Source organism: Lynx canadensis, chromosome C2 (assembly GCF_007474595.2).
Source record: "Lynx canadensis isolate LIC74 chromosome C2, mLynCan4.pri.v2, whole genome shotgun sequence".
Lineage (NCBI taxonomy): Eukaryota > Metazoa > Chordata > Mammalia > Carnivora > Felidae > Lynx > Lynx canadensis.
In genome coordinates this window covers 50,894,287-51,163,198 of record NC_044311.2, presented here as the reverse complement: position 1 = coordinate 51,163,198, position 268,912 = coordinate 50,894,287, and the positions used below count along the sequence as shown (strand labels likewise).

Below are 268,912 nucleotides of genomic sequence, written 5' to 3'. Positions count from 1 at the left end.
AGCTTCTTGTGGCTCCCAGCCATTCATGGCATTCGTTGGCTTGTAGCTGTGTCACTGCATTCTCTGCCTCCATCTTCACGTGGACTTTTTCTCTCTGTGTATGTCCGCCTTATAAAGACACCGGTCACTGGATTTAGGTGTGACCGCATCTAAACTAATTACATCTGCAAAGACACTATTTACAAATAAAGTCACACTGTAAGGTTCTAGATGGACATGAATTTGAGGGAGGGTGGGGAGGACTATTAAACCCACTACAATGACATAAGAAAAACAAGTTGAAAGACACTGAAGTGAATATTTTTTTATTTATTTGAGAGAGAGAGAGAGAGAGAACCACACACAAGCAGGGGACGGGCAGAGAGAGAATCCCAAGCAGGCTCCATGCTATCAGCACAGAGCCTGACTTGGGGCTCGATCTCATAAACCATGAAATCATGACCTGAACTGAAATCAAAAGTTGGACGCTCAACCAACTGAGCCACTCAGGCGCCCCTGAAGTGAACATTTTTTTAACTTTCATTGTGAAATAATTTCAGAAGAATTCCTGTATATCTCTCACCCAGATTCCCCAAATGTTAACATTTTACCTCCCTTGCTTTATCACTCTCTCTCCCTCTACGGGTGTATGTACTGGATTTTCTGATAATGTTTGAGAGTAAGCTGCAGTGATGATGTCCGTTTACCTGTATTTCAATGTATACCCCCTAAAAATCAGGACATTTATCTTACATATCTGTAGTATAATTATCAAAGTTAGGAAATTACAAAAACTATACTGACCTATTCAAATATTGCCAATTTTCCTAATGGCCTTTTCTGGCCCAGGATCTAATCTAGAATCACACATTCCCTTTAGTTTCGTTTCATCTGAAATAGTTTCTCAGTCTTTCATGACTGTGACATTTTTTTGTTTGGGGGAGATTTGTTTTATTTTTTCCATTATAGTTTGATAAATTTCAAGCCTCTAAGAACAATTATGAGCAGTACAGCTAGTACCTTTCTATTCGTTACCTGAGACTCACTAATAGTTGTATTTTGCTACACTTGTGTCATCTCTCTAGGCATATATGTATGTGTATATACATACACACATATTTTTGTTTTCTGAACCATTTAAGTCACTTCACCTTTAAATATTTTAGCATATAGCACAAACAATCAAGGACATTTGCCCACATTGCCACAATTTAACTGTCATCACACTCAGGAAATTTAGCACCGATATAGTTATGTAATACACAGTTTATGTTAGAATTTTCCAGATTGTTTTAAAAATGTGTATAACTGGGTATTGGTTGGTTGATGCAGGATCCAAAGATTATATATAGTATTTAGTTTAATATCTCTTAGGCTTCATTAATCTAGAAAAGTCCCTGTGGTCAGATCCATGTTAAACATTTTTGGTAGGCACACTACAAAGATAATATTATGTTCTCAGTGTAACACCAAGCAGGCACATGTCAATTTGTCCTATTATCATTGATAGTAACTTTGATCATGTGACTAAGGTGGTGTTCACCAGATTCCGTCACTGGGAAGGTACTTTCAATCTGTACTCTATGGGGTTATACATGAAGACTGAATTTCCTGTTCCTTGACAGTTTTTACCAATGACTTTAGCATCCATTAATGGTATTGCCTAAATCAAGTTTTGTTTTGTTTCGTTTTGTTACTAGTAGTTGGAAAATGTGATTCTTCTATTTCTAGCCTGTTTAAGCATTTATTGGTTGGCATTCTTCTCATTATTCCTCTCATTATTCATTGTGATGCTGATATTACCCCAAATTAGGCCAGTGGAAACTCCTGTAAGCTAGCTCCCTTGACCTTTCAATAACATCCTCATTAGTTTTGGGCATTATATGTTATTTTCTTTTAAAACAAGATAATCCAGGCTCACCTTGTACTTTCTCTGCTTCAACCCTGGAACAAGCCATTCCTCTAAGAAGTACAGGTTCCCGTTAGTAAGGGACCAAGTTCGGGCATAAGGTATGCGTGTTGCTATCGCGGTGTTACTGCTTCTACATGGAGGTTTCACATGAAACCTCCAATTCTAATCCATCACTAGGGGGTTATTTTCCTCCTTCCTCCCAGTGTAAACCAGTGGTTTTGCAAATGTCCCTTAACTGAGGTTCGTCCCATGTTTCCTCATGACTAGACTCAGGTTTTGTGCTTTGGGTAGGAATATGATAGAAGTGAGTTGTGTCTTTCTCAGTGCATCAGATAAGGAGGCACATGTTGACTGGTTCCATCACTAACGGAATTGCTTTTGATTACTGGTTAAGGCGGTGTCTGCCAGTGTTCTCAGACTAGTTTCCCCTTTGTAATGAATATCTTATGTGGGGACAGCTTGGGTGGCTCAGTGGGTTGAATGTCTGGCTTCGGCTCAGGCCATAATCTCATAGTTTGTGGGTTCGAGCCCTGCATTGGGCTCTGTGCTGACAGCTCAGAGCCCGGAGCCTTCCTCGGATTCTGTGTCTCCCTCTCTGAGCTTCCCCCACTCACACTGTGTCTCTCTCAGAAATAAATAAAAAACATTAAAAAAAATAAGTATCTAATGTGGGAGATGCTTCAAGATCACATACTGTTTTTCATCATAATTCTGCCTACTAATTTTAGTACCCATTGCTTTTAGCCTGAAAATAATTATTCCAGCATATAATAATAATTCCAGCATTCCTTCTTCCATTTATTAGTTGGAATCCCACTGTAAGGAAGAGCTTTCCCTTCTTCATTTATCCTTTGTTTATGTATATCAGTATGGACTCATTTTGTGGGTTATAATCCATTACTATCACTAATTTGTTATAGTTATCCCAGATATGGCCAACGAGAAATGCTGTAAGATAGCTCCCGTGTCCTTTGAGATAAATATTTTTTTAAATGGTTAGTTATTTTTGAGAGAGAGAGAGGCAGAGAGCACGTGCGCATGTGCACACAAGCAGGTGAGGGGCAGAGATAGAGGGAAACAGAATCTGAAGCAGGCTCCAGGCTCTGACAGCAAGGAGCCCAATGCGGGGCTTTAACTCAACGAACTGTGAGATCCTCACTTTAGCCAAAGTCAGACACTCAACTGACTGTCCACCCCAGCACCCTGAGATTAATATTTTTAAGACTTTTCTTCACAGGTGTGACTTTCCAAAAGATTCACACCATTTATACATTTTCTAGGAGTGTATAATGAGACGTCCTTGGGCTTTTTCATCAGCACTGGCTTTAGAAGGGATAGAGTGACTTTTAAAGGTCAAGGTAACAAGGACGGGGCCGGGTGGCTCAGTCAGTTGAGTGACCAATTTCAGCTCAGGTCATGATCTCACGGTTGGTGGGTTTGAGCTCTCCTTTGGGCTCTGTGCTGACAGCTCAGAGCCTGGAGCCTGCTTCAGATTCTGTGTCTCTCCCTATCTCTGCCCTCCCCTGCTTGCACTCTCTCTAAAATAAACATTAAGAAAAATATTTTAAAAATAATAAACGTCAAGGTAACTAGGGGCGCCTGGGTGACACAGTTGATTAAGCATCCAACTTCAGCTCAGGTCATGATCTGGTGGTTCGTGAGGGCTTGAATTTCAAGCCCCACAGCAAGCTCTGTGCTGACAGCTCAGAGCCTGGAAGCTGCTTTGGATTCTATGTCTCCTTCTCTTTCTGCCCCTCCCCCACTCATGCTCTGTCTCTCTCTCTCAAAAACAAACATTAAAAAAATAAATAAATGCCAAGGTAACCACACTGCAAATGTATAGGGCTTCTCATGGATGCAGTTTCCTTGTGGTTCATGACAATCTTCCCCAACCATGATCAGTTCCCATTCTCCAACAATCTGTTCTTTCCTTAAAAGAGCCTTTCAGTTTGCAGCACGAGTTAGTAATAAGTACTGCTGCCCATTAGAGGTCACTTTCGGCTAGATGTGATAGAAGATCTGTCTAAATCTCTTATCAGCTGACCAGCAAGTCTTGCTCTGAACACAATAAGGATTTGTCTGTTTCTAAAAGAACACTAGTGTCATTAGACATGTCCACTTAAGCCTCATTTAAGTCCTTAATCCAGACTTGAATCTGTGATAACAACTCAAAGGGTACACGCCTTTGCTAAGTTCTGCTGGAAGAAAAATAACGACAGTGACATCTAGTCATATAAGCACTATGTTCCAGATGACTATCTGTTTCACAAATATTAACTCACTTCCCATCTTTCAAAAACCATACAGTGTGTGTTGGGGGGAACCCATGAAGAGGTGATTTCACACAACTAGTAAGTGGTTGAACCAGAATTCTAACCCAAATAGTTTGTTCCAGAGTCCAAAACCACTTATACTTATATACTTATACTTAACGTATATACCTATATATACGTATATACTTATACTTAACGTATATACTTATATAAGTATATACGTATAACGTATAACGTATATACTTATACTTAACGTATATACTTATATAAGTATATACGTATAACGTATAACGTATATACTTATACTTAACCACTATACTGTGTATCAACCTGCATGGCTTTATTGGAGTCCCATTTTAATTAGATCTTTCTATATCTTTCCAAACCTGGAATCACTGGCTTCTTTATAAAACATCCACATAATGAGATTTAAAATCATCAGAGGTCTTTTGGAGGTTAGCAGTGGATGCTTATCAGCTGTGTGCCACTGGGAATTAGTCCAGTGGAGACATATCTGAGCCCAGTTTGACCTCCGTGGTTACAGGCTGGCCAGGTCCTGGGATCAACCCCAGTAACCCAGCAGCTCCACCAACACCCTGTTCAGGTGATCAGACAATCTGAGGTCACCAGCTTTTCCCTGCTTGGCCCTTGCTTCCTAGAAAAGTAGCAGCTTGCTTTGGAAGCTGCTTCAAATTAATCCCTCAAGGTACCTGATAAGGTTTCAGACCTTCTTTCCTTGGTGGGGGGTGGTGAAAGAGGGCAGGGGTTCTAGTGTTAGACTGACCTGCACTAGAAACCCTGTGCCCCTGCTCAGTGCTGTGTCACCTTGGGCAGAACTGCTTAACTCCGTGAGCCTGAGTTTCCTCATCTGTGAGTACTCTCCTGGCACAAATGTTGAGAGAATTAGTGATGAATGTAAAGGATATTGGCAGAGGGTAGGAAGTACTTGGTAGGTTTTATTATTACCACTTCCTTAAAGGTACAGCCCAATTCCCACCAATCAGAATAGCTGACCCTGATGTGTCCTCGGTGGTTCTGTCCTTTTTCTCAAACACCAGTGCCTCTAACTGCCTGTGTTATCCCTTGAGCAATGAAAACACATCACTCTTGCTGGCAAGTGTCATCTCTTGTGTCTGGCCTAATTCTCCAACTAGACTTCAGTCAAGTCTGGGGCTGCCCTTTATACCTTTTCATATCCCTAGTCTTAACCAAGGACCCAAAACAGTAAGTGCTCAGTAAATGACTGCTGATGACAGAGACTAATTGAAGTTACTTCACAAGTATTTATGGAGATTTTACCAAGCATCAGGCAATGGACAAGGCTCTGAGAAAGTGAGGTGATTAAAACCTGGCCAAAGGAACTCTTGCTCTGGCTAAAAGTTTCTGCTAAAGCCAAAACAGTTCATGCACCTTTCCAGGCATCCAATTCCCAGAGAACGACTTTCTCTGTTGAGGCAATCTGGTTCACTGTGTCTCCAACAAAAGGCAAAGCCAAGCCCACAGGCCAGAGCCCTTTTCACCGTGGAGAGTACATACCATGGCAATTAGTGCTCAAGGACCTTGGTGCCATTCGGGACCTCACTAGCTAGCTGTTCTGTCCTTAAGACCAGCCAGCAGCCCCTGAGATGGTGAGCACAGGAGACAGTCCATGCTCTCCCCACAAGGGGTCAGCGCAAGACCACGAGTGCTAGAGGACCTAGTCAGTGATGGACTCCTTCCCCAGGACTCATCCCAACCATGCAGTATTTGAATGATTTGTTCTTGGGTGGAGTGGATGAAAAGGGAGAGAATGGGTTGGAAAAAAATGAAACTATCTGTTGAATGTGCAAGCTGCTGCAGTCATGAAATCAAACAATGTTTCACTAAATATTTTTAATGCAAAGAAATCAGGTAATTTGAGGGTTTCAAAAAACAAACACTGTCAGGAAAACAAATGATAACTGAAGAAAATACTATGCATTAGCAAAAGCTCTACTCTTTCATTTGCAAAAGCAAAATGACTTTTTTTTTTTCTCCAGGAAAAGGAAGGCCTTCAGAAGTTAAAAGAAATGCAGTTTACTGACTAAGCCCTTCTCTGCAACAGAAACAAAGAACCTTCCCTCTTATCTGGGTTCAGAACTGGCAAGCAACCTCAATGTGGGCACTTGATAAATATTCACTGATGATGAAAATGTTCACACTGCAAAGAAACCATCCTGTTATTTCAAGAACCCTTCTGAAATGCCAGTGATTGAAGCCGGATCTTGACTGTCCTTTGCAAATCTTGAACAAGAAAAGCCCAGTTCAGCTGGTCACGTGGAACAAAACAGAACAAGAACAGTGGATTAATCTCTTCTGGTGTCTGGGGTTGTGACTGGCAAACTGAGGCAGTGGGTAGGGTTTTGAAATAACCACTCCCAACCCATCCAAGCAATTGAGGTTTAGTGTCTCCACTTTGTAGGGAAAAAACGACCTCATTTTTCTTTGCATTGGATGTGCAGGCTATGCCTACGAACAGAAATAGGTAAAGCTGGTGCAGGGAGTGGCAGTTCATTTTAGTCATCCTGAACCATCTCGATCACGATGTATCAACTGAGCTGAGGGACATTCAGAGAGAACATGGTGAAACCAATGCATTGGTATGTTGCCCGGTCAAGGTCTGCTTGTTTTGGCCCGGGTACACCTGGCCTTGGCCAGTGCAATCTTGATAAACAGAAATGAATGCACCTCAGTAACCACTGCCCAGACAGCCTATGTTGGTGAAGCTGGGGTCTGGCTGAACTGTACCAGGATGTCTTGGAGACCTTCCATCAGCTGGGCCCTGTCTGTCCCTACAGAGACCTCTTTCTGGGTTCTAAGAAACTCTCAATTTGTCAGTGGTTAATTCAGGCCAGAGCAGGGGTGGCACAGCCACTGCTTGGGTGTGGGCTTGGGCTATCTTAGGCCTGGAACAGAACAGCTCTATTTCCTCACACTAGCGTCCCATCCCCCACCACCATTCTGTACCTCCCCCTTCATGAGTAGCCTCAAATTTTTCTTAGCAACAGAGGGGTGGGGCTAGGAGTGCCTCCTCCCGCTCCCCTGTGGCTCCCCTAGTCCTCTGTGTTGGGTTTAGTTTCACTCACACACACACCTAAGTGAAGACAGCCCTGACAGGTTTAGCAGTGTCTTCATCTGGGGTTCCCAGGCCTTGAGGTGAGCTCTGAGGCTAGCACCATGATATAAGGGGTAGGTGGCAGCTGAAGCCCACATCAGGGAATCAACCCCCCAGTCAGCATAGTGATGCCCGAGCAGGCAGGGAAGCCCCAGGAAAACCACTTCACTTGCCACAGCTTTAGCCCCCTGACCTTGGCCTTGCATATGGGCCTCTATTTCTAGTGCACCCCCACCCCCATCCCAGCCACCACCTCTGACCTTATCAAAATCTGCCCTTCCAGCAGCTTTTTCTGCCCATGGGTCCTGGCCCCATGCTTGAACAAAATCTGCCCTTCCATCTGCCCCACAGATACTGCCTGAGCATATTATATGTGCAAGACAGACCTCTGCTGAGAGGTAGGCTGTGGCTCTCTCCTCTCAAATCTAAAATACCAGGGAAGTAAAAGAGCATTAACTGAATCCTTGCTTTGTGCCAGAAGCTTTAGATGCATGATCTCTCTTAATCTTGCCCTCATACCTTAAAGGAAGGCCTCATTATTACCATAAGAACCAAGAGTAGGGGCACTGCTGCCTGACTGCCTGAGTTCAAAAGTCCAGGTTTGCTATGCACTCTGTATGTGACCTTGGGCAGATGATTTGACCTACCTGCCCACCTCACCAGGAAAATAAGAATCAGGCTACTGTGAGCATTAATGGGTTAACTTATGTGAAAAGTGCTAAGAGCAGTCCTACAGAAGTGTTAGTCATCATTATATATTATTAGCTACTATATGTTAAAGATAAGAAAACAGAAGCCACACAATCACTTGTGAAGCCTGGCTTCTGGTGGGCTCCATACAATTGCTCTCCCCTCATCACATCACATTTTCTTTAGCATTGTAAAGTGCCGTTCCCCTTCCAGGGATGGTTACATTTGGCCAATGTCCAGAGCCTTAAAAGTGAGTATAGGAGAGAAATTGGAGAACAGGAGCCACCTGAGTTTTATCTGGGGCTCCTGAAATTGTGCCCCATAAGAGTTACCAGTGACCAGCAGTGGTCCTGTCCTCCATCTCTGGGCAGGAAGGTCCTGACTTTTCTGAAGAGGGCTGACCCTGGCACCTGTCCCTTTTCTGCTCAGAAGCAGGCTGAGACCACATGATTCTAAAACTTCCCATCCCCATTCCCATCCTAGAATCTGGGTAGTTTTTCCTGAAAATATGGCAGGTTTTCAATTTAAACCCAACCCCACCTGCTCCAAAGCCCATGTTCTCTCCATTCTTATCTTGGTCAGTTACCCCACAGCTGCCCAGACATCTGTGGCAGACAAATGAGGCCACAGGGATTGACAGAGTCATGGCGTGGCCTCCGTGTGCAGGGGAGGAAGGGAACAGGAAACTGGAACAAAGGCCAATGCTGGGTGCAGGCCCATGTATGGATAACTAAGTTATCTGATCACTCAATTTATAAATCCAGTCAATGGGAAAATCACGTGCACTCACCTAACATCTACAAGGGACTCCCTTCAGCCCAAAAGCAGAAAAGTATCCAGAGATATCTTGGTTCAGGCAAACTATAGTCTCAAGGGTGCAGCATTTTCTGGAGCTTCTATCATGCCCTGAATTGATGCTCTCCTAATTAGCTTTGTGGTCTTGGCCAAATTTCTCTGAACCTCTCTAAAACCGGGATTTACTAATATATAAAACAGGGAAAATGCTCTACCTCACAGGATTTTCCTAAGGTTAACTGTAGTGATATATGCAAAACTGCCAGGGGCGGGCACAGAAGAGATAAGGCCCTTCTCAGGAACCAGCAGTGCCTGTGATGGGCTGTCAACTGCCTTCCTGGGTCCCCCATGCCTCTGTAACAAGCTGTCCACCTGCCCCTCCACTGTCAGACCCTCCAAGCTATTTGGTGTGTGCTCACTGGCCTCCTCAAAGCAGGATGGTATTTGGCACCAGGTGACAAAATTCTTCTCAGTTCTGCAGTGAGTCCCTAGAGGCTTCCCATCCTTCCCGCTCAGGAGGAGGAGGAGGAAGAGAGAAAGGGCATGGAGTTGGAGGGGGACACAGAGTGAAATTTCCAGAAGTCCAGCAACCTCTCATCCTGGTCCCAATGCCAAAAAGCTGAGTCTAAAAGGAAGTTCCTCAGAGGCCTGGGGAAAAGGCCTGTAAGGGAAGTAAAGAGATATCTGGAATGTTGAATGCTGTGAAGAAATTTGTCAGATGAGAAAGGAAAAGGAAAGTGATTAACTAGGTCAAAGGGCACGAGTTTTCAGTCTACTATTCATCATGACTGGAGGATGACTACTGATCAGATTATTTCATCCACCAGTATGGAGGGAAAAGGCTTGTTAATTTTTTTTTCTTTTCAGTGTGTTCCTCCCCACCATGCAAACAGTTCTCATTCCGCAAGGCTGGGGGAATTCAATTCCAAGCACTCAATGTAGTGAGAAGGTGAGGGGTTTGAAGCCAGAATACCTGGGTTCAAGCTGTTGTTCCCCTCTGACCTGCCTGTGACCCTTAGACCTCAAATTCCTCACCTGAAAATAAAAGCAGTTGGGACTTCAGGGCTGTGGTGAGCAATCTGTGAGAAATGTGTGGGGAGGCTTCTCAAAGAGGGAACATAGCAGTCATTGGTCACTTGTTATTGTTATTATGCAGAATTTCTCTCTAAGCCAACTAGTGCTGTTCCACTGTCCACAATGAGAAAGACAGCTAGTTATCAGGGCATTCTGTAATCTTTGGGGATTTAAAAGGTTTAAAAGGCTGAAGAAGAGTAGCCAAGTGCTTTGGTTTCTCACCTGTTCCTCCATCCAATCGCCAGCATCCTGGGGAAAATATGGCCCCTTTTGGGGAAAGGCCACCATCAGGCCCCAGGCAGGCCTCTCTGCAGGCTCAGAGGAGCAGCCAGCGGCTGGGTAGCAAGATGGGGAACAGGGAGCTCAAACATGCCTCCCTCCTGGGGCCTAGGGCTCCATTCTGCGCTGTTGTCTTCGTGGGTCACTTCCTCCATTACAATGGTATTTAACATTGTATTTTATGTCTGAATTTATATAAAAACGGGTATAATCCAGGCTGGGTTCATTACTGCATATTCATAATTACTTTTTCTTATGATTTTAATAGAAATTTAATTTAAAAGAAATGAATGATGAGCACTTTGGCCACTAGGGGGCAGCATGAGCTCACTAGATGATTACGGGAACTCGGGTGGAGGGGTGGCCCCAGTAAATAGTGGAGAAAGACAGGGCGACGACTCCCACCGCTGACTCACAAAGGGCTTTTGCTTCCCACAGCGTTTCCTCAGAGAGTGTTGTGTTTGCTCCTCACATCAGTCCCAGGAAGCAGGCGGGTGGGGTGGGTGTTAGTGCCCCACTTGGGGCAGGGAAGTGAGGCTCACCCTGGGAGGCCCAGTGTCATGCAGGGTCACACGGTGGCAGAGGCAGGCCCAATCAGAATTTCCTGGCTCCTCCTGCCATACTTCTCTCTCAGAGCCTCTGCCGGGCTGGATGCTGAGCAGACAAGGGAAGGACGGCGCAGCCAAACTACACTTAATTTTGGTGGCTCAGCCCTGCCAAGCACCACCAGCCTCCCCTCCGCCCGACTCCTCCCCCATAAAACTCATGGGGAGAAGCAGTCCTCCTTCCGAATAGAAGCAGAGAGGACACAACATTCCAGACCCAGGCCCTACCCCCAACCTCCCTTGGGGCCAAGCATGCCTTTGTTCACTCCCCTTGTCCAACCACCGACCAGCCAGGAGCGAGCCTGGTAGGTGGGAGAGACATTCACTCTGCTCCCTGGAGGACAAGCGACACCAGAAGCACACAAAAGGCATTCACTGTGCAAAGGCTAGAGGAAGAAATAAGCACTACATGGGCGCAGGGTGCCTGGCAAGGGCACACAGCAAAGAAGGAAAGACCAGAAACAAAAGCAAACAGAGCAGAGGCAGGAGACATGGGATCTTGGAAGCGGGTTTTCTACCTCCCCGGGGGAACACCCAGCTTGTTGCCTGGTGGAGTGCGTGGCAAGGCCGGAACAATAGGCCTTTCTCTCTCCTCCACAGCTAAGCACACACCCAGGAGGAAGAGAGCTGCGCTCATAGATGCCAACTCTGTGCTGGGGTTCTGGACTGAAGGGGAAGCTAGTTAACAACACAGATAATTTGTGTTCAGTTTCCTCCTTTAGAGGTGAGGGCCATGCCTAAACCCATGTGATAAATAAAAGGCAGATTTCCTTGCTGGATGAGCAGAAAAGGACTGTTCACTTTTTTAGGGGAAACACAAGAACCCAATTGAAATGGATGTGAAAAGGCAACCCCTAGGGTGGTTTGTTGACTTCGAGAGCACCTTTGTGGTTCAAAGGAGCCCAGAAGGTTCTGGGAGCAAGTAGTCCTTGGCAAAGTGTAGCCAGGCCTGAGGCAAGGGGACATGGAAGGCCCTGGAGATGTGCAATGCGTAGGTGGGGACCCTGGGTACTCCAGATTCTCCAAGGACAGAGGTGACATCCACTCACTGAGCAGCATCCATCCTCAGGGTCACCAAATAGGCAGGAATCTCTCCCTACTCACACCGAATAACTCTAGTACTGGTCTGGTTAGGCCCAACTAAAGGAGGAATGACAGGCCTGTCACATGTATGAAGAGTCACAGTTCAGTTTCTGGGTTTCCACAGTCCAACCCCTGACTTCCCAGGGGATTGGTGGGTAAAGGTGACAGTCTAGCCTAGGTTGGGAGGAGAGGGACTGAGAAACCAGCTCAAGAAAGGACAGGAGCCCTCAGAACAATGTGTGGACATTCACGAGGCTGTGCATTCAGTATCTGCCTGGAAGAGAGCAAACATGGCAGTTGGGAGCCACAGGAAAAGACTAATCCAAAGAAAGCTTGCCTCTTAGGGCAGGCTGAGCCAGACTCACTATATTCAGGAATTCTGTGATAGAGTAAGATTGACTTACAGAACTGAAAAGGACTTTTAGGATGATCTACTCTGATCCCCTCACATTGGCACAGGAAGGGACTTAGGAGGAAAGAGTCAAACCCTAATGCAGCCCAAAAGGATGATGTGACTTGCTGAATGCCCCACAGCTGCTCAGAAAACAGGAAGAAGGAGCCCCCGTTTCCTGATTTATGGCCCAGGGCTCTTGCTGGTAGATGACACTATCTTGAAAGTGGAAAGTAAATGTGGCCTAGTGGAGTCCTGGGGAGCTGGATGTTTCTCTGAAACTCATGGGGCTAAGGATGCACAATGAACCTTAGTTTTATGGCCAGACTCAAGAGGGATGTAGGCCACAAAAACACTGCAATTTATCAGAGTAGTTGGAAAAACAAAACGCACAAACCAGCTCAAGATCACATGGCAAGGAAAGGTTGGTGGGAAAGACAACTGTGACAAGGTGTTTCCATCTCCAGTGTTCTGAGGCCTACTGCTCTAAAAGCCTGAGGCTCCAAGGAGATAGGAAGGAGTGTGTGTGCTGACTTTAGAGGAGCAAGCACAAGAGGCCTGTGACTCATGCCCCTGGAGCTTCCCTGGACCACTCCAGCAGCTCTGAGTCAGCAGCCGTGTCTGCGACTGGCACCATTGCTCAAGGCCTTCAATGGTGACTCAGCAGAAAGGAGCAGGACAATGAAACGCTCTTGCTTGGAGAGGCTGGTCGGCCAGAACCTCCCACCTGTGGCATCCTCTGAGGCTCCCGAAGTGCAGGCTGTCAGAGCCTCCTCGGCCTAGGGCAGAGCTGGAGGCTGGCAGTCTGCACTAGAACAACATCGGTTTGATTTCTTGAGTTTAAGCAGCTAGTTTTCCTCAAATACTTATTTTACCAAAGAGAAAAATTTTGGAAGACAATGTAGGAGAACACCTAATTCTATAATTTCACAGATGAAGAAACTGAGATACGAATAGATTATGTGCCTTTTTTTCCCCCTAGATTATGTGCATTCCCCAAGATTACTTAGGGCCTTTTCCTTGAGTTCACCTTTAAGCCAAGTGGTAGCTAAGGAGGTAAGGGTGACAGGGCTCTCAGAGATATACTTGGGCCTCTCCTGTGGCAGGTAGAATAATGCTCCCCCACCCCCAAGATGTCCACCCACTAGTTCCTAGAACCTGTAAATATGTCCTTACATAGTAAAGAGGACTTTGCACATGTGATTAAGGATGTTGACGTAAAAAGATTATTCTGGATTATCTAGGTCAGTCCAATGTTGTCACAAGGGTCCCTATAAGTAAAAGAGGGAGGCAGGAGAGGCAGAGTCAGAGATTAGAATTCTCTCTACTGCTGGCTCTAAAGAGATGGGGAAAGAGTGTAGGCAGTCTCTAGAAGCTGGAAAAGTAAGAGAATAGATTCCTCCCCAGAGCTTCCAGAAGGAACACAGCCCTGCCTCCACCTTGACTTTAGTTCAGCGAAATCCATTTGTGAAATCTGTTTCATTTTAAGCCACTAAGTTGATGGTGATTTGTTGCCTCAGCAATAAGTAACTAACACATGTCTCCCTGCCTCTCCATCCCACTGCTATCCAGTCTGTGGCTTCAAAGAATAGGCTTGAAAACTAATTTGCCACCCCTCAATTTCTACTCAGTGAGATATAAAAACAAGTAATTTGGAAAATTATAGTAAAAATACCATGTCCCTTTGTTTCAATAATAAAAGTTGTAGATACTTGATCAAGTCAGACTCAGTTGGACATAAAAAATAAGTTAGTATTTCTCTTGTCACCACCCTTTTAAGCCCCTCTGTGGAATTATTCTTCCATTTTCCTGGGTGAAATGCTGGGCATATCCTTAAGCTTTTATGATCACTTTCAGGTGTTAATAAGCATCTCATTTTTAGGTATGAGTCTCACATCAGAGCTTTAATCTCTCACCTCATATAAAGCTTTTTCCCACCCTAGTTGGGGCCTGAAAAAGACTCTGAAGCCTGCAGAAGTGCAGAGGGTGTGCTGGGGAGAAAGATGCTTAGCTGCCTGCCTAATTTCCCACTGGGTCCTTCCACTCCTCTGCTACTCACATTGCTGGCTCCAGCCCCTTCCGGGTGGGAAGACAAGGGGCAGCAGGCTCTCTTGGCTCAGAGTGTGGCAGATGTTCCTCAGGGAGCATTCTGGACATGTCCAACCACACAGCGCCCTGGTGAAACTTCCCAACCACTGGCTGCCTCCCAACAGCTCTTCCCTCAGTCCCTACCGACAGCACACCCCAGAAAGAACCCAGCTCTGCTAGGAGAACCTCACTCTATCTTCTGGGGTGGGGTCTCTTCCTCGGTGACACCTTCCAGTCTCCACTGTACCCAAGCGAATGCACCTCTTTGCTTTGCCTAGCACTGGGCATGCACACCACCCTCACTCAGCCCTTCCTTTCCACTCTTCCTGTCTCAGGCAGCTCCAGCCAGAGCCTCACTTTTCGATTTTTCCAGGTAAGGTGCAGTGTTATGAACTGTCCTAGGCCAATTTGGCCAGGCAGGACCACTGGACTACTTGGAGAAAGAGTAGCCATCAATAGGTAGAGGTAGGGGAGGATTAGTTATTCCTTCACAATGTTATTATTAGGTTATCATGAAAGCTTTTTGTCTTTGCACAAAAGACATTTAAGGGAAACATCATGATATTGTAGAGGCAAAATTCAAATAAACTGCAGGGTTAGCATCAGACAACTAGATTTCTTCACACCAACTGCTAGCTGCAGGACCATTAGAGATCAAGCCTCTAATGCCTTTAAGAGCACAGGCTATTCCCATTTATTTCACAAAATAAAATCCATTTTAAGCATTCATTATGCTAATTAGCAAAGTCCCTGGCACTGCTCAAAGATAAAGATAACTATATGTCCTGTGGTAGCTGCCTCTGGAGTATGGGTAAGGCTACAGCTTAACAAACACACACAGTATCACCCTGTTTGTGCTGAAGCATTTCAGATTACGTTACAGACATCATTACAGTCAGGCTCCAGTCTATTTCCCTCAACTCCCGACGACCCAAGTCAAGTCCTCCTAAGAAGCCTCTCCCCACATTCTGTCTCACTGTGACAGTGTGGGCCTAGGCAGTTTCCACCACTCTGCTTTGATCAGCCAGGAGGCATGATGTCAGTTTTCCTCCTGGGAGACCCCTTACCTTCCCCAAGCGGTTCTCTCAAAGCCCCTCCCTGCACTTGGCTTGTGGTGGCTTGTGGTAGTTTACTGACAACTCTCCTCAAAGAAGTCCCACCGCTCTCGTCCTCATCAACTTTCTCCTCCCTTCTCCACACCTCTGTATAAGTGATAGGCTCCGAGTCATTGGGCTGGGCTTCAGGGGTGACTGCTTAGCAAATTCTGTGTGGAGGGTTTAGCTCCCCTCCATGGAATATGGCCACCTAATACCTATTGTTTTTAGCTTTGAGGGATGAGCTGAAATTCTGTAGTAACAAAATAGCCTCCCTAACATCCTGCTGCAGAGCAATGGAATTTGTCTTGCTTCTCTTTTTACCTTGATTGCCAAGGTTGAGTTTAATACCTACCTGCAGTAGCTTCTCTTCAACCTAGATTGCAAAACCCCCTGGGTCCATCAATCCCCTTCCTCCTCCCTCTTCCTCCCTAACTCACTCACACCTTCTCCTTCTGCTTTCTTCCCTGTGTCACTCACTGCTGCTGTTCTTTTGCCCTTGCTTCAATGATTCTGATGTTTGTTCACTTGCTTAAAGAGTAAAGTTATCTTAGAAATAAATCATCTGTTAAAAGTTATAAAGTTTTGCTGTAAGCTTCCCAGTGAGTGGCTACTTGAAGGCATGAGGAAAACATGAATGTTATTCCTGTGGTAAGTTACAACACCAAACCACACAGATGGCATTTGTTTCACTAGATGCTACAATGGCACTTCTCTTTAATCAGATGATGCAAGATAAACTGTATGACACTGGAGAAACATCTTCTGATCATAAGTTCCACAGAATCTGGAAAAGCAATGAAGGGAAATCCTTAACACAAATGTTTCTTAGTTTCAGAAGAGACTAATGATGGCTAAAGGAGTAGGAACAAGACACAGGTGAAGGAGAATTTGAGCGCTCTGGGGAGTTGCTCCATATGGAAAAAGTGGGAAGTAGATATCCATACCTCTGAAGAGTGTCAGAGTGTCACAACAGGGTCAGAGCAGAGTTATGCAGAGTCATTAGAAGGGACAAGAGGCTATATGGCCTGCAAGATCCAACTAAAATCTCCTGGCATATGGGGCGCCTGGGTGGCGCAGTCGGTTAAGCGTCCGACTTCAGCCAGGTCACGATCTCGCGGTCCGTGAGTTCGAGCCCCGCATCAGGCTCTGGGCTGATGGCTCGGAGCCTGGAGCCTGTTTCCGATTCTGTGTCTCCCTCTCTCTCTGCCCCTCCCCCGTTCATGCTCTGTCTCTCTCTGTCCCACAAATAAATAAACGTTGAAAAAAAAAATTTTAAAAAAATAAAATCTCCTGGCATATACTGATACAAGGTAAAGACTGCCACAATCACGGGAAAGGGGGCAGGATGCCAGACACAGAGAGAAAGAAGAGTTACCAAGGCAAAGGACAGCTGTGTCCATCTTGTGGTGCCCAGAAGAGGAGAGGGAGCTTTACTGCCTATGGACCTGTGGCAGGGCTACTCTGAGATGAAGGTAGGTTGGTAGCCAATGGACTCTGGCTAATACAGGATTCAGAGGAATTCGATATCTTTGGTGCATGATTTCAGGATCTATACCATGAAATATACAGATTGGGCTATCTTAGCTTGATGTCCTTCAACGTTTAATAAAAAGACTTGTGATGAAGACCTGGTTTTCCTTGGGGTTGGGAGAGGATGAGCTGGTAGAGTCACAGCATATTATGGCTCTGAGAAGACAAGTATACTAGTGGCTCACTGCTCAGTGTCAACAAGTAGATAAGCCCTCTAGGTCAGCTTCAGTCTTGGGGTCTGTATTTAAGATGAGAGCCTCTCTCATGAGTACTGTCTTTCCTTAGAGTAATGGTTCTAAGACCTTCATGGATATCAAATCACCCAGAGGCCTTGTTTTGCTGAGCTCTACACCCCAAGTATCTGATCCTGTAGTTCCAGGGTAAGGCCTGGGAATTTGTGTTTCTAACAACCAAGCTCTGAGGTTATACTGAGTTGTGGGTCCAGGCACTATACTTTAAGAACCACTAAGAACTTCCTTCGCCCCCACACCTAGGCTACTCCCCAGACCCAGTGAGTGAGAATCTCTAGGGGTGGGACACAGGCACCAATATTTTTTAAAACTCCCTGAGTGTTTCCAAAGATGACCTACTATCAGAACTACCATTCTAAGAGAGTGATTTCTACATGAAAGGCTGACATAAAAACACCATCATTTAGGCAAGAAAGCAGCATTTCCTATCCTGCAATAAAATAAAACAGGAATGGCTGTTATCACTTATTGTATGCAGATAATGTGCCAAGATTAACTAATTTACTCCTTACAACAACTATCCCCATTTTATAGATGTGTGAAACAGGCACTTGGTGAGGTTAAGTGATTTGTCTGAGGTCATGCACCTAGTGGCAGGGCTGGGGTTTGAACCCAGGTATCATGGTCTCAGAGTCTCTGCATGAGGCCTGCACTACAGAGTCCTGTGTGCTCAGTCCATGGGAGGGTATTAAAAGCTTTGCCCTCTGTGAGCAATATTTATAGTGAAAATGGAATGATCATGTCCCATAATTTTTCAAATTGGGTTAGAACACTAGTTAGGATTCACCACTTAATAGTGATATAACTTGAGCAAGTCCTTTAGCCCCTCTGAGCCTGTTTCTCATCTATCTAGAAAGTCAGTATAAATGTGCCCACTTCGCAGGCCTGCTGGGAAGCCTAAAAAATTTTTGCCAAGTACTCCATACAGTGCCTGGCACTTAGCTGAGGTTCAAGAAATGTTCTTCCCTTACCATTCTCCATCAGCCTTTCCTCTAAGGGTCCTAAGAACCCAAAAGAGTTTTTCCCAATTGTTCCTTGAGTGACTTTACAAGTACGACTTTCCTCACAATTGACTAAACAAATAAATATGGGGGTGGGGGGGAATGAGAAGTTTTCCTGCTGTATGGAAGGAAGCACAGATGTTAGGCTTTGCCGAACAATGAGTTGCACACTCATGACACTGGAAATTGAGGAAATCTGTGCTACTACTTGAGGGGAAATAAGTAATGATTTATGAGCTGTGGCGTCCCAGCATATCCCAGAGCAGCTGCATTGCACCAAGGGTCGGGGTGCTGGGTGGGGCACCCACAGCTGCAAGGTGTGCTTCCAGTCAGTTGTTACTAATAAAAAAAGTATTGAAGTTTTTGACTCACTAAGCAGTAATACATTCAACTAGATAAGCTTTCTCAAGGGGAGGGAAGGGACAGAGCCTAGCTCGCTGGGACTGTACACAATTCTGGGTGGGCCTTTGGGAGCTTTGCAAGTGAGTGTCACCCAAACAGATGCCAAAACTAAAAATGACTGCATATGCTGCTTAAGGCAGATCGAAAGAACATTCTGAGGCAATCTACAATAATTTTTATATCCTCTGACTTCTGAGAAGTTTTGAGGGGAATCATTAAAGAAGTTACAGGTACCTCAAACAAAGATGGGATAAGTAAATCAGAGAAAGAAAAACCTGGTAGCGGTTGGGGAAAAAGGGGTTACAGAATGGGAACTAATCCAGAAAGCCTCAGCTAGGAGAGATTCTTGAAACCGAGCAGAAAATGAAGTTCTGAGACTCCTGGTAGTGAAAGCAAAAAGTACTGTACAGTGCATTCGTGGCTTTCATTAATTCATAAAAGAAAGCTTAGCAAAACTTTATCCTAGTACTAAAGTCCAAGTGAAAATTATTGGCAAGGGTTTCTTACATTAGGCAACATAATGAACATCGATGGCAATTTTACAGAGATTTTTTTTTTTTTTTTTTTTTTAATTTTTTTTCAACGTTTTTATTTATTTTTGGGACAGAGAGAGAGCATGAACGGGGGAGGGGCAGAGAGAGAGAGAGAGAGACACACACAGAATCGGAAACAGGCTCCAGGCTCTGAGCCATCAGCCCAGAGCCCGACGCGGGGCTCGAACTCACGGGCCGCGAGATCATGACCTGGCTGAAGTCGGACGCTTAACCGACTGCGCCACCCAGGCGCCCCTTACAGAGATTTTAAAGTTGTGCTTCACCTGATCATTTCTTAAAAAGACACTGGATAAAAGTTTAGGGACACAATGTTAAATTGTCTGAGAAAGCATCTCTGGGTACCAGAGGAATCTAATCCAGGAAGAGAACAGTGTGAGTCTAGAGGAGGGAAAGTTTAGAGAATTGCAAAGTACCTCACATATCACAATTGCTGATTATTTTGGTAACATCCAACCCCCTTTTAAATGCAAAGATAAACATCATTTGAGAGCACGGCTGAGTAGCTCCTTAGTAAGAGCATGTCTAACAGTGAACAATTTGGTGTGTATGTAAGATAATGTGAAATGAGGTCTATGGAAGAAAAGAGAAGTAGTACAATTTTGTGCTTCTCTTTGGACAAAAGGTGTTGAGGGGAAAGGCATTTGTGCAAATTCCAAATAGATTTTCAAATCTAGAAAAACAAAACCTCAGTTATGGACTAAGTTGTATTTCAAAGAAAAGCTGAAATGGCTTGCTTTCAATTCTTAACAGCAAAAAGGGGACCTGTTCTGGACTTAAAAGAATCAGGATGACACAAATTTAAAAACAACAGATTTACCAATCTTCTTAAATTTATTATCATTATCTATAAAAAACATTAGCTTTTTAAGGGTAAAGAGGGCTTTAGGATGGTCAAAATTTACTAGTCAGTGAATTGTGGCCTAGGACACCCTTCATTATAAAATTTAGCCTAAGGAAGCTTAAGGAACCCACAGAGTTGAGGACAGGGCCCTGAGGTTCAGCCCAAGTGGCCGGCATCCCCTGGTGCCTCCGGGGCCACCTCTCCTCTGGAATGTGAGGCCTTCCACACCACACCGACCACAAACCTGGAGCCCGCCACCTGCAATCCTCAGATGTTGCTCGGGTTGCTGAGCAAACACCCGCTGTTTGCGAAAACACAAGGTTCAGTTTTCTAAGACAGGACAAACCAAACATCGAGGCACAGGCGCACAGACACACGGGCCCACCAGCCTCAGCTACACCGCCTGCACCTTTCAGGGACGGGAAAGCTCGTCCTGCCGCGGGCGGAACGCGGAAGGCCGCCATGGCGAACCACGTGGCCCGGGTGTCCTGGGCCCTGGGGGAGGACCCAGACCCCTGTGATCCCCTGTGCTGTGCGCCAACCTGTGGCTTCCGGGATGAAGAGAGGGCAGCACGAGGCTGCAGCCTGAAGCTGCCGAGCCCCGCCCTCCGCCCCAGCTCGGTTTTGGGTCTCCCGTTCCTGGAAGTGCCGTGGGTCCCTACCTTGGCAGTCTGGTGACCCCGAACCGCAGGCAGCCAGCCGACGCTAGACGGCCTCGTCCTGAGCGATGGCCGTGGGCCTCCCGCTCTCCTGCGATGGCCCTGGCTCCGCAGCAGCAAGAGGCAGGCAGGCTCCGGAGCCACACTGCCGCCGCCATGATACCACGCAGGGCACGCCGCCCGTCTCAGGCTCGTTCCCCGCCGCCGCGTGATGCGCGTGGCCTTGAGCACGTGCTCGGGGCCTGCGAAACAAGGAGTCCGAAAATACTTCGAAAATGGCCACGTTGGCCACTCCCTCACTGACTTAACTCTCTCGTGAATCGCATTTCCTTCTTGATGGTTTTCTAGATTAAAGGAGAGTTGATTTTGGCCTTTTGGTGTTCTTAGTTTCTTTTTCCTTATACTGACTCTATAAATGTACCTTTGCTTCCCACGCCTAAAGGAATCACTTGACCTGTGGTTTCATGTTCCTGCTCGGCTGTTTATAAGTCCTTGCTCTACACAGTCTGGGAGGCCGAGGGCCAGATTTAAAGTTTTTCTGGACAGGGCCTACTGCAGAACCACTGTTCCATTCATCAAACATTTAGAATTGGGTTAATGGTGAAAACAGTTTCAGATATTTTAACCTTTGCATTGTATAGTATTTTTCGTCTTTTTTCAATGTACAAAAGTAATTGCATACTTGACATTAACTTTATGCAATTTTACTAATAGATTAACTTTATGTAATTTAAACCCTATATTTTTCATTCAGCATTATAACATAAGCGTTAATATTTTCCCACATCACTTAAAAGTCTATATGTAAATATTATTTGTAATGGCCATTTCTTCCCTTAGTAGGCTATATCATATTTTACTAAATCATTTCCCTATTGTTAGATAGTGGTTTCCAGTTTTCCACTGTAATAAACAATACTGCAATGAACATCTTTCATTTTTTAAAAATGTTTATTTATTTTTGAGAGAGCGCGTGCACACACACACACACACACACGCACACACACGAATGGGGAAGGGGCAGAGAGAGAGAGGGAAAGAGAGAATCCCAAGCAGGCTCCATGCCCTCAGCTCAGAGTTGGACTCTGGGCTGGAGCCCACTAACCATGCGATCATGACCTGAGCAGAAGTCAAGAGTCAGAGGCGTAACCAACTCAGCCAGCCAGGTGTCCTGAACAGCTTCTTCACAAAGGTTTTTCTGCTTTCTGTTTACCTCCTTAGTGTCAATTTCTATAAGAGGAATTTTGGGTTTAAGGCTATGAATATTTTCAAAAGACTTTTTGATGTGATATTTAGTGGTAGCACTACAGCAGCTTTGAGCAATAGGAATTTCACCAAATAACTATGATTGATACTTGAAAAGAAGACAGAGAGAGAGAAGGATGGCATGGGGAATGTTTCTTGAGCTTTAGGGCCTTGTTCATAAATATGTGAAATAATTGTATGCTTTAGGGAGTCTTATCTGTGGATGTTCAGCCAGCTTCAGTCAGAGCCTACACTTAACTAGAGAGTCAGGAGACTATCTAGTATGGGTGATAACTGCTTACTCCAAGTACAAATTGGGGCTTCTCAAGTGGCAACTGTCCCCATATCATTGTCATCCCAGTTCTGGTGGCTACAGAAGTAGAAAGGATCTTAGAGAGGTCTGTCTAAACTCCTCATTTTACAGTTGAAGAAACTGAAGCACAGAACACCTGGCACAGTAATTCTTAACCCTGGTTTCATATTATAATCATCTAAGGAGGCTTTTAAAACTCCAAGTACCACCCCCAGATATTCTGATGTCATTGTCTGAAGTGGGCATTCGTATTATATAAAAACTCCTTAGGTAATATTAATATGACCTAGGATTGAGCAGCTCAGGTAGAACAGGAAAGGAATGGCATTTAGAGTCACTAGCATCTGGGTCAAATCCCAGTTTTGCCATTTACTAGCTGTGTGATTTTGAAGATCCATGATTTCTCTCCTCCTCAGAGTCCCCATTTGTAAATCATAAGAGTGCACGAGGACTACGTGAAATAACATATGTAATATGTATTTCAAGGTTCCTGACACATGAGTGACATTCAAAAAATGTCGAGTCCTTTCATACGTACCTGAGATCCTATAACTAGTTAATGGCAAAATTAGAAGGCCAGTTAGAACCATGCTATGCACCCAGTAGGCACTTAATGAATGCTTGAATGATGTTCCTCTGATAGCATAATCTTTGAGCATCAAGATGCATGTTTCTGAGACTTTCAAACTCCATGTTGAGCCGATATTAGTCAGAACAAGATCTTACCTCATAGAGAGAGAGATCTCATTCACCAGGCATTAATTTACATTTTACTTTTAGTTGTTCAGCAAAAAAGGAATCTATTTTTATTCTGATCAAACAATTGATTATGATTGAGCTGCTAGAAAAGAAATCATAGTTTTATCATTACATAAATGTATGAGGATGTTTATGTAACTCATGTTTTAAGCTAAGTATATATCAATTAAAATGTCCTCCTAAAAAAATTGACATGAAAAGTGTAAGACCCCTCAAGCAATGAACTCATACTACTTCGCCTTTCACCGACTTTAGCTTGAAGGTCTTTAGCATAATATTTTCTATATTTTCTATCACAGATAGCCAGATAAGGCTGAATTTAGTCTCAAAAGACCTAGGATTGAGGTCCACTTCTGTCATTCACTGTGTGTAAACCTTAGATGATCATGTTTCTTTGTCTCTTTTGCCTTCTCATGAATAAAATGAGGGCCATCATGGCATGATCTGGCTTTAGCACAAAGTGAGACTGTGATGCTGACCCAGTAGGACATGCTTATTAAATATTTATTAAGCACATGCTGGGTGCCCTACTCTATGGCGGGAGACCTATGGGAATCACAAAGCTGTTGGCCTTATGGAGAATAGCTTGGAGTCTAACTAGAAGAGAAAAACCCCACATACGATGAACAGCTAAGGACCAATTCCTACCTGAGAGCTGTGATAAGTCCAGCACAAGAGACTCACGCAAGAAATAAATGGGAACATTTAAGAGATGACAATCACGGAGAAATGAAAGGGAGTTGAAATTCAATTTCTGCCTCTTAGCTCTTTCTCTTCAGTGTTTTGCACTGAATAATAACCTGAAACAAAACTGTTTTAAGTTGATGGAACCGGGCCTTTTCCTAATGACACATTCCAGCCTTTTGTCTATGTTCTTCACCTCCCTTACTTTGCCTGGTTTTCTGCAGACTTTGCAAGCCCCAGGGTTGTCCCCACCCTTGTTTAGACCTTGTGTGCCTCATACAGCTTTCGACAGAGCCCATACTGTGTAAAGGATGCACAAAGGGGACTCAGTCTGCAAATAGTGGTGTAGGAAGTGTGGCAGCAGGAATGTTTGAGCTTGCCATCGCACAGATGCACAGATTGCCACTGGGAGGGCAAGTCCTCTGTGTGAGTCACAACCCTCGGCATGGGTGAGCAGCTGATGAGACTGGTGGGCATTTTTGTCTGACCCCATTCTAAGCTACTTTCTGAGTCCTTCAATTACCCATTTGTAACATTTTCTTCCAGCAGCTGGGAAAAAAAACAACAACGGCAGCGGCAGCCCATGTATTAAACCTCAAAAGTAAAGCTGTCTGGATTATGAAGATAGAAGAGGAAGTTTGAGAGACTCACAATGAAAGGGTTTAACAAGAGCTGCCTGTGAAAGTGTTGATTCGCAAACTCTTGGAGCATCGGAAATGATTTCCTTAACAACGGAAGGAAAACTGACCAGGGGCATGAGTGTTTCATTCATTTTTCAGATGAGAACAGCAGCATTGCCAAGAGAGGCAGAATGTCTGCCTGCTCCAGCCAGAGTTTCAGCCCTCAGCACAGCCATGGACTGCCTGTGTGTTCTTCCACAAATCATTTCATCTCCCTGGGTCTCAGTTTATCCATCCATAAAATGACAGGCGGATCTAAGTAAATGGTGAGTTTCTTTTTGACTGGAACATCCTGATTCCATGCAAGCCATCTTGAGGGTTGCTAAATTATGCATTGCTTAGAGAGATCTAACTGTGCAAGAGATGAATAAAGCATATTCATTGACTTTCTGACTAAGTGGGACTCAGGCACCTCCATGCTGCTGTGCTGTGCTGTGCAGGGAAAGGATGACGAGTCTCTGCCTGAGGGAAGAGAGAGCTATTTTGAGGCAGGGCTGATTAGAGATAAGGTGTCTCCTTTCTTCGCAGTGCTCTGGCCCTGACTCACCCGAAGTTCTTGGGATTAAAGCTTAACCCTTGATGGATGGATGTAAGCTAACTCCACTGCTTGCCTATGAAAATGGCGCCCGGCACACTGCTTCCCGAGCCCCAGCTTATCATTGTCCCTTAGGAACATTCTTTGACCTCTCCTTGCTTAAAGAGTTTCCCTGAACTGCAGCCCTTGCTCGTAACCTCTCCCCTTGACATCTCTTGTTTGCTCTTTCCTGTTATTCACGGAGTCTTCTGGGTTATATATAAAAGAGAACGTCTCAGTAATCCTCTTAACAGCAAAGAAATCCGGTCACCCCTGTTAGGTAGGGGGTTGGAAGTGTCACAAGGTTCTTGAAAGAAGCACCGGACAAAGCTGCAAAAATACTTTGCATGGAAAAGCCCAGAACAGGACCGACACAAAAGACCATTAGAGTTATATTGATTTGAGTGCCAACAAAAGTAAACTCTAAGGTACAGTTATGCTAACATTTTAATTTAAAAACTTAAAAAAAAATCAACATGTTTTTAAAAGGTTGTAATTTTACAAAATGTTCGACTTTCTTTTTCTTTTTTGCGTTTATTTCTACTCTCGGTGTGTTATCTTTGATTGATTTGTTTATTTTTTGGCTTGGGAATGCTGAAAGCGCCCTTGTGACACTTGACATGACGGGGACTGTGGGGCCATGGCTTGAACTGTGCTGATTTTATTCTGTCACTTTGTTCCTAACAAGCTGGATGCAGATGGAATTGTTAAAACCGGACTCATATTTCAAAGACACTGGAGAGAGTTCACTTTAAAAAACATACGCACCAAAGCCCTTTCTAATGAGAATAATCACCCCTCTGGTTGTTTTTGAAAATTAATGTCTTTGAATTTTAAGGTTCTTGAAGTAAGGGACATAACCCAGTGTGGAAAACACTGTTCTCGAGACAGCTATGGAGTCGAAATGACCCGAGACCATGGGAAAATTCTATTCACTTCTTTGAAGTCCACTGTCTCTACCTCAGAAGATAGGATTGCCCATATGTGCCGAATTCCCAGCTATAAACCTAGCTGCTATAACGAAAAGGGGCCAGATTGGGTTCCAGGAGCCTGAGCTCAGGCTGTGTCCGCTGCCAGCTCTGTGACCTCAATAAAGTCACTTCTCAGGAGCTCAGTGTTCTCATCTATAACACAAGAATTGTGTTCAAAATGACCTCTGAGTCCCTCTCAATTAGGATATTTTAGGATTTGAGCAACTTATTGTTTGGAAGCCACTACAAAAGAGAAAAGAACTTGGTAGTATCAGTTTCGATTCAAGTTGGGGCACCTGTGCCATCTTGGTGCCATATTAGGTCTTGTGTAGGACAGGATTCAGCATTCGAGCATTCATTCCCTCAACAAACACTTCTGAGCAGCTACCGTGTGACTGTGCTGAGGGGCCAGGATACAGATAGGAATAAAACCCAGTGCCTACAGGGAGCTTTCCCTTACACAGAGAAGATAGCACGTGAAAACTCATTTTTGAAAAGTTAGTTATTTATATATTTAGTCCAGTAGACTCTCCGATTCTTAATTACCAAGTCACATACCAAAGCGACAGCTTTCACCGCGTCGCTCGGCTTTTACCGCATGTCTCAGAGGCACCAGGTTGAGGTGAAACCAGGACACCTGATTGATTGTTTTAAAATCTTTATCATGAAATTTTAAATATGAAGAGAGAGAGAATACAAAGAACCCTTATGTAATTATTACTCAGCTTCAGTAATTATGAATTTGTGACCAACCTTGTTTTTTTTTTTTTTTTTTTTAAATTTTTTTTTTTCAACGTTTATTTATTTTTGGGACAGAGAGAGACAGAGCATGAACGGGGGAGGGGCAGAGAGAGAGGGAGACACAGAATCGGAAACAGGCTCCAGGCTCTGAGCCATCAGCCCAGAGCCCGACGCGGGGCTCGAACTCACGGACTGCGAGATCGTGACCTGGCTGAAGTCGGACGCCCAACCGACTGCGCCACCCAGGCGCCCCCGTGACCAACCTTGTTTAATCGCTAGCTTCTCTTAACTCCAGATTATGTTGAAGCAAATCCAACACAGCCTATCTTTCATCTGTACGTGTTTAAGAAGATATTATGAAAAACAATGTGTGGGTTTTTTTTTTTTTTTTTTTTTTAAGGAACATACCAGAATGCTTACAGTGGTCTGTTTCTTGATCTGCAGGCTGGAAATACAGATAGATGTTTCCCCTTTTTAAAAATTCATCAATTGTGAACATATGATTTTTTCAGTGTGTAGATTATACTTCAATAAAAAGATAAAACAGGGGCGCCTGGGTGGCTCAGTGGGTGGAGTGACCGACTTCGGCTCAGGTCATGATCTCACAGTTTGTGAGTTCAAGCCCCGTGTCGGGCTCCGGGCTGACAGCCCAGAGCCTGGAGCCTGTTTCGGATTCTGTGTCTCCCTCTCTCTCTGCCCCTCCCCCACCCATGCTCTGTCTCTCTCTGTCTCAGAAATAAATAAACATAAAAAAAAACTTATTAAAGAAAAAAGATAAAACAAAACATAACCACAATACTACTACCACTCCTAAAAATGTGACAGTAATTCTTTAGTACTAGTCTTTAACCAGTGCTGAACAATCGTATTTTATTTTTTTTAAGTTTTTTAATGTTTATTTAATTTTGAAGGAGAGAGAGAGATAGAGAACGAGTGGGGGAAGAGCAGAGAGAGAGAGAGGGAGACACAGAGTCCGAAGCAGGCTCCAGGCTCTGAGCTGTTAGCACAGAGCCCGATGTGGGGCTCGAACTCACAATCTGTGAGATCATGACCTGAGCTGAAGTCGGACACTTAACCAACTAAGCCACCCAGGCACCCCTGAACAATTTGAGACAGTATGGAAATTCAGCAATAAAATAGGCAGAGGGCATGATGAGAGGGAGGGTCACCTAACTTGGCCTGGAGTGGGAGCAGGAGACAAAGTTGGATGCCTAGAAAGTGCTACGGTCACTTCTCTCAGTTCCTTGTCTTGTAGCGGCTACATGAATGTCCATACATGCACACATATGCATTCCCAGGCATGTGTATGAAGGGAGTGAGCAAGGCCTCAGGGAACACAGCCTCTGGCGAAGCTCTCAGTAGACACTCGGAACAGAGGAGAAAGTTCTCAGGGTTAGCTAGGGACCCCAAATGACAGGGTAGAGATGATGAAGGATTTTCCCTGTTTGCCCACAGAAGGGCTCACCCAGAGTGCTTAGCACTCTCAGAGCTACTCTGAGATGGGACCCCCCTCAGAGCCAGGCACAGGCCAGGTGGGTGGCTCGAGGTGCACCCTGGCACAAGGCCTGGGTACACATGTGGCCATCTCGAGTAATAAAGAAGAGGCGAGAAACTCTCTCTCACTGAGTTCTTTTCCTTCAGACGTGCCCATAAGCGCTAGAACTTTTGTCTGGAATCTCTGGAAAGGCTCCCTTCTTATTCCCCACCCTCACAATCTCTGTGTGTGTGTGTTTGAAACCGTCAAGTGTTTTGCACCTCCCCTGTCACCACCAATACCACACCGTCCTTGGGGTTTTCGCCTGCTAGTCGCACCCACGCTGTGGAGGCAGCTCCTTAGGTGTCCTTTCTTCCCAGCTCTCCGGCAATTCCTCCAGGTCCAGCATCCCTGCTCGGAGCTGCCTGCGGCCCCACTTTGCAGCTGACCCTCTGGTATCAGCAACCTCAAGAAGGCTACTTCCAGGGCCCAACCGTGCCCACCTCCAGGGTGGCTGGGAAAGCAAAAGGGGATGATGCGGGCAATGCACCTGCCACGTCAGTGACCCTCAACGAGGTTGAGCTTCTGGTTAGTCGTTTTTACTTTTCCAAATTTCTGTTGTAAGAAATCCTTTAAAAATTTTTTAATGTTAATTTATTTTTGAGAGAGAGGCAGACAGAGAGCGGGGCAGGGGCAGAGAGAGAGAGGGAGACACAGAATCTGAAGCAGGCTCCAGGCTCCGTGCTGTCAGCACAGAGCCCGACGCGGGGCTCGAACCCACAAGCTGTGAGATCATGAACTGTTGTAGGCAATTTTAACATTCATACGGTAGTATCGTGAGTCTCCCACATTCATGACCCAGCCATCTTGTTTCACCTATATCTCCACCTCACATGTCCCTCTCCGTGTTTCCTCCAGCAACTGGATTATTCCAAAGTTAAATTCAGGGAATCTATTTTAATTTTCAAAATCATCATATTTCTTGGGGAACCTGGGTGGCTCAGTTGGTTGAGAGTGTCCGACTCTCGATTTCGGCTCAGGTCATGATCCCAGGGTTCTGGGATCGAGCCCCATGTCGGGCTCTGTGCTGAGCATGGAGCCTGCTTAAGATTCTCCTTCTCTGTCTGTCTGTCTGCCTCTCCCTCTGCCCCTCTCCCCTGCTTGTGCACACACGTTCTCTCTGTCTCTCATAAAAGCCAAATAAATCAATAAAATTTTATTTCTTTTTGAAGGGGTAATATTGACACGACTCAAATTCCAAAAGTATAAAGGGTTAAAAGAGAAACGTCCCTCCCTCCCTCCTCACCTCTGCTCCACCATGTGGTAGATTAAAACTGATGTCCACTGTACTCGAAGACATGGAGTTTGTTTCTCCCCCTTGAATTTGGGCTTGGTTGTGTGAGGTGCTTTGGCCAAAGGGACTTCAGCAAACATCACGCAAGTAAAGGCTGGAAAGTGTTTGCAATGGGTTGCTCTCTTTCTTCTGGGGGTTCGGGCATTGCCATGTGAAGCCTCCCCAGCCACTACCAGTCAAACCACAGGAATGCGACCTGGAATAAAATGGTTGTTTTAAGCTACTAAGTTTGGGCTGGGTCGGTATACAGCACAGGTCAATTGATACCTTCCCAGCTCCCACACCCACCCAGTGCGCTCCTGCCCAGGGGAATACAATATCACCGGCTTGTGAATCTTTCCAAAGACAGTCTCTGTGGAAATATATATTCTCCTCCCTTCCCCTCTTGTCCCTTTTTAAACAAACGATAACACGCGGTTCCTAACCTAGTTGTAGCTGTTTGACATAACAAGGTATTCGGGAGATCGTTCCCTACCGGTGTACGAGAAGCTTTCTTCAGAGTGTGCCATCGGATGCACAGACCATAAATTATTTAATCAGGCCTTTATTGATAGCGTTTAGATTGTTTCCAGACTTCGGCCGTTTCCAGCAACGCTCGCAATGAACAACCTTGCAGTCCATCATCAACATGCCCGTGAGCATTTCTGCAGGAGGACCTCCTGGCTGCGGCTTGCAGGGTGTAATTGCGATGGGCCTGCTCGTGGAGTATAACCTGTGGGGAAGGACTTGCTTTCTGTTCCTCGGGCCTCCCCTCTTCTCTCGGGCACAGTTGTCCAGCTGCAGATTCCCAGTGTCCCTGCTTGTTCCTCTTGCTGACAAGGGCAACGTGGCCAGTTCCTGCTCACCAGGACCTCTCCCACCCCAGGATGGGACCAGGCGAGGACTGGGGGTGCTCTGACCGCCCCCCCCACCCCCGCTCCATTCCAGGCCCTAGAATGTGAAAACGCTGATGCGTGGAGCTGCTGAGAACTATGCACAACTATGATTCTGTGGACAGTTCAGATAAGCTATCATTTACTGACAGACACTAACCAGTCCAACAAAGGCAAGAGTCTCGGTGCAAACAAACAAGCGTCTGGAGCAGCTGGACAAAGGAGCCTGTGTGTAACGAATTCCAATGAAATACCCTGTTCCCCACTTCACCCCCAGGCCATTAACGCCAAGGAGCACTCAACCTCACGAAGCTAAACAAACCAGAGTTGCGGTCACCAGGAAGTGTCCTTGGTGACTGTGGAATAGGAGTTGGCACCAACCGCTGGTACCGTGCCTGGCGGCTCAGGAGCCAAGGGCACACGCCCGCTCCCCGGTGCCCAGCTGTCTTCCTCCCTTTCCTTTCACTCATCCCAAGGCCGGCTTCTCAGAAGATGGGGCTGGGCTGGATCTCCCTGCTCCCTGGGAGGAAGCACATTCTGGAGGAGACTGGAGCCCCACTGTGACCTTCCTGCCCTTTGCCGGGATCCCCATGAGGACTGAAGTGGGGGGGGTGGGTGGCTGGCTTTTACTGTCACTATCCTCCCTTCTCTCCTGTTTGGCAGAACTCAGCATCTGCTCTGTTTCTTGTCAATACTTGGTAAACCTTCCCTTTCCTTCCTGCTTCTGCGCCTCGTGGCTGCGTTTGCAGACCTCTGTGGCTGCTCCGGATTTGGCAGGTGACAGCAGCGTTCAGTCTCCAAGGTGCCCGGCCCTCCTCTGCCTGGGTGTGGAGGGGATCCAGGGCTCAGAACTCCCGGAGCGGGGAGACAGTTCTGTCCACACCTGATAAGACTGACGCCGAGGTGAGGTCAGAGCCTGGTGAGGAGCCAGCCGGGAACTAGGACAGATAACCTGTGGATGCTCCGAATCCTTGGTGGCCTCAGGAAGGAAAATACCTGCATGAACAAAACAGCAAACTCTAGGGCAGGGGGAGAAAGGAACAGGGGTGGAAACAAAGCCTACGAAAAAGGACCTGTGATATAGCCTTAGGGGGTCTCAGCTGGGGGGTCTCCTAGCGGCCTTCATCTGCCCACACTCACAGCCTTTATCTCCAAAACTGCAGAATATCTCCAAAGCTGGAGAATTGTGTCTCACCTCCAGTGAGAGAGTCAAGGTGATGCTTGAGTCATTGGAAGTTGCTCATTGCCATGGTTTTATTGTATTTTTCTAAAGTTTATTTTTTAGAGAGTGAGAGAGAGAGAGAGAGAGAGCATGAGTAGGGGGCAGGGGCGGTGGGCAGAGACAGAAAGGGATAGAGAAAATCCCAGACTCCATGCTCTGTGCAGAGCTCAACGTGAGGATCGATATCATGATCTGTGAGATCGTGACCTGAGCCAAAATCAAGAGTGGACACTTAATCGACTGAGCCACCCAGGCGCCCTACCATGCATGGGTTTTATTTACTCCCTGCCTAGGTCCCTCACTCCTGAAGAGGGTGGGCAGGGTTTCTCTAAATCTTCCTGCTTAAAATAGATCTTTAATAAATACTTGTTAGTTCATGGTTTAAAAAAAAAATCACGACTCTGCTTTTTGGGTGGAATTTAGTTTGGACAATAGTAAATGATTACTACTGATTGAGCAACACTGTACTTGTGTTACCTAGTTGAACCTCTCTGCATGGGAGGTACTGCCTCCGCTTGGTGGGGAGAAGATGAAGCCTCCGTGAGGCTTGCCTAAGCTCACACAACTTGCAAGAGGTCGGGCTGGGGTTTGAACCCTTGGGTCTGAAACTCCGAGTTCAGCCTCCTTTCCCTCAGCACCCAAGTGTTGCTTTCGGGTTGAGGAAAAAAGCAGGGTCAGAAGCAAAACACTGCTGGGGACCAAAACTTCCTCTCCTCCTGCTCATGTTGGTTGTGGGCTTGTGATCACCCCTGCACCAGGACCGTCCCTGGGCACCGTGTGGAGGGCAGGCACCGACAGACTACCGAGAGCAAATACAGAGCAAGGAACGGTTGGCATTTGGTTTTGCACATATCAGCCTCCCCCAGAGGCTGACTCGTAGGGGGCATGAATGAGCCCAACCCTCTTTCCTACTCCCCTCACATCAACTATGGCTGATCCTGGGTTAGTGAAAGGGAAGCTCACACAAATGTTGGCTTAACATTTCTAAGGCTACATAAATGGCACTTAACTGATAATAAAAATAATAAAGCATCAGATTCTTTCCCTTTATCCTAGACCCAAATGCCTTCCAGACTGTTTGGCTGTGGGCAATTTGGGTAAGTTGTATAACCTCCCTGAGGCTCATCTCTTCACTTTTAAAACGGGATAGTAACTGTAATGTGCTATAAAATCCAGCGTCTTGCACAGTGTTTGGCACATAAAAGGGTCTCAATAAATGTTTCATGTTTGAATGAATGAAATATAGGGATTTTCTACTTATTTTGCATCTCCTGCAGCACCTGGCATGTTCTGGACTTGTGCGTGATTCATGAATATTTTGAGGTTGTCTTTATAGTTAAGAATGAGGACATGCCCCATGGAAAAAAAAAAACCCAGCTCCACTTAAACACAGAGGAACTCGTGTTAAGAGAGCCTGTGATTTGCTGCAGGACCCATGGGGTGTTGTGGTATTGGAATTAATAATAAAGATTTGTTAATTCCCTGCTCTTGCCCCGGCTGCCTTCCAAGAGGTGATGTGGAATCCTGCTGTTTCTGCTCCAGATAAATCAATGATAATCTTCAACCCAGTGAGGGGCAAGTCATGGGGATGTACTCCCATGTCAATGACACTGCTAAAAGCAGATTTCTTGGAAGTCATTTGCAAGAGGCTTTGAATTTGCCATATTGCTTGCTGAGCCTATAATACTGCACACATGTGGTGACCTTGACTTGGCTATTTCCATGAATCCTCTTTCCCCTTAAGCCATGGCCGACAATTCGAAGTCACACGGCAGGGATCTCTATCTTTCCAGTAATGATCATTGTTCAGGTCCAGCCCATTCTCTGTGCACCGCTCGTCTCCTGGCGTTGATTCTGCTCTGATGGGACCTGAGGGGAGGAGAAGGGAGGTGGGCTGCATGTGGCCTTCTCTTCCCTTTTTGGTTCCTTTGATGGGGCAACTTTTGAGTAGGAGAACCTTTTCTCCCTCCTTTTCTGTCCACTCATCTATTTGTTTATTCACCCACTGTCCAATGGGAAGCACTATGGGGGCTATGAGGGTACACAGAAAAGGCATGAGGCGTGGACTTGGCCCTTGAATGGCTGAACACAGGCAGAAAACCAGCCATGAGCTTGACTAGTGCTACCACCCTAAACATCGGCAGTGATTACCTCCAGGTGGCAGATTTAAGAGTGGTTTTAATTTCTTCATTGTGGGTATCTGCATTTCTGATTTTTCCTTCAATAAACATATATTGCTATGTGTACAATAAAAGTCATTCAAAGGGAGAGTACATGGTAAACAGGTGCTAAGTGCACAGGGAGGTGCAGATGGAAATGCCAGGAGAATAGAGAGAAGGACAGTGTTATTACCCATCCAGGTGGATTTGAAGAGACTTTTGGAGAAGGTCATCATTGAGTTGAGCCTTGAAGTTGGAGGGACATCCGTTGGATGATCTGCCTTGCACCTCCTCTCGTGTGACTCCCAGTTCTGTGGCCCAGTGCTGAGAGCTGCCTGGTTCTCAGATGGCCTTGCCCTTATCAACTTTACCATGTTGCTCCTTAAGAAAGACCCTTGTCTGAAAGCTTGGAAGGACCCCTCTTGGGAGAAAGCGGGAAAGTTAGAGGTACAAATTTCAGAGGTGAGGGTTAGTGGCCGTCCCCTCTTTCCTTCAGTAACGAAGGACAGGCAGCTAGAAGCCTGGCCTCAGACGAGTTCAGCCTTGTCACATCTGACAACCGGCACACTCCAGTCACTTCAATTCCTCAGTCTCTATCCCCTGCCACTCCCTGGCTTCAACACCTCGTCTGCCTATGAAGAATGTCCGGAGAATAGTCACTGCCACACAGTTCAGGTGTTTCTCCTCAGGGGGTTCCTGCCCCTAAAACACACACTCGGCCCAAATCCACCAGCCTGACCGTGGCTCTCTGGCTGAGATAGCAAGGTAGGTAGAGGCAGCAAGACCACGTGGGCTGTCTCCGTTTTATATTCACCCAGTTACCTTAGCAACAGGAAACAAGAGGAGGAACAGCACCACCTACCAGGACCTCCATTCATCGAGAGACAGAGGGAATGGAGGAAGCACTGGCCTGCAAGCCCCAGGCTGGGGCTTCTGCCTGGGCTCGGCGCCACTGGCTGCCTGCTTCCCACCAGTCGCCTCCCCACTGGTGTATTCTAGACGGAATGGGAACAAGGGCTCCCTGGATGGGTTAGGGATAATGTCAAGGAGCATAGTCCTCCAGGGAGAAGGCCCTACTATTTCTGTTTCCGGTGGCTTCAGGCACAGGAATTGCATCAGGGGGCAACTATATGTCAGCTAGTCTTCTGTGACTTAATTTGCCACTCGCCACCTGTGATGCAGAAACGTTTGCTGACCAATGAGGCGATTGAGCTCCGAGGAGGCTGGCCCTTGGCAGCACCTGGACTACCAAGATGGATATTTCTTTATCTGGGGTGGGAGGTAATCCCGACTTTGATTCTTGAGCATGAGCATGTAGAAAGGAAATTGAAGAAATCGAAAGCAATTATGAGCAGCGCAACTCTGCAAATACCTTAATAATAGAAACAATAATAAAAATAATATCCTTGGCGTGGTCTTCGGAATTTTCAGAGAACTTTCATATCCGTTCTCTTGCCATGTTCTCATAAGGATCCGGTGAGGTAGGCAGAGCAGATATTACCACCTCTGTGTTTCAGTGGAGGATACTGAGGCACAGGGAGGCTGAAGATCCTAGGGTCTCTTGGACAATGGCAGGGCCAGACCTGGACCTCTATCTCTGCCTCTTGGCCTCAGCACTCTTTTGTTGGACAGGACCCATGAGAGCTATGATGAAGCAGAAACATTCTCCAACCTTGTTTGTGGTCGTGATCCTTGGACTTAATACGTGTCAGACACCTTTCTCATAAAGAAAGAAAATAAAGACTCATTCATTCAACAAATACTTTTAAAAAATGATTATTTATTTATTTTTGATAGAGACGGAGAGAGAGTGAGCAGGGAAGGGGCAGAGAGAGAGGGAGACACAGGATCTGAAGCAGGCTCCAGGCTCTGAGCTGTCAGCACAGGGCCCAATGTGGGGCTCGAACTCCCAGACCGCGAGATCATGACCTGAGCTGAACTCAGGCGCTTAACCAACTGAACCACCCAGGCGCCTCCAACAAGTAATTGATTGAGCACCTACTATGTGCCAAGCGCTGAGCAAGGCACTGAAGATTCAAAAATGAACAAGGTGTGGTCTCTACTCTTGAGCAGCTCCATCTATTAGGCATTTACTCTGGTTTAATTAAATTTCTCATAATGACATTGGATAGAATCACCAACCATGAAATCCCCAAAGTGACACCGCCACCCTGCAACCATTTTTGCCTCCCAACAGAATGCCACCGGGGCTGCACCCGCGCTAGGAAAAGACATACTTCTCTTAAAATTGGTGGAAGGATAACCAGGAACAAGGGGCTAAGATGAAAAACCTTACGCAAATGCCAACACCACTCCGGCCCTGGAACAGGCAGGGGCTTCAGAGGGATGAGAGAGGGCCCTTGGCTTGGTGAGGAAGGCCGTTGGAAGCAGCCTGCTGGACACAGGCTGAGGGCTGACAGGGAGTCAGAGAACAGCTGCAAATGGATGTCGGGTGTTGGAGAGAAACCTGAAGTTCATTCTTTGAATACTCACAGCCATTAAGTCCTGTTTCCATGGATGGGGAGTTTGGGGCCACACTCTGCCTACAGCAAATAATTTTTTTCTGAAATTGACATGTAGAATCTTTTTTTTTTTTTTTTTTAAGAAAGAGAGAAAGTGAGTACCTGCACAAGCAGGGGAGGGGCCAAGAGAGAGAAAGAGAATCTCAAGGCAGGCTCTATGCTCAGCATAGAGCCTGCTGCAGGGCTTGATCCCATTACCCTGGGATCATGACCTGAGATGAAATCAAGAGTCGATACTCAACCTACTGAGCTACCGAGGTGCCCCAACATATAGAATCTTTTCTTTTATGTTTATTTATTCTTGAGACAGAGACAGAGACAGAGAGAGAGCAGGGGAGGGGCAGAGAGAGAGACACACACACACAGAATTTGAAGCAGGCTTCAGGCTCCGAGCTGTCAGCATAGAACCCAACATGGGGCTCGAACTCACGAACCATGAGAGCACGATCTGTGCTGAAGTCAGATGCTTAGCCGACTGAGCCACCCAGGCACCCCCTGACATGTAGAATCTTAAAGGCAGAGGCCTAGAGATCCAAACCAGCTCTACAATGGGGGATCCTGTCCCTAAAGCCTGAGGAACCCATTTTAGCATTTTCACTGCCTTCTCTACAGTGGGCCAACCATACCTTGTTCTATGAACAGAAAAAGCATTCATCAGCCTTTTAGACTTTCTTAGGGCCGTTTTTATCTGCTTAGTAAAATGGTGATGAGGGGACAAATTTTGATATGAAGAACCCAAATCTCTAGGCCAACACAGGGTTCCAGCAATACACTCTTAACTTACAGAAAACAACCTCTTAGATTTCTGCTTTCCTCTGCAGAATTTGTACCCAGACACATATTGTGGGTTAGACTTGGCAGTTCTGAAGATGCAAGTGAAAGGGATTCAGAAAAACCCACATCTGACTGAGTTCATGATATAAGTGGGAACGTCAGAAGGGAAATGAAGGCCCACCTGGTTTCAATTTTAATGTACATGGACATAACCCACATCAGAGGAAAAAACATTCTTTGCTTTGTTTTGTTTTGCTTTTTAAGACCCCCTTTACATTAGCCCATCTTTTAACCAGCAAAGAAATTCTGTAAGAGCCAGATGATTGATTGGTGCAAGTGACAAGTGGAGCTGGGCTATCCTCCTGTTAGAAACAGGAAATTAGGGGCGCCTGGGTGGCTCAGTTGGTTAAGCGTCTGACTTTGGCTCAGGTCATGATCTCATGGTTCGTGAGTTCAAGCTCCGCATCGGGCTCTGAGCTCAGAGGCTGAAGCCTGCTTCGGATTTTGTGTCTCCCTCTCTCTGCCCCTCCCCAACATAAAAATAAATGAAAGAAAGAAAGAAAGAAAATTAGACCTGCAACTTGTAAGTGGCCTTAGAAATCATCTAATGCACTTTCTTTATTTTCTGCAGCCTCCATGACAAAGGTAGAAAGTTGGTTAGCTACCATTTATTAGTCTCCCACTTGAACTCTGGGACCTGCATGAAGAAATTATGTTAGTTTGCTAAGGCAGCTGTAACAAAGTACTACAAACTGGGGGGCTCGAACAGAAATCTGTCTCACATTCTGGAGGCTACAAGTTTAAAATCAAGGTATCGCCAGGGTAGCTTCCTTCCAAAGGCTCAGCGTGACTGTTCCACGCTCCTAGCCTCTGGCGTGTTGCTGGCAATCTTGGGCATTCCTTGGCCTGTGGAAAGATCACCCTCATCTCTGCGTTCATATTTACATGGCATTCTGCCAGAGTGCACCTCTGTCTCTGTGTCCAAATTCTTTTTTAAAATTTTTTTTTTCAGAGAAAGAGAGAGAGCACATGAGCTGGGGAGAGGGGCAGAAGGAGAGAGAGAGAGAGAGAGAGAGAGAGAGAGAGAGAGAGAGAGAGGAGAATCCCAAGCAGGCTCCATGCTCAGTGCAGAGCCTAGACGCGGGGCTCAATCTCATGGCCCTGGGATCACAACCCGAGCCAAAATCAAGAGTCAGATGCTCAATGGACTGAGCCACCCAGGTGCCCCCAAATTTCTTTTTTAAAAAAGGACACCAGCCATATTGAATTAGGGCCCATCTTAATAGCCTCATTGTAATTCAACTAATTATACCTGCAAAGACCCTGTCTCCATATAAGGTTAAATTCTGAGGTACTAGGGTTAGGACTTCAACATATGAATTTGCGGGGAGAAAGACAATTCAACCCATCACAGAACTCTACCTGCACTCTCTGGTCCTCACAGCAAGGCCGCCAGCTTGGTGTGAAATTCTGCGGCAGATCCGGCGCTGGCAGGCAGGCGGTACCGAAGGGTGCAGCCAGGTGGACGTGAAGGGCACGGACTCTGAAGCCAGGCTGCCTGAGTCGGTAGCCTAGTCCCACCTCCCATGGGTTAATAAAAGCGGATAAGGTGTTTTATCTCCTTGTGTCTCAGTTTCTTCATCTGTAAGGCAGGGATACTAAAGGTCCACCATTTCAAAGCAAGCCCTAAAAGCTCTGAATACCAAAGACTGTATTTATAACTCATTTGGCAGCAAAACTTGACCTGAAACAAATTCATCTGGCACAAAAATCTGTCTTAAGATGATACATGGCTACTTATAGGCTTTATTTATGCAACATATACATCTCACTACAGACACGTTAGCATGTTTGATTGTAGGATACTGTTGTAGATGCTACAGGATGTTATGCAGCCATAACACGTGCACTGTATTATCTTTCTTAAATTCCTAAATCCTGAGGTCTCCTCTCCTTGGTTTGCAGATGGCTGTCTACGTACTGTGTCTTCACATTCTCTTTCCTTGGTGTGCGTGTCCTAATCTTCTCTCCCTATAAGGTCACCAGTCATATTGGATCAGGGTCCGCCCCAATGACCTTATTTTCATTTAAATGCCTCCTTAAAGGCCCTATCTCCAAATGCGGTCACATTCTGAGGTATTGGGGGTGAGGACTTCAATGTATAAATTCGGGGGTGGGGGTCACAATTTAGCCCATAATACTATTTTAAGAAACTAGATGAATTACCATTCACACCAGATGTATCTCATACACTTGCTGGCTTATTCCTGCCCCAGTGTTTTTCAGTGTGGCCCAGGATCACCTGCAATTGAATCATTTGGGCCCTTAATAAAAATAAGTCTACCCCAGGCCCCTGACTCAGAATCTGGGGGAGGGGGCTGCAGGGCCCAGGTATGGAGCTTGCTTGTTTCTTTTTGTTGTTGTTGTTTGTTTTTAATGCTTATTTATTTATTTTGAAAGAGAGAACATGGAGGAGGGACAGAGAGAGAGAGAGAGAGAGAGAGAGAGAGAGAATCCCAAGCAGGCTCCACACTCAGCACAGAGCCTGACACGGGGCTCAATCTCAAGAGCCTGGGATCATGCCTGAGCCGAAATGAGGAGCCATACGCTCAACCGACTGAGCCACCCAGGCGCCCCATGAACTTGCTTGTGTTTCACATTCATGTGAAAGTTTAAGGGGATTCAGGAAAAGCTAGATAGCAAGGTTACTCGCCATCCCCACCCCACCCTCCTGGAGTCCCCCAGGTCAGGGCAGAAGAAAGAGGAGCAGGAGACAGGGAAGCAACCCAGTGGGAAGTCTGAGTGAGGAACACAGTGCATCCTGATGGTTCATCCAAGAGGGCTATGACAGAACCTACATTTCTGCTCATAGGTAGCCTCGTGGTCCACTTCAGTATAGATACCACAGAGCTTTGCAATGTAGGTGCCAGCACAGGAGACTCCGAGTGGTGGCATCGTGCAGACTCAAATACTGAAAACCAGAGAGCAGATGCTGAGGTGGGTCAGGAAGTCCCTGATTCTGCCCCAAAACTTCGGGCAATGTCACAGGAGCGGGGTAAGTGGTCATACTGGCTCCCCACAAGATGGTCCATCCATGTGAGCACATCCTTTTAACCACGCCCCAAATAACCAACGCGAGCCCTCTAGAGTGGGGGTCTGCTCCGGGTAAATACATGTGCACCTGCCAGTGTCTCACGCCTGTGTCGGGGTGGCCACCAGTCTCCCGTGTCAAAAATTCCAGCAAAGCAGCGGTGACTGGGACCCTAACTGGAAATGAGTCTCGTGGCACCATGACAACACATCATCATCAAAGCTACTGGTGATAATTCATCCCTCGCCTTTCTCTGCTTCCAGCTTAGACTTCTCGTTCCTTAAAATACTTGCCTGACTGAAAATGTGGTGACTCACCTGGACTGGGATTGAATAGAACAGGCAGGAGTGCTTTCTTCTAAGGAACTGTCAAAATGCAGCACAGCACCTGAGGTCCTTCACTGCACACCTTGTTCCTGTCAAGGGGAGACATATTTCTTACTCTCTCGTCAGAGTTGAAGTTGCCAAAGAAAGTAAAGCGGTCAGAAATGTCAAACTTTGGCGTTTGTATTAAACAGAGTTTGAGGAAATGAGGCAGGATCACCTGCCAATCTCCTCCTCCTCCTCTACCCAATGCAAGGTGAGCCCCATTTTTGATAGGCACTGTCTTTGAATCCTGGGGACTTCAATGACTTAAGAACTTTCTGAAGCTGGTAATCTGGAAATGACACGGCTTGTAAACTTGAATTAGTAAAAGAAAAATAGGATAAAAAAATTGTACGGTCACTCTCAGTGCCACCTGAATTTCACAAGTGATAAATTATGCTATATTGGAAACCAGAGTCTTCTGAAGTCAGACCTGGATTCGAATCCTAGGTTTGCCCCTTAGTAGCTGTATGACTTCGGCCACGTTACTTTACCTCTCTGAACATCCATTTCTTCAACTGCCAAAGCGGAATTGATATCATCTTCCACATTACACTGTAATGAATAGTAAAAGGGATCATGAATGTGAAAGGTACCAGCACAGAGTCCGGCCCATAAATGCTCATTCCTTTTCCTGTAGCCTCCGTTTTCGTCTGCAATTTGAAATGAGCATAATTTCTGGTTAACTAATGTTCTAATATTGGCACATTTCAGTGTGTGGCTTTGCATACTTTTAGAACGTCATAAATACTTCTCCAAGAAGAATTAGAAACGATGGGGATACAGACCCTGAGACAGGCAGTCGCCGAAGTCACGAGAAGTGATTTGGATGGTCTAGACACCACAGTAAGAGCGAAGCCTCGTTGTTACTTCGGGGGGAATGAGAGTAGCAATTTCCTTTTGAAAGGCCATACCATAAAAATTCTCCGAGATGTGACAAGCCGGGACGGCTCCAGGGGCAGGAGGGGGAGCATGCCCTCCCCCACGTGTGTGGTGCCTCCTCGTCTACATCCTGTCCCCCTCCAGCCACCCTCCGGTGAGATCCGGCTCCAGTCCCAGCTGACCCCTTCTGGAGGTCCAGCCATTAAGACCTGTCTTTCTCTCTAGCTCTTTAGGTCAGAACTTCAGGTTTTATTATTTGCTGAGTTCTTGCCTCATTCTTTCATTTGTTTGGGCTCAGCGTCCCACCAAAGAGAGCCCAGTTGCACCCCTTAGTGGTTAAATTACTTAACTTCTCCGGAACTCCATCTTCAAATCTGTAGATGGGGATCCTACATTGTTAGGTCGTTGTGAAGACTAATGTGAATAAAAGGCATTATCAGGGTATTTTGTAAACTGTCAAGTGCTGAGACAAAGATAATTCAAACCCCTCTTAGCACATATACCTCACTGGCACATTGCAAGTGCTCAAAGATATGTGTTAGTTTCCTTTTGGATTAAAAATCTTTGCCACGGAATGCTGTTTCAATCCCCAGACAGACCAGGGCATGTCCCGAACAGTCCTCCAGGGGGCCCATCGGGTTCCTTAGGTGGTTTCTGAGGGGAATCTGACATTTACTGTGTACTTGCCGTGTACTTCTCATGCTTGAACATCTTTATTTTCGACCAAGATTCTCTCACCTCATGTGGGGCAAATGAAGCCACGACGAGACTAATAATCCACGTTAGTGTCTTACCACCATCTGTCACCTAGACCCCCCCCCTCTACGTCTGGGGGGTCCCTGGGTGAGGTGTCTTGTATTTACTCGCCAAGAAGGCAATGCCCGCCTGCCAGACACTGCCCCTCTCCCTGCTCTGCCGTCTCACTCTGGCAAAGCTGCCCTGTGGAGATGATGCCTTTCTCTCCCGTTACACTCGTTTATGGGGGTCTCATCACAGTGATCCTGTCCCTCAGTAGAGTATTTAGTAAATAATCCTGTGAGCTTTCAGTGACAGCTCTGTTCAGGAATCAGACATGGATCCAGCACGGGTAGGGCCAAGGATACGTTCAGCCATTATTATCATAGCATTCTCAAAAGTACTCCTTTCTCCGACACGGACACTTTGCCACTTGGTGAGCTCACTGTACTTGGCTCCTTGCAGTTCTGCAAGAGAAGCAGATTCCTTGGTCCCTGTGGGGTTTCCCACTGGCTTTCCAGGCACAACTGAATCCCAGCACAGGCTCCAGCTTGCACCCTCCCACTACACAGATGAAGAAACAAAGCCTCAGAGAGGGTCAAGTAACTTACCCAAAGTCATACAGCCAACAGGTGGCAGAGACCAGGGCCAAGCCCAGGCCGAAATCCAAATCCCATGTTCTTCCTGATCCAAATCCCATGATCAAAGTGGCAGCGTGACATGTTGTTCTGATCCTGGCATCCATACAGGAGGGCATGCTGTGCTGGTCAGTTTATTGTACATACTTTTATCCTCCTTAGGGGCCCAGGTCTCTTTCTACTTGGTTTCCATTGCAGTTAGGCTTTAGGCACGAACTATTGGAGATTCCTTGCCATTCCGTCCCCCCTCCCTCAGCTGCCCTCCCAGTACAACTATAATTTATTTCAGTGTTATTTGGCTCATGGTTAAAACCACTGTGGTGCTTATACAAATGACAGAACAAGCAAGCCTTGGCTCTAGCTGAGAGACGCCTTAGCCAGTGTCAGTAGACCTGAGATTAACACAAAACCCTTGACTTGTTCCCAAAGCTTCTACACCTGGCCACCCTACACTCTGTGCTCCAGCCTTAAGGTCCTGAACCTGAGTTCTTCATTCTGCCCCCCATCCTGGTACCCAGTAGGGAGGGGTCTGTGCCCCCTTGTTCCCACCCCAAACCAGGCGTCCCTTCTAGCCCACTCCAATGACCTGGTGTCTGGCCCCTTCCTGGTTGATACTTCCCTTTCCACTGGGGGCCTTCACCCAGACTGGGCCCCAGCACTCTTGGCCCAGGCCTTGAGCTTTTATCTGTGCTTTGCTACAGCTCTCTTTGGGGGGAGCCGGATGCCCTTCTCCCCTAGATGCCATTAGGGTACTCGCCTCCAGAATAAATATCCCATCTCCTCCAGGCATGAGCTCCTATCCTAGACTCTGACTGTACCAGCTCCACTCACCAGATGAGAACACTCTCTGGGGGAGGGACAGGGGATGCACACCAGCCTTTGTCAGACTGAGCTGGTCATTCCTTGGCAACTCTGGAGTCAGGCACCATGCCACTTTCTTGGTGGGTTCCTAATGCACCAACAGCCACAGTTCTTGGGTGCTCAGGTAACCAGGGAAACTAAATTTAGGCTGGATCTCTTATAGACCCTGTTTTATACTGTATACCCCCACCACACATTCCCTGTCTTCCCATTTCTTGCTTTGTTTTCCTTCGTACTACTTATCACCATTTTGGTCTACTATTTGTCCCCCTCCCCTCCTCTAGAGGTAAGTTCCCTGACATTGTGGCTGCTTCCCTGACATCTAGCCCATGGTGGCTGTTCGAAAACAGCTGAAAGTTGGAGTATGTCGAATGGATGCCTGGAATCCCCCGGCCTAGGCAAGCAGGGTCAGAACACACATACTGAGGTGTGGGGAAAACCAGGAGTTCTCGTTTCTTAGCTGACACAGAGCCCAGCTGCCTCTGGAGGGCTGCCAAAGAGGATTTCCAAATGTCCTCCATCTTAACCAGGGCAATAACATGTCTACAAACACTTCTCCAGCACAGCTCTGGTCACTGTGAGAAACGCAAAGCCTTCAGGCCGCTTATGACTCCAGCTAGCCTCTGAGCCATCCACCCTGCTGAAAAATCAACTGTTCCTTCCTACAAGCCCTCAGCATGCCCGCACACCTTTGCGGAGCTTTGTGTTATCTGCTCGTCTCCTTCCTTCCCTGACTCATCCCCAGTGCCCAGCATAGAGCAGGAAAGCTACAAAGGGTGTGATAAATATTTGATGCATAAATGAATGCCTGGATTCCACATGCAGAGAAAGCCAGCCCCTTCTGAATTAAATATGTGACTCAACCATCAGGGCATGACAAGTTTATTTCTACTTATTGTGATTAGTGATTTTTTGTTTTGTTCAGAGTTGAAAAACAGCTTTTCAACTCTGAGATGCAAATTTTATAAATTGTGAATTTTAAGATATTCCTTATGGAATAATATTATTTCCAAAAAGACACAGCATAAATTTTAGAGTAAAATTGATGATTATTTTTCCTTTCCTGAGAACTTAAATATCTCCTTTTACTTAGGGCTGACTTAAAAAAAGTATATGGAGTGAAGTGTTTCATGATATTGAAAATAAAAATCTGTGAAGAAAACCCGATGCCGCCTTTACTCTCTCTCCCTGGATAATTAAAGTTTTTATTTATTACAAAAACAATGTTTTTATAGGCAATAACTAATTATCTAGTTTCTTCTGGATTTAGGAAAGTCTGGTTTGCTTTACAAAGAGACAATAATACACAGAGGAAAAGAGAGTTGTCTTCACATTCACAAGAGAGACTGAGTATTTTCTAAATGGATTTACGAAATGCACTATGCTTTAAACCCTAGTGAACACTTAGTTGATTATATTCCTCTAGCTCAATCATTAAAAATTAATTTAATCAGTATCATAATAGGAGACAAATTCTGCTTTGATTTATGATTTTCAATATTAGTTATCTACACACATCAACTTCTGGATAAATGCTCAAGGGACAATTTATTTGATGCTGTGGAGCCATTCCACTCATCCCTGAACCTTAGAAGGTTATACCCCATAAGTCAACAGTGTTGTGCCTCAATGTGCCTGCCGGTTCAAAAACCAGTACGTTTTCTGCTAACGGCATCCTGATTCCTTGAGGGGAGTCATGGCTCTCCCCACTCTCAGACCCTGAGCTGAGAAATAGTCATGTGACCTGGGCCTGGCCAACCAGGGATTGGTTCAGAGGTGGGTAGGTGAGTAAAGCTGGGCCAGGGAGAATGTGACCTAGGACTGTTGCTGGCCCTATTGAGAAAGATGTGCTTTGCCCTTTGGGGTTGCTAATGCTTGGAGCTGTTCTCCTAAAAGTGAAGCCAGACTAAAAGAAAGCAAATAGATGGTAAATTCAGCACACACTGCAATGTGGATGTATCAACAAGATGTACTTTTTCTTATTTGCCCATAATCTATCTGGAGGCACTAGATAGTAGGGGGAGAAACTGGTTTAAGTCCTAGTCCAATCCAATGATTTCAATATCCCCTTTGAGAACATGCTCAATTCTCAGATGGCCTTGCTCTTCTTTGCTTTGCCAATAAAGATGATGGTGTTTGGCTCATATTCACCTGTACACATCATCATGGTTGACCTGATTGGTAAAATGTTGAAATATGCCTGGGGCAGTTGGTAAACAGGTGCTGCCCGGAGTTCCGTGAGCAACCCTCAGTGCCCTTTTCTGGGACTTTTCTCCAAGCTCCTCACAATCTGTCGACAAAAGGGTTAATGTTGGGCACAGAGGAATGTCTCTATTCAGATGGGTCAGTATCTGAGCCTGTCAGGATTTTTAAATGTTTTGATCACCCCTGTAGGATCTGTAGGGTAGAGGTAGGGAGGTGTGTGGCTTCTATACCCTCACAGTATTGAGAGGAAGGGAACTCTTGGCCTTGCATGGTCCTGGGGTATAGCTGCCTGATGTCTGGCCAGCTCAGGGCAGTGTCCACTTTTTGCCTGTCCTGGGTGTGCTGTCAGCCTCTGACGTGGAAGTCTGTGCATGGTGAGTTGGTGGTCCATCTTCTAGTCTGAGACAGTGCTCTCAAAGGTGCTCCCGGGCTGGCTTAGCCTCTTCTCTGTTCTTTGCTTTTCTCTGTTTCTCTTCTGACTTCTGGCTATGACTTCCTAACCACCCTGATCCTAGGGGTCTACTTGACCCACATCACCGAGTCACCTTCTTACAGTGATCACCTCTGACAAGTTGGCCACAGACTGGCTGCTACATCTGAGTAGGGTCTAGGCTCTAAGGGGACTAGCACAGCTTGGGAAGTCCATGGTGGGCCTCCCTCTGTCTGAACAGTGCGAGGCTCCACAGGCAGGCCCTCTCATAATTCTAGTGGGGAGGAGGTAGCAGGGGAGAAGGTCCTCTCATGCCTGTGGGGTTAGTCATTACTTTTCCAATACTATTGCTCCTCCTAGTCCTCTTTCTTGGCTGGTTCTGCTGCTTCTGTCTCCCCACAATCCCCCCTTCTCTTCCTGTCTAGACCTCTCATACATAAAACACCAATTTTAGCCCACCAAACCCAGTCCTTGATCTGCTAAAGGAGAAGGTAAGGGAATGCAGAGGGTATTTTCTCAAGGTAAGAGCTTATTTTACATGGCTATTGTCCTGCTACAAACTCTACCTTTAAATGTGTGAAGTTGAGTGTCACCTTTCCTTTCTCTTTGCATATCTTCAGGAAAGAATCTTCATCCCCCCCCCTACCCCCACCAGGCAGATGAATGCCTTGGGTGGACTGAATTCATATGTCATAATCCTCGTTATTCCTAACAACATCTTTTAAGCACCTAAAATCTAACCATCCCTAAAGCCAGTCTACCCAGTTGAGCAAAGTGATGGATTCCATTTTTGGTTTGGCTGGTTAGAGGTGGTTTCAGTCACTCGCTCCCCAGAGTCCTGACAGACCTGGTAATAACAGAATCTATGTCACATCATTTATGTGGCATTAAGCACAGCTCCACATGCAAATGGGTTAATTAAATGCATTTGACAGTCAGATTGATGCCATGGCTAGATGCATGACACAAAGCTTGCTTTAAAGAGCTCCTCAAATCCATCCATAAGCCTTTTAAATGCACCACTCCCATTCATGTGGTAGAAGGAAATGAAAGAAGAGGATCCTTCTTTTGGGTTCCCTGGGGGCAGAATACCCTCTCCTCCTATTCACCTTTGTGGAGGCTGTACTGAGACCCCATCCTATTCCTCCCTGTTGGCCCTTCCTGCTTCTCTTTACCCTATCAGCATGTTTCAGTTTCTCATAGTAAAAAGACATTGACAAAAAACTCACCTGGCCTCCCCGACTGTAATTTCCCCTTCTCTGCCCAACCAACTCTTCTGAAACAGTGGGCTATGTACCCACTTTCCCTGCTGCTCTCTTCCCTGACTCCATTTGCTTCTAACCCCTTGTGACCTGGTTTCTGCTCTCATGACCCCACCGAAACTGGGGTCACACGAGTCATCAATGACTTGACTTCCTCATTGTCTATGGTTGCATGCTAGTGTTCACGTGCTGGACACCTCTGTGGCATTTTTCACTCTTGATCACTTCCTCACCCTAGAGACCCTTTGCATTTGGACTGCTTGATGACATTTCCCCCCCTAGTTTTCTTTTCACTTTTCTGCCCTCTCCTCAGAACCCCTATTTCACCCTTAGAAGCTGGTATCTGTCAGGTTCAGTTCTCACCCATCCCATGATCTTCTCATTCTGCCTGCTCTCTCTGGACCATCTCAGCCCAGCTCAGTGACTACCTCTATGTTGACCACTTCCAATTGGGCATTTCTAGGCCTCTCTCTGATGGGCTTGGCACCCATGTTCCTAAATGCCTTCTGGAGATCATCCCCGGAAATCCCATGCACATAAAAAACATGTTCAAAACATGCCATCTTCCTCTCCGAATAGTTTCCATTCCTCTAGTCGCTATCGCAGTAAATGGTATCATCATCCATGAAACTGCACGAAGAACCTGGGAATCCTCCTGGATTCCTATTTTCTGTTTCCCTTTCCCTGCTTATTGAGACAACCTTGTACCTGGCAGTATGTAACATACCTCAGAGCAATGTGCATGAATGCATGAATGAACTATGCGGACACAGAAAATCAGGCCTTTCTAACTTGAGCCTAAAGCTTTTAAAGTTTTTCAAGGCTCTTTCATTAATACAAGGGCGTTGTCCCAGACAATCTTCAACTCTGATGATTTATGATTCCAGACTACTCCAGTCTGACACCTTAGGGGCTTAACCACCATTCCTTCCTATTCACATAAATCTATTGTTCCTTCTCCAGCCTGTCCCGCCCAGGAAAAGAGGAGAGAGGCCCCGTGATAAAAAAAAAAAAAAAAAAGTAGAACTTCAAACATAAATTAAACTACTTCACAGAACCCATTTCACTCTGATAAGAGGTTCTGATGTATCTCTGCAGCCACCATGAGTCACGGTGAGAGTTGGAAAAGGAGGAAGAGGAGAGGGCTGGGTGGGAGCAGCTAGTGGAAAGATAAACAGAGACCATTTCTCTTGTCTCTGTAGTGCCAGGTCCCGTAACCCTGTGTAAGTCTCGCCCAGTACCGCACTGGGGAAAGTACCTTCCCTCTTGTTCTGCCTGACTTCCGTCTGGAAATGAGTATCGTGTTTGTCTCATGAACGCCTATGTGCCTAGCACTTTTACCTCTCAAAATATTGCACAAACATTTATTTGAGTGCCTTCCACGTGCAGTGACCATGCTAAGCAATGTGCACCTTATCTCATTTAAACTCTGCAAGCTAGCAGTAAGTCCTGTTTTATCTCCTTTTTTGCAGACCGGGGAACTACAACTTTGAGACCTTAGCCAAGTATCACTAAGGCCATCCAGCTAGTGGTGTAGTCCTGCAAATCATCAAATCAAAGCCAGGTCTGTCTCATTCTATGCCCAAGTCTGGAGCAGGCATGGTTACACTGCTTCTGATGCATTCGTGGCTCTCTTTCAAACCATGCATACGTTTAGTATATAGTATCCAGGAGCTTGATAAATGTTTAAGTACCTAAACCAGGCCAATAAGAGCTGGATCTGGTCCCAGGTGTCAGAATTCAGAAATGCAGCTTTGGTCACTTCCCATCGCCTCTTTGGCTCTATTTCCTCATCTGTAAAATGGAGGCATGAAACAGATGCTTCTAAGGAGCTCTAAGCATTTTGTGGCTCTCTTCCAATGCTGCAGTGTCCCTGAGGTGCTGCCAGGAAACAGACAAGGGCCTAAACCAGAGGAGCTCCAATCTCCGCGGACAGCCCCCCGCCCCAAAGCTGGCTGGCGCATGCGCGGCCTCAGGCCGCCAGCGCCTGGAGCCTCTCCACGCATGCGCTAGCTCTGGTCGCCGGGGAGGCTGTGCAGGGATCGTCCGCGACTCCCCCCCACCCCCTGAGGCAATCAGTGTACCCCGGGGGGACGGGTGCGCCTGCCTGGACCGAGCCCACAGGGGAGGCGCCTGGCCCTCATTAGGAAAGGCCAGAGCCTCTCCCCAGGCCCCTGGGAAAGCTGTGCCCCGTGCGGGAGGGCGTGTTCCGGCCCGGACGCCCTCGCGCTGGACGTGCCGGGAGGCACAGAGAGGCCGTTATTTCCGAGCACAGATGGAACCGTTCTCGCGGCGCAGGGGCCTAGGGCGTGGAGGAGGGGAGCTCCCGCCCCGCCGACGCGGAAAGCGGGGCGGGTTTTCTTCTCCATTAAAATGAAAATTTCTAACGTCACGGAAGACTTTTATCTGGCGAGGGGTGGGGACTGGGAGTCGTGAGGCGTCACCTGATAGTACAAGCTACTCAAGGGCAGCAGGCAGTGCAGGGAGAAGCCCGCCCATCATTCCTGCTTACGGATGAATAACAAAAACCCAGGCAGCTATTTTTACACACTGGTTGAAGCTCGCGCGCGTGTGTTGGGGTGACAGGGGAGAGGACGTGGGGGAGAGAACACGTGCAGCCTTTTCCCTACTCATCCTGTGATCTTATTCCTCTTCCTGCTGCAGAGTCCCTCCTCAGAACTTAAGAATTTTTAGGGTTTTGTTTTTTGTTTTTTGTTTTTTGAAATCAGAGAAGGAAAAAGGATGCAAATCCAAAAGTTACCTGCACGGCGAAAACAAATGAGATATCAGCATTTTGATTTTGCCCTTGTTGATCCCCTCCGTCCTTCCTGCACTTTGCTAACTTTTGATGTCCAAGTCGGAGGTTATCTGGCCTCTAGGCCAGTTGCAGGTGGGATGGCCTCTAGGAGGTTTGGATCGGTGGGCTGGAGGGGGCAAGAAAGTGGGGCCCTTCCACCAACTGGCTTTTCAGGTTGTCACCGTTAAGTGAATGACTTTGTCCTGCTAGGACTTAAAGTCCTGCCTCCCCAGACAGGAATTTTCAGGCCATGCTAAGTGCTGGAAAGGCAGAAAGTTGTCCAGAAAGGGTGGTTGCCTTGGATTTTCAGCTGGTCTGAGCCAGCCAGAGTCTGTGTGTTCCCTCTGCTCTGTCAGAATAAATGCAGTGCTGAGCTCACCACTCCCGGGGGATGTGATGTGGGAGAGAGCTGCTTGCGGAATCGCTGCTGACATCAATTCATTTCAGATTACTCAGTTTACTTTGATTTCGTTTAACTTCATTCTATTTTCTGGAAGTCTGGAAAAGGAGATACTAAAAATAATTTTAAAAGTTAAACTGGGCATGAAATAACCCCTAAAATTAAAGCAAGGTTGTAGAGGTTTGCTTAGGTGACTTAGTTTTCTGTTAAAGAATTATGGAGACAAAAAAAAAAAAAAAAAAAAGAAAACCTTCATGGAGGAGGAGAGGATACCTGGAAACCTCTTTGTTTAATTTGTCACTTCTAAGATTCACCAGATCAGAATAAGTATATAGGGTGAGAATGTGTGGAACTGGTGAAAGGGGGTGGGGGTTAGTTTTAAATGTGTTTCATCTGTGACTAACTAATGTCTCCAACAACGGGAAGAAAGTACTCTTTGCCCTTCTGCAAAGGGAAGTTAGAATTCAAAGTTATGGAGAAGCCACCTCCCCTGATAGCTTCCACTGCCTCCTAGGTTCCAGCACAGTTGGGCTCTTTGATATCCGTCCACATCTTCCAATGGCAGGTTCTTCCTTGACAGGAAGATGGTGTTTTATTAAGGAGATAATACAGTTCAGCGCTCTTTTGTAACAGAAAACCCCCAAACACCCACATTATCTGCATGCCAGTTCCTTCTTAGACAAGTTTGAGGGGAGACCCTCGAGGTATCATTATTACTGTTTTCACGTATGTGTGTTAATTTTGTTTTTAAAAATCATAGGAGAACTTCCATATTTGAATGGATGCAGAATGGGATGCCTTGGGTGGCTCAGTTGGTTGAGCATCCAACTTCGGCTCAGGTCATGATCTCGCGGTTCATGAATTCGAGCCCCGTGTCCAGCTGTGTGCTGACAGCTCAGAGCCTGGAGCTTGCTTCGGTTTCTGTGTCTCTTTCTCTCTCTGCTCCTCCCCTGCTCACATTCTGTCTCTCTCTCAAACACAAAGATTGAAAAACTTAAAAAAAAAATTAGATGGATGCAGACCTGAGAGCTTTCAGATGACCAAAAAAACTGGGAGCAAAGCCATCCACATATATCTCAGGTCAAAATTCTCTGCTAGCCCCCTCTCCTCCACCATGCGCTCTACTTCAAATGTGGGCAAGTTGCTCTCCTCTCTAGTCCCTTTTACCAGCCTGTCACTCTGTCCATAACAATTAAACCCAGGTCTGCAACTCAGAAAACCAGGCTTCTGAAAAGATTAGGTCTCCCGAGAGGTTAGTGTCAGTAATCTGCCCTTGTGGAGAGTCTGTCGGATATCACATTTATTTGTAAGGAAGGAAACAAAATCTAAACCGTCAGAGTTCAAAAAGCAGTTTCTGTTTTGCAATATAGTACCGGAGAAAAGGGTTCCGGAAGTGGCAATTTAATTTGTGTCTAATTTCAGCCAAGTAATTGCAGACTGCTTCCAGCTTGAATGAACAGTGAGGTATAGCTCCCAGTAGTTACTTATTTTAGTGGCACTCCCTCAGGATGAATGTTAGTTATTTTCAGTTGCGTGTGGGAAAACCAAGGTCCGCGGCCAAGCTGTGGCAAGTTGGCTCCGCGTGTGTGAGCTGTCAACCACGATACTTAGTTCCACTCAGATTCATTTCTAATTTTCAGTTGGCGTGTGACCTTTTTCTTGTTCAATCTGGGGTCCCGATCACTTCCTCTCTCTGCCTCCTCACCTTCCCACCTCTCTCTACCCACACAGGCAGCTTTGGGCTGAATCCACGTAATAATAACGGCGTGAGTGCCAAGTGGGTTGTATAAAATCCTTAGGGAGAGATGTGAAATGAAGCACATTGTTCTTCAGGGCTCTTCGGGACCAGAGTGTACCCATCAACAAAAACAACCTCATAGGCAGTGAAATTACATGTCTCTCTCTATAATTTATGCAGAATGGGATGATGCTGGGATTGTGTCTTAAATAGCTCTCATGTATGTGGTAGGCAGCTTCTAAAATGACCCCAGTGATCATCACCTGCGAGTATTCACACCCTGTGTAAACCCCCTCACCTGTGGGCATGTGGGCTGGACCTGGTCTCTTTCAACAGAATGAACAAAAGTGATGGGATGTCATTTCTGAGATTAGATTACAAAAAGACCGTGTCTTTCTCTCGACCTCTCTCCTTGTTTCTCTCTCTGTCTCTGTCATCTGTCTTTCCGTCTCTTTCTCTCTCTCTCTGCCAGCTGCCAAGTTGTGAGCTGCCCTATGGAGAGGCCCATGTGGCAAGGAACTGATGTCTCTAGCAAGCAGCCAGCGAGGACCTGAGATTGGCCGACGGCCAGGCGAGTGAGCCTTGGAAGCACATCGAACCTTGAGGTAACTGCGGCCCTGGCTGATACCTGGATTGCAGCCCGTGAGACCTTGAGTCAGAGGACCGCTAAACCATGCCTGGATTCCTGACCCGCAGGAATGGTGAGAGAATACATGTTTGTTGTTTTAAGCACCTAAGTTTTGGGGTGATTTGTCATGCAGGAAGAGAACCTCTAATACTAACACCAGTACCCAAAGCAGGTAGTGAAGGGCCTACGTGACCCACCAGTGCCGTCTCCAGTCTCACCTCCTGCTATAGCCCCACCATCACCCATGGGCCATTACTTTTTGGTCACACCTTATTCTTAGGTGTCTTCGTGACTCTGTATAAGCTACTTTTTCTGCCCGAAACAACCAGTCTCCTCTTCTCCAGATAAATTCTTGCTTACCCCTTGACCCCTGGCTTAGATGTGCCTCCTGGAAAACCTTCCTGATTCAGTCAGGCAGAGCTCCTGTCCCTTGCCTTGGGGACACGGCACCTTGCCCCTGCCTGTGCTGTAGCACACCGCACGGTGCTATCCTGATTGATGGGCCTGCTAGGCTGCGACTCCTGGGGGGAAGGACACTTTTCTTCACCTTCCGGTCCCTAGTGCCTAGCATAGCATAGTGATAAAACACCACTCCTGAGATGGGCCAGTGGCTGTTTTGTAGAAGCCAGGATCCCAGCAGGAGGGCATCTGGTAGCTAACTGAATTCCTAGCTGAGGCGGGAATCTTATAATAGCATCCCCTAAGTGTGTAGTAAAAGAATATGTGGATTAATCGGACAATACCTGAATTTTGAGCACTCAGCACATCCAATGCTATGGCAGCTCACAGTGCTGTTAAGCCCTCTTGGTCTCGTCCCAACCCTTCAGCCCTTCAGTTAAGGTCATGGGAGCTTGGAAGTTGACAATCCTGTAATCTGAGTTGTTATCACATTTCAACTCATGACCTTTGAATTGATATGTTCCAGGCATCACGGACGTTCCTCCACTTCATTTTTAGAGAAAGCTAGAGAGAAATCATGAAGGCATCCATAGGGACAAACCTGAAAAAGAGAACGTTGTATTTGTATCTCAGAGAGTAATCTAGCCCATGAAGAGAGGGCTTATTGCTGGGGAGGTTGTTGGAAGATCGTACACGTGTGGAATAGACTGTAAGCCTATCTGTTCCATCACCACGTTGTGACAATTGTTGGTCCTAAATAGAATTTTGCCCCTTTCTCTCCTTCATTGCTCTCCTCCTAGTCTTGAACTCACCTGTAATGGCTTCCTAACTGGTCTTATGACATCCACTTAGGACCCTTTCCAAGTTTTTCTCTACAGGGCAGCATTTTGAAATGCATATTTGATCACATTGCCCATCCGCTTAAACACTTCGGCACCTCCCCTGGCCAGCTCTGCCTTGAGCCCAGCCTTGTGGTGTATCCTGCCCGCCTTGCTGTCTGTGCTCTGGTCACACTTGAGTCTTTTCATGGCTTTGAAGACACAGACACCATCCCACCGCAGGGAGACCCAGGACCCACCTGGCCTAGTTAATCCTATTGTTCCTTCCGATTTTATTTCACTCATCATGTCCTCAGAGATTTCCCTGACATCTCTTATTAAACCAAACACCTTATTACAGTCTCACATTGCAATGTCACATTAATTCGTGTAGGTATTTGATCAAGGTTTCTCCTTTTCTATTGTGGAAGTTCCATGAGGGCAGGGACCATGTCTGTTTTTGCTGACACCGTATTTTTGGTAGCTGGCCTGACCCGGCAAAGGGCAGGCGCTCAGTTAGTATGTGTTGAGTGAAGAAATGAATTACGAGTGCTACTGAGGGTGGTATATGGGGGAAATGCGGGGCAAATGGGCATTTAATGGAACCTAAAGCTGGGGCACAGGAAGAGAATTTGAATGTACACCATCCTAAAAGAGGATGTTGGAGTTTCTTTAGACTAATTATAAAATTTGCAGAGTGCACAACATCTGTAGTTGTGTGTAACTCCCCTTCCCCCCAGGCCGAAACAGCCTCAGGGAAAACCACAGATTTCAGGTCAGTCCCCGCGCCCTCCAGCCACACTGCTTTGCCTCTGGGGGTGTGGAGGGGAAGTGAGAGGGGGTGGCATTCGTGCCAGCTCTCCTTTGCCAAGGGGGAAGGGCTGACTTGGGCAGAGACCTGTCAGGCCCCCTTTCTTAGGGGCTCCAGTGTTTGCACCCTTTCTTGAGGGGCATCTCTCCTAGCACATTGGTAGCAGGTAAAGTCCCTTCACCTTATTCCTGAATCTTCAACTGACAAGCGTAGGGCCTGCCAGTGGTTTCATTTCCCAACTCCTGTTTCTTCCAGAGCCCAGGCAGCTTGACAGGACTCACTCAGGGCGGCAGCCATTCTTCCGACAAATATTTACTGCCAGAGAGAGAGAGAGAGACAGAGACAGAGAGACAGAGAGGGAGAGAGAGAGAGGAACAAGATGATGCCCTCACCCCAGGAGCTTGTCATCTTCTGGGTTCTTTTCAGCTACCTTCACCTCGGCTGTCAGGCCCGGGCTGAGAATTTGTCTTCTCTACACTAATTTTTGCCAAGAGGCAGGAGTTTAGAAGAACATTAATCTGTTTTCCTTCCAGCTTTGCCTACACAGATGACAATATTATTACTCTCAGGCTTTTAAAGTGAAAGTCAACACAGAGATCACAGAGTCCAGGAGGGCTCCTGAATCATTTGAGATAATTATTTTATTTTATTTTTTTCTTCTTAGGTCCTCCATATCTGTGAATCAGCGATGTGGGAAATGGGGGCTTCAGAAAAATTAAGGGAGGCTTGAAGTGAGCAAAGCTGAGCAGAGTGTGGGCAGCAGCCGAGGGCTGCCACAGTGGGAAAATCAGGCAGTGCGTCATGTGAGGGAGCTCCTGGCGGTGTCTGCCTCTTTCAGCAGCATCCACATAGGCTGGGACAGTCAGATCACTGTGCCTTGGGCAGGGATGAAAACACCCAGCACTGCCAGAGTACTCCAGAGGGGTGTGGTATCAGGATGGCCTGTGCCAGCCTCATTTATTTGCCTCAGTCATTTGAACAAAGCAGTTGCTGGACTAACTGTGCTGTGGCAAAAACCCATGACAAATCCAAATGTCTCTTTCCTACTGCCTTTGCTCCCACAGCACAGCGCTGATACCTTCTTAGTGGAATGGACCTCATCCCATGGCAATTGATGGATGAGCTGTCCCTTCCCTGGGCTGGGGGTTCCTCCAGGCAGGAATCTTGGCTTGGTTTCTTCCATGTCTCCAGAGCCCGGCACAGGGCCGGGAGTCTAGTAAGTTTCTGATGAATAAATGAATGGCTGTATGGACATATGGGATGCACATGAGGCTCCTGTAGTGGGAACATGTTTCATAGTACAGTAATCTGTTGGTTCCCTACAGCGTGCAGGACCCAAAGAATGAACAATTTGTCCTTTCTAGGAAAGGCATGTTTCCTGTGGGGACTGCAAAAGGGAAGGTGACTGCAAGTTGAGAATCAGGGCGAGCAGAGGTAGACAAAGGCCCCTGAAAAATGACACAGAAATGGAGGAGGTGTTCATCCCAAGGAGACTCCAGGGCATCCAGGCGGAGCTCTGATTCTCCAAGAAATCCACAGACAGTGCCTGGGAACAGGGCTGGGGGAGGCGGGTTCTCAGGGAGCCATTATTTCAGTCTCCACAAAGACCCCCAGGTGGACTCCCACGCTTTCCCTCGTCTGTCCACTAGGGGGCAGGCAGAGGCAGGAGAAGAGGTGAGATGGTGGCCAGTCGGCTCCCAGGCTGGGCTCATCAGGCAGCAGTACTCCCAGGCTCACGTCCAACACACTGGGCTGTTTGTATTACTCAGACAACAAGGCCAGGCCTCTCTTCCTGCCTGTCGTGGCCTCTGTGATTTTATATGATGTGGCTTGTGACATCAGATACCACGCGACCATGGTAACCAAAATATACAGCTTGGTGTGAATGTTAATAAACAGGAGAAAAAGTGATCCCCGGTTTACTTCTTTTACTGACCGTTTGTGGTTTTTCTATTCATGTCTCATGTATCCTTTATTATCCAGAACAATCAAGGTGTACCTGAATTCCACCACTTTTTAAAATGAAAGGGTAAATGAGGAAAATGTGTCCTGGTCTCCTGTTCATCTAGCCTTGAAAATAGCAACTCATTTCCTCACGTGCGAGCGACCACTTCCTCTTGATATCCTGCCCAGCCCTCCTCTTGTGTACCAACACACCATTTCAAGGGAAAATTATTTTCTTGATAATTCCCACATGCCTTGGAAAGTCACTTCCTCCTAAGAAATTCCAGGTGATGGGAATCCTTAATTGGTTTAAGTTTTTTCTAATCACCAAGGATTCAATAAAAACACAGCTTTCCTTCTACACAAGTCATCCTCTCATAGAAATTAGTGGGCCCATAGATACGGGCCTAAAATAACCAAACTGAGCATAAAGGAATACACATTTCACCAGGCCAGACCACAGAAATGAGAGTCTCTGTGTAGAAAGGAGAGTTGCTTCATACAAAACCGGAGGATTTCAAAGTAGCATTCTCCTGCCTGCAGAGAATGTCTGATTAGAAGCCCACCAGTGCCGGATAACCTTAATAGAAAGCTTTGCTTTAACGAAGTTAAAGACTCTTCAGTGAGTCGCATCTTTAATTGGAATGAGAACAAACCAACCATGAGCCAAGGCGAGTGGAAGAACTGGCCTAAAAGCAATGGTTTTCCAGTGGAGTCAGAATTCTTCTGCAAACCTTTCATGCCGCAGTCTTTTTTGAATGCTACCCCTGATTTCATTCCGATAGTAATCACAGTTGAGAGATATCTTTTGAAGATAAAGCATGATGCCGAGTTACTTTAATGGTTTGCAAACTGCTCTCAAGAATTACGTAAAAAATATGCACTTCCAACGATACCATGGATTAGTTCATCTAAAATTGTTGGATTTCCAATTAAAAACATAAACAGGCTCGGATATATTTGGACACAGATGTTGCTGGAGTTTCCAGATTCCATTGTTTAAAGGTATTCCATAAATGTGACAAAAAGTGTGGAGAAGGCATCCATCTGATTGGGTATTCAGGCTTACAAAGAAAGTAATTACAAGGCCAGAGCCTGGGAGTTGGCCCTCATTCATCTAAATTCCCTTTCACATATCAACATAGCTTGACCTTGATTTTTTAAATGTAAGCAAGGGACATTGATGTAGTCTGAATAAACCAGTCTTTCAAATATTCTGAGGAGTCTGGAATCAGGAATGACATACACTTGAAGGAATACTCTTAAGTAAATATGGTGGTTTTAAAAATAATGTCTTCCCTTCCTACTGAGCTAAATTTTGATCTTCTTTCTAGGGAACTTTTGTTTGCCAGGTCCTTTGGAGAGTGCTGGCTCTCCCTGCCCTCCTGTTTCTGAGTCTTCCCACTGACCTTCCCACCAGGCCCTTGGTGTCTCCACGGTGGCCTCTCTGGTCTGCCACCATCTCTGCTGCCCAGGCGACCTCCAGCCTTCCTTGCCTTTCTCTGAGGGCAGGGGCCTCTCTACTCTTCCTGACAAAGCACTTTCAGTCAACTCTTGGATTTCTTCACGGGTGATTAAACTGTCTGTGTGTATTCAGGACCCTTCTCCTCTTTCTGTGTCCGGCTGCTGACCTCTCTCTGAGTTCATTGTCAGAGGAGAAAGTGCACAGGGCAGTCCATCTGACTACTTGTTAGTAGCTCTGGTAAAGATTTGGTCCTGGAGAACGTTTGGGCTGTTGAAATATTAGTACATCTTCAAGGCATCTGACTTTTCGCCTGGGTAGTTTTCTGAGTCGCTGTTACCGAGTGAGGCAGACGCACCGGAGAGGAAACAACACCTGATAGCCTGTGGGTTGTAACCACTAGCATCTGCCTGGAACCTCGCCAATGTGGGTAGTTTCACCATTAAGCTCCACAGGGCTCCTCATAGCCCGTGATTCCTCATAAGAGTAGGTATGGTCTTTTTGCTTGGAAATAGGAAAGAGAGAAAAATGAAGCACAGGGGGTTTTGCTCAGTGACCAGAAGACAAGCCAGGACTAACGCTTTAAGCCCAAACCCTCTTTACAGAGATTTTGGCCACAGGACACCTAACCCCCCTGTAACTCTCTGGACTCCCGGGGCAAACTCACCTCCCACCCGCAGCGCACATGCTCCAAGGCCCAGGTCACGTGAGAGTTCTGCCGCATGCAGGCATCACCCCTTTCACCGAACATTGTTGCACGTGCCTGCTGTGCCTCTCAAAATGACATTTTCGTCATTTGCTTATTTGTGCACAATTCCTATCACTCTCACGTGACTGCAGGTGTTTGGAGCACGGGGATGGTGCCTTCTGTGTCTGCATGCCCCGAAGCACGGGACACGGTGAGAGTTTTAGTGAAAGTACGAGGAAAGGGAGGTGTGATGGATGCTTTCCTCGCCTTCTCTTACATCCTTTGGATGCCACCTTACTTACCTATGATAACTGTACCTCCCCCTCCCCACCTCCCCCCCCCCCCCAGCATTTCTCAGCATTATGCTCAGCTTCCGCCTGTTCCATAACGTACCATTGGTGTGGCCTGTATTTCAGTTTTGCTCTTTGTGCATCTAACCTTTAAATGGCTGCTGGGTCAGGGCACCTGGGTGGCTCAGTCGGTTGAACAGCTGACTCTTGATTTCCGCTCAGGTCATGATCCCAAGGTCACATTCGGCGTGGTGCCTGCTTGAGATTCATTCTCTCTCTCTCTCTCTCTCTCCCCCTCCCTAAAATTAAAAAAAAAAAAAAAAAGAATCTAGCTAGCTAGCTAGCTGCCCTGTCTTTGCTCTCTGTCTCATTCTGTAAACTCTTAGGGGGCCGAGGTTCCATGGAACCCCCTTGACCTATATCACTGGACAATAAAACCACCAGTGGCTGGACTCTTGAGGGACTTCTGGAGATGGTGGTCTTCTTTCCTGGTGGTCAGAAAAGTGAATCACTCACTACAGCTGATCGTTGATCCTCTTAGAACTCACGGTTACCGGTCTGGGAATTTGTGTTTGTTCCCAGTCACTACTGCACCCTCCCGCGTTATGAATCGCCCACATACATTTTGAATGGTGTGGCTGCAAGTGGGTTGCCGAGAGACCAGAGAATCATTCTCTGCAGGCGAGGTTTCTCAACAGGGGCACTCGGAATGCTTTGAGCCTGACGACTTAGTCGTGGTGGCTGCGGTGCGTGTGTTCTGGAAGCTGGTTAGCAGCAGGCCTCGTCTCCACCCTCAAGATGCCCCACAAGCGTCCCCCAGTGCAGCCACTGAACGTGTCTCCGGGCTTGTCAAAGGTCCCCTTTGGGAGGGGAGCAAACACGCTGGTTAGGAGCCAGTACTATGTGGGATGAGGACTGGAGGGAAGGGAATGAGCATCATAACCAGGGGCTCTTCCTCTCTTCCCAGTTTTTATGGGTTTGTTTTTGCTTCTGTTTTTTAATGTAACCAGCGTGATGTTCTGCCCTAGTCATTTTGGGGCGAGTCTCCCAAATGCATTTAAATTTTACACCACTTCACCACTTTGTCCCCTTTTTCCCCCTAAGGGCCTTTTTTTTTCTTTTTTTTTTTTTTCCCCCACTATTACCACTGGACTGAGTCCTGCTTTCTGTGGCTCAGTCCCATCTTGTTTGGGGAATTCCAGTGGCTTTCAGAAAACTTTGAGGGGCACATGAGAAACTGTTAGGAGGGACAGCTAGTCGGAGGTGGCAGGGCCACCTGCTGTCCCAGAGCCTGGGGGGCACTGTGCCTGGGGGTCTGCTCCTCCACTTCCCCCATCCATGAACTAGATTTCTGTCTCTTCCCTGGCATTAATAAGCTGTTGGGGCAATAATTCACACAAACTGAACTTACCAGAAACTAGGCTTATAAGCCAGACAATAGTACTGCTTTAAAATGTGCATCTTTCTGGAGCTGTGACCGGGGTTTGGAATGCAGGGCGGGCAGCATGAGATGTGGTCCAGAGTGCACGTGGGGCCCCAGGGCCAGTGGGCTCCAGGCCCTGGCTGAGTGTCTGGCCCCTTCTGTCTGCCTCAGCTGCCAAGGAGATGACCCCTGTGGGCTGGCTGGGGAGAGAGCTGGCAGGCGGGGATCTGAGAGGAGAGAGAATGGAGAGACAGCATGATCTTTAGAAATCATTTACAGTTTCTGCTCCATTTAAATGTCAGTGTCCTGAGGCCCAGTGCCTGTTGCCTGTCCTGAGTGGACACCTTCCCAGCATTGCCTCCAGTTACCAGGATGACCAGGAAACTGCAATAGGTCTGGCAAATGTGACATTAGCACAGAGGGAGTGGAGTGGGGCAATCTCATGAGATATTCTCTCTGGGCTGTGGAAAAACCTGATGAAATCGCCTGGCTTCTGAGAAAAGCTCATCTCCCCAGAGATGGGAATTGCCCCTTGCTGCCCTGAGAGAGCTGCTTTCTTGCCGAAGGGGGCTGAGTGCCCCAGCAGGCTCTAGTTCCTCAGATTCCCCTGCCCTCCTTCCCTTTCGGATCCCCCTCTTCCATCCTCACACAATTTACTCGGGGGTCTTGTCACCCACATTTGCTAACACTGAGTCTCTCTGGAGTGCCTCTTGGCATTCTGTGCTTGCTTAGCGTAGCTTCTAGAATTCAGTGATCGGTAGGGACTTCTAGACATGCAGCTCCAGGTTCATGGCTGCCCTGAGCAATAACCCAGATTGGGTGTGTTCTCCAAGCTTGTCGGCTGGCCGTACCCTGCAGGATACCCCTTCTTTGGAGATGTCTTCTCCTTGATTGGTGTCAAACTTTGACAGATATTTCTTCTAAGTGGACAGCGAATGCCTTTGTAAAGTTTGTTATTTCCCCTAAAAGAGAGGAAAAAGTAAGGAACGTTGTGGCCTCCATGTTTTCAAGCGATGAAAGCAGAACACCGTCTCTTTTTCCATGCTGTCAAGGTTCCTGGTGCTGCCTTTTGAGTTCTGTCCATCAGAGGCTGTCTCTGGCTCGAGTTCGGGTAAGAGTGCAGCCAGCCCCTGTAGGCCTGATGGCCGGCCCTCAGGGTGTGGAAAAGCATCGGCTCAACCAGCTTTCCTGTCATGAACCAAGCAGGGCCATAAACTAGCCACACCGAGAAGGCCTTCTTGCCACTGAGTCATTCTGGCTCCCATTGCTAGGCCTTTGTCAGAGTCCTTTGTCACTTTTGAAACTGTTATTTCTTTGGAAATAAAAGAACAGCGTGGCCATGGTTAGTGTTGCTGGTAAGTTCTATTACTAGAGGCACATTTACTGTAATAGAAAAATATGAATCTGATCAGTGTGTTACGAAGCCTATTACTGCCACAACCGTCATCTTTGTCCCCAAACACCATGGTACCTGCACTTCAAAAGCATGTTCTTCAAAAGCCATTGTGCTGGGGAAACAGGATGAACAGTGCTTATATGACGCTGATTTCCTTTAAAAAGGAAAGAGAAGAGAATGAAAAACAGCCGTGCAGTTCCAACAGGGCTCTCTGTGAGCATTTCCACACTGGTCTGCTTCCTCGTTGGTTTTGGTCAGGGATGCTCCATATTTTCTCTGTGTATTTAATTCACATGGTTTCATGTGAATTGTTCAGCCCTAAGTCAACAGTCTTCATGTCTGTTTAGGTTAAATGTGCCTTTGCCTCCTTACAAGTGTCTCTGCTTTGGGGGGCTTCCATACTTGGTATGAATATCCTCTAAAGACACGAAAAAATGTGGGATAGGGGCCCGGCAATGGGGTCTTGGATCCCTAGGATCAACATGGAGCAGCTTTGTGGATCACTAATTTTACTCGCAGACTTTTCGGAAATGTTTTTGTATTAAATAGTGATGTAACAATGGAGTAGAGCACTCCGTTTCATGAATTTAAAGGTAATGCACAACACTTCAAAGACATGTTATGCTACGGCCGATGCCATTAGGTATCCCATCAGGGTCCTGCAGTGGGTAGTGTTATGGGTTGAATTGAACCCCACCAAATCTGTTGAAGTCCTAAACCCTACTACCTCAGAATGTGAACCCATTTGGGCAAGAGGGTCATGGCGGGTGTAATTAGTTTAGAGGGGTCATACTGGAGTAGCGTAGGTCCTTACAAAAAGGGGGAAATTTGGACATAGACACGCACACAGGGAGAACGCCATGTGAAGATGGAGACAGAGATGCGGATGATGTGTTTACAAGCCAAAGAGTTCCAAAGATTGCCAGCAAACCCCCAGAAGCTGGGGAAGGGGCCTGGAATATATTCTTTCTCATAGGCTCATAAGGAACCAACGGAGTCAACACATTGATTTCAGACTTCTGGCCTCCGGAACTGTGAGACAATCCATTTCCATTGTTGAAGCCACTCAGTTTGTAGTACTTTGCTGTGGGAGCTCCGAACAAACAAATCCAAGGTATTTCAGTCTTTTCTCTTGCTGAAGATGCTTCATTGGCAGAGTCTGAGAAGTGCTGAACTGAGTTGTGGAAAGAGCTCAGTGTTAGGGTCTGCTAGATCCAGCTTTGGATTCTGGCCACACCACCCACAAGTCACGTGGCCTGGGGCATGGATCCCGATGTCCTATTGTGAGCATTACATGCGAGACCTCATGTGATAATACCAGCAATGCGACCTGGCAGCTCATTGGGTTCTTAGTAGATGTTATTCTTGTTTGCCCTTTCCACTTTGCCCTTCCTGCCCCCAGGGGTCATTTTGTCTGAGAGATGAGGAGCTCGACTTGTCTCCAGCCACACCGTGAGCTAGTGCAAGGCTGGGTATCAAATTCCAGGCCACTCGACTCCGTATGTGCACTGTGGTTCCCCTTGATGTTGTCTTTCAGGGATCCTTCCAATAATAAACATTCTCTGCACATTGTCTCCCACAAACAGTTGCAAAGGTGATGAAATGGGTCAGCCTCTAGGCCCGGATGCTCTTTATACCACCTGGTGAGAAGTACCTTATATGGGAAGGTTCTCACACTACCCAGAAAGCCTTCTTAACAGGAGAAATGCCTCTGCTTTATTTTATTTTCTCTACATATTAACATGTAATGGTTAGCATGAGGTAATGACTACCTCATGAAAAGATTATATTTTGTTCAAAAGTGTTTTGCAACATTCATTACAGGATAAAAGGGCTTGGGCCTTTTAAGAAGAAACCAATTAGAATCCGAGGGCTGATCCAAGTTGTAACAACTGTGGAGGCCTGTCCTGCAGGAACTCCAATAGTCCCTTTTAATAAGGATTGATAAGCAAGGGATTAGAGCAAATTAGTTGGTAGTGACTAGTTCCTGATGCAAAACGGCCTGAGTTACATTGTCCTGATGGAACAAAGGTATTGGGGACAAATCGCTTTGCGGATCTAGGAAGGTTGCCTAAGTTATGATTCAGTATGGATAAAGATCAAGGTCTGGAGTCAAACCTGCATGGGCCTTGGTTGCTCCAAGGAAGTTGGACACCATCTGGAAAAGCTACAGGGCCCCTTCCTGGAGCATGCCCCAGTGCTGCAAACATTTGTGGGACATTCAGTTTTCCCCTTCCACTCACTCTTAGGTCCTCCCACCCCAGGGGAAGAGACATCACTTTCTTCCTTATTGGCCCTTAAAAAGAAAGCTAGCTTTAAGGAGTGTTTATGACTTCTTTTCTGCTTAATGACCAGAGCTCACTTGGGAAAAAATTATGTGGCTGGAGTGAAGAATACTTACCGGTATAGTCGTACTGGTGGGGGAAACTAAAAATCAGGGCTTACTGAATGCAAAGCACAGTCAGAGTTGGAAAGCCCTGGCTGGGTTTTAGGCTGCCAGCACATGGTCATGGGGTTTGAGTTAGTCACTGGGCTTCTCCCAGCCTCAGTGTCCTTGTGAGCACCGTGGAAGTAATGGTGCCTACCTCACCGCTGCCTCGTGAACAGTGACAGAGATAACACCCTCCAGCTTCGTGCCCTGTGGAAACCGTCCTAGGAATAGAAGGCGATGTTAATATGGTAAATTAATGTAGTGACAAAAATACCTAAGCATTTATATCTTTAGAACTTTGTTCTGAATTTTTGAAAATTTTAATGCATTCTAATAAAAAGTGCATTTCATGAACAACGACAAAAAAAAGGGGGTCCCGTTGTAGTCTGTGTTTGAATTTTTGTATCTAGCAGAAAGCCTAACCTATAAATTGCAAACCAGCTCACAAACGTGTTATTTCACCTGCAGGGTATTAAACAAGTTTTGTTTGTGTTTTGCTTTTTTTTTTTAGTTTATTTTTTTTTTTTTTTTGAGAGAGAGAGAGTAGGGGAGGGGAAGAGAGAAAGGGAGAGAGAGAGAGAGAGAGAGAGAGAGAGAGGGAGAGGGAGAGAATCCCAAGCAGGCTCCTCACTGTCAGCACAGAGCCTGACACAGGGATCGAACTCACGAACCAAGGGATCATGACCTGAGCCAAAATCAAGAGTCGGATGCTAACCGACTGAGCCCCCTAGGCGCCCCTGTTTTGTTTGTTTTTTAAATCAACTGTCAACATGTAAAACTAGAGGATTTCCCATAAAAAAAAAAAAAAAAAAAAAAAAAAAACTCCGCTAAACCAAATCCTAGATTGCAGCTTTTCTTGGGGAAATAGAAGCAGAATTGCTGGCACAGCTGACTGGCATTTCCCGCAGCCCACTGCTCCCCACCACCCGCTGGCTGTTTACCACCCCAGGCCAGCCATGCCCAAGGTTTCCATTTCCCTGGTGGCGTCTTCCCACTGGGAAGCCTAGTGTTTCAAATAGCAACATCCTTGAAAAATCAAACCAGTCAGAGGGCAAATGCTTGATGGATGCTCAAACGGGGTTGGGGAGTGAGGGTATTTGGTCTCTTATCCTAAGCTGGTCTACGTGGCCCAGGTGTGGTGAAGTGGAGTTTCTGTCTTGTAAAATGAGCACAGGATCCTTGTGAGGATTCAATTAGGTGACATAAACCTTGCAAGAGTCGACACTTGGTAAATGCTAGCTCTGAGCAGGACATACCAGGCTGCTTGGGGCACTTCTGACAAACATCTGTAGTTTAAACTCATAGTCCAGGGGCGCCTGGGTGGCTCAGTCAGTTAAGCGTCCGACTTCGGCTCAGGTCATGATCTCATGGTCCATGAGTTCGAGCCCCGTGTCGGGCTCTGTGCTGAGTGCTCAGAGCCTGGAGCCTGCTTCAGATTCTGTGTCTCCCTCTCTCTGACCCTCCCCCATTCATGCTCTGTATCTGTCTCAAAAATAAATAAACATTAAAAAAAAAAATTTAAACTCACAGTCCAACATGAGGTCCCTGTAGCCAAGCACCTTCAAAGGATCAGGCTCAGGAAGAAAGAAAAACAAGGACGCAGGCTGCTCCCCACAAGACTGGAAACCCAAGGTGGACACAGATCCTCAGCATAACACGGACACTGTTTATTTTTGGTGAATCACTCTTGTGTCACCAGGAGTGCTAGAAAGCTAGGGTAAATGTGATATGCCAAGAGATGTCTCTTTGTTTTGACAAGGCCACACGTAGCAGGTTTGATGCGTACCTGTGTCTGCTCCAAAGAAACATGAACCAGTGACAGCCCAGTGCATCCGCCTGAGTGCTCACCTCCAGTGCAAATACACAGCCAGCTTCCTGCAGACTGCCAGCGACTGGGAGCCTGAAAACCTATAGGAAGGCCTGAGTTTCTCAGGGGTGGGAGGGAGGCAGCCGTCCAGCACCACTGTGACCCAGATTGGGGCTATCTCTAAGGATATCACCAATCCCTAGGAGTCATACCTGGGAAAGATCTCACTGCTTTCTTCTCCCTGCCAAGGGTTCCGCCCGAGGCGGTTTTATAGGAAGGTGTCTTTCTTCTGAGAAGGAGACTATCCCCGGGTCCAGCAAAAGATGAGTAAATGATTACTGGATGCTGTAAAAGGATCTTGTGAAGTATTTCCGTTGTCCAAACAAAAAGGATCTGGTTTTACACATCTGTCTTTTTAGTTCATTTGTTGCAGATAGAAGGCTGCAAATGCCTTTTAAGGACCAAGGGTAGGGCTTACTTTGGGAAATGGGGTGGCTAAGGATTTGGGATTTCCCCACTGTTTGTTTCCTCCATCTCATGACCTGACAAAAGCAACCGTCTGAGTCACACAGCGAGTGGACTTCCATTGAGGAAATAATCCATTTGCTATTATAAACTAGGGAGGCCCTTAGGAAGAAAACCAGGCTGTTTCCTGGGTAGGCCTGCCCTAAAGTGGGGCAAATGATACAGCACTGGGGATGTTGAAATGAAGAGGGGTGCATTTTTGACGGGGGAACTTGAGGTCATTTAGGCTTAAGCTGTAACCAAGGCAGAGATTCTGAACCAGGGTGGGAGGGTCCCCAGGGAGCTGTGGATTCAGGGAAGTTAGGGCTGGATCTCCAGATGTGTGTGTATATGCCACAGATTACTTGGAATGTTGTATGAAAGTAGGAGTGGCTGACTTGATGTCAGGGTTTCTCAACTTCAGCACAAGTGACATTTGGGCTGGATCATTCTTTGCTATGGAGGGCTGTCCTGTGTGCTATAGGGGGGTTAGCAGAATCCTGGCCTTTACACACTGGACGCTGGTAGCACTCCCCTGCCTCCCAAGTTGTGATGGCCAAGAATATCACCACCGTCAATGTCCCCTGGGGGCAGAACTGTCCCTGGTCGAGAACCACTGAGATAGGAGAGTCCCTGAGGAGGCAGAGAGGAAGTATGAGGTGAGCCGCTCCCTGGTGAGGCTCCCTCACAGACCTACCCCTTGTTCCTATAAGTCATCACTGTTTTCATACCTCAGCATCAGGCAGCTACTTATACCTTCGGGCCAAATGTTTGTCCTGACAGCTAGTCAAACATTGGAATTTTCTCTTTTTTTTTTTTAAGTTTTTTTTTTTTAATGTTTATTTTTGAAAGAGAGAGAGAGAGAGAGAGAGAGAGAGAACAAGTGGGGGAGGGGGGCAGAGAGAGAAGGAGACACAGAATCCAAAGCAGGGCCCAGGCTCTAAGCTGTCAGGGCAGAGCCCGACACAGGGCTGGAACCCATGAACTGGGAGATCATGACCTGAGCCAAAGAAGTCAGATGCTTAACCGACTGAGCCACCCAGACACCCCAAACACTGGAATTTTCTTCAGTGAGGTGGGGAAACAGATAAGTGGGTAAGGCTCTTCCTCTGAGAAATATGAGTATCTTTTGGGGGGAGGTTGTAGCCTTGGAGACAGCACAACAGCTACTAGGAGGAGCCTGGGGTCATACCAGCAAGAGCACAAAGGAGAAAGGTAACACAAAATGAAACAAAAGACATATTTTTCCTTAGCGGGTTGTGTTCACTGCTTAATAAGCGAACACATCCAAACTCAGGAGAGGTGCACACCTATTCTGGGACAAGCCCCGGAGCCGTGGGTAGAGGTGGTTGAACAATTTGGTGTGCAGGGAGGTAACCCCCGTGTATGACCACCCGGCCTCTGGGGGCTGGGGCCATCCATCAGTCACAGAGCCGCCGGCAGACAGGTGGAGCTGTGAAGAAGTGCATTTGCTCAAACACGGCAAACGGTGTTGGAACAAGCCACCACTTTCTGAAGCTATTACACTCTGTCAAGTCAGGAGCTGAGTCTGGGGGATGCCCAGGTGGCCAGAATTCACTCACGGTCCAGGGCCTGGAGGAGCTGTGGGATTGTTGTTTTCCTTCACTGAGGCAGTAAAGATTGATTTTGGATGTGGTGACTGAGGCCCAGCGCGTTAATGACCGCAGAGGGACGTTCCTTTCCCACGCTGCACTGCACGCAGACAGTAGAACGTAATGTAAGGCCCCTTCGGGCATGACTCCTTCCTCATCACACCATTTACCGGCTGGGGCCCCGGGTCCTGTGGAGGGTGGACGGCTGAGCAAAGGTCTGGGGTTTGGCGCAGGGCATCTCAGGCCCAGAGATGAGAAGGTCTGCCTGCCACAGGAATAGCCCCTGGCTGCTCTCACATTTGACGTCCTGCATTTGGCTTGGGGGAGCCAGCTGGGGACCTCTGATAAGCAAGTCAAAGATTCGAGGCAACAAGCAGCTTGTTGATATCCCACACTCCTCTCTGACACCAGGAGAGAAACTCACTGGCAAGGGATGCAGCTGGCCTTTGCAAGGCACTGTTCCATTAGAAGCCAGACATCCTAACAAAAGCAAGAATGACAGGAATGAAAGTTTCTGCGCTGACGCACAGATACTGACCGAAGAGGTATTTCTCATGTTGGCTTTGCACTTCTGACGGCAAATCTGCCAAACAGATATCAAAGGAGATGGGGACCCCAGGCGAGGAGGCACGCACTCTGCACTCAGAGCAGAGAGACTGAAGGAGTCTCTCTCCCAGCTTCACTTTTCCCACCTGCAAGGCACAGGTCATAATGCCCGTGGCAGCTGCCTTGCAGCATGGTTGAAAGAACCAGTTTAAACAGAGGCTCTTGTTTTGTTTTGTTTTTTAATGTTTATTTACTTTTGAGAGAGGAGAGAGACAGAGCATGAGCAGAGAAGGACACAGAATCTGAAGCAGGCTCCAGGCTCTGAGCTGTTAGCACAGAACCCAATGTGGGGCTTGAACCCATGAACCGTGAGATCATGACCTGAGCCGAAGTCATATGGTTAACCGACCAAGCCACCCAGGTGCCCCCAAACAGCAGCTCTTCGCTTAGTCAACTGTTGGGCAGGTTTCAGTGGGGCTGCAAAGCCCTAAAATTACTAGCACGAGCATTTTGCTTCTACATGATTATGTGCATCTTCCTGGGGAGAGGGTCACCACTTTCACAATATTCTCAAGAAATATGATTACCCTGGAAAGATTAGAACCATTGGTCTGGATAATGCGTGAACGTGATATATAACTGTTATCAGCAAAGGTTTTGGAGGAGAAAGGGACACAGAGGAGCACCTACTCTGTGTCAGGGTGTGTGGGGGACACACAGAGAAGTAAGAAAACATGATTCCTGGCCTCATGGAACATATGACAGATTTTGGACAGAAGACAAACATGAAAAATCAAAAAGAAAAGGTAACTACCAGCAAAGCAGCTGAGAGGTCAGAAGAACTTAAGTGCCACATAAATTCAGAAGTGGGAATGGTCTGGGCAGGAAGGAGGACAGGGTTGGGCTCAGGCAAAGGCAGAGAAGGGCCTCCGTGGAGGAAGGCTGGCTCCAGGACAGCCCAGGCCCCAGAGCTTGAAGGGTGAGTATAGAACACTCTGGCCGTGGGGCCCCCTGAGCGGGATGAAGGGTCTCAGAGCAGAGGTTCTGGGTGATAGTCTATCCCAGATGCCTCTTCAGATATCTAGCCAGTTCTTGGTCCTTCAGCCTTTGCCTCCTCAGAAGGGGCTGAGGGCTTCCCCTGGAGAATCCCCATGGGGGACACAGAGCCTGTCCAGGATGGACATTTTCTTCCCTGGGGAGATATCCTGGTGACTCACAGGTGCCAGGCAGGAAACGCTTCATGTCTAGACTTACTTCTTGTTGTGATATAGCCAGGCTGCCTCCTCACAGTTAGCAAAGTCCCACTGGTCAGGCCTCATGGGGCCAGCACTTAGTTACCCCAAACACACAAAGCAAATAAAACACTGGAACATGGAGAAAAAAAATTAGAGATAACTTGGCGTTTCAGAAAAAAATACTGAAGTGTTCCTCATGAGAAAAATCAGAACCTAAATGTCTTTGCACTTATCCTATGGTGTGGCAGTTTCTAAATTCTCCATATGGCAGGGCCACCATAACCCCTCCTGTCCCCAGGGCTCCTTCTGGTCCTGCTGTGACCCTGGTCCCACTGACTGACTGGGCCACCCCTCCCCAAATCAGCAAGGCCGTCACACAAATGACATCTCCCCACTCTCCTCAAAGGGGCTGAAAGGGTTTTCTTGGGAACTCTTGAGATCTTGCCACTGCCCTGCAGATGTAAAGATCCTATAGTTTTGTTTTTGTTTTTTTAAATATGCTTTTGAACATAGAAGTTGACTCTGGCAACCAGTATAGGACCACTCTCCCCACCTTGTACCCTAATACCCATGTCAAGGGAGCAGCTAATTATCTACCTTCCTGATGATGCAAAGGGAATATTTTAAGAAATCTGATCTGTCACACCCTAGGATGATTCCCCCAGTAAGGGAAGCAATGGGGATCTGAGACCAAGCAAGTCTCTTGGCCTCTTTCCAGAAAGAGTGGACTCTGCCATTTCCTGACCATCCTCCTTTCTTCATGGGTACCTCTTCCCCTTTATGACACTCTCCCATCCTAGGAACTCCTCCCTGACCCTGACTTTTCATATCCCCCAAGTGCAATCAGACTTGTGTTACTTTGCTTCTGTCCTTAAAACTTACCTGTCCCCTTTGTCATGCTGTCACTGCCTGGCTTGATGATGGAGGTATCTGCGGAAGGAATCTGGTCTCTTCTTCCTGTTCCCAAATACCAGAGGTAACTTCAGGGCCAATGGCCTCATTTTTATCCACTGTTAGCTAGCAGGAATAACAAGACTGGGAGATATTGCCCTAAGGGGTGTCCTCTTGGGGATAGCCAGCCTCCTAACATGACACCATGTCCTGACCCATGTTTGGCATCCCCCTCAAACAAAGCTACGTGACAATCTCTTTTGGCTTCTCTCTTCTGCATAGGGCTTACCAGGCAGAAGGGGATCTCTAGCCTAGCCGAAGGCAGTGTGCAGGGCCTGGTTCTGGCCCTCTGTTGAGACTGCTTCCAGTCCGCTTGTTTCCTGGTTGCCTTTAATCAGGCAAAGACTGATTAACAAACAAAAAAGAAGTGGCGAGGGGAATAGGCTAATACTCTGGTAGCCTCTCAAGGTAGAACAGGATTATTTGTTTTAATTATTTATTCATCCTGCCATCAAGCACCCTGCATTATGGCTCATACTTACAACTTCCCGTTTGACCCTTAATCAAAGTCTAATAGTCTCTGGGTCTCTTGTCATTCCCACAGATTCCTACTTCGGTGTGGTGGGGTGGAGTGGAGTAGGAAGGCAGAGGTGGGAAATGTATTTGGGTTCAGGGTTTGGTATTGGTGTTCCTCCCCACCAGGTAACATGGTATGGTAGATAGTTTTTGGTTTGGGCTGGCTGTGCCCTGATTTACCTCTGGTAATTACCTCTCCCACACATGGGAAGCTGTTTAGTCAAGGTGCCTTCCTGTCCCTGGCCCCAGGGCAAGCGCTTGAACCTGGTGAGGTTGGTTGGATTTGCCTTCCCTGGAATCTGAAATTTGAGCCAAGTCATCAAAAGACGGAAACCAATTGGAGCTTATTCATTATTCACAGCAGTGTACCCAGGTGACCCTGCTAAGAGGTCATGTGTCTTAGACCCTCGATTTTATGCTGCTTCCTGCCCACTGAGTTTCCCAGTTCCTGTCCATTATGTTCCGGTTTCTAAGCCTGATTTCCCAGTCATTGAGAAATCAACTGTTTTTCCAGTAAATTCCCTTTGGGTTTAGCTTAGCCAGGGTTGGCTTCTGTCGCTTGCCTCCTAAGGAGACCTAACTCACACCCACAATGAACCTAGGTTTCTGAGTGTCCCTGAAGTCACACTTGGTTTCAGAATATCACCCCAAAGCTGTGCTAGAAGCTGATGAAGCCTTTACATTTACCCTGACTCTGCAGTAATCATTTCCCAGAATTTATCTTCTTAGCTGCCAAGCCCATGCTACTTATTAGTTGACTGTGGTTTATAACCCGCCTCTGGTTTCTTTCAGTATTTTTTAGTTTAATTCAGACTGGGCCAAATCTCTCTACCCCATACCTAGAGAACAGGCTTGCTTTCCACATGGTCTTCTGCTTGACGCTCCTCCAACTTATGCTAGGGAAATGTAATCCAGGACAGCATTTTTGCAAACCCAATTGGAAAACTATAGTTAAGAGCTTCTAAAACCTTCTTTCTGAAATAGTAATTCAACTAATTTTGAGATTTATCCTATGAAAGTTATCAGAGGATCATAAAGATGAGTAAGCATGTTTATTACGGTATTATTTTGCAGTAGCAAAAACTTGAAGACAACCTGAATGTCCAGCAGCAGAGAAATGGTTAAATAAACAATGGTCTATTCATATGATACATGCTACGTTCATTCAGGATCAATCACAGTTTTGCAGAATATTTAATACCACGAGGAAAATTCCCATACTATCTTGTGTATCAGGGGGAAACAAACAAACCAGGACACAAAAATGTATGTGCAGGATAATCTCAATTTGTTTTATTCAAATTGGGAAGGATTGCACCAACATATTAGTTGTGGTACGTCTTGATGGGGTGAGTATGTTTGGCTTAGTAGGCTGTAAACTCTTTGAGAGTAGGGATTATTTCTTATTTCTTATTATAGCTCTAATTTCTACCGACCTCAGGCACATAGCTTGCCTGTCGAAATAATAAATGAGTTTCCTTATATTTTTCCATGGTTTTCTTTTCTTTTCTTAATGTTTATTTATTTTTGAGAAAGAGAGAGAGAGAGAGAGAGAGACAGAGACAGAGAACCAGTGGGGGAGGGGCAGAGAGAGAGGGAGACACAGAATCTGAAGTGGGCTCCAGGCTCTGAGCTGTCAGCACAGAGCCCAACACAGGGCTTGAACTCATGAACCATGAGATCATGACCTATGCTGAATTGGACGCTTAACCAACTGAGCCACCAGGTGCCCCTCTTTTCTTCTTTCTTCTTTCTTTCTTTCTTTCTTTCTTTCTTTCTTCTTTCTTTCTTCTTTCTCTTTCTTTCTTTCTTTCTTTCTTCTTTCTTTCTTTCTTTCTTTCTTTCTTTCTTTTCTTTCTTTTCTTTTCTTCCTTCCTTTTTTCTTTTCTTTCTAAAAAATTTACATCCAAGGTAGTTAGCATATAGTGCAATCTGATTTCAGGAGTAGAATCCAGCGATTCATCCCCTACATAGAACACCCAGTGCTGATCCCAACAAGTGTCTTCCTTAATGCTCCTTGCCCATTTAGCCTATCCCCCCACTCAAAACCCCTCCAGCAACCCTCAGTTTGTTCTCTATATTTAAGAGTCTCTTATGTTTTGTCCTCTCCCCTGTTTTTATATTATTTTTGCTTCCCTTCCCTTATGTTCATCTGTTTTGTGTCTTAAATTCCACATATGAGTTAAGTCATATGATATTTGTCTTTCTCTAATCTTGCTTAACATAATACCCTCTAGTTCTATCCACATTGTTGCAAATGGCAAGATTTCATTCTTTTTGACTGCAGAGTAATATTCCAGTGTGTGTGTGTGTGTGTGTGTGTGTGTGTGTGTGTGTGTGTATGCCACATCTTCTTTATCCATTTATCTGTTGATGGACATTTGTGCCCCTCTTTTCTTTTAAATAATGAAAGTGCATTCCATGTGAAATCAGAAAAAAATTTTAGCCAATAAAATTTTGGTACATGAGGTTTGTTGAAATCCTGGTCATGCTTCGAAGTCGTGACAGTTTTAAAATGTGGCAACAATATTTGATTATTCCTTCCACAGAGAGGTGGAGTCTGTGTCCTGTCCTTTTAAATGAAACTGCTTCCACCAATGAGCGCAGCGGAAATGTTCCTATGTGATTTCTGAGGGAAGGCCATAAAAGGCCACGCAGTTTCTGCCTTGTGTGCTAGGAGCACCAGATATGGAAGCCCTGGACCTCAGTGTAAGAGGTAAACCACCCTGAGGCTGCAGCACTGGAGAGGTCATCTGGGGGTACTATGGTTGACATTCTAGCTGAACCTGTCCTTCATTCCAGGTATGTGGCACATGAAGCCATCCTAGAAGTGGATGCTTCCAGCACTCTGTTGTCTGAGTCACTCCCAGCCAACTGGGGTTCCGACAGTATGGAGAAGAGACTGCCCACATTGTGTTCTATCCAAATTCCTGACCCACAGACTCTCTGAGTGGCATAAATTGGTGGTTTTTCATGCCAGTAGTCTGGGGTGCTCTGTTAGACACCGATAGATACCAAAACAGTTTTCCTCAAATTTCTCCCTCTTTCTGAAACCTTCCCTGCTCCTTTCTGTCCTTCCCACAATTCTGACCCCCAAATTAAACTATTCATTCTTGTCTCCAAAAGCCCTTTCTTATAACCTGTATCAGAGTACTGACTCATCTTGTCTTTCTCCAGACGATGAGAGTTAAGGGCAGAAGCTCTGTGAGTCACTTTTGCCTTTTCAGAGCACCTAACAGCCTGAATCTAATGGATGGTTCTTTTATGCCTTGTGTTATTAGTATAAGGCACAAGAGAGATGGAAATTGACAGAGAGGTCAATTTTGGTGTGTATGTCAGACTTCCATGGAATTCTAGCCTTTTCCTTGATCCGGGGCTACAACTCAATACCATAGCGGGATGGCATTATATCTGTAAAGTGTCCCAATGTCTTAGTTTATTTGGGCTGCCATAACAAAATACCACAGACTGGGTGGCTTAAACCACAGGAACTTATTTTTTCACAGCTCTAAAGGCTGCAAGTTCAAGATCAAGGTGTTGGCAGACTTGGTCTCTCTGAGGTCTCTCTCCTTGGCTTGCAGACTGCTGCCTTCTGTGGCCTCACATGGTCTTTCCTCTATGCATACAAACCACTGGTGTCTCTTCCTCTTCTTATAAGGACACCAATTCTATTGCATTTAGGGTCTCATCCTTAGGACCTCATTTAACTTTACCTCTTAAAAGGTTCTATCTCCAAATACAGTCATAGGAGGAAGTAGGGCTTCAACATATGAACTTGAGAGGTATGCAATTCAGCCATAACACCAAAGGATACAATGGATTCTTAGTTTTATTTGCACTCCCTGTAGTTGTAGGTGTCACTGAAAAGAAATAATGAACTCACGGATCCAAACTCGATCCACAAACACTTTCCTGGTTTTAAGTTCCAGGTTTATACCATGCTTACTCTCATACCCTTTCAAATAATGACCTGTTGAGGTGATAGCTGTCTATGCTAACTTGTCCTTCTCCACGTCCAGTGACAAGATTTGATTTCATGGAGGTTTTATTTATTTGCTTGTAATTTTGTTTGATGCCCAAGGGAACCTCCAACAAATCTTCAGTATCACTGTCAGCCGCAAAACAGCGCAGATTGCGAAGGCATCCCCCACACTCTGCTGTGTGTAAGTGGGTGTCCTTCCGTTGCAACCCTGTCAGTTCACTGAAGTTGAATAAAGTGCATCAGTGAAGAGGCTGGGGAAAGAAACTGCTGAGAGTGATCCGAGAAGGATTTAAGGAAATGCAGGAATGCCAGGAGCTATAGTGACTAGCAACTACTTTTTGGAATTTTTCTTCTTAAATTAATTCCATGCAATTTCCTTTTTGGTCAGCCCCTGTTTTTTTTTTTTTTTTTTATTGTTTTATATCATATTCCAAAAGTGAGTGAGAGAGAGAGAAGAGAGTGAGAACACAATCTTCTCTGAGTTGAACTGGATTTGGGACAATTTTATATCCCTCTGTGAACTACAGGTGCTGAATATTCAACATCACACATTTACCCTTTGCAATTCAAATTAAAGTGCACCTATCTGGCCATTTTCACCCTTGTTTTCAGCTGGTCTTTGTCACACTACCTCATTGTCATTCCTCAGGCCTGGCCCACCTTCCTTTCACCACTTAAGGAATGAGAAGGCGGTTTTTGTTCTGATTCATACTATCACTAAAGCTCCACAAGAATCAATGGGCTCTCATTTTCACACAATGCGGCATGTTTACACAGTTACCACCCTGCCTGTATGGAGGGCTGGAATACTAAAAAGTTCTTTATGTGAATGTTGGTTCTGAAATGCATTTTATCTGCCCGTTGAAGCTGGTAAGAATTTTGTTCCAATCTGTAAGAAGGCTTTATCCTTGCTCTACACTATCAAGCTCTCAAGATTTTATCTTTCTTGAATTGCCTACAGGTAGGATGAGATTCAATTTGCTAAGAGTCCTTGTTTTTGACACAAAGACAAATACGCACTCCTGTGCTACTTCACGAAGCAATGATTCATTTAAAACAAAAAAACAAAAAAACCTCTCAGGATCAGGAATTCTCCAGAGAGAGAGAGTGAAGCCAAGTCATGCTTTCCTTATTAATTTCAGTATGCTCTCTCTCTACTGGTTCACTTCAGAAAAGAGGTATAATTACTCTCTTTATGAGTCAGACTCATAGCCCAGCACCTGTTAGAAAATTAAAAAAAAATATTTTCCCCACATCACATTACAAAGGGAGGCCCATTGTTTTTGCGCAGTTGCTGGTATTTGCTCCTTTGCCAAAATGACTATTTTGGAGGCTTTGAAAGCCAGAGTGTGATAATGAAAAACAATGACTAGAGACATTTCCAAATGCCAATACATAAAGATAGTAACATGAACTTGATAAACTCTGATTTTCATTCCTTCTAAATTGTTCATAGATTAATAAGGGAGAGTCTGTTTCTCCTAGGCATGGCAAAGTGGCAGATACAGGCAGTTCAGAGCTGTTTCCTAAAAACACACCCCAGGTAGTTACTTATGCATTAGGTATGGAATTCAGTCAGTGCCAACTGTGGAAGGAGACTCAACATATTTGAGTATATTATGGGCATAAAAATTAAAGAATAATTGTAAGTAAGTAAAACGGATATCATGGCATAAAAATTACCTAGCTCAGGGAGGGGTAGGGTGTGATAAAAAATCTTTACAGTCCATTTTTTGACTAAATGTTGTATAAAGAGATAAAGGTCAAAATATTATTGTTGTGCAGATGATAGACAGAGTGCTTGATCCTGATGCCAAAGACAGAGGGTCGACTCTCTCCACTTTGTCATGCTTCCCCAGCAACATCAAAGGGTGTCTCCGTACAAGACTAACTTGAAATTTACTTTCAACAAGAAATGCATGCTGCACAGTTCCTTATCACCTGGTGTACTGCAGGGAGAGCTCTCCCAAGCCTTGCACCCTGCCCAAAGCACAGGTAACATTTCCAGGCCTCTGCCATGTGCATAGTGGGGAAAAGCAAACAGAGCAGAGGCCGTGTGGTATGTGCCCTTGGCCAATGATGACAGTAAGTAAAATGCAAAGAGCTCGGATACGGATAAAACTTTTTGTCCTGTTTACTTAGGCTTTTTTGATTAATGTCATTTTTTTATATTCCTTTCCTTTTCTTGAAGCCATGAATCAACACTGAATGAATTAGTGAATTATTGGTTGAACAGGCAATATGTTCTTCATCTCTTGAAGAAATTTCTTATTTCATCTATTTCTTTACAAAATAATTATGAGGTCAACAGTTTATTAATGACAAGGTCGATGGAGCACCTGGGATTCATTCAACTGGAGAATTATTTAGGAACAATCTGAAACCAGGCCAAGAAACATTTTATGGTCAAATACTGAATTGTGATCTGTAGGAAAACAGGGTTTTTATCTCCCTAAATTTTTTTTTTACAGTATTTAGTAAAAGAAAATTAACCATCTGGTAAAGATGTTTCTTAATTCACTACCTGAGCATAATGACTGGAACAAAGAGCTTCATAAATGTTTGTTCAAGGAATAAATAAATGAACAGACACTGATACAAAATTAAAAATTACCGACAACCATTTTGTTTAAAAATCAGCATTATTCTTCAGGATTAATTTTAGATAGCAATGTTTGTTATAATTTACTATGGATTAAAATTAACCAAAGAATCAAAATAAATAAGACATATATCCTGGGTTTCTTCCAAACAGAAAAATATTTTTTTCATTAAACACTCTATAAATTTGCTTCTCCCAGAAACAGATGACTAAAGGAATTCTCTAGCTTTGAATTCTTATATTAGAAAAAAAAAATGTTTAAAATAATTACGCTAAACTTGTACCTTCACAAGAAGCAACGGGAAGAAAATTTAAAAACAAAATAAATAAAAGAAAGGTAATAATAAAGTTAAAACTCAGGTCTCCTGGGAACTAGACACAAGACAGAACTAGAAGTATGTGTAGTTTATTGGGGCAAACTCCTTAAAAGGGAGAAAGAGCAGGGAAAACCTTCAGACTACAGTGCAGGTGAGGCATCTGTGAGCAAGAGAAGGCAGTAAGGAGCTTTGGTGGTACAGAGCTGAGTAAGTCTCAGGCAGTCAACTGGGAGTCCCCACTGAGCAGTCCTGCACTGGCCAGAAATTACAACAATTCTCAGTTACTGCCCAGGGTCTTCCTGGAAGCATATGGCTTCAGCTTGGAAACCAAGGCAGATCTTGAAGGCTCCAATAGCTGAAGGCTGTTAGTGAACTCTTACCCATTGGAGCAGGTACTTAATTGGAGATGAGAATAACATTCTAATGTGGCTGCCACAGTTTGCTCCTTGTGCCACATGAGTTTACTTGCTTTATACATTTGGGGCACAGATCTGCCAGGGTTCCTGTATTTGTCATCTACTGCTGTGTAACAAGTTATCCCCAAACTTAGCAACTTAAAGAACACAATTATCTCATTCAGTTTCTGAGAGCCAGGAATCTGGGAGTAGCTTAGCTGCATGGTTCTGGTTCAAGGTCTCTCATGAAGTTGTAGTCAAGATGTTGGCCAGAGCTGGAGTCATCACAAAACTTGACTGGGGCTAAAGAATCTGGTTCTGAACTCATGTGATTGCTGGCTGGCCTCAGTTTCTTGCTGGCTATTGGCCTGAGGTCTCCATTCTTCTTCACGTGGGCCTCTCTGAAAGCTGCCTGTGTGTCTCATGACCAATTGTAGGTAGCAAGTTGGCAAGTGATGTGAGAGAGAGACTAAAACAGAAGGTGTAGTCTTTTATAACCTAATTTTGGAAGTTACATACCATCCCTTCCATCATATTCTGTTGGCTGCACAGACCAACCTTGATCCAATGTGGGAGGGACCACACAAGGGTATGAATATCAAGAGGCAGGGATCGTTGGGGGCTGTCTTGGGAGCAGGCTACTGCAGTTCCCATGAACTTCTCTTCCTGAGGACAAACTCAGAAAAGGGAAGTAAGTGGGACAAACTAAAGCCCCTGCCTCAGCAGTTAGTTTTAGGGTCACAACTGGCACTCATCATCACTCTCCTTCACTGTCCATTCCAAATTTCCCCAGTCACCTGCTATCACCTCTGCTAGTCTTTGTGGTTGCCAGCATGGCGACACCTTTTCTCACCTCCTGCTACCTGGGTACAGGGAGCACAAAGGAACCCAAAGAGCCTGGTGACAGCTGTAGCTTGTAATTCAGTGGGACTCTCCATGTGTCTTGGGGTGAGAATGCACCCCCTCTGGAGACTGGGACTGCTGATTCTGCAGGGCCCACAGTTGTAGAAACAAGATGGAAAACTTATGTCAGTGGGCCACTGGAATGATGGTAAGAGGGGCCACTTCTGTGTCCACCCTTTGGTTCCCAGACATCTGTTTGCTTCCAACACAGTGCTTTCCATAGGTCATCAATTGAGCATATACACTGCACTCTGGAGGATTTGCTTGAACTAGATATGCTAAAAGGTTTACCCAATAAAAATAACCAAAATGTCAGATAAAATAACCAAGAAAACACTTTTAAAAGAGATCACTGAGGGGCACCTTGGTGGCTTAGTCGGTTAAGTGTCCGACTTCAACTCAGGTCACGATCTCATGGATCGTTAATTCAAGCCCTGCATGGGGCTCTCTGCTGTCAGTGCAGAGCCTGCGTTGGATCTTCTGTCCCTGTCTCTCTCTGTCCCTCCCTCGCTCTCTCTCTCTCTCTCAAAAATAAATAAACATAAAAAAAAAAAGACATCACTGAGATGGCACAAAAGTAAAGCATCAGCAGAGATCAAAAACAAGATGAAAGTAACAACTTTGGGAGAGGAGAACCAAAGCCAGCTCTCTTTGTGTTAGGCCCACACAAAATTGGAAATCTTTTTTTTTTTTTTGCTACAATATGATTTAACAATTCTATACATACTCAGTGCCCTTAATCCTCTTTATCTATTTCACCACCACCACCCCTACCACAACATTTGAAATCTTATAGAAGACCCCTACATGAAGCAGGAATCTCAAAGGGCTTTACCTTCAATTAAGGGTGAGTAAAAAACGAACTGCTACACAGAAGGGGACAAACCACATCTGATTCTATTTTTATGCTGGGGGACAGTGGTAGGAAATCTCACTTGGGAATTTAGAACTACAGCTTGGCCCTCACGTGGCTTTTTGCATGAATTTATGTTATACCACCTGTATCTGAAAAACTGAAAGAGGAGAATTTTAATTAAAGCACTCTCAGAATGTTTGTATAATCAACTGGGAGGAGCAAATGTAAATATTTTCTGGAAGAATGCAATCTCAACTGAGGCCTCGAAGAATTCCTATAGATAGAGTTCCAAAGAACATAAGCTCACATAAAACCACACATAGGTATACTCTGCCTTCTCTCCTCCCCTGCAGGAGAATAAAGCACCGTGAATGAGAACGAGCAGACACAGGCAGCAAACTCAGATCTGTAAAGATGATAAGACACAGAATATAAAATAACCATGTTTGGTATGGTGAAGAAATAAATATTTTGTGAGAAAGGAATAAGAGATGGCTTTTTATTTTTTTTAAAGGTTACTTAATTTATTTTGAGAGAGAGAGACACACAAAGAGTGTGTGTGTATGTGTGTGTGTGTGTGTGTGTCTGTGTCTGTACGCAAGTTGGGGAGGGGCAGAGAGAGAGGGTGAGAGAGAATCCTAAGTGGGCTCTGTGCTGTCAGTACAGAGCCTGACTTGGGGCTCAAACTGACGAACCATGAGATCATGACCTGAGCTGAAATCAAGTCTGATGCTTAACTGACTGAGGAGATGGCTTTTTAAAAACACAATCAAACAGACTGATGAAGAATTGAATGAAATTTTCCAAAATGAAAAACTGCTTTATGCAGAAAGATTATGAGACCAAATGGAGGAAGGTCTGCAAGAAGAAACAGTGAGCAAAGAAAGTGGTAAGTATGTTAGGTATATTGAAATAAACACTGACATCATCATCATCATCATCATCATCGTCATCATCATAATGTCTAATTTGTGAGGTTAAACAAACAAGATAGAATTCAAATACTGGTCAAAGTATAATATAGATTGGAATGGGGTGGAAAACTATAGTTCAAATAATCTAAGATTCTTGCATTGTTTGGGCAGAGCATCCAAAAATGAAGTAAGTGTGTTCAAATGTCTAGGGTAACTCCTAAAAATAGATATAGAGATAATTAATTCCAAAAGAGAGGTAGGGGGTGGGGTGGTAATAGCAAAAGATGAAAAGAAAAAAGAAAACCTATTCAGAAGATGGCAAGAAAGGAAAAAAGAGAGAGAAATGGATGGCACATGATAAGATGATAGAAATAAATCAAAGGAAGAAGAGCAAAGACAGTCTCAAGATCCTTTGCCCCAAATCAAAACAGTGGAAGTTTATACACACTCTACAATGATGGGTGTTAATTTCATACTGTGATTAACAATGAAAAAATGAGCATAAATGACCTTTGAGAATAAAAGGCTTTATTCTACAAAAGAAACTTTAACTTCTGAAGACCTGTGCCACAAAAATGGACTTTCATAGACAATTTTTATGAGCACTCTTCTGATTACTAATTTTAGAACATGTTTTTATTCTTATAAATTTTGGCCTTTGACTTTATCTGGAGAGTTTTTCTTGTGAACAGCTATATAATTTGTTATATCTCTCTCCTTTTGTACCAGTTTTAACACTCTTTTTCTCCTTTGTCTGTATTTAGAAGGACCTGCTTTTTTTAAGGCTATAGCTAGGACATCATATTCTAGAAATAAATCAGAAAGCACAGGACCTAAAGACCTAATATAGACAATGACACAGTTTAAAAAAGGAATGTGAGACCTATAATATTCTGTTTCTACAGGATGCTAAATAGCTTCCTAAAGGGTCCTTATAAGATTCTGCAATAGATCTTTTTCATAGATCTATTTTGTCTTCTTTTTTTCCTATATGGTTTTCCCTTGTTTTATAATTTTTTCCCATAGTTTCTAAGTACCTTCTCTCTTTTCTTTTTTTTTTTTTTGTTCTCTCTCTCCTCTCTCTCTCTCTCTTGCTTCTTGAATGCTCACCCTCAAATGAGGCTAGACTGTTATGTCAATAGAGTATAGAGACATCACCCAAGTTTGCTCTGAAGTGAGGGTCCCATCCCTTTTCAGAGACACAAATGGAGTCAAGACAATGTGCTTCGTCCCCAGTCCAATTCCCAGTTTACATTGTCTATTTGCCAATCCAGACTTTGCCACTTATAAGCTGTGTGACTTTGGGTGAGCTGCTTAACCTCTCTGTGCCTTAGTTTTCTCCCCTGTGAAAGGAAGTTGATAAATATACCAACTTCACAGAGTTCTTAGGAGAATTAAATGAAATACTTTCAAAGCTCTTGGCACTATGGACTGCCCATCATAAACAACAAATATAACTAGCATTATCATTGTTACTCCTGCCATACTGTTGCTGTTACCGCTACCACTACCTGCTCTGTAGGCAACCACGCTCTTCTGACAGGGCACACTCTTCCACCTGTGCTGAGTGTCCCGTGTGCTGACCCACGGCTGTACGGGAGAGAATTCCCCTTTCTTTTTTTTTTTTTTTTTTTTAATTTTTTTTTTTTTTCCACGTTTATTTATTTCTGGGACAGAGAGAGACAGAGCATGACCGGGGGAGGGGCAGAGAGAGAGGGAGACACAGAATCGGAAGCAGGCTCCAGGCTCTGAGCCGTCAGCCCAGAGCCCGACGCGGGGCTCGAACCCACGGACCGCGAGATCGTGACCTGGCTGAAGTCGGACGCTTAACCGACTGCGCCACCCAGGCGCCCCAAGAATTCCCCTTTCTGAGATCTAATGCACCGCTGCCCATCTCTCCCTCCCTACCGCCACTCACACAAGCTGCTTCTTTAGCCTTTTTTTTCCCCCAGGAGTTTGCATCTCAGAATGTTCCCTACAAAGTGGCCCAGGTGCTTTGAAGGGCAGCACCCATGTGGCCCAGCAGTGGTGGGGGGCGGGGGGCAGGTTCTTGTGATTCTGTTGCCTGTGTGCTTTTCTTTTCCATCACGGTTTTTAACGGGATACTGGAAGGGACTGCATCAATGCCTGCTGGCCAGGTATCACACCATCTTACACCAGATATCTAGTTCCCTGCTTTTAAATGGAACACAAAGTGAAGGCACAGCCTGATGTTTGTGTAGACGGCCCTTTCAGCAGGCAAGGTGTCCATGCCTTTTTTATTCATGCTTTTTCAGTAACGCAAGAAAATCTCTCTGACCTGCAGTGAGACCTTGATTTTAACCTGAGATGGATAAGGGAGTGTAATAGATCCCTTTTTACACACATTTAGGTAAGTTAGAAGATCCGAGGTTAAATTTTCTCAGGAGTGCTAAGACTAAATGTAAAGATGGCCTAGGAAAACTGCTAAGACAGTATCCTGATCATGTTCCCAGGAAAATGCAGAACCTTTATGAGAAGATCTGTGTACTGAAACCCGTGGCATTACATTTGGAATGAGGTTTGTATAAGTCACCTGTAGTGACTGAGTTTCAATAATGTATGAGTCCACAGTTTCTTCATTAAAAATTTGGCTGCTTTTACAGTAAGAAAGGCCAGAAGAGGCATACATAATAACAACAAATAAATGAACAGCTCATAAAGTTCTTGTGGTTGAAGTACAATCAGGATCATACACTCAATCAGGTCACATGCCCTCGGGCCCAGTTGGACACCTACCTTTCCCTGTGTCCTTCGAGAGCTGTCCTAATTCTGGAGGGGTGGGAATGGTTGCAGAAACTCTGGGTATCTGGGGGCCATTGAGAGTTAAGAATGTACCTATGAAGTAAGCATTAGAAACATTTAGGACATTGTAACTAAAATAAGAACAGCGATAGAGACTCTACACACATATGCTACTGAGATGCATCAAGCCCAATTTAAAGCACGAAATTACAGACAATTTGACAAACATTTTTAAGGCCTTTAATACACAAGCAAAACAAACTCTGATATTGGTTGCATAATTATATCTGACTCATGGATAATAACATCAAAACATGGAAAAACATCTCTTTCCATCCAACAGGGACATCTCTCCCTACCAGCAAGCATACTATGTCCAGGGCACAAATGGTAAAAATAAGCTCTTTCTCCACTTCCACATGAGTCATGCAGATACCAAGAATTTGATGACATTAAATAATTAGTGGAGCAGAATTCCAACCATGTTATTTACAGAAAATTTAAGCCCCAAACTTGATCTTAATGGCTCATATTCCTCTTTACTACTTCCTCTATTATTGCCAGGGACTGGAAAATTAAAGAACTTTCTTCCTGGAGATTGCAGTGTGCCTTAGATTGCATAAGGTAAATAGGGTTGGTCAGTTGTGGGGTTCCTTTGGTTAAGAGTGTTATAAAGAGTTCCGTTTGGACGCGGTCACAGAGAACCACAGGGACAGCACCCATACATACTGCACTCAGAAATTTCCCTCTGCTGTGATCTGGGCCCAAGGCCAGAAGAAGTATGAATTGGCTCTCAGGGTCCTCTCCCTGACACTCTGTACCCTGGGTGGAGGCAGACAGAGGGAACGGGGCACAACCTCTGTCTTGGATCAGAAGTCTGGGAGCCCAACCCTCTGATCTGAGGTATTCTACTCAATTTTGCCCAGAAGGTGTAATGTTCTGATGCAGACAGGATTCTGGTTGATTTGATTCGCTAACTTAGAACAGTGGCCTTTAACATGGAGAACTTACACCCCAGGGGTATTTCAAAGGTTTGATGGTCTTAAATTCAGAGATACTGTGAACCTAAGATTCTCCTATTTCCTTGACTTATAAATATTGCTATTCAAGCGTCATGCTAGAAATGTAATATTTTAGCACACGTTGGGATTTTCTGGTAGATTGCAGAGATGGGAGTTAGGCAATTTTGGACTAATGATTCTCTTCTTCTGTGCCCTGGATTTGTCAAATATCCATGTGAGGGATGGTTTCATGAAAGCAAGGCAAAAATAATGTTAACTAATGTTGAGTAAGAAAGGTTGATTATTGAAAATGCCCCCTCCTGCAATGCATTTAAATATAAGCAGCTCTTTTCAGCTCTTCTCAATATTTATCCCTCAGACACATTATTTGCTAGAAAAAACTCCAGACCTTATATAGCAAAGCAGTATAGGTGAGTGTCCCTAATATTTTCAAATGTTATTAGAATGTTTTCTTAGACTATTAACCTTTTCAAGATATACTAAAGTTCTACGAGATCTTTCCGCTTGGCACTTATTCTTCAACCAAGTAGTTAAAACAATTTTTATTAAATACTGCTTGAAATGTGGATTGCAATACAGTATAATCCTCATCTTCTTTCATCATAAAATGTTTAGTGTTTTCTACCTCCTGTTAATAAAAAGCAAACGATATCCTATGTACAAATTCTTTTAACGTCACCTACTTTATTTTTTAAATGTAAAAGGAAACATTATGGATTCACCTCATCAAGAAATGCATTGTCAATAAAATTGAACTTTCATGCTTAATAATTATTTAACAAAATTTGTAATATGTTTATGTTGTTTACTTTTTGTATTTTTTTAAAGTTTATTTATTTTGACAGAGAGAGAGAGCGGGGGAAGGGCAGAGAGACAGGGAGAGAGAATCCCAAGTAGGCTCCTCACTGTCAGTGCAGAGCCCAATGCAGGGCTCAAACTCACAAAACTGTGAGATCATGACCTGAGCCCAAACCAAGAGTCAGACACTTAACCGACTAAGCCACCCAGGCACCCCTATGTTAACATATTAATAATAGATCCTGGAAGAATCTTGGGTAGGTAGCGGAGTAAGAGGATACTGAGCTCACCTGTCCCACATTTCCAACTAGATATCATCCATATCCAAGTCAATAAACAGGAGAGTGATCAGAACGAAGACAGGCAAAACAAACTCCAAGACTACCGATAGAGAAGAAGCTGCATCTGAAAGGTTAGAAAGGTCAGAAAGGTGGAGGGAGGCTGCCTGCAGGAGGAAGGCAGCTGCACATGCAGAGAGGGCAGAGAAATGGGCCCTTGCACCAGGGAGCTCACATGGGGAAGACTAATCCCCATAACGTTTGACTTTCAAAACCAGAGGGGCTGAGTTTGTAAAACCAGTGGGACTGGAGCCAGGAGCTTTAAAACTCAGCTGCCTCAGCACCAGGTGAGCTGGAAGGGCCATAGCTGGGTTGCCGCCCTTAAAGAGACCGAAGCCTGTGTGGAGCGGCAACATAAAAATGGCAGCTTACACAATGCCAGGGGCAAATGGGACACAGATCTGTTCACAATGATTTCCGAGTATGTTGGGGGACTTCTCAGAAAACGAGGGAGCTAGCAGGTGCCATTTTTCTCCCCTGTCCCCAAGCATAAACACAGAAGTGCCTGTGGGAGGTGGCGCTAAACAGAGACTTGCTACCTAACCTGCTACCAGTGCACCATGTCTACAAGTTCTCCTGAGGACTTGCCCCTTCTAAGCCTGCTAGCCTCAGTCCTGGGCCCAGGGCAAATTTTGGTAAAGTCATGAGTGCACCCCATGCAGCCGCCAGGTGCACAGCTGCCTATGCGTGGTGCACAAGTGCACTGCCCCAGGCCCAGCCACGTGCCCCCAGCCACCCTGGCGCGCAGCGCCCAGCCACGGCAATGCTTCAGGGGGATCCGGCATAGGACCAGTGGCCCAGTACAAATTCTGTTAACACCGTTGCCCCACTCTCAGGTTCACTAGTGGGCAAATCCACTCAGAGCTGGCCTGTCTGGGTCCCACTAACACCACAGGGAGCAAGCACAGCCCACAACAGGCAGATGACTGCACTGAAAGGAAAAGTAACTCAGACACAATAGCAGGGCATAAGCAACACACACAGGATGCTCTCCTGAAGTGCCAGGTTCTGGTGCACAGGGGACGTTGCACTGTGGGTTCTCCAGCACCTCTTCATCATAAAGTTACTACTTTCAAGAGCAGAAGGCACAGCTGACTTTCTTAACACAAAGAAACAGACACAGAGAGGCAGACAAAATTAGGAGATAGAGAAATTTACCCCAATTGAAAGAACAGGACAAGACCACAGCCAGACACCTAAGTGAAACAGATAGTTTCACTAAGTAACATACCTGATAGAGAATTTAAACACTGATCCCAAGGATACTCACTGGACTTAAGAAAAGAGTGGAAGAAATGAATAAGACCCTTAACACAGAGATAAGGAATAACATAGCAGAAATAAAGGGCTCAATAAACAAAATTAAAAACACATTTGATGGAACGAACAGCAGGATGGAAGAACCAGAGAAATGAATTACTCGAATTAGAAGAAAGAGCAATGGAAAGTAATCAAGTTGAACAAGGGAGAGACAAAAGAATTATGCAAAATGAGAACTCAGGCTCATTCAAACTCAGACTCGTTTAAACTCAGACTCTATCAAACGTAATAAGATTTGTATTATAGGAGTCCCAGAAGGAGAGAGAAAAGGGGGAAGAAAATTTATTGAAGAAATAGTAGCTGAAAATTTCCTTAATCTGGGGAAGAAAATATATATCCAGATCTAGGAGACACAGGGAACCCTCACCAAATCAACAAAAGGAAACCCACACCATCACATATTGTAATTGAATTTGCAAAACATTGGATAAAGAAAAAAAAAAAAAACATTTAAAGCAGGAAGACAAAGGGATGCCTGGGTGGCTCAGTAGGCTGAATGTCCAACTTCGGCTCAGGTCATGATCTGACCGTCTGTGTGTTCAAGCCCCATCTCGGGTTCTGTGCTGACAGCTCAGAGCCTTGAGCCTGCTTCAGATTCTGTGTCTCCCTCTCTCTCTGCCCCTCTCCCACTCATGCTCTGTCTCTTTCTCAAAAAATAAACAATTTTTTTTTTTAAAAAGCGATTAAAGACCTAAATATGAGACCTGAAACCGTACAAATCTTGGAAGACAGCACAGGAAGTAATTTCCTTGACACTGGCCATAGCAACTTCTTTCTAGATATGTCTCCTAAGGCACAGGAAACAAAAGAGAAAATAAATTATTGGGACTATATGAAAATAAAAAGCTTCTGCACAGTGAAGGAAACAATCAACATAAAAGGCATCCTAGGGAATGGGAGAAGATATTTGCAAATGACATACCTCATAAAAGTTTAGTATCCTATGACTCAACACCCCTAAACAATCCAATAAAAAATGGGCAGGAGATATGAGCAGACATTTCTCCAAAGAAGACATACAGATGGCCAACAGACACATGAAAAGATCTTCATCATCACTTAACCATCAGGGAAATGCAAATGAAAACTACCATGAGCTATCACCTCACGCCTGTCAGAATGGCTAAAATCAATAACACAAGAAACAACAGGTGTTGGCAAAGATGTGGGGGAAAAAATACTTGCATGCTGTTGGTAGGAATGCAAACTGGTGCAGCCACTCTGGAAAATGGTATGGGGTTTCCTCAAAAAGTTAAAAGTAAAACTACCTTATTATTCCAGTAATAACACTATTGGGTATTTGTCCAAATAATACAAGAACACTAATTCAAAGGGATACAAGCACCCCTATGTTTATAGTGGCATTATTTGCAATAGCCAAGATATGGAAGCATCCCAAGTGCCCATCGATTGGTGAATGGATAAAGACATGAGATACATATATACATAATATATAATATATATGTATATACATGTGTATATATAGTGTACATATATAACATATACATAATATATATGTACATATATATACATAATGTACATATATATTACATATACATACATTATATATATTATATATATATAATATATATAATGGAATATTACTCAGCCATAAAAAAGAATGCAACCTTGTCATTTACAAAACATGGATGGAGCTAGAGTATAATGCTAAGCAAAATAAGTCAATCAGAGAAAGACAAATACCATATGATTTCACTCATATGTGTAATTTAAGAAATAAAACAAGCAAAGGGAAAAATGAGAGAAATCAAGAAGCAGAGTCCAATTATAGAGAAAAATCTGATGGTTACCAGAGGGGAGGGGGGGTGTGGGGATAGGTTAAATAGGTGTTGGGGATTAAAGAGGGCACTTACTGTGATGACCACATGGTGATGTATGGAAGTGTTATATTACTATTTTGTGTACCTGAAACTAATAAAATACTCTATGTTAACTAATTAACATAGTTAATTAATTAAAATAAAAACTTAAGATAAAAAAGTAAATAAAAAGGTAATAAGAGAAATATTAAAAATAAATACTAGTATATTGATAATTAATAACATTAATCCATAAGAATGTTATAAAGTTATATATATGTTTTGATAGTAATTTAATAACATGGGAGATTAATAAAAATACCTTTTGTAATCATAAAGGTATCTGAAAGTAACAGTTTTATTTTTAAATGTCTATATTTATAATATGCTGATTATCTTTACAACATCCTTTGCAACTATTTAAACTTATAATGAAATATTTTAGATGTCAACTTACAAATGTACAATAAATAGTTTTTTAATTTTTTAATTTTTTTTTAAAGTTTATTTGGAGAGAAACAGAGACAGTACAAATTGGGGGGGGGGAGGGGCAGAGAGAGAGAGAAAGAAAATCCCAAGCAGGTTCCATGCTGCCAGCACAGAGCCCAACATGGGGCTTGAACCAATGAAACTGAAATCATGACCTAAGCCAGAACCAAGAATGGGGCGCTTAACCAACTGAGCCACCCAGGCACCCCTATAGTATTTTAAAATCACATTTTCAGGGTACACAGCTGAAAACACTGACTTAAAGTCCTGGAGGGAATAAATCTGTGGATTAGGTCTTTACTTCATCACTTCTATGAAATAAGGTAGTGGATTCTTTTCTCCCTAACTTCATCTTTTCTCATTCACCTCAGTTCTTTACTGAGTACTGTATACCTCTTGGTAAAATAAAAATGATTCTGGTTTTGAGATGCTATGAGATTCCAGCTAAAACCTCAACCATTTGAAAAGTGTAGTAATAGAGAATGGAAATTTGGCCATCCTGGGTTTTAGGAAATTCTGCTTTAAATCAGTGAAAAGTAGTTAATTCAATCTTGGCAGTAACCTTAATTCCCTAGAAATTTAAGGTTCCAGATAGAAAATTACAACTGTAGAACTCATTCAGTCTAAGAAGACAGAAGACAGAAGGCATCTCTTTAGATTAATGTGTTAGACTGTATCAAGCTCACTTGGGAGAAAGTTGGATATATCTGACAATGGTGCACAATGTAAAACCAGATGTTCATACTTTCCAGAAAAAGTATATTTCCAGTGTTAAGTCTTATAAAACGTTTATTTTAAAATGCTTCAATATTTTAAATTATATGTCTAATTCTCGGGCTTGAATTATTATTATTTATGAGATTAATGACAATAACAACCATAGAAGCTGAATATCAGCAGTAAGAATGTTAATAAAAGATATTAAAAACTTTTTAATGGCAAATGAAGTCCATCCTTTCATTATTTTCTAAATTCAAAGGTTAAAGAATGTAGCCATCCTGTTATATAATGACATAAGCTGATTTAATATTCACAGGCAAGTGAGCATAATGCCTTATTGTGTCAAGTACAGATTTTGAAATTTCATAATTCTTTTTAATTTTTTTTTTTTAATTTGAGAGAGAGAGAGAGAGAGTGAGTATGAGTTGGGGGAGGAGGGAGGGAGAGAGAATCTTAAGCAGGCTCCAAGCTCAGCACAGAGCCTGATGCGGGGCTTGATCCCACAACCCTGGGATCATGACCTGAGCCAAAATCAATAGGCAGATGCTTAACTGACTAAGCCACCCAGGCGCCCCCAGATTTTGAAATTTTAAATATGAATCAAATTCTTATTCAATGCTGTTCTACCTTTAAAATAAATTGATCTAGGTGTATATTGCAAGTTATAGTTTTATACTTAAGTGGTTAAGAACTACTTTCAGGGGGAATAATGGTATTCCAGTATCTCTTCTCATGATTCCAATAAATTATCTAAGTATTCTATGTTTCACAAGCCTCAGAGACAACCAGCAATACCAGATTTCCTTTGGGGAAATAGTTACCATTATGAGATTAAATTTGAGATTACCATTATGAGGTACCATTATGAGATTATGAGATTAAACCAAATAGGTACCATTATGAGATTAAAATTTAAGATTATTCAATGAGGGGCACCTGGGTGGCTCAGTCAGTTAAGTGACTGACTCTTGATTTTGACTTAGGTCATAATCTCATGGTGCATGGGATCAAGCCCTGTGTAGGGCTCTGTGCTGACAGCGCAGATCCTGCTTGGGATTCTCTCTCTCCCTCTGTCTCTGCCCCTCCCCAACTTATACACACACACACACTCTCTCAAAATAAATGAATTAACATTAAAAAAAAAAAAGATTATTCAATGACTTGCCAATGATCAAAATGAAAGCATTTCTATTGGGTTTTTTTTTTGTTAATAACAAATCTTTAGTTCTTTGCAGGCTCAGAAACTTGGATCGTGACATAAGATTTTATGAATATTGATTAGATATTGATTTCCTTTTACTCACTAGTTTTTCTGGAGAGTTTTCAAGACTCACAATCAATTGATGAAAAAAAAAAGAATTTGAGTGCATTGGGAGCTGAGGTATTGAACATGGGGATGGGTGGTCTCAGAGAGCCATTTGTTTCAGATAGGCATGAGGGAACTGAGTCTAGCAAGATTATTTCCGTTCAATACTAATGTATAGCTCTTAGAGGTGAAATATGCCAGGGCTTTAACATGTATAAGGATCACCTGCGGATCTCATTAAAATCAGATTTTATTCAGTAGGTTTGGGTGTGAGGACTGATACTCTGCATTTCTAATAAGCTCCCGGGAGACATTGATCCTGCTGGATCACTTTGAGTAGCAAGAATTTAGAGCACTGATACTATTCTTCCAGCCTACAAATGAGATGTTTGGCCAAGATTTGGAGGCCATGGCTTTCTCATCAAGTCAGCTGTCAAGCAGTTATAAGGATTTAAAAGATTATTTAACCTCAAAGGGAACTATTATTTCCTTCTGTAAAATTATAGGTCTGGACCAGGTGATGTATCATTTCAGAACTATAAAATTTAAGGATTTTAAGATAACCCTTATCGTATTTTGGCTACTATCTCCTTTACTTTCCCTCATAAACAGTTTATTGTGCTGTATTAGTCCCTAAGGTCACCACTGAGTTGTGCTTTGCATTCTTTGAGGCCAAGATGATAGCTATTTTTTAAATGTCAATTTCCATCTTCCTCCTCCATAATTCTTAGAACACGATTCAGATTTGTATTTTTTTTTTTAACTTTAAGAATTCTTATAAGTCCTGAGTCTGTGGGATTAGTTTACCTGTTTCCCAAATGAAATGTAGTTCCCATGATTTCACATTTTTCAGACAAGCTGTAATATTCTTAAATAGAAGGGTGATCCTTTAATTGGACCAATCTCATACACGGCACCCCTGCTAAGTGGCAATAACTAGTAACAGTTTTAAAATATATTTAATAGGGAACAAATTCTTTCCCTTCTCTGAATAGAATTCGAGTCAGCTCCTTCCTGTTTATTTCCGTCGTCAACATCTTTATTCAGAACTTCATATAACTCTTGTCTGGACTACTGTACTAATCTACCAACTTGTGTTCCATCTCCAGCCTTTCCACCCCATAATTATTCCTATAAACCTCTGCCAGATTTCAACAAAATGCATGCCTCTTTTAGTCAAAATGCTGCAATGGCCTTTATTCAACACCTCCATGCTATGGGGTCAGGTTCCCACTACTTCCCTTCACCAAGTATTTTCTACACTTTCCATGCCTGTACCTCTTTATACATCTCTTCCATCTGGTATACCTTCTTCTATAAAACCCTACCAATTTTTTAAGATCTATTATAAATGCCAGTTCTTGCTAAAAATGCTCCCTGATTTTTCCACCAAGAAGATGAACTTGTGTAACACTTTGCTTTTGATTCTCTCCTCAGCATCTACTACCTGACATTATAATTTCTGTATATACGTCCTCTTGCTCTCTACTATACAATTCTCGGGAAACTGTAGTATGTCTTCATTTTTATAGCTCTCACAGTGCTTTTTCAATTCTCTGTATCTGTTGAAGAAATGAGTGAATGTATAATATAGCTTCACTGTTCTACAGATCAAGATGCTCAGAAACTGCAGAAGTTTAAAAATTATTCCTTGGTCTTAATCAGTATTCATTTCCAGGTAAATTAATCTCTGTGACACAGTATCCTCTTGTATATTTTGGGGTGGAGGTAAGGGATGTCTAGTAAATTTTTTTACTCAATGGTTATAAAACATCATGCTGTATAAATGCTGGAGAAGAAGGAAATATTTTGACTTTCTGGATCATGGTAAATATTGTCATAGGATAGGTGTGTTTCAGATTCAACTACAGTGTTATGAAGAAAATTTTATGTGTGAAAAAGATTATACAAAGATGACATAATTTATATTTAAGATTTTAAAGAGGCAACCCAACTATATTGGCTTCACAATTTATTACTATATGGGGTTAATATTTTCAAAAGGAAAAGTAGTATTTCTTCCTTAAGATACCATAGACAACACCTTAGGAATGTGACCATTATTGTCTATCATGGCTTGAGGACCATTAAAGGTGTTCTGAACAAGATATATTATTTTACTAAAACATGTAAGTGAAGGAGCACCTGAGTGGCTCAGTCAGTTAAGTGTCCAGCTCTTGGTTTAGGCTCAGGTCATGATCTCATGGTTCATAGTTCTAACCCTGCGTTGTTGGGCTCTGTGCTGACAGAGCACAGCCTGCTTGGGATTCACTCATTCCTTCTCTCTCTGGCCCTCCCCTGCTCATGCACTTTCTCTCTCTCACAATAAATAAATTAAAAAAATAAACCATGAAAGTGGAAAAGTAAAAAATATATATCTATAATCATTGTAGGATTTGTGAACTTTGGGCACATATTAAATTGATTTCCTGTGCTCCGTAAGATACAAAATGATGGTCAGGAATTTTGAGCTCCAGTGCATTAACCCTTTCAGGATACTAGGTTGCTTTATCAGTGCAATACTGCAATTTTAAGAACCTTAAAAGATGCAGCTTGAGAAAACTTGTTCCACAATCAAAGCAATTAGCTATAATTGATCTGTAATACTACAAAAACTTTTGGGACTAATAGAACATTTTAAAAAATCTTAGTTTTACATAATTTTCTTTTTTTAAAGTTTCTTTTTGAAAGAGACAGAGCATGAGTGGGGGAGAGCAGAGAGAGAGAGAGAGAGAGAGAGAGAGAGAGAGAGAAATCTGAAACAGGCTCTAGGCTCTGAGCTGTCAGCACAAGCCTGACATGGAGCTCAAACTCATGAACCACGATATCATGACCTGAGCTGAAGTTGGAGCCTCAACCAACTGAGACACCCAGGTGCCCCTGCATAATTTTCAACATTAACATCTCTTCCAGTCAATTCCATTGCCAGAAAATATAACTTTTAAGTAATTCTGACTAACTATAAATACAGTAATTGCATTCAAAAAGATTTTGAAAAAAATCACTTGAAAAATCTATGTTAACTATAGAATTCTTCCATCTTTGTCTACCAATATTAAATTGAGAAGAAAAAAAAAACCAGGGTTATAATTATTTGAGGAATATTTTCTGTGATATTTTCTTTTTGCACCTATCAATCCTTCCACTGAGGTCATGGAAAACAGATGTATATAGAGAAATTAAAACTAATAGATTTAAATTAATATCCATTATATGCATTTGAGAGCTCTCTTTTGCCATAGTATTCACTGCCTCCCTAACACTCTTGATATGATACTGTTTCATGCCAGGAGTTAGCTCATCAGTGAGAAAATCAAGGGAAGTTTATGTTCTTAACCCCCAGGTTACATACTCTAGTGCGATTCTCTTTTCTTTAAGTGTCCTCCTCTAAAAAATCCCAGCACATAGCTTAGATGGCACCATTCAAGTGGTCTAGCTTGATACAAATGTCAATATTGTCTCTGTCGTGTATCCACGGAATAACCTCTCTAATATACTTGTGGAATATAACACAGTCTTACCGTGATTCTATTCTCAGAGAGATTATTTACATAATGACTTGTTATATTATAAAGTGAGAGTATAACAACAAACCAAGAAACCAGATTTGCACTGATAGTCTTTATCACTTTAGAAAAGCTTACACGTGACCTTCTTTACAAATTTAAATGTGTTCATAATTTAGGAAAAAAAAATGTATCCCCATGGTTCCTGAAGAGAGAGCTGAAATTGGGAGACTGTGGAAAAGCGTGTATCATATGATGGCAAAGAACCGCTGCCCCGAATTTTCCTGTAGGCTTTTATTAAAGTTTTCTCTAGCTTCTGCCATCTACCTCACGTCACGAGTACTTGTAATTTAAACATCCAAATACCAGGTCAGAAATATCGAGGTCTGGTCCAGTAGTTCCCAGAGGGTGGCACGGGTACTACTGTCATTGTACACGATGATTTTAGGGGGTACACCAACCAACATTTTGTAATTTTAACAGATACATGTTGATTTTCAAGTATTAGCAAAAATATACCTAGCAAATCAAACTCGTTACTCTACAATTATTCTTTCTTGGGCCAAGCTTTCTTTTTACATAACTTTAAGTTTAAAAAGCGAGGGCATTTAAAGAAAATATTAGGTAAATACTATGTGGGGCTTCTGACAAAAGTCCTGATGGAGGCTGGGGAAACTCTGATGAGTGGGAAAGTGAGTGGAGTGGTTGGGGTCGGTAAACGGTCTGGTTTTAGCTCTGTCACTAGCTGTACCTCTTTAGCAAGTCGGACTTCTTTGGGTATCTATTCCTTATTTGTAAAGAAATGGTTGGGGTGACCTCTAAGGTTCACTCCAGCACCACCATTCTATTGTTTTGTTCTCTTGTCAAATGCCATTATAAGGAACATCGATCTCTGTAAAGTGAAACTAAGCATTCTAAGCCTTAACACAAGATGTGCTCACTTAAACTAGTCAGGGAAATCGGCAGACCTAATGTGGAATTTTTTTTTCTTTTTTGAAGTTAAAACACACGATTGGTAGATTAGACTAATCCTTTTAAAGATTAGAGATAAACTTGAATTTACTTAGCAGCTTTACTTTGTTTTTTTGCACATGGGAGGGATTCCGAGTACCTTTGGATTCTCTCGTGAACATAATAGCCAGACAGAGGAGAGTTTTATGTGCCATATTTGACATGTGCTACTAACATTCTCATCTGGGATTAAAAAGCTTGGATGTCCCTGATACAGTCAGATGAAGCATTTAAGTAAAGTCAGTGTTGGAAAAAAAAAATGCAGTTCAACTTGAAGGGGAAAAAAGATGGACAATCACTAGCTTAAGGTAAAGACTTATGTTTTAAGAAACAGGAGAAGCCTGAAGCTTTATAACTTAAAATAGCTGGTTTGGTTTCTGGTTTTAATTTTTCACTATGAAAATAGAAAATATGTTAACCAATCGGCCATTTTAAGAGGTAATAAAACATGAACCCCCAAATTAGCACTATGTGCCTCTATGAGACTGTCTTGAATTAGTTCTTTTCCCAATGGCTCAAATCAAAATCTAATCGTGATTACTAAAAACCATTCAATGTAGAAAAACTACCTCTACCAAGTAATATTTACATGGTCAGCCAGACTGTTTTTAAAAATAATCTCTGAAGTTTGAAAAGTAAACCCCCTTGTCCTTGAATTGGAGTTGGTGTCCCTTTTTCTAGAAGGTCCCAGGTTCACAGGAAAGACTGTCTTCTTGAAGGGTACCTATCATTACTTCTGGCCTAAAAAGAAATTGTATTAACCAATTAAACTGCAAGATGAAAAGAGAAGGTTTCTATGATGATGTTGAATTCTGTGAATATTTGAACTAAATATTTTGGAAATTATCAAATTTAGGACTAACGTACTTCTATTTTCTATTTGTAATACTAATCACATCTATTTAACCTATTCAGCTCAACAAACAAATGAACAAACACCAACAAAACCAACACAATCTATTTTTGGTGGAAATATATCTGCTTGTAAAGGTGCAAAAAAAAAATAGCAAAGATGCTATGGGTGAAAAATTTTACCTGTGATCTCAAAAAGGGAATATTCAGAGAACACATCTAAACATCCAATATAGACACATAGAAATTGGCCCTCTGGAATACCACCAACTTCATTATCTGTTGCAACTTCAAAGGCCTCTTGGAAAATATGGCTTCACAATTCCTAGTTTTTCCAACTATCCTATTAAAAATATCTATAACCGTGCATTCTGGATCTGTGATAATAATTTGACCTCTGTCATCCTCAGTTACACTTGGTCTGGGAAGTACCAAGTGTCCTGCTTGGAGCTGCTCCTGGCTGAATCAGTCACTGCTGATTTAGTCTCCTCCTCAGAATGGCAGTCAGTCTTTGTCTGGTCTCATTTACGGAAGATGCTCGACCCCTGGGAGGATGGGGCTGGGGGAAAGTAGGCAAACCTGAGCTGCTGACCCTCTTGGGTTGAACTGAGGTTGGGGCAGTGGTGGGTTTTGACACTCCATGCAGGCTGGGGATTTTGATTCCTTTTCCAGAGTTCAGTCTTGCAAGGCTTCTTTCTCCCCGGCTGCTGACCACTGCAGCAGAGGAGGTTAGGCTGCCCTGGTTAAGGGAACACCGCGACAAAGGTAAACTTCCACTGAGCTTCCTGAGCTCCAGAAGCTGTTCTCTGGCTTGGCTCAAAGCCTCTGTCAGTTCAAAGCGTTCTTCACACTCCCTGCGCACTGTTTCCTGAAGAAAAGTGTTCTGAAATGAGAAAAGGTGGGGGGAGAAGCATCCCTAGCTTTAAACTGTACATTTGGATGGTAATTGGCAATATAAATGGAGAACTAAAATGGAAATCAGAGGTCCGTCTTTGACTGTCTTTGTGGCTACTCTACCACGTGGGACAGACAAGTCAAAAACGCAAATGATTTGTGAAGCTGGAAAGAACTTTGAGAGGACATTTGGTTCAACCCTTGCAGTTTGCAGAATAGGAACCAAGAGCCAGTATCACTCAGATGGGTAGTGAGGGGCTGGCACTGGAACCCGGAACTTCTAATGCTTACTTTAGTGGGGTTTCAACTCATTGGCACATGTGATGCCTAACAGTTAACATCTGCAGGGGCAAGTATGTTAAGTTTATAACGAAGGTAAGCTGCAATACACAAGACAGGTAAAATTGCTTGAATTATAAGATTGAAAGAATAAAACATATCAGGTACAGTGCTTAAACAATAGAATCAGCTACTTTATATGACGCTTTCTCAACGGGACTTAAATATACTGATCGTTTGTTATTTTGTAAGATATATATCAAAATAAAGAAGAACGTTATTTGCTTTTAACTCCATTTGACAATCAAGTATCAAGTCGCCAGAAGCAGTAGTGGATACAATACCTGCCCTCAATAAGTTTGCAGCTTCATGAGTTTGAGCAGAGCTGTTTTTTATGTCTCCAACAGGATTTGGAACCAAGGGTAGAAGTTATGTAGTTGAAGATAAGGAAGAACTTTTTAAAAGCCAGAGCTGTCTGGAGGATACCCTGAAAGGTTAAATCTCACTTGACTGGGATGGACTGGAGCAAACTTAAACTTCAAATGGGTGACTGAACTAGAGATCACTAAGGTCCCTTCAAATTCCGAGACTATAGTTTTAGTTAAAGAAGTTACTCATCTTTCGTCTATGGAATTCATCCAAATTATTTCAAGGTCCATGGTAAGAATTAGCTCTTGGATCTTTCTAACCTCCTGACATGTCTGTAGAATGTCAAAAAAGAGGTTGAAAAGCAAACAATTCAAAGTAGTAAACAAATAAGGAAACAATTAAAATGATTGTGCTAGACCCAGCAATAGCACTGCTAGGAATTTACCCAAGGGATACCGGAGTACTGATGTATAGGGGGACTTGTACCCCAATGTTTATAGCAGCACTCTCAACAATTGCCAAATTATGGAAAGAGCCTAAATGTCCATCAACTGATGAATGGATAAAAAAATTGTGGTTTATATACACAATGGAGTACTACGTGGCAATGAGAAAGAATGAAATGTGGCCCTTTGTAGCAACGTGGATGGAACTGGAGAGTGTGATGCTATGTGAAATAAGCCATACAGAGAAAGACAGATACCATATGGTTTCACTCTTATGTGGATCCTGAGAAACTTAACAGAAACCCATGGGGGAGGGGAAGGAAAAAAAAGAGGTTAGAGTGGAAGAGAGCCAAAGCATAAGAGACTGTTAAAAACTGAGAACAAACTGAGGGTTGATGGGGGGTGGGTGATGGGTATTGAGGAGGGCACCTTTTGGGATGAGCACTGGGTGTTGTATGGAAACCAATTTGACAATAAACTTCATATATTGAAATAAAATAAAACAAAATAAAATAAAACAAAATAAAATAAAATAAAATAAAATAAAATAAAATAAAATAAAATGATTGTGCTATAGGATTCTCCGACTGAAAATGAATTTCCATCAGGTTAGTTTGTAAAACTACCCAAGGCATTGCCAAATCTGTCAGTGGGAAGTGTCTTCCCAAGGCTTTTCCTGAATAATCTGCTGTCAGTGGAACTAAGTAACAAAGCATCAGAGAAAGTAGCATCTTCCTGTATTTGAGTTTCTTGTAATTATGATCAGAACTCTATTCAACTCCAAATTTGGTCAGAATTGAAGAATATGGCACAATTCCAGATTGACAGTTGTTCTGTAATTTTCTATAAAATCAGCAGCACGTCTGGGTCAAACAAAGCTTCATCACTTTCATATATTATTAACATACATATGGGTCCATATAAGCATATATATTTTTTTAAATAATGAGGGTTAAGTACTTGCTTCTAGTTAGGTGCTTTTGTTTTTTTGTTATTGTTTTTGTTTTTGTTTTGAGAAACTGGAGACCAAGGATGGTGTTTGTGGCTTTATCATCTGGTTTTCATTAATCCTACCTGAAATACTTGTTGAAAAGGCAAGAGAGGAAGGGCCAGGGAAGAATATTAGTAAGTTGCTCTGTTAGATGTCATCTCATCTCCTGTTCTGACAAAGAAAAACCGTGAAGCCCTACTGCTTATTTGACCTGCTGAAAGCAGCCCAGCCCTGAAGTGGTAGGTCCTGCTCCCAGCTGCCCATGCCGAAATGAATTGTCTAATTATATCAAGCATGCAGGGACCGCTTTGTTTCTGGACACAGAAGCAATTAAAAAAAAATAAGACACTTCATCTATCTTTGCCCAAGTTTTCTAAACTTAATCTAAACTTTAAGTGGCACACCATCAATGCATTATTTCCTATTAATAGAGTTAGCTGGCAAAATATGTTGAAGTGATTAGATTCAAGGGGCTTTCAATTACTTAGTATAAAAAATTTCCTTGATTAAGAAAGTTACGAGAAAGAGTTAAGTTTATTTGAATATATAAAAGAAAAGAATGGATAGCAGTTAACTGATGAGGTAAATAAATTGCTGACATGAATAACAGGTGCACCAATATGGAAGGATAACGTAATGGGTGATGTGATGACAAGGGCTCTCATTAAAATAAAAATAAAATTCAATCCATTCACTAAAATTAAATTCACGTCTGAAAGGAAAGGAGTGGTGTTCTATGGAAAACATCCGTAAAGCAAGTCACCTAAAAGCTATTTTAGGCAAGTGACATTGCACTAAAGGAGGAAATGAAAAGGTGGAGTGAACTCAAAGATGTCCCCATAGCAAGTATAATGGGAACAAAGTGCCGGCCAACTCCAGACTGGACTTTGGAAGGGCTGCTGATCATCTTGGTCTGGGGCCCACTGCTCTGGAACTCATCCTTTTTCAAGCTATTAGCTTCCAGTACAAAGGACTATTTCTCTTTCTTCTGTTATTTCAAATCAGGAGGACCTCTGAACTGAAAACAGGCTCCAGAATTAGGACTTCTATTTTTGTATTTGCCATAAACACTGTGAAATCTCAGGTGAATCTCACAATATCTGCATATCCTCTGCTACCATTACCTCCTGTTTTAAAATTGAGATTATAACTCAGTTTTGTACAACAGGCAATTCAGATGTTATAATTTATTCAACCATGGAGTATCAAAATGGAAATAGAACACATCAAGTTTAGAGGATTGCTATTTCGAGGGTGGGGTGTGTGTGACAGGGCATGACAAGAGCACACATGGATGTGGCCAGAGCCAGTAAGGGAAAATTCCATCATGTGTGGAAAAGAATCACTTGTGATTAGATTGCTTTCAGTGATTTAGGCAAAATATCTATCTTTTGGGGCTGTTTTTTTTTTTGAAGGTTGTTTTTTTTGGAAGAATTTTAATGTGTGTTTTCACTGAACAACATAGGAAAATGTGTAAGACGGAAATTCAGTAAGATTGAAAATCCTGGGCAAACATGAGACTAATCAGTGAAGCCCTAGCATTCTAAACGTTTCAGGTAAAATTATCTTTGGTCATATTTTAGCATGGTAAAATGGTAAAGAAGGGGCAGTGGGGTTTTCCAGGCCAAATGGGCAGCGAGTGCAAATGGCTGGTAGTGACAGTGGGAGAGGCACATCTTGGGATGACACATGGCTTAGTATGACTTGGATGCAGAATGAACAGGCAGGGAAGAGTGAGCAGGGTCTGATCGAAGATGACTATAATAACATGCTAAATATTAGAGTTTTAACTTAATTATGAGGGTCATATGGAGTCGTTGAAAGGTTTATTTCAAGCATGGGGCTGGCATGGTCAAATTTGCATCGAAGGAAGATCCCTTTGCCAGCTCTATGGAAAATGGCCCCAAGTGGGGCAAGAAAGGAAACAGGGAGGATCATAAGAGACCAACATTTTCACAGAGGAGGTTCCTATCCCCTGCACCCCTTGATTAGGGTGGTCTGGGCACAGGAGAATTAGTGTTTCTGGGTCCTAAAGTTCTGTTGATGGTGAAGAGCATTACCAGTAGAATATGTCTATCACATTTTCAGATGAAGGCCACTTTGGGCTTAAAATATGGCTTAATCACACTCCCACTGGGTAAGTAAATGTCAAAATGAAAATATAAATTAGCTTTCCATCTGTTTGAAATTTCTAATATTAAAAAAATGGCCAATTTCCCCCACTCTTTACAATGTAAAAGTAGTTTATTTTTGTGTTTGTTTTCATTTTTTTTCCTTAGAGACAGCTGGATTGTTTTCAATTCCAAAGACAGTGGAAGAAGCAGGAGAAGGCTTTGCTGGGTAACCTGATCATTCTGAAGATGAAAATCCCATTTGTGATGGCAATCACTTGAATTTGGCAATTTGGGGGGAACATGCCAGGAAAGCAAGTCCTCAGTGAAGAATAACCACAGATGGCTGTCTTTTTTATGCTTTACGTCCAATGAGGTCTGAACCAGTCATGGAATGATCAGATTATAGTTTCTACCCACCCACACGAGATATATCCCAGGGTGAGTAGATGACTGGACAACTGGGTGGGGAGCCAAGGCAAAGGGAAACTGGAAAAGGTGTGGAAACCAGAAAGATGAGTAGGAGCTAGCAAAGGATGTGCCCAAACTTCCATTTATGGCTTCTGTTCAACTAATCTGATCAGCCCAAAACACTGCAGAAAAACAGAAGAGATGGCCCTTTGATAAGACAGGAATGAGAACCTGAATAGATTTCCAGGAAAGAAGTAAGATGGATGGTAGTCAGGCTGTTCTAAAATTGTATTTCTGTGCTCACAGACTTAATGGACACTGTGAAATAACTACTGCAGATATATTGAAACAGAAGTAGAAATGGGGAAATATAAACAACCCCGAGGACTAATATGCCTCAAGAGCAGATTTTCAGAATGGGGAGGAAGAGCCCTTGAAGGCACAGTGTTCAGGATTCAATTGTCTAAGTCAATAATCTAAGATTTAATTAGTATTAATTAAATACAATGGAAACAATTTCTCCCTATTTTTTCTCATTCTGTCAATTTTCTGGCATCTATACTCTGCATCCGGGCAAACTGTCTCCAACATGTAAAAGGCGGTCTTGCTTAGCTCTCCCTCTGCACTGCTGAAGCCTCTCAGTCTGACTGCCTCACTCCTGTCTGCCCCATGCCTCATGGTTAAGGTTCTCAGGTTGTTTGTTCACCCATCCTCCCTGCCAACCAACCCTAGGAGTAGCCCATAGTCACTAAAAGCTTTCCCAGTTCTCTCTCTGCTCCCTGTGGAGCCAGAGGTTAGAGAAGAGATTCATATGTTCTAATTTTATTTGGTCCCTAAATTGAGAACTAAGTGGTTCCACTAATTAACTAACTTAATTTACTAACCAGTGCTTTGTTTTCTCATAAATGGAATTACCAGACAAATGTGTGCCATTTTATCTGTATCAATTAAATATGTAAATATAGAAAATACATATCCTTGGAGTGGCTCAGTGGGTTAAGTGACTGACTTTGGCTCAGGTCATGATCTCATGGTTTGTGGGTTCAAGCCCCGCATCGGGCTCTGTGCTAACAGCTCAGAGCCTGGAGCCTGCTTTGGATTCTGTGTCTCCTTTTCTCTCTGCCCTTCTTCTGCTTGTGCTCTGTCTCTCTCTCAAAAATAAAAAATAAAAAATTTTTACAAAATGCATATCCTAAAACTAAGCAAATCCCTCCTGCCAAAAAAAAAAAGAAAGCTCTTTGCAAACACCATATCTTCCTCAAATTTAATCTTTGACTTCACACAAATCCATCCTTGCCAGATTTATTAGTAAGCTTTCCTAAATAAATGAGTTTTCTTTTTTTTTTCTTAAATAGATTTTACATTTGAAAAATATTAGCCCCACATTGGGCTCTGCTATGAGCATGGAGCCTGCTTGAGATGAAAAAAAAAAAAAAAGCACTCCTTCACACTCCAAGTTCTATCTCCAGGGAATAACTATTTTCAGGTTTTTAAGGTGTTTCTTGCGATATTTATTTCCATATTTCTATGTAATAACATTATGCAGTTATCTCATGGTTTTTCAATTTTGAAGTCATTATCTAATGGCTTCATAGGATAGAAGATGAGGATTCAGCTTCCCATTCCAACTCCTAGCAGGTGTTTCTCTTTTTCCCATGAGCAGATATTCCTGTTCCCTGGGAGAAATTTCTATCACAATTTTGTTGAAAAATCTTCCCAATTTCCATCACAATTTTTATTTTGCTTTATATGATTATAGTATATAATATTATGTAGACCTGAGCCATGCAGTGTACTATGATTACATTTCCTTTCTGGCATGGCTTCCTTTCACAGTTAATTATTGTCCCACTATTTATCTGCTTAGGTTTCTGGGTTTTTGATTACTTATTTTTCACCAAATCTACTTATACAAGTGTAAATATCCTTTCAGCATGTTCGAACACTCCATGTAATCTATCAGCTTCTCTTATATTGGAGACATACTTCTTTTTTTTTTTTTTTTAATTTTTTTTTTCAACGTTTATTTATTTTTGGGACAGAGAGAGACAGAGCATGAACGGGGGAGGGGCAGAGAGAGAGGGAGACACAGAATCGGAAACAGGCTCCAGGCTCTGAGCCATCAGCCCAGAGCCCGACGCGGGGCTCGAACTCCCGGACCGCGAGATCGTGACCTGGCTGAAGTCGGACGCCCAACCGACTGCGCCACCCAGGCGCCCCATGGAGACATACTTCTAAAAACCCTCCATTCTGCTGAACCCAGCCTGGTTGTTCTCTAAATCTGTTGCCCTGCTGTAATTCTCAGATTTCATACTTTCTCCCTCTCTGACCTGAAAACTTCCTAAGAACTTATGTTTATCCTTAAGGTATAGATATTTCATGATGAAATGCTTTGGTGGAATGGCTTTACCATTCATTATGCTGAGTGGACCCTTCTTCCAATATAGAAGTGTATGTCCTTCAGTACTTAGAAATGTTCTTGATTAGTTTCTGCACTAATCTTTCCTCCACTTTCTCTGTTCTCTCCAGAACTCCTCTAATTTTCTTTTCTTCTCTCCATCTCTTTGTTTTTCTCTTCTACTTTCTGGGAGATTTATTCATCTTTATCATCTAACCCAAATATTGAATTTTTTACTTCAGTTCTTATATTTTAATATTTATTCTTGTTCTTTATTCATAGCCTCTGCTTATGTTCCATGGATGCAATATCTTTTCTTTTCTCTCTCAGGACATTAATTGTACTCTTTTTTGAAGCTCCCTGCATGCATTATTTTGTATCTTTTTCTTCTGAGTTGCTTTTTTTTTCCTTCTGAGTTTTACTTTGATCCTAGTTTCTGTCTCGTATTTGAGGTGTTTCTAAAACATTTGATGATCTTTGGCTGTTGACGTTTAAAAAGGAGTCTCCTAAATGTTACTGGAAGCTCTGTGTGTCTAGGTGAGGGCTTAATGACTGGTATACTTCTTAATGGGTAGATTAGACATGACTATTGCCATTTCACTGGGAGACCCCAATTGTCAATATCCATAGATCTTTTTCCTCTCCTCTCCTCCTCTCTCTCCTCCCTTCCCCTCCCCTCCCCTCCCCTCCCATTCCCCTCTCCTCTCCTCTCCTCTCCTCTCCTCTCCTCTCCTCTTCTCTTCTCTTTTCTCTTCCTGCATTTCTCCAGAGAAGATTCTTCCAATTTCCTAGCTGTTGATATATAAACCTAGTTGTCTATTCTGGGAAGTAAGTGGGTAAAGTGGTTCAAGAGGTCTCACTCTGAGGTACAGACTTTCATTCTAGCCTTATCCCACAATCTGCTCTTCTGTATCCTCAGGTCCAAAGCCTCTTACATTCAGGTTTTTCTAGAGTATAAACCTTTGGTATACTGCCAGGATGGTGGGTGAGGTTGCTTAGGGGTTAGTGAGGGCATCCGAGGATCTGTCTGTTCCTTTCGCAATTATTCAAACAATCCTGTTTTCAGATCCACTCCTCTCCCTCTTTCAGAAGTATCTGGTGTCTCCAATCACTGAGTCTTTCCAGCATTGTGTCACATAATTGGATTTGCTCCTTTTAGGGTTCCACCTCACTTCCCCAATCCCCACAGGCATCAGGTTTCAATATCCTACAGTCTACTAATTACCTCTCAACACTGCTTTCTCAATTTTCAAAATTTGATCAATGTCTCTTTCATCTAGTGTCAACTCCTTCCTCTCCTGTTCTCTTTTCCTTATGGATATATTCACTTTTTATTAATTTACTGTAATTTTAGTGATGTTTTGGGATTACATAGATAAACATATGTATTCAATTCTCCATATTTAACCAAGAGCATTATTATTATTATTATTTTTTTTTACTGTTTTTATTTATTTTTGAGACAGAGAGAGAGAGAGAGACAGAGTGCAAGCAGGAGAGGGGCAGAGAGGCAGACACAGAATCCAAAGCACGCTCCAGGCTCTGAGCTGACAGTACAGAGCCAACGCGAGGCTCAAATTCACAAAATGTGAGATTATGACCTGGGCCAAAGTCAGACGCTCAACCCTCTGAGCCACCCAGGTGCCGCAAGAGCATTGTTTTTTCTTTTTGAATGTCTTTCATCTTCATTAGATGGCTACAGAAACTGATATTTTAAAATTTCTGTCCCATTGTTTTCCTTACTGATAATCTTAAGACAACAAAAATATTGAACTTCCTTTGGTAGTTCCTTTCTGTTTTTGTTTTGGGTTCCTTTTGGATTTACCACATTCTTCCTCTGGATTACTGAATTACAACACGTAATTCTCTGTCAGTGCGGCTGGGCCACACTGTCTTGACAGGACTCACATGAAGCCAGTAGGAAGGAAAACTGGCAGCAAGAAGCATGTGACTATTTTAATCTGTTTTTAAATGATGTTCTATTCCCTAACATATTATATTTCTTTTTGAATTCTTTCTTCTTTTAAAAAAACATTCCCTTTTTTTAGGCGTGTCTTTTCCCTATGAAGGATTTTCATGGGCCCCCTTTCAACATTCACATTTCCCATACAGCTCTACTTTCCATTTTCTCCCCTTTCACCCGCATCTTTTGTTGCTAAACCTTCTTGATCCTGGTGTTCCTGTGGATGCTCTCCAATAATCCGGCTCCATGCAGGAATGCCCATTTGCCCTTTAGAGGCTCTGGCTTTCCTCCTATCCTTGAGAACATTCTTCATACAATTAAAAACAAAGTCCACCCATTCTCTGGCCTCTTGAAAGAGAGCAGGGCTTTCCTGTCTTTAATTAGCTTCTTTATTAGACCAAAAATTTATCTTCATTCTAATGACAATTTGTCCTTCACTTTGTCCTTTTTTCTCCAGAACCTGACAAATTTCAAGTATCTGAAATGTGTGATCAAAATAATAGTGTTTTTCACTGTATAAGCTACAGCCCCTATTCTTTCTGGCTCATAAATCCTACCCCTTTTATTGTCTCATTCCCTATTTTTATAGGAATATTCTGGATTGTGGTATGCTTAACCAGAGAAGCAGCCTTAATTATTTATTCTTATAGTTCAGTGTCAATTATTTACCTTCGAGAGGAAAATCTAATCTACCTCCCCTCCTTCCACCCCAGCTAAAGGAAGTCTGTCCCTAGGCATGTCCTTAGGTAACTTTACTTTTGGAATGATCCTTTTCTATTCCCCAGTACTGATCAATGATCATTTAAGTGCCAACCCAGTGTTTTGTATATCTCAAAAGTCTACATTAAAGAAAAAATAAAACTTCATCTCTAAGTAGTTTCCTTTTACAACTACTGAGCAGAAAGAGCTCCACATGTAGCTCCTTTGGCTGAAAAAGAAATTCATTCCTCACTTTTAATCTAGGGTCTCTTGCCAAAATTACCTCTAGTGGCCTGGCCCTGAGACTGGCAGCCTCTAGGATGGCCCCCAGTTATCCCCGCCCTCTTGCTTATTCACATCCTTGTGCAATCTCTTTGCTTTGAATGTGAGCTGGACTTACTGACTCATTTATAATGAATAGAATTTAGCAGAAGCAATGGGATGTCACTTCTGAGATTATGTTACAAAGACTGTAGCTTCTCTCTTAGACACCTCTCTTGCACTCTCATTCTTCCTCACTTGGTGCTCTGAGCCAACCCAGCTGTTGTTGTTCTACGTAGAAGTCCTTGTTGTAAGGAACTAAGGGAGTCCTCCGACCAACAGCCAGCAAGGTGCTAAGGCTCTCAGCCCAACAGCCATAATAAAATAACTCCTGCTAACAACCACAAAGTGAGTCTAAAAACAAATCTTCCTCTAGTTGAGCCTTTAGACAAAACTGTATGCCTGACTCCCTGACACCAACCTCACAAGAGGTCTTAAGCCAAAAGTACCTAGCTAAGTCAAATTCAGAGCCCTGGCCCACAGAAACTGTGAGATAGTAAATGCTTGTTGTTTGAGAACACTGAATTTGAGAATAGTGGATTGTTCAACAAGGGATAACGAATAGGCCCTTAAAGCCAATTTTTAAAGATTTCAGTCTATGCTTTTTATATAAGTTTCTGTTTAGGGGCGCCTGGGTGGTTCAGTCGGTTGAGCGTCCGACTTCAGCTCAGGTCATGATCTCACACTCCATGAGTTCTAGCCCCACGTCGGGCTCTGTGCTGACAGCTCAGAGCCTGGAGCTTGCTTTGGATTCTTTGTCTCCCTCTCTCTCTGCCCCTCCCCTGCTCATGCTCTGTCTCTCTCTGTCTCAAAAATAAAACAAAAACAAAAACAAAAACAAAACATATATAAGTTTCTGTTTAGGTCATTCTTTCCTCTGGATGTCAATGTAATTACTCATATAAGATTTTCTTTTGGCACAAAAACAGACACATAGGCCAATGGAATAGAATAGAAACCCCAGAACTAGACCCACAAACGTATGGCCAACTAATCTTTGACAAAGCAGGAAAGAATATCCAATGGAAAAAAGACAGTCTCTTTAACAAATGGTGCTGGGAGAACTGGACAGCAACATGCAGAAGATTGAAACTAGACCACTTTCTCACACCATTCACAAAAATAAACTCAAAATGGATAAAGGACCTGAATGTGAGACAGGAAACCATCAAAACCCTAGAGGAGAAAGCAGGAAAAGACCTCTCTGACCTCAGCCGCAGCAATTTCTTACTTGACACATCCCCAAAGGCAAGGGAATTAAAAGCAAAAATGAACTACTGGGACCTTATGAAGATAAAAAGCTTCTGCACAGCCAAGGAAACAACCAACAAAACTAAAAGGCAACCAACGGAATGGGAAAAGATATTTGCAAATGACATATCAGACAAAGGGCTAGTATCCAAAATCTATAAAGAGCTCACCAAACTCCACACCCGAAAAACAAATAACCCAGTGAAGAAATGGGCAGAAAACATGAATAGACGCTTCTCTAAAGAAGACATCCGGATGGCCAACAGGCACATGAAAAGATGCTCAATGTCGCTCCTCATCAGGGAAATACAAATCAAAACCACACTCAGATATCACCTCACGCCAGTCAGAGTGGCCAAAATGAACAAATCAGGAGATTACAGATGCTGGAGAGGATGTGGAGAAACGGGAACCCTCTTGCACTGTTGGTAGGAATGCAAATTGGTGCAGCCACTCTGGAAAACAGTGTGGAGGTTCCTCAGAAAATTAAAAATAGACCTACCCTATGACCCAGCAATAGAACTGCTAGGAATTTACCCAAGGGATACAGGAGTACTGATGCATAGGGGCACTTGTACCCCAATGTTTATAGCAGCACTCTCAACAATTGCCAAATTATGGAAAGAGCCTAAATGTCCATCAACTGATGAATGGATAAAAAAATTGTGGTTTATATACACAATGGAGTACTATGTGGCAATGAGAAAGAATGAAATATGGCCCTTTGTAGCAACATGGATGGAACTGGAGAGTGTGATGCTAAGTGAAATAAGCCATACAGAGAAAGACAGATACCATATGGTTTCACTCTTATGTGGATCCTGAGAAACTTAACAGAAACCCATGGGGGAGGGGAAGGAAAAAAAGAAAGAGGTTAGAGTGGAAGAGAGCCAAAGCATAAGAGACTCTTAAAAACTGAGAACAAACTGAGGGTTGATGGGGGGAGGGAGGGAAGGGAGGGTGGGTGATGGGTATTGAGGAGGGCACCTTTTGGGATGAGCACTGGGTGTTGTATGGAAACCAATTTGACAATAAACTTCATATATTAAAAAAAAGAGATTTTCTTTAAATTTTTCTTTGAGAGCAGGTAATGGCAGCTGTCAGCCTTGTTCCTAATTGCATATATAGGGCCTAGCACCTGGCCCCTGGATAGATGCTCAATATATATTTATTGGATTCAACACTTCTATTTTTTTTTTACATGTCCTAGTGTATAGGTTACTCCTCAGTTTCCATATTGCCATGTCTTTGGATATTTAAGAGTTAGAAAACCTGCCAGTCTAACTGCCTTGATCTCTCTTTCCTTTAACCAGTTGACCCTCCTTTAGAACTTCAACACTGCTGTCTCATTTGAAGCAACTCTGTATCGCCTCTCTCCTTTGGGTTTCTCCAGCAGAACCAAGTCCATGTGTGCTATCCTTTCCCACTCATGCCAGGACTGGTGGAAGCAGCAACCTTGATGAGGGAGGCTATGCTATTGTGTGTTGGCAGGAGATGCTCAATCAGCTGACTCCCTAAACATCTGGAGAAGCAAGTAGCATGTTTATTGGTATTAAAAAAGAAAGAAAGAAAGGAAGGAAGGAAGGAAGGAAGGAAGGAAGGAAGGAAGGAAGAAAGAAAGAAAGAAAGAAAGAAAGAAAGAAAGAAAGAAAGAAAAAGAAAGAACGAACGAAGGAGGGAAGGAAGGAAATGAAGGCTGGTGATGTTGAGTGCTAAGCCTGAGGGTCACTTTGAAACTTAGAAGCAGAATCACTAGAACTCAGGTTTCCTGAAACAGGAAACATCATATCATGGAGATTCAAATAGAATCTTGGCTCTGCCATGCTGTGTGACCTCAACTGCTTAGCAGTTCTGAAATAAGAATTCATTAGAAAACAATTTCAAATCAAAATAATTCTATTCCAGTTTAAACAAAAATATTGCTGAAATAATCATGCATACATAAGAAAGAAGACCAACTCATGTACATTATGCTATAGTTTAGGTTGACAGAAAGATAAAGCCCTAAAGAGAAATTACTTTCAGAATATATTGTCCAAATTATTTTTTGAACGTAAGCAGCAAGTGCTCTAAAAGTTTCTTTGGCAAAGACTGAATGTCAAAACCAGTAAGACATAAATACGCAAAGACTTCTAGTCTTAGAAGTTTTAAATGGTTTTTGCAACACAGTAGAACTGGGTGCTGAGGAAACCATAGAGATCTTGTAGTTCAGTGAATTTCATTTTACAGAAAAGGAAGCCAGGTGAAGAGAGGTTAAGTGACTGCCTAGTTAAGGACACAGCCAGGATGTAATTCCAGGTTCCTGACTAACAGTCCTCAACTGCATGACACCAAGCTACCTTTGATGTTTGTTTGTTTGTTTACTTTTTGAAAGAGTGTGTGCTCTTTCACTAATCACAGCGGCACCATCGTCTGCTTCCTACCTGTTCCTGGGACTGGTTAAACTGCTGCATCAGTTGTGTTTGTGCCAGCATTACTCTATCTAGCTCATCTGACTTCAGCTTCATTTCCTTCCTCAAGTCCTCTGAAATGGAATCGTTACTGTCAGTTTCTTTCTTCAGGCGGGCTTCAAATTCTGCAACCAAATTTTTAAGGTTTTCAATTTCTTTCTCCTTTGATTCAGAATCTTCAGTATGTCGGATACAAGATTCATGGAGTTTTTCTTCAAGGGTGGCCACTTCCAGCTTTAGATCTCTAGTAGCACTTGCGATTAAATCAGATATCTGTAAGATAAATCTTGTATTAGTTTGTAGGCAATATCTCTAGGCAACAAAAGAGTCCTTATGGCTTTAGGAGGTTTATTCTAAACAATCAGTGTGCTCTTCTTATCAAATGAAAACAAATCCTATGACACTATGTAGGCCTCCAAAATTTTCTTTTTAAAAGTTAAGACTAAAACCTATTTTTACCACCTTAAATGGAATTGCATTAATCACTTGGGCATCCTTGGAAATATATAAATCTTTGTGTCCGGATTGAGCTACCAAGGACAGCTCAAGTCTTGATCCACGTACCTGTCTGGATTCAGCGTGGGGTGGCTTTGGGACCTAGAAATGCCTGATGGTTGGGGATGCACATAGAGGAGCACCACAGTTATATTCTATTCATGCTATAATTATAGTAAGTTTTGTTTTGACATATATTTTTTCTTTCTTATATATGATGACTGGAGATGCCCTCAGGTACTATACCTCTAGATCAGCACTGCCCAGTAGAACTCTCTGTGATGACAGAAATAGTCTGTGATGTCCAATATGGTAGCCACTAGCCACCTGTACCTACTGACAGTAGTATGTCAGTAAATGTTTAGCAACTGATGCACACACACACATGCACAGTCTCCATGTAGACTCCGTGTGGACTGGGTGTAAATACTCTCACCACGGCCAATTCCAAGGTACCAAGGTGACATAACCAATTGCTGAGTTGGGAAAAGAGGCCAACAAAAAGGCTCTGGCTTGCCAGTACTGGCTAGTGAGCATTTAGAATGTGGCTAATGTGGTTGAGGAACTGAACTTTAAAGTTAAATTTTAATTACTTGAAATTTAAGTAGCCACATATGGCTAACATATTAGATTGTACAGTTCTAGAGAATACCAGAATACTTTGCAAATATACTATCTCTCAGGTGGTACTTCTAGATAAAGAGAAGAGAGAATGAGAGATAAAGAGAGAAGATGAGGAGCTTTTCCTTAGAGTCATGAAAGTCTTTAGAAGGGAAAAGACTGCTTGTTTTCTTTCTCCTTAAAAAACAAAGAACAGAAAACAAACCAGGAAGAGCAAAGTTGCTTCTGATGAAACATATCCTTATTATTTGTGCTACAGATATTGTCACATTATAAATATTAGTACAACAAGAAACCAGTCCATGAAGAATCTGGAAAACATTCATAGACCAAAGTTCCAAGGATTCTGTGAACTATTATTTACGAGTAATGCATCCAAAATTTGTTTCAAATGTTAAATTTACATTAAGAATAACTTTTGCAAGAAATCTATTCACACTTAGTAACTTGAAAAATTAAATTAATATTCCATTATATTCAATTAATCCAGGAAGGAAGAGGATCATTGCTAGGTCTGAGCAGTCGTTTCCATCATCCAAAGGAGAGCTGACACTGAAAAAGAGCAGGTTATCTTTGGGACAGGAGACTCACAAAGCCACAAATATGTTTTGATTTTTTCAAAACAGGAGTCAGCATTTACAAATCAAGAGAATTCAATTAGAAAATCTGGATTTATGAATTCTTTTAAAAAACTATAACTGGGGCGCCTGGGTGGCGCAGTCGGTTAAGCGTCCGACTTCAGCCAGGTCACGATCTCGCGGTCCGTGAGTTCCAGCCCCGCGTCAGGCTCTGGGCTGATGGCTCAGAGCCTGGAGCCTGTTTCCGATTCTGTGTCTCCCTCTCCCTCTGCCCCTCCCCCGTTCATGCTCTGTCTCTCTCTGTCCCAAAAATAAATAAACGTTGAAAAAAAAATAAATAAAAAACTATAACTCTTGGCAAGTTGGGGCCTGCCTTAATAGGCTTCTTCTGGAAGAAAACTAGTATAGGAGAGGTAGAAACTTGGGTGAGCTGAGATTCTAAGCTTTCAGCTATCAGCTTGGAATCTCTCAAGTGTACCATTGTCCCAACAGGATTTCACTTACAAAACACAAATTCAAAGATAAAGTTATTAAGAGCTTCAAGACAACATTTGGAGAGCATTAAACCCAAGAGGTATGAGGCATTTCTGAGTGTGGGCCCTGTGACACTGGACTTGTCATATACTCACGTAGCTGGCCCTGCCTATTGTTCACAGCACTCTTGAAAAGGCTGTACCATATCTCCTGTTCACTGAAGTAGAGGCCATTAAGTCTCATTTGATGCCTAATTTACACAGACTGTTAATGAGTTTATTCAAAGTATGGTTTCCCCACTGGGTCTTGGTTAATATACACACACATATACATACACACGAACACATACGTATATACACAAACACATGTATATATATATGGTGCTCAGGTCTTATAATGACAGGACAACCTTAACAAAACCTTAAATTATGTTTAGGGGGCACCTGACTGGCTCAGTCAGAAAAGATGCGACTCTTGATGTGAGATTATGAGTTTAAGCACCACACTAGGTGTAGAGGTTACTTAAAAATAAAATCTTCAAAAAAATTATGTTTAGCACACACTGTTTCAGAAATTATGGAGGTAGATTACATTTTTAAATATTTCCCTTCATTCAAAATGTCTAGAATTGAAAATATTTGCAATTAAAGGAGATAGGCTTTAGTTGTTGGGAAAATATTAATTACGTAAAACATCTCCTTATCATTTAATGTTGGATATTTGAAGTGTTGGAATATTTAGTCATGCTAATTATTAGTTATAAATTTATGCTGCCTAAAAAATAAGTTTATTGTATGCTGATATGATTTATTTCAGCTACTTATTCTGGAAAATAGCCAAACCATTCTACCCATGTAGCTAAAACCAAGGCACAGTGACTATGAGGAAAGCTACTTGAGTTATAAATATTGTACAGTGTTCTTACAAGGAAATAACCAACATCTATAGTTTGAAACCCATTAGATAATAATGAACATCATAATGACAGACCTTCATTTTTAGTTCCTCTTGTTCTTTCTTATATTTATAGATTATTTCTTGATGTTTTTTCTTTTCAATATCAAGTTCCAGTTTAGCTTCTGCTTTAAAAAGCAGAGCTTGCTCCTCAAACTCAACTAAATGCTGGGCTCTTTCCTTGGCAAGTTCAGCTTCAATCTAGAAAATAGTATTTACCACACATTTAAAACCATTTGACCTTAAGAAAAGGAAATTAAGCTTACTTTCAGACTTTAATTAAACAATTTTTAATTCTAATATTAATTGTTTCATTAATTGAATTTTTTAATTCTAATATTTAAAAAGAATCTGACTCAGAACTTAACCCAGAAAAAAAAATGACCTTGGGTCAAATATTTCTAGATCTTCTAAGACCTTCTAAGCTTTTAAAATGAGTAGAGAAGTTAAAACAATATATTCTGACAGTTTTCAGAAATACTAAAGCTTAGTGTTCTGTACCTTTGTATTATAAACCCAGTCCTTGCCAGAAACCCTATAAGAAAAAAATAAAAAGATTTTGAGCCCTTCAGACTGAGGTCTACTGAAAGCTCAGAGGAGATATAAAATAGAAATGTTGAGTTTTTAAATGATCTTTTCTTGATGAGACCCCAGAAAGTTCTGTAGTCACAGATTATCATTTTAATGTGACTGAGGCCAGAAGGATGATTAAGGTAAAACACAGTCAAGTCAGTGATGACTGTATCCATATTGGACCCAGATAGAACTATAGCACTGGAAGAGACCATAGAAATCCCCTGGTTCCATTTCTCAAGCTTCCATGAATTGTGGAAAGAATCAGCAAGGGTTTTGGATTCAGATGGAACTGAGTTTAAATCCTGGCTCTAAACCCTTGGCTCTGCCACTTTCTAGCTGTATAATCTTAAATTGTGACTGTAACCTCTCCTGGTGGAGTTACAACCAGTTCCCTTGGGAATCATTATGAAGATTAAATGGGACAAAACATCTGTGTAAAGTTCTAGCATGAACAGGGATTAAATAGTCAGTGAAGATTACTCCTGTGCTGTGACCCTTCAATCTCTATCACAGAATCTACACTAACCATTGTCTGCTCTGTGCCTCAACACCCCTAGAAATCATAACTCACTCCTTCCCAGAAAGCATTTCCATTTTCAGACAGCACTAAGCATTAGGCAGTTTTTCCTTTAGTTGAGCCAACATCTCTCTCCCTGTGGTTTTTAACCATTGGTTTTGGCTCTGCCTACTGGAGCAAGAGAGAGAACAAATCTATGAGTACTGGAGTCATTCTGGCCTAGTCGTTCATCTAGTGAGATTAGAGAATCCCAGTGACAGGCTGGCTCTAGATTTACATTGTGCCATGATTATAAATTCTTAGAAGGAGTAAATGCCAGATAACTTGGGAGAAAAACTGTCAAATCTGACTTACTGTGACTCTGTGATTCAGACCACTATACAAGGAAGACAGAGGTCGACATGAATTTCTCAGGGAAATACCGAAACCCGGGTACCAGGAAACAGAAAATTTGCTAAGAAAGTTAACAGAAAGTCCTTTAAATTAAATAAAATGCAGATAGAAGACTAGCCCCAGTGTGGGGTCAGTTGAGTTTATTGCACTGGTTAGAGGGCTGAGCATTTCCTTTAAGGAAAAACAATTATGTTTATACTCAATGCAAGGAGTTATTCTGGTTCTCTCAAAGTAAGTTTGTGGGTTGTTTGGGGAAAAGGATGCTAAGGATCATTTAGGAACGTGATAGAATTGCTCATTTGTGTTGTGTTCACACTTCTAAAGACAAGGAAAGCCTCAGAGTCTCTCAAAAAAAGAACAGATGTTTTTCTGAATTCCAGGTACTTACATCCACCTGCCTCCTGCTAGCCAATATCTCAATGAGATATACCAGAGGTGTCTCAAATAAACTGAAGCAGAAACCTTTTTTTTAATATATGAAATTTATTCTCAAATTGGTTTCCATACAACACCCAGTGCTCATCCCAAAAGATGCCCTCTTCAATACCCATCACCTACCTCCCCCCCACCCCCCATCAACCCTCAGTTTGTTCTCAGTTTTTAAGAGTCTCTTATGCTTTGTCTCTCTCCCACTCTAACCTTTTAATTTTCCTTCCCCTCCCCCATGGGTTTCTGTTAAGTTTCTCAGGATCCACATAAGAGTGAAACCATATGGTATCTGTCTTTCTCTGTATGGCTTATTTCACTTAGCATCACACTCTCCAGTTCCATCCATGTTGCTACAAAGGGCCATCTGAAGCAGAAACCTTAATACAACTGTCTTCCCCTGCCCCCATTTCTTCCCCAGTCCGAACACAGTAACCACAATCCATCTAGTTATTCAGGTCAGTAACTGGGGCATCATTTTTATCTATCACACCTAACTCGACACCAAGTCCTATTCACCTCCAAAAGATGCCTTGAATTCATTCATTTCTTTTCATTTCCACTCCCGACGCTCTAGTTCTGGCCACTATCACCTCTTCGCTGGCTTCCTTACTGCCACTCCTGCCTCTCTCCAATCTATGACACACACAGCAGGGTGTTCTTTACAAACTATAAACTGGATTATTTTATTCCCTTTTAGTGGTTTCTCAATGCATTACTATAAAATCAAAACTCCTATACATGATTTTCCACTGGGCCACCACCAGCCCATGCAACACTTTTTTGTGAATTGACAAAGCACCCCTTCCTCAGAGGAACACAGCCTCATGCTGAGCAGAGCACTTGGTGAGCAGAGCACTGGCTGGATTCCAGCTCTCTTCTCTCCCTTGGCCTGTACTACTGTGCTGGGCACAAGGCAAACACTGTTTATGGCAGCCCTGAACTTCTCCAACCTGACTTTCACTTTTCCCATTTGATCACAGCCCCGTGCTCCAACCATGTTGGAATAGATGAGTCAAGAGCACATGAAAGGAGGATATCAAGTGCAAAACATTTGAAAAACTCGCAAGGTGTAACTTTAAGAGTTAATAGCTCACAAGATGCCTTGATACTATTAAAAAAAAAAAACAACTAAATAAACACGTTTTGAGAAGCTGAAGAAAAATGTGTGCCAAGGTACTAAAATAGCAAGTGTTCAAAAAATTCCTTGTGTGGCTAATTGGTAGAGTTGAATTGTTATTTTAGGACAAAAAGACATCTTTCAAAATAAGGACTGATTGCTCAAATTAAGAGAACAAAAAGATATCCAGACTAGGTGGGACAGGACAAACTACGAATTAGATGACAGAAAGACTTTAGAAGGACTTTTAAAAAAATTATTTAAATTAATTATGGGGAAGAGGTCATTTAGGAAACCAGTAGAGTCCCTTGATGAAGATGAAGCATTAAGTACTCAGGGAAGAAAAGAAGGCAGCTGGTGGATTGAATGAGCAGAATGTTCTGTTCTGAGGCAGGTAGCAGGGAGATCTTCTTGCTCCTGAACTATTCCTTGGAATGAATACTTATAGGTAAAGAGAAAGAGAGAGAGAGGGAGAGAGAAAGGAAGAAGGGAAAGAAAGAGCATGAAGATAGAAGAGATCAGAGTGATTTTACTATTCACTGATTTGATTTTTAGTTTGCACAACCAGAGAAAGAGAAGCACAGTGACGAGCTTCAGGAGGGATTTCTAAACGTTTAAGGAAGCTTCAAGGCCATCTGAAAGTGTTGACACTGTAGCATAGAGAGATGATACTATTGGTTCCTTCATAATCTGAATAGTTTGAACAAAATGAGAAGCCCACAAACACAAGGATTTTCTTAAGCCAGTATATTGTCATTGAGAAGATGAATTCATGCCAAATTATCACGTTTATATTTTTTACATATTGATAGAAGCTGTTTAAAATATCCTAGATGAGAGGTTCCTGGGTGGCTCAGTCAGTTGAGTGTCAGACTTCAGCTCAGGTCATGATCTCACTGTGCCTGAGTTCAGGCCCCACGTCAGGCTCTGTGCTGACAGCTCAGAGCCTGGAGCCTGTTTCAGATTCTGTGTCTTCCTCTCACTCTGCCCTCTCCCCACTCATGCTCTATCTCTGTCTCTCTTTCTCTCTCTCTCTCTCTCTCTCTCTCAAAAATAATAAACATTAAAAAAATTAAAATATCCTAGATGAAAATAAATAAATAAATAAATAAATAAATAAATATCTCTTAGATGAAAGAACTTATGCTTATACAAAATAAATGAATTTGATGATGGTGCTTATATAAAATACAAACTACTTTATATAATAACTAATAGTAATTTTCATAATCACGGGGAAATTCTGATTTCTAAAACAATAGCACTGCTGGGGATTCACTCAAGGGATACAGGAGTGCTGATGCGTAGGGGCACTTGCACCCCAATGTTTGTAGCAGCACTTTCAACAATAGCCAAATTATGGGAAGAGCCTAAATGTCCATCAACTTACGAATGGATAAAGAAGATGTGGTTTATATATACAATGGAATACTACTTGGCAATGAGATCTGGCCATTTGTAGCAACATGGATGGAACTGGAGAGTATTATGCTAAGTGAAATAAGTCAGTCAGAGAAAGACAGATACCATATGTTTTCACTCATATGTGGATCCTGAGAAAATTAACAGAAGGCCAGAGGGGGAGGGGAAGGGGGAAAAAAAAAGTTAGAGGGAAGGAGGCAAACCATAGGAGACTCTTAAATACTGAGAACAAACTGAGGGTTGATGGGGGTGGGGGAGAGGGGAAAGTGGGTGATGGGCATTGAGGAGGGCACCTGTTGGGATGAGCACTGGGTGTTGTCTGGAAACCAATTTGACAATAAATTATATAAAAAAATAAAATAAAACAAAAGCATGAGTAATATATGAGCTCAATTACACAAAGAAAATAAATTGCTATCTGTGTACACATTACAGGTTTGAATTTTTCTGCTTTTTATTTATCCATATCCCCCGTTAGCTCAAACTCTATCTCCTTGGTGAAGGCTTCCTGATGATTCCAGGGGCTTCCCGATGATTCCATTCTGAGTATGTTGTTTTTAAATTCCTTTTGTATTCGTGTTGATATGCATTATTAGTATAACACCTGTGTCTAATACTGATGTTCAAAATACCATCTTTTCACTATTTTCCAAGTGAGTTATTTGTGGTTGATTCTGAGATAATTTTCCGTCAATGGAGCCAAATAGCATATTGTAACATAATCACTCATTACTGACAATCCCTATAAAAGCAAGGGAATTTCAGATGCCAAAGGAGAAATTAGGTCATTTGTTTATATTTGATGTATCTACATAATTTTTAAAAATATATCTCCTATAAATAAATTTTACTATGTTCTAAAAGTTAAAACAAATGCTGGTTGAAAACTAATAATTCATTATTTATGAACTGACTACTGAATAAATATATTGTAAAAGTAGATGATTATTCAAATACCCAGACTTTGCAGTAAAAAAACAATGCTAAGGAATAGAATATATATTGAAGCCCTGTCAGAAACTGTAAACTCAGGATGAAAGGAGGGAATATTCTCTTAGCACCAATACAAAGTAGGATGGCTACTTATATTAGCTCATTTAATTCTTACAACATATAATAATAATAACATAATAATTATTATTCCCACTATCTAGATTACAAAATAGATTCAGAGAGGTTAAGAACCATCACCAAGATCATAGAGCTACTACAAAGGTGGAGAGGTATGCACACTTATTTATTTCTGGTAGACCCCATGGTTCAGCATGTTTTGTTTTTCCATGTAGCCTGTCTCCCCACACATCTACATAGCATAGTGAAAAAGGGAATGGACTTGGTATTTATTTAGTTTTGAAATATTTGGTGATCTTTCCAGATAACTTTTTGTTAATAAATTCTAATTTAATTCCACTGTGGTCAGAAAAAATACTTTGTATGTTTTGAATCTTTTTAAAGTTACTGAGAGTTATTTATGCTCCAGAATATGATCTATTTTAATAAATGCCCTATGTGCACTGGAGAAGAATATGTATTCTGTTGTTAAGTGGAGAATTTTATAAAAATCAATTAGGTCATGTTTATTAACCTAAGGACATGTTTATGTCCTCTTGGTGAACTGATGATCTCTTTAATAATATGAAATCAACTTCATAATCCCTGCTAATATTCAAAATATTCTAATATCTTTGCTTTGAAATTTACTTCATAAATATAATACATATATTTACATATATGTAATATACATAAATAAATATAAGCAGATACATAAATATAAACATAGTTCTAGCTTTCTTTTGATTTGTGTTAGCATATATTTTATTTGTGTTATGCATCCTTTATTTTAACTTACTTGTTAAGACATTTCTTTGTATTAAAGTGTATTTTGTTGGAGGGAAAACACAGTAGAGTCTTGCATTTTTATCAAACGTGACAATCCTATCATTTAATGGGGATAGTTAGGCCAGGGCTCTGCAAACTATGGCCCACTGACTAAATTCAGCCATGCCCATTCATTTGTATATTGTCTATGGCTGTTTTTAAGCAACAATGGGCAGATTTGAGCGGTCACAACAGACAGCCTATGCCCCACAAAGCAAAGATATTTATTAACCAGTCCTTTATAGAAAAAGTTTGCTCCCAGTTTAGATGACTTACATTTAACTTGATTATTGATAGGATTAGCTTTAAATCTATTTTGTTATATGCTATTTGGCCCATCTCATCTCTTTTCCTTTTTTTTTTTTTTTTTTTGTCTTCTTCTGACTTAAGGTTGTTTTTTTTTTTTTTTTTAATTCAATTTTATTTCCTTTGCTGGTTTGTTAGCTATAATTCTTTTTCTACTTCTGTGGTTGCTTTAGAATTTATAGAATACATCTTTAACTTAATGCAGTCTATCTTGTAGTGATTTATCATGTCATGTATTGAATTAAGAATCTCACAACAGTATACTTCCATTTTTCCCTTCTTAGACATTGTGTTATTTTTGTAATATATGTTGCTTCTCCGTGTTATAACTCTCACATAAGGTTGTTAATATTTTTGTTTCAAAGTTAATTATATTTTAAAGAAATTCATATAATTAAAAGACTCATATTTATCCACATTAGAAGGTCCAATCTGCCATCAATACCGTTTCTGATATACTACATTCCTTTGTGTGGATCTATATTTCCATGTGGTATAATTTTTCTTTTGACCAAAGGCCTTCTTTTAACATTTCTCATAGTGTGGGTGTGCTGGTGATATATTTGCTCAGCTTTTTCATTTCTGAATGTCTATTCCATCCTCATATTTGAAAGATATTTTCACTTTGTTTGGAATTCTAGATTGGCAGCATGCACCCCCAGGCCCCTCATTCTTCCAGTACTTTCAATCCCACCTTCCTCTTGCTTATATTGTCTTTGATGAAAAAACTGCTGTCATCCTCACCTTTGTTCCTCTCTATATAATATGTCTATTATTCTCTGGTTGTTTTTAAGATTTTCTTTTTATCACTATTTTGAGCAATTAGATTATAATGTTCCTTGGTGTGCTTGAGGTTTGTCGAGCTTCTTGCATGTGTGGGTTTATAGTTTTCATTAACTCTTAAATTTTTCAGCCATTATTTCTTTAAATATTTTTTCTGTCCTTTCTTCTCTTTCTTGTCCTTTGGGGATTCCAAATATGCATATATTAGTCCATTTAAATTTGTCTCATAGCTCCCTGATGTTCTTGTTTGTTTGTTTTGAGTTTTCTATTTTTGTTTCAATTGCTGTGTGTTCAATTTCACTAAACTTTTCTTTTGAAAGGTCTAATCTGATATTAATCCCATCTAGTGTACTTTTCATCTTAGATATTGTTCTTTTCATCTCTAGAGGTTCATTTTAGATCTTTTTTATATCTCCCATATCTCTACTTAACATGATCAATTTTTCCCCCAGATTTTGGACAAATGGAATCCTGTTATCATAACTGTTTTAATGTCTTTGTCTGCTAATTCTGATACCTGTGCCTTTCTAAGTCAGTTTTTATTAATTGATTTTTCTCTCATTATGAGTTTTCCTGTTTTGTTTGTTTGTTTTGTTTTGTTTTGAATGGCAACTTTTGATTGAATGCCAGGCATTGTAAATTTTACCTCATTAGATGCTGAATATTTCTGTATTCCTATGAATATTATTGAACTCTGTTGTGGGATGCAGTTAAGTTTATTGGAATCACCGTGAGTTTTTTAGTTCTTCCTTTGAAAATTGTTAGGCAGGATCAGCTCAGCATTTAGTCTAGGGCTAATTTTTCCTTACTGCTGATGCAAAACTCTTCTGAGAACTTTACCCAGTGCCCTATAAATTATAAGTTTTCCAGTCTGGCCATGTGTGAGCATTTGGTACTCCCCTTTAGTCTTTTCATGGGTCTTTCTCTGCCTTTGAGTAGTTTCCCCACACATATGCATTAACCATGCATATACTTTATGGGAACTCTTCGTAGATCTCCAGCATTATTTCTGTGTGCAGCTTTCCCCTGAGAACACTACCCTGTGAATTCTAGCCACCTTGATCTCTCAGGTCTCCTCAACTCGAAGAATCTGCCAAACTACCTAGATTCACACTTCCTGTATTGTGGCCTTAAATTTCTTTCAAGGAACGAAGTCTGGGCAATCACAGAATTCACCTCATTTGTCTCTCATCTATAGGAATCATTATTTGATATCTAGTGTCTTCAAACCATTGTTTTCTATCTTTTTCCCAATGGTTTACTTGTTTAGGAGGGAGGGTAAATCTGGTTCCTGTTAGTTCATATAGGTCAAATGCAGAAGTTTTTGCATTTTTTATTTAGCTCTCACCCCCCACCCTGCCCAGGTTTGTATCGGTTCTCATTTCCTGGCTATATAACCTTGGCAACTTACATAAATTCTCTGAGCCTTATTTTTTTCCATGTGCAAATGGGAATAATAATTTTATAATAATTAAAATTACATTTATGGAAAGCATTGAGCACCAGGCCTAGCATATAGTAAACACTCTAATTAATGGAGACTATTTTTATTATCCTGATTAAAGGTTTAAGTCATATGATATTTGCAGGCTATTCCAGATCTAAAATTTTATGATTTCATTAATTCAATTTTGAAAATTACACGGTATAATTTTAAAAATTAAAGTGTGCTCTCACTATTGTTTTTAGTCATATATTTATAATGCATAAATGAAAACTGATATTTTTATGACAAGTTCATCCCTGTACATTTTGTTATTTTATAAGCGATCCTTTTAAATTTCATTAATAGTACACAAAAACACATTAGGAATTATTCAGCCATTTGGCTCTTCTATTTGAAGAACCTGATATTTTTTTGGTTTGCCTCCTTTGATGCTGGAATTGCCTACTTCTTGAGGTAAACTACCCCCCTCCCTTGGGTTTTCACTATTAATCCAGTTGCTCAGCCAGGAGGTGAGGCTCTGTTTGTTTGTTTGTTTTAACTATTGGGTTATATCAAGTTCTTCTTCAAAATAGACGAGCCAAATGGCTGAATAATTCCTAATGTGTTTTAGTGTACTACGAATGAAATTTAAAAGGATAGCTTATAACACAACAAAATGTACAGGGATGAACTTGTCATAAAATATTGGGTTTTAAATGCTTTATGTACTATTTAAAATGAGGTCAATGGTAATACAATTCTAAAATGTTCCTAAATGTGATGATATCTTAGTAATAATCTAAGAAAATATTTGGTTGGAATTTGTTTATTGCACTACAAAGTAATAGTCAATACATGACTATCACTTAATGTCAGCACTCTGGCTACAGGAAATTTCTTAATTACAAAAGTTTTAACTGAAAAGTAACAACACTGTTAACTTGGAACCAATTTTAAATGTTCACCATACACAATAATTTATTTTCTTCACATCAAAGAATACTTGAAATAAACAAAAATCTATGGCAATTGGTAAATATACAGTTATTTTAAAATGTGCCATCTTTGTTGCATAGCAACTATTGATTCTATTATGTGCTTTTTACATACTCTAAAATAATTAAGCAGAGGCACAAATTGCTATCTACTCTTTTTGAATGCTAAAAGCGCTTAAGTTATGAAGTTTATTCTAATATGTGAATTATATATTTGTAAAGGGAACATTTCATTCCTACACAAAGGCACAGTGACCCAAGAAAGAGATGACAGTGTCATAGTAGTGATTCTCCTTTCTCATGAGAGGACTTTTAGGGAACTTTTTATTCATAGTCTCAATAACTAACACAGCCAAGACCTAATTATCATTCCTTGGCTTTACTGGTCTGGATCTGGATTTACTGCCAAGCTAAATTATAAGATTTATTAATACGAAGTCATGTCCTCTCAACAAAATGAAATGCCCATTTATATCATAGAAAATTATACATGCCAAAATATGTCTATGATACAATTAATTTATGAGAATGATATCATGGTCTCAGTAGGAACTTAGAAAATCTTACATAGGTTTATTTGCATCATCAAATTAACAGCATGAAGCAAGATCATAATACTTTTTTATATGATCAGATGCTAACACTAACTTGGTCTACTTGTGTTAGCACCTTATGGACAGGGTACAGTAAGAAGCAGTATAAGAAGAGATCATAAATGCAGAGACTTCTACAGTATATTGTATTTGAAAGTCCTTCAGGGGTGTGACCAAGGAGATAAAGAACTTCTATACAAGCAAAGGCTGGAAGGTTCACTCTATCGGTCTAAGAGGAGCTCAGGCATTTGAGGGAAGAGAAGAATCTGTGAATCTCTATTCACACTAATTCCGTCAGTGAAAGTTCTGCATCAAAAGATGAGATGTTTACAATATCTCTTCATACATACTGCCAAATTGCTCCCAAAGGGTTGCTGTAACTTTCAGCCTGTTGAACAGTGAGTATGAAAGATTACCTTGCTAGACTTTGCCACAATGCCAAAACCATTCTGTCAACTGGATGGGTAAAAAAAAAATCTCATTGTTTTAATTTGCCTTTTTTGGATTGCTTGTTAGGTTGATCATCTTTTTTATATTTTTAAACATGAGTTGGTAAGGATGGAGGAAGTGACTAAGAATAGCCAATTGAGTACCCCCAGACTAATAAAAATTCAAAAAATGTGGGCTTTAGGAGATGGAAAAGAAAAAGCCCATACTTCAAAATAAGAATGAGTCACTTAGAGCAACCATTAGTCCATTCTTAAGTTTTAATTGTTGCCTCTATGGAGCTGTTGTTCTAGTGATCATTTCTCTTACAGCCTGAGTGTGCTATCCCTGAGGGACAAGGGAAGTGAGATTCATAGGTAGAGGGCCAGTAATGCCAGTGTATGGCCAACTGAGTAAATACTGGAAATGAAAGTGAAAAATTTAGATCTCATCTGAGCCAGCAACGATATCTAAAGGGTCTAAGTTTGGTGGATGGTAGAGTGAAGAGTCCAGGTGGAGATGTTAGTTTGAATGTAGTCACTGCTTATTGCTTGAAGTTACAAGTTATAGGGTCTGGTCACCAAGGAGAAGAATCTGATATAACCAAACAGGTTGTCGGGGCTTAAGTCAAGCAATCTGAATTTCAGTAGCTAGCTCTAGTACTAGATGCAAATTTATAATGGTATCAAAAAACCAAGGATGAAGGCTAGTGCTAGGGATAGGTATCAGTTGGGCAAGAGAAAGAGTTGGAAAGGCTTCAGGACATTGTTCAGGACAAGGTCCAGGGATCAATCAAGGAGTATCAGAAGTTTATGACAGGGAGATCATGGTTATAGTCTCAATGACTAGAGTTGTACATGGCCTGAGAAGATAGGGACCAACAATTTTTAGAATATTATTTGAATTCCTTAAAATTATTAAAGTAATACATATTTATTACTGAAACTTTGAAAAATTTAGAGAAGTCCAAAGCCAACAATCAATGCATTTTTCAATCCTCTAAGAGAAAATATTTTCCTTATAAAGAGTGAGCTAAATACTTTCCTTTTACTTTGCCAAAAGTTCATAACTGAGTAATCTTGTCATTTTCCATTCTCTTACATTATCTTCTTAAAAGCAGAGAAACTACAAGAATGAATTAATACTCCCCTGCTTTTAAGGATGTGGTCAAAGGCAGATTCTGTCACTTTACAGGAAAAAGGTAAAATATTTGAAAATAAAAATTAAACTTTTACATGAGAACTAGGGGCCATCTTAATTTTACAAGTTTTAAAATTCTGTTCTTACCTTTTTATTTCCTATTATGTTGTCTAGTATTATGGAAAAGACACACATTATAAGTATGTTTGGCCTAGGAAATTCCAGAAGGAATCAAAATGTGCATAGAAGCAAAGATATCCGGAATAGTCTCCTGGCAAACAGAATTTTGAAAAAGCAAATAAGACACATGCTGATGAAAGTTACATTATTGTTACCTTCTCTCTCCAGTTATCATCATTCAGCAGCTTCTGTCTAAGGGTTTCCTGCAGCTGCTCGATGCTTTTCTGATGTGAAATCAGCATTAATTCCCTGAAAACCATAAACCCAACAAATGAATCAAGACTCACCCTGACACTCTTCCTAAATTGCAGTTCCTGGCTCAGAGAATAGTACTTCACAACTTAGTCTGTTTATTCTCTTTAACAATATAAATACTACCATTAAATAATATTTTAACCATTCACAGAAATTTACAAACACTGCATACAAGGTAAGTATTTCATCAGTATTTTTCTCCTAATTTTTGCTTAATAAGTTATGTTATTATTTTTGCATGAAATAGTAACAACATATATGGAGTCATAAATATAATAAAACATCACACATCATGGTTCCAAAGTTTACGACTAAATTCCAACACTAGACGATATTTTGTTTCCTTAAAAAAAGAAAATATGTTGGGATATGCCATAAAATCAACACATGTTGGTAGTTCTTGCTAGATTTATTTTTATTTTACCTGTCTCAAGTACTGATAGGAACAAACCAAATTAAGGAGAGGGTAGTGTTTGAGAAATGGTATAGTACAAAACATATAAGAAAATTGGAAACAAAAAACATTTTAATATTTTAATCCATATAAATGGACCTTTTTTAAAAAAAATTATTAGAGAGTGAGCAAGCAGAGAAGGTGGCAGAGAGAGAGGGAGACAGAGAATCCCAAGCAGGCTCCATGCTGTCATCACAAAGCCCAACGTGGGGACTGAACCCATGAACCATGAGATCATGACCCAAGTAGAAACCAAGAGTCGTACACTTAACCAACTGAGCCACCTAGGCGCCCCCATATGAATGGATCTTAAAGCTTAGTTCATAATCCTCTGGGTGGAGGTAAGAGCAAAAGATTCATAAGAGCTTTTTTTTTTTTAATGTTTATTCTTGAGAAAGAGACAGAGTATGAGCAGAGGAGGGGCAGAGAGAGAGGGAGACACAGAACTGGAAGCAGGCTCCAGGCTCTGAGCTGTCAGCACAAAGCCTGATGTGGGGCTCAAACCCAGGAACCATGAGATCATGACCTGAGCCGAAGTCGGATGCTTAACTGACTGAGCCACCCAGGTGCCCCATAAGAGCATTTCACAGGGAGGGGCACTGAAATTAAGTCTTTGGATATCACTAGTGGCAAAACTGCACCTGTTGATTAGGGTTCCTTCCCTTTTCTAGAATCATGACCTTCCTTAGTTTCCGTACAGATGATTCTTCTCCATTGCTTATTCCTCTTTCTAATCTCTTTGTTTTCCATCATCACCCTGTTCCTTTTAGTTCTGACTCCTTTCTCAAAACCGTGACTTCCGTTTATTACTACCTGTTGGACATTGCCACTCTAATGATCCATTAACAACCAGATACATCAAAAAAACAAATTCACCATCACCTGCTGCAATCTTGCTTTTCTTTTTGACTTCTGAAAATCTTCAGTCCAAATCTTTGGTTTGAAATCTCTGAGTTCTCTCTGACTCTTGCTTCTCCATGTTCTACTACATCCGTTCAAGACCAAATTCTATATTTTACTTCCTGAGTGCACCTCAAACTATTTCCTCTCTTCCTTTCCAACCAACAACTGCCTTGTTAAGGTTCTTGACTTTATCTCTCACCTATAGTATTATTACAGACCTTCAATCTATGTCTTGTTTTCTTTTCTAGTCTCACTCTTACAATATTATCACACATTTTTTACCATAATAAAAATAGTGCCTACATTTCTAGGCTAGAAAATTTTAAGGACACAAGCATAAGAAGACATGTTTGACTTGGTAACCAGGATAATGCGTATCATTTAAGGGAAGCAGATTGAAAAAAAAAAAAGCTCCCAGACTTCTCTTTCCAGAAGTATGTTGGACTAGGTACCTTGACAACTTTCCTACTTAAAATAAGTAAACATTTTTTGAGGTGGGGGGCACAAGTGGGTGAAGGGGCAGAGAGAGAATCCCATGAGAGGCAGAGGGAGAATCCCACAAGGGGCATGGAGAGCAGGGGGGAGAGAGAGAGAGAGAGAGAGAGAAGCGGGGTTCACCCAAAATGGGGCTCATGGTTTTTTTTTTTTTCCTGAAACAGGGCTCGTGCTCACCCAAAGTGGGGCTTGTGTTCACCTGGAGCAGGGCCCAAGCTCACCCGATGCAGGACTCAAACTCACAACTGTGAGATCATGACCTGAGCTGAAGTCAGATGCTTAACCGACTGAGCCACCCAGGCGCCCAATTAAACATTTTTTAACTTCTGAAAAAATCTTTAAATTCATCAGTGAGCCAGACAAAATGTGGGAAGGATGCGGAGAACAAAACTCAAGTGAAAGAACAGAAGGATATGAGTAGAAACTTATTGAAATATGAATAAACTGTAGTTTAGTTAATTATCAACAATTAGCTAAATGTATTACACCAATGTTAGTTTCTTAGTTTTCACAGATGTGTCATGGTTATAAAAAATGGGCCAAGGAGAAACATAAACCCTCTCTGTACTGTCTTTGTAACTTTTCTATAAATATAAAACTATTCCAAACTAAACCTTAAAAAAGTGAAGCAAAAGGAAGAACCCCCAACTATAAGTAGAGCATTGAAAGCAACTCTCACCTTGAAGGTACTTTCCAAATCTGATGAACTTGAGCTTTAAATTTCACAGCCATGAAGGGCTCAAGAGAGAAGAGTCTACCAGTAAACTCACCTGCATAAAGCTGCATCTCAAAGAGCTGCATGTGTAACATATGTGTGAAATTCACACCTAGCATGTGTAAAATTCAAATAACATCTCTCAAGGTACAAAAGGAAAATTACTGGTTTTGAATATGGGTGCTAGGTAGAGGGAAAGATATATATCTCTCACAAGAATCTGTAAACACAAACTAACCCTAATGCAGGTTTGTATTGTGAATTCATACTACCTGAGTGGCTCAAAGAGCTTCATGTTGAAAAGATATTTTATAGTGGTAATAGGTTAACTTTGCCTCCAGATGCCTGGTAGGAAAAACAGGTAGGAAAAACACTGATATTTTCAGGAGCAATCTATCTTCAATCTGGGACTCAAAGATTTTCTACAGATAAAGAGTCAAAATCTATGAGATCATAATTTTTTTTTTAAAAAATCACAAAACTGTAAAAGAAAAAAAAAGCCAGTAAGAGTAAGACATAATGACAGCATAATTAAACTCATACTTTCTAAAGTTTTGAATTTTCAGATACAGAATATAAAATCAGATGTTCAAAGAAATAAAGGATTGATTTAAATGACTAATGAAATATGAAAAAGAACCCAATCCAACTTGCAGAAATTAAAAATATAATAATCAAAATGAAAAACAGTGCATGGTCCTGTAGCAGATTATTCACAGCTAAAAAAAATGAAGTAATACACTAAAAGGGAGATTTAAAGAAATTATATAGAGTGCAGTACAGGAAGTGGAAAATATAAAAGAGAAGTTGATATATGGTGGATAGAGTGAAAGATCTAATATATATCTATTCATTATTCAGAAAGAGAGAAAAGGGGGAAGAAGCAATTTTTGAAGGGAATATTCCAGATTGATGAAAAACACTAACACACAAATCTAGGAAACTCAATGGATTCCAAGCAAGATAAATAAAAATATATCTCCCATCTGGGCATCTGGTAGTGCACTTGAAGAACATCAAAGTTAAAGAGATCTTAAAAGAAGCGAGAGAAAGAAATCCATTATCTTCAAAGGAGCCCATTCTCCAACACAAACAAAGGAAGTCAGACAGCAAAATAATATGTTCAAAATCTTATGAGAAAAGAACCACCAACTAAAGTTGGGTACCCAGCAAAGCTATCTTTCAGAATGAGACTGAAATAAAATATGCTCAGACAAAATTGGAGGGTTTACTACCAGCTAAAGGACCTTTAACTAAAGAACCTTCTAAAGAATATGCTTTACAGGAAGAGATAAGATCTCAGAAGGAAGGTGAGGTATGCAAGAAGAGATGGTAAGCAAAGAAACTGGCAAACTCAGATGCAAGGAAGACTTCTTGGGCACGTGATCAAGACGGTTGTACAGGGCCCAATTTCAGAAGGGGGTCCTGTGCTTCGGATTTAATGCTTTATGGTCACTCTCAAGAAATTCTTAATAATTTTATCTTTAAATTTGTGTTTTATGTGAGGTCTGATGGGACAACTGAGCATGTACCAAGGTCATGGAGCTTTGGCTCACATATAGTTGTACCTCCTGCCACCTCCCTGCCTCTCCGGGATGGTTCTCCAGCCCCTGCTCCTCAGCCTTTGCCCAGAATCTGCTGCCTTCCTCTGCTTTGAGTGTGGGCCCAGGTTGAGGCACTGGTATGGGGAGAGTGGGGGTTGGCCACCCTGGGCACAGGGTGCTTATGAAAGCCTGCATCCACTCCACGATTTCCCCATGCCCAAGGGAGCACAACATTCAATAGTCATCAAGAAAATACCATGTCAGATTGAAAGAGAGACTGTGAAGGCAGGGACAAAGCTTCTTTGTAGCTTTTTGAACAAGAGCCCCACATTTTCATTTTGTACTGGGTCCTGAAAATTATGTAGCCAGCCCTGCATGTAGGTAATTGTAAGCAAATATCTATATAAAAATAATAGTTTTGAATATGTATAATTAGTGGGGCTAACAAAAGGATAGAATTAAAACACTAGACAAAACTACATACTGTATGTCAGGATTCCAACAGTAAGAACTCAAGTGTTCTTTGGTCTTTGCATGATTCAAGGGGAGTTTGAGATATTAATTTTAGACTTTATTAAGTATGTATGGTAAAATTTCAAAAGTAAACACTAAAAGAATAGAAATAGAATATACCATTAGATGAAAAGCATGAAGAAAATAAACAAAACTCCAACAATACCCCTCCATCCAAAGGCCCCAAAGGTAGAAACAGTGCAGAAAAAAAAGTGAAAAAATGAAAGTTTAAAGTAACAATGATAGTAACGGTAAATAAATTAAACTCATAAATTAAAAAAGAGAAACAGACTTGATCAACAAACAAACCTGAGCTATATGCTCTTTATAAGAGACATTCCTAAAACATAAGGACATGGAAAGATTTCCTTATTATTATTATTATTGTTTTGGAAAAGATGTAACAGGGAAATATTAAAAGAAAAGAAGTATGCAATTATATTGATATCAGACAGGGTAAACTTTAAGACAAAATCATTCTGGGCTTATAATAATAACAGGTTAATTCACCATAAATAGTCTAAATTTATATGCACCTGTTAAAACAACCTCAAAATATATAAAGCAAAATTTATAGGACTGTAAGGAGAAATTGTCAGAACCATACTATAGTGGTAGGTTTCAATACAGGTCCATCAGACTGTAAGTCTGACTCTGGGACCATCATAAAAAGCCACGGAAATGTATACCACACAACTCCAGGCTATTATGTGAGTGGCCTTCCTGTAATGTGTAATGCAGCAACCCAAGGTCAAGCAGAAAAATAATTCAATAAAAATAGAGGATTTTAACAACGCAAATAAGATTGGTTTAAGGTATATATATATCCAATTAGTAGAAAAACACACAATTATTTTCCAGCTCACATGGAATCGATTACATCCTAGGCCAGAAAGTAAATTGCAGCAAATTTCAAACAACTGTTGCCCGATTAACCTGATATAGTCCAATATGGTAGCCACTTGCCAGATGTAGCTTCTAAGCACTTAAAGTGTAACTGGTTCAAATAAGGATGTACCTAAATTTAAAATGCACACCAGATTTGAAATCTATGATATCTGTGATAATTTTTAAAGATGATTACATATTTAAACTACAATTTGGATATAGTGAGCAAAGTAAAATATATTAAGATAGATTTTACCTGTTTTTCCTTTAATGTGGCAATTAAAAAGTTTTAAATTACATATGTATTTCACTTTATACTGCTGAACAGCACTGTTACAATCCATATTCTCAGAAAACAAACCCCCATAATAAAATATATGTAAAATATGTCCACGTATTTGGCAATTAAAAAATGTATTTCTGAATTACTCATGGGTCAAGTGAAAAAATCATAACTGATATTTCAAAATACTTAGAATTGGACAATAATGAAATTGCTATATATCAAAACTTACAGAATACAGATAAAACAGGAAGGATACTGTGGTATACTTTAGAATACAGATGCAGAAATGAATGCTTTTCAACTACATGTACCATAATGGACAAATCCTAGAAACATAATCTTGAGCACAAAGAAAAAAAAACATTGGGTAATACATGATTTTATTTCTATGAAGATAAAATATATGCAAAGTCTAACTTTTTAAAGGAATATAAACATACTATGTTACTTGGTAAAAATATAAAGTGAAGCAAAGAAACATCAGGTTTTATCTGTAGGTTTTTATAGATGTTCTTTATCCATTTGAGGAAGTTCCCTTCTATGCCTAGTTTGTTGAGAACCACAAAATCCAAGTTGGTGTTTTCCTCTGGGGAATGGGGCAGTGTAAGTGGAATTGGGGAGAAGCACAAAGGGACTTCAAAGTTAATGGTAAGGTTCTTTTTCCTAAACTGTGAGTGGTTGATACATAGATGTTCATTGTATTACTTCTTTATACTTTATACCTATGTTAACCTTCTTTGTAGCTACTCAATATTTATAAAAACACTATTAGTGATAAAGCCTGAGCACAGCGTAGATTCAGTATGCAGAGGAAAAGGAATCAAAGGGAAAGACTAAGGTGAAGGAACGGGCAGGTGACTAGTAGGGTGAGGTTTACTATCAGCTATGCACACTAGGGACAAGGGACAGAGGTGAATTAGGAAGGCAGGATCCCTGTCCAAATGGTGCTCAAAATCCAGTAATGTAAAAGGAAGGGGTGCACCCAGAAGGTTCTGATGCTTGCTTAGCAATCTCTAAGCTGAAGCAGAAGAAACAAAGAATGAGGACAGCAAAAGATTACATTAAAAAGGTCATTTGTTCTCAGTCCTTTAGAGTCTCTTATGGTTTGCCTCCCTCTCTACCTTTTTTTTTTTTTTTGGTGATGGGAATTGAGGAGAGCACTTGTTGGGAAGAGCACTGTGAGGTGGTGTATGGAAACCAATTTGACAATAAATCATATTTAAAAAAAATAAATAAAATCTCTGGAAAGCTAAAAAAAACAAAAAACAAAAAAAAACAGCTCATTTGTGGCTTTCTTCCAAATATGTGGACATTCCTGTCTCCCTTACAGACTCATCTTCCTGTACTTGTCATTTAAATGTTCGTGTTCCTCAGCACTTTTTCCTCTCAATTCTTTCCCTACATGATCTTATCCATTCGTATGCTTGAAATGCAGTCTAGATGCTGACAATTCCCAAATTTTATCTGTTGCTCAGATCTATTCTCCGAGTATCTGACTCATGAATCCAACTCACCATCTGACTACTCTATATTTCAGAGACATCTCAAACATATCTGTAACTCAGAGGCTTAAAGTACTAGAGTGTATTTTTTGCTCATGTTATGTGTCATCTGCTACTCTGCTCCACATGGTTTGTCCCAGGATATAGCGCAAGGAACAACTCTTAACCCAGGAATGCTATTTTTCGTGGCAGATGGAAAAGAAAAATCTCCAAAACATTGGATTTGTTAAGTCTTCTACTCAGAATTGGTGCATTCTCTCACATTTCAGTGGCAAAACAAGTTAAGTGGCCAGGTCTGGTGGCAGTCAGGCGTGGATAGTATAGACCTCCCACTGGGAGGTGCACACGGAGTAGAGCCTCTCCATCACAACTCGGAAATCCCCCTGGAAGCCACTGTGAGGATCTCTACCCTGGAGGTGGGGCAAATCCCTTCTTAGATGGTGGTTCATTTTTACTACTGAATAGTATTTTATTGTATTGATACACCACAATTTTAGATTTTAAATTTAGATCTATGATATATTTCGGATTTATACATATTTCATAGTATGAAGCAAATTTCATTTTTTTGTACATGCATATACAATTGTTCCAGCACCAACAGTTTCAAAATACTATCCTTTCTCCAATGAACTGTTTTGGTAGCCATGTAGTAAACCAATTAACCATATATGTGTGCCTATTTCTGGGTTCTCTATTCTGTTCCACTGATGTATTTGTCTTTCTTAAGACTAATACCACACTGTCTTGAGTATATTTGTAGCTTTACAAGAAGTCTTGAAGTCAGACACTGACTTTGATCTTTTGACTATTCAGTTTTTTTTTCAAAAAAACTGATTTTTGGTTATTTGATTTGGTTATTGATTTGATTTGGTTATTGATTTGATTTGGTTATTCCATGTGAATGTTGGTGCATTTCCATGTGAATTTTAGAATTAGCTTGTTAGCTTCTACAAAAAGTTCTGCTATTGTTTTTATTGTGATTGCATTGAGTCTATAAATTAATTTGATGATAACTACCCTTTTAATAATATTGGAGTCTTCTGTTCCATGAACATTATATATCTCTCCATTTATTTAGGTCCTCTTTAATTTCCCTCAGCAATGTTTGTAGTTTTCAGTGTACAGGTCTTGCCCATCTCTTGTTGGATTCATCCCTGAGTATTTCATGTGTTTTGAATTATTTTTGTAGATATTGCTTTTTAATTTCAATTGTTATCTGCAAATATATGGAAATTAACTTGACTTTGGGTATTTGTCTTTTTTCTTGAAACCTTACTAAGCTCACTTATCAGTTCTAGTGACTTCTTTTGTAGATTTCATAGGTGTTTTTTTTTTTTTTAATGTTAGTGAGCACGTCATCTGTGAATAGACAGTTTTATTCTTTCTTTCCAGTCTGATGCCTTTTTTTTCTTACCTGATTATACTGACTAGAACCTTCAGCACAATCTTGAATAGAAGTGCTAACAGTGGATATTTTTCTTGATCTTGATCTTAAGAAGAGAGCATTTAGTCTTTCACCATTAAGTATGATGTTATCTGTAGGTTTTTTTAGATGCCTTGTATCACTTTGCTGAGATTTAAAAAAAAAATCAGGAATAAGTGTGTTGTCAATTGTTCTTTTTTTTTTTTTGCTTCTATTGGCATAATAATTTTTCTTTTTTAGTATAATATATTAAATAACAGTGATTTGAGTTTTGATTGTTAACCCAATCTTGAATTCCTGGGATAATCCCCACATATTCACAATTTATTTCCTTTTTATACATTGCTGGATTAAATTTGCTAAAATTTTGTTTAGAATTTTTGCATTTATGCTCATGAAGGATATTGGCTTATTAGTTTTCCTGTAATGTTTTTGTTAGGTTTTATTATCAGGGTAATATTGGCCTCATAAAATATATTAAGAACTATTCTTTCCCTTTCGATTTTCTGGAAGAGTTTAAGTAGAAGTAGTATTATTTCTTCATTAATGCTTGGTAAAATTCACCAATGAAGCTTTCTGGGCTAGAAGTTTTCTTTGTGGGAAAATTTTAAACTATAAATTCAGGTTATCTATTTCTTCTTCAGTGAACATTGGTAGTTTATGTTTAAAAATCTTCTGTTTCACCAGAGTTGTCAAAATTAGTGGCATAAAGTTGTTTCTAATATTCTTTTATTATTATATTAATATATGAAGAATATATGGTAATGGTGCCTCTCCATTCCTCATACCAGTAAATTCTGGTTTTTTTCCTGATCAATCTGGATTGAGATTTATTAAGTTTATAGATCTCAAAGGAACTCATTTTTTATATTCTATATTGTTTTTGTTTTCTAGGTCATTGATTTCTGCTCTGATCTTTAGTATTTAACTTTCTTATTTTGGATTTTGTTTGCTCTTCTTTTTGCAGTTTCTTAGGTAGGAACTGAGACCTTTTTTTCTTTTTTCACATTTATTGCTATAAATTTGCTCCCCAAAGTTTTGCTTTAGTGACATCCTACAAATGTTGATATTTCCATTTAGTTTAAAATGCTTTGTAATTTCCCTTCCAATATTTTCTTTTCCTATGTCTTATTTAGAATTGTGTTATAAAGTGTACAAACATTTGGGGGATTTCCCAGACACTTTTCTGTTCTTTCTTTTTTTTTAGTGTTTATTTTGAGAGAGAGAGACAGGGTGGGAGAAGGGTAGAAAGAGAGGAAGAGAGAGAATTCCAAGCAGAGAGAAGGATAGAAAGAGAGGGAGAGAAGAATTCCAAGCAGGGTCCATGGTCAGCATGGAGCTGGATGCAGGGATTGATCTCAGGACTTTGAGATCACAACCTGAACCGATATCAACAGTCAGATGCTTAACTGACTGAGTCACCCAGGTACCCCTCTGTTATTTATTTCTAAGTTAACTACATTGTGACCAGAGAACACATTCTGTATGATTTGATTTCTTTTAAACTTCTTTAGTTTTGCTTCATTGCCCAACCATATCTTGGTGAATATCTGTATGCCTTTGGGGAAAAAATATATATATTCTGCTGTTGTTGGGTGGGATGTTGCATACATGTCAATTAGATTAAGTTGATTGCAAAGCTTAAGTATTCTATAGCCTTACTGATTTTTCTACTTGTTTTATCTATTGTTGTAAGAGGCTATTGGAATATCTAACAATGATCATGAACTTGTCTACTCCTTTCGGTTCTATCAGTTTTTGCTGCATGTATTTTTAAGCTCTGTTATTGTATGCATAAACATTTAGGATTGTTATGGCCTCCTGATGGATTGATTAACTTACCATTATGAAATGAATTTCTTTATTCCTGGTAATATTCTTTGTTCTAAAATCTACTTCATATGATATTAAAGCATTTCAGCTTTCTTTAGATTAGTGTCAGCCTGGTGTATATTTTTTTCATTCTTTTACTTTTAACTTGTGTCTTTACATCTAAAAGAAATTTCCTATAGGCAGTTTATAGTTGAATCTTACTTTTTTAAATACAATCTGATAATCTTTGGCTTTTAATTCGATTGTTTAGACAATTTACATTTAATTGAGTTGTTGATATGCTTATATCTATTGCCTTGCTCTTTGTTTCCTATTTGTCTCATCTGCTGTGTCCTTTTCCTTCCTTTTCTGCCTTCTTGTGGATTTTGTGTATGTCTTAGGATTCTATTTTATCTACTTTTTTTGTCTTATTAGCTATAAATTTTTGTTTAGGTTTATTTTAGTGGCTCCTAAGGGGTTAAAATAGCCATCTTTAACTTACCACAGTTGTAGTAGACTGAAAACTGCTTTCAATCCTGATCCACAGAGTCTGTAAACACGTTACTTTATATGCCAAGAGGGACTTTGCAGATGTGATTAAATTAAGGGTCTTGCGATGGGGAGATTATCCTGGATTATCTGGTTGTACCCTAAATGTAATTACCAAGGTCTTTATAAGAGAAAGGCAAGATCACTAACATGGGGGAAGGTGATGATGTGACAAAGGAAGCAGAGATTAGATTCATGAGGCTAGGATCCAAAGAATGCCAGCAGCCTCTAAAAGCTGGAAGAGGCAAGGAATGGGGTCTCCCCTCGAGCCTCCAGAAAGAACCAACCCTAGTGACACCTTGATTTTAGTTCCTTAACACTCATTTGGACTTCTGACTGTAAGATAATAAGTTTGTGATGTTTTAAGCCACTAAATTGGAGGTTGTTATAGCGGCAATAGAAAACCAATGCCATAGTCTACCTTCAAGTGATATTATACAAGTTTAGGTATGAGATTAGAATCTGATAATAGTAAACTTAATCAAATAAGGAGCAGCAGCAAAGGAAACTGAAGCAGTACTTGACCTGGTTTTCAAAATGCCAGTATACAGAATGGATGTGGCTGGCCATGCACTTGTTAGAAGTAGCAGACAGCACAGTCTTGACAATTCACTCCATTTTATTTCTTAAGCCAGGTTTCCCATTTGAAAAGAGGTCTTACTGATTAGAAAATTCCAATGAGCATTTCCAGATGGGTGCCTGTTAGTACACTAGAAGTTACCTTTATTGTAAAATGGGTGGTGCTGAGCATTTGAGATGCTCAAATTTCAGTCTCTCTGGAGACACTTACAATGTAGATACCACCAAAAGTAGAATCCATTCCATATACATTCCTCTGATGGACCCAGTACAAAACACCGGTGCTGTTATGTTTCCTTTTAGAACAAAAACTGAGAAAGTCTGGTAAATTACAGACGCTAAAAAATAATAGGCCAAGGTTTAAACAATGTTAATGAAGTGATAATTATTCACTGAATTTTCATAGTTATGAAGTTCCCTATGACATTTCCAGAAAATACAAGATGTTTTCAGTGAACTCTTATAAAAATTATGAACTTAAAGTCTGAAGTGGTAAGTTTGTTTGATATTTATGGCTATAGGAATGAGAAAGACTTTCAGATCTCTTTGATTCCTGCTGAGCCTCTGATCCAGACTCTAAGAACCCTTGTATGATTCTTTAGTGGGACAAGGCAGAAAGAATAATCATATAATCATATCACTTACTGCCCTTGGTTAGCATGAAACAGGCACTGACTAATGTATATGGAGATGATTACATGCGTGAAAAAGATAATCCTGATTCCAAAAATAAAAACCACAATTATGTGGTATACATGGAAGAGCTTATACATTGTTTAGGAATACAAACCCATTTTAAGACACTGATGAGGAAAAGACAAGCTTGTGTTGAAAGAAACTAAAAAGGATCAACTTTGACTCTCATGAGCTTTTTTGCTAGAAAACTAGCGGAATGATAAGAAATAAAATATTGTTAGATGCATATTCCATATTTTCCCATGTTATAAAAAGCTGCAAATGTGTAGCCATCTAATTTCTTCTTCAGAACCAGTTCTAGAGATAAAGATACTTTAGAGTTACAGGAAACAATGCAGATTTAGGTCCTAAATTTAGATTTTACTAAGAATCCAATAAAGAAGATTATCACTAGAACCCAGCTGTTTGGATTGTATTCCCACCTCTGATTTTTGAGAAGTCAGAAGTTCTCTGGACCTGAGAGAAACACTGGGTGCTTTTGGGCTTTAAATCCTGCAATCAGGGGCTCAGTTAGTTAAGCATCCGACTCTTGATTTCGGCTCAGGTGATGATCTCACAGTTTGTGAGTTCGAGCCCTGTGTCAGGCTCTGTGCTGACAGTGAGGAGCCTGCTTGGGATTCTCTCTCTCCCTCTCTCTCTCTGTCCCTTCCCTGCTTGCACACATATTCTCTTACTTTCTCAAAATAAATACATAAACTTAGAAAAAAATCCTGCAATCAGTGGTTTAGTTGGGGTTAAATTAATTCTCATCCATACATCCATCTATCCAGCAAATATTTATTGAGTGCCTATTATGTATCAGGCACTGTTTTAGTCTCTGGTGAAGCAGTGGTTCTTTCTTGCCATTTTTTGATAATACATGAAGGCAATTCCCTAAGTTTTAGAAGAAACAAGATCCTGAAGTAGTAAATGACTATCTAAAGTGACACAAATCACAAGAGGCAATGCCAGCTCAAGCTCATACCCGCCTTGAGCTCCCTGCAGTATGTTATGCTGCCTTTGCTCTTCATATTGGAGAGAGACTTGTGGCTATCTGTAGCATTCTACCCTGCAATTTCATGAAATATTGTTTAAAAATAACATCTCCGGAGTTGGCACAATAGGCAAATTAGGATCTCTAGCAATTAGGAGCATTTATTTTTAAAATTTTAACTTTAAAATTTTTAGACCCAAAAGAAAATGAGAGTCTAATTTCATATATACATGCAAAAATCTAGATTCCCTTAATTGCAGTTAAAAACGTAACTGCAAACAAATGTCAAACCATAATGCCAAACGACAGCTTTAAATTCTATTTCACAAGTTGTTCTTTTAGAGATGTCTTCACATTGTCAATCAAAGAGATAATTTTGATTTTGCCACAACTCTTGCCTTAGTTAAAAGCAGTTAAGTCTGTGGTATCATAAAAAGTTTGGCAAGCCTCTTGTTCTAAGAGCTGCTGATAAGAAATCAGAGAAAGAGGGGAATCTCGGGAGAAAAGCATGACAAGGTTTATTATTTTAGAATGTTATTACTTAAAACATTTTGTTTCATAATACTTTAAACTAATAGGATAGCATCCAAATTGAATCACTCCATGAACTAATCTTTACAACTTGAAGAGTAAAGCAGATAATGTTGAATTCAATAGACATTTAATAAATACCTACATCACTGGTGCAGGGTATAAACATTAATAAGATATGATGCTTTAATGGGTTATCAACATAAGGAAGAATGAGAGAGGGAAATCGTTTTCTGAGCCCTTACAACCTACCAGGTATAATACGAGATGCTTCAATCTTCATGAAAAGATGGTTATCATTACTATCCTCATTTTACAGGTAAAGAAAAAGCCTTAAAGTGGCTAAGCTGTCCAAACTTGTCACTGGTAAAGTTGAGATTTAAACCTAAGTTTGCCTAACTCTAAAGTCCATTCTTTTATAGTAAGCCACAGTACCATGAAGTAACAGACCCTTTAAACACTCACTGCTCCTGAATCCTTTTTTTATATTCTATACTTCTCATTTTTTTAACCTTCATGAAAATATGACAAGACTCATTAAGTAAACACTAAGTTTCTTGTCTTCTAAAATGTGTTGTGAGATGTTATTATTCTATTTTCATTTTGAAGATACAGCTCCACTTCTGATTTTGCCAAGACACTAGAGAATAGAAGACAAAAGTCACCATCTAATATTTACTGAGTGATTGGAAGAATCCTGAAAGATTGGAGGGTGGGGTAAGTGAGGACAGGGGGTGAGGAGACACAAAGGGAGCACTCTGGGTTCTCCTGCTTTCTGCAAGGCTGGGAGTCCCCTGAAGGCTCAGTGTTACAACATGAGAAAGAAGTCACACAGAGAGAAGTGACAAAACAGCCCTTCAAGACGGATGCTGAGGGAACTACGGAAGTATAGCGGAGGTGGTTAATAAGGTGAGACACAATGAGCTTGATTTCTGTCTTTGCCAATTATGTGACCCTGAGTGAGAGATATAGCTTTGCTTACTCTTTCCTCATATGGAAACTGTGGAAAATGACACCTGCTTCACAGGTGAAGGCCCCAGCTCTGCTAGCCAGTGCCTTTGAGCAAATTTGGAAATGACCTCCCCTCTGGGAATTAGAGGTGAATTGGAAACCATACTCCCTCTGGGTGGGGACAGACCTAGAGACTGAAGGCTTGGTAAGGGGAGAGGGGAATGGCATACTTACTTACGCAAAATAGCTGAGCTCCTTCCCCTGTGGCAAGTGGCTAGGACAGCAGAGTCCAGATTGGTTTTCAGATCCCTTACTCCTTCCACGGAGTGCCATGTAACACTGCACACAGCATCTTGCTCAGGACATGATAATAGAAGCCCTTAGAGGGCTCCCCACAACTGTGATAACTATGGATTGTGTGTGAGAGAGTTTGAGAGGGAGAAAGGGAGAGGACAGGACGGGGAGAGGAAGAAAAGGAGGAGAGAGGGGAGAAAGAACATGAGGCAGCATCCATGTTTAATCATGGGGTCAGTCATTTATAGAAAAGTCAGAAACTCCATGAATCTCCCCCCCTCCAAAATGTACTAGATTTTGTGTATACTCTTCTGGGGAGAGGGTTTCTAGCTTTCAATTAAAAATGAACAAACAAACACCAAAGACAAAGAGAGAAAGGAGAGAACCCAGGAATTGTAAAGAAGTTAAGATTACATGTGTGGGGGAGGGGGAATAAAACCCTTCCCTATAGCCTAAAAGATACCTGTCTGGAGGAACAAGGAACACTTAAATAAACTTTGCTTAAAATAGATAAAGAGCTAGATAAAGAGATACAGACCTATTTATTTCACGGAAGAATTTACACGTAAGCAACCTCCACCTAACTTTGGTTGAAACTAAGCTTTTCCTCCAACAATGTTCTTCACTGATCCCATCCTGTTACTGGCAAGTCAATCACAGGAAGTATTTTTCTATTTTTGCTCTTGGAACTTACCAAGATGGTGCTAATACAGCTCTTGGGACTGCACAGAGAGCTGTTACAGACAGCTGCGAGTTTCGGCAGTATGGTCGTAGCCCACATGTTAGTGCATAAATTTTTCTAAGTGTTATATGTGGGCAGTCTCCAAGCTTAAACACATATGTCCTTATAGAACGTATCTGTAAGCTGGTTATAGGGAATTCCAAACACATTTTACTGTAGAAATAAAATAAAATTCTATAAAAGGGAATTAGGCCTACAGGCTGGCCCACAGAACCCTACTTGATCCACTATGGTCCCGAGGCAGTGTCACAAATGGATGGCTCTGGGCAGAGTTCTGGGTCTGGCTGATAAGACCTTGTAACCCAGAAGCATGAGAGCACAGAGCTGCCTTTGTACAGAATTTAGAAAATAGCTGTACTTTTCTCTGGTGCTGCCCACTGTGCCTTGCTGCCTTCTTCCTCTTCCACAAAGGAGACCTCTCTCTCCAGCCTCAGTGTGTCTGTAACCAAGCTGGCCAGACCTCTACCCTTAGCATCTGTGATCTTGAAGCACCCACTTCTCTTCCTTCCAGCGGAGGCTCTTCTCCTAACAAAGCCTCCTCAGCTGAGTGGAGGGAAGGGGAAGAAAGCAGTACCTCATTAAATAGATTTGTCCTATCCATCAACTATTTCCTAGTCACCAACTCCTTTCTTGTCTCAAATTCAGTTCTACCAATTTTTTTCTAGGGTCAGTTTTGGCTTTTTACCCCTTCCTTTTCTCCTCTGCTGAAGCTACATAGCTTCTGAATTGCACGTTTTTCATAGTGGTCCTAGGGGAGTTCTGGCAGAGGTTCTGATATCAGTGGGGTGAGGGAGGAGGGGTAGCGCTACGTGAGACCGCCTGAGTCTACAGAAGCACACGTTGTCACTGGGAGCAACCTGGGCTTTGGCCTTCGGAGAGCACATCTGGCAGCCTGGTTGGCTGCAGTCCTTCCATGACGGTGGTTTGGGATGTTGCTGTGCAGCCCATTTCCAGACACCGCCCAGTACTACTGAACAAGAAGCTCTGTGAGTGTTATCAAGTACTTCTATTTTAAAAGTTTTTCCTGAGCCCAGCTTCTTGTTTTGGAAGGACTTTCACATCTCCAACTGCTTAGGGACACCTCTATATAGAGGTCCCACTGGCACTTCAAATCAAAGCTTTAAGAGAAAATGTGCTCAGCTGAGAGACAGTTTACTACTGAAGGGAAGAAAGTGGACAGTGGAAAGCCAAGTTCATACATGAACCTTAAGGAATATCTGCTATCAGGGGATCAGAGGAGGGAATGGGAAAGAACCAAAACAGAGACAGAAAAGGAGCAGGTTAACAGGTTGGCCCTGTAGTCAAAGGAAGACCAAGTTTCAAGGCAGGTTTGGACAGCAGTGTCAAAAGCTTTCAAAAGGTCATTTTTCTTCAAGATAGGCTCTTCACGGGGCTTTCATGTGTCTACCCTTTGGCTCAACACAGAGTAAGCTCTGGCTGTTTTGCCATCATCCATTTGGTACAGACATTTAAATAACCCAGCAGAAGCTAGCAGGGTGTGGGAGCTGAAGGCTTTCATTTTTCTCACGTCTGTTAGGTTTAACTATACATAAAATCCTTTTATTAATATAAAAACAGTAAATTACCTGACTGGCTCCCACTGCTCAATTGCCACACCTCCACTCAGGACCCGAATGACCTTTCCACAGTGTCACTCCTCTGCTTAAATCCCTTCAATGGTTTCTTTTCATTGCATTGTAAATAATACCCAAATCCATAAAGGCCAGAGAGATTCTGCCTGATTGGGCTCTCACCTGCCTCACTCACACTTGCTGGGCCTTCAGTCATACTGCCATTTCTGAGAACTCACCAAGCTTGTTCTTTGCTTATAAAGCTCTTCCTGGCTTTTGGCCTGGTAACTTTCACTTGGCTTCCTTTATATATCATCTCAGAAGTCACTTTTATGACTTCCCTTTACAAATCAGGCCCTTTTTCTATCAGTCTCAGCTACGATACCCTTTTCCTTACTTTATTTCCATTGTCACAATCTGTAATTATTCTAGTTAGCACTTCACTTTTACTATGTGTCTCATTAGAATGCAAGCTTCTTGAGGACAGGGATGTTTCAGACTTATTGTTATATCCCCAGAGTACATAGTACCTGGCATATAGTCAATGCTCAACAAACAACTGTTGACTAAATTACCCAAAGCAAGCCATTCATTCTATTTATTGAGTGGATATGTGTCATACTCTGAGGATACAACAGAGGACAAGGAAGACAAAATTTGAAGGTGGCCTAGGACAAAGAAAAAGGACATTTATGTCTAGGAGTAATCCTATGATAATATGTTAACTTACTGATCTGTAAGCACATTTTTATTTCTGTTTTTAAAACACAGAAAAACATATATATCCAGGTGATTGTGTATTTCAAAGCAATCCTCCAAGAAAGTTCTATATTTAGTCTAATGATGCCGTCAATCCTCAAAACATTCATAAGACTGCCTTCTTCAAATTGCAGCCAGAGATAATTTAGTAAGCATAGAAAAAAAATTTAATTTTGATCCTACATGGTATTTCCCAGATTTTCCCTCCATAGTCACTCAACTTGCTTTCACTGAACCTACTGATATGGTTTTAAAAAATCAAATTCATCCCTAAAGGGCAAAGATATATCATACAGAGAATATTCTAAAATATTTGCACTTAAGTCAATCCTCAGAAAAGTGTTCCAGAGACGTCTGAACAAAGACAGGGACTTTTCAATGACCACTATAAAGAAGATAGCAGTCATTCAGATAAACAATGAAATCTAATTAATTGGACATCATTAGAAATGGGGTATTTTAGATGATACAGGGATATAAGAAAATTATTCAGATAACCAAAGTTATGAACATAAGATTTAAACATTTTTTATTTATTTCATGGTATCTTAGGATATATGATTCTGTACTTTTTAAGTAGAGTATATGGCTGATTTTTATCTTTATCACTCACGGTTATCACGATGGTCATCAGTTATAAACCCATGTATAAATATAGAAACAGTTACAAATGTGTGTAGGGTTGTTTCTATCGTATATTGGGTCAAATTGCAATGCTTTTAAAGTTTTAGTTTGCATTTATAGTTTTTTTTCTCTTCTATGCATGGTCAATCTTTCAGCTGCCATTCCTTCTTGTTATTAGTAAACCTGGCTCTTACAAATTCCCTGCTTATGAAATTGCTGCTTCTAATATGCTATGGGCTGAGCGACTATGTAATTGTGAAATGGTAGAGGTGGTGAGGTGGAATGAAGAGTCGTTTAACTATAAGGTATATGATATTTGCAAGAAGCAGATTATTGGTATGGTTGAATCAGGAAGAAATGCTGGGTAGCAATCAGCGCTGCAGGTGTTCATCTTATCCTGGGATGGACCAGAGATAAGAATTATTCCCCTGTGAACTGGACAGACTCCTCCTAGCCTGAAGTAGAGACAGATAGGACCCAGGGCAAAGAGTTAATGAGAAAGTTCTGAGACAATTAACTTAATTCTAAGCTGCTTGCTAGCCACTCCCAGACTCTTCCTCTGGGGGCAAATAGCTATCCTTGTAAAAAACAACAACAACAACAAAATTATAAATCTTCTAAGTTAGAAATCCAATATGCATAAAATGAAATTAGCAAAACAAAAAATAAACCAAAAAAATTATAGGAAGAATGGAAAACAAACAGCCAATTTTGCCTTTTGTGCACAGAGAATAATACAAGACAAAAATTCTTGCCCTTATGGAACTTGTGTTCTTTTGGAATATAATAGTTATATCAATAAATGTAAATGGGATAATATCTCCCATTAGACTTCCATATTTGATAAAACCTAATAAAATAAAGCCCCAAAATGTATGTTATATTATCAGATATACATTTAAAACAAAAGAATTCAAAAAGAATGAGTACAGACATACCAGGCAAATAAAAACAAAAAGAAAGAAAGAAAGCAGGGTTGAGATACGAAATACAAATAAGGTTAATTTAAAGACAAATTAACTGAGCAACAATATCTAGGATGACTAAATGAACATGCTTTTTACTATCCCTTCACTACTTGAACACCAGAGTTATCTTTGTGGAGAGCCCTCAAGAAGAGGTACTGGTAAATAACAGAGAAGAAAAGTAGGAGCTAATAAAAGGAAAAAGTGATACAAAAAGATGTTTCTCTGTCGCAAAGTGATAGAATCCACCAATTATTGGTCCAGGTGAAATTCGGTAGTATAAGTATCATACATGGTCTTTTCACACATTGATTCTTTTCAATAAAAATCTAACACTAAATACAATGTGGATTCCATCTCTATTTTCACTAGCTACATGACTTTAAGCATGTTCTTTACCAATTGGGGCTTTAGTTTAATCACTAAAGGAGGTGGTTGGATGTGATGGCCTTTCATGTGAAATATTTCTTTAATCCTGTGATTCTACTGTTATTAGTATATGTAAGACTTTGATATTTCAAATATATGTGGAACATTGACTTAAACAAAATATTTTTGGAAGAAATTATTGTTGACTGCACCTTTCACTTTTCAGCGTTACAACCTCTTCCTTTGTCTGATGCAGAAGAGTTTTGGTTATCTGTAGTTCATTTTCTGCAAAGTTAATTCTTCTTTTTATGTCTTCTTCTTGTCTTTCTTTCGCAGTCAGTTCTTCCTGTAAAGTTTTATATATTTGTTGACAAGCCATTAAAGAATCCTCTTTCTCTTTAAGCAATCTGGTATGCCTAAAATGGAATAGGAAAAAAAAATACACATTAGACACTATATTTTTATGTTTATCAAAGATATATGAAAATTTCATTTGAAACTAAAGACTATAATTTTAACTTAAAATTTTTTTTTTCACACTAAGAAAATGGAGAGTTCTGTGGGATTAAAACTTTCCCATCTAGAAAGAGGCAAAATCAATGAACTTCAAGATATTATAAACTTAAATTAGGTACTCAATGTGTAAATAATACAATAAGAAAAACTAAGTACATTTCAAATAAAATGTTATTTAAAACATGATTTCAAATTTAATTACTAAAAATATTAATTTAAAATTTGCAGTGTATACCGTGACTCAGAAATAATGGATTCAAACTTCAGTTTTCTAAGTTCTCTTTGACAGTCATCAGCTTCATTAGATTTATTCCTAAAATAATATGAAAGAAGTTCAAATATTTTATTTCAAAATAGTTCAAGTATAAATGTTTCCCTTTTTAAAAAACATGTTTTTCCTTTATTACTTTTCTTATTATCTTTATATCATATTTGTGGTTATATATGCATACTTCCTTGAAGTTAGAAATATATAGTTAAGGGGTTTTTTTTTCTTTGCCAAAAAAATTACTTGTAGTCCAACAATATGTTTTTCTATATCATTTTATTTATCCGTAAAAAGAAATTTCTTAGCATATTTATATTATTATTTCTTTAAAGAAATAAACATTCAGGCCACTGCTATAATTGCTAAGTAGGCTCCTATCAGACTGATCTGCACATAAATAAAAAGTCTAAGCTTTGGACAACATTAAAAAGAAAAGCCCCTATTTGAAAGCATTGAAAAGTGAACAAAAGCAAGAAGATTCTGGAGGGAAGTTGACACCTTGAATGAGGTGACAGCATGGGGGTCAGATTTTCAAACCTGAGTCCCCAGTCTGCACCATGCAGAGGAACTGACATTCTGATAGAAAACACACTCAATCTGGCCTAAAGAAGGAGAGTACAGTGTTAGGGTCAACCATAATTGCTAGAAAGTTAGGAGTGAATCAAAATAGGAGACAGCCAAAGACAGAGAGTCCCAATACTGCATAAAGACACTACCCACACCTCTGGCTGAGCCCTGAACTAAAAATGCACAGGGCAGACTCCAAGCAGCCTAAGATAAAAAAAAAATTAGAGATTTGAGCTGTTGCCCTAGAGACAGAGTTTACAGTCTAAAGCCAATCAAATTAACTGCCTGCTTTAAAGCAACGCTACTCCTACTCCCACCAATAATAGTATTTGGAGAAATATAACAGAATCTAGAATTTCTATAACATAATATTCAGAATGTCCCGAATATAATGAAAATTACTCAATGCAGGAAGAAATAGAAAAGCATGACCTATTCCCAGGAGAAAAGACAGTTAATAGGGACTACCTCTGAGATGACCCAGATACTGAAATTAGCAGGCAGGGATTTTTCAAAGAGCAGTCACAACTCTGCTTAAAGACATAAAGAAAAATCCACTCTAATTAGTGAAAAGATGATAAATCTCAGCAGAAAAACAAACCATTAAAATGAACCAAATGGAAATTCCAAAATGGAAATAAACATATGTCTTCATTTTATATAATTGGCTTTTATAACAATACTCAAAAAGTTAATATATTAAGAAAGAGTAATATCCCAGTTTAAGTTTGTGTAGGCTGCTTATTAATAAGTCATTATCTGAATGTACCTTAAAATAGCCTATAAACTGTACAATGAAGTATGTTTGTTAGATTGTCAATAAGTTTGCCCTACTTGCAGAGTGACTTTAATTTCTAGTAAGTAATTGTTTGTATCATGAACATGAACAACATTAATTTATTTTTAAACCACTTTTATTATAAATATGATACAATTATAAGCAATAGAGAACTGCATGAAATGATTACATAATGAATTGTTACAAGGAGAAAACTCCTATAACTACCATTCACGTAAAAACATAAAACCTGACTTAAGCTATTCATGTCCCTGGTCCCAATCATAGCTAACTCCCTCCTCTCCAAAATATCCATTTTCGGGGCGCCTGGGTGGCGCAGTCGGTTAAGCGTCCGACTTCAGCCAGGTCACGATCTCGCGGTCCGTGAGTTCGAGCCCCGCGCCAGGCTCTGGGCTGATGGCTCAGAGCCTGGAGCCTGTTTCCGATTCTGTGTCTCCCTCTCTCTCTGCCCCTCCCCCGTTCATGCTCTGTCTCTCTCTGTCCCAAAAATAAATAAACGTTGAAAAAAAAATGAAAAAAAAAAACCCAAAATATCCATTTTCATGAATTTTGTGGTAATCACTTTGATTTTCTTTAGAGTTTTATTACCCAAGTTTTATCTTTGAGCACTATATTTTAGTTTTACTTTTTCTTTTGTAAAAATGTCTTTTTAAAACATTTTATTTCCTTTATTACCTGTTTTTTGAAAACTAGATTAAGGTATTGTATTGACATACAATTAAGTGCATATACTTTGATATGTCTGACATATGTGTTAAGGCCATGAAATCATTACCAGAATCAAGCAGCACATGAGCATATGAGCGTACTCAGAACTTACATCTTGGTCTCTAAGGCCATTCCTATACAAAGGAAAGAGGGCTACTCAGAGAATGGCTGATTCCAAGGCTGGAGCAGAGTAAGTATATCTGAAATATCTTGTTATGCCACAAGGTAAGGAAGTGCTCATAAAAGATGATGAAACCAGGTTCCATTGTCACAGGAGGCAGCTTGAAGGGGCTCCTACTGGCTAAGCCTAGACAATGTGTGTATCAAAATAATTAAGTACAGTAATAAATTATAAACCATTGAAAAAATGAATGAATGAATAAATAAATATATTAATAATAAGAAGAGAGGCTCTTGTTTAAAATAGGATGCTGAGGACTAATAAATGGAGAGGGATGGCTGGAGTCAGAAAAATCATCATTTAGAAATCACTGTGGTAAAGTTTAGATAAGGCAAAAGTCATTAATGGATGCTACATCTAGGGATACATTTTGGTGAGGAGGAGAGTATATGTATTTAAGATGTCTCTTATAGACACTTACTAACTGGAAGGGAACAAAAAAACCCAGGAATAATACACTGAACAAAGTGAGCAATACCTTCACCAGGTGATCAAAATTAACATCACCAAATGAGGAGCAGGCAGACGTTCATACCCTGAGAAGGACACCTCCCCACATATGTCGTTTTCTGGCTGAGAGTACATATTTTTAATCCAATCAAGAGGAAACATTACACCAATGTAAATGAAAATTTTTTATTTAAAAAAAGTTTGACAGGTTCTGCATTCTTCAAAAAAAATGTCAGCGTCATAAAAAGACAAAGATAGACTAGAAATATTCCAGAATTAAGGAGGTTCAAGAGACATGCCAAATAGGTTGACTCTACCTGGTCTTGTACTAGAGGAGAAAATGCTATAAAGACCAACTAATAAAATTAGAATATGGGTGGTAGATTAAAGTATGTAAATTTATGACACGGGATAACTGTCCTTATGTAAAGTATCACTGAAAGTGAGGCTGGAAAGGCAGACTGAAGTATTTAGAGGTAAAGGGTCATGTTGTATGTAATTTATCCTCAAATGGTTCAGGAAAGACAACTGTGTGTGTGTGTGTGTGTGTGTGTGTGTGTGTGTGTGTGTGTAGAGAGAGAGAGAGAGAAGGAAGGGGGGCAAGGAAAGGTGAGGAAGAAAGCAAATGGGTTAAAATGTTAATCTGGATAAAGGTCATTTGGGTCCTCTTTGTAATACCATTATGTTTATAACTTTTTGTTAAGTTTGAAGTTATTTCTGAGTAAAACATTAGAAAAGAAAGAATAAGGAAAAGATTGACATGCCATTAGAAAGTGGGCAAAGATTATGACCAGGTGAGTCACAAAGGAAAGAACACAGAGTAGAATATGCAGGAGTACAATTTTTCATCAAACTAGTATTTTTTAAAGTTATTATACCCACTATGAGCTAGTGGGTATGAAATGGTTATTTACAAACACTGCTGAGAATAAAATTAGTATAATCTTATTGGAAGGCAATGAATCATTAAGCATTAAAAGCCTTAACATTATTTAAGTTTGATTCAAGCAAAATTATCCAAAGGAAATACATGTGAGTAGAAAGATTTACCTATATGAATTTCAAAGTACCCTATTTATAAAAATGAAAAATTTAGAAATTCTAAAAAACAAAAGCTTAGTAAGCAAGTTATAATTCATCCATAGATTGGAATACTATACAGCCATTTCATAGTTATCTATAAATGTGGGGTGCCTGGGTCGCTCAGTTGGTTAAGTGCCCAACTCTTGATTTTGGCTCAGGTCACGATGGTTTGGGAGATGGAGCCCCATGTTGGGCTCTGTGCTGACAGCACTGAGCCTGCTTAGGATTCTCTCTCTCCTTCTCTCTCTCTGCCCCTCCCCTGCTCACACGTGCGCTCTAAATAAATAAATAAATAAATAAATAAATAAATAAATGAAAAATTATAAAAAAATAGTTCTCTACAAATGTATTGTGTAATGACATGGGTATATGGGTATATCACTAAATGAAAACATGTTAAAAATATACATTACTTAGAAAAAGTAGACTTTAAGAAAAAGTCCTTAGAAAAAAGGACTATAAGGATTTATCAAAATACAACTATGATTTTCGTTTTTGTATATTCCTGTCTTTTCCAAGTTTTATATATTTGCTTTGAAATAAAACAAAAATGTTTCTTTAAAAAATGCTTTGAGCACAGGGTAATGTATGGAAGTGCTGAATCACCGTATCTACACCTAAAACTAATGTAACACTCTATGTTAACTAATTGGAATTAAAAATTAAAACTTTAAAAAATTCTTTGGGGGCGCCTGGGTGGCGCAGTCGGTTAAGCGTCCGACTTCAGCCAGGTCACGATCTTGCGGTCCGTGAGTTCGAGCCCCGCGTCAGGCTCTGGGCTGATGGCTCAGAGCCTGGAGCCTGTTTCCGATTCTGTGTCTCTCTCTCTCTCTGCCCCTCCCCCATTCATGCTCTGTCTCTCTCTGTCCCAAAAAATAAACGTTGAAAAAAAAAAAAAATTTAAAAAAAAAAATAAATAAAAAAAAAAATAAAAAAAAAAAATTCTTTGAGGTTCAGCAGCCCCACCATGAGATTCACTCTATGTTCAGACTCACGTACAATTTTTCAAATCCAGAGGCAAGGATAGCAGTTCTTTCAATGGTTATTTTGCTAACTCTGTGGACAATTAATCTAGGGAGCCTACCATCCCAAGGACTCCCCTCACCATGATCAGCTCTCATCCCCATGCCAGTTAAACCATTCTTTCTACAGTCCATCCTTCACAACATAATTGTTCTCTTCATCTCATTAGGATGGGGAGAGGGAGAATTGGAGGGAATAGAAAGAAAGCCTACATCTCTTTAAACACTGCATTCCTTCTGTTAATCCTTTCTCTTAAACTGCTTTGAATAAGCCTTTAGAAAGGCTTCTGCTACCCCCGTCAATCAACGTAAAGGAAATAAGGTGAAATTATTGTATATTTTTCTTGATTTGAAAGGCAAGTTTCCATACCATTCCACTGCTTCATATGAAACAGCCATTCTCAAACTGTTTCCTTGATACTTGCACTTTGCCGTCCGAAAAGCATTCCAAATCTAATACATCAAAAGCATAGTTTTTCTTATCTCCCTCACCCCATATCTATTTCTTTTACAGATTATTCCACTTCAACAAACGATACCAACACAATAGTGATATTAAAAGGGTAGCACTTATGTATCTCATGCTACCTCAAGGCAGCCCTTACTTCCTTGTTACAGTTGAGAAAAGAGACTAGAGAGAGAAATTACATGCCCAAAGTAACATAACTACTAGGTAGTAATGCTGGAAGCAGTCTGGATCCAGAGTCTAGGCTCTTAGTCACTACACTCTCCTGTCTCTCAATTGTCTACCCTAATGTTGAAAACTCCCCAAATCTCACCCTTTATTCTTTCCTTCCCAGTCCTCTTGCTCCCCAGTCACATCCACTCCAGCAATAAATCCTGGCAGATTAAGCCGGCATATATTTCTCTCCATCTCCACACTATAGCCTTACAGTCAACCAGTCACTTCTCACTTGCGTGAACGTGCGCCATCCCACCTAGTCTCACTGATAACTCTTGTACCCCCACTCCAGTCCTCTCTCCAGGTAGCTGCCATGTCCACCTTTTAAAACAAATCACATCAGTTCACTCTCCTGCCAAACATCTTCTAATAGTTTCCCATTGCCCTCCACATAAATCCAAAATCCTCACTAGGCTCTGAACACACTGGTGTATTATTTTCTTATTGTTGCTATAACAAATTGCCACAACCTTAGTGGTTTAAAACAACACAAACTGATTATCTTACAGTTTTCAGGTAAGAAGTCCTAACATCAAGACATCACAAGGGCTGTGTTCCTTTTGGTGGTTTTAGGGGAAAATTTGTGTCCTTGACTTTTCTAGCTTCTAGACACCACCATACTTCCTTGGCTTCTGCTCCCTTTGTCTACCTGCAAATCACAACATTTCAAATATTGCTTCCATCTTCACATCTACTTTTGTGACTTTGACCATCTTGTTTTCCTCTTATAAGGACTTTTGCAATGACATCTGGCTTGCCTGAATAATCTAGGATAATCTCCCTCTCTCAAAAGCCTTAATTTAATCACAGGTGCAAAGTTCCTTTTGTCATGTAGAGTAACATGCTCACAGATGAGGACATGAAAATCTTCGGGAGCCATTATTCTGTCCACCACAACTGGCCTTCCTCATGTCTTGAACTTGGTCATCAAGTTCACCTGGCCTTCCTCATGTCATCAGCTTTTAAAGCTTCATTAACACTCTATCACTTTAGCAAGCATTACTGACTACCTTCTGGACATGACTACAGTTTTCTTCCTGGCCATAGAGCCCATTATCATCTTCTTTCAGGATAAATCTTGATTGGTCTAAACTAATTGTGGTAGTCTTGTTCCCCTTGCCAGTGATTATTTAGGAGAGGGTATGCAAAGGGTTCAGCCAAAGAGCTGTAAAGAGAGGGCTGTTTGATGGCTTCTGGGAAAATTTTTTTCTCACTTCTAAGGAGACACCAGAAAAACAGGCCCTTCCTGCCTCTGGGCTGGTTACATTTGGATGTGGTACCTGGAACTGCAGTCGTCTCATAATCACAAGGGACTTAGGCTTGAAGTGAAGCCAGTGCTAACGACAGCAGGATGGAGACAGAAAGAACATCAAGATCCAAGATGATTTAGCCACTCAATCGACTAAACCTGAAACCACTCTACCTCTTGTTACTTGTAGCTCAACATCTTTACTGATTAAATCTGTTTTCAAATATATAACAAGTTCTTACAAACCTTGGAAAATATTTTCTTATAAATCTTAGGAAAAAAAGAACTTGTAAGTTCATCCATTTAAAAACTGCCTCTTTCCCTTAAGTAAAAATCCACAAAACTGATATCCAAACATTTAAAAATCTTGAAACAAAAAAAATATCCTAAGTTGGATAGGTGAAAATGATCTCCACTTCTAGCCCTCACAAAAGAGAGGATTAAAAATTTAAAGAAACTTTATTTCACAGCACCTCCAATTTTTGGAAGTTCAAAAAGGTTTGGATATAGATAGTAAATCTCCAATTTATTAACAAATTGTACATGGAAAATTTTGAGTGAATTCTTTTGACTTCTGGACACCTCCTGAGCTCTGAGCTGAACAGTCTTAGCTCTGATCCTACATGCCCACCTGACTCTATCCTCATAGTAAAGGAGGGTAGATGGAGTAGAGATGGAAAAGCCAGATACAGTCAGCATAAAGAAAGGTCTCCCGCAACTGGGGCCATTTAAGCAGTTCTTTCATAACTCAATTTTTTAAAAATGGATACTCTGCCCATTTTCTAATTTTAAGAAGCTCTTATAGGGGCACCTGGGTGGCTTAATCGGTTGAACATCTGACTCTTGGTTTCTGCTTGGGTCATGATCCCAGGGTTGTGGGATCAAGTCTCGTGTCAGGCTCCATGCTAAGAGTGGTGCCTGAGATTCTTTCCCTCTCTCCTTCTGCCTCTCTCCCCTGCTTGTGTGCTCTCTCTCATTCTCTCTCTCTGTCTCTCAAATTAAAACAAAAAAGTTCTTATATCAGCAGGAAGCATCAGTTTTAGAAACTGAAACAAAAGTATCAGCATTTCTGCAATTGTATAGTGATTTCCTCCAGGTAATTTATTTGATGGACTTTAGTGAGGTGGTATTTCTCACTCCAACTCCAATCTACTCTGACTCTTATTTCTCAGCACTTACATTATAAATTATGTTAAAAATATAATTAATAAAAAAACCACAAACAATGTGTCAATATTAAATGGAAATGTTCCTTATATATATAGAAAATTCTGTGCCAATTTATCCAGTAAAAATCAATTCATGTCACAACCCATGAGCTTTATTCTTTTTCCTCAGTATGCTTATTTCTGTAGTTAGCTTCTCTCCCAACTTGCCAGGACTCCGTTCCATATGCTGAGTCTTGATGGGTCCATAAATTCCCTTTTAATTTAGTTAGGTACGAGCCCAACTTTTCTATTCCTGGAATGTGCCTTCGTCACTTACTGAGCTACAAGAAGCCAAAGTCACACAGTAGCTGTGGCCTGAGTAGGTTGTCCTCCACATGAGGCATCCATATGGCCAAAGCCCTTCCTAATGTTACTAGAGGGTGGGGAAGAACGATTCTTTCTTTCTTTCTTTTTCTTTCTTTCTTTCTTTCTTTCTTTCTTTCTTTCTTTCTTTCTTTCTTTCTTTCTTTCTTTCTTTCTTTCTTTCTTTCTTTTTTGCAATCACCATCTTGCTTCTCTTTTTTATGCTTGTTCTCATCCAGAAAGTTGCTTCCTGGGCTCAGTGAGTCATCCAAGGACCTCCTGTCACTCATTCCTTCAACCCTAGCCATCATATACAGATGGCAGAACTACTATATTTACTGTACTATTAATCACAGTGTTATAAAGCTTGAATATTTGCTTTTTCTTGTTTTTCAAAACCAAATTATTTTACTACAAATAATTCACATATACATCACTTTGGTAGGGTATTTTCGAATTTGTTCTTCCTTGTGCTGCTAAGAATTTTATTAAACACATTGTTCTTAGGAGTAGTTCATAGGGAACACAACAGTTGGTTGCTAAGCATTCTAAATATTTATATTTCTTACGAGATTCATTCTTCCAAAATATAGGAACTGAAAACCAGAGCTATCAGATTATATACCACAAAGAAAACAAAATCTATTTTTCAAAGATTACACAAATTCTATCTTAGTGCTATAATTATAGATGTATGATATTTATACCATAAAGTAATTTTTGAAACTTCTGTTCTAAAAAAGTTAGTTCTCTGGATATTTTACAAGGGCATTTTCTTATCAGTTGTTTTCCAATATTTTCTTTCTCATTTATATAAAGTGTAAGTACTCCAGCATTTCAAAGATACTCAAAGATACTTCTTCACAAGATACTATCTTTTTGAACTTAAAATTGGTAATTTTAAGAAACAACTTAAAAGTTGTTTCTTCTGGGGGCGCCTGGGTGGTGCAGTCGGTTAAGCGTCCGACTTCAGCCAGGTCACGATCTCGCGGTCCGTGAGTTCGAGCCCCGCGTCAGGCTCTGGGCTGATGGCTCGGAGCCTGGAGCCTGTTTCTGATTCTGTGTCTCCCTCTCTCTCTGCCCCTCCCCCGTTCATGCTCTGTCTCTCTCTGTCCCAAAAATAAATAAACGTTGAAAAAAAAAATTAAAAAAAAAAAGTTGTTTCTTCTGGATAGATAAGAGAGAGAGAATGTGAAGAGACAAAAGTTAGAGAATATTTCACATTAAGTTACGTTTGAACAACCAGGGAAACCTTTAATACAAGAATAAGTTAAGTCTCTTACTGAGGGAAAGAAACATTTCATGTATTTAAAAATATTTACAGATCCTTTAATATACAACATACGCCAGAAAAGTACCTGAGAAAAGCAGGAGACCACACTCACACAACTAAATTACTGCCAAAGAGTCACAGAGAACACGTGGTAGGTGTGGGGGAGGATCTTTCTAAAAATTTTACAGGTTGTTCAATGTTCATCTTACATGAGCTTTTCTTTATAGTTGTCAATCTCTGTCACTGCCTTCTGATGTTTTAGACCAAGTGCCTCTACTTGACATTGTAAACCTGAAATGACACAATATATTCATCTGATTAGCACATTCTAAATGTCCAGATATTTTCATAGTGTAAACCATATTCTTTGAGAATTGCCACTCAGCTCCTGCAGCATACTGCCGCTGTTTACTCCACTTTGCCTGGGTATGCAGCTCATCTCTTCTCTGAAACCCCACGGAATTAATAGTTTTTGACAGAGCCAATTTATTGGCCTCTTTCTGCCCCCATCATCTTGCTAATTTTCAAACACCCAATGGCCTAAATTTTACTGATGTTTTGAAAGGAAATGTATGTAGCTGACACACATATGTTGGTGTGATCATGTGGCTCATCTCTGAAACACCTGACTGCCTGAGCTTGCTTTTGTGGTCTGGAACTGAGAAGTATCACTGAGGCCTCCTGGCAGAACTGAAATAGACAAACCATGTGCATTGCTCCCGGTAAAGAATTTGTTAACTCTGGGTAGCATCTAATAGGCATTTTAATGACTTTCAAAGCCAAGATATACAAGCAGGAAATTGGCTTCCATAGTCTGGGGAATTCAAGCAGCATTTGAGGAAGATTATTCACACAGCAGTGTCTAACGTGTGTGGATGCAGAACTGAAACTAAAGCAGAAAGAATAAATGGCTTGCATGAAGTGGGTCTTGCCATTAGCCTGTGTGTGGGAACTATGATCTGAACCCCCAATGCAATGACAGCCCTTGTCGGCACTCTTTTTGAGTAGGGTAGAAAACACACTGACACAAATGGACTAACTGGTTTCTATGGAGAAGATAATTTAGCACACTGGAATTATAAAATTTCTATGTTATAGCTGCTCAGATGTTTTAATAACATATTTTTAATAGTAAACTTTAAAATCTTTATGCATCCATACATTTCTCTATATATCCTCAATCTGCCTTCTTAACTTTGTTTTATGAAGAAAAGCTTAAAGCAGAAAACAAATTCACGCTAAATGAATGTTTTAATTAAGTATTTTCCAGACATGAGTATAAATCTTTATGTTTATCCAGTACTTTCACATACATTATTTAATTTTATCTCTCAAACTTCTCTCTGGTGCAATAAGCCCCATTTTTCAAATGAGAATAAAAGGAGAGCTTCTCTGATTCTCTTGCCTGGTATCTTCCAATGAATAAATGCATTAGCCAACAGTTTAGACTGAAGGTTTTTAACTCAGCCTAAGTGATCAATTTGAGAGGATAACCCCTCGAAGTAAGATTTAATATGGACTTACATGGTAGATAATATTTGTGGGGTACATCTTTCCCAGTGATTGAGTGATTATATGAAGGAAAAGATAACATACAGATAATTTATTTTTGAGTACAACCTTCTGGAACAAAGCAATTTCTCATGAATGTTACACAATGTATTGCTTTGTTATTAAGTCCATATGGATTTGCAGAGAGGTTCTATTCACAATGACACAGCCAAAAGATTTCAACCAAATCCTCTGAAGAATAAGGAGGGAGGGAGGTTAATGTTTGTTGATACGCACTATGTGGCACTAGGAAAAATGCTTTCTCCCATATCATTTCATTCATAGTCACAGCTACCATGAAAAACAGGTACGCATTTTATTTTTACCAGTGAAGACTCTAAGGACCTGAGTAACTAACTTATCAAAGGTCACATAACTAGTTAGAAGTGATCCTGTGATTCAAACTCAGGTTGAACTCATCCCAAAGTCCTTATCTTTCTAACTCTCCTACATGGACTCTCAAACTATAAAAGCTGCAAGGGGATATGATATTTGTTCATGAAAGTATGGCTAGTGTAGCTATAGATCTAAGCTATAGATTACATATAGATCTAAGCTATAGATTACATATCTAAGAATCTTCCAAGAGAGATACTTAACAAATGAAAAGTATTATTTTGCATAAAATACATAGTAAATTAGTAGAATATCTAACCTCTGGAGGTGGTTTAGATTTAATTTTTTAAAATTTTTTTTTAACGTTTATTTATTTTTGAGACAGAGAGAGACAGAGCATGAACGGGGGAGGGGCAGAGAGAGAGGGAGACACAGAACCGGAAGCAAGCTCCAGGCCCTGAGCCATCAGCCCAGAGCCCAACGCAGGGCTCGAACTCATGGACCATGAGATCGTGACCTGAGCCAAAGTCGGACGCTTAACCGACTGAGCCACCCAGGCGCCCCAGATTTAATTTTTGAAAATTCAAAATTTAATATAATTAATGAAAGATATTAAGACAAATATGGTATCATTGTGACCAATTTTATGTGTCTGACACCAGAGAGAACTATTATGCCTTCTTATTAATGTCCTTTGGTGCTTCTGTCAGGACATAAACTAGATAAAGCATAGGTCTGAGCCCATCTAATAAACTTCATGCTATCACTCCTAAGTACAGCTATTATTAAGAGGAAGAATTGATTATCTTGAAAACAAACTCCAGGTAATTGGTATAGATATGTGAATTTTATCCAGTTCTCAATTAACTGCTAATTAGTAGAACAGTAGATAGTAAAAATGACAGCATGTTTACAGCACTGGAAAGTATTCTTAAGATTACATTTGAATATGGGGCACCTGGGTGGCTCAGTCGGTTAAGCGGCCGACTTTGGCTCAGGTCACGATCTCGCGGTCCGTGAGTTCGAGCCCCGCGTCGGGCTCTGGGCTGATGGCTCAGAGCCTGGAGCCTGTTTCAGATTCTGTGTCTCCCTCTCTCTAACCCTGCCCCATTCATGCTCTGTCTCTCTCTGTCTCAAAAATAAATAAACGTTAAAAAATATTAAAAAAAAAAAAGATTACATTTGAATATACTTGTGCATCATAGTTCCAGAATTTACTAAGTTTAAGGGAAAATAAACTACAGTCATGACCCACTATACTTTCCAGTATTATTTTCTCTGCACACCCACCCGAATCTCCCTTTCTCCCTGTTTCAAGATAAGCATAGACAGCTTAGTCTAATTCACAGTGCCTGATGAGCAAAGAAGCCACTTCCTTTAGACAATTTACTACGTATTTACAGCATCTTTGAGTCAAAACAGGGAAAAGAAATAAACATTTTACTCTACAACACAGAAACTATAGAAGGTTGCCATGTGAAGTAAGTAGTAACAGAAAATACAAGTAGTGTCAACAAAGAAATCACTTTATATAAACAGAGAAGATACACATAGAATTGAGGAAAGAAAAGGATTCATTATGAATAATCCATAATGTAAACAGACCAGCAGTGTATAATTAAGAGTTAATATATTTTCATGGATGTTTTTTGTTGTTATTGTTGTTGCTTGGTTTTTACTTTTGGTTACATTTTCTGTAATAAAGAAGTTCTAAGAATAATTTTGAAAACGCACAGAACCTGTCTTCACTGTTCCGAATGAGAAATAAACATACTATTAGTTTATTATTGGTTCTGGTAGACTAGTAGGGTTGTTTTGTTTTTGGAAGCAGAGTCCCCAGTTCCTGTCCTTAATAAAGGAGCACAGTTAGGATAAGAACCAGAAAGATTAAGCCACCTGCACAAGACCGCTCCTTCAGTTCCTGAGGCAAGGAGTTCTTAAATAAGTGTATTGTTCTGTGCAGTCCTTCTCTATAGTGAAATAAATTCAACTTCAATTTTCTGTCATTCAGCATGACATTGGATTATGAGGCAAAAGGCCCTAAATGCCTACAAAAAGAAAGGAAGCATTGGCTTTAAACACCATGCAGATGTAAGGCGGAACCCATGGAAACAATCCAAAATTTACAACAGCAAATTCTACTATGATGTGACTGCGTTCTTTAGAGATATTAAATAAGAAGCAAATGATTTTAAATGAACAAGACAAAAAAGAGCTCTTAGCCTCTCTTCATACGAAGCCAGCTGCTTGCTGGATAGCATTACACAGGCATCAGATTTGGGGTAATTAGTCATTTAAGAGAATGCTGTTATTCCAAAAGGTTTCTAGAAACTACAAATACAAAAGGTATTCATAGTTATTTTATAGAAGTATAGAAAACATTACAGTCACTTGGGAGAGTATATTCAGTATAATGTTTGAGAAAACAATAAATAGAAACTTCATAGTGGAAAGATATTTCAAGTTTAAAGCTTTCTGGATAAATACAAAAAAAAAATCTGGTTCAAAGTGGAGGAAACTGAGTTTAGGTTCAAGAAGCAGAATGACATGGTGCCTGGGTGGCTCAGCCAGTTAAGCATCCAACTTTGGCTCAGGTCATGACCTCACGGTTTGTGGGTTCAAGCCCCTCGATGGGCTCTGTGCTGACAGCTTGGAGCCTGGAGCTTGGAGCCTGCTTCGGATTCTGTATCTCCTTCTCTCTCTGCCCCTCTCCCACTTGTGTTCTGTCTCTCTCTGTCTCTCAAAAATAAATGAAGAAAAGAAGAAGAGGAAGAGAAAAAAGAAGACGAAAAATGAAAAAAACAAATAAGCAGAAGAATTGGCCCCCAGAGGTCCAGATCTAGGGGCATTTTTTTTAATGAGAAATTGAAGGCTGTGTAATTTTTTTTTTAAATGGTAGAGATAACTGAAGGAAAGGAAAAACAGAAGTTTATCATTGTTTATACACTCTTTTGATAGGGTAACATAAAAGTGTAGAGCATGACCTCTAAAGCCAGACTGCCTATTTTCAAATCCTGGCTCTGTTTCTATGAGCTGTGTGACTTTAGGTACTTTAGTTTCCTTACCTAGAAAACAGTTACTGCAGCACAGGAGTGAGAATTAAGACTTAATTAATATATGTAAACAGGAGAACAGTAGCAGGCACATAGTGAGCACTCCTGAACTGCTATCTCTTATCATTGGTGGTACCAGTGAGACCATCTGGCCCCCAACCTCACTTCCACTCTGAATCTCATCACTTTTCACCTTGAGGACCTTGTCCTTGCAGGTGTCATCAGTGCTTATCCTTGGATGGAGAAGGGTAAAAATGAAGGTTTTATAACAACCTACAGAGTTACTATGGCCATATGTTAAAATTTGTTAAATGTGGGTGACAGATTCACTCACATTTGTTATATTATTCTCTGTATTTTTGTTTGACATATGTAATGTTATTTATACATATAAATATATATAATTTAAATATTTTAAATATATAACATTTAAATATTTGTATAAATATAAATATACATATAATCTATATAGTGCTGTTATATTATTCTGTTTTTTTCTGTTTGACATACATAATGTCATTTATATATGTAATGTCTATATATATATATATATATATATATATATATAGTGCTGCATATATAGTTTAGAGACAGGTCTTGCTTGTATGGTCAAGGATGATAGCACGCTCTGTACGAAGGAGTCTAATCAACTCAGTTCTGGGTGTTCAAGGTAGGAAAGAAAACAAAGATTAGAGATCTTGATATGGAAGTGGGGGATGAGGTTGAAACTAAAGACAACTCATTGGATTCTTTGAATAGCTGGAGGGATATATAGTAACAAGGGGGTTGTTAATTTCATTTTCTTTAAAGATATTTGGATTGGGGCACCTGGGTGGCTGAGTCGGTTAAGCGTCCGACTTCGACTCAGATCATGATCTCACAGTTTGTGGGTTCAAGCCCCACGTTGGTCTCTGTGCTGACAGCTCAGAGCCTGGAGCCTGCTTCGATTCTGTGTCTCCCTCTCTCTCTCTGCCCCTCACCTGTTCACACTCTGTCTCTCTCTCTCAAAAATAAACATAAAAAATTTTTTTAAAAAGATATTTTGATATATTATTTGGATTTGGGAATAATCCATTCTAAAGGGAACCATTCTACAGTGCTTGTGAATTTAATGTATGCTTTCTAACTTGCTCCTTATGTGTGGAAAAATTGTACTCTTTGCAGGTGTTTTTAAAAACTACACAAGTGGTATTAAGCTATAAATCTCATTTTAATTCTTACTTGTCTTCACTACACATTGTTTTTGAGATCTACCCATGTAGCCACACACAGATATGATTCACTCCTTTCTGTCATATAATGTCTAATGCGTGCACATACATATTTTACTGATCTACTCCCATAGTGATGGAACCTACTTGCTTGCAACTTTGTGTCACCACAAGTAATCCTGCAACAAAAGCTTTTTACCCATTTTCCTGTGTACTTATAGGGGAATTTTTCTGCAGTAAGAGGTCACAGGCATACACATACATCACTAATGCCAAATGGTTCCCAGGATGGAGCACCAATGTATACTACTACCTCACTAAATGAAGGGCCCTGCTTTCCTATCCTTATTAAAAAGAGCTATTTAGGAGCATCTGGGTGGCTCAGTCAGTTAAGTGGCTGACTTAGGCTCAAGTCATGATCTCACTGGTTTGTGAGTTCAAGCCCCGCGTTGGGCTTTGTGCTGACAGCTCAGAGCCTGGGGTCTGCTTCAGATTCTGTGACTCCCTCTCTCTCTGCCCATCCCCCACTCACACTCTGTTTCAAAAATAAAATGTTAAAAAAAGGAACTATTTACAATTGTTTTTTGCCAATCCACAGGGTGCAAAGTAGTGTCTCAGTGTTGGCTTAATCTGCAGTTCTCTGCTTACTACTGAAGCTAATCATGTCATCTTACACATTTTAGTCATTCCTGTCTCCTTTTTCATGATTTGCCTTTTCCCCAGTCTCTTTTCTATCTACTCTAATCAAGTTTTCTTATTCACTCTTCCACAGGAATAGCTATTTTTAAAATTATGAATGACATGCTACCCTGGCAATTCCAAAATTCAATTCTCTGCTGTTACATAATTCAAACTTCTAGCAGCATTTGACACAATTGTTTGCTTCCTCTTTGAAACACGCTTCTTGTGTCCATTACACTATATTCTCTGGTTTCCTCCTACCTCATTGGCTATTGTTTTCTCAGTCTCTATTGATGGTCCTTATTCTTAGATACACTCTAAATATTAGGAAGCACCAGAGTTCAGTTCATAGCCCTTTTATCTACCTGCATTTTCTCTCTAGCAGATCTCATCTAGTCTCATGGCTTTGAATAGCATATATATTAAGGTGTCTTCCATCATCATTATCACAACTAATAAGTGTTGAGTCCTTATTATGTACCAAGCACTATATTCTGACTGCATTATAGTAATTTAATCTTCACAAGGTAAACTACCTAGAATGTAAATTCCATGACAGCAGAAGCCTTAGTTATATTCACAGTGTTTGAGACATGGAAAGTACTCAAAAAAATAATTGTTGAATGAATGAATGAAATTTTGTAGATAATGGAAATAAGGATGCTAGCAAATGTCTAAAATTATGTACCCTAAGATTAAAAGACTTGGAACAGAAAGAGTTGTATAGTTTTCATTGATAATACCTAATATGTATCTTGGCATTGAAATGCAACTTTCTTATTAATAGGTCACTCTACTTCAATAGGCACTTATTGAGTGTCTACTCTGTTTTAGGTAGGGTCCATGCAAACTGGAATCAGTGTATAAATATCAATAAGATATACTCCCTTGTCACTAGAGAAATTATAACCAAGTTCCTCATTTTGCCTTCAAGAATGATGACTTAGGTTTTAAATAACAAATCAACTCCTTTAAACTTAAACCTGTTCTATTTTTCCAATATTTTAAATGATTATATTTAGGTAGATAGTTAATTATGTGGCTGAAATTGTGGGATTTCTGATCAGATATAAGTGATGTGAATGAACACAATCAGTATGCTGCATTCAGATAACATTTATATGTATATATTATATCACAGTTTGATGAGCTTAGACCTTTACAAAAGTAATGTTTCACTTAATTTTTTTAAATGAGCATTAACAGAAGAAACCTTTGCAGATGTAAGAATATATGCAAATAATAGAAGAAAGTTCTATAATGAGTATTCAACTATATCAATTGCAAATTAACATATTTTAACTTTAACAAACATTTTACAAAGCTCAGATGGTTATACAGCCGCTTGGAAAATTCATTTCATTTTACGGTTTATATTTCAGAGGTTTGATTCACATCTATTTTGAAACAAGTATACTTGAAGTACATTAACATTTTCCACATAATGCCAGAAAGGACTGAAATAACATTTGGAGATTTTAATACATCAGATGCTAGAACAGGTGTGGATATACAGCAAAAAATTGTAATTCAGTCCAGATGTAGTTATATTAAGACCAGAAAGTTATTTAGCTAGGTATATGTGGGGAAGGGGGAGTAGGGATATTCATTAAATCAAGCTAAGGAGATAATGAGATATTTAAAATTTGGGAGTGAATTATATTCTGATATTTAAAAAAATTTTTTTTAATGTTTATTTTTGAGAGAGACAGACAAAGCATGAGCAGGGGAGGGGTAGACACAGAGGGAGACACAGAATCCTAAGCAGGTTCCAGGCTCTGAACTGTCAGTACAGAGCCCGAATTCACGAACTATGAGATCATGACCTGAGCCGAAGTTGGTTGCTTAACCGACTGAGCCACCCAGGTGCCCCAATTATATTCTGATATTAAGAATCAAGAATTTACTCCAGAATGAAAAAAAACAAAAACAAAAAACAAAAAAAGCTTCTAAACGTTCACTGGAGTTTATTCTGAACATTAAACCAACCCAATATAACATGAATATAATTGTAACTTATGGTGGGGCTTATGAAATATTACAAATTATGGATAGATAAGACACAAGGAGCCTTAAATTCAATTTTTTATTAGTATAGTTAAAACTACTCTTTCTCAACTGGCAAACAGAAATAATACATCATCTATATCATAGGAACAATCCTGATGGCTTTAGAAACTTCTGAATACTTTAGAACAGTACTTTATTTTCTGACAAATTTGTACATATAAATAAATTCACAAGCCATACACATATATATTATAATGAGATTTTTCAAGACTGAAAAATACTAGTAATGGATATGGACAGGGACCTATAACGAACAGAGTATTAGCTAAAAACATTTGTGGGATAAAAAGAAAAATACTTAGGGTTAATAGTAAAGTAAATGAATAAATGGAAGATAGAGAAGTTTAGATCTAAAAATGTTTAAGATATTTTCAAATAAAGTCACATAATCATACAAACATCAGTTTCTTTAATAAGTTACTGTGTTTTTAAAAATTTTTTTAATGTTTATTTATTTTTGGGGGGGGGGGGAACTGAGCGTGAGTGGGGGAAGGGCAGAGCGGAAGAGAGACACAGAATCAAAACAGGCTCCAGGCTCTGAACTGTCAGCACAAAGCCCCACACGGGGCTCAAACTTGGGAACAGCAAGATCATGACCTAGGCTGAAGACGGATGCTTAACCGACTGAGACACCCAGATGCCCCTAACTTAGTGTATTTTATAATCAGAATGCTTGCAGAGATTCCTATATACAGGATAACTTTATGCGAAACCATGAAGGAGAAGAAGTGCATCTTTAGCCACAGAGAGTTCTGATTTTTCCCTTTCCCCTTGTTATGCTAGGATGGCAGTAAAATAGGTAAAGGTCAATAATTTCTTCAAAAGTTTGTTTTCATGCTACAAAATTACTTTGTGCTAATTGCACTAAAAATTATACCACACAATTATATAATTTAAAGGTGTCAAGCAAAAAAACAAAAAAATATATAATTTGAAGACTAAAGAGATCATAAGGCAACACTAACAGATATGTGAAAAGATTTAGCTAGGAGGAAGTTTATCACAATATAATTTTAACAGAAAAAAAAAGTGAAAATAATTGTCCAAACCTGGGATGCAATGAAATAATGATTCACACTAAATGAAAAAAACTATGAATATTTTTGACATGGAAAAATTTCATAAAGGGGAAATGGGGGGTTGGAGATGATAAAATTCTATTATTGCATTATACCCCTACCCATCTCATAACCCATCCCATAACCCATCAGTAGTTCCCATAACTTGTCACCAGATGCCTACTGTCCTCCAGATCTCTCCTGCCTTCCCCTTATGGAAACTTGTGCTTACTACCAGTACTGGAAGTGGTCTGGCACAGTAGCTCTCCTGAAGTTTAAATTAATGATAACAATATATATGTTTTAATGCTCCCAGGCACTGGAGTTTAAGGGTTAAGAGCCCCAATTTTGGCAGCCCAATTCTGGACACAGGTTCCAATTCTGCTGATTAGTAGCCATGTAGCTTTGGGCAAATGACTTAATTCCCTAAACCTCAGTAATCTCATCTGTAAACTAGAGATAATAAAAGTGATTAATCTAGGAGGACAGGAGGGTAAAAAGTGAGTACACTACACCATGACTACATTGTGCCTGGCGTGCGGTTAACACTTGGTGAATGTTAGCTGTTATTTAGGCTGCAGTGGGAAAGCTACCTGAACTCATGGGAATGATTTTTTTTTTTTTTTTAATGATGTCAGGATAGTATTAGCGGTTAGCAAGTAGGAGAGAGATACTGGTAAGAAATGAGAGACATTGGACACAGGGCACATGGGGTGGTCACTTTTTTCTCATTCAGATAGTGTTGTCATTACTCATGCAATCGGACCAGAAATGCAGATGTAGATGAACAGTAAGTGTGTTGTGTGCCTGAGTGAGTCCATATATGAAAGAGTGACTCGTTGTGAGTATAGGCAGGAGTGTGTCCATATGGGTGTTAGGGACATGGTAGATGAACCCTCTTTCTCTCCATTGCTTGGGTGGAGTTGTCCTGAAGATTTAGCATCCTTCAAGTAGAAGTCATGTATATGACACAGATCTGTTCCTGACTAAGCCTAGATTTTGTCACATGATAGGTACCTAATTAATAGTACTAAATGACCAAATTAATGGGTGATTGGTGACTGAATGGGCAGAAGAGAACTTACATGGGGGGGGGGGGGGGGAACACAGTCACATTAGGCCACAAGTATATAGAATGGAAGAAAGAATTAAAGGGGCAAATAAGCCCATCAGATTAAAAAACAGAAGAAAAGATAAAGTCTAAAATTTACCCTAAAGTCTTGAGGCGGATGGTGCAGTCAAAGAAAAGGCAGAGAAAGTAGCAAGTCTACTAACGTTAAAAGAGGAAAACCATGCTGGATTGAAAGAATGAAGAAGCAATGGCATAGGTGAAAAAATGACTAGAGAATAAACCAGAATTACAGCTATCTCAAAGGAAAGAAAGGAGTCTCAGAGGAGAGACATCCATCCTAAGTTGTGGCTGCCTAAGGTCATTGTTAAAAATTCCTCTAGGATTCAAACATTTGTAAAACAGAAATAATATGTAGAGATAACTTTATTTGAAAGTTCAAAGTTGGGAACAAATAAAAAACATAATTTTTTAAGACTCCACTGATCAAAAATCAAGTGGCTTCCACAGAAGACCCCTTTATTAGACTTCACATTCCAGTGGTGACCTGGTTCAGTAAAAAACCAACCAACCAACCAACCAACCAACAAACAAAACCTCTCTGGGTTCCAGTGAGAACTATCTGGCTTGAACTTGTGTACAGACCCTAGGAAAACAGTATTTTGTGTTTCCCTCTGCTTTGGGGTATACAAATAGCCCACAGTATCCCAATATCAAGCTGGTCTCTTTCAGAATCTGTTAGATTTAGTTATAACGAAGGGTCACTATAAACCTTGGTTTTCTGTTTGTAAAATCAGTATTTCTCCCCTTTTATTGGAAGCCAAGGGTGAATTATTCATAATGGAATCCAAGGGTTCAAAGGAATCATAAAGGCTGGTCAATTCACCATTGTGAGTGTCCTTTGAACATCAAACCTTGCAGGAAAGGTCACAGTGGAATTCTGTTCATTGACTCTTCCATCCACCATACAACAGTTGACTCTTGAATTAATTGTAGCCACTTCCTTCTTCAGCAACCTGTTGTATTACTGTTAAAGCTAACCAAGGCTGACTAGAAGATAAATGAGTGGAGGCAAATGGACCTTTGGGCAAATAGGAATTAAAATTTATAGTTTCCCTTTGTTATTAAAGGAGTATTTTTTAAATTCTAATACTTTATCCCAAATAGAATAATTTGGTTTGCTATTATACCAGGAAAACCAATTTAAAATGCAATTTACTATTCTATACTTGTATAGTCTTTAAGGGTTTCTACAGTTGATTTTGTTAATTTTGCTAATGCTCTAAGATGGGTAAGAAACACTATCATATGTCCATTTCACAGATAAAGTAATTGAGTCAAAGAAATTAATAACTTGTCCAAAGGCCATAAAAGGCACAAAGAGAGCCAGAATGTAGAAGTATTTGACTGTTGGATCACTATTTTTTTTTCAACTAAACTGCACTGCTCATTTGATTATTTTTTACTTTAATAGAGAATCTACCAATTAAGGAATGTAGTTCTTATATATGCTATAAAATGGATGAAAGTCAAAAATATTATGCTAAGTCAAAGAAGTCAGACATGAAAGATTGCATATTATATGGTTCTATTTAAATGAAATGTCAAGAACAGGGAAATCTACAGAGACAGGAAGCAGACTAATGATTGATGGGGGAAGGGCAGAAAGGTAAGGGGAGTGGCAGTTAATGACCGTGATGTTTCTTTTCGAGGTGATAGAAATGCTCTAGATTGTGGTGGTGGTTGTATACCTCTACAAATACCCTAAAAACAATGAAAGTGTACTCTTAGAATGGGTGAATTTTATGATATTTAAATTATTTCTCAATACAGCTATTTTTAAAAAATGCAACAAAGATATTAAAATATATGAAAAATAATTTTATTAAAATATTTCTGTATTATTTATAGTATCACAAGCTCACTAAAAAAATTTTAAGTTTTTTTTTTTTTTTTTACTTGGAATACATTTGAAATTTGGTCAAATAAATTTTAGCAAAGACATTAATGCTAACATGATTTATCTGAACTCTGTCTTCCAATATTTGTGACTACTGACAAAAAGTAAAGGACACTTTATTCTGCCAGGTGAAAGGAAAACCATTTAAGTGGACTGATTTGTAGGTCACAATGACCTCTGAGAGGAGTATTATCAATTGAGATAAATTGTGCATTTGAAGGTTATATTAGTGTAAGCTAAACAGAAAATTACAAAAGTTGTGTTAATAAATCTTTAAAAAAAGAACCAAGAATTTAGTCTTCAAATTTTTCTATGATCGCTTTCCAATGAAAAAGCTAAATTGTCATTAAGAATTAGGCTGCTATTAACAGCTTATTCTTTATTCTTTAGCCACTGTTAAACTATATGGATCAGAGCTATCACTGGAATTTAAATTTTTGAAAGTCTATATTTTAAAAGACAAATAAAGGGAAAATGTGGAAAAAACAAGTTTTTATGTAGAAAAATAATGATCATAAAAAACTATATATGTGAATCAAGGTTGAAATTGTTTAATGGTGATTTAAAAGAAAAAAATTACAGCTATCTCAAAGGAAAGAAAGGAGTCTCAGAAGAGAAGAGTCAGAGGACCTCAGGGTCATGAGTTCAAGCCCCACATGGGGTGTAGAGATTACTTAAATCAATAAAATGTTAAAAAAGAAAGAAAAAAATCAAAATGTAAAAATAAGAACATTTATTTAACTTTGGAAACAAGCAAATGGCGCCAGAGTTAGAATCAGATTACAGCACACTATAGCCCATAGGAACCTCTAAGGCTTTAGTCCAACCCATCCACTGCCTAGATGTGGACACATACTCATCAGGGAGAAATGGCATTTCAGAGTCACCTGGCTAATGTATGGACAGTCATCATCTGATTCTTAGCCTTCAATGCTTTTGTTTAATATCACATTACTGGGGAATGTTGGGTGGAGGGTAGGTAGACAGACACAACAAAGAGATAGTTATATAGCTAAAAATGGAGAAAGGTAAGTTTGTTCTAAAGGTGAATTCTAAAAATAAGAGAACTGGGAATATAAAGTATTAGAATGATTTTAGAATGTATTTTTAAGGAAACACAATAATGACATAGTAGTGAGGCCTAAGTCTAAAGTTGCAAGTATAAAGAAATGTATTTCTCTAAATTCCTCTTATTAGGCCAGCATTACCCTAACATCAACCAGACAAGGACATTATGAAAAAAGAAAGTTACAGGCCAATATCCCTGATGAACATAGATGCAAAAATCCTCAATAAAATTATCAGCAAACCAAATTCAACAATACATTAAAAAGGATTATATGCCCCAATCAAGTGGGATTTAGTCCAGGGATGCAAGGATGGTTCAATAATCCACAAATCAATCAATATGAGATACCATATTAACAAAATAAAAGATAAAAATCATATGATCATCTCAGAAAATACAGAAACAGCATTTGACACAATTCAACATCTATTTATGATAAAAATTCTCAATAAAGTGGGTTTAGTGGGAAAGTACCTCAACACAGTAAACCCATATATGACCACAGTTAACATGACACTTAATGATGAAACACTGAAAGTTTTTCCTCTAATATCAGGAACAAGACAAAGATGCCTACTGTTGCTACTTTTATTCAGCATAGTATTGGATGTCCTAACCAGAGCAATTAGGCAAGAAAAAGAAATAGGAATCCAAATTGAAAAGGAAAAGTAAAACTGTTACTATATGCAGATGACATATTATATATAGGAAACCCTAGACCGAAAAACTTTTAGAATAAATGAAATCAGTAAAGTTGCAGGACATAAAATCAATAAACAACAATCTGTTATGTTTCTCACTAGTAACAAACTATCAGAAAGAGAAATTAGGAAGACAATCTAATTTGCAATTGCATTAAAAAAAATACCTAGGAATAAATTGGACCAAGGAGGAAAAAGACATGTACACTGAAAACTGTACAGTGTTAATGAAAGAAACTGAAGGAGACACAAATAAATGAAAAGATATTCTGTGTTCATGGATTGGGAGAATATTGTTAAAATGCCCATACTACCCCCAAAAAACTGCATCAATGCAATCCCTATTAAAATTCCAATGACATTTTTCACACATATAGAACAAATAACCTAAAATTTATATGGAACCATAAAAGATTCTGAATAGCCAAAGTAATCTTGAGAAAGAGGAACAAAGCTGGAAGCATCATGCTCTCTAATTTCAAAATTTCTTACAGAGCTATAGTAATCAAAACAGTATTGTACTGACATAAAAACAAACAGAATCAAGAGCCCAGAAATAAACCCACACACTACGGTCAATTGATTTATAACAAAAGAACCAAGAATATACAATAGGGAAAGGACAGTCTCTTCAATAAATGGTGCTTGGAAAACTGGATAGCTACATGCAAAAGAATGAAACTGGACCACTACCTTCTACCATACACAAAAATTAACTCAAAATGGATTAAAGACTTCAATGTGAGACCTGCAACCATAACACTCCTAGAAGGTTTCTTTGAACCTTTGAACACTTTGATCATCAGTTTTGATGATGATGTTTTTTATTTGATACCAAACACAAAGGCAATAAAAGCAAAAAATCAACAAGTGGGACTACATCTTTCTGCACAGCAAAGGAAACCATCAACAAAATTTAAAAGCAATCTACCAAGTGGGAGAAAATACTGTAATCGTATATCTGATAAGGGACTAATACCTAAAATAGCCATAAAACAATCAGATTAAAACAATGGATAGAAGATCCGAATAGACATTTTTCCAAAGAAGAAATACAGATGGGCAACAAGTACATGAAAAAGTGCTCAACATCACTAATCATTAGGGAAATGCAAATCAAAACGGCACTGTTATCACTTCACACCTGTTAAATGGTTATTATCAAAAGACAAGAGATAACAAGTGTTGGTGAGAATACAGAGAAAAGGGAACCCTTGTGTACTGTTGATGGGAATGTAAAGTGGTACAGCTACTATGGAAAACAGTATAGACATTCATGAAACATTTAAGAATAGAACCATCACATGGCCCAGCAATTCCACTTCTAGGTATTTATCTGAAGGAAATGAGAACACTAACTTGAAAAAATATATGCACTCCAATGTTCACTGCAGCATTATTTATAATAGCTAAGATATGGAAGCAACCTAAGTATCCATTCATGGATGACTGGATAAAGAAAATGTGGTATGTACATATATGTGTGTGTATATACATATATATATATGTATATATACATATATATATACACACATATACACACACATACATACATATATACATACTGTGATATCATTTGGTCATAAAAAAAAGAATGAAATCTTAATCTTTCCATGGATAGACCTTAAGGGCATCATGCTAAGTGAAATGAATCATACAGAGAAAGACAAATAATGTATGACTTCACTTATGTGTAGAATCTAAAATATATTCAAATACATAAATATATTTAGTCAGTCAAAAAAAGTACAATTGACCCTTGAGCAACGTGAGGGTTATAAGTGCCAACCTCCTGCTCAGTTGAAAATCCACATATAACTTTTGACTCCCCAAAATTTAATTACTAATAGTCTATCGTTGAACAGAAGACATATTAATAACATAAACAGGCAATTAACACATATTTTGTATATTATATTTATTATATGTAGTATTCTTTAATTTTTTTTAACATTTATTTATGTTTGAGAGAGAAAGAGAGAGAGAGACACAGAGCATGAATGGGGGAGGGGCAGAGAGGAAGGGAGACACAGAATCTAAAGCAGGTTCCGGTCTCTGAGCTTTCAGCACAGAGCCCGATGCGTGGCTTGAACTCACTAACTGTGAGATCATGACCTGAGCCGAAGTTGGACGCTTAACTGACTGAGCCACCCACGCACCCCTATATACAGTATTCTTACAATAAAGTAAACTAGAGAAAAAAATAGTAAGGAAATCATAAGGAAGAGAAAATACATTTATAATACTGTACTACACTTATACCATAAGTTTACATTATCAGTTTACAAGATGAATCATTTGTCAGTACCCACCTCAATATATTCTTATATGATACAAAACACCATAGACATTACATGTTACTAATACTAGACATCAAAAATGAAAAGAATATGGTCTGTAAGTATTTTGTATGTGCAAGTGTGATAAATTTTAACTTTTTATAATAGATTTGTGTATATTTTATGGTAGTAATAAAATTGACTAGTAACTACATATATATCTACATATATATTATGCATTCGTGACATATCTTTTCTTATTTTTTTGCAATATTTCTAGGCTACACAGTTTGTCTGAGTTTTTTCAAATTGGCACAAATCTCCAAAAATGTGTCCAAAATATTTGCTGAAAAAAAAATCTGTACCCATGGAGTTCAAACCTGTTGTTCAAATCTCAACTATATAGCATGTTAACTCATTTACTAAGAGAATCTAAGAGAGAATAAGAAACAATTAAGAGCATGGATAATAACAAGCAGGTTCCGAATAACTGAGAATATATAGTATAGTGCTTGAATGAATGCTCTGAAGGAAATAATGAGAGGCAGACAGTAAGGCAGAGAACTAGGCAAGGAAAACAGAAGGGAAGTTGTTCAACTAGTTTTAGAAAATAAGCCTTATTGTGATTCTTATCACTTAATGCTGGTTCTGCAACTATGGAGAACCTGGTAAAATGGTTCATAGGAAGGGGTATAGACCATGCAAGTGCTTAGAATTGGACTTAAGATTATAAATGATAATAAACCATTAACAAAACTCAGGTGAAAAATGAATTAAAAACACTATCTATTGTGTTCTTTGAGCAAATAATTATGTTTCTTAAAAATAAGGTACAGAACAAGTTATGAGTGGTATATTGGTCTGCCCTTATTCTTATTTGCCCAAAGAAAATCTAAAATGCTATGCCCAATTATGTCGATCCAGTCATTTACCTGGGGAGATGATATTCACTGTGATATATTGGTTTTTTTCTCTTCTCAAATGGTTGACATGATTTCTTTTTTTGACATGATTTCTGAAAAGACATTAATAAGTTGGAAAAGCTACAGATGATGACGATCAAGACAGCAGAAAATCTTAAGGACATTAATTGGTTAGTAATAGAAATATTAGGCATACATTTAAAATAAAGCAGAATAAAAAGTAAGAGTGTTGAAGTTCATGAAAATTGTGAAAGCAAATGCCATGTGATGGCAGAAAAAGCGCAACTAAAAATAATTTGAATGACAACAAAATTGGAGCTAAGGAAATTTGCAGACTATTTTTAATAGAGAGGACAAAAATATCAGTCAAGAATGGTTAAAGTTAAGAGTGTCAGCACATACAACAGTGTGGAGCTAGGCTGTCAGAAGTCCTATGACCACCCATGAAGAGCTGGAGAACATATGAACACCAGAAGTCAAAGCACAGATGAGGCCAGTTGGCCACATGTGGTCAATGTCCAATAAACACTTGTTGAAAAAATGAAGTTAAACTCAGGGCCTGGTCAGCCCAGAGCCAACAGATAGGAATAGATGAGGGAAGAGGCTAATGACTGGGTTCATGGACAGTGGGCAGAAGTAAAAGTAGATTATAAGAAGTTGAAAACAGGTAGTGCAAGGAAGGGAGTAGAAGGGCAGGTGTGGACCACTGGAGGTGGGAACACCTGAGAAAATCTGCAGATGCCCCAGGGGAGATGAAAGTATACCAAATTTGGGGTACAACACTGCTAACACTGCTAACACCTGAGACAGAAACTCTGCTGTCTCTCCTGCACTTTTAGTTTTCCGAAACCACTGTAACCATTTTGGTGAAATGAATTAGAAAGGATACATTAGTGCAATCAGTTCACCAGGACGATATTTGTGGATAAAGCAAGAGGTACATTTATGAACATTTTTCTAAATGTTCTGTCAATTTCCATACTGAGACCCTAACATGAGTATAAGATTGTTGTGGGGTAAAAACAAACAAACAAACAACACCCCCACCCCCACCCCGCCCAAACCCAGTACCCTTCATAGCTAGGTTCATAGGAAGTGCTATTTGTCATCACTAGTTGAGATCACTGGTGCCATCACTGGCTTTAATGATCCTGTTCATAATGACTTTCTGCCAACCAAGAGAAATTTAACAGCCTTTTAAAATGCTTTCTCTCTGTGTTAACATAGTTTGGGTGTTACCCATGGAGTGAACCTATTCAACAGCAGCAGCAAAATTGAAACCCTAATTTAGTCTTGAAATTATGTGCCACTTTGCTCTGCAATTACACTGTCCTTTGGATGAGTCTATATTGCATTTATAACTATACAGCCTCTATATAAAGTGCTGAATAGATCAGAGTCTCCAGCTGCACTTTTGATTTCAATATAGCTATACTTAATAAAGGTGAGATCTTAATGAGTATAAAAACTGTGACTAATTAGTACTACGGAGTTTTGGTGAGGTTTTTTATTATAGGAAGTGGAATGTGAGCTAAATCTTAAAGATGTGTAACACTTTGTTTTCTTTTTTAAAGAAAGTTTATCAAAATAACACCAGAAAAAATTTTGAAAGAGGGAAAAAAATCACTCATATCTCTATCACCCTAAAACTCATTTGCATATTTTCATGTTGCCTTCTGGTTCCTATTCATAAATATATGTGTCTGGACATAATTGTAATTGTAAGGTACATACAATTTTGTGAGTTCTTTTACTATGTAATATTACAATTATAGTATTTTTCCATGTTGATAGTCCATGTTCATATTGCCATTTTAAAGGCTGAATAATGTTCCAGGTGATGGTATATATTGATTTATTACCCATATCATTAATGCTGGGGATAAATTACTTCTAATCATTCACTATTCAAAATATGACCGTGACATATAAATAATTTTTCATCTTCTGCTATTTCCCCAGCATTGATTCCCAAGAAAGAGGTTACTTGATCACAAACATTTCTATGGGTTAGAAAAATACAATAATTTTAATCATCAAATGAAGGGGAAATTATTGAAATCTTTGTACTAATTTGCTAAGGAGATGAATTGTTTTTATTATTTAATTATTAGTGATGAAGCACTCTGGCCTTGTTTATTATTATATTTCCTGTGTTACCTGTTTTTTGTTTTTCAACCACTTGCCTGCTTGGGATCTTGGCAAGTTTCATACATAGTTGAATAAAATCTTTATATTGTATGGATAGTAACCTTTTGCTTATGATAGATGATATACATGTTTTTGTCCATCTTCTATTTTTAGGTTATTTGGCAGTTTTTAAAGCCAGAGATTCTATATTTTATAGGCAAAATCCATCCTACGCTTTGTAATTTTTAAAGTGCTGCTTTATCCCTCCATGATTAGGATAAGTTCTGTCTCCCTTATTGTACTAGTTTTCCTGTTATTTTTTCTTACTTAATTTGAGGTTTATTTTAGAGTATTTGATATATTTTGTTTTAGTAATCTGAACATCACTTGTCACATAATTTTGCTTTCTTCCATTTGTTAGAGATCCTTACTTTAAAATCTGATTCACCTTTGGAATTTGTATTCAGTTCTAAACATATACATTGCCATTTTTTACAACTGCAACACATCCCTATAATAACATATTCTAAATATGCTAGGGCTAGGTGGCCAAACATGTTTCTTACTTTTCAGACTATTTTTAAAATATATTTTCCCCAAGATATGACCAAAGAACAACACCAAGCAAAAGAAGAAGTCACAAATCTGGGGCACCTGGGTGGCTCAGTCGGTTAAGTGTCAACTTTGGCTCAGGTCATGATCTCACATCTTTTGAGTTCAAGCCCCGTGTCGGGCTCTGTGCTGACAGCTCAGACCTGGAGCCTGCTTCAGATTCTGTGACTCCTTTTCTCTTTCTGCCCCACCCCTGCTCATGCTCACACTCTCTCTCTCAAAAAATAAAATAAAACATTAAAAAAAAAAAAGCAATCACAAATTCATGCCAGCACCAACCAGTTTTCAGGACCAGGGGAGGAGTTAGGGGGATCAGGGAATATTATATATATTATAGTTTCTTAAAAGAATATAAGATATCATGTTCTCCAATGTTTTACTGTTCTTCTAGGAAACCATAATATTCAAAGAAACTGCTTTTTAAATTTTTTTAATTAAAAAAATTTTTAATGTTTTTATTTATTTTCGAGACAGAGACAGAGCATGAGAAGGGGAGGGGCAGAGAGAGGGAGACACAGAATCTGAAGCAAGCTCCAGGTTCTGAGCTATCAGCACAGAGCCCAACACGGGGCTTGAACTCACAGACTGTGAGATCATGACCTGAGCTGAAGTCAGATGCCCAACCAACTGAGCCACACAGGTGCTCCTGAAACTTCATTTTTTCTAAGCCATATTAAAAGAATGAAATATTAGAAAAACCAGAATGATAATCTTTGTTTTAAAGGAAAACTTGCATTTTGAACAAAGTTATTTATAAGTGCGAAGTGCATATTTTAGCAAAGCTGTTTTAAATTTGTCCTCCTGAGTCTAAAATAAATAGCTTGGCATTCATAGTTTTATTTATAACTTTATTTAGTTTTCTAAATAGGTAATACACTCAGGTGGATCAAAATATTTCTCAAAATATCAAACATACATTAACATTCTTACATTGATATTCATAATATAAATAGACCTATAATATTCCTTTTAATATCTTTGTCTGGTTTTGGTAACAGAGTTGCCTTGGACTTGTAGACTGAGTCTGGAAACAGTCCCCAGTTTTCAACTGCTTAGAAAACACTGTAAGAGGGAGCCAAGATGGCAGAACAGCATGGAAGTTTTTTGTGTGTCTCACGTCCATGAAATACAGCCAGACCAAAACTAAGCCATCCTGCACACCTAGAAAACTTATCTGAGGATTAACACAACAATCTGTACAACCTGAGCCAAAGAATTCAGCAGAAAGAGAAAAAATTCGTTTTTATTTTCAATTTTTATCAAAAATATTTTTCTTTGGGGCGCCTGGGTGGCGCAGTCGGTTAAGCGTCCGACTTCAGCCAGGTCACGATCTCGTGGTCCGTGAGTTTGAGCCCCGCGTCAGGCTCTGGGCTGATGGCTCAGAGCCTGGAGCCTGTTTCCGATTCTGTGTCTCCCTCTCTCTCTGCCCCTCCCCCGTTCATGCTCTGTCTCTCTCTGTCCCAAAAATAAATAAACGTTGAAAAAAAAATTTTTAAAAAAATTTTCTTTAATGTTTTTTACTATATTTTTTACTTTTGTGTAAATTTTTTCAAATTCTATTTTACTTCCATCATTTGTATACTTCAGTGTATTCACTTTTTAAAATTTTTAAATGATTTCTTTTCTTCTTTATCTTTTTTCTTTTTCATTTCTTTTCTCTTTCTTGAATACAGAAAGAAAAAAAATCATTCTTATTTTCGATTTTTATTAAAAAATATTTTTCTTTAATTTTTTACTATAGTTTTTACTTTCATGTAAATTTTTCAAATTCTATTTTACTTCCGTCATTTTATTTTAGTCTACTAAAGTGTATTCACTGTTTCAAATTTTCAAATGATTTCCTTTTTTTTTTTTAATATTTATTTTTGAGAGAGAGAGACAGAGCACGAGTGGGGGAGGAGCAGAGAGAGAGGGAGACACAGAATCCGAAACAGGCTCCAGTCTCTGAGCTGTCAGCACAGAGCCCAACACGGGGCTTGAACTCACAAGATGTGAGATCATGACCTGAGCCAAAGTTGACACTTAACCAACTGAGCCACCCAGGCACCCCAAACAATTTCCTTTTTTTTTCTTTTTTCTCTTTTTCATTTCTTTTCTTTTTCTTGAATATAGAAAGAAAAAAATTCATTTTTTATTTTTAATTTTTATTAGAAATACTTTTAAATTTTTTCTACTATATTCTTTACTTTTGTGTAAATTTTCAAATTCTAGTTTACTTCCATCATTTCATTTTAGTCTAATTCAGTGTATTCATTTTTTCAAATTTGCAAACAATTTCCTTTTTCCACCCCCCCCTTTTTTTCTCTAATCTATCAAGCCACTTTCAACACCCAGACCAAAACACACCTAGGATCTAGCATCATTTATTCGATTTGTGTGTGTGTGTGTTTGTGTTTAATTTTTTACTTTTAATATTTTTTTAATTTTAATTTTTTCTACCTCATTAATTCCTTGTCTGCCTTCAAAATGATGAAACGAAGGAATTTACTCCAAAAGAAAGAGCAGGAAGAAATGACAGCCAGGAATTTAACCAAAACAGACACAAGCAAGATGTCTGAACCAGAATTTAGAATCATGATAATAAGAATACTAGCTGGAGTGGAAAATAGATTAGAATCCCTTTCTGTGGAGATTAAAGAAGTAAAACTAGTCAGGATGAAATAAAAAATGATATAACTGAGCTGCAATCATGGATTGAGATGCCACGGCGGCAAGGATGGATGAGGCAGAACAGAGAATTAGCGATACAGAGGACAAACTGATGGAGAATAATGAAACAGAAAAAAAAAGGACATTAAGGCAAAAGAGCATGATTTAAGAATTAGAGAAATCAGTGACTCATTAAAAAGGAACAACATCAGAACCATAGGGGTCCCAGAAGAGGAAGAGAGAGACATAGGGGTAGAAGGGTTATGTGAGCAAATCATAGCCGAAAACTTTCCTAACCTGGGGAAAGACACAGACATCAAAATCCAGGAAGCACAGAGGACCCCCATTAGATTCAACAAAAACTGACCATCAACAAGGCATATCATAGTCAAATTCACAAAAGACTCAGGCAAGGAGAGAATCATGAAAGCAGCAAGGAAAAAAAAGTCCTTAACCTACAAGGGAAGACAGATCAGGTTTGCAGCAGACCTATCCACAGAAACTTGGCAGGTCAGAAGGGAATGGCAGGATATATTCAATGTGCTGAATTAGAAAAATATGCAGCCAAGAATTCTTTACCCAGCAAGGCCGTCATTCAAAATAGAAGGTGAGATAAAGTTTCCCAGACAAACAAAAATTAAAGGAGTTCATGACCACTAAACCAGCCCTGCAAGAAATTTTAAGGGGGACTCTCTGAGGGGAGAAAAGAAGAAAATATAAAATAAATAAAAATAAAGACCAAAAGCAACAAAAAGATTAGAAAGGGCCAGAGAACACCACCAGAAACTCCAACTCTACAAACAACATAATAGCCATAAATTCATATCTTTCAGTACTCATTATAAATGTCAGTGGACTCAATGCTCCAATCAAAAGACATAGGGTAACAGAATGGATAAGAAAACAAGATCCATCTGTATGCTGCTTACAAGAGACCCACTTGAGACCTAAAGACACCTTCAGATTGAAAGAAAGGGGATGGAGAACCATCTATCATGCTAATGGTCAACAAAAGAAAGCCAGAGTAGCCATACCTATAACAGACAATCCAGACTTTAAAATAAAGACTGTGTCAAGAGATGCAGAAGGGCATTATATCATAATCAAGGGGTCTATCCACCAAGACCTAACAATTGTAAACATTGATGCACCAAATGTGGAAGAACCTAAATATATAAATCAATTAATCACAAACATAAAGAAATTCATTGAAAATACCATAATAGTAGGAGATTTCAAAACCGCACTCACAGCAATGGACAGATCATCTGATCAAAAAATCAACAAGGAAATAATGGCTTTAAATGACACACTGGACCAGGTGGACTTAACAGATATATTCAGAACATTTCATCCTAAAGCAGCAGAATATACATTCTTCTCCAGTGCACATGGAACATTCTCCAGAATAGACCACATACTGGGACACAAATCAGCTCTCAGCAAGTACAAAAAGATCAAGATCATACTGTGCATATTTTCAGACCACAATGCTATGAAACTTGAAATTAACCACAAGAAAAAATTTGGAAAGGTAACAAATACTTGGAGACTGAAAAACATCCTACTAAAGAATGAATGGGCTAACCGAGAAGTTAAAGAGGAAATTAGAAAGTATATGGAAGCCAATGAAAATGATAACACCACAACCCAAAACCTTGGGGACACAGCAAAGGTGGTCATAAGAGGAAAGCATATACCAATCTAGGCCTTCCTAAAGAAGGAAGAAAGATCTCAGATATACAACCTAACTTTACACCTTGAAGAGCTTGAAAAAAAACAGCAAATAAAACCCTAAACCAGCAGAAGACAGGAAATAATAAAGATCAGAGCAGAAATGAATGCTATCGAAACCAAAAAAAAACAAAAACAAAAACAAAAACAAAAACAAAAAACCAGTAGAACAGATGAATGAAACCAGAAGCTGGTTCTTTGAAAGAATTAACAAAATTGGTAAAACCACTAGCCAGTTTGATCAAAAAGAAAAAGGAAAGGACCCAAATAAATAAAATCAAGAATGAAAGAGGAGAGATCATAACCAACACAGCAGAAATAAAAACAATAATAAGAGAATATTATGAGCAATTATATGCCAATAAAATGGGCAATCTGGAAGAAATGGACAAATTCCTAGAAACATATATACTACCAAAACTGAAACAGGAAGAAATAGAAAATTTGAACAGACCCATAACCAGTAAGGAAATTGAATTAGTAATCAAAAATCTCCCAAAAAACAAGGGTCCAGGGCCAGATGGCTTTCCAGGGGAATTCTACCAAATACTTAAGGAAGAGTTAGCACCTATTCTCTTGAAGCAGTTCCAAGAAATAGAAATGGAAGGAAAACTTCCAAACTCTATGAAGCCAGGATTATCTTGATTCCAAAACCAGAGACCCCACTAAAAAGGAGAACTTTAGGCCAATTTCCCTAATGAACATGGATTCAAAAATCCTCAACAAGATATTAGCCAACCAGATCCAACAATACATTAAAAAAAATTATTCACCATGATCAAGCGGGATTTATACCTGGGATGCAGGGCTGGTTCAATATCCGCAAAACAATTAATATGATTCATCACATCAATAAAAGAAAGGACAAGAACCATATGATCCTCTCAATAGATGCAGAGAAAGCATTTGACAAAATACAGCATCCTTTCTTGACAAAAACCCTCAAGAAAGTAGGTATAGAAAGATCACACCTCGAGATCATAAAAGCCATATATGAACGACCCAATGTTAATATCATCCTCAATGGGGAAAAACTGAGAGCTTTCCCCCTAAGGTCAGGAGCAAGACAGGGATGTCCACTCTCACCACTGTTATTCAACATAGTATTGGAAGTCTTAGCCTCAGCAATCAGACAACACAAAAAATAAAAGGTATCCAAATTGGCCAGGAAGAGGTCAAACTTTCACTCTTCACAGATGACCTGATACTCTATATGTAAAACCCTAAAGATTCCACCAAAAAACTGCTAGAACTGATTCATGAATTCAGCAAAGCAGCAGGATATAAAATCAACTCACAGAAATCGGTTGCATTCCTATTCATCAACAATAAAGCAACAGAAAGAGAAATCAAGGAATCAATCCCATTTACAATTGCACCAAAACCATAAAATACCTAGGAATAAATCTAACCAAAGAGGTGAAAAATCTATACACTGTAAACTATAGAAAGCTTATGAAAGAAATTGAAGAAAATACAAAAAAAAATGGAAAAAGATTCCATGCTCCTGGATAGGAAGAACAAATATTGTTAAAATGTTGATACTACCCAAAGAAATCTACACAGTCAATGCAATCCCTATCAAAAAAAACATCAGCATTCTTCAGAGAGCTAGCACAAATAATCCTAAAATTTGTATGGATCCAGAAAAGATGCCGAATAGCCAAAGCAATCTTGAAAAAGAAAACCAAAGCAGAAGGCATCACAATCCCGGACTTCAGCTATACTACAAAGCTGTAATCACCAAGACAGTATGGTACTGGCACAAGAACAGACACTCAGATCAATGGAATAGAATAGAGAACCCAGAAAGGGACCCACAAACATATGGCCAACTAATCTTTGACAAAGCAAGAAAGAATATCCTATGGAATAAAGACAGTCTCTTCAGCAAGTGGTGCTGGGAAAACTGGACAGAGACATGCAGAATAATGAACCTGGACCACTTTCTTACACCATACACAAAAATAAACTCAAAATGGACGAAAGACCTAAATGTAAGACAGGAAGCCATCAAATTCCTCAAGGAGAAAGAAGGCAAAAACCTCTTTTATCTTGGCCACAGGAACTTCTTACTCAACATGTCTCTGGAGGCATGGGAAACAAAAGCAAAAATGAACTATTGGGACCTCATCAAAATAAAAAGCTTCTGCACAGCAAAGGAAACAATCAGCAAAACTAAAAGGCAACCGATGGAATGGGAGAAGATATTTGCAAATGACATATCAGATAAAGGGTTAGTATCCAAAATCTATAAGAACTTCTCAAACTCAACACCCAAAAAAACAAATAATCCAGTGAAGAAATGGGCAAAAGACATGAATAGACACTTTTTCCAAAGAGGACATCCAGATGGCCAACCGACACATGAAAAAATGCTCAACATCACTCATCCTCAGGGAAATACAAATCAAAACCACAACGAGATACCACCTTACACCTGTTGGAACGGCTAACATTAACAACTCAGGCAACAACATATGTTGGCAAGGATGAGGAGAAAGAGTATCTCTTGCATTCTTGGTTGCAATGCAAGCTGGTGCAGCCACTCTGGAAAACAGTATGGAGGTTCCTCAAAAAACTAAAAATAGAACTACCCTAAAACCCAGCAATGGCACTACTAGGTATTTATCCAAGGGATACAGGTATGCTGTTTCGAAGGGACACATGCACCCCAATGTTTACAGCAGCACTATCAACACTAGTCAAAGTATGGAAAGAGCCCAAAGGTCCATCAATGGATGAATGGATAAAGAAGAGGTGGTATATATATACAATGGAGTATTACTCGGCAATCAAAAAGAATGAAATCTTGCCATTTGCAACTACGTGGATGGAACTAGAGGGTATTATGCTAAGTGAAATTAATCAGTCAGAGAAAGACAAATACCATATTACTTCACTCACATGAGGACTTTAAGAGACAAAACAGATGAACACAAGGGAAGGGAAGCAAAAATAACATAAAAACAGGGAGGGGGACAAAACATAAGAGACTCATAAATATGGAGAACAAACAGGGTTACTGGAGGGGTTCTGGGAGGAAGGATGGGATAAATGGGTAAGGGGCACTAAGGAATCTACTCCTGAAATCATTGTTGCACTATATGCTAACTAATTTGGATGTAAATTTTAAAAAAATTAATTAATTAAAAATTTTAAAAAAAGGAAAGAAAATACTGTATAACATTAAGACCTTTGTCCCCTGAAAGTTGGTAGAACTTGCTTGTTAAAAAATTTGTTTTTTTCTTTGTGAGAAGACATTGCTCCAATCTCTTTAATAGTTATAGGGCCATTTAATGTTTTTGAGTAAGTCTTGGTAAGATATAGCTTTCTAATAGTATATCCATTTCATCTAAGACTTCACAGTTGTTGGCATAAGATTGTTGACAGCATCCACTTTTATTATTATTTTTTTACCCTTTATCTGTAGTAACTGCCCCTCTTTCATTACTCACATTTTACATTTGTATTTTCTCTCATCTTCTGATTAAACTTGCCAAAGGTCTACTCTGTTGGTTTTTAAAAAAAATATCAATGCTTTGTTTTGCTGGTCTTCTTTATCATCTCTTTTCTATTTCACTCACTGCTGGTATTATTTTTATTATTTTTTCTTCTGTTATTTGAGTTTGTTCTTTCCTTCTTTTTTCTTTTTTTTCTTTTTTAATTTTAGAGAGAGTGAGAGAGCATGTGAGTAGGGGGGCAGAGGGAGAGGGGGGCGGCATGGGGGGAGAGAGAGAAAGAGAGAATCTTAAGCAGACTCCAAATCACAACCTGCGCTGAAATCGAGTCAATGCTCAACCAACTGAGCCACTCAGGTGTCCCTGTCCTTTCCTTCTTATATGACTTCTAAAGCTATACATCTCCCTGAAAACACTTTGGCTGTATTCCACAAGTTTTGATATATAGTGCTTTTAATATCATTCTCTAGATATTTTACATTCATTATAATTTCTGCTTAAAACCAAAAGTTATTCAGCAGTGTATTTTTTTAAACTGTGAATGAGATAAGGATGCCCACTATTATTATTATATTCAAGATTATACATGAAGTCCCAGCCAGTACATATGTGTCATGACCAAGGATTATGAGTGATCCAACTGAAACCCAATGAAAAAAAAGAGAAAAAAAAACAAGAGAAATAAAAATCTAACAAGTTTTCAGGCTAAAGAATGAAGTACCTTTAAAGGAAAAAGAATCAGAGCTGCAGTAACATTTGCAACACTGAAAGCTAGAAGACAGAGCATCCACACTGTACTGAGAGAAAAGAACTCAAGAATCCTGTAATCAGCTGAGATACCATTATGACCATGAAGCTGAGAATTGCATTTTGTATTTTTAAGGAATATCTATAGCACTAGATCATGTATTCAACATACAGGAGAGCTCCACAAATTCAAAAAGGTATTATAAGTCACATTATTTAGCCAGAATACTCTCAAGTTAAATAAATAATAAGAAAGTAACTCCTTCCCCAAATAATTAACTACATACTTAGAAATTCAGAAATATACTCCTAGATAACCCTTTCACCAAAGAAAAAATTAGAAATTACACAGTACTTAGACAGTATTGAAAAGAAGAATATTCATATTGAATATATGAGACATAGATAAAATTTTACTCATAGGAAAACTCATTCCTTCAAATGCCTCTATCATTGAACAAAAAAAAGATGAGAAATAACGAAGTATTCCCTTCAGAAGTCTGAAAAATAAAAACAAAAAATAAAAAGAAACTAGGAATAGGAAATTAATAAATATAGAGATGGAAAGTAATGTTATAGAAAATAAAAGTAATAGCATAAAAAATACAAAGGCTAGTTCTTTGAAAAGACTAAAAAATGAAGGCCTTGCAAGCCTGATAAATAATAAAAGATAAACGAAAAATAGACAAGATTAAAAATCAGATATCAGGCCTAATCACAGACAGAGGGAATATTTTAAAATAAGAGTATTGCATTCCATATTATGGGTATAAATTTTAAATCTTAGAGAAAATTGAATAATTTACCATCCAAATATAAAGAATCAAAACTGATGTGAGAAGAACTGAATATTCAAATAGTCAATTACCACAGACAACTCTGAAAATACTAAATACCATTCAAAGACATACTGAAATCAAAGGAGTTCATAACTGAATTTTACCTAATGATATGTGGTTCAGGTCAAGTTTTATCTAACTTTAAAAAACGGATAATTCATGTGATTAAACCTGTTTATTTATGATGTTCACTTAATTTTAATGCAAAGCTCTGATAAAATTAGTACTTGCTAGTAAAAAAAAACCTTATAAACCAATCTCATTTATTAATATATATGCACAAAATTTACAAATAAAATATATACATGTAGCAAATGATATATTCAAAAAGTAAATGATGCATGGCTTATTCCATGAAAGCAAAGACACTGCAACATCAAGAAATTCAATAATACTAGTCCATTCTACCAGTTGGTTAAAGGGGAAAAAAACACTATTATATCAATAGATGCTGAGAGGCACTTAACAAAATCCAACAGCATTTCATTTAAAGCATCTAACTAAAATTGGAATACAAGTAAAATAGTTAATTAAAAATAAATATTTACCAAAAACATCAAACATAATTCCAAGTGGCAAAGCACCAAATAATTTCAATTAAAATCAGTAAGTAGATATGGATGTTCAATGTCATTATTATTTAACAAAGTCTGAGGGGTTCAGATGAACTTCATAAGATATTAACAAGATAAGAAAATAAAATAACAGATATAAACACTGGAAAAAAATAGATGAACTCTTTTTGGGCAGGTATTGAGCAGGTGATACAATTGTAGAACTAGATAATCCAAGAGATACTAGTAAAAAAACTACTAGAATTAATATGAGGATTTTATAAAGTTGATGGATATAAGACAAATACACAAAAATCAATAACCTTTCCTTATTCTATCAACAAATATGAAGATTTCAATTTTCTTCCATTCTTTTAACTAAAACTGTCCTTTTTCCTAAAACACTGAAAACTGATGCTGGACAACTTGAGTTCAGCTTTAGAGAAATTGCCACAAAACTTGTGTATAGACAATCTTTGTGCCTGCTCTATGGGTCAAAATGATCACCAGAGACACTTAAATTACAAACCAGAAAAACTCATCTGATTCCTGCTGCCTGTTCCCACACCATATGAGAATGCTTCAAGCCTGACATCTGAAAATCTTTCACTAGGAGCACTCAAGACCCAGACACTGGGTTTGTAATTTGCTCCAACCATTAACCTATATTTTTCTTTTGTTTCTGTAGAAGTGTCTCTTATTAATTACCTGATTGCTTGCTAAACAAAACAGAGTCTATATCATGGCTAACACCACCTGCTACACGATTAAGGCCTTACGTGACTCTCAAATAGCATTACAATATTAAACACTGAAATAACTCATTCATGAAGCAGTTCTACAAAATAAAATGGTATTAGATGTTTTAACTGCAGCATGGGTGGAACATGTGCCATCACAAACACTGAATGCTACATATATATTCCAGATTATCACTAAAATGTAACAGGATTGCTAATTGTGCTCAAATTGGCACTTCTTAAAATTTTTTTTAATGTTTTATTTAAAAAAATTTTTTTCTCCCTCTCTCTCTGCCCCTCCCCCGTTCATGCTCTGTCTCTCTCTGTCCCCCCAAAAATAAATAAACGTTGAAAAAAAAATTAAAAAAAAAAAGGGGGGCGCCTGGGTGGCGCAGTCGGTTAAGCGTCCGACTTCAGCCAGGTCACGATCTCGCGGTCCGTGAGTTCGAGCCCCGTGTCGGGCTCTGGGCTGATGGCTCAGAGCCTGGAGCCTGTTTCCGATTCTGTCTCCCTCTCTCTCTGCCCCTCCCCCGTTCATGCTCTGTCTCTCTCTGTCCCCCAAAAAATAAATAAACGTTGAAAAAAAAATTTTTTTTTTAAATTTTTTTAATGTTTACTTTTGAGAGAGAGAGAGCGCACAGGGGAGGGGCAGAGAGCTAGGGAGTCACAGAATTCGAAGCCAACTGCAGGCTCCCAGCTGCCAGCACAGAGCCTGATGTGGGGCTCAAACTCACAGGCCTATAGATCATGACCTGAGCTGAAGTCGGCAACCTAATCGACTGAACCACCCAAGCGCCCCAATGTTTTATTTATTTTTTGAGAAAGAGAGAGAGAGGGAAGGGGAGAGAGAGAGTAAAACACAAAATTCCAAGTAGACTCCAAGCCCTGAGCTGTCAGCACAGAGCCCAACACGAGGCTTAAACCCACGAACCGTGAGATCACTACCTGAGCCAAAGCCAGATGCCCAACCGACTGAGCCACCCAGGTGCCCCTCAAATTGCCACTTTAAACAATCTCTCCCTCTCCTTTAATAATTGGTTAAACTCCTGAACTGAAGGATTTTGGTCAACTATCAAAGGTCTCTTTATTGGGCTTCTTTTTCTCATAATAATTTCAATCATGTTTTGCTGTCTTTTAAATGTCTCTCCACCTGGTGCCCAGACTCCCTCAGTGGCATAACTTCAAGTGGACAGATAATCTTGTCTACTCAAGGAGATTCATATATGTTGTCTACCTTGGATTTGGCTGCCTCTGCTTTTAACAATTCCTATAACCCCAAATGACCAATGTCCCTATTCAGCAGCAAAAAGTTACAGAAGATAAGACCTTCCACCCTCAGCAACCTTAAAGATTTAAGGGTCAAGTAATTCAGGGGGCAAATGATGAAGAGAACAAAGGTAAGAGAAATGGGGCTAAAATCATCTCTTTACAACTTGCAACCCCCCACTTATAAATTCCTGAGACATGCAGAGTGTGACATTCCTCAAGGAACTCATGGCTACTTTACTGTTGATGTTTCATTAAAGACTAAAAGCAACCTTATCTTAACAACAGCCCTCCAAGATCCTGGAGACCTTGCTTTTTAACATGCTCAAATTCCTTAGAGACTTACCTTATCCCTAACCCCCACTAACTAAAAAGTATATAACCAATTACTCCTCACAATCCCAGTGCAACTCTTTCTGCCTACTTGTCCTGTCTCTGTGCTATAATAAAAGCACGTTTTGGCACCAAAACAAAAACAAAAACAAAATACCAAGAGACTGAAATAGTGAAAAAAGTCCACTTATAGTAGATGCAAAAACATGACAGTCATAAATTTAACAAGAAGGAAAAAGTAACATAGCCAAATAAAACTAAGAAATCATAATTAAAAACAAAAAAAGTTTAAAGAAATGAAAGGACACACTGTATTCTTGAATGAGAAGACTTTTACAATATTGAGACTTAATATCACTAAAAACTCCAATTCTCCAAAATTTAATATGTAAATATAATGCAATTCCAGCTAGAATCTCTGTTGGGATTAGAATTAAATGAAATTACTTTAACTTCATGTGGAAGAATAACTTCTTGTAAATATAAATATGTAAGAAAGTATAAAGACTGGAGGAGAAAAACTTTACTAAGTATCAATTAGTCTTTGGATTAGAAGTAAATACAGGATCTTAAAAAATTCAAATTGAAGGCTAACTCCTCCACGTATATATTTAAAAAGTAAGAATAGTAGAAAGAGAAAGGATTTACCAGCTGTGAGATTATGCTATTAAGTCACTATATTCAAAATATATAGTGCAAATATATATAGTGCAAAATATATAGAAAAGAGAACACAGTAATCAATGCTAACATATATAAAATTTTAACATATGACAAATAGTTCTATTCAGTGTAAAAGGATGGATTATTTAATATACAATACTGATACAACTGGTTATCCATTTGGAAAGAATAAAACTAATCCCCCATATCTCTTACCATATAAAAAATAAATCTTACATGGATTAATGACTTAAATGTAAAAAAAAACCCTCGAGACTATCTGTACAATTTAAGAATGTTTTAACCAAAACTAACCAAAAACAATACAAGACATATCATTTGATCACATCAAAATGAAAAATTTTGGTAGTAAAATTTACCATAAAAAGTCAACAAATTATACATTAGAAAAAAACCGAATATAGATTATAATTACTACATTATACAAACTGCTCTTAAAAATTATCAAGGAAAATTCCAATAATGCAATAGAAAATTGGCAAAATCTATAAATAGGTAATTCACAGAAGGGAAAATTAAAATATTTGATATCTGCTCCAACTTCACGTAACGAGTCCTTATTTTCCATTCCAGCACCACTTTCTCTCCAGATTTCCTAGTCTGTGGTGTGCTCCCATCATTAAATACTCTCAAGAAAAGAGGTTCAGAGTCCTCTGTGACTTCCTTCTCTCCCTGTCTACTTAGCCAGATGTTCACCTCTCTAATCCTGGGTAGTCTGCTCAATCTTGATTCTATCTTGGTTTTCCCATTGTGGCCACAGAGATGACCAAGGAGACACAGTGCGATAAGCACGACTCTTGGAATCTGAACTCTTTCACTCCCTACCATTTACCAGCTATGTGAAAACAGGCTTGTTACCTTTCTAGGTTTTGATTCTCTTCTCTGCAAGATGGGACAATTATACCTGTTTTTCATGATCCCTGTGGCAACTGACAGAAGTAATTTACATACAGTGCATATTAGGACCCAAAAAATGTAGTTCCCTTCCTACTTCAGTTTGTTACAGTTAGTCTCAGGCCTGGGTTATCAGCAAAGATATTTTTTAAATGGCTACCTAGCTCCAATTTCTTGATTATCTGGAACACCCCCAATCATTGTAATAACTTAATTTTGCTAAAACACTGCTTGTATTATAGTATTCTCCTTGAATGAAAATTGATTATGAATTTTCAAGGATTCCTATTGCCTTTAGGGAAAAGTACAAATTCCATAGGGCCAAGACACTCATTCCTCTCAGGTAGAAATTTAAAACCTTTGCCCATAGTGCCCTAAACACAGGTTTTTTTCTAAATTTTTTTTTTAACATTTGTTTATTTTTGAGACAGAGAGAGAGAGAGCATGAACCGGGGAGGGTCAGAGAAAGAGGGAGACACAGAATCTGAAACAGGCTCCAGGCTCTGAGCTGTCAGCACAGAGCCTAACGCGGGGCTCGAACCCACCGACCACGAGATCATGACCTGAGCCGAAGTCGGACGCTTAACCGACTGAGCCACCCAGGCGCCCCACCAAACACAGTTTTTAATTTTTCCTTTGGGAAAATGAAGGAATATATTCACTTAAGTGTGAATGGCATTCACTCTCAATGGCAGAATCAGAAGGGATGATAGTAAATATTGATCACAGACACAGTTATTGACTTAGTTACTAGTAATTAGCCATATTTGCAACACTAATTAAAACAAGATTTTGTTGTGATTATAAAAGAAATAAAAATGTAAATACTTCTTTGTTATGGCCAGTTGCTAACAACAGCAAATAAAATCATTCTCTTTTACCTAGTACTTCTTTTTCCAAGTCATGGCATCTGGTTTGCAAGTTTGCTTCCTGTTGTTGGGATGTCTGAATCTGCTGAGACCTCAGTATGGCTGCATCTGACAACAATTTCAGATTTTTCATTTCCTCTTCAAGGCACATCTTATTTCTCTGGGACACTGTCAAACTTTTCCTTAGTATCTCTATTTCTGTATAGAAAAGTCAAAGTTTGCAAATAGACAAAATTGAATCATAAATCATTTCCCTGTAGAATGATTATTTTCTTCTAGAAAATCAATAGTTGAAAGTCAAGATAACTTTTCTGTCAGTAGAATGACACCTAACCAAAAAATTTAAATTTAGTAGTTATTCTGAAAAAGAAAGAAGAAGGATTGCATTGCTAAATGATGCATGAAAAGTTTTAGTAGGTTAGCCTTTAAATTGTATTAAATGGCAATCCATCTTGCTTTTTAAATGCTCACATAAATGAATAACACAATATCTGCATAATGTTCTGAGTTTTATTGAAATTAAATTGTTTTCTTGGCAACATGATTCAGAAAAGTACATTTAAATGTGCTAGCGTGAGCTGGTTGGGTGGCATTTCTAGGAGAGTAATTAGGGTACATTCTATACAAATTATGAAGAAAGACAGTAGGGGTGGAGAGGAATAAAAGGATTCAGTGTCTAAAACTAATAAATTTATGGGCAGAAAGTATTAGTTAATAGAGCTTAATGATTCTAATAATACTTTGTCCACTCAAAATGAGACCAGAATTTTATCATAGCAATCACTTGTCATTATTCTATCTACTTAGATTAAGTTTAATAAAAATATGCCTTCACAGCATTATGTAGATTTAAATGTGCTAATTTTATATAATTTTGTGAGAAATGCATGGAACATATTATCCTTCAGAATAATCATCAAGCTCTCCCTTAAGCAGTCTCTTCAGCACTGTCTTAAACCACCACTAAAATATAAAAATACACATACAATGATAAAATACTATAAAATTTGTACAACTGCAATTAATTTGAATTGATGAGGAGGTGATCTATGTGAAAATCTGGACAGTCTGCTTTTCCAGATAGTTCTCTTGGCATCCCCTTTCTTGTTTAGCTTATCCTGGGCCATGTGATGGGTGTAGCATGTGATTGGGGATCAGAGGACACTGGCTTGGTCTTGGGGGCACCACAGCACCAGATAGGCTAGTGAAGACCTGAAGCAGAGAGCCAGAAGACAGACATGGCATCAGAGGCAATAGGGCTGGTAAGTGGTTAAAGAGAAGTAAAGCGGTTGGCTAGACAGAGCACAAAGAAGAGAACATGCCTTAAAGGACGGTGAAGAATAGAATTAGGAATGTGGTCCAAGGAGAGAAAGTAAAATGTCTTTCTGTGGGTGATGAGCATGTCCGAAAGAAAATGTGACCGTTAAGACAGATTTAGGGGTGACCACAAGGAGTCTGGCACCTACTTCACTTCTAATTGTTGCTCAAAATGGAAAACCTGGAGAAATAAATTGGCAGGGACCAAGTAAGTGAGGTTCTACTATATTCAAACAATTACTTAAATGGGAATATTTTTCCTAAGAATAACTATATGCTTCTAAATATTTACGGATATGCACCCATTTGTGTAAAGAATACTGCTAACACACTAGTGTGTAAAATTTTAAAAGAATAGAGTTTAAAAAATATGGAGGTTGCAGTTTTTCTTTAGGCCCAATTTTTCTCTAGTATTTCTGTATCCATAAAGGTGGCTCCTTCTGCTGAATAAACTGTATCATATCCTAATCATATCTGTGTTTAAGTCAGAATGACAGTGCAGAGGAATCCGCACATGCTGTCACCTATTTTTCATTTGCCAGAATGATGCTGCTTAGGTTAGCAGGCTGACTCTGTAAGTGTACACGACTATCTGTCTCTAAAATAACTACTCATGTCAACATGACTTTCTATCTGACATTAGAAGAATAAGAATCTGCAATACAAATTCAGTTGTGAAATATATTCTAATACATGGAAAAGTACAGCAAGATTTCCAAACTAATAGGAGCTATATTTCTAATGTGAAATTAGAAGACTAAAACTCAATGAAGGGGAATTAACTCACCCTCGACAAATGACACATTCCCTGTACCTATGGCAATCCTGATGTCAAATATTGGGTCCTACCTTCATCATTCTACAGCATCATATCTGTCAGTCACGTGTTCCAATTTGGAGTTCAGAAGTTATGATTTCCACCAGGTCAACCTATTCTGGTTGTTGTACCCACCTTGGTTTCCCTTATCTCAGCACCCCCTATGAAGAAGGTCCTTCTAACTTCATTCATTTGGCTTGCTATTGCTCATATGCTACCATGGCCTGGCAATCTTTTCTGACCCAATCTGGACATGACCTGGATCTTCCTAGAACTCATACCAATTTACACCATTTTTACTGCACTGATAATATGTATACATGTGATCTATTATTGGACTGTAAGTTACTTAGGCCAGAGATCATATATTAGTCATTTTTTATTCCACCCACAATTTTTACCATGATGTCCTAGAGATAACAGGAGCTCAATACATACCTACCAAATGAGTAAAGGCTTTATTGAGCAAAACTTCTAAATAGTTTCTGATATACTAGTTGAATACGGTATCCTGAATATTTTTTGTCTTATCTTGCCCTTCACTTCAGAGGCAAGCATTTTGAGTCACAGATTCTTTAATGTCAGGCTAGGTAAGGTAGTAAAAACACACATGCAAAAGCAGCTAACATTTTTAATAGGATGAGAAAATAGGCCTATTTCATCCCTAATTTCTTCAATTTTATGAAAATATGTGGACTACATTTCCAAGCCTAATTTGGAACTTGAATTTTAAAAATTCAGGAGCTATCCAATAGTTATTTTGAGAGTGGAAACAAACTGATTCTACACTTAAAATACACTTAAAATAATCTACCTTGGTAAAAATATTTTTTCCTGAAATTTCTTTTATTAAAATAGGTATGCTCTGCTTTAATAAATCCTAATCTATGCTAGCTCTCTCTCTCTCTCTCTCAAAAAATAAATAAACCTCAAAAAAACTTAAAAAAAATGGGTGCCTGGGTGGTTCAGTCGGTTGAGCGTCCGACTTCAGCTCAGGTCATGATCTCACAGACTGAGTTCCAGCCCCGCATTGGGCTCTGTGCTCACAGCTCAGAGCCTGGAGTCTGCTTTGGGTTCTGTGTCTCCCTCTCTGCCCCTCCCCCCTCCCCCCTTGCACTCTGTCTCTCTATCAAAAAATAAATAAACCTCAAAAAAAAAATTTTTAAAAGTAATACAAGAAAAAAAAGAAAACCTAATCTATGAATATTTGAGCTTAAAAACATTGATTATATAAAGAGATAGCCACTCATTAGAGGGGTAGGAAATATTTTACTCATATCCGCTATTCAATAATCAACATACTTGTCAGCAAGAAAATATTAAGCAAAGCCTTTTCTAGGAATGTTGTTTCTGTTCTGGACTTTGATTTTAAGCCTAAATTTTAATGTGCAAAACTTTTAAAGTATCTCAAATAATGTTGTGAATTTGTATGGGGTTCACTATATTATGAGTTTGCTAGGGCTGCTGTTAACAAAGTAGCAGAGACCGGGTAGCTTAAGGGGCAGAGATTGATTTTTTCACAATTCTGGAGGCTAAGAAGTCTGAGATTAAGGTATCAGCTAGGTTGGTTTCTTTCAAGGGCCATGAAGGACAGATCTGTTCCAGGCCTCTCTACTTGGCTTATAAAAGGCCATCTTCTTCCTGTGTCTTCAAGACTCTTTCTTCTGTATGTTTCTGTTTCCTCTGTTTTTATAAGGAACACCAATCAGATTAGAGCCCACCCATTTAAATTTATTTCTTTAAGAACCCTAGGGGCGCTTAGGTGGCTCAGTCGGTTGGGAGTCTGACTTCGGCTCAGGTCATGATCTCACAGTTGGTGGGTTCAAGCCCCACGTAGGGCTCTGTGCTGACAGCTCAGAGTCTGGAGCCTGCTTCAAATTCTGTGTCTCCTCTTCTGTCTGCCCCTCCCATGCTCATGCTCCGTCTCGCTCTGTCTCTCAATAATAAATGAAACATTAAAAAAAAATTAAGAAAAAAGAACCCTCACTCCAAATACAGATATATTCTGAGGTGCTGGGGATTGGAACTTTAACATATGAATGGGGGGGGTGCAGTGACATAATTCAGCCAATAACATATTTTAGAACATTTACTGGCATTTACACTGTGATTATAAATATGGAAAAAAATAGATGAGCATGTGTTGGACTAGAAGATAAAATGGGAAAATGAAAACAACTATGTTAGGATAAAGAAATTACGGGTTTGTTTTACTTCTTATAAAAATGTTTCCATTGTTCTTCCTATATCAACTTTTCTAGTTTCATTATTTTTGAGAAACAGAGAGAGCACAAGTGGGGAGGGGCAGACAGAGAAGGAGACAGAATCCAAAGCAGGCTCCAGGCTCTGAGCTGTCAGCACAGAGCCCAACGCAGGGCTCGAACCCACAGACTGTGAGATCATGACCTGAGCCAAAGTCAGACAGTTAACCGACTGAGCCACCCAGGAGCCCCTTATATCAACTTTTCAATTGAAGAACTGTGTCATGCAGAATCAACTCACACCCTAAGAATATATCCACATAGATCATAAATAAAAGCTGGTATTGAAAAAGTATTTGTCATTTAAAATGTTTATAATATTTTTAAAGTTTATAGCTAATACAGCTTTTTTTAGCCGTTAGAATATCATATAATGCTAGCTAATGTAAATACAATTATTAGTATTAATTTTACATAATTTCTTTATCTTAATAAGGTTTTTCTGTTGTTCTTAGTCCTATTAGCTTAATCATATGGACTTAAAATTATGTCTCTAGGAAATCTTTACAATTTTAGACATTCTAATAGATGTGTAGTAGTATTTCATTACAGTTATAATTTGCATTTCCCTAATTGGCTAATGTTGAACAATTTTTCATTGCTTTATTATTCCATAACCTCTAGGTGAAATTTTTGCTCACATATTTTGCCCATTTCCTAATTAAACTGTTTATTTAAAATGTAGAGTCTTGAGAGTTTTTCATCTATTCCAGATAAAAGTCCTTTGTGTGGTCCACAAATACTTTCTCCTAATCTGTAATTTGTCTTTTCATCCTCTTAACAGGGTCTTTCACAGAATAAAAGTTCTTAATTTTGTTGAGGTTCTTATTTATCAAGTTTTCCTTTTATGTATCATGCTCTTAGTTCAAGTCTGAGAATCCTAAGTCCCAAAGATTTTCTAGTTTTCTATTTTCCATTTAGGTCTATGATCCATTATGAATTAATTTTTGCATAAGGTGCAAGGTTTTGGTCAAGGTTCTTTTTATTTATTTTTATGCCTATGGGTAACCAGTTACTCCAGTCACTCCATTGCCTCCATTATTATTTTCAGTTTGTTAAAAAACAACAACAATAAAAAGGCTAGCCTATCCTTCTTCCATTGAACTGCTTGTTCACCCTTGTCAAAAATCAATTCTGCATATTTACATGGGTCTACATTTTTATATATATTTAATATATTAGCTATATATTAATAAATATATTTAAACTATAAGAGCATTAATTTTGCTCCCTTATTTAAGGGTACTAGCCTGACACAATGAACACTTCTTTAGGATATATGTATGGACATATGTTTTCATGGCAGGGAGAGCACATAAATACCAAAGAAGAATTTCAGGGTCATTGGGTAGGTGTATCTTTAGCTTTGTTAAACAACAACAACAACAACTGTCAGACCTTTTTTCAAAGTGGTTGTAGCATTTTATACTCTCACCAATTTGCATAAGAATTCCAGTTGCTTTTCTTCCTCACTAACATTTGCTGTTGTCAATCTTTTTCATTTTAACAAGTATAGTGGGTATGTACTGTTGACATTTGCATTTCCCTTTTGACCAATAATGTTCAGCACTTTTTCATGTTGTATTGGTCAATTGTATATGTTTCCTTGTAAAGTGTCTGCTCAAATCTTTTAGCCATTGTTGACTGGATTGTTTGTCCTTTCATTACTGACTTGGTGCTCTTTATGTAATCCAGACAGCAATTCTTTGTTTTTTAAACGTTTTTTTTTTTTTAAATATTTTCTCTGTCTGTGGCTTACCTATTCATTTTCTTTCTTTCTTTTTTTTCTTTCAAATCAATTTAATAACCTGGCAGCAATTCAAAATATGGAAAGATTCAAACTTGTTCCCTTAAAAGGTATGCTACCATGACTGTTTCACACAAGCATGAACAATGGCAACGATGAAACCGATTCCAAAGAGCAAGGATGATAAGAAGGTTTCTAGGCTCACACACTGAAGAGCTTGGTTTCAGAAAGTCTCTTGAGGGGTAGCAGAGGAGACATGAAATTTAAGGGGCCCTCAGAGGACAGGGCGCGGTTGCTGGGTCATGAGCACCTTGAAGCGTTTCTTGATGGTGATTCGGTGTCGAGAGTATTTGTCATCTGGGGAGAACCGAGCAGGATGAGCTGAGCAGGTCTGCTGTCCCATAGGGTCAAGCTTCTTCAGCGTATAGACTCGGTCTCCCTGATCGTTGAGGTAATACTGGAGAAACATGACCACACCAAAGCCAGAAGTTCCAATTTCGTCTGTACCTCTTCCTAACCGTCGCCAGTCTCACCACCTATTCATTTTCTTAATAGCATCTCTTGATGAACAGAAATTTTTAATTTTGATAAAGTCTAACACATCAATTTTTGGGTCTTTTTCTATCCAAAAAACTTCATTTACTACCAATTCATGAAGATATTTTCCTCTATTTCTTCTTTGATAGTTTTAGCTTTTATATTTAGTTCTATGATTTATCTTGAATTAGCTTCATGTACAATGTAATGTAGGACTTGAGGTATATTTTCCCATATGGGTATTCTACTGTTCTAGCACAGTTTGTTGAAAGACTTTCTTGTTTCCCATTTGATCGTTTTGGCACATTTGTGAAAAGTGAAATAATCATACAAATAGGGATCATTTACCAGGCTATTGTTCCATTTATCTGTTGATGATCCATATGCCATAATACATAATAAATCTTAGAGACAGGTGATAGTAATTCTGCATTGTTTGGATACTTTTAAAAGAGTTATTTTTTTAGTTTATTTATTACCTCTGTAGCTTTATCATTTTGTATTTATTTTTTAGTGGTTGCTCTATGAATTATACATCATTTTTACATCCTTTTAGAGTCCTGGGATTCTGTTCATCTTTTTTCAGTGTTACTTAGTTTTCTTCTTCAAAATGAATAAAGTTCGCTGATTCTTTTTTCTATAATCACAATATGCTATAGAAGTCCATCCAGTAAATTTTTATTTCAGATACTATATTTTTCTAATCTTGACTATCCAATTTTTAATAGTTTCTTGCTGAGATAGTCTATCTCTTTTCATTCATTACTAGCTTATTTTCTTTTATGTCATTGAACATAGTTAACAGCTAATTTGAAATCCTGGTTAGTTAATTATATCATCTGGATCAACTCAGCATTGGTCTCTGTTGTCTGTTCTCTTGAGTATGATCCATACTTTCCTGTTTCTTCCCAGTTCAAGGAATTGGGGATTGCATCTTGAACATTGGGGATGTTATGCTAAGGAGACCTTGAATTCTGTTATATTCCTCCAAAGGGTAGTGATTTTTGGTATTGTTTTATTTTAATAAGCAGCTAGCTTGTCTGAACTCAAACTGTAAAATATGTCTACCCTTGGGTGACAGCTAAAATATCAGTTATTTCGGCCTTTGGTGGGCTGTTTAAAGTCTTCCCTGTGCACGTGCATTGTAGAAGTAGGACAGAGATTTGGAAAAAGCTTATATGCAAACTCTGAACTCTCCCTCGCTGATTATCTCTTTTCTGGGATATTCCCTTATTTCTCAGAGGCTGCCTTGATCTATCCTCCAGTCTTCAAGCCAAAAAGACTACAGATTTCTTCAGAGTTTTAGCTTCCCTGCGTAGAACACACTATACTCTGCCCTCAACCCATTAGCCTTAAACAAACAAAAATAAAAACAAAACCCCAGGGAATTCACCCAGTGCCATTTTCTTCTTTTACTTCAAAAAAAATAGGCTTTAAAAAATATCAGTTTTAGGCTCATAGGAAAATTAAGCAGGAAGTACAGAGATTCCCATATAACTTCTGCCTGCACACATGCATAGCCTCTCCCATCATCAACATCCTACACCAGAGTGCGACATTTCTTAAAATCAATAAACCTACACTCACACATCACAAACACCCCCAAATCCTTAGTTTATATTAGGATTCACTCTTGGTGCTTACATTCTGAGCTTTGACAAATGTATAATGACATGTATCCACCATTCTAGTATCATACAAAGTATTTTCATTGCCTTAAAAATCCTTCATGCCCAATCTATTCATCCTCCCCCCCCCCACCCCCCGGCAAACAAAGACTTTTTTTTACTATATCCATAGTTTTGCCCTTTTGAGAATATCATTTAGTTGGAATCATATAGTATGTAGCCTTTCAGTCTGGCTTCTTTCACTTAGTAATATGCCTTTTTTCAATTTTTGGACATTCTCTCTGCTATGTGCTTGATTTTGGTCACTCTCCAGGTGTTTTTAGGTAGTTACTTTGTCTAGAAATTATCAGTTATCTGTGGAAGGCTGATTCAACATGAGATACTCAGTCATTAACAGAAAAAAAGTTTAAAAAGTCAAATTGGCACACTTAACAGTAATAAACAGACTTCTGGTCACAGCTTTAGATAGATGTGTCATGGTTAATTTCAGATTATTGAATTTCAGGGTTCAAATTATTGAATTTCAGGGTTCAAATAGATCATAATGGCCACCTAGTTTACCAACAAACAATAATTTTAAAAGTTAGTCATACGTCCCATCACATCAAATATCATTATTTCATTACTTATTATGTACGATATACCAAAAGGAAAAAGATGATTACATTCTAAATATACATAACAAACCTGTCAAGGCTGTTTCACTTATGGATTTAATTTGTAGAAAAACTTCTCCTTTCAGTGAAGTCCAGTTTTGAAAATTGTCATATACTTCATTTTTAATACTGGTTAGCTCCCTTTTAGTAAAAGTAAGTAATGAAAGAGTCTTATTCCACAAATATTTGTACTCCACCAATCTTTGACTGTAAAATAGTTTTAAAAATTAGGATTTTAAAAGTAGCAAGCATAATAACAAATATTTCTTTGAAAAAATGGTTTTCTTTGAAAAATGGTTTGAGAATGACCATATAATCTACTGTCTAAATGGAGACAATTTTGAAAGTAAAAGGAGGTGATATTTGTATTTTGCTGAGATGACAGATATAAACTAGGAATATCCCAGGAACACTGAAGTGTATGGTCAGCCCAACTCATTTTCATTATATTATTTTAACTATAAAGAAATAGAGCTAATTTTTTCATACATATTTATTCTACTAACCTTTTAAATTAATTCAACAGTAAACAGTGAAGAAAATTAGGTCACAGTGACTTAATCATAGACCAAAATGGGAATCTCAGATTCTTAGACAGTATTCTTGCTACATACTATGCTTCTCCAGACAGTGTAAAACCCAAGGTAATAATAAAGAATACCTTTTAAAGTGAATGATGTAGTGCTTTTGCTTCATCAAGTGACACAGTTCAAAGAAATCACACATTTTTTGCAATCTCAGTGATTTATTACTTCAGATGTCCTGCCTATAATTTACCCAATAATTAGACAAGATCTGAAAGTTATCAGCAAAATAAGTAAGTAAGTAAGTAAGTAAGTAAGTAATGACTGAAGCCATGGAAGTGTATAATTGGTTAATATATATCTTCCTGGATAGACTAGATCTATGATGCAGAGACTATATCTGTCTTATTCATCACAGTTTCCCAAGCACCTAGCATAGTACCTATCACATAGTATATGCTTAAATACTGACAAATAAATGAATGAGTAAAAATAATAGATCACCCAGTTGGAGGACTGAAGAAGTGAGAAGTGCTGGGGATAAAACACTGGATAACACTAACATTTATAGGACTATAACAGAAAATAATCCCTCAAAAAAAGACCAGCGAGCCAAAAGAATAATATCAGAAATTCAGGAAATAGGAAATGTAAACAAAAAATAGTGGTCAGTGTTTAAGGCCTCAGTTAAAGGCTGAACAGAGTCCACCACTGTATCTGGTATTAAGGAGTCCTCTGAAGATCTGAGAGAGAGACATTAGGTAGGAAAGGACAGAGTAGTAAAGCAGAAGTGATACTAGCAGTCAAGAACCTTGACTTAAATAGCAAGGAGAGGAAGAGGAAAATGCAGAGTAGAATGGTTTGTTGAGAAAGGAGACACCTGAATGTGCACACAGCTGAGCAACAATACGAGCACAGTCAGAGGCTAAAAACACAGACAAGAGATACAGTCAATTTCTTGTGCAAAGTCCTAGAAAGGCCAGATATAGGTCAGAGGCTAAAAGATTAGCCTTTGCCAGGAAAAAGGGTGATGACATTCTATATGGTAACTAATGTCCACTTGAGTGACCAGAAGCCACAGAGGATACCTCAAACAGCATGCAGAGGTAGGAGCTAAGAGAGATGCTAATTTCAAAAAGCAGAGAAAGAGTCCAAATAGATCACTAAATCAAGGGGGCCAAAAGTAAGGATGAGAAGTCTGAATGTGGAACCAGAAACTGGTGGTAAGAAAGGGAGATCAGAGCTATGAACTAAGTCAAGGTCAAGGGGCTAATGGTTTTGGTGTAAGGCAGCTGCCGGGAATAAACCATGTACAAAGGGGTCAGGGTATAGAAGGATATTTAACAGGAAAAAAGACTGGATGTGGATTCAGGTGCTTCTTTAGGGAGAAAGGCAGGAAATAGAAAATTCAAGCTTGTTAGCCAAGACCAGATCCATGCTTTGTGGGGCCTAAATCTTATATTATTAGTGGTGAGTGAGAGGAAGACTCTCTTGGAAAAAAAAGAAAAAGGAACACAAAAATGATGTCCACAAAATTAGGTTTAAAAGTGTGTGCTTATCTATAGAATGAGAAAAATCATTACAAATGAAAATTGTAAAGTTGATAAATTCCACCAATATCACAAAATATAGGAAAATAATGTAACTTGCTAATAGTAACGGCTCTACAATATTTTTTTTGCTTGTAATTTTTGTCCACATGTTCTTCAACCACTTCTGCATATGAGAACCATTTTATAATAATGCATTATGTGGAGAGAATATAAAAATTATATAGCCTTTCATCTAACATGGCCATTAGTTTTTTATTATTGGTAGTTTCAAAATATTCTTTCAGCTTTATGATTCATTATTGATAACACTGTGTAAATATTACACATTGTCCAATTTGGAAAAACACTTTTCTAGTTTTCTTAAATGATTATAAGAATTGGAGCATTTCAAGTTTTCTTGGAAAATGACTAGACTTAAATTGTCTTTGAAATGATGAAACTCATAAAACAGGTTATCTTAAATGTCCTTGAAGTGGTGTGATTTTTATGTTGTATTCAGTGACGTTAGTAGCTTTTGTAAATTGGCAAAACATTTAAATCTTTCTCTAATGTATTTAAATAATTTACTCTACTTCATTGAATGGATTATTTCATAATCCAAGAGCTTTTTTTGAAAATATATCTTTCTCTTAATGAATTCACTTGTAATATAATCTGAAAAAAAGAGTTATAATTTTTTATGCATCAATAATTTATATTGCTTAAATTGATATTTATTGTTTTTATTCCATTAATTTTTAAAAATTCATACACATTCAAATTTTTAGTTTGCAATCCTTACTTGTATTATTGAAGCATTCTACAATGTTTTCCCAAATGTCAGTTATAATCGTGTATTCCCAACTCAATTTTCCCTTACTTGGATTCCACAAATGCTTGTGACTACTCCAATGGCATAGCAACATCAGAAGTTTAAGAGAGGGGAAACAAGTGCCTGGGTGGCTCCATGAGTTAAGCATCCAATTTTGGCTCAGGTCATGATCTCATGGTTTATGGGTTTGAGCCCCGCATTGGGCTCTGTGCTGACAGCTCAGAGCCTGGAGCCTGCTTCAGATTCGGTGTCTCCCTCTCTTCCCCTCCCTCACGCACACTCTGTCTCTCTGTCTCTCTCTCTCTCAAAAATAAACAAACATTAAAGAAAGAGGAAACCAGACTAGAAAAAGAAAGAATATTAATCAGTTACAATTAAACCATCTTACTTCTGCTAGACAACAAATAGTACCAATATGCCTCAGTTTTTTCAATAATTTACAATGCTACAAATCACATGCAAAATGTGAATAGTGAAAATTGACCGTATCAGTCCATAATATCCTGAAGCAGCATTAATTATTTAAGCTAGTCCTGGTCTACTTTTTTTTTAATTTTTTAAATGTTTATTTATTTTTGAGAGAGAGCACAAGCATGAGCACGAGCAGGGAAGGGTCAGAGAGGATCTGAAACAGGCTCCAGGCTCTGAGCTGTCAGCACAGAGCCTGATGCAGGGCTCAAAATCATAGACCATGAGATCATGACGTGAGCTAAAGTCAGACACTTAACTTACTGAGCCACCCAGGCACCCCACGGTCTAATGTTTTTTTTAATGTTTATTTATTCTTGAAAGAGAGAGACAGAGCATGAGCAGGGGAGAGGCAGAGAGAGAGAGGGAGACACAGAATCCAAAGCAGGCTCCAGGCCCTGAGCTGTCAGCACAGAGCTGGACAAGGGCTCAAATGAACTGACCACAAGATCATGACCTGGGCCCAAGTTGGACACCTAACCGACTGAGCCACCTAGGTGCCCCTAGTCCTGGTCTAACCTTAAAATTTAATCAATCCTACCACTCATGATGGCATTAATGGATGAAACAAATGGGACTTCCTTAGCAGACCTGAGCCAAAGCTATTGGAAAAGCCAAGCTTGAACACCAGTGGGGATGATCAAAGTGGAGAACTGAAATCACCTGCTGGTTCAATACCAGATTTCTAGGAAAGGGCAAGGATTTCTGATGATAAAAATTATCATCTCTTTTATGAGTAGACTCCTTCATTCATTCAAAAATTATTTATTGAGCATCAGTTATGTGCAAGGCATTTATGAAAGGTACTTGGCCAACAGGTGATCACCAGCTAGTATATTAAAAACTTGTTAGCCTAGGAAATTTCTTTTAAGTTTATTTATTTCTTTCTGAGAGAGCAGAGAGAGAGGGAGGTGCAGAGAGAGAAGGAGAGAGAGAATCCCAAGCAGGCTCCGCACTGTCAGCACAGAAACCAATGTGGAGCTCGATCTCATGAACCATGAGATCATGACCTGAGCCAAAATCAAGAGTTGGACACTTATGTGACTGAACCACCCAGGCACTCCACCCAGGCAATATTTTTAACAGAACAATGTTTCTGGCAACAACTAGTAGGTTGGAAAAAAAGGAAAAGAAAAAGAAAAGAAAGAAACCTAACATTCAAAACATTCATCCAACATATTTTTTTTAAGTCACCCAGAATCCGTGTCTATTTGTAGTGCTCATTTAACTTATTTCCCTTTTCTAGCAGCTAAATTACTCAGTTTTGAAAAGAATCATTTTTTTCTGATATTCTCAATAATTCAATTCCAATTTTATTTAAAAAAAAAATGAACTTCCTTGTTTCTATAGAACACTGGGGTTTTTACCTTCAGGTATGATAAACCCTCCAAAGATGATATAAAAGCAGAATTAACACCATTTTTGTTGGAGATTTCTAAATTTAGAAGGTCTATTACTATCATTTAGAAATGTACCCTATTCTATGACTTTTTGTATCACTGGACTATCTGGCAGGGAATCAAATACACCAAGAAATACTCATCAAGAGAAAAATGAATTAGCTAATATTCTTTCATTCTAAATGTTACTGCAAAATAAAAGCAAGGTGTTTGCCTGATTTAAATGTTATTGGTAAAACTATTCAGTTGAAATAATGATTTAAAAAGAAAATAAGTAAAGTTGTTTTCATTGTTTCAACCACACTGAATATAGAAACTATATTACTAAAACGTGTTTGAATGTTTATAAAGTTAGTTTTAAATGTACTTTTTCAATCTTCATGATTTTCAATTCTTTAAAGATAATCTTACCTGAATGCTTGTGATTGTCTCTGTTTAATATTTAATTCATGTTGCAAATGACTCAATTCTTTCTGTACTCTCTTCAATTCATTTTGTTGACTTTTTAACTGCATACTTACATCCCAAATTCTAAAAATATAAACAAAAAACATCCATTACAAGTTTAAATAATCCTTCATGAGAGCCTTATTAAATTAAAATTTAAATACACTTTTAATAAAAATAAATTCTAAAAAACTATGCATCTTTATATATGCTAAATGAATGTACAGAAAAAGTATGGAGAGACACAAATCAAACACCATTAACACTGGGAAGGAGAGTGGAACCAATTGGCAGGGGAAAGGCAAGGAAGGGCACTGAAGGGAGGCAAAACTTTTTCTCTGTATCTTTTGTATTGTTCAAATTTTTACAATAAACATTTTTTTACTTGAATTACTAATTAAAATATAACTTAAAAACATCAATTTAATTTTTATTAAAGTAATGTGTATATAATTTCAAATGTCAAATATTACTAAAAGAGTTATAAGAAAAAAAACAGAAATCATTTCCTTTTACTTCAATTCCCACTGCCCAAAACAACTTTCAACGTTTTTCCTGATTCCTCTAGTATTTACTTCTATATTACTAAACAACATGCTTATATTATTATTCCTTAATATTTCAGTATAGATATTACCTAGTAAATTACAAATTACAGTTAAGATCTGATTCTGCTACATATAACTGAGACCTGAATATGATAGCTTAAATATACAAGAGTATATTATATTGCATAAAACAAATGTATTATTAGCCAATCTAATGCTGATGTAATAGCTTTATAGAATCATCAGGTCCCCAGGATACTTCCAACTCTCTGGTCTACTATCTTTGGTATATGTCTTTTATTTTCATTGACCATGATAATGGCAGAAACTGCAACAATTCTTTTCCCATTCCAGACTAGCAACAAGGGAGAATAATGGCTCACTCTGTCTCTTATAAGGAAACTTCCTAGAAGTACCACTAACTACTTCTGCTGAACTTAGACACATGGCTGTACCTACTGTAAGTAAAGCTGGGAAACGTAGTCTTTTAATTGGAAAGATTAGCTCCCAGGTATATCCACAGTTCTATTACTAACAAAGAAGGAAGAATGGTGTTATAGTAGGTAACTAGCAGTCTCTATCACAATCCTAGTAAGAACTGACCCTCCTACACATACCTATACTCTTAAACGTACAAACACACCACCCTCCCCATCTTACCCTCCCAGTTTAGTTACATCAATCTTTTTATTCAGTACTTACATTATTCTTCACTAGTGAGATATCTGTTATGTTATGATCACATTTCTTTTCTTGTACAACTTTTTGGTGTCCCTGGATTGAAAACCCATCTCCTTTTCTTCTTAGTTTTCTGTGTACCTATCTTTGATACATCTTCCAAATCTGACAGAGGTCTAATTCTGCTTTCTCAATATCTTCAGACACAGCAGAAAACTCTTCCATATCATTTCTTTTCCAGGAAACATCCTTCCCAGAGCTCTCTATTCCCATGCTCCTGTCTGGGTATTCTCCGGTTTGACTAAACAACTGTCATCCTGTGACTTGCCTTTCTTACCATTTCAGGAACTGTCCTTAGCTCTCTTTCATGTCTGTACCCTGTACCCTGGCTCTAAAGTCTTCCTACTTCTTGGTGTTCTCTTTTTAGTGGAATAAATCCTCCAGGAGTTTGTTTTTTGTTTTTGTTTGTTTTTTGTTTTTTGTTTTGTACGTGAGAGGTAATTTTAAGAACTTGAATATATGAAAATGTATTATATCTCAGACTGGACAGTTTAGCTAAATATAGAATCATAGATGAGAAAAAATATTCTTCATCTGAAAATTCGGGCACTTTTCCTCTGTTTCCTAACACATGGTGCTGTTTCTGAAAAGTCCAATGCCGGTCTAATTTCTACTTCTTTGTATGATACATGGTAGGTTCTCCTCACTCTGCCACTGCCCTGGTTCAGAAGCTTTAAGATTTTTCTCTTTTCACTTAGTATTCTTAAATTTCATCACAATATATTATTGTATCAGTCTTTTGTCATTCTCTTTGCTGGGCACCTGATGTTTTGAAAACTGGTGTTCTTTAGTTCCAGGAATTTTACCCGAAGGAAAATGATTCTTTCCCCTTCATTTTCTATGTTTTTTTTTTTTCTTTTCTTTTCTGGAACATCTTTCTATTTAGATGTGGGACCTTCTGAAGAGATTTTCTAATTTTCTTAAATTTTTTGCCATCTTACTACTTTGGACATTTTGTTTATCTTCCATCCTGTCTATAAAATTTTTAATTTCTGTTATATTTTAATTACCAAGAATTCTTTCTTATTCTTCAAAAGTCTACAAGAATTCTTTCTTGTTCTTATGTCATGATTACAATTTCTTTTCTTATTTTTTGAAGGTATCAATTACTGTGTGTTTTACCGTTTATTTTTTGGTTTTTTAATTTATTATTTTTGAGAAAGAGAGAGAGTGTGAGCAGGCGAGGGGAAGAGGGAGAGAGGGAGACACAGAATCTGAAACAGGCTCCAGGCTCTGAGCTGTCAACACAGAGCCCAATGCAGGGCTTGAACTCACAAACTGTGAGATCATGACCTGAGCTGAAGTCAGATGATTAACCAACTAAGCCACCCAGGGACCTCAATTATGGTGTATTTTAAAGTTTTCTTCAGCTTACTTCATAGCTTCTGTTCCTCTGGCTTTTTAAATTTTTTCTTTGTTTTGCTTCCCTTCTTTCACATTTGAAGCCTTCCTTACAAGTCTGGAGATCCTTTGTTATCTATTCATATTTACAAATGAGGACAATTGGTCCCATTTCTATAAGTTACTAATGATGGAGAAAAGAGGGAGTGGCTTTTCTAGATAAAAGAGAAGTAACAAAAGTGACAATCAAATGTGACATGTAGACCTTGTGTAGAACCAGATTCAAACAAATAAACTACATTTTTTTTAATATTGAGGAAATTTGATTATGAACTGGGAATTAGAAAATACTGAGGAACTATTGTTAATTTGGGAATAATAATACTGTTGTTGTATAAGAAAATGGCATATCACACTGAAGTAAATGGAGGTGAAACTAGCATGCAGTCTTGGATTTTCCTTAAATTTCTTCAACAAAAAAAAAGGGACAGATGAAACACATAAGCCAAAATTGTGGTAATTTTTGAATCTGTGTTAATGTATATTATACTATTTTCACCTAGAAAAAAACAACTAACAAACGAGGCAGTGAAATTCTGTCTTAAGGTTCTGTGGTGTGTGTAGGAATTGTTAAATGATGGCCTTCAACTGTAGGGAGATCACATGGGGAATCAGCTATTTTGCTAGTACCTATGCCATCTGCCAGAGTCAGGGCAAGGTAATTAAAAGCCTTTGAGGAGACAGAGTGGGAGAGAGGTTCTGAAAGCCTAAATGCACTTTTAAAATATTTTTCATAAATTCTCCTATTTTCAGCCTCACTTTGTACCCTGACAAGTATTTCTCTTGGCATACTGAGAGAAAGAAATTAGCCAAATGTTTTCAGGAGTCACATCTAAAAAAAAAAAAAAAAAAAAAAAATTAAAGAAATGTAGAAAATAAAAGGTTAGAAAAATATATACCAGATGCTTTAAAAATGACAAAAGATATATACTAATATTAATAACTACTAATAAAGGGAACAACCTTCAGTTTTGATAAAAGTCTAATCCACCAAGAAAAATAATAATCATGAACTTTTACATACCCAAAATATAAAGAAATATCTGTTAAAAATCATATGAGAATAAATTACTAATCATAATGGGAGGTAGGAACACATTTCTCACAGGAATGGAATGGTCACAATGACATGAAAAATAGTAAAGATATTGAGGATATGAATAACATAATTAATAAACTTGATGCATGGATATAATTAGAGGATATATCTAATAATCATTCTTCCAAATATGTGGTATAATCACAAAAACTGACCATGTAATCAGCCACGATTGAAATTTTAATATATTCTTTTTTTTCATTTTTATTTATTTATTTTAATTTACATCCCTCCCTCCCTTCCTTCCTTCCTTTTCTTTTCTTTTTAAAAAAATTACATCCAAGGTAGTTAGCATATAGGGCAATCATGATTTCAGGAGAATCCAATGATTCATCCCCTACATATAACACCCAGTGCTCATCCCAACAAGTGTCTTCTTTAATGCCCCTTGCCCATTTAGCCATCCCCCAACCAAAACCCCTCCAGCAACCCTTAGTTTGTCCTCTATATTTAAGAGTCTCTTATGTTTTGTCCTCCTCCCTGTTTTTATATTATTTTTGCTTCTCTTCCCTTATGTTCATCTGTTTTATATCTTAAATTCCACATATGTGTGAAGTCATATGATAGTTAGCTTTTTCTGACTTAGTATAATACACTCTAGTGCCATCCACATTGTTGCAAATGGCAAGATTTCATTCTTTTTGATTGCCGAGTAGTACTCCACTGGATATGTATGTATGTATGTGTATGTATGTGTGTGTGTGTGTGTGTATATATACATCCATACATATATATATACACACTACATCTTTAACCATTCATCTGTCGACGGACATTTGGGCTCTTTCCATACTTAGGCTATTGTTGATAACACTGCTATAAACATTGGGGTGCATGTGCCTTTTCCAATCAGCACTTTTGTATCCTTTGGATAAATATCTAGTAGTGCAATTGCTGGGTCATAGGGTAGTTCTATTTTTAATTTTTTGAGGAACCTCCATACTGTTTCCCAGAGTGGCTTCACCAGTTTGCATTCCCACCAGGAGTGCAAAAGAGTTTCCCTTTCTCTGCATCCTTGCCAACATCTGTTATTGCCTGGGTGGTTAATTTTAGCCATTCTGACTGGTGTGAGGTGGTATCTCATCGTGGTTTTGATTTCTATTTCCCTGATGACAAGTGATGTTGAGCATTTTTTCATGTGGTCCCAATAGTTCATTTTTGCTTTTGTTTCCCTTGGCCCTGGAGACGCGTTGAGTAAGAAGTTGCTGTGGCTGAAGTCAAAGAGGTTTTTGCCTGCTTTCTCCTGTAAGATTTTGATGGCTTCCTGTCTTACGTTTAGGTCTTTCATCTATTTTGAGTTTATTTTTTTGTATGGTGTAAGCAACTGGTCCAGGTTCATGTCATTGTCCAATTTTCCCAACACCACTTGCTGAAGAGACTGTCTTTATTCCATTGGATATTCTTTCCTGCTTTGTCAAAGATTAGTTGGCCATACATTTGTGGGTCCATTTCTAGGTTTCCTATTCTGTTCCATTGATCTAAGTGTCTGTTTTTGTGCCAGTACCATACTGTCTTGATGATTACAGCTTTGTAATATAGCTTGAAATCCAGGATTGTGATGCCTTTGGTTTTCTTTTTCACCATTGCTTTGGCTATTCATGGTCTTTTCTGGTTCCATACAAATTTTAGGATTGCTTGTTCTAGCTCTGTGAAGAATACTGGTGATATTTTGATAGGGATTGCAAAATTTTAATATGTTCTTAAAAAGAAAATCATATACCCACATTCATTGTCTACAGTAAAATTACACAAAACATTTACAACAAAAAGTCCACTAAAAATCTACATATATGGAAACTTAAACATACATCTAATGAACTTTGAGTCAAAAAGGAAGTAAAAATAAAAATTATCAACTATTTAGAAACAAATGATAATGCACTTATTAAAAAAATAACAATGAATGGGCATTCTGAATGTCATGATCTAAGAGAAAGTATAAATGACAAAAAACAATCTATTCTCAGAAATAAGGGTACCCCAGTAGCAATGAGCACACCCAATTCTTACATCTTGGTTTCTAAATACTATTTTCCAACAAAATAAACCAAAGCATCTTAGAGAACTGGTTGATTCCAGGGGTGAGGCAGGTAAAATCTAAGGTGAGCCTAGAATATTTTGTGGTGCCAGAAAGTAAGGAAGAGCTCAAGGAAGATAGGACACGTTGAAAGGGCACAGGTGCCACCTGACAACTCCTAATAACCAAAACTGGAACCGCTGATAAACAAAAAGAATAACTATAGTATTTGAGTATAACCCACAAAATAAAAATGAATGATTACATACTGATACTAATAAGTAACTGAATAAATAAATGGAAGAGAAGGAACAGTCCTTCCCTCACAAAGAAATTCCAATTAATAAATGTAGAAGGAATAAGAAAAGTATTTACAACAAAATATGTATAATTGCAAAGGGAAAAATAATTTTACAATGGAGGAACCTGGCAAACCCCACCTTAGCCAAGTGATCAAGGTAAACATCATCTGTAAGAAGACATATTAACGTCATGATACACTAATAAGGACATATCACTTCTGTGGTATTCTTGCGAAAAAAGAATAATCTCAACATAATTATGAGTAAACATCAGACAAACCCAAATTAAGGGATATTCTACAAATAACTGAACAGTACTCTTGAAAAGCCTTGGGTCATGAAAGGCTAAGATTAAGGAACTGTCACAGACCAAAGAAGACTAGGACAGTATAAGCTCTAAATGCAATGTGTGATTCAAGATTGAAACCTGAACTGGAAAAGAAGATGCTAGTGGAAAAATTGATACAATACCAATGTTAATTTCTTAGTTTTTTGGTTTTTTTTAACTGTCCATAGTTATGTAAGGTGTTAACATCAGGAGAAGCTAGGCATATGGAAACTGTACTATTTTTTATTTTTTGCAACTTTCTATAAGTCTAAAGTTATTTCAAAATAAAAAGTTTTTAAAAATCACTTGTACATATACAATGAGTAATTTGTACATGTCAAATATATCTGTAGTATAAATTATGTAAAAAGGTGAGTGCTTTTTAGGGGCGCCAGGGCGTCTCAATCGGTTAAGTATCTGACTTCAGCTCTGTGCTGACAGCTCAGAGCCTGGAGCCTGCCTCGGATTCTGTGACTGCCTTCCTCTCTGCCCCTTCCCCACACATGTGCTGTCTCTCTCTCTCTCTCTCTCTCTCTCTCTCTCTCTCTCTCTCTCTCTCAAAAATAAACATTAAAAAAAAGGTGGGTGCATCTTAAATTTTGGAGGTTATAAAATATTTTTAATAGCAAAAATAAAAGGAAAAAACCTTCATGGTCAATAGTACAGGAACTTTAAACAACCTATATTCCTATGCAATACTATACAAAAAATAAAAAAAGAATGAAATAGATCTCTATGTCCTGGCATAGAAAGAATACCAAGACCAATTATCGAGAAAAAAGAAAAGCTGTAATTTACAGATGAGTAAAAGTTTTCAAACATGCCTAGTAGGAATGCAAATTAACACAACTACTTTGAATAAATAATTGGATCTATAAATCAGGCCATATGTATAAGGCCAAGACCCAGAACTTCCATACCTAGTAAATATCCAACAGAAATGTGCTCATATATTCACCAAAGACATGCACATGAATGCTCATGGCACCACTGATTATAATAGCCCTGAATTGAAAACAGCCCAAATGCCCATCCATAGCAGAGTAGATAAATCCACTGTGGCATATTCAGACCATGGAAAACTGAAGAGCAACAAGAATGAACAAAAAGCTGCCACCCAAAACAACATAGACGCATCTCACAAACATCAGGAAACCAGACAAGAGAATATACAGTATATGATTCCATTTACATAAAGTTCAAAAAAAGACAACATTAATCTATGGTGTTATAAGCCAAAATAGTAAGTAAATTCCTCTGGATGGGTGATAATAAAAGAGGTAAAGAGAGCTTCTGGAAGGATGTTGTACTCTGTTTCATGATCTGGGTGCTGATTACATGGGAAATTCACTGTGTGAAATTTAATTTAGCTGTACATATTTATGCATTCTTCTCTATATTATACTTCAATAAAAATTTATAAAAATAAAATTAAAATTAAACACCTAGACAGCTTATTACTTGTATGTAAGCATATAGAGATTGATAAATGTGGAAAAATCCAGAAATATTAGAAGAAAATTTAAGCTACAATTAAAGAAAAGTTAAGTTTATACTGCTGGATTAAATGGCTTTTTTATTAAACATTCCTTAATTATAGCCCACTCCAACTATTAAGATTTACCCAGAAAAGAATTCGAAGCTTGTATTTTTACAAATTATTTTCCTTTTCATAATTAAAAAAAATACACATGAAAGCACTTTCCAACTTTAATTCTTTTAATACACTCCCCAGCTGAATGTTACATATAAATAGCATCTCAAGCCCTTTAATACTCCTTGAGAAGTTAGGCCACATTATTTCAATCTGTTCTGGCTGTGTAAGTTGACTTCACTTCTTTCAAATCAAACTGATAAGGTTATAAATGTCGTGCCTGGAAAGGCACTAATGTTCACTTTTACATATTTTATCAACTTTATGAAATAAATAATTCACATAATATTGCAATAAAGTATGTACTGTGCAAGCACATATTTTTCTCTAACGGTCATAATTCTGCATTAAAGTTGAATACTATGTTGATATGAGGACATGTTGTTGTCTAGCGAGAGGGTGTTCCTGAAAATAGGGACTAACAGCATGTTCTAGTGGAGAGAGTCCTGTGCTGGAAGTTAGATGATTTGTATTATAAACCTCTTGCCAATGCACCCATGAGAACAACACATTTATTACTCTTACATACTTCCCAGCTTTTCTCTTAGCTAACTTGATTAAAATGAATCGTGTGAGAATCACAGAGTTGTAAAACAAAGTTGGGAAAGGTATTATAGTCTCTTAATTATTTTCATTCGGATCATCTACTAATATTACTCATAATGAAAATATTCTTAAATTGAAAATACTTTAAAAACACCCCTTTAGCTTCCCTCCAGTCTATAATCAAACACTTCAGAAAACACAATAAGGAAGCTAATCATATCCCTAGGGATTCTACCACCCGTAACCTATATTCTTTTATGTCCAGCTCCTGGCTCTAAAGATTCCTTTATTTTTAGTCCTTCCTTCAAACTGGTTTTATAGCAACCTAAGATGATAGGTGGAAGTTCAGGGTCCACAGAAATTAGGTGGCAGATTTTCAGGACTGTGGCCTATCATGGCAGGCAAAGGCATCCAATTATCAAAGGGTAAATTAGGACTGCAACAAAGAAATCAATCAAAACAAGTTAGTGCTTCAAGAATTCTTGGGAAACAGATTTCAGAAATTAACATGCAACTAACTGCCAATCACAAAATGTGGCTTCTCTGGAATTAACCACTGCCTAAATGCATCCAGAAAATTAAATTACCTTTCAAGAAAGTAGGGAGTGTGAGGTGGGAAGCCCAAGGATATAGGTAGATAAATCATTCAGGACTCAATAAAACCAGAAAGAATTCTTATTTTGCAGAGAAAAGTCATAAGCACTTTGTGAAACTCTGGAGATAGAAACCAAATTTCTTTACCTATTATCAGGAGTATGGCAACTTCAAAAATGTCAACTGGAGAATGCCCAGGACCAGAAATGTCACTAACATACAAGTGCATAGAATAATAGCAATATTTATAACAAAATTATTTGTGAATGCAAACAATTTCCTTTTGAGTGATATCCTATTGCTTTTATTTATAAAATTATTATGATACTTATTTATATCTTCCTACAAAAGTTCTAGCTTAGTTATTAAAACATATCCTTTTCGGGGCGCCTGGGTGGCGCAGTCTGTTAAGCATCCGACTTCAGCCAGGTCACGATCTCGCGGTCCGGGAGTTCGAGCCCCGCGTCGGGCTCTGGGCTGATGGCTCAGAGCCTGGAGCCTGTTTCCGATTCTGTGTCTCCCTCTCTCTCTGCCCCTCCCCCGTTCATGCTCTGCCTCTCTCTGTCCCAAAAATAAATAAACGTTGAAAAAAAAAATTTTAAAAAAAATAAAAAATAAAAAAAATAAAAAAAATAAAAAATAAATAAAAAAAAAAAAAACCATATCCTTTTCTGAGGTAGTTAATTTTATCCCAGTCATTACTGTATACAGTATCAATGTACTTTCAGTGTATTGGTAACAAATGTACTCCTTAATAGTTTGACTCCTTCTAAACAGTGATTGCCCTATTGACGGAAGGTTCTAACATGTAGAGTTCTCAAAAGTCGAACAATGGTAAGCCATTGTCTTGACTTTGATACCACACATTCATATTCATTCCCTCACCTCTTCTCTCTCTTCTCTCCTCTGTCTCTCCCCACCCTTTCCCAACAAGATGAGAATGGTACTTTCCATTGGACTGAATCAACACTGCTTTTTAAATGAACTTCATTTAATTGGTCTCATTTGAGCTTTATTCAGTCCCTGATTTTTCCCTGGGTCTCTTTAATTTTTTTAATGGATAAGTACCTAGAACATATAACCTCCCAAAACTGAAGCAGGAAGAAATAGAAAATTTGAACAGACTGAACACCAGCAGTGAAATTGAATCAGTAATCAAAAAATTCCCCTGGTTTCTTTAATGTAGAGAATCTACTAAATAGATCTTCCTTTGACTAAATATGATACTCTTAAGCTTTACTAGTACAGAAGCAGAAGTTAAAAATCTTAACCTTGACTTAAATAACCAAACACATAATTCTGTATTGTAGGTTTGATGTATATTTTCACAAAATGGAGGTGAAAGTTTTGCTGTATTTTCCTTGAAGGCAAGGGGATAGATGGAAGATAATTTGGAGAAAAATGAAAATTTCCATTGTTTTAAAGTGCTCTTAATAAAATCACATTGTTATAAAAAAACTGTTTTAAATATTGCTACCATCATTCTAAGTTACCTTTTAACTTTTGTTAAGTTATTTATTTATTTATTTTGAGAGAGACACAGAGAATGTAAGCAAGGGAGGGACAAAGAGAGAGGGAGAGAGAGAATTCCCCAGCAGGCTCTGCACCTTTAGCAGAGTCCAACACTTGAACTCAAAAAACCGTGAGACCATGACCTGAGCCAAAATCAGGAGTTTGACGCTTAACCGACTGAGCCACCCAGGTGCCCCAAAGTACTCTTAACAATTACATTATTTATTCTCTAGTGCAAGAATTTATGATTCTTACTTCCCTAATTGTTCTGTCCCAGTTTTGGTAACATAGAAGGCATTGATGAATATTCTTTTGATTAACTCTAAAGAATGGAAAGCATATAAAATCCTTGGATATTCTTTTTCATGTAATGGTTAGCTACTGTTTTGTCCACCCAGTACGATTCCCTTTATGTGAAATCATCAACTCTTTATGCAAAGAATTATTTTTTCCACCCGAACCTTAAAGATCCAACCATTCATATGACTACTGCCACAGAAGTTTCCATGTTCTAGGACTCAAACTCCACTGGCTCAGTGGATGAAACACCTGCCCCAAACTAGGTCAACCAGAGCTCTTCTCTAGGATTTTTTTTCCCCTTGCAACAAGAGAAAAGAGCAGGCAGTTCTTCTCAGGTGGCAGTAGATCTAGGAACTAAAATTTAGGCATTGTAGGCAACTGCTTTTCCTTCTAAAAGGAGAAAGTAAATCTGCAGCTTAAGAGAATAAAGCCAGTATGCAATGAAAAGCGAAGATGACAGACAAAAAGAAAATCTTAGGGGTGGTCATGTCCTTTGTTCAGGTTATTCCTGAGGCCTAGCTTCATAGACCTCCCATGGTTCAATTTTTTCTTTGAAATCTGCGATCCATTAAATTTTTTAAATTTTGTGTCCAAGCTAGTTCAAGCTAGATTTTGGTCACTTACAATTAAGAGTTTTAACTAACAGTGTATGACCCAGGATCCATCATACAGCAAACTTAAAATTAACCTCTAAGGTTAGTTTGAAGATATAATGCTTTCTAATAATCCTTAAAAAATGGAAAACATTTAGTGAAATAAGCTCATGACAATAAATAGGCAATTCAGAGAAAAGCAATATTCTGAGTAAAATTTTTATGAATATAAGCTAGATATCGTTCAATAGGTTAATAGGGAACATGATCTGCATTCTAAAGACTGCACTATTGTTAGTGAAAAGCTGATCTCTGTGAAGGTGCTAGCACCTTAAGTAAAGGGACAAAAGCCATTGTTCTCCAAATGTGAGAACGTTAGCTATCCCGTGTAAGGGGCTCCCTGCTCAGCTGACCTTGGGTCTGTGTTTTTACTCTTGGTGGTTACGACATGTATAATAATTTCTAGAAACCCAATTTTAGTACAGTCTTACATATTGTTCAGGAACTCCTCAGTGATATTTTGGATATACGCTTGCCCTTTTAGCTAAACTACATGTATTTTTATTCCTTTTACCCTGTAGTAGTAAAATAGCTATATAGGATTATTCTTTAAAAAAAAAAAACTTTTATAAACATTCTTATAGAAAAAGTAACTTATTTTGATTGTGAAACAGCTTCTAATCTCTTTTTCTCATTAAAAATACTTTTTAAAATGTGATTTTTGAGGCTCTTAGGGTAATAAAATGAACACATGTGAAAATTTTTTTAACGTTTATTTATTTTTGAGAAAGAGGGCAGGAGGAGGGGCAGAGAGAGAGGGAGACACAGAAGCAGGCTCCAGGCTCTGAGCTGTCAGCACTGAGTCGACATAGGGCTCGAACTCACAGACCACTCACAGAATACAAGATCATGACCTGAGCTGAAGTTGGACACTTAACCGACTGAGCCACCCAGGTGCCCCTAAAATGAATACATTTTAAAAGAAGAGACTGGAGGGTGCCTGAGTAGTGCAGTTGGTTAAACATCCAACTCTTGATCTCGGCTCAGGTCATGATCTCACTGTTAATGACTTTAAGTCCTGAGTCGGGTGCTGTGCTGATGGTGCAGAGCCTGCTCTGGATTCTCTCTCCTTCTCTCTAATCCTCCCCTGCTTGTGTTCTCTCTCTCTCTCTTTCTCTCTCAAAATAAATAAATAAACTTTAAAAAAAATTTTTTTATAAAGAAGAGACTGACACCAAAAAGTAAATATCAGTTATCTCAGAAAGTGACATTAAAGGCAATCTTTTTCATCAAACTTTCTACTTTTCAAATATTCCATAATGTGCACAGTAAAAATAAGAGACTTAATTTCTGTGAAAAAAAATAGATAATAGCAAATAATTTATAAATTAATGTTTGAAGCAATAAAAAATTAGTGCATTTGAAACCCAATATGATAGCCCATTTACTAATGCACCCCAAAATGTCATTAGATTAGTTGTTTTAAACACTAACTTATACATCTGTTCTTTAAAAAGGTTCAAGAGAGCTATATGTGAGCTTCTAGAAATAATGCATAGAATTGAAGATATTCAAAGAATCATTAAAATTTGAGGCTTCCTTTCTTCCCATTTTTAGGTTTGAAGCAAAAGTAAATCTGGTTCAATTAAAGGAAAAGAGTATATGTGACAGCTTCAGGTCACTATTTGTTTAATCTTGTGATAAAACTGTAATTACACTAGAGAGGAAAAACAAAAATAGAAACCATTCACTCAAAAATATGTATGACATGCCCACTATGTACATGGTACCACACCCAGCACCATTAAAGATTGGGAAATAAAGGAATAGTATCTGTCTTCTGGTGACTCCGAGTTAGATGTGGGAGAGAATAAAAGTGAAGAGCTACATTACAGTGTGATGCAGATGCTTAAAGGAAGAAGGCAGTGTGAGAAGGCAGAGAGGAAAGTAACCAGCTTCTCTTTGTGTGTCCTTGAAAATATGAAGATTAGAGAATGCTCTGACTGATCAGGAGTACTGTTGAAAACTGGCAAGGAGGAAAAGAAGAATAAAAGAGGGAAGAGGCTGCCCAGATGTAATGGAGGGAAGAAAAGAAAATTTATTAGGAAGTCCTTTTCAAAATATTTAGGGGCGCCTGGGTGGCTCAGTCGCTCGTGTCCAACTTCAGCTCAGGTCATGATGTTGTGGTTCATGAAGCCCCGCGTCAGGCTATGTGCCGACAGCCTGGAGCCTGCTTGGGATTCTCTCTCTTTTCCTCTCTCTCTTCCTTCCTCGACTCTCTCTCTCTCCCTCTCTTTCAAAATAAATAAATAAACAAAAAGTTTAATAATTACAGAAAAAGCTATGAGTTATTATGGCTACTTCCAAATGAAAGACCATTCAAAGAGTTTCATTAATACTGTAGTGACATTTAAAAACGCCCAAAGAATCTTTCTGACAAGATATTACATACACTTCATTTTACTATTCAAAGAGAATAAGAAAAAGAAATGTAGTAATATTTGTTCAAAATTCAACTTATTGCCTGCCATATTCTGAGGAAATAAAGCTATGAAATTTTCTCCAACTACAAATTGTTAAAACACATAAAAATATTAAAGCCAAATATTCTTACAGTTAAGAAACCTATTTTATTTTTGGACATTTTTTCTGCTATCGGTGTTTTACTAAATATTTTCTAACTCAAATCCTATATGCGTACACTGAAAGTTTCTAATTGCAATGCCTTAGGAAAGGTAATGTGACTTTTGTAAATCATCAAATAATGGCACTGTGCTCTCAAATTAATTTAAAGCAGATGTTTATAGGGGTCACAGAAAACACCTCTGTTAGAGGGTGACATGAGAATCATGATACTATTTCTTGGTAGGGGTTCAGTGATAAGCAGGACCCAGAGCCGAGCTGGTATGATGACTCACTCAGGTTCCTCTGTGTGCAGTCTTACATTTGTCCAGTTTTGAAGCTGCAAGTCAGTCTGTGAACACTCTTTATTTGACTTGACTTTTCATGAGTACCACCATTTAAAATTTCAGGGATTTTACATAAAGATCCAGATTACCTACTTTTCTTTAAAAATCAAGTAATTCAGGGGCGCCTGGGTGGCTCAGTCGATTAAGCGTCCGACTTCGGCTCAGGTCACGATCTCGCGGTATGTGAGTTTGAGCCCCGTGTCGGGCTCTGTGCTGACTGCTCAGAGCCTGGAGCCTGTTTCAGATTCTGTGTCTCCCTCTCTCTCTGACCCTCCCCCGTTCATGCTCTGTCTCTCTCTGTCTCAAAAATAAATAAACGTTAAAAAAATAAAAATAAAAATCAAGTAATTCAGAAACAACAGGCCCACATCCCCCCCCCCCAAAACAATCTCCTGTACCTGCTGTCTCCTTTAATGAGCATGCATTTTCTGGTTTCCTGTAGTTCACACCTAGCCTGTTTCACTCGCTGAAACAAACTCACAATCAGTGAGTTTTGGATACCTGCTTTGCCCCATAGGCATTTAAGTTTGCCATTCTAAATTCTAATTCCAGAGATTCACTAGATGGATTTTAGATGTTTTTATAAGCCATTTAAAGCCCATCCAAATGAGCTTTGGCTACCTCAAATATTTTTTCTCTGAAAATTACATAAGTTGGTTGCCTACCATTTACTTGGGGAATTCTATAAATTAAATGAATTCCATTTTTATTTTGCATAATAAAAAAATATAAAGACAGAGACAGAGGCAGAGACAGAGAAACAGAAAAAGAAAGAGAATGGTAAAACCATAGAGAAAAATCAGAATTTATACTGACAGCTACTAAGATACTAAGACTTGAAGGCAAGGAGAAATCATGAATGTTCGCTCCAAAGTTGCAGTGGGATCCTTAGTTTAAAGATTGACTTATACCTACCCTATCGACAGCAACTTGTCTCTCACAAAACTGGCAAGAATAAACCTTTTCTATCTCATTTCCCATTAAACAACAACAAACAAACAACAAACAACAACAGCAAAAGACAACAGCAGCAATAAATGACCCAGCACCAACCGTGCAAAAGGTCCAATGCAACATAAGTTACAGGTATTTTCTCATTTAAACCTTTTGGGGAATCCTAGCTCCAGTTTCTCAATTTCCTTTTGGTCCCAGTTAAGGGATTTTTGCCTGATTTTTAACAGTTTCTTTTTCATATCAAATGTTTTATTAACCCTTATTTTAGTGTTGTCAAACTATGTTCCACAGTAAGCCCCAGCGCACTCCAAAAAATGGTTTCATAGTAAAATAAAATTGGAAATAACAGGTTTTTTATACTGTAAAACTTCTTAGGGTTTTTACTGTGCTAATATGTAAAGTGAATCACCAAGAGAAGATAGATGAGTATGTTCCAAACTTAAAATTTGACCATAGGATAGTTTTTCAATAACATTTCTTACAAATCCCTTGGAACACACTTTGAGGAGCAATGTTCTATTTTTAGTATTAATCTTATAATCATTCTATGTAATTACTTTTATTTAAAGTGGTGTTCATTTCAATATGGTATCAGAAAGTATCAGCAGAAGGCAGAAAGCTGAGCAGATGGCAGGTACTTCCAAAAAGAATGGAGGTTCCTCTTTTCCTAGTGAATCTTGCAGAGGCTCTATCTGGCCAAATGAGCTGTTCCCTTTATGGGGACTCCTGTCCAGAATGGAGCTGGCTCCATCAAAGACTCCTTCTCACACAATTTCAGGCGTTGTCTCAAGTTCTGCCCCTACAACCTTACTTGAATCATCAAACTGGTTTCCAGCTCCTAACCTTTTACTTCTGTCCCTCTCAGTTCCCCCTTGGTCCACTGCTTTCAACTTGGAAGACTCCTTGGACATCCCAATGTACCTGATCCTTTGCCCACCCTGGAAGGGGCAGTTGGGGCATGTTAACTAACCCCAAACCAATTTTCTACCCCAGACTCAGACATTTTCTTTGACTATGGGAGAAGATTGATAGTAGCATACCTAAAGATGCTGTTCCTATCATCTTGGTAAAAGTGAATGTTAGCATTTTCCTTCTTAAAGATCAGTAAGGGCAATCTAAAAGACACATGAAGGGAGCTAATGAGAGCAGTGTTTTCTTATACTCACAGTTTGTCAAAAGGCCAAACAAGCAAAGAGTCTGACCTATTTGATCTTCAGATATTTGCCAAATAGCCTACACCATGGACTTTAAAAGCCAGGGATAAAAATTATAGCTAGGAAAGATCTTTCCAGTGCCATTTCTCCACCAGGATCTTAAAGACAGAAATGATATTTCTTTTAGGTTTCTCTACTCTCCAAAATATAGAACCTAAAACTTCCCATGACAGCAAAGTCATAACTAGAATTCCAGAGGCCCTCAATAGCAGAGATTCTCCTATATATCCTGACCTTGTAAGGCACCAGTATCCTACAAAAGGCTCTATTGAGAAACAGAAGCCAGCTAAGGAAGATATCTTATAAGTTTTTGGATGGCTCCTTCACTGTAAATAGGAAGCTATCATTAGTAGGTCTGAGGTACTTCAAACAAACTAACCATCAAACTGGACTAAATCTTAGCAATAATTCTCTCCACTCAAAGTTTCATCTGAGTCATACATTTATTCATTCACTGAAGAATTTCAGTTAATGCAGAAGACTGGTTGGTTGGTTGGTCAACCAGCACTAAAGGTTAAGTACTATAACAGCAGGCATGCACAGAGTTTTATGTGAGCTCATAGGAAGTTGGTCAAGAAAGCTGAGTGGTAAAGGATGAGTTTGGGTCAGTGTGAAGCAGGGAAGGTGTAACAAGCAAGGAGTTCCAGAAGGTCATTAGCCAAAGCACAGAAGTTTGAGAGAAGATGGCATATTCTGGTTAATTTTTAGTGGTTCACATGGAGTGACAAGAATTGAAGGCAAATTAAAGATCATGTGAACCATGTTATGGAATTTGCACTTTTCCCTCAGTACTATGGGGCCCCTAGAGGATTTGAAGCAGGAGTCAGATTTGCATTTTTGAAAGATGGCTCTACCAGAAATTACCTAAGAAAATGCCACTGAGACATAGGTGTATATTTGTTTCATTCAACCTCCCCATCCTCTCCAGTATCTTATTTCTCCTATAAAGCTCAATTGATACATGGTCTTGTTGATTGATAACATCAGTCAGCTTTTATTTTATTGTGATCACAGCTGCTGCCATATGATTTCCCCACTTAAGAGTCTCAACCTCCTGCCTTCATGCCTTTTTCCTTCTCCTCCCTTCTTTCCTGCTTGTTAGGACCAATTCTGACTTCAGACCTAAGTTCAACAGCCCTGCCCACCTCTCCACACCTATTCATTCTTGTTGCTCATTCCTTTATCCTCCTTTAATAAATAGGCTTCTATCTCACTTTCTTGTAATCTCGTCTTCTATGTATTGGTAACCTCACTTAAGACTAGATCCTTAATGATTCTCTTTCCAGGCCAGGACCACAATTTGGCAATTCAGCTTCTCTATCACTGACTGAGTGATCAGACTTTTGGATTTATCAGCATGAGCCCTGCTATTTGTTGGGGCAAGCTAGTAGCTATTAGTACTTTGCCTTGAACTTCTCTCGTCAACTGCATATCCAGATACATCAACCCTCCTAGAAATTCAAGGAGGGTGTGTATGTGGCAGTGGAAGACCTATACAGTGCATAATAAGGCTAAGGTTGTCTTCCCTAGCCCCTGATATAGCCAATGGATAGGTCCCACCCCCTTCTAGTGAGCTATATATTTGTCTTAAGAAACTGAGCCAAGCTCAGTTGAGTTCAGGGAGATGACAAATACCATTTATTTTAACTGTTCACTGAGATGATAACCTGGCGCCTTAGATGATCCTCACTGACACCCAATCTTATGTTGCATGCCATAAAAAAATCACCTTATGCTTCTTCCTCACTAGCCCATTAAGCCTTTCTCTCCCTTATTTAGATTAAAAAGTTCATAATCCCTTCAATTCTTCCACTCTGTCCAGAAATGAGACAGTATTGGGCCTTCCCTATAGTACTAATAATTTATTAAGTATGGAATCATGTAACCTCAAGAGGAAAATGTGTATACTTTTCTCTCACGCTTAAGTAATCTTGGATTGCATTTCCCCAAATTAAAATTCTTCTGGAGTCTAACAGTGCAAACAAACAGAAAATTGCTTCTCTGGCTTCCCATAAATACTTTAATCCTCTCTGTTAAAAAGAAGCATGGCTGTTAAAAAATAGCCACCTATACCCAAGTTGCAGCCTCTTTTCTCACCCACCCTTCTGTCAAGTAAGGCTGGCAGAGTGTCACTTTGGAGTAATCTCACAGTGCTGATCTCAGTTAACAGCACAGAGAGGCCTTAGAGTTGCTCTGTAAATGTAATGCTAAATTACAATTTGATTCCAAATAAACAGGGAATTTCTGATAGTTGGAACAAAAGGCTGGGCTGAAGTTTGTCTGCATTATTTAAGATGGAAATATTAACATAATACCTGCTTTTAAACTTCAGAAAAAATACTTAAATATGAACTGCTCATATTTAGAAATAAGTAAAAATTGTAACATTAGGTTTGGGGGATTACTAAAGCTCATCAATGAAGTATTAAATCACACAGCACTTTGTTGTCCTGCTTTTATCAGTTACAGTACTCAAATGAATTAAAACTGAGCACTTATAAAATATTGTATCATTTAGATATTTACTAATTTGGATTGCTCTTGGCAAACATCTGAATGGTGAGGTCACAGATTATATATTGGGCCAGTTATGTTATAACTTCTCTGATTTCACTTCTCTTCATTTTGGCATTCAAGTAAATGAGTTAGTTCAGCATGCTGCTTTAAATGCGGGCATATTATTGATATCAAAATGTTTATTTTTCAAAATCATATTTTCTTACAGTAAGGTAAATATTCGTAATAAGGATAAAAATAAAAACAAATAATAAAGGACACTACTGAGCACTTACCAAGTGCCAGATATTGCACTTAAAGTTCCCATCAGCTATCATATTCAAACATCACAATACTCCTATGAGGTAGATCCACTATCAGCCCCACTTGACAGATAAGGAAATGGAGAGGCAGAGAGATAAACAAAGCTGCAATAGGGCACACAACCAGCAAGTGACCAAGCTGGGATTTGAACCCACGCAGCCTGGCTCTTATCCTGCTACTAATATATAGTGGACTGTACTTTGCTCTGATTTTGTACGTTTGATTGTTGCTTTGCATATCATTTTAGAAGATGGATTTTTATTTGCATACTGTACTTTGCATTCTGCTTTAATTAAATTAATACTTACTAACAATTGACAGGAACTAATGAGTGAGAAATGGCATTACCAAAAAAGGAAAGTGAGCAACAGCTAAGAACCACAAATGTTATGCACATGAAAAAAAGTTAAGCACAAGGTTAAATTTACACGTATTTCCAAAAGTACCTCTTTTTAAAATCCCCTTGTGAAACCCAGAGGTTGACAGAGGGAAAGAGTTCAGTGGTAATTTCCACAGACATTTGTTTTCATGGGCATAAAATGTTTTCAGAATCAATCCTAGTTAGTCTCTGTCCTTCTGCATGGTAAGAATTTGGCATGCTACTCCTTTCTTCCTGAGAGAGAAATCTAAATGCTTGCCAAAGCACTTAATATTCTAGCTTCCACAGCAAATCGCTTTCATCTTCTTCTAGCCGCCTCCAAACTGACTTCAGATTTGTGTAAAAGAAAGAAAAGCATTGGAGGAAAGAGGCACAGAGGTGGTGGTTGTTGTTCATATATTTTCCACTGCGACAAACAAGACAGGTTTATAATTATGTGAAATATAATTTTTTTAGTATAATTCTTATCAACCCTAGAAAGCCCTCTAATTGTAGTCTTCCTTCCCTCATCGCATAAAATGCCAGGCCAATATAATAGTGTAAATGAGGTACTAAATGACTGGCTTATAGCTCGCTGACAATTTTGAGTTTTACTTCAATAGCCAACTCTTCTTCCCTTTAAAAGAGGATAGGAAATGGAGAAAATTATAACCTATTCTTCTAGATACAAAGATATGAATGAATAAAATGTCTAGCCAAAGAAAATAAAATTAAAAAGAAGTCTATGATTTAGCATTTACAAGAAAATAAAACTTTCCTTTTTAGAAAATAAGAGCTATAAAACAGGTTACGCTAAAGTTAATTTTCAAAGGCATAAACATAATATGTTTTCAGCTCATGCTCTAATTAGTTTTACATTAAGTTAAAGAAAAAAAAAGACAGGCTTGTGTTTGGACTGCAATGCTTGTGAGAGAGATCTAAGAACATTGGACAAAATCTAACACAGAACAATGGTGATAAATATTCCCAGAAAATGCTGCTTTTCACAGACACAATTTACAAAAATAAAGACAGGCTAAAAGCAAAAGGTTAGAGAAAAAGGAAACAAACTTAAGCCATTCTCTTTCCTTGGATTAGCAGCCCCTCAAATTTGCTGGACATTCTTACCAGGCATTTTCAATCTTTAATTTTTGTTTCTCATTCTGTGCCTCTCCAAAATCTTCTGGTTTAATATTAGAAGAGCATTAACTTCATTTCACAAAATTATTTCGCAAAAACACAGTTATTAACAAAAGGATAAGGAAAACTTAAATCACAGAGCTATGAATGGCTTAGTGAGAGAGTGTTGTGAATTTGGCCTTAGCTCTTCTACTTGGCAATGCTACACTTCCAGTCTAAGCTTGAGTCTTGAGATATCCTGCTGTTTAGATTGGTCATAAATACTACCATGTTTCCCTACTGTACATTTGCTTTTTAACAGAAGTGTTGACCAACTGCTTTGTTTTACTTTTTTTGTTTCTTCCCTATCCAGATCCTGTTCCCACTCCTAACTCTCCCACCTTCTTTGACCATCTCTTATGCAGTCACATTAAACTAGATAGTTTCATTAGACATAGCGAAGAGGTATGTGAACTGTGACCATACACTTGACAGAATTACATATTGAAAACAGGGACATTCTTTCCATTCCCTGATTATATCATCATGTTTATTGTCATCACAACTTTATTTGCATGTTAATGATAGAATTTGGACTAAACTACTCTCTTGAGATTGTCAAAATAATAACAGAATGATGCAAAACACATACAAATGAACATTCAAATGTCCTTCTCAAGATATACCATCTGGAAAAAATTAGAAAATGGTAGTCATTCGTGAATAAATGAATGAATGAATGAGTTAACCTAAATCTTTGTCTATAGGATTTTTACAAATGGCAGACAGTTGGGGAAGGAGGGGGGGCGGAGCGGCAGCAGAAGGATTACCCTGATCCCAGCACAATAATTATGTCCCATTTTTAAGTTTTTTAATTTCTAAAAAAAATAATTCTAAGTTAGATAAATAATAGGATTAAAACTCATATAGTGATAGGAGTTGCTGTTTGATTGCTCTTTCCTGAGCAATTACCAGGGGACCTCCACTAATATACCAATAAAGCAGAATGTATAAACTAATCATTCAAATATTTTTCAACAGAGAATTTAGAATTGAAAACTACTATTCTGATGGCTGCATAAAATATTAAAAAGATCCATAATATTTATGAACATGTTTCTAAGTATGAATGAAGTCTTGTTCCCTGAAAAAAAAACAATTATTTTACTAATAAAAAATTGTGAAAAAAAAGTACTTTGTGAAAAAAAATGTAATTTCTTTTATCCTTATCTTGTGTACAGTATGACTCTCTTGAACACAAAGGGTTCTGAAGGGGAAAAAAAGCTTTAAAAATATTTGTTAAGCTCATCTACATAATTATTGACACAAAAATGTTAATTATTACAAAGTAAATTTTTTTCTCTTCTGAGTCTTGATTAACTAGAAGCTAACACCACTTTTAAGTATGCATTATCCTTCTTCCCAGCCTCTCTGCCATACGCTACCCCTAACATGGGCAAAGAAAATGTTGTAAAGCATTTTCCATTTTTCCCCTCTCTCTGTTTCTCTGCTCCCCTTTCTAAGCTCAGGCACAGACACTGTGCACGGTGCCTGCTGGCTGGCAGCAGATGAAAAAAAAAAACCCTCTTCTTTTGAGGGCAGACGATGACAAAACCCAGGAGTAATCATATATGGGCAACAAAACTCAATATAAAAACTCATGTCCATTAAAAGAAGAAACAGAATATAAATTCTAGGAAATTATGATGATTCAATATTTTAAATTATATCTGAATGATACACTTTCCAATGTGTCACTGACATTCATCTGAAACCATGTAGAAGCAAAGAAAGAATATCTTTCACAGCTCTCTAAGCATTTATCTGGATACAAATATTAGAAAATTCAGCGTGAGTGAGGCTGCCTGCTGAGAACAGAAACTGAAATGCCAGGAGGCATATTAAAAGCCAATGTAAATGATGCAATTCATGGCAGAGAGCCATCTATAGGCCTACATGCATTTAATGTTAATAGAAAACAGAAGTGGCAGCAAGAGATATACTGTTCCATATCAATCCCTTCTTGGCATGGATATCATTTACAATACAGGACAACAACACATTAGCTTGAGTGCATTTCAGGAGATGTGTAAACATTCCCAGGTTTTGTAGAGTGGTAAAATCAAAATGAAATGTAATATGAAAACCTTAGCTTCGTGATTCATTTCATACATTCCAATCACTGGGCAAATTAGCAAATACCTATTATCATGCACCCACCATTGTGCTAGGTCCCATGGGTATTACAAAGGAAAATAAAGACAGTTACTGTTCTCAAGGATTTTGACATGCAAAAAAGGCAAGACTGAAGAACAAGCACCAAAAAAAAAAAAAACACCCAACAAGAGAGCACATACTCAACTGCCAAATGGTTTGTTTAAAAATATAAGTGCTATATGGTATCAAAAGAGATCATTATGGGCTAGAGTAACTGTAGGTAACACCATAAAAAAGAAGGATCTTGAAGAATCCAAATAATCTAACCAGAAAGAAAATAATAAAACGGGTAATTTGTTTTGGCCAGGGGAAAAACATGTGCAAACACATTGAAGTGAGAATGGCCTCATAGTTTTATGCTAACTCAAATCTATATCAAAATCATTGATTTTTTAACATATATAAATGAATTATTTTCTCAAAATTAGTCATAAGTCCTAGGGCAGTTCCAGTTTAAGCTTATTATTCAAGAATAGTTATTGAGGGTAAGAAAACCTGAACTGCAATTGATAAATTGCTGGAGACTCACTGTGGATAACTATAAGAGTTAAAAACTGCAGGAGAACCCAGTCATGGCGCAGTGTCCACAATATTGTGACATTTACCTTTAGGAACTTGACCAGGTTCCCATAGCAAATATCAAAGAAAAATCCCCTTATGATTCCAGAAGGAGGAAGGCAAAAGGAATATGCCAGATCACTCTGTTCTCTTAACAAAAGGCCTGCTCTCCAGGGAAACTAGTTAACCAGAGCTAGCTGCATAAGTATTATTAGATACTAACTGGCCTGGCAAAGGGAAATACCCAATTCCAATCTACTCCAGCCATCCTGTCTTACCTAAGGGCTGGAGGCAGAGGGGGTGGGGATGGGCAGAGGCAGAACTGAGAATCTTATGAAGTTCACAGTCCAGAGGCTCCCTACAGGACTGAGACTTAATCACAGGACTACAGATTGCTTCCTGTTCCCCTACCCCTCACTACCATATTACTGAAGGCCGTTGACAGCAGTTCCCTTTACACAGTAAATCATGCCTGGCTATCAGGAAAAAATTACAAGGCATACCAAAAGGCAAAAAACACAATCTGAAGGGATAGAACAAGCATCAGAACAGATATGCCAGCAATGTGGGAATTATCAGACAGTGAATTTACAACAACTATGATTAATATACTAAGGGCACTAATGGATAAAGTAGAGAGCATGCAAGAACAGATGGGCAATGTAGGCAGAAAGATGGAAATCCTAAGAAAGAACCAAAAAGAAATGCCAGAGATCAGAAACACTGTTACAGAATAAAGAATGCCTTTACTGGGCTTGGTAGACAACGTGGCTAAGAAAAGGATCTCTGAGCTAGAGGATATATTAATAGAATCTTTGAAATCTAAAAAATCAAAGAGAAGACTTAAAAAAACAGAACATAATATCCAAGTATTATGGGACAACTACAAAAGGTGTAACACATGCATATTGGGAATACCAGAAGAAGAAAAAGAGAAGGAACAGAGGAAATATTGGAAACAATAATAACCGAGAATTTCCCAAATTAATGTCAGACACTAAAGCACAGACCCAGGAACCTCAGAAAACCCCAAGCAAGATAAATGTCCCCCAAAACCACACTTAGGCATATCACCAAACTAAGAAAATCAAAGATAAAGAAAAAATTCAGAGGGCAAAAACACTTTACCTATACAAGAACAAAGATAAGAACTACATCTGACTTTTCCTCAAAAACCAAGCAAACAAGAAGAGAGTGTGGTGAAATATTCAAAGTGTTTAGTGTAAGAAAAAACCACACCAACCTAGAATTCTGTATGCTGCAAAATTATCCTTTAAAAGTGAAGAAGAAATAAAGATTTCCTCAGACTAATAAAAATTGATGGAATTTGTTGCCAATATATAGTATATATAGTATACTATTTAGTACACCTGCCTAATAAGAAATATTAAAGAAGTTCTTTAGAGAGAAGGAAAACCAGTCATAAACATGGATCTATTTAAAGAAGAGAAGAGCATCAAAGAAGGAATAAGTGGAAGTAAAAAAAAAAAAACTTTTATTTTTCTTATTCTTTTTAAAAAAATTTTTTTAATGTTTATTTATTTTTGAGACAGAGAGAGACAGAGCATGAGTAGAGGAGGGGTAGAGAGAGAGGGAGACTGAGAATCCAAAGCAGGCTCCAGGCTCTGAGCTGTAGGCACAGAGCCTGATGCAGGGCTCGAACTCACAAGCTGTGAGATCATGACCTGAGCCAAAGTCGGACGCTCAACTGACTGAGCCACCCAGGTGCCCCAATTTTTCTTATTCTTAATTCATCATAGCAGCAATGTACTTATTTATTCTTATGTATATGTATACTTATATATGATTTTGTTATTTTTTTAAATTTTTATTAATTTTTGATAGAGAGACAGAGTCCAAGCAGGGGATAAACAGAGAGAGAGGGAGACACAGAATCTGAAGCAGGCCCCAGGCTCTGGGCTGTCAGCACAGAGCCTGATGCGGGGCTCAAGCTCATGAACCACAAGATCACGACCTGAGCCAAAGTCAGACACTTAACTGACTGAGCCACCCAGGTGCCCCATGTATGCTTTTACATAAGTGAAATGAATGACAGCAATGACACAAGGGACAAGAGAAAGGAACATGGATTATTTTGTTATTATAAGATACACACAATATTACCTGTGATGTGTCTAGTGTTATATGAAAGTGAACTTGGATTAGTTGTAAATGTCTATTACAAACTCTAGGGTAATCACTAAAAAAGAAAAAAAAAAGTATAACTGACATGCTAATAAAGGAGAGAAAGCAGAATCATATAAAATGCTCAACTACAAAAGACAGAGAAAGGGTAGAAGACAAAAATAAGAACAAAACCAAGGGTAATAAATAGAAAACAGTATGAAGTATGGTAGATATTAATCCAACTATATCAATATCATTTTAAATGTCAACGGTCTTAGTGCACCAGTTAAAAGACAGAGATTATCAGAGTGAATTCAAAAACACAAACCAACTCTATATTGTCTGCTAGAAACCCACTTTAAATATAAAGACACATATAGACCAAAAGTAAATAGATAAAGGGAAAAAAAAACATTTTGATTAACTAACAATAATCAAAAGAAAACAGGAATAACCATATTAACTTCAGACAGAACAAACTTTTTAATGTTTATTAATTTTTGACAGAGAGAGACAAACAGAGCATGAGTGGGGGAAGGGCAGAGAGAGAGGGAGACACAGAATCTGAAACAGGCTCCAGGCTCTGAGCTGTCAGCACAGAGCCCGATGCAGGGCTCGAACTCAAGGACTGCAAGATCATGACCTGAGCTGAAGATGGACGCTCAACCGACTGAGCCACCCAGGCGCCCCATAGACAGAACAAACTTTAAAGGAAGAAAAGTTATCAGGGACAAGGAAGGGAATTATTTAATGATAAAGTGGTCAATTCTCCAAGAAGATATAAGAAGTCAAACAACCTGCAACAAAAATTGATAGAACAGCAAGGAGAAATACATGCATCCACACTATAGCTGGAAACTTCAACACCCCTGTATAATAAATGGACAGATACAGTAGGGAGAAAATCAGTAAGGACATATTTGAACTCAATAATATCACTACAGCTGATATAACTGACATCGATAGACCACATCCAACAAGAGCAGAATATACATTCTTCTAAAGCTCACATGGAACATTCACCAAGAAAGACTACCTTGTGGGTCATTAAACACATCTTAACAAATTTAAAAGAACAGAAATCATCCACTATTTTCTCTCTCAGATCACAACGGAATTAAACTAGAAATCAATAATAGAAAGATATCTGGAAAATCCCCCAAAGTATGGAGAATAAATAACATACTTCTAAATAATACATGAGTCAGAGAAGAATTCTCAAAAGAAACTAAAGAATATTTGAACTAAATGAAAATGAAAACATAAAACTTACCAAAATTTGTGGGATGCAGGAAAAAATACAGTGTTTAGAGAAGTCATAGTATCGAATGCACAGATTAGAAAAGAATAAAGATAAATTATCAATAATCTAAGCTAACTTAGAAAACTAGAAAAAGCAGAGCAAATTAAATACAAAGTAAGCAGAAGAAAAGAAACAAGAATTAGAGCAGAAATCAATGAAATGTAAAACAGGAAATCCATTGAGAAAATCAACAAAACCAAAAGCTGTTCCTTTGAAAAAAAATCAATAAAATGGAAAATTTTCTAACCAGGCTATCTAGAAAAAGAGAGAGGGGACACACATTATTAACAACATAAATGAAAGAGGAAAGACATCACTACAAATACTATGAACAATAAAAGGATAAGAAAGGAATGCTATGAACAACTCTATGCCCACAAATTTGATAACTTAGATAAAATGGACCAATTTCTTGAAAGAACTCACACAGGAATAGACAATCTGAATCAGATTATATTTATTTTAAAGATTGCATAAACCATTAATAACCTTCCAAACAGGAAGCCAAACCCAAATGAGTTCATTGGTGAATTCTAACATTTAAGGTTAAGTTATACCAATTCTCTACAATCTCTTTCAAAGAGTAGAAACATAAGGAATACTTCCTAATTCATTCAATGACAGAGGCATTTCCCTAATTGCAAAACCAGACAAAGTCATTACAAGAAAAGAAAACTCAGATTATTATCTCTTATGAGGATAGATGCAAAAATTGTCAACCAAATATTAGCATATCAAATCCACAAACATTTTTTTTGAAAGATTTATATACCCTTACTAAGTGGGATCTAACCCAGGTGTGCAAGGCTGGTGCAACATTCAAAACTTAAGTAATATAATCCATCACATTGACAGTATCAGAAAGAAAAATTACAAGATCATATGAACAAATGCAAAAAAAAAAAAACACTTGACAGAATCTAATATCCATTCATGAATAAAATCTCACAGTAAACTAGCAATAAAATGGAACTTTCACAACTTAATAAAGACTATCTTTTTTAAAAAAAAGTAAACTAGAAACATACTTAATGGTGAAAAATCAAAGCTTTCCTACTAATATCAGGCACAAGTTAAGGATATCCCCTCCCACCACTCTTTTTCAACATTGTACAAGAAGTCCTTGTAATGCAATAAGGCAAGAAAAGGAAATAAAAAGTATATAAATTGGGAAGGAAGACATAAAACTGTCTTTGTTCCCAGGTGACATGATTATCTATGCAGAAAATTTGAACGAATCAACAAAAACACTTCTGGAACTAATAAGCAGTCAAAGCAATGTTGCAGGACACAAGGTTAATATACAAAAAGTAAATCATTTTCCTATATATGTACCAGCAATGAACACATGAAATTTTAAATTAAAAAAACACGTTAGCATTTACCTTAGCATCCCTCAAAATGAAATACTTATGTATAAACCTAACAAATATATACAAGATCTATACAAGATTCATTTACTAAATAAACTGAAGGATATTCCATCTTTATAGATAGGAAGACTCAATATTGTCAAAATGTCAGTTTTTCCCAAGTTGATCTACAGACTTAATTCAATGCCAATGAAAACCCCACAACTTATTTAATGGATATTGATAAACTGATTCTGAAGTTTATATAGAAAGGCAAAAGAGCCAGAAGAGCCAACACAAATGGAAGAACAAAGTTGGAAGACTGATGCTACCTGACTTTACTTGAAAACCACAGTTGTCAAGATAGTGTGGTATTGGTGAAAGAACAAAGAAATTAATGGAAAGAAGAGAAAGTCCAAAAATAGACCCATATAAATATTGCTGGACAATTAGACATCCACATGAAAAAAAAAAGAATCTAGACACAGACCTTATAGTCCTTACAAAAATTAATTCAAAATGGATCATAAACCTAAATGCAAAGTACAAAACTATAAAACTCCTTCAAGATAATGCAGGAGAAAACCTAGATGACCTTGGGTATGGTGATGCATTTTTAATTTTTTTTTTCAACGTTTATTTATTTTTCGGACAGAGAGAGACAGAGCATGAACGGGGGAGGGGCAGAGAGAGAGGGAGACACAGAATCGGAAACAGGCTCCAGGCTCTGAGCCATCAGCCCAGAGCCCGACGCGGGGCTCGAACTCCCGGACCGCGAGATCGTGACCTGGCTGAAGTCGGACGCTTAACCGACTGCGCCACCCAGGCGCCCCTGTGATGCATTTTTAGATACACCAAAGACATGATCCACGAAAGAAATAATTGATAAGCTAAACTTTATCAAAATTAAAAAGCTTCTGCTCTGCAAAAAACAATACTAAGAGAATTAGAAGAAAATCCAGACTAGAAGAAAAAATTTGCAAAAGACACATCTGATAAAGGACTATTACTTAAAATATATGAAGAACTCTTGGGACACCTGGGTGGCTCTGTTGGTTGAGCATCTGACTCTTAAAAATTTCAGCTCAGGTCATGATCTCATGGTTTGTGGGATTGAGCCCTGTGTTGGGCTCTACACTGACAGCAAGGAGCCTGCTTGGGATTTTCTCTCCTCTCTCGCTTCTGCGCTCTCTCTCTTTCAAAATAAATAAACAAACATTTTACAAATAAAAGAAAATAAATGAAGAACTCTTAAAACCCAACAATAAGAATACAAATGACACATTTAAAAAATGGACCACACAGGTCGCCTGGGTGGCTCAGTCAGTTGAGCGTCTGACTTCGTCTCAGGTCATGATCTTGCAGTTTGTGAGTTCAAAGCCCCACATCGGGCTCTGTGCTAACAGCTCAGAGCTTGGAGCCTGCTTCAGATTCTGTGCCTCCCTCTCTCTCTGCCCCTCCTGCTCATGCTCGCTCTCTCTCTCTCTCTCTCAAAAATAAAAAAATATTAAATATAATTTTTAAAAAATGGACCAAACATCTCAATAGTTCGCCAAAGAAGATATACAAGGCAAGTAAGCAAATAAAAATATGTTCCATAGCATATGTCATCAGGTAAATACAAACCAAAACAACAATGAAATACCACTATACTCCTATCTGCATGGCCAAAAGTCGGATCACTGACAACACCAAATGCTGGGAAGGATGTGGAGCAATAGGAACTATCTTGCATTGCTGGTAGATATGCATAAAATACAGCCACTTTGGAAGACAGTTTGGCAGTTCTTACAAAACCAAATATACTCTTACCATATGACCCAGCAATCCTATTCCTTGGTATTTACCCAAAGGAGTTGAAAACCTATGTCCACAAAAACTTGCATGTGGATATTTAGAACAGCGTAATTCATAATTGTCAAAACTTGGAAGCAACCAAGATGTCCTTCAGTAAAGAAATAGATAAACTGTGGTATATACAGACAATAGGATATTAATTGGCACTAAAAAGAAATGAGCTATCAAGTCATAAAAAGACTTGGAAGAACCTTAAATGCATGTTATTAAGTAAGAAAAAAAAGGCAATCTGATAAGGCTACATATTGTATGATTCCAACCATAGGACATTCTGGAAACAGTAAAACTATGGAGACAATTGAAATATCAGTGGTTTGGGGGTGGAGAGATGAAGAGGCATAACACAGAGGATTTTTAGGACAGTGTAACTATTCTGTATGATACAAGAAATGGAAACATGTCACAATACATTTTTCCAAACCTATAAAATATAACAATAAAAGGGAACCCTAAGGTAAACCAGGGACTTTAGGTGACCATGATTTGTCAAGGTAGGTTCATCCTTGATTAAAAAAATGTCTACTTCAGGTGAGTGGTGTTGGTAAGGGGCAAGCAATGCATGTGTGGTGGCAGGGAGGATATAGAAAATCTTGATACCTCCTTTTTAATTTTGTTATAAACCTAAAATTGTTCTTAAAAAGTCTTTAAAAAGAATAATTCTTAATAACACCTCCTTTTACTCTCAAAAAGTTCCCAATATGGACTACAAATATTATGGTCATCTTATTCACAATGTGCAATCTTTGTAGAGAATTATGCGACTTGATATCCTTCCACTTAATAAAGGTTGTTTTGTTTTAAACACCTTTGAGGACATCTGCCAAGATGTCTTGATTCTAACTTTTATAAATATACTTGGTTTTCTAAATTATCAGGGACATACCGAAGATTAATCCAAATGCATATGAGACTCTAGATTGTGAAAGTCCAGAAGCTACCCTCTTAGGGGATTTCATTTTTAGAATCCAAATTAAACCTATAACTCAGAGCCTTCTTTAATGAAATAATGTCTTCAATCCATAATCAGCATCATTGTCAATAAGTATTTGTTGGGCATCTAGGATATGCAGGATAGTGCTGAGGGTGGATAGAGCTGGGTGAGGAAGGGGTGATACAAATATAGATAATGTGGTCTTAATGCTCTACTAGTTTATAATCTAGTGGTTGCTACTCATTCACCCATCTGATCTACGCCCCTACCCCACCCATCCATCTATCCATACATTCATCCATCCACCCACTATCATAAAATAGCTCATGCTAGGTACTAAATAAGAGATGTAGGTTATTAAGTTTATGTATCAGGAATTTTATCTGGTTACATATAACACAAACCAGACAACAGTATATATTAATCATACAGAGGTTAATTATTCTAACATAACAACAAGTCTTGAGAGAAACATTTCAGGGCTGGTAGAAGGGCACCAAGATGTTATCAATGACCCAGGCTTCTTCTGTCTTAGAATGTCATGTTCAAAAGCAGGAAAAAAATATCCAGTGGAAAAAAAGACAGTCTCTTTAACAAATGGTGCTGGGAAAACTGGATGGCAACATGAAGAATGAAACTGAACCACTTTCTTACACTGTACACAAAAATAAATTCAAAATTGATTAAAGACCTAAATGTGAGACAGGAAGCCATCAAAATCCTAGAGGAGAATGCAGCAACATCTTGGACCTCAGCTGGAGCAACTTCTTACTTGACATGTCACCAAAAGCAAGGAAAACAAAAGCAAACACCAACTATTGGGACTTCATCAAGATAAAATGCTTCTGCACAGCAAAGGAAACAATAAAACTAACAGGCAGCCTACAGAATGGGAGGAGACATTTGCAAATGGCATATCTGATAAACAGCTAGTATTCAAAATCTGTAAAGATCTTATCAAACTCAACACCCAAAACACAAATAATCCAGTTATGAATTGGCAGAAGACATGAATAGACATTTTTCCAAAGACATCCAGATGGCTAATAGACACATGAAAAGACGCTCAATATCAATCATTATGAGGGAAATACAAATCAAAACCACAATGGGATACCACCTTACACCTGTCAGAATGGCTACAATTATCAACACAAGAAACAATAGGTGTTGGCAAGGATGTGGACAAAAGGGGACTTACACTGTTGGTGGGAATGCAAACTGGTGCAGCTACTCTGGAGAACAGTATGGGGGTTCCTCAAAATACTAAAAATAGAACCCTATGATCCAGCAATTATACTATTAGGTATTTACCCAAAGGATACAAAAATATAGATTCGAAGGGATACATGCACCAAAATATTTACAGCAGCATTATCAACAAGAGCCAAACTATAGAGACAGCACAAATGTCCATCAACTAATAAAGAAGATGCGGTATATATATGCAATTGAATATTACTCAGCCATCAAAAAGAATGAAATCTTGCCATTTGCAATGATGTGGATGGAACTAGAATGTATTATGCTAAGTGAAATAAGTCAGAGAAAGACAAATACCATAATGGTTTCACTCATACTTGGAATTTAAGAAACAAACAGATGAACATATGGGGCAGGGAAAGAGAGAGGGAAACAAACCACAAGAGACTCTTAATGATGGAGAATGAACTGAGGATTAATGGAGGGAGGTGGGTGGGAGATGGGCTAGATGTGTGGCAGGTATTAAATAGGGCACTGGGTATTGTATGTAAGTGATGAATCACTGAATTCCACTCCTGAAACCAATATTGTACTGTATGTTAACTAACTAAAATTTAAATTAAAAAAAAAAGAATGTCATGTTCATCCTCACAAGAAACTCAACAGTGCAAAAAATGCTGATCTGCCTCAACTCTGTCCTCTGAATTTCATATAGAAAGAATAAGAAGGAAGCAATGAGAGGAGTGATGCAAAATTTCCCACAACCCCCCATCAGAATTTTACCTACATCTAATTTGATAGAACTGTCAGAGAAAGTCATCCTTAATTGCAAATAAGGCTGAGCAAGTAAGTGTCTGCCCTTTTCAACATCTACAGGGAAAGGCCTTGTACTGCTTACAAGAATCAAAGAGTGGAAAATTTCTCAAACAAGAAGCCACCATATACATTCTTCATATTTGCTTATAAATTAATCAATCCAACAAATATTTTGCAACATTACTATATGACAGACCCTGTGTTAGGTGCTTGGGATAGATCAAGCAAAGAATAAGACTGGTTTCTATGGAATTTACATGACAGCCAGAAATACAAACATTAAATAATTGTAAATGTGAAGAACATTATAGTATGGGGGGGGAGGGGGAAGAATGTCATGGAACCCCCATCAGGGGTCATGAAATACCTTCCTGAGGATTTGACATGTTATCTAAGACTAGCAAAAAAGGGGAGAGAAAAGATGGTGGAAGGGAGAGGAATCCCCAGCAGATGTTACAGTACATTTAAAAGGTCAGAGGTGAGAGCATGGTACCTTTTAGGAACTGCAAAAGAAAAAAAGAAAAAAGAAAAGAAAAAAAGAAAAAGTCTAAGGTGACTGGAACATAGACAGTGAGGCTAGAGGGATAAGCAAGAGCCAGAGATCATACAAAGTCTCAAACCATAAAGAGGATTTTAGACTTTATTCTAAAAACAGTACAAACCCATGGCAGGTACAGTGGTAAAGTGCAATGGTGAGGTATGTATCTGACCTAGGTTTCAGAGTAAAGAATGGATTGGAAAGAGGCAATAGGTCATGTAGGGAGACTAATGCAGATGTCCAAACAGAGAATGGACCAGGATGGTGGCTATATGGTTTGAGAGGAATAGGGGCAGATTCAAGAGATACTCAGGAATAAGGTAATAAAATAGGAAGAATTAAGTTAAGAATGATGCCTAGGATTGATGATAAACATAATTATAGTTTGTTATATAAGTAATTCATGTATTTTATAAATTTACATATATACATATACCTTACAAAACCCTACTTAATACTCAGAATAATCCTGCGATATGGGCAGCATTATTACTCTCATTTTAAAGAGTAGGAAGCTAAGACAAAGACTATTTTATTTAAGCAATTTACCCAAGTCCACACCACTCATAACGTGGGGTGCCAAGATTCAAACCCAGGCAGTCAGTCTGACTATAGGACACAGACTCTGAACAATATTAATGCTGCATGGTGATAATGAGGGTAACATTTTCTTAATTTAGAAACTCAAGTGTATTGACCAGCTCACTTTGGGGCACTGTTGAAGCTGTGAGGCCTCCAAGTGGAGATGATGAATGAAAAGTTGAATAGATTAATCTGGAGCTCAGAGGAGAAGTTAGAAGTGGAAGTAGAGATTCATAAACCTACAACCCAAAGAGGGTAATTGAGGTGTTGGGATGGGATAAGATACTGGAAAGTAAAGAGAGAATATAGAATAAAAATAGAAGACAGCTATGGACAAAGCCCTGAAAATCTTCCAGAACAGGAAGAAGTGAAGAGGCCAGGAAAGGATAATGAGAAGTAACAGTTACAAGAAGCAACATAAAAACCAAAAGAATATGATATCATGGAAGTAAAAGAAGAGTATTTTGAATAGAACAAGTCAAATACTGCGTCAATGCTGGCTAGCAAGTCCAGAAAAATTATGAACTAGCATACTCTTTTAGATTTAGTAACATAGAAGTAACTGGTTCCTGAATTAGAACATATTCTTTGAAATGGTGCCAGGTGAAGCCAGGTTATGGTAAGCCAAGGTGTGTGTGGAAATAAGAAAATGGAGACAGTAAGTTCAGATAATTTATTTAATAAGACTAGCATTAAAAGGAAGAAGGGGCTAAGGCAGTTGCTGGAAGAAGCCTCAGACTGAGTGAAGTTTTCCTTTGTTTGGAGAGTCCTAAGGAATGCTGTTGGAAAGGAAGGAGTTTGTAGAAAAAGAGAAAGTAAAAAGTACTCTAGAAAGAGGAAATAATAGGTAGTATCGGGTTCCCGGCAGCTAGGGTACCAGTGTGTGGTAGCTGGAGTCATCCACAGTAGGGGTTTTCCAGGCTGATATAAGGATAATGGGACAATGGACTTTAACTTATTGTCAGAGGAACAGCTGACATCACAGACTATGGAAGCTAAGTTGAATAGGAAAAATGGGATAACGTAAAGAGACAGAGAAGGTAGAGATAGCAATAGACCTCAGACCTCAATGAAACTGACCACGTTGGAAGGTGAAGACGCTATAAACAAAGAATGGATGTCCAAATTAGTCATTTCAGATGTGGAGTCACTCTGGCTAATAAAAGCATTTTCAATTTTAATCACATTTTCAGTTTACTTTTTAAAAAGGCATGTAATACATGAAGATTTCTTGTTGAGTTCTTCACATTGTTTCCAGGGACAGCTTTCCTAATAGATCTGCCAACTCAACCAACCCATTTCTTGCTAATACTGGATGGCTTTCTATACAGTGGGTTTCTTTAGTACAACAAGGCAAGACTCAAGAACTGGTGTGCCCTGTCCCTTCAAAACAAGTCTCCAATGACAGTATCTTCATGCTATCGTTTGCCATAGCTATATTTTTTTGGTTTCTTCAACTAATCCAAATGGTAATAGAGAAAAGACAAAGTAGTTAATCTGCTGTGTGACACTATTATTTAATCTTTTTATTTGTTTATCCATCCTCAAAATGGATATAATAGGAGTTGTTGATCATATACCTCACTCAATGAGTTAATTCATTGTTCACTAATTTCAAACTGTTCCTCTTTAGAAAAATGTAAAATAAAGGATCTTAGAAGAAATCCAATTGCACACTTTTTGGAAGAAACATTAATTCAAATCTGTAACAAATAAAAACCAGCCTATTCCTAAGCTAAAATAACATGATCTGACTTGTGTGTTCAGGCCTGGTGGTAACTGAAGCAGTAGGAGTTGGGTAGAGAGATGAAGAGCTAAAGAAAGCTAACAGAAAGGTAAACTGGGGTTGCATTCTTTAGAAAAGTTTTTCTGCTTCCTTAGTGAACAGGAGCATTAGTAGGGCAGCCACCTGTCACTACCAGGACTGGCTTCAAGTTACACAGATAGTGTAGGTTCTCACTAAGGTCTAACTGCCCTCCTAGTTATTTCCTGTGGACTTCTTATAGATTTCTCCCAGTGCTAAGTCAGCCTTGCTTAAATAAATAAATTAATTAAATAAATAAAAACCACTTCTCCAATCCCTACTCTACTCTTTTTCCTACAAAAAGACTATGTAAGATCCCTGAAACTCAGGTAAAAGGATTTGCAGGAAAGCTACACTCAACTGTTGACCCTCAGGGTTCACTTATTTTGTTTCTTAGTTTTTGTACAACACCTTCCTCTCTTTTTTTCTGGCAAGTTGTTAATTTTATTATGTCTTTTTATAACACCTCACTATGCATTTGGAAATAAAAGAGTATAATAAATAAAAGTAACAATTAAGTTCTAAAGTCATGGTTTCTACAAAACCTCAAAGTTGGGCTAGGCATTTTAAGTCACCATTTAAAAAGGAATTGTTTTAGTATAGCTGGGATTGAGATATTTCCTGACGTAAGAACTTCCCTTATAATATTAGGTAACGCTCAGATATCCAAGGTAGGTGGGAATGAGATGATATCTACGGAGGAATAACTGTATGCTATGAACCTGAGTTTAAAAAAAAAAAAAAAAACAAGGAAAGGAAAAAAAGGAAGATGAGAGGAGTGAGACATAACTGAATTCCTGCCAGGCACAGAGTAAAGTGTACATCATTCCTATGAAGTAGCTGGTTCTTTGACCATTTTCTAGATGAAGAAACAAAAGTATGAAAAGATTACAAGGCAAGGTCATAGGGCTAGGAAATAGCAGAGCCTTTACTGTTTACACCATCTAATACATGGTTTCTCTTCATTCATTCTTATAACTCCCACTAGGCTTTAAAAATTGCATTTTATAATGATAAATAACTAATTTAAGCAAGGGAAATTCAAGGGGAAAAAATAAATAGAAAGAATACTGAATGTCTAGAACCAAAATTCTACACTGCTGATTAAAAAGCTTGGGGAAAAAGAGACCTCCTTTAAAAAAACAAAGCAGAAAAATGTACCTTATTTTGGTAACTACATTGTTATAATGATAACACAATGGTACACAGAAGAGCTTTCAAAGTTATAGTGGTTATAAAAGATATACATGTATACATAGGTCTAGCAACATTGTTGAATAAATATCAATCTCCATAACCTTGCCAGATCTAGTAACAAGAAACCCATGTAGGCATTATTTACACCAATAGTAAAAACACCTGTCAACTTCTATTTACTGTTTGCACATGTCCACAGAGAGAAGGAATAAAGGAAAACAGTACACTGCATACCCAAGGATTTTGGTCAGGAACACAATCTCGTAGTGGTGAACAATGAAAAGACAACAAAAAGATTAGCTGGTCTTAGAACTAAATGATGTGAATAAAATTTGTTTAGGTTTCTGAAAGTTTAAGTAATGCATAGTACAAATATTAATATAATAAATTCATATCTATATACCTAGACAGAAAAATGATATGAACTTCTAAGTTTAAATTATTTGTTAATGACACTGTGTCTATTTAAGACTGTGTCTATTTCAGTGCCTGAAAAAGAATAAATATCCAATGGAATGCAACTTGATTTTTCATGCCTTCCCCATGTTCATATACCCAACCACCCTCCCATCAATACTAGCTCTCATTTCACTGCAGATAGTCTCACTCTGCCCCCAAGGGACAAATCAGGATCTTAGAAGAGAAGTGAAGGTTTGAAAAGTCCCAGAGATTTGAAGTGATTCCCTAGGAAGTGCCCTACCCCATGAGAACTATAGTTGTGCATCAGTACTTTATACAGATCAGTACTTCTATAAAATCTTAATTATTCAAAATCAGTTGTCACACACATTTTTAATGTATGTCTCTTAACACTACTTCCACAAACCCCAGAGAATACTGCAAAAGTAGAAAAAGCAGAGCCTCAACAAGACATGTACAGAAGACAAGATCTTTTTAAAAAGGGAATTCTGGATATATTTCTTTCCTTGAGATACTATTTTTCTCCCACCCAAGGAACTAAAGTAAACATGCACACATTACTTTCTGGAGTAAGATGTAACGGTACAGTGAGGCAGGCCCTGCTAGTGCCTTCTTCCTTACAACAGAACTTGATATTTCAGCAAGCAATGAGCCAACTCCCTGCAGTCAGTTGCCAGAACCCCTGCAGTTATAGGGAAGCTTTTGATCTTCTAATATAGGCATTTCCCCTTAGTGCTTTACCCCTCATATTCCTGCCTAGAAATGAACATGATGTCTGGCAATGTAGAAGCCATCTTGAGATCACAAGAAGACCAGCATGAGGCTCTCTACTCACTGAGAAAGAGTGAGAGATGGAAAGGGGCTAGCTCCCTGGTGACATTGCTGAGCTGCCTATACCCCTTATTCTTGATTCAAGAAACAAATTAAAACCACTTGCTGCAGAATGCATTCCTAACTGATATAACTAGTCTATGTGGAAGGTAGATTTGGCAGGGGAAGATAATTCACAAAATCTGCCTCGTTTGCCCAATCACGCTCCACTCTAGCCAGGTACACCTATTTCCTCCTGTTCTCTTCATTTATAAACTCAGAGATACTCTCTGTATTAGGTTTTTAAATTTTTTTAATGTTTATTTATTTTTGAGAGAGAGAGAGAAAGAGACAGAGCATGAGTGGGGGAGGGGCAGAGAGAGAGGGAGACACAGAATCTGAAGTGAGCTCCAGGCTCTAAGCTGTCAGCACAGAGCCCGACGCCAGGCTCAAACTCACAAACTGTGAGATCACGACCTGAGCCAAACTGGCACGCTTAACCGACTGAGCTACCCAGGTGCCCCAATTTTGATCCCAAACTGTGAGCTCAGTCTGGCTCTCTGAACCCTTGGTACCTACTACCTATGCCCATTTCTCTGGCTGACTGCTTTAGGCTTTTACTTATACGGCTCACTTGACTGGTGAGAACAGCCAACTATGCTCAATAGAACTCTTAAGTCTGGTTCCTCATACACAGGCCTATCGTATAGCTGCTTAAATCTTCATGCCAGAGTCTTAACCTAGCATGAGCAGAAGAGAAGTCAAAGAAGAAATGTTTAGCAGACACATAGAAAACACATTTATAAAACTACTGACTTTTGTGAACTAGCTATTGACTAGCTATTTTGTGACTATTTATTGACTAGCTACTTTGTGACTAGTGTGACAATTTAATCCATTACTTAAAAAAAGTTTTTAGTTATTCAAAGCAATATTTAATTTGGCTAAAATATCAATCCAAGATCACAACCAAGATCACAACCTGTTGCCCTCAGGTCCTCCCTCTTATAATTAAAAAACCCTGATCATAACACACACAAGTATAAGAAGACTCTGAAAGGTGGAAAGAAGGCAGATGGGCTAGAAATCTCAGAACTTGAGAAATACCAAGGCAATGAGATCGCTGAGTTTCCTTATTATATCCATATATCCCAGACAGGGTGCTGAAATCTCCAACCCAGAATCACCAACAATCACAAACCAAAAAAGAAAAAGAAAAAAAAAAACCTCGAAGAAAAATCTGATCTACTTAACTGATGAGGAATAGGGTCACTAAACAACAAAAACATTCTTGGCAATATCCACCCTCTCAAACTAGACATCAACTGTACAACTGTACCTCCCTACCCCAGAATTTCAGTAGGCCTGGGATCAAGTAGAAACTTGATCTTTCACACCACGCCATCCCTACCCCCATAGAGGCAGGTAGTGTATTCCAATTCACCTGACAGGTGCAGTGTCAATGGGATGATCTGGGAGTTGATCTTCCATTTCCCTCTTGCAGAAGCTAAGATATGCTCTAACTCCCCCACCAGGGCAGTAACAGCAGGGCCAGGGGAAAGCTGAGCCTCCACTCCCACCCTGCACCAAGTCTGAACAAAGTGTAAGTCCGTAGTAGTGACCACTTCACTTCCCATCTACTCCTGGTGTCAGTGAGGCCTAGTGGGAAACTAAACCTCCATATCAAGCAACAGCAAAGAGATCGAATGAAGCAGTTAAAAACACTACTAGCAGCACTCCTGCTCTTGCTCCCCATCCAGATTCCATGTCACGGGGTCCCAATTAGGAGCCTCCAGCCCCACTCAACACCAATGAGGTAGAATAAGGTAGTATGAGACCAACTAGTCAACACTCCGCTTCCTTTCCTCTGGTGCCAGTGGGACCAGGTTGCTGAGCCTCCCTCCCAGCTGCCATCAACAAAGCAGAATCCAGTGATGGGAAGCAGGGCTGGGTGGCACTCTACTTCTCCCATCCCTTGGTGTCAGTGGGGCACAAAGTGGAGCCAAGCTTCTGCCTCCTGCTGCAACGAAGCAGTGTGTGTCAGCCCTCTGATTCACACTCTCTGGTGACAGTGACTTCAGCAGCAGGGAGCTAACTTTATAACCCAAGCAGAGATACAAGGCAGTGCAAGTTGGTGACCCACTTTAGCCAGAAAAGTGTGAAGGGGACCAAAGAGGGTAGGTGAAGTTTCACTCTACCAGACTGATACAGTATGAGTCAAAACCCATTTTTACTGGAGTGGTGTCAGTGAACTCAGCAGGAAGCTGAACAAATATGCCCATCTGGCTTTCATGCTATACCTCAACAGGGGGAGTGCCTGCTTAAAAAAAAAAAGATGAAATAGGATCCAGAGCCTCACAGTATAACCTCAAAAATAACCAGGACTCGATGGAAAATCACTTATCATGCCAGAAGCAGGAAAATCATAACATTAACAAGAAAAGATAAACAATAGACCCAACACTGAGATAAATCAATTGTTGGAATTATCTGACAAGGATTATAAAACAGCCAGAATAAAAATTATTTTAAAAGCAATTTAAAATTCTATTGAAATAAAAAATAAAGAATCTCAACAAATAAATAGAAGTTACAAAAAATAACCAAATAGAAATTACAGAAATGAAAAAATATAATAACTGAAAGAAAAAACTCACTAGATGGGCAGAAGACAGAATCAATAAACTTTAGTATAGATCAACAGTATTCACCCAATCTGAACAGAGAGAAAATGGGGGGAAAATAACTAACAAAGTCTCAGAGACATGTAAGACAATAGCAAAAGAGCTAACATTCATGATTAGAATCTAAGGAGAAGAAAGTCGGAAAATAGGGCTAAATAATATTCAAAGAAATAATGGCTGAAAACTTTCTAAATATGGCAAGACATATAAACCTATAGATTCAACAAGATGTAGGGAAGATCTTATTCTACCCACATAGAACAAACTCAAAGAAGTCCATGTAAGACATATCATAATTAGACCACAGACTATAAGTCATGTGTCTACACTGCAATAACTAGAGCATCCACTAAGAAACCCATGCAGAGCTAATATACATATATCACTATAAACATATCAGGATATAATCCTTAAAATGTTCAAAAAACCAACAGAAAGGTAAGAAAAGAGAAACAAAGAAAAGAGAACCAGAGGAAACAAACTGAACACAAATAATAAAATGGCATACCAATAATTACCTTAAGTGTAAATAGTCTAAATACATGAATTAAAAGAGGTTGGCAGAGTGGATTAAAAAAAAAAACTACATGGTTCAACAATATGCTGTCTACAAAACTCACTTAAAATGTAATAACATAGGTAGATTAAGAACAAAAGAATAGAAACAATATACCACGTAAATCATTTAAAAAAAAACAGTAGTGTCTATATTATCAGTTAAAGTAGACTTCCGAGCAAATAAAATTACTATAGAGAAATAAGGACATCACATAATGATAAATGGATCAATCCACCAGGAAGACATAACAGTCCTAAAGGTGTACATGTCAAACAACAGAACCATAAAATATGTGAAGCCAAAATTATAGAACTCAAAGAATAACAGACAAATCTACAACTAGAGTTGGGGACTTTCAGAATTACACTTTCAGTAACAGACAAAATTAGACAGAAAATCAGCAAGGAAATGAAAGAACTCAACAAAACTACTAACCATCAGATTTTAATTGCCATATATAAAAAAACTCCACCCAATAATAGAAGTATACACATTTCTTTTTCAAGCACCCACATAACAGTCATCAAGGCAGAGCTTATAACTAGGCCATAAAATCAATTTCAACAAAATTTTTAGAAGTTGAAATTATACAAAATATATTCTCTGAGTGCAATGGAATCAAGCTAGAAATCAATAACAAAGATGACAAGAAAATCTACAAACACTTGGAAACCAAACAGCAAACTTCTAAACAATGCATATGTCACATAATGCATGCATTATGTCATGGGCGCCTGGGTGGCTCAGTTGGTTGAGCGTCCAACTTCAGCTCAGGTCATGATCTCACATTCCGTGAGTTTGAGCCATGTGTTGAGCTCTGTGCTGACAGCTCAGAGCCTGGAGCCCGCTTCAGATTCTGTGTCTCCCCCTCTCTCTGCCCCTCCCCTGCTCATGTTCTGTTTCTCTCTGTCTCAAAAATAAATAAAAACATTAAAAAAAATTTTTAAATAAAAAAATAATAAACAATGCATATGTCAAAGAAGTCTCAAAAGAAATTTTTAAAATTATACATACACACAAGCCCACACATAGAGAACTGAAATGAAGATGAAAGTACAGCATATCAAAATACGTGAAACGCAACTGAAGTAGTGAACAGAGTTAAATTTATGAGTAAAACATTAAGTGCCTCCATTAGAAAAGAGATAAGTGCTTCCACCAAAAAAGGGAGTTTTCAAATAAATAATCTAAGACTTGCTACTTTGTATACCTGAAACTAACATTATACTGTATGTTAACTAACTGGAATGTAAATAAAATTTTTTTTAAAAATCTAAGCTCCTACCTCAAGAAATTAGAAAAAGAATGGTAAAATAAACCCAAAGCAAGCAAAAGAAAAAAATAACAAAGATAAAAGAAGAAATCAATTAAATTGAAAACAGGAAAATAATAGAGAAAATCAATGAAACGAAAACCTGACTCTTTAAAAACATCAACAAAATTTATAAATCTACAGGAAGAATTAAAAGAATAAAAAGAGACAAAGATCAACAACATCAGGAATGAAAGAGGGCATATCACTGCAGATCCTGTAGTCATCAAATGGATAGTAAGGTATGACTATAAACAACACTATAAAAAATTTGACAACTTGGGATAGAATTGCTTGAAAACCATGAACTACCAAAACTCAACCAAGATGAAATAAATAACCTGAGTAGTCTTATAACCATTAAAGACATGGATCTGTGATTTAAAAGCTATCAGCAAGGGGCAATCCAGTGGCTCAGTCAGTTAAACGTCTGACTTCAGCTCAGGCCATGATCTCATGGTTCATGGGTTCAAGCCCCATGTCAGGCTCTGTGCTGAGCTCAGAGTCTGGAGCCTGTTTCAGAGTCTTTGTCTCCCTCTCTCTCTGCCCTTCCTCCTGACAAAAAATGAATAAACATTTTAAAAAATGCAACCAACGACAAAAAAGTCTCCAGGTTCAGATGGTTTCACTGGAGAATTCTACCAGACATTTAAAGATGAATTAATCAATCTCTTTCAGAAGATTCCATCAACATAATACTAACACCAGACAAAAACATCATAAAAAAATGAAACTGCACACCATTATCTCTCAATAATTTAGACACAAAAACCCTCAACAAAATATTAGCAAATCAGATCCAGTATATGTATACAATACACCATGACCAAGTGGGATTTATTCTAGGTATACAAGTCTGGTTCAATATTTTTAAATCAATCGATATATTTCACCATATCCACAGGATTAAGGGGAGCAACTATATGATTATATCAAAGGACAAAGAAAAACCATTTAACAAAATCCATCATTTATTCATGATAAAAACTCAGCCAACTATGAAGAGAAGTGGACTTCTTCAACTTGATAGAACATCTACAAAAAAACCTATAGCTGACATCACACTAATGCAGTGAAAGAGTGAATGTTTTCCCCCTAAGACTGGGAACAAGGCAAGGATGTACACTCTCACTGTATTTAATCAACATATTACTGGAAGTTCTAGTCACTGTAGCAAAGCAAAAAAAAAAAAAAAAAAAAAAAAAAAAAAAAGATATAAATAGCAAAGAAAAAGAAAACTATCCATATTTGCAGACACCATTGTCTTCATTTCTATATGCTAACAATGCATTTGTATATACTAAAAACAAGCATGTGGAAACCAAAATTAAAAACACAATACCATTTACAAACACTCCAAAGAAAATAAAATACTTGAGTATAAATTAACAAAACATGTATAAGCTCTGTATGCTGATAATTACAAAATGCTGATGAAAGAAATCAAATAAGATCTAAATAAATGGAAAGGTATATTGTGTTCATGGATTCGAAGACTCAACACAGTAAAGATGTCAATTTTCCCCAAACTGATACACAGGTTAATGTAATTGCTATCAAAATCCGAGCAAGATGTTTTGTAGGCACAAACCAATTCTTAATTTTATATGGCAAGGTAAAGAAACTAAACTAAAACAATCTTTAAAAAGAAGAATAAAATAGGAGGAATCACTCTACCTTTAACATAAAGGTCTACCAATTTACTACAGTAATCGAAACTGTGTGGGACTGGTGGAAAAACAGACACATAGATAAATGGTACAGAATACAGAACCCCCAAATAAACCAATACAAATGTACTCAACTGATTTTTGACAAATGTGCAAAAGCAATTCTATGAAGGGGAGGTAGTCTTTTAAATAAATGGTGCTGGAGCAGTTGAACATTTACAGGCAAGAAATGAACTTTGACCTAAGTCGTACGCCTTATTTAAAAAATTAAGACAAACTGAAATATGTCTTAAGTACAAAACATAAAAACTTCCAGAAAAATGACAGTGGAAAATCTTCAGGATCTATGGCTAGGCAAAGAGTTCTTAGACTTAGCAAAAGTATGATCTATAGAAAGATAAACCAATAAATTAAATCTCATCAAATGTAAAAAAAAAAAAAAAGTTTTGGTCTGCAAGAGACCTTGTGAAGAGGACTGGGAGATAATATTTACAAATCAAAAAAGGCTTAGTGTTGAGAGTATATTAAAAAAATTCTAAAAACTCAACAGTAAAAAAGTCAATATTTCAATTAGAAAATGGGCAAAAGATATGAGTAGACATTTCACAGCAGAGAATATACAGAAAACAAATGAGCACACTGTTAAGGGCTGAATATGTGCCTTCAAACTCCAAATGTTGAAGCCCTAACCCCCAATGTGACTGTATTTGAAGACAGGGCCTTTCAGGAGGTAATCAAGGTTAAAACACATTATGAGGGTGAGGCCCTCATCCCACAGCACTGGTATCCACAAAAGAAAATGAGGAGACTCGGAGATCTCTCTCTCTTCAAACATACAAACATGTCAGAAATCAAGCACCTTGAACTTGGACGTCTAGCCTCCAAAACTGTGAGAAAATAAATTTCTGTTGTCTAAGCCATTCAGTCTGTAGTATTTTGTTATGGCAGCCCCAGTAAACTAATACACACATGAAAAGAGGTTTAACATCATGAGTCATTAGGATGCAAAGTAAAATCATGATGAGGTACCACTACACACCTGTCAGAACAGCTAAATTAAAAAATAGTCGACAACATCAAATGCTGGTGAGGATGCGGAAAAACTGGATGACTCATATATTCCTGGTGAAAATGCAAAAGGCTATAACCACATTGCAACACTATTTGGAAGTTTCTTATAAAATCAAACATGCAGTTACCCTAAAATCCAGCAACTGCACTCCGAACATTTGTAGAAGTGAAACAAAACTCATGTTCAAACACAACCTGTATATAAACATTCATAGCAGCTTCCTTTGCAATAGGGAAAGCTGAAAACAACTAACATGCCCTTCTGTGAATGATTAATGTAAATGATTAAACAAAATATGGTACATCAATACAATGAATACAATGTAATACTATTCAGTAATAAAAAAGAATGAACTATTAATACACACTACTTGAATGCATCTCCAAAGAATTATGCTGGATGAGAAGCCTATCCCAAAAAGACTAATATTCTATGATTCCATCTATATGACATTCTTGAAAGGACAAAATTATAGAAATGGTGGTTGCCAGGGGTCATGATTGGAGGAGGGAGAGGGTAACTGTGGCTATAAAGAGCAACATGAGGAATCCTGTGGTAATGAAACTGTTCTGCATCTTGACTATATCAATGTCAATATCCTCACTATGATATTATACTACAGTTTTACAAGCTGTTACCAACAGGGGAAACTGGGTAAATAGTACACAGGATCTCCATTATTTCTTACACTGCATGTGTCTATAATTACCTCAAAATTAAAGTTTAATGTAAAAATTCCATTCAATTCTAAATGCAAATATTTCTGACCAATAATCTGCCATTATGGTTCTTGAATTCTCTGAAGTAAACACCCAGCTGTGATCAGTGTACTACTCTGTTATGACTTTTATAAAAGGTAAAATTTTCTATATGTCATTCTGACCAGCTGGTGAGCATAAGCTTAAACTAAGAGTTTCAATAAGCTTATATCAATAGAACACTCTAGTAGCTATAATAATGATATATTTATCTATACAGTATCAATCTACCTGCAAACATAGAATTTCCTTGTGGCTACTCAAATGAAGTCCTTTCCAGAGGAACTCTGGAGTAGACCTCCCAAGGAGCCCAAAAAGATACTTCTGCCACAATGTCAAGTTGGCAGCTCAATACTAGTCTATGACAGACACCAAAGGAATTGATATAGAAGTAGTAACACTAACCTATTATAACGAGAAAGTCAAGGTTAGAAAATGTTATTTGAGGGTGCCTGGGTGGTTTAGTCGGTTAAGCATCTGACTTTGGCTCAGGTCATGATCTCACAGTCTGTGGATGTGAGCCCTGCGTTGGGCTCTATGCTGACAGCTCAGAGCCTGGAGCCTACTTCCCTCTCTCTCTCTGCCCCTCCCCCGCTCGTGCTCTGTCTGCCTGCCTGTCTCTCTCAAAAAATAAACATTAAAAAATTTTTAATAAAAAAATAAAGAAAGAAAATGTTATTTGAAATCCATTCTTTCTTTAAGTTTTAGGCACTCATATTTTTCTGTTTATTTCCTTTGTCCACCATGTTCTATTCTTTCTCTTGGGCTATCTATACTTTGATTCAGGTTTCATGAGGCTTAGTGAGTACAGTTATAAACACTTATAGCACATGAAAAAAATAAAAATGTTTAAAGTATTAAGTCATTCTTTTAAATGTCAGCATAAGACTTCTGGTTTCCAATCAGATGTGTAAGGAGCTTTAGATGTCACTATGCTATCCTAACAATAGGTAAAAAAGATGAACAAAGTGAAAAATGAACAACTCTTGCTAGATCTGTTAGAGAAGTAAGGTCACAGGGCAAACCACTGCCCCCTAAATTAGAGACAGATAAGGTGGATACAGAGAATCAGAACTTCTCAGAGCAGAAACCCACAAGAGAAACCTTCATGGGAACCAATGCATGGAAAGAAAAACCTGAATTGTAATTGGCAAATGACTGGAAGCTCGCTGTGGACATCAATCTGAGAGATAAAAACTATAGGGGGAGAGGGAACCCACACTTTTGTGAGTTTTATATCCAGGAGCCTTACCAGGTCTTCATAGTAAAGATTAGAGAAAAATCCACTTGTGCTTCTGACAAGGAGAGGGGAAACATATTTCAAATATGATGAAATATACCAGAGCTTTCTATTCTGTTTAAGAGGCCTGCTCTCAAGAAAAACTATCTTATCAGAGTTTAAACTACTGGGGTTTTATCAGGGCCCAACTGACCTGGCAAAGGGAAATACCCAACTTCAGCCCACCCCAGCCATCCTGTCCTACCTAGGGTGGGAGTGGGGAGGGGTAAGAGGCTAGCAACTGAGAAACATCTGTGAAGTTCACAGTCTAGAGGCACAGGCTCACTGCAAGACTGGGACCCAATCCCAGGACTACTGAATACCTCTCCTACACTCCCACCCACCACATTACACTGCATTACTAAAGACCCATTAACTGCAATTCCTTTCACCTAGAACATCATGTTCTCCTTCCAAAAAATTGGAAGGCACACTAAAAGGCAAAAAACAAAAACAAAAACAAAAACAAAAACCCAGTTTGAAATGACTAAGCAAACATCAGAACCAGAGGCAGATATGGCAGGAATGTCAGAATTATCAGACTAGGAATTTGCGATTAGTATGAAAAGAGCTTTAATGGAAAAAGTAGACAATATTCAAAAATACATGGGTAAGTAAGCAGAGATATGAAACTTCTAATAAAGAATCAAAAATAAATGCTAGAGATCAAAAACACTATAACAAGATGAAGAATGCCTTTAATGGGTTTATTAGTAGACAAGACATCATTGAGGAAAGAATTCTCTGAGCTTGAGGATATGACAATAGAATTGAAAAGCTGCTAAAACTGAAAAGCAAAGGGAAAAAATGAAAAAAAAGAGAGAGAGAGGGAGAGACTCTAAGAACTTTGGGACAACTATAAAGGGTGCAACATATGTATAACAAGAATACCAAAAGAAGAAAGAAAAGAAACAGTATTTGAAACAATTGAGAATTTCCTCTAAATTAATGTCAGACACCAAACCACAGATCCAGAAACCTCAGAGAATACCAAGCAAGATGAATACCACCCTGCCCTGCAAAAAACCCCACAGTTAGGTATACCATCTTTAAACTACAGAAAATCATGACTAAAGAAACACATCATGCAAATCCTGATGGTGAATATTTACGTACACTTACTTAAAGTGAAAAGAATGACAGCAATGGTACAAGAAATAGGAGGAAAGAATCAGGAATATTTTGTTATTATAAGGTACTTACACTACCCAGGAAGCAGCACAGTGTTATTTGAAAGTAGACTTGGATTAGCTATAAATATATAATGCAAATTATACAGCAACAACTAAAAAAAAAAGTAAAAAACAAGTAGAACTGATATTCTAAGAAAGAGAAAATGTAATTATTTAAAACGCTCAAATACACAAAAGGCAGAAAAAGTGTGAAAGACAAACATAAGAATAAAAATAAGAACAAGGGCAACAAATAGAAAACAGTAATAAAAATGGTGATAGTGATCCAACTACATCAATCTTTACAGTAAAACTTTGATTTGTGAGCATAATTTGTTCTGAAAACATGCTTGTAATCCAAAGCACCCATATATCAAAGGGAATTTCAAGAACTATTGGCTCAGTTGTGATCATGTGACATTAGGAATCGCGTACTACTCATATTTCAAGACATCGTTCATTTATCAAGTTCAAATTTATTAGAAATGTTTGCTTGTCTTGTGGAACAGTCACAGAACAAGTGACTCACAATCCAAGGTTTTACTGTACTTTGAATGTTAATGATTGAAATCATTAACAGAGTGTATGAAAAAATGAGACCCAAGTATATGTTGTCTGGAAGAAACCCATTTTAAATATAAAGACACATGTAGATTAAAAATAAAGCAGTGGAGAAAGATATATCATGCTAACACTAATCAAAAGAAGTGAGAATGTCTGTATTCATTTCAGACAGAGAAGACTTTAGAGCAACAACAGTTATCAGAGTTGAAAAGGGGTATTATGTAATGATAAAGGAGTCAATACTCCAAGAAGACATAATAATCCTTAACAACAGAGCCTAACAACAGAGCATCAAAATATGTGAGGCAAAAGCTTATAGAATTACAAGGAGAAATAAATAAATCCACTAGCATGGTTGAAGACTTTGATACAAAAATGGACAGATACAGCAGGTGGAAAATCAGTAAGGTCATAGTTGAACTCAACAGTATCATTAATCAATTGATATAATTGACATCTATGGACTACTTCACCCAAGAATAGCAGAACATACATTTTTCTCAAGCTCACATGGAACATTCACCAAGTTAGGCCACATTCAGGGCCATAAAATACACCCTAACAATTTTAAAAAATTAAAATCATACAATGTCTGATTCCATGAGGAAATTAAACTACAAATGAAACAGAAGAGCTGAGAAATCCCCAAATACTGGGAAATAAAAAAAGACACTTCTGAATAACATATGGGTCAAAGAAGAAGTCACAAGAGAAGTTTAAAAATACTTTGAACTAAATGAAAATGAAAATACAACTTATTGAAATGTATAGTATGCAAATCTATATGATAACCTATGTAGAAAATACATAACAAAATACATAACATACAAAAGTCAATAAATTTCCTATACACTATAACTACATGGAATTTGAAATTAAAAACAGATTACCACTTACATTAGCAACCCCCCCAAAAAATTAAATACGTAGGTATAACCGTGAAAAACTCTTAACAAAATATGTATAAGATCTATATAAGAAAATGAAATGTAGATGAAAGAAAACAAAGAACAATTAAATAAATTGAGAGTTACTCCGTGTGTGGATAGGAAGGCTCAATATTGTCAAGATATCAATTCTTCCCAACTTGATGTATAGATTTAATTCAGTATCAATCAAAATCCCACAAGTTATTTTGTGGATATGAACACACAGATTCTGAAGTTTATATGGAGAGACAAAAGACCCAGAATAGCCGACTCAATATTGAAGGAGAAAAACAAATTTGGAGGACTGACACTACCTGGCTTCAAGACTTACTACAAAACTACAATAATCAAGATAATGTAGTACCAGTAAAACAAAACAAAACAAAACAAAACAAAACAAAACAAAACAAAACAGACAAAGATACTAATGGAACAGAATACAGAGTCCAGAAATAGATCCACATGAGGGCTCCTGGGTGGCTCAGTCGGTTGAGCGTCCGGCTTCAGCTCAGGTCATGATCTCGCGGTTTCGGGAGTTTGAGCCCTTCATCAAGCTCTGTGCTAACAGTGCGGAGCCTGCTTGGGATTCTCACTCTGTTCCTCCCCCACTCACACTGCCTCTCTCTCAAAATAAATAAATAAACTTTAAGAAAAAAAGAAATAGATCCACATAAATACTACAGTCAACTGCTCTTCAACAAAGGAGCAAAGGCAATACAATTGAGCAAAGATGATCTATTTAACATATCACACTGGGAGCAACTATAAGACATCCAAGTGCAAAAAAAAAAAAAAAAGTAAAGAAAAAAGAAAAAAAAAAGAATATAAGTACAGAGTTTACAACCTTCACAAAAATTAACTCAAATGTATCATGGATATAAATATAAAATGCAAAAGTATAAAATTCCTAGAAAATAACAGGAGAAAAATTAGGTATGTGCAAAAGACACATCCAATAAAGGACTATTATCCAAAATATACAAAGAATTCTTAAATCTCAACAATAAGAAAATAATCAATCTGATTTTAAAATAGGCAAAACATCTGAATAAACACTTCAGCAAAGATATACAGATACCAAGCATATGAAAAGATGTTCAACATCATATGTCATCAGGGAAATGAAAATTAAAACAACAAGATACCAATACACACTTATAAGAATGGCCAAAATCCAAAATACCAACAACACCAAATTCTGGTGAGTATGTGGTAACAGGAACTCTCACTCATTCATTGTTGCCAGGAATGCAAAATGATAGAGCCACTTTGGAAGACAACTTGGAGGTTTCTTACGAAATTATCCATACTCTTACTGTATGATCCAGCAATCACACTTGGACATTTATCTAAAGGAGGTGAAAATGTATCTGCATACAAAAACCTGCACATGAATACTTATGGCAGCTTTATTCATAACTACCAAAACATGGAAACAATCAAGGTGCTCTTCAGTAGATGAATGGATAAACTGTGGAACATCCAGGCAATGGAATATTATTCAATGCTAAAAAGAAGTAAGCTATCAAGCCATGAAAAGACATGCAAGAAACTCAAATGCATATTACTGAGTAAAAGAACTTGAAAAAGCTACATATTATATGATTCCAACTATACAACATTCTGGATAAAACAAAACTATGAAGACAACAAATGGATCAGTGGTTGCCAGTCTTTAAAAGGGACAAAAAGATGAATAGGCATAGCACACAGGATTTTTATCCTCAAGAATGAGATTAGTGTACCTATAAAAGAAACCTGGAAGAGCTCCCTTGCTTCTTCCACCATGTGAGGACATAGCAAAAACACCAAACCAGGAAAGAGTAGGAGGGAGGAACCCTTCCAAATATGCCAGCACCGTGGGACTTCCCAGCCTGCAAAACTGTCAGAAACAAATAAATAATGTTTATAACCACCCAGTCTATGGTACTTTGTTATAGCAGCCCAAATGGACTAAGACACCCACTGATAAGCAATAGATCAATAGCATAAAACAGAGAGTCCAGAAATAGACTAGCATAGAAATTACTAGGTGGCATTTCAAATCAAAAGAGAAAGAATGAAAATTTAATGAATGATATTGAGACAAGCCATACATTTCAAAAAGAATAAGTATGAAATTATAAATCCACCAGACAAAATTAATTCCAAATAGATTAAAAAGTTAACTAAAACAGCAGTACTATAAAAGTTTTAGACATATGTTGTGTTTTCAACCTGCCTGAATCTAGGTTAGTGTTAGCCAGAGTGAGTTTCTGTTGTTTGCAATCAAAAGAACTTGACACAGGGGCGCCTGGGTGGCGCAGTCGATTAAGCGTCCGACTTCAGCCAGGTCACGATCTGGCGGTCCGGGAGTTCGAGCCCTGCGTCAGGCTCTGGGCTGATGGCTCAGAGCCTGGAGCCTGTTTCCGATTCTGTGTCTCCCTCTCTCTCTGCCCCTCCCCCGTTCATGCTCTGTCTCTCTCTGTGCCAAAAATAAATAAACATTGAAAAAAAAAATTAAAAAAAAAAAAAAAAAAAAAAAACTTGACACAGAACCCGGACCAGAATTTGGCATGAAATGTTAAAAAAATAAAAAATCAACACAGAAAAACACAATAAACAAAAAGATAGGCAAACATGAGGAAATATTAGCAACATATATAAACCAAAAATAATGTCCATATTTTATTAAAAACTCCTATAAATAAACAAAAATAAACAAATAACCCAATAGAAATTTTGACAACAGACATGAACAAGTACTTAGTAGAGGAAAACACAGAAATGTCTAATAAACATGAAAAAATGTTCGACCTCATTAGCAACAAAGAAACACAAATTAAACAACAATGAAAACTCAAGAAAAAAGTAAATATTCGAAAAAAATTGAAAAACTCTAATATGAACATGTAGGAAAATGGTCTTATAAACTATTGGTCAAATTAACACTATCTTCTCAAAGGACAATTTGGTATACATTTATCAGAATTTTATTTTTTTTTTAATGTTTATTTATTTATTTTGAAGTGGGGACAGGGCAGAGAGAGGTAAAGAATCCCAAGCAGGCTCCACACTGTCAGCACAAAGCCCAACACTAGGCTCAATCTCATGAACTGGGAGACCATGATCCGAGACTAAATCAAGAGTCGGATACATAGCTGACTGACTGAGCTACCCAGGCACCCCATTTATCAGAATTTTAAGCTGGCATTTCCTTTCTTTCAGCAATTTCACTTCTAGGAATTTATCCCATGAAAAACACATGTACACAAGAATATAAATATAAATACTATCTGTAAAAAAAATACTACCTGTAATAAGAAGTATTGGAAATAATCTAAATGTTAAAAAGAAAAATAAGTAAATTACGGCATATTCTTAAGAAGGAAAGTGTAACAGTTAAAAACAAGATTGATCTATACACACTAACACGGAACAATTTCCAATGTATGTAATTAAGTGGCTCATATATGATATATTAGATATTTTAAAGACATATATCTATAATAAAAGAAAAGGCACAATAAAGGATCTAGAAAGATATACACCAAACCATTAAAAGCGGTTTTCTCTCCAGTAAGAAGAAAGTAATCAGAATAAAAAGGGAATTCTTTGCCTTTACTTCTGTTTACTTCTTTTATTTTGTGTGTTCGTATGATTTATATAATGCAATATTCTATTAAAGAAAGTAAAATGTGAATACCCCAAACAAAAGAATCTCTGCTCTGACATGCAAAACCCTCCAAATCTAAAATTTTAAGCTGAATACTTCAAGCTTCTTATTTTTCTACTCGAACATTATGAAATACTTTATTATTCAAATTTGAAATTAAAGACACTGTAACAAAATTTTCTCAGTAAAGGTCTAAGAAATATCAGGTTCAACTGAGATTTAATGTAATTATAAAAGCTTAAAACAAAATGTAATAGAAGCACTTAATTCTAGGAGATTTAACAAAGTTCCTACTTTTACAAAGACATGATATTCACTAAATTCATTCATTCAAAGTTTACTAACATCAACTGTCGATATTTTAAATGGAGAAATATTCACTTATAGGAAAAAGGAAAGGCCATAAAATACCAGCAAAAACCCTTCTACAGAAGTGTCTGTATAAACATACTGAAGTGTCTTTAGGCAGACTAAGTTGCTGATTAGATTCAGCAGCAATTAGGAACCCAAACTTTAATTTTATTCCAATTTCAGTGACTTAGAATCATGTACCAATTTTAATGTTTTGGCATCCTTTCAAAACATGAAAACCTTATGCTATAAATCTAAATATTCAAGGCCATTTAAAAACAAATGTTAAGTCGCAAAACAACCAAAATTCACCTGATTTTGATAGACAAATCTTTCTAATGATAAATTAAGATATATATCTGGGGAAAAATATAACTTGACCCATCCCAACTATGACTACTGAATGAACTTGTTTCTAATTATTCAAATAGTAAATATTATGCCTCAAAATAAATGCTCAAACTATAATAATTAGGTTTAACAGTTAGTAATAATTAATGAACATAGGTGTATTAAAGTGTAAGTTATACCTGATATAGAGAAATTCCAGAAAAACATTCAAAGTCTATTTATTTCCTGTACTTTCCTTTCAAACTAAATAAATGACAGAAAAGAATAATATACCTTTCTGTTTTGGATTCATTGTCAATTTTGTACTGTTCAAAATCTTGACTAAGAGACCGTAGCTTTTCTTGAAGTCTCTTTTCACGATCTACACTTCCTTGATAAAATTTCATCTCTTTTTCCATCGCTTTCATTTTTTCTTCCATAGCTTTAAACTCGTGAAGAATTAGATAGCTGACTCCACAGTACTTACAAACTTTTTCTTCAGGGGACATCTAGAAAATAGACATATATACATACATACATTGAAATGATATTTTTAAATTTCTGGCAAAGTTCCACTGAGGATGTTATTGCAACCACGCTGGTCAAATGAAGTAAATGCACACTGGACTATGCCATGGAGTAATAATTATGATGTTGCTGACATCTGGATAAAATTTTAAAAACTGGCATGACATTGACTCTGACACAGAATCTTGGAATTAAAAAAGGGTCTTTCAGAGTGATTGCTTCTCCATAGTATCTCTAAGAAAGATTTACTCTTGAAATATTTTCCATAAAATAAAACAAAAAATGATGAAAACATCTTTATAATTCTTGTTTTAAGATGAGTTTTCCATGAAGTGGAGAGAAATCGCTGGCCTTTCACTGCCAGCTGCACTGTGATCCTGGAGATGCCTCTTGGCTTTTTCAGATCTTATTTTTCCTCATTTATAAAATTATGGCATTGGACCAAATGAACTCTTAAGTTCCTGTTCAGTTTTAATATTTTATGATTTTTACAGAATTTACAACAGAATTCTCTCATATAACCATAAATAGCAAAAACATTTTAAACCCAATCTCTTCTAACTCTGTTCTTTTCCCTTCAGGTAGGTATGGTTATACCCATTTTATAGATAAGGAAATGGAAACCACTGAAGTTAAACAACCAGTTGGTATATGGAGACATTGGGATTAAACCCAGGTCTATCTAAAACCTACCCCCTGTAACCATTTGTGTCATATTTTTCTGCTATGGGTGTGTCAGCTTAACCCTCTTACTTCTTAAATAAATAAGAAGTTCATATATCTCTGGCCAGCATAAGGGCAGTGAAAAATGGAATTCCATCAAAGTGAAGAGAGAAGTAATTCTTTTTTCTGTCTCAAGTATATAAATATTCCTCAAGTAGACTCTACTTGTCCTGCTATTCACAAAGGCTAAGAGATGGCTTCATTAAATATTTGCCCCAGGGCGCTAAAATGAAAGCAACACTTGTATTCGAGGGGTACTTACTCTTAATGAAAACTCCCTTAAGACTGTAGAAACTGCTCCCACAACTAAGAGTGACACACTTCACCCACCTGTCAATGCCATTACACAAGAGTCAGTTGAAACAAATAACAAATCTTTACATAGTATCATTTTGTTCATCTAAAGTTCAACAACAAAAATTTCAAATTAAAAACTGCAATACTGTGGGATACAGGTGAATGACCACATCAACCATCTAACTGCCAGAGATACCAAATTTACAGATTTGTAAAACAACAAGTTTGAAACAAATCATAAAAGTAACTTGGCGCAAGCTCTGGACGGGTTCATACAATCTATTCTAACCTGGATAAAACGTTATCCAGATTCTATTTCAACCTCCCAAATGATGGGAAACTAGTTTGTAAAGCAGCCTGTTCTATCCTCTGACAGCTTCTCATGCTGACCCCAAATCTGCCTCCCTGGTAAGTGCACTGGCCCTAAATCTCCCAGTAACCATGTGGAACAACCCTAGACCTCGTTCTAATATTTAAAGACAGCTATCAGGAGCACTCCATATCTTCTCTTCTCCCTGTCAAGACTTCCAATTCCTTCAGCTGTTTCCCATATGACATGGTTTTGAATTTCTTCCTTATTCTGAATAATTTTCTCTGAACCTGTTCCAGTGTTCTATACATGTTTCAAAGTTTGGTCCCCAGAATTTAATACTCCAGCACGGTTGGTCTCACTAAAACAGAGTAAGAGAGGGCTCAAACTTCCCTCATTCTAATATCTCATAGGTAATATCATTGGTAGTATCTTCTAATGCAAACTTCGTTCACAACAGTCTTTTCTATTTTTTATACGTTGATATTATATATTACTTGCTTTTGCGTTAAATAAAGCCCCTATTAAAAAAATACTTCAGTGTGAAACCATCTTTCATTATATTAAATATACCAATCTATTCCTTCTCACCTATGTTTGCTTTTTTTTAGAGAATTCACCTTCTACAGTCCTGGCTGCTCTGGTAATGTGACTAAATCTCCCTCCACCCATCAACCGTAGCCATGGCTGACTGGGGGATGAGGACTGGATATCAGACCTAGAAGAACGAAGCCCTAGGCTGGGATGAGCCAACCAGACTTGTAAGTGTTGAAGACCCAGGTATTTGGGACACCTTTAGGGCAGCCTGAATGGAGACAGATCTTCCACACAGAGTTAGCCACATTACTGGAATGAGAGAGAAGGGTGAGCAGACATACACAGACAAGATGAGACAAAGATAATCTGGATCCAAAGTAAGAGAGGAAAAAAGGAACCAATGACCTTCAAATTCCTCACCTGAGTTACTCGTGCAACCTAGCTTCCCTACCTGTCCTTTGGGATCCATGCCCAATCTTCCTGCACTATTCTCTTTCCTCCTTATGCTACCTATTTCTTGCAACCAATAACCCCCATTCTATTGTGTATCTGGTTTTTCACATTGAAGTGCAGAAAATTAAATTATAATTATAATGTAAGTAAATTAATAACATATATATCTGCACATACATATCTTAGACACATATATCTTTTTCTTTTTTTTTAAGTTTTATTTTTATTTTGAGAGAGAGAGAGAGTGGGGATGGGGCTGAGAGAGAGGGAGATACAGAATCCAAAGCAGGCTCCAGGCTGTGAGCTGTCAGTAGAGCCCAAAGTGGGCTTGAACCTATGAACCACAAGATCATGACCTGAGCTGAAGTCGGAAACTTGACCAAATGAGCCACCCAGGTGCCTCTGACACACATGTATCTTAAAGATATGTATGTGTTAGACTCCCTTTATGTATTGACTTGGTGTGCAGGAAATTCTAAGCTTTGTGTCTCTTTGAAAATTGATCCATATAAGCTGTTTTATCCATTGAATTCATTGATTTAAAATGTTGAATATGACAAAACTGAGGAAAGAACTCCATAGCATGTCATATCTACTTGGTTGATACTGATCTATTACTCAGCACATTTGAAGAGTTGAAGGTACAACTTTTCAACTGATTATTAATCTATCCAATTATTTTTATAATCAGCCTATATTTACCCATATTGTCTTCAGGAATATTATGGCAAACTCAGTCAAATGTCTTCATAAAGTCTATACATTCTATAGCTACTATAGGTCCTGGACCTAGTAACTGTATACAACATCCACATGCTGATTCTCTTAATAAACATAAAATTGGCTCAAGGGTTACTGTTTTCTCTAGTATATCCTCACAAACCATCTTTTAATAAATACGTTCTAGTATATTGTCTGGAACTGAAATTGAGTTCCCTGGTTATAATTTATGGCCATTTTATACCTGGAATGGCATTTGTATGTTATCCTCTTACTCTCTATGTCTTCTCAAAGATCACCAAGAGTAGCTCCACAATCCCATTCAAAGGTACTATCAGTCCCTGGGAATATAACTTATCTAGGTCAAGAGACCTGAACTAATTCAGAACAGATGGGTATTTTCTTATAATCCCTTTGCTCTTGTGAGTTTTGGTTCCTTCTCATCAATTTGAAAATTATATTGCTTACTTGAAGGCACTTTCATTCCTAACCTTATGCCTATTAATCACAGTTCTTGCCCAGATTCTGGCAAAATGCTTTATCTTCATTCTAAAGAAAACTCTTGCTAGGTGGAGCTCATCTGCAGCCTGATGTACAAAACAGAAACAGTATAAACTTCACAGCTACAAAAGCTATTAGAATGTTATTCTAATATTCTAAACAGCAATCAAGGCAGGGGCAGGTAGAGAAGAAATACATAAAGTAATACATTTTATAGAATAGGTATTCTAGAAGTTCAGCAAAATTTACCCAAAAAATGATACCATGAGCTAGAAAACAAGACAATCAAATTACAAAAGAATAAGTCCATAAGAAGAGTCTCCAGAATTCACCTAGTACGATCTAAATTACTGAATGATCTATGTTAGATAAGTATATTGAACAAAAGTTTTCAGTATTATTAACTTGTAAACAATTTTCCATAAGCAAAAATACAACAGAAAAAAAATGCAATAACACTTTCAAATTCTTAGTGTTTGTATGGGCTAATTACTTAGGATATTTCTGTGAAGCTTGAAAAATTAGGAAATACTATAATTATATTCCCACATGAAGTAAGTAAGTACCTGTTTTTTGTGAAATATAATTTGTGCTTCACTCTTATAACTTGGCATTATGTCATCATTTTCTAAGTAAAATAATGACATGCTGTCATTCTTGACAAAAGACCTATATCATGAGCAGGATATTTTTGCTTTCTACAAGACATGCTTTGGAGGAGGCATCAACAAATGCAATATATTAAACAAATGTAGAGTCATTTAAAAATAAATTACAGGGGTGTCTGGGTAGACCAGTCAGTTAAGTATCTGACTCTTGATTTTGGTTCAGGTCATGGCTCACGGTTTGTGAGATCAAGCTCCATTTCTGCACTGTCAGTGCAAAGCCTGCTTGGGATTCTCTTTCTCCCTCTCTCTCTCTCTCTGTCCCTCCCCCACTGGCACCTCTTTTTCTCTCCCAAATAAACATGTTTTAATAAAGTTTTAAAAATTATAAACTTCTCAAATGTGGTATTTGTACTTTTAAAATTATAGTTACAGTAACACCTTAGATTGTGAGTAACGTGTTCTGCAAACAGGCAAACATTTCTAATAAATTTTAACTTGATAAACGAGTGATGTCTTACAATATGAGTAGTACGTGATGTCGAACATCGTATGATCACAACTGAGCCAATGGTTCTCTCTCTCTGTCACTGCGGGATTGCAGGTGATCATCTCCCATGCTCAGATGCTCAGTCTCAGGCCACACTGTTTGGCACAAACCAGTGATTTTTTTCAAAACGTTGGAAGGTGCCCACAACTGGCATCAGTATATTTTTTGTCACTTCAAAGCACCTATGGACAGTCTTTTGCGTTTCTACACAAGAATAAGCTTAGGAAGGCTTTGCTTCATTCTAGGTCAGGCTGTCTGCAGATAGAGACCCTTTCCTCTGTGGCCTTATTACCAGTTACATTAAATACAGTATATGACAAGAGTTTATTAATGCCATACTGTAGTCAACATCTGTGCCAGCGTATACAATGGCACCCCACGTAGAGAAAGGTTGAAAAGAAAGGTGGTAAGAAGGAGTCAATTGCAGTGGAAGTTAAGAAGGAAATCATCAAGAAGTATGAACAAGGTATGCAAGTGGCCAAAATTACAACATTTTGTAAGCAGTGTATGTCTGCATCTCGTCTACAGAGAAGAAAAAAGGCAGAGGAATCCCTCACTTCAAATGAGATTAGGGAGATGTG

General features: G+C 39.1%; 2 protein-coding genes across 3 annotated transcripts; both read right to left on the bottom strand.

Annotated features, from left to right (window-relative positions):
• Positions 1-97,387: 97,387 nt before the first annotated feature.
• Positions 97,388-210,177, bottom strand: LEKR1 (leucine, glutamate and lysine rich 1). Of its 2 annotated transcripts, XM_032594680.1 has the most exons (11): positions 209,242-210,177; positions 207,956-208,075; positions 202,820-202,995; positions 193,838-194,023; positions 158,562-158,643; positions 148,795-148,872; positions 148,256-148,459; positions 127,803-127,896; positions 115,503-115,667; positions 112,318-112,617; positions 97,388-98,644 (listed from the first exon to the last, which is right to left on the bottom strand). In XM_032594680.1, the coding sequence occupies exons 2-11, from the start codon at positions 208,057-208,059 to the stop codon at positions 98,231-98,233; spliced, it is 1,803 nt and encodes a 600-aa protein (XP_032450571.1). In that variant the 5' UTR covers positions 208,060-208,075; positions 209,242-210,177; the 3' UTR covers positions 97,388-98,230. The 2 variants fall into 2 exon arrangements, with proteins under 2 accessions (XP_032450571.1, XP_032450572.1); XM_032594681.1 differs by lacking the exons at positions 202,820-202,995; positions 209,242-210,177 and having other exon boundaries at positions 207,956-208,039.
• On the bottom strand, positions 200,235-200,466 carry LOC115523915 (H/ACA ribonucleoprotein complex subunit 3). The gene has a single exon (XM_030330207.1). The coding sequence runs from the start codon at positions 200,434-200,436 to the stop codon at positions 200,242-200,244; it is 195 nt and encodes a 64-aa protein (XP_030186067.1). The 5' UTR covers positions 200,437-200,466; the 3' UTR covers positions 200,235-200,241.
• Positions 210,178-268,912: the final 58,735 nt, after the last annotated feature.

Coding starts and splice junctions, on each gene's coding strand:
- LOC115523915 (XM_030330207.1), bottom strand. CDS start 200,436: ATGTTTCTCCAGTATTACCTCAACGATCAGGGAGACCGAGTCTATACG.
- LEKR1 (XM_032594680.1), bottom strand. CDS start 208,059: ATGCAGTTAAAAAGTCAACAAAATGAATTGAAGAGAGTACAGAAAGAA. Junction 202,996..207,955: donor AGACAATCACAAGCATTCAG/GTAAGATTATCT, acceptor ACTATTTTACAG/TCAAAGATTGGTGGAGTACA. Junction 127,897..148,255: donor GTAACGCTGAAAAGTGAAAG/GTGCAGTCAACA, acceptor TATGGTTTTCAG/GGAATTAATGCTGATTTCAC.